At 61.0% G+C, this 202,928-nt stretch overlaps 20 protein-coding genes across 25 annotated transcripts; 12 read left to right on the top strand and 8 right to left on the bottom strand.

Moving 5' to 3' along the window:
* Window positions 1–227: 227 nt before the first annotated feature.
* On the bottom strand, window positions 228–39,851 carry PPIP5K1 (diphosphoinositol pentakisphosphate kinase 1; the record flags this gene model as incomplete). Its single annotated transcript, XM_080351229.1, has 30 exons — window positions 228–916; window positions 2,156–2,269; window positions 2,700–2,837; window positions 9,160–9,339; window positions 11,758–11,820; window positions 15,557–15,679; window positions 20,701–20,791; window positions 21,883–22,047; window positions 22,270–22,386; window positions 23,649–23,756; window positions 24,354–24,468; window positions 24,941–25,068; window positions 25,998–26,221; window positions 26,852–26,993; window positions 27,848–28,030; window positions 28,708–28,829; window positions 30,667–30,795; window positions 31,192–31,277; window positions 32,259–32,368; window positions 32,881–32,956; window positions 33,386–33,472; window positions 34,668–34,769; window positions 35,206–35,327; window positions 35,492–35,653; window positions 35,910–36,011; window positions 36,987–37,141; window positions 37,348–37,433; window positions 37,777–37,867; window positions 37,955–38,150; window positions 39,705–39,851. The coding sequence occupies 30 exons, from the start codon at window positions 39,849–39,851 to the stop codon at window positions 228–230; spliced, it is 4,353 nt and encodes a 1,450-aa protein (XP_080207355.1).
* Window positions 39,852–45,718: 5,867 nt separating this feature from the next.
* Window positions 45,719–55,088, top strand: CKMT1A (creatine kinase, mitochondrial 1A; the record flags this gene model as incomplete). Its single annotated transcript, XM_080351436.1, has 9 exons — window positions 45,719–45,867; window positions 51,349–51,547; window positions 51,936–52,031; window positions 52,141–52,362; window positions 52,850–52,935; window positions 53,954–54,077; window positions 54,196–54,330; window positions 54,652–54,777; window positions 54,972–55,088. 9 exons carry the CDS (start codon window positions 45,719–45,721, stop codon window positions 55,086–55,088), a joined length of 1,254 nt encoding a protein of 417 aa, XP_080207562.1.
* A 2,620-nt stretch (window positions 55,089–57,708) lies between these two features.
* Window positions 57,709–65,585, top strand: PDIA3 (protein disulfide isomerase family A member 3). The gene is made up of 13 exons (XM_080351419.1): window positions 57,709–57,947; window positions 58,021–58,099; window positions 58,935–59,052; window positions 59,476–59,583; window positions 60,478–60,607; window positions 61,082–61,198; window positions 61,314–61,439; window positions 61,965–62,147; window positions 62,656–62,764; window positions 63,499–63,627; window positions 64,408–64,487; window positions 64,992–65,049; window positions 65,288–65,585. Exons 1-13 carry the CDS (start codon window positions 57,793–57,795, stop codon window positions 65,405–65,407), a joined length of 1,512 nt encoding a protein of 503 aa, XP_080207545.1. The 5' UTR covers window positions 57,709–57,792; the 3' UTR covers window positions 65,408–65,585.
* Window positions 65,586–69,632: 4,047 nt separating this feature from the next.
* On the top strand, window positions 69,633–70,363 carry SERF2 (small EDRK-rich factor 2). The gene is made up of 3 exons (XM_080351181.1): window positions 69,633–69,755; window positions 69,938–70,046; window positions 70,146–70,363. Exons 1-3 carry the CDS (start codon window positions 69,749–69,751, stop codon window positions 70,207–70,209), a joined length of 180 nt encoding a protein of 59 aa, XP_080207307.1. The 5' UTR covers window positions 69,633–69,748; the 3' UTR covers window positions 70,210–70,363.
* Window positions 70,364–80,595: 10,232 nt separating this feature from the next.
* On the top strand, window positions 80,596–81,475 carry HYPK (huntingtin interacting protein K). The gene is made up of 4 exons (XM_080351126.1): window positions 80,596–80,839; window positions 80,917–80,972; window positions 81,121–81,172; window positions 81,309–81,475. The coding sequence occupies exons 1-4, from the start codon at window positions 80,654–80,656 to the stop codon at window positions 81,402–81,404; spliced, it is 390 nt and encodes a 129-aa protein (XP_080207252.1). The 5' UTR covers window positions 80,596–80,653; the 3' UTR covers window positions 81,405–81,475.
* Window positions 81,476–81,999: 524 nt separating this feature from the next.
* On the bottom strand, window positions 82,000–86,290 carry MFAP1 (microfibril associated protein 1). Its single transcript, XM_080351296.1, has 9 exons — window positions 86,108–86,290; window positions 85,815–86,034; window positions 85,065–85,194; window positions 84,593–84,780; window positions 84,021–84,129; window positions 83,792–83,952; window positions 83,459–83,618; window positions 82,778–82,867; window positions 82,000–82,667 (listed from the first exon to the last, which is right to left on the bottom strand). The coding sequence occupies exons 1-9, from the start codon at window positions 86,184–86,186 to the stop codon at window positions 82,485–82,487; spliced, it is 1,320 nt and encodes a 439-aa protein (XP_080207422.1). The 5' UTR covers window positions 86,187–86,290; the 3' UTR covers window positions 82,000–82,484.
* On the top strand, window positions 86,274–105,054 carry FURIN (furin, paired basic amino acid cleaving enzyme). Of its 4 annotated transcripts, none has more exons than XM_080351292.1 (16): window positions 86,274–86,348; window positions 93,657–94,007; window positions 96,863–96,961; window positions 97,592–97,687; window positions 98,203–98,346; window positions 98,550–98,626; window positions 98,928–99,016; window positions 99,218–99,390; window positions 100,294–100,506; window positions 100,735–100,835; window positions 100,952–101,055; window positions 101,240–101,357; window positions 102,316–102,495; window positions 102,587–102,711; window positions 103,192–103,308; window positions 103,380–105,054. In XM_080351292.1, exons 2-16 carry the CDS (start codon window positions 93,828–93,830, stop codon window positions 103,946–103,948), a joined length of 2,385 nt encoding a protein of 794 aa, XP_080207418.1. In that variant the 5' UTR covers window positions 86,274–86,348; window positions 93,657–93,827; the 3' UTR covers window positions 103,949–105,054. The 4 variants fall into 4 exon arrangements, with proteins under 4 accessions (XP_080207418.1, XP_080207419.1, XP_080207420.1 ...); XM_080351293.1 differs by lacking the exon at window positions 86,274–86,348 and adding an exon at window positions 90,579–90,623; XM_080351294.1 differs by lacking the exon at window positions 86,274–86,348 and adding an exon at window positions 91,396–91,640 and having other exon boundaries at window positions 98,218–98,346.
* Window positions 105,055–107,360: 2,306 nt separating this feature from the next.
* On the top strand, window positions 107,361–114,126 carry FES (FES proto-oncogene, tyrosine kinase). The gene is made up of 20 exons (XM_080351435.1): window positions 107,361–107,392; window positions 107,918–108,010; window positions 108,722–108,971; window positions 109,068–109,241; window positions 109,313–109,409; window positions 109,767–109,950; window positions 110,344–110,481; window positions 110,572–110,691; window positions 110,773–110,895; window positions 110,963–111,149; window positions 111,274–111,351; window positions 111,581–111,790; window positions 112,081–112,203; window positions 112,372–112,425; window positions 112,589–112,707; window positions 112,906–113,000; window positions 113,096–113,219; window positions 113,352–113,509; window positions 113,694–113,816; window positions 113,961–114,126. The coding sequence occupies exons 3-20, from the start codon at window positions 108,747–108,749 to the stop codon at window positions 114,101–114,103; spliced, it is 2,475 nt and encodes an 824-aa protein (XP_080207561.1). The 5' UTR covers window positions 107,361–107,392; window positions 107,918–108,010; window positions 108,722–108,746; the 3' UTR covers window positions 114,104–114,126.
* Window positions 114,127–114,687: 561 nt separating this feature from the next.
* MAN2A2 (mannosidase alpha class 2A member 2) lies at window positions 114,688–123,520 on the top strand. Its single transcript, XM_080351418.1, has 22 exons — window positions 114,688–115,342; window positions 115,527–115,781; window positions 115,933–116,077; window positions 116,184–116,355; window positions 117,094–117,221; window positions 117,327–117,500; window positions 117,732–117,918; window positions 118,002–118,179; window positions 118,340–118,542; window positions 118,903–119,085; window positions 119,248–119,362; window positions 119,564–119,631; window positions 119,768–119,933; window positions 120,182–120,415; window positions 120,501–120,623; window positions 120,706–120,820; window positions 120,892–121,025; window positions 121,116–121,257; window positions 121,533–121,666; window positions 122,403–122,597; window positions 122,702–122,812; window positions 123,236–123,520. Exons 1-22 carry the CDS (start codon window positions 115,211–115,213, stop codon window positions 123,386–123,388), a joined length of 3,447 nt encoding a protein of 1,148 aa, XP_080207544.1. The 5' UTR covers window positions 114,688–115,210; the 3' UTR covers window positions 123,389–123,520.
* Window positions 123,521–125,350: 1,830 nt separating this feature from the next.
* LOC308044495 (uncharacterized protein) lies at window positions 125,351–126,134 on the top strand (the record flags this gene model as incomplete). Its single annotated transcript, XM_080351228.1, has 2 exons — window positions 125,351–125,718; window positions 125,894–126,134. The coding sequence occupies 2 exons, from the start codon at window positions 125,351–125,353 to the stop codon at window positions 126,132–126,134; spliced, it is 609 nt and encodes a 202-aa protein (XP_080207354.1).
* Window positions 126,135–126,375: 241 nt separating this feature from the next.
* Window positions 126,376–133,081, top strand: UNC45A (unc-45 myosin chaperone A). 2 transcript variants are annotated; one of them, XM_080351361.1, is made up of 20 exons: window positions 126,376–126,405; window positions 126,692–126,850; window positions 127,369–127,405; window positions 127,488–127,663; window positions 127,757–127,849; window positions 128,097–128,264; window positions 128,528–128,696; window positions 128,950–129,120; window positions 129,241–129,412; window positions 129,603–129,903; window positions 130,040–130,134; window positions 130,205–130,346; window positions 130,503–130,643; window positions 130,789–130,916; window positions 131,111–131,177; window positions 131,346–131,459; window positions 131,690–131,805; window positions 131,914–132,031; window positions 132,131–132,286; window positions 132,474–133,081. In XM_080351361.1, the coding sequence occupies exons 1-20, from the start codon at window positions 126,394–126,396 to the stop codon at window positions 132,732–132,734; spliced, it is 2,796 nt and encodes a 931-aa protein (XP_080207487.1). In that variant the 5' UTR covers window positions 126,376–126,393; the 3' UTR covers window positions 132,735–133,081. The 2 variants fall into 2 exon arrangements, with proteins under 2 accessions (XP_080207487.1, XP_080207486.1); XM_080351360.1 differs by having other exon boundaries at window positions 128,480–128,696.
* Window positions 133,082–133,110: 29 nt separating this feature from the next.
* RCCD1 (RCC1 domain containing 1) lies at window positions 133,111–138,198 on the top strand (the record flags this gene model as incomplete). The annotated part of the gene is made up of 7 exons (XM_080350931.1): window positions 133,111–133,267; window positions 133,531–133,888; window positions 136,639–136,760; window positions 136,980–137,084; window positions 137,232–137,384; window positions 137,517–137,546; window positions 137,821–138,198. The coding sequence occupies 7 exons, from the start codon at window positions 133,111–133,113 to the stop codon at window positions 137,961–137,963; spliced, it is 1,068 nt and encodes a 355-aa protein (XP_080207057.1). The 3' UTR covers window positions 137,964–138,198.
* Window positions 138,199–141,265: 3,067 nt separating this feature from the next.
* Window positions 141,266–150,858, bottom strand: VPS33B (VPS33B late endosome and lysosome associated; the record flags this gene model as incomplete). The annotated part of the gene is made up of 23 exons (XM_080351227.1): window positions 141,266–141,345; window positions 141,515–141,697; window positions 141,780–141,855; window positions 141,976–142,077; window positions 142,301–142,374; window positions 145,644–145,776; window positions 145,983–146,029; window positions 146,110–146,164; window positions 146,232–146,296; window positions 146,563–146,637; window positions 146,846–146,936; window positions 147,017–147,103; window positions 147,471–147,544; window positions 147,763–147,840; window positions 147,999–148,095; window positions 148,531–148,635; window positions 149,026–149,120; window positions 149,438–149,483; window positions 149,712–149,779; window positions 150,123–150,172; window positions 150,333–150,394; window positions 150,505–150,585; window positions 150,763–150,858. The coding sequence occupies 23 exons, from the start codon at window positions 150,856–150,858 to the stop codon at window positions 141,266–141,268; spliced, it is 1,920 nt and encodes a 639-aa protein (XP_080207353.1).
* A 161-nt stretch (window positions 150,859–151,019) lies between these two features.
* Window positions 151,020–152,502, bottom strand: HDDC3 (HD domain containing 3; the record flags this gene model as incomplete). Its single annotated transcript, XM_080351461.1, has 4 exons — window positions 151,020–151,150; window positions 151,487–151,727; window positions 151,804–151,859; window positions 152,391–152,502. The coding sequence occupies 4 exons, from the start codon at window positions 152,500–152,502 to the stop codon at window positions 151,020–151,022; spliced, it is 540 nt and encodes a 179-aa protein (XP_080207587.1).
* Window positions 152,503–152,551: 49 nt separating this feature from the next.
* Window positions 152,552–152,914, bottom strand: NGRN (neugrin, neurite outgrowth associated; the record flags this gene model as incomplete). The annotated part of the gene is made up of 2 exons (XM_080351226.1): window positions 152,891–152,914; window positions 152,552–152,819 (listed from the first exon to the last, which is right to left on the bottom strand). The coding sequence occupies exons 1-2, from the start codon at window positions 152,902–152,904 to the stop codon at window positions 152,552–152,554; spliced, it is 282 nt and encodes a 93-aa protein (XP_080207352.1). The 5' UTR covers window positions 152,905–152,914.
* On the bottom strand, window positions 152,809–164,557 carry TTLL13 (tubulin tyrosine ligase like 13; the record flags this gene model as incomplete). Its single annotated transcript, XM_080351225.1, has 15 exons — window positions 152,809–153,001; window positions 153,601–153,795; window positions 154,085–154,243; window positions 155,783–156,047; window positions 156,338–156,518; window positions 156,962–157,150; window positions 157,970–158,154; window positions 158,580–158,805; window positions 158,944–159,029; window positions 160,076–160,219; window positions 160,484–160,640; window positions 161,969–162,099; window positions 162,634–162,752; window positions 163,903–164,004; window positions 164,515–164,557. 15 exons carry the CDS (start codon window positions 164,555–164,557, stop codon window positions 152,916–152,918), a joined length of 2,268 nt encoding a protein of 755 aa, XP_080207351.1. The 3' UTR covers window positions 152,809–152,915.
* A 94-nt stretch (window positions 164,558–164,651) lies between these two features.
* On the bottom strand, window positions 164,652–165,989 carry GDPGP1 (GDP-D-glucose phosphorylase 1; the record flags this gene model as incomplete). The annotated part of the gene is made up of 1 exon (XM_080351224.1): window positions 164,652–165,989. The coding sequence occupies one exon, from the start codon at window positions 165,987–165,989 to the stop codon at window positions 164,652–164,654; it is 1,338 nt and encodes a 445-aa protein (XP_080207350.1).
* CIB1 (calcium and integrin binding 1) lies at window positions 165,931–168,917 on the top strand. Its single transcript, XM_080351554.1, has 7 exons — window positions 165,931–166,038; window positions 166,214–166,248; window positions 166,717–166,819; window positions 167,169–167,322; window positions 167,609–167,727; window positions 167,799–167,887; window positions 168,151–168,917. The coding sequence occupies exons 1-7, from the start codon at window positions 165,988–165,990 to the stop codon at window positions 168,170–168,172; spliced, it is 573 nt and encodes a 190-aa protein (XP_080207680.1). The 5' UTR covers window positions 165,931–165,987; the 3' UTR covers window positions 168,173–168,917.
* A 1,653-nt stretch (window positions 168,918–170,570) lies between these two features.
* On the bottom strand, window positions 170,571–178,224 carry SEMA4B (semaphorin 4B). 2 transcript variants are annotated; one of them, XM_080351531.1, is made up of 14 exons: window positions 178,107–178,224; window positions 175,304–175,464; window positions 174,983–175,045; window positions 174,811–174,909; window positions 174,557–174,668; window positions 174,327–174,443; window positions 174,071–174,228; window positions 173,430–173,611; window positions 173,127–173,277; window positions 172,785–172,995; window positions 172,583–172,698; window positions 172,267–172,430; window positions 172,090–172,184; window positions 170,571–171,930 (listed from the first exon to the last, which is right to left on the bottom strand). In XM_080351531.1, exons 1-14 carry the CDS (start codon window positions 178,207–178,209, stop codon window positions 171,155–171,157), a joined length of 2,508 nt encoding a protein of 835 aa, XP_080207657.1. In that variant the 5' UTR covers window positions 178,210–178,224; the 3' UTR covers window positions 170,571–171,154. The 2 variants fall into 2 exon arrangements, with proteins under 2 accessions (XP_080207657.1, XP_080207656.1); XM_080351530.1 differs by lacking the exon at window positions 174,983–175,045 and having other exon boundaries at window positions 178,107–178,142.
* An 8,777-nt stretch (window positions 178,225–187,001) lies between these two features.
* Window positions 187,002–189,846, top strand: IDH2 (isocitrate dehydrogenase (NADP(+)) 2; the record flags this gene model as incomplete). Its single annotated transcript, XM_080351222.1, has 10 exons — window positions 187,002–187,067; window positions 187,393–187,558; window positions 187,925–188,085; window positions 188,205–188,348; window positions 188,468–188,604; window positions 188,732–188,883; window positions 189,017–189,129; window positions 189,220–189,317; window positions 189,444–189,536; window positions 189,759–189,846. Exons 1-10 carry the CDS (start codon window positions 187,017–187,019, stop codon window positions 189,844–189,846), a joined length of 1,203 nt encoding a protein of 400 aa, XP_080207348.1. The 5' UTR covers window positions 187,002–187,016.
* Window positions 189,847–202,928: the final 13,082 nt, after the last annotated feature.

Raw genomic sequence — 202,928 nt, 5'->3', positions numbered from 1 at the left:
CCATGGAGCCGCTGTGCCAGTATCGGGACTGCAGGTGTTCTTCGTTCAACAAGGCAGATGGGGCACTGCCTCTTGCCGAATGGCAAAGAGCAGAGCAGACCTCGTCACACCCCAGAGTCCTTTGGCCTTGGTCGTGGCTCGCGTGCGGACAGCCAGCTGCACGAGGTGTGTGCGGGGAGCCGGCTGCCACCGGGCCAGGAGCGCTCGCAGCAGGCGGCAGTGAGCTGCTAGTTCTGCTGATCCCCCCCACGCAGCTGCTGCTGCTCCACGCGTTCCTCCGGAGGCAGCGGCTGCCCCTGGCCCGGGTGAGCAGACAGAAGCAGGTCTGACGCAGCACTGTCCCCCGGCAGCTCCCTGCCCGTGTGCTCTGCGTCCAACTCCTCTTCCAGCAGCTCCTCTCCACAGGGCGCCGAGATCTCCTCAGGCAGCCCTGACAGATCCAGGCCAGTTACTCCCTCTCTGTGATCCTCACCTGGCTTCACTCTCTCCCCAGCCAGCCCTGGATCAGACCCTGCACCGCACTTTGGGCTCCTGGTGTCACTTGGCTCTAGCATTTCCCCATCTGATTCTTCTTCATCCAGCTCCAACACACTCTTCTCCAGGTTGGAGTCCTGCTCCGTCAGCTCCTTCTCACATAGCTCCAGGACGCTGCCTGGCTCTGGGCCGCTGCTCCAGGCCAGGGTCTCAGGGGCACTCGGCTCTGCCACCGACAACCTTGACAGCCGCAGCTCCACGTCGAGCCCTCTGCCTGCAGGCTGCTGGTCCCCGTGCTCGGGGCACTGGCTGCTCAGCTGCTCCTCACTTTTGGGGGGACTGATGGAAAGTTTCTCAGCAAAGTTGAAGCGAGCGCAGTTGTCCACAGAGGTTGGGGAGGATGGCCCTGCACTGGAGACGGTGCTGGAGGGTCCACTGCTGTCTGCAAAGAGGAAGAAAAGTCTTAAACGTTTAGCTAGTGTTACCCCAGCCCAAAGCCTGGGCAGATCCAAGCTGTCTCAGTCCCACAGTTCTACAACCAACAGGTGAGGGTCGTCTACAAGTCATGCGATCTGGCAGGGGCTTGAAGCTGCTCTTGGTTGTGTTTCCGCAGCTCAGCTGATGAACACCCAAGACAAACACTACACTTATATCTTCTCATACAGTGCTAAGCTGGCATATAGGCGAGAGGGGATTCTATTGTCATTGTAGAGCAAATTGTAAAATGTGATGTTGCACTTTGAGCTGAAAAGCAGCTTCTTTCATTCCTTCATTGTTATGGAATGTTCTCAGCTTCAACTTTGCTCCTTGCGGTTCCTGACACACAATCCCTGAATGCTGAGCTAGAGTCACCACTGCAAGAAGAAATATTGCATCTCCACTAACGCTTATTCTTGTCTTGTATTGTACAATGAGCAAAACTAGAGAACAGATCTAGATCATATCTAATCCAATAAAGGGGGAAGATGAAACAGTGGTTGTCAGTCAGCCCAGCTCCCTGACCACGCTGCCTGCACTGACACACGCTGCTCCTGGCACGGGGTGCGCAGCCAGAACAGCAGCACTGCTCTTGCTCTTTCCACAGCACCTTGGCTGGCGTTAAGGCAAGTGTTGTGCAATTGTTTGCTAATCCTCTCCCCTTGGGGCATGAGGCAGCTCTGCAAAGGGGACCCACAGTCACCAGCTCTGCAATGACTGAGACAAATGAGGCCCAGGAGCTGCACAGAAGTATGTAAGCGAAGAACTAAATCATCACCTGTCCTATATGGAGTGCTGGGTGAGGCATGTGCATGGCTGGTTAGGAAAGGAAGGCATTTCCACATGCCAGCACGGAGCTGGCCATGTGTCATTGAGAATCACAAAACCTGAGATGAAAACAGAGTGCACTCAGGCCTTTCGTGTCCTCATGCACAAAGCAGAGGATGTCTGGAGAAACAGCGTCCACCCAACAGTGTATGTCCCCAGGATATACAGTACTTCAGAGACCCATTTTGCATCTTGCTTTGGAAGCTTTTTCACAGGGCATATGGCTGCTTTCCCTTCTACCTATTTCCCTGTTCTGTTTCTGTTCCTTCATGGACAGAGCATAGAAACCCTGAGCACCAAAACTTGGCTTCCATCATTTGGCACCATTCCCTCCCTCACCATCACATCCACCCCATCAAGAAGGGAGCACACTCACACCAAGGGGGCTTATCCGAACGCTGGCGCAAAGGCAAAGAGGATGATGACAGGATTCGCTGGGACATAAAGGGGTCTCCTGGTATCTGGCTGCCAATCATTGAATCAAACAAAGCTTCAAGAAAAATAAAAAACAAGCACAGATCAGTAATGTTCAGACAGACACGAAGGAATTGCTCATAACCCAGCAGCTGTGAGCAGGCGCTCCGGGAAGAGTGCAAGAACAGTGCAAATTCAGAGCCAGGCCTGTCCGTCAGCGCCTGGGAATCTGAGGCTACAGCTTCCCAGGCTGGAGTTTGTATCCACGTCACTGAACGCATCAGCTACAGGCAGATCGGACCAATTACTTGTCTCTCAAGTAAGTGACCTAGAATGGCTCAGAGCTGGATCCCACAGCTCATTCCTGGGCTACAACACCCTGGAATAGGTTTCAGAGACTGCACGTACTGCCAGTCCTGCCAGGCTGATCTATGCCCTCAGCCCAAAAGGTCTCCTGGCCTCCCCGCTGCCCTGGCTGACCAGGGACGAGCCCACCTCACCAGTACCTGCGCTGGACTGGGCATGTGACTCACTGCAGCTCCTGCACACGGCTGTCAGGAACTCGTTGACCTGGCGCAAAGAGAGGGAGTTGTGCAGAGTCTCCAGGGGATAGATGGTAGGAACCATGGAACATCCTTCAAAACCTGGAAAGAAACCCAATCAGAAAATGAATAGAGCAAACAGCAGCCTAAATCCATGCAAGACCACTCCTGGCTGAAGGAGCTAGGCAGTCTGGGAATCAAATGACAGGCACACTCAGGCCTAAGGTCACCTCTTCTAGGCCAAGAAAATTACCACTAGGCAACCACATGCAATAACAGACCTGAAAGCAAGCACCCAGGCACACGCAGAGGAGGGGAGGAGGAGGAATCATACCGAGCAGCAGCCATGTTTGCTGCAAAGCCTGGGACCGTTTGCTAAAATATATGGTTATGATGGAGACCTCAGCACAGTGCCCCACACTTCAGAGAAGCAAAACAGAATTTGAGTGAAGTCAACAGAATTTCCACGAAAGAATCGCCCCAGGAGCGCCAGCCCAGCCTGGACACAGCCCATGCCGCCCCTCAGCCTGATGGGCTGGGGAATATTCTGAATTATTTGTCCTCTTGACAAGACTTCACTGTCAGCAAACCCAGAATTAGTAGAAATAGGTATCTCAACATTTAGCAGACACTTGCTCAGAGCTAAGCTGCATCACAACCATTCACAATAAATTCTTTGCTACTCAAGCCAGCAGAGTATTATGGCAAAGTATCTTCCTCTTCATCCAAGCTTGGCAACACTTGGCGGCACCAAGCCAGCCTGAAACTGTCAGAGGAGCAAGGAAGAAACAAATGAGTCTCTGGGCACATGGGAATGAGGCCTCCTGCTCTGCACCTCTTGAGTTCAAAGGCCTCTCAACTGCTTAAGCTCAGGCTTCCCATTCTGTGACTCCCTAGCTCCCTCCAAGGGGCTTAGAAAGACTCTGGGAAGGAACTGGTGCCTGACAGCACCTGGATTAGCTGCTAAGCGTAGTCATGGTTCCAGTCACCTCCGGGACTGTCTCTGCTTTGACCTGCTCACCTAACGCAGCTCTGCAAGGAGCATGAACCAGCAGAGGGTATTTGGAGTGAACATGCAGTATGAGGAGGCTGCAGACCAGAACACCACCAGTGCACAGTGCTGCAGAGACACTGCCAGAACAGCTACTGACAGAAAAACCTCTGGAGAGGTTACCTGTGCCACAAGCAGCCTGCAGACATGGATTCAAGACGTGAAGGATAACAAATCCTAGGCTAGGACAAAGGAATGTAAGACACTGGAACAATACTCTGCTGTCCCTTGCTGAGAAGTCCTCAGACTGGAAGTGCTGAATAAGGAAAAGTATCTGTTCATTACTTTCTCATAGGCATTCTGGGATTCAGAGCTAAAGGAAAAGGGTGAGGGCAAGACTTAATGAACAGTCACATGGAGATGGTTGTGGAGCAGCACAGTGTGAGGCTCATGTAATTCCATAACAGAATCTGGTTTAAAGAGTGGCCAAGGTTGGCTCAGCTATTGGGGTCTCCAAAGAAAAAGGGAAGAAGTTTGAATGTAACATAGGCAAAGCAACGCAGTTACAAGATGCTCTGGAAGCATTGATGGGGATCTTAGGACTTGGGCACTCCTCTAATAAAAAGAAGAAATGAAAGGCCCAGCATTAAAGGAAACACAGAACACTGACAATGCTACTGACATGAAATGACACCCCTATATCCCCAAGTGCCAAAAGCCTGCCTGCACAGCTCTGCCCAGCACCGTGTCACTTAACTGGTCTCAAGCAAGTACAGAAAAAGGCAAAAGTTTCCCTCCTCAAGGTGAAGCACAACTGTTTCCAGGGAATCCCTCTCCCTTGTGCACGGCAGCCCACTGCCCTGCACCGCCCCCTGACCGGCGTGGCTGCTGCGGGGAGGCCAGCGCCCCAGCTTCGCGCCCACACCGACTGTGCCAGCGCGGCAGAGCCAAAGCAGAGGCTGCTGCCCCAGCCTGTCATCCCCAAGTGTATGGCAGCAGCTGCTTCTGTAACGCTGCTGCACCGCACGCACTGAGCAGAGACCTGACATCGTAGGGAAAGAACCACAAAAATCAAGCATGAGTGCAAACCACAGGCATGTTTCCAGCCTCACAGGCACCCAGTGTCGACTGCTCAGCTACTGATGCTTCCCCAAACTCCTCCTGGGGCTGCAGCACAGGAGTCTGTGATGCGGACAATGGCACAAGAAATTAGACGGAATTCCATTAATTTTTGTATCAAAGTCAAACAGCAGCCCAGGGAGGAACAAGTTTCATTTGTCCTTTCATTCAGGTTTGACAACAGTGGCTGCACCAGGGGTGCAGAGGACAACCTGCCTCCTCTGCACGGATGGGCATGTGGGGGGCGCTGCAGGGCACAGGAGCTAAAAATGGACCCCCGTGTCAACTACCATCTCCTCCAGGCAAGGAGTCCAGCGTAGTTATGCCTCCAAAACTTTTGTTCAGTAAAACAGGAAGAAACCATCTGTTAGAATAAAGAAAACAAGATTTAGTTATGGGAAAAAAACTTAAGATAAACAAGGCAGAGGAATGTGCTGAATGTGCATTATTTTGGATGTGCAAGGAGACTGCAGTGATGTGAGGGAGCAGCTACGGGGGCATCTCCACTCTAAATCAATAATGCAGCAGCACCCTGGCGTGGAGCAGAGAGAACGGAGCTGCCTGAAGAGCTGTTCTGCAGGGGACGGCACCGGCGGTACCGCCCGGCTGAGGATTAAAGTCCTGTCTGACCTGGCTGGGCACGCTGGTGCCAAAGCTGAAGGGCCACCCATACATCTGAGTTAATTACGACCCAGTCCGAGCCCTTCTCTCCGAGCTCCACGTTCCTGGCAGGTGCACACTTTGCTGCACAGTCTGCTTGGTGGAACCACAGCTTATGAAGAAGACTTCCAGGCATTCACGGAGGGAGTGACTCCACCCTTGGAGCAAGACTGTTTCAGAACACTTCCTGAGAGCACTGAGAAGGTGATTTGGGTATAAGGACTTTTTTGCAGACATCATCTAGCACAGTATACCACATAAAGCAAATGCAGACCTGCACCTGCCTCACACCTTCATCTGAACCAGAGAATCCCAGGCTGCTGAGAGGAGCAGCACACAGACACAGTTCTTGGGAACAGCTGCCTCTCTGCAGATGACCTCAAAGAAAGACAGAAGTGCCAAATTTACCCAGACTACACAATGATGAATTCTGAAACACCCAACACTCACTTTATGATCACGTGGCTTGAATGCCAAGCAAATACATGACATATCTGAGTGAGCCCTGCACACAGTGCTACCCCAGCGCTCCTTCACTGCAGATGTAACGGGTACCTGCATACTTTTAGCTATTTCTCCTTCAGTTACTCTAAGGTCTGAAAGAAAATTTAGCCAAAGGTGTTAGCAGTAGAACCAAAATAAGTAGAGTTTTCTCCTGGGAAAAGGGAAGAACAAGGGAGAAAACAAGACCTTGAATTCATCTACATCTTCTTGATTACTGCAGGAGATGTCCCAGTCTAAACCCTCAAGAGACAATCAATACAATTTCATTAAGAGGAAACATCTAATTTGCATCAAGGTAACACAAAGTTTCCTAAACTCTATGTATGTCCCAGAGAGACAAGAAAGCTGACTGTGTAATCCTAGTTGGGAAAAGTGAGTTTATACAGAACACATACAGCCCCTGGAACGACATAGGTGCTGGTGTGATTATTGCTCAGAGCTGGTCAGTCAGACATGCCGGGAGCCAGCAGAGCTCCTGGCTGGTGGCACGACAAGGAGTAGCCTTCAAGTGGTGCCAATGGCACATTCCTCAGCTTTACGGAGACTGAGCTGAGGCCCCAACTACAGCAAGTGTCTCTATTAGCAGAGCTGGCTCATTAAAAGAGAGAATGGACTTGCTGCTGCAGCAGGCTGGCAAGTAGAAAGCAGCCAAGCTGCTGCCAGCCAAAGACAGAGGCCAAGAAGATTCAGGTGAGAAGTCTCTCTGGCCCAAAGCAAGCCTTTTTGTGTATTATATTTTTGCTTGAGTGTTCTAAACGTGACTCCACACAATTTGATGAGCAGAAGTTGCAGAGTTACAACTCAGCTCTCTAGCTGTGACCTCTACCTTTGGATGTGTTTACATATGCACACAACACATATGCGAACTCGGATTTTTGCTCACCACCCTTTTCAAGTTTAAGCCCATGCCGTGAGCCCGCAGGTCTGTCCCCTCAGCTCCCCCCCCCACCCATGGATGAAGGGACACGATACAGCACGCGGTGACTCCCCAGCCCGTGACCTGCGGCTCAGAACTGCCCTGAGCCTGACAGGTCTCCCCATATTCCACAGCCTCCTCTTGAGCTCAGTTGAGCTCCTGACAGCCCCACGTACTGTGGCGAGGAGTTTCCCTCTGCACAGAACGACGACGTCTTGTTTGAAGCTGCTGTGCTCAAACCTCCCGGTTCCTGTGCTGGAACAGACACAGAACTGCGGGTCCTCACCCCCCCTCTCCCACCACCATCACAAACATCCTCCCAGACTGCAAATTTCTACCTTTCCTCATTGTCCCAAGTGGTGAGGGTCACATCGGAGTCCACCGTTTTATGAATGTGGGGCTGTTTCCCCTTGTCATTTAAATTTATTTACACTGAGCATCACCTGCTGTTTTACTGCCCACTCATCGTCATCAGGTCATTTGCTGTTTCTTCACAGCTTCAGCACCACTGCAATTTGTTTACCCACAAGAACTTCACATTCTCCTTTCTTGCAGGTACGAACACACAGATAAATGCACGTTCCCAGACAGATTGCTTCAGGGCTCCACCACTGATCTTTCCAACTACAGATGTTTACTTTTAACTCCCCGATTCTATCTTTTAATTTGTGTTTTGTATGGACAGAAGTGTGGGTGAAAGCCAAGAAGGAGAGGGTAGGGGTATGTAGTTTTCACAAGGGGGGAAGCAGGGCTGTCAGCTACAGAGACTGCAGAAACATCTGCTACAAGAAGAAACCCAGCAGGAATTCCAAACATGCTAATTAATTGTGGGCTTGACGATAGGCTGAGAAAACAGCAAGAAAGAACTCACTGCTTGCAGAGATCAGATTTCCAGCCAGGAAGGCTGCGGTGCTGAGGTACGTAACCCAAATGCCCGGCTGCATCAGGGCAGGCTGTACAGCCCAGCACCACGCTGCAATATTTGGTGTATCGCTGCCCAAAGCACCGAAGTTCATCTCCTCTCCCTACCAGAGCTCAGGGGAGGTGTGAGATCTGCAGCAGGGGAAGCTCAGCCTTGGCTCTGGAGCAGTCTGCTGCATTCCAGCACCTCTCCCTCCAAGCAATTTCGCTCTGCTTTCGTATTTGTTGCTAGGAGACCAAGGATTGTCCTAATTATATATGAGAAGTAACTGCCACCTCCAAATTGCCTACTTGACAGAAAGGGCCATATCAAGAAAAAACAGACTGTGTAAGAAAAATCCTCTTTTCTGGGCTCTGAAAATGCTTGATCCTGTTGCTTCACTACATGAAAAGCTAAACTGTCTCTGCCCCTTCCAGCCATGGGTCTGGATGAGAAAGAAGGTCCATGCATCACAGCACACAGCTCAGCAAGCCGCATGCACCGAGCAGGTCCTGTGGTGCCAGGCACCCATGAACAGCCAGCCAGGCTAGCGGCCTCCTCACAGAGCAATACCCACTTATTTTAGAAGCACCAAGACCTCAGTTCATCAGATCATCTGTGCCAGAGGCTGACAAGTACCAGAGAAACTGTAGCAAGCTTTGAGTGGTTACATCTAGATTCAATGCTGAGATCACCTACCCCTCCCCAGCAGACAGGACACCTGCGGAGGTGCCAGAGGCAGAACAGACGCCATGCAATGCAGCCACACAGCAGCTCGGCTCTGCCCTGCCCTACCCACTCTCTCTAGAAACAACACAGTCCCACGAGCACTCACTTCCCCAATATTTCTACAGCATGTTCACCCTGCGTCTGACCAGCTGTGGCACCTCCTGAATTTCCTTTCTTCCCACACTCTCACTGTTCACTTTGGTTCTCTGTTGATAAGGGGACACCTTGCAGCACCCACTGAGACACTTGCAGGGGTGTCATTCAGCAGGGCATCGCAGCAGGGGCTCGGCATCCACCCTGAGGGAAGCTCAAGAGCTCGCCCTGGCTAGAGGAAGGAGGCAACGAAAAACTGCCCAAGATGGAAGAGCGTGGTTACAGCCACACGGAGAGCACCAGCTCCACGTGGAAAGGCACTGCCTGAGGCTGCAAAACTGCCAGATGCAACAGCCCACATAGCTTGCTGCAGCAGCCCGCAGATTCAAGGGATGCGGTGAGGGAAACGCTTTCCTTTTTAGAAGCAAAGCATACTTTGCATTCTCAAGCAGACAGTGGCCCCTGCTCAGCTATAGGAGCAGGGGACCAAGGCAGCTGCGGCGTGCAGTACCGTAAAGACACTCCAAGTCATCCTGCCCTGAGATCAGCCAGCTCCTGAAGAGACGCAGGTGGTAGGAGCACTGCTGGAGGTGATGGGCTAGAGCAGCATCCAGGGCGATGTTCCGGCTGGTGGCACAGTCAGAGGAAAAGCGCCGCAGCAACTGGGCAACGTGGTGGTGCTCAAACGCATCTGGAGAAAAGGGGCCATAGAGAGTGAGAGGGGCGGATGCAGCTGGGGAGAGAAACGGAGCAGATGTGGGGATGGAGCTTCCAGTACCAGGGCCACGGGGTGGGGAAGACCCGACCACAGCAGGAAGCCCAATGGCTCCCTCAGCGAGGTCGGGAATTCCCCTGCTCTACAGAGCCCAGCACAGCCAAGCAGCTGCCCTGGCGCAGCCTCTGAAACGCAGCTGGGCACAGGGGCAGCCCCGAGCTTTCACCTGGGTGAAACTCTGACAAGAGAAGACATTTTAGGCTGTGTTCCAAGTCCAATACAGTTCAGGTTTGCCTAGATAAGAAGGTCAGGCTCACACTCACCCTCCCCCAGACAAGACAAGAAATCCAGACTGCAAACAGCGCTCGAGTCCTGCACCCCAGCGCGGCCAGTGCCTCGGCACACGGAAGAGAGAAACGAGCCAGCATCAAGTGACCAGAGGCTGTGAAAGGGACACTGGGATAGAGGGGCTTGCCTGAGAGCGTGGCAGGGCAGAGGGGCATGGAGGTGCACGCCTCCCCATTCTGTGCAATCTTCTGCGATATCCTTGCATGGCAGACAAGACACGAGCATGCAGCCACATCTTCTCCACGTACACAGCCTCTGGACTCACGCCAGGCTCCCCACACTCGTGAGACCAGGGCATAAAGTGTCTGCCCTGACGCTGTGGTTGGCCGCTGCTCTGGTTCACCCATCGCATTTCACCACAGAGGCAGCTCTTCAGGAACAAAATTCAGATTCAGAGCTCTGAATAGCATTTGCATCCTCAGATGAGCGGTCCGTGTAGCTAAACAACCTTCCTGCTAAAACCAGTGCCAAGCCTAGACCAAATATGTCTGACTTCAAGCTCACACCTACTGGACCTCTGCCTTTGTTTTCTTGATTAAGGAGCGCTTTGCCGTTATAAATATTCATTGGGTTCTTGGGAAAAACCCAATGCCCAGTTTCATTTCACTGTATTTGAGGTGGGGGCAGCTGCTTTACAGTGTGGTTTAGGAAAGACTGGTGCTTGGTACAAGTTTTGCTGGCAAGATAGAAGGACACATCCTGCTGACATACACCACGTGAGCTCAGATGGTATCCAGACACACAAACAAATCAAGCAGTTGGCCACTCTGGGAAAAACAAAACTGAGCAAACACAGGAAATAAGTTCCCTCCAGATATCTGAAACAATAAAGCCACATTTAGCTGTCCTTTATGCTTGCATCTTTCCCAAAACTTTGGTCTTCATAACAGTCTTCTGAACTTCTCTCATCTTCCAGATCATGCAGAGTAGAATTTCTTCATATTTACTAAGCAACAAGATTACAGAAGCAGCCTTGATCACATAAGACAGAAATACTTAACCTGATTTTTTTTCAGTGATCTGCTTTGGTTCTAACCTGTCTCAACATCAGGAGCCACGAGGTAGGAGTGGTACTGGAACACAAACCTTTTCAAAAGTTTCTGTGCAAGACTTGGATAAAAACACTAGTTCAAGGCATCTGCTACCACAGAGCAAATGCTCTTTAAGCTCAGAAGACTCACAGTTTGGGTGTTAGGATAGCAGCAACATGAAGCAGAGACAGCAAGTCAACAGAAGCACTGTCAGATGCCCTTCCTCACCAAGCCTCTTCACAGCTGTGCCACAAGAGGGGTGAAACAGGTGATACTGCCCTGGCTGGCGTGGCGCCTGTCCCCTCCTGCCTCTGGGAGGTGGGAGGTCCAGCCAGCACAGCCACCAGCAGCAGATGAAAGCTCTGCAGAGACACCATCCTGTCTGCAGGAACGGTGAGCATGCTCCTGCCACCACCACACCGGAAGAAAGCGAGGGACCACCCTCAAGTCTGCAGATCAGAAGCCATGAGGTTACCCGTCCTGCTAAGATACCTGTGCTGAGGAACATCATGCACAGAGGAACGCGGTGAGTGCCACCACAGACTGTGCTCTGCCAGGTGACCCTTCCCTTGGTTCTGCAAATCTACATCGTAGAAACTGAGGACTAAGCTGCTGATGCTCTTACAGAACATGGAGTGGATATCTGCGCCCCTCAAATCCAATGGTATTCTCCCCCAACCCCACCCCCCACAAAGGACCATGAAGAAGGCCTCAGCATCAGAAGAGAATTAAAGGCTGCTTTGGGAGTCCATTCACAGAGCCACTGCTCTTGCTTTTCCACCTGGGACACACACGCCTTGGGGGAAAAGCAGAGGAGCCACTGAGCAGTAACAGAGGGTGAATGAACAAGTTAGTCACAACAAGACAATGGGGGAAGGTGAAGCATGTTTGGACACCAGATACACAGACACAAAAAAACCACAAGGAGGCTGAGAGGAGAATACGTGCAGAGAGAACTGAACGTGAGCATGGGTTAGAAGTGTGAGGGAACGTCAAATCAAGGAAGCAAACGTACCATTAGTCGGATGCTTTGCAAACGACACAGAAAATCGTTTTACGGCTGGCATAGACAAGAGCTCTGAGGAAATAAAAACAGATCATCTCAGTTAACAGCCTGCTTCTGAGGATCCCCCGACCTTCATACACTTGCAGCTGCTCTTCCATGTTCACCTTCTTCACCCCGCAACACAGGCTCCCACGGCACGGCCATCACACCCCGGTTTGACCGGACCTCTCAGCTCCCGCTGCCCCGGCGCTGCGGGGACCTGGGCCACGTTCATGGTCACAGAGGGCACCTCACACCTCCCACCAGCCCCGGCCGCCCTGAGCGCAGCCCCAGCTCGGCCCACACAGGATGCAGCCGGCCATGCTCGCAGCCGCACGGGGCCCAGCAGCAGCACAGACAGCGCCCAGACCCACCGCCGCCCGGGACAGCCACAGCTCTGTGCTGGGGAACACAGCCCTGGCACAGGGAAGCACAGCTCGGAACATCCTCCTAATGCAAGCTAAGGAGAGACATTTATGCCTTTAAAGATAAATCAGCTACCTAACTAGGGAACAACCAGGAAGACCCATGCAGATACGCCTCCACAGTTCACTTGCTCAAAGTGTTTCAGTGCAGAAGAGGTTTGGGGATACACCTGCAAAATGTTCCTCAGGCCTCTCCTGGCCAAGTCCCAGGCCACACCCCCCCTTAGAAATCACACATCAGAGAGACAGTGCAAGGACAGATTCTGTGCATCTAACAGGGTGCAAAGAGATGAGCTGTCAAAGACATGGATTAGTCTCCATATACACCAAAAGAAAAAAAAAAAGGCTGAAAATTTCAGTTTATTCCCACTCTGGAAATTCCTCAGCTGTCACGTGAAAGAATGGCCTAGATCAGAACACCTGCAGGATCTGCTGTGAGACCGCAGCCAATCATACCTTTTGCTGCGATTTAGGAACTCTCAGGAAATATCAGAAATGCTTTTATGTTTCTTTCCTATTTCATGTGTCTGCTCTGCCTGGTCAACAGGGTTTGTACACCCATCCTTTTGCACTGAGGTCAGGAGAAATGTGTCCATCTATGCTCCACACCCCATTGCGCTTCTTTAGCTGCATCCACTGACTTGGCTAAATAACTTATTTAAACCAGCTCCCAAACTTGCTGCCATTTCCTTTGCCAGCTTAACAGCCCTATTTTTTTTCTTCTTTAAACTAAACAAATAGAGCATGACAATCTCCCCTACGCGTGTAACCCCTTACAAGTGTCCGAGTCCTGGAGCTGCAGCCAGCTGGTGACGTCTCCGCCGCAGCCCACGTCCCCCATTTACAGCATGTCAGTTTAATGGTGCTGACCACAGCTCACTGCGCCCCTGGCTTCACACCAGCCACCTGCAAACCACGGCCACCAGAGGCCCTTCACTCGCCTGTGCTGGGACACGACTCTCCACTGACTGTTCCTCAGTCCTCTCCCAGCCCCAAGCAAAAAAACCTCAGAAATAAGGGCCATTTTAACTTCACTCGAGCAAGTCTTTAATGAAGTGCTATAAGCCATGCATCACACCTTGAAGCATCACAGCCATGAAAAAATATCAGAGAGTTCATGCAAAGAGGTGCTCCAGGGTCTGAAGGTTTCTAAGCATCATTAGCCTGATGACTGCACAAAAGCCTTTGACACGAATGTCCTCCCAGAGTCTGCCATGATGTTTTGTTTAAATGGCATTGTTCAGCACTTCATTTGTGCTCATTTAAGCAGGAACATGCAGATCAGGGGCTTATTGCACATTCCAAACTACCTTCCCCAGAAGCTAAATGCCCTTCTGCCTCCTACTTGTTCTCCCAAGCCCTCACCTCTTCCTCACAATTGCTCTTACTGCAGCAAGGCGCTGGGAGCACAGGGTGCCACAGCACACAAAGAAACACAAAAAGAGTAGTGTAATATAAAGAGGAATAATTCTGCGCTGTGTTAGTCACACACTAGTGAAATAAATCTGCCTTTTAAGTACTAGAGGGGACAACAGCACCTCAGCACGCAGAGCCCTCGTCACTGGTTTGTGCTGACGCAACATGACTCTGCCCTGCACCGGGGCATGAGCAGCCCATCCTCAGCTGCTGCTGCAGAGCCAGGGAAAGCAGCACAGCACCGGGACCAGGACCAGGCAGCATCTGCTCTGCTCCCGGCTGACACAGAGCGAGTGGCCCGTGGTGCTTTTCCCTGAGAGTCACTGCTGCCTGGGGTTCGTGCTGCTTGCAGAGCTGCGGACCAGAAGCAGCCAGGGCCCTTGCTGGCCTCTTCAGCAGCTCCCCTGGTATTCACACCGTCTTGTGTCGAACAACAGGAGCTTATTCTGGGACCTATGAGTAACCAGCAGCTGTTGCCCTGAGCAGATCGGACTGGTACAAGGTCTGAAATCCCCCCGCGGGGCCTCGCTGTCCCTGTCGCTCACAGCCTGCTGCATGCCAGGGAGCTCCCTGAAGAGGGGACAAGCAACAGTTTTCTCTTGCCCTGTGAAAAGCAGCATGGAAAGCCAGTGTACACAATGGTCTCAACACAACGGCATTCATGAGGTTCCAATAGGTCTGAGAACTGGATACTGTATTTCCACCCTGATTTGTTAGGCTGTTTGCCTCAAAACTGGACAAACATTCAAACCTCCTGTCTTCCCCAAAGGCCCCAAATTACTGCCTTAATCATCTCCTCACCTTGTAACCCACCAGTGCTATTGTTGGTTATGATCCTGATAAGAAAGGCTCTCAGATTCCGTAAAGTATTGACTAAGACAGCACTTGTTAGCATTAACATGAAAAGGAAGAAGAGAGGACAGACAACTTGCATCCATTCAGGTGCTGGGAAGCTGAGCTGTGGGTTTCCAGGTGGGTTTCCCAGGGCACAGCGCACTGCACAGATCCCATCCATGGAGAGGTTTGTTCAATGCTGCTCGGCTCCGCGTTCCAGCAACGGTACGTAAATCAGCACTTACAGAGCCTGAGCGCCTTTCTTAGCAGGGTCACAGCAGACACCTGCACTCATGCGCTGCCCCTCCAGCTGCTCCACGCTCCCCAGGTCTGCAGCGCTCCCGCTCCCTCGGCAGCAGCAGCACACTCTGCTGCTCGACGCATAACACACTTGCACCCAATGCAGACCGACCCCGGCCGGCAACGCCCTTCCCCACGTGCACGGGCAACGTTTGCGCTAATGGCCCAAATACGTTCTACCAGATCGACTTGCCGAACTTTAGGGCAGTTTATGCAGAACTGCACAATAACTAGACTTTCAGGTCCTTTTGCAGTATTTCACCCAAGTATCCCACTTACCTCAAGCATTTCAGTCATATCACACTTGCTTTCTGAAAGCTACCATGGACTCAGAACTCTGTGTGCCCAGCCTTACTCTAGTATCCATGTTATCCACCCCCTAGCGTGTCATTCTGCCTTTAGGATGGGATCACTGCCTCCACAAAAGCTCCATTTAGCATCAGCAAGATCACCAAGGTAAGCAAGATGATGTGAAGTGCTGGATTTCCATAACAGGACAAACCTACTTAATATCTAGACCAACAAATCCTTCTCCACAACGGGAAGCAGTATTAAAATGTCACACCAGATCACACTCCAGACATCAGCATAAAACTCCTTGCACAGTGTCAGCTCCTGTCTTGGCCTAGCAAGGATCACAATTTTTTGGTATATGATAAAATGCATTACTGTAGAGGCAGAGAATATACACGTTCAACAGTCATTCTTCTCAGTAGTCTAAGCCTTTGCCTCAGTAGCATCATGAGACACCAAAGTCCACAAATTAACCACCTGCTGCACGGGAACACACATACCGTCTTTGTATGTCAGGCTGCTGGCAAACTTTTTGCCATGGCTGCGTGCGTAGTCCTGGAGGTTGGGGGCACTGGAGGAGCCTCCCAGCACAGTGGTGCTAAACAGCCCGGTGCACTGTGACCCTGGAAAGGCATGGAAGGTGTTAGTATTATATCTCCACCGCATGCAACTACAGAAAAGTAGGGTTAGTCAAAGAATGAGGAATGAATGGCCACTTCGCAGGCAAACTCAGGAAAAAACAAATGATGCTGGGGAGCATAGGAAGGTGGTAAATTCTAAATTCAGTGGTGCCAAATGCACAACAGGCAGCCCAAAACTCAGCACCAGGAAAGTTCCTAACTTCATCCAGGGGTTTATTTCCATTTGCCTTTCTTGCCCTGACCCAGAAGAAACACCTTGACACCCTCCTACATACTCATCTACATACTCATGTCAGAAAAGCCAGGATGCCAAGTCACTGATGTTCATGTCCCAGGGCTTCATTTCTCTGCTCTTCTGCCCTTTCTCTTTGGAAATCTCCTTTTTTTGAGGGCACTGAGAAGAAGACAAGACTGCCTGATCTGTTGGTCAGCAAATGTGGATTAATCACTGCCAAGTGGTAAGGAAAGCAATGAGACCAGAGAGCCTTCTGTCACGAGCTGCTGCCCGGGTGACATTTCCCATCCACTCAGTCATGTCCTGCTACTCCAGAGTAGGTCCGATTGCTCCATGAACTATCTGTGCAAAGCACCAGATGCACACACAGCGTGGAACTTGGACACCCTGTGGTGAAGAACACGGCGTGCAAGGCAGTCTTGTGCACGGGAGGGCAGCCCAGCACCGCGGGCCTTGGCAGCCGCTCCTGTTTGCTTCTCCAAGGCACGGAGTTCTGTGGAGCGATTGGACTTCACATGATATTTAGGGAATATCGGGCATTTGACATAGGATTCTTTTGACTGGAGAAAGCAATTGTGACAGAGCTAAAACCTATTATGGGTGAGACAAAGCCACCGATTAGCTATAAATTCTCTGCTAAAATGTCTTGGTGCTGCATTCCATACTGAGAATACCAACTGCTAAAAACAGCATTACTCCCACATATAAAAGGCTCCTAGAAACAACCAGGTTGATCTTGTTGCGCCTTGTCTGCCAAGGCAAAAAACCTGACATGCTGCCTGTTAGTACTGAACTGGAACAGTGCAACTGTTACTACTGTGAAAAAGGTGCTACTGAGATTGCAGGAAGGTCTTCATTCTAAAATACAGCATCGCAGCATGATTTAGGTTAGAAGGAACCTCTGGAGGCTTCTTTCCCCATGCCCCAGCAGGGCCAAGTGGGATCAGTTTGCTAGAGTTTGTCCAAACAAATTTTGAATACCTCCAAGAAAGGAGATTCCACCACCGCTCTGGGTCTCCATTGCAATATCTGGCACATTCACGCTGAAAAACGTGTTCCTCTGAGCATACTGGAATTTCCCTTGCTGCAACTTGTGTCTGTTGGTTCTCACCCTATTGCCTTGGAGGGCAGCCTGCCTGTCTTCTCTGTAACCTCCCATTTGGGTGGCCAGACAGCATTCAGGGCTCCACGCCCCACGGCTGCTGATCCGAACAAGCTCTCCCAGCAGGTTGTGACTCCAGCCCCAGCCTCCTCTGCGGCCTTGATGGCCTCATGCCTGCTGTGTCTGCATCAGGGAGCCCAGCAAGCCAGCAGTTCTTCAGATGCGTCTCAAAGGGGTGAACAGAGGAGAAGAAACGAATCCCTTGGCCTGGTGTCTGTCCTGCTAATCCAGCCCAGCACAGGCTTCTGTGGTGCTCAGACACAGCTGCCTCACGTGCACTCCCTGTTCCTCAGGACCCTGTTTTTTCTCTGCAAAGCACCCTTTTAGCCAGAGCTGCTTTGGAGAAAACACACAGATCCTGACTGTTGAGTTCATCACATATAAGCTCAGTCTACACTGAAATATCTGCTCCTGGGAAGAGCGTAAGAGTTCTCACATCACTGTGACTCTGCTGGTCACTTCCCGCAGGACAGGCCAGCACACATGTGTCCTTGGACAGACAGACAGACAGAGAGCTGGTGCCTAAAAGGCGACTGATACGCAAGCCTTAGAAAATTTCCTCCTAATGCCTAAATTGAAGCTCAGCACTAACTCAGCATGAACTGCAATCTGCCAGAATGCAAACAAAATTTTGTCAAGCAGCAGCCAGGATGAGGCTCATAATCATCCTTCCATGGCTTAAAAACAAACAAACAGACAGACAGCAACAACAAAACCCCAGCACACTCATTTACTGGTAGATAAAAATGGAACAGAAGATTTGTATGACTTGGCATGGCAACCTCATGCCACTGATTATGAAGCGAAGGATGCTCCTGTGTTTCTGCCACCTACAGCAGTCAGAGGCATTTTGTCAGCACCCTTAACCAGAAGAGAATTTAAAAGACAACCCAATGGACAACAGCAATTGTCTACAATGAACTCTAGGAGACCATTGGAGCCGAAGTTAACACACACACACATCGTAAAGAACATAATGGTACACTAGTCATTTGGATTTAAGACGTAGCAACATTTGCTAGAAATTACTGTATGTGCTAGATTTTTCTTGTGTATTTAATTTTCAGATGTACATTCAGTGTTTCAGATGTTCAAAACATAGACATCCTTTATTTCCCTGCAGAAACATGGGTCTCTGCATAAAGCTTCATGCCCATCTGCAATACAGCATCTCTGTTGCTCAAACGGCAAGGAGTGATTTTACCCCATTTTGAAGTGTTCATGCAAGTAAAGAAAGGCACTGAAACTTCCCTAGCTTCTCAAGCTAGAAGCATGCACAGTATTGCAGACAGTTCACAATAACGCATGTGCTCCTGCCCAGAAAATCATGGCATACTGCAAAGCACCAGTTTGCACTGACAGAGCAAGCTGCCCCTGCTCCAAACACACACAGGCACTTTTTAAATCACAGTAAAGACACAATTCCAGCAGGTCTGGCAGCAGAGTTGTGACGGGAGCTCTGTACTGCTTCCTGCTCCTGCACACAGGTCAGGCCTGCACAGACATTGTCCCCAAGATGGGGACAGCCACCCAGAGACCAGGGCAGCAGGGACAGGGACACCCACCCAGGGACCAGGGCAGCAGGGACAGGTTTGATCTCAGGAAAGCTCAGAAACAGCCGGTAGTGTCTGAATGAACCCCCCATAGCACAGCTACTGAGACGAGTATTAAGGCCAAAGTTCAAGCTTCTGTGAGTTCTATATTATTCCTCCCAGAGAGCCCATTTCAGATCCTAAAGTGGGAAGAAATTAGGCTTCTATAAAACAAGCAGGAAAGGAATCAGGAAGATTCCTTGGAGAGCTACAGGTAAAGAGGCATCATTCTTCTTAACAGTCCTCAGGTTAAGAGAAACTCACAGAAACACAGACACCCTGACAGGCTCGTGCTGCAGCACAGGCTGCTTCACTTAGCCCTGCTGTGCCTGCAGCTGCAGGATTGCAGAGAGAACAACAGCTGGGCTGGTATCCAGCTGCAGGTTTGCTGCACAGACTGGCTCTGCCAATCCCTGCCCAAGGCTTTGTCTCTGCAGAGCTTCACTGCTGGGAAAGTGACCACCAAACGCTTCCCAGCAAGGCAAGTCAGGCAAGAACCTCAAATTAAACCTGCTGGGATCACATTTCAAATTCTGTTGTCAAGTAAAAGCACAAGAGTCCAGCAGAGTAGTAGTCTTCTCTATTGCCAGAACAGACATTCCTCAGAAACCCAGAAAAGGCCAGAGTAAATAGGCTGTAATATCTGCTTTCCAGAGCACATGCCTTCTGGTACTCAGGCATCCAAACAGTAAAGATAGCTTGCACGTAGCACTCGATGTGCTCAGTAATTCTCTGAGCAGCTGCACTTCCCTGACTGTGCCATCTCAGGAATTCTCAGAGCGATTCACATGGGTTCACAGAATAAGCGCAGGTTTCTGCAGGCCTAAGCAAGGCGGTCTCTCATAGCTTAGTCCTGCAGGTGGCCTGTGAACAGCAGAAATAAGTACATGCACCACATGAAACAGCACAGTCAAAATCCACAATGGCCAAGGCTATTGTGCCTTTATGAAAATAATATGCATCAGCCATTTCTTATTATTAATAGATTCTTCCAGCTGGCTGGGAGCATAGCTGGCAGACTGCAGGGATACTTCCTAACCACTCTGAAGAAAATTCCCTTTCCTTGGTAAGGATTAGCTTCCAAAGAAGCAGCTCATTCAAAAGTGACAGATAAATGATCAGGCCTTTCAGAAGTCTCTTGGCTGCGGGATGTCCACATAACAGAGCAAAGAACTGATGAGTGAGAACTGCTGCAAGTCTATGGCCAAGCCATAATGCAAAAATTGTTCTAAACAAAAATACAGTGGGCATATCTTGAACATTTCCACCTTGGTGCTTATTAGTAATCTGTAAGATCTAGGTTTCACAGCCATCTTTGAACCTCATGACAGCAAAGACACCTTTTCAGTTTCTAATAGATCTTGCTTTAGCAAAAATATTTCAGGAAGAATTTCAGCTGTCAAATTGTTTAGGTTAGGATGACAGGGACTGGTGCTCTCAAGGACAGGTAGAGAACACCAAGTCCCCAAAATATTTTCTTCCACTACCATGCAAAGAATAGCCCAGCAGGGATTCCAGCTCAATTAGAGATCTGGCAGACACCAGTGCAGATGACAGGTCTGTTCCATACAAGAGACCTTTAAGAAGCAAAGGCAGAAATATAATAGTCTTACATGAAGAGCAGCTTTGCATGTAAACTTCTGTTTTGTGGAACAGAAAGTGTGCTAGTTCTCACTAAAATCGTCTCTTCCTACTCAGTTCAGAAACAGTATAACAAATTACAGCGACATGGAACCAGAAGGCCAACCTGCAAGTACGCAGCTTGCTCTGTTGCTCCCACGCTATAAAGGATGAAAAGTGCATCTTCGGTTGCTAGAAGCTGAAGGAGAAGATCACATCCAAAAGGAAATACAGTAAGATAGTCTCTACAGTGGTCTACACAGTAACACTAAAAGATGACATAATACACATGGACACATACAAGGAACTTGAGCCAGATGTACATGTGGACAGACAGAACCCACAGAAACACAGCAGGACAGGCGAGCAGGCTGGTGCCAGGTCGGTACAGTACCTAAGCCACTCTGCTTCATCTCAGAAGACTGCCTGGAATAAGTGCTGAAGAGGCGATAACCTCCTGATTTGGAAGAAGATTCAGAGAGCACCTGCAAAGACAGACAGTATGATCAGTGCCATGGTCTAAGTTACCCCTCGTCTCAGAAGCCTTTAGAGAATACATCAACTGCAGATAAAGAAAAGTATGTCTCTTCCTTAAAAATCACAGTTTTCTAGAAGCATGAAGGTGCTCATACGCTGAGACTGGGACAGTGCACCCTCTATTTTAATTTCCAGTTTGTGTTGGGCTGTGGAACAGTGGAGATTTCAAAAGTATGAAAGGACTTGTGTACTGAGCTCCAAGACTCTTGTTGGAATCACTGGGACATTAACTTCCTTCTCTAGCAGCAGGAAAGTCCATCCCCTTTAACTCAATACATGCCTGTTACAAAGAGCCTCTGAGCGCTGCATGCAATGATTACATCATGAGAGACACCGAGATGGAAGCCAGCTAACAAACACCTCAAGCCCTAACTCTGCTGTCACTGGTTCAGAAAGCAAATAGCAAAAATGCCTGTTAAAAGTCTCAAAAGAAGGGACAATTTCTACAGCACTTGGAAGATGTCAGCTACCTGCTGGCTGTGGCACCAGCTGTGTGACACATAATGGCCCCGAAGGAGCGAAGTAAGGATGTTAAAACTGATCTTTGTTACTTTAGCAGAGCAATGATTGGGACAGTTCTAAACTGTGTGACAGTTCAAACACTCTGGAATAAACCCACCAGTTACCAGGGACCTCCAGCCTGCAGGAGATGGGAGACGAGAACAGGAAGCATGGAGCTGAACTGCAAGAGGCGACAGCTGGAGTCTAAAGGGGTGGCAAAGATGTCACCACTGCTAGGAGAACAAGCTGCATGCAGTCTCAGAGCTGGTAACACTGATGCCTCTACAGAGCATGTAATCCAAATAATTCTTGTATTTCGCAGGCATTTCCTCCCTTGTTCTTCCTCATCAATTCCTCTGACCTGTGTTCCCCTGTCCTTCCTCAACAAGGTCTGCCTTCCAAAAAATCCCTCTTTAACTTCTTCAGAGCCTTTCCCAGAATCAACTCCAGCTCTAGCATGTTAAAAGCAACGCCAGGAAATCAAAACCACACAAAAGACCTCCACCAGAACAACCAAGGGTGCCCAACACGTTGTTACCTCCATGGACCCTGTCTTGCGGTTCCTGATCAGCGGTGACCTTCGCTGAATGCTGACGGGCTCGGAAGGCTGTGGAGACCTTTGTTGTGCACGATCTGGCTCATCGGTGCCCTTCTCTTTGGACAGGTTCTCCAGGCTGCCCTGGTCGGCTTTCTTGCCCTCGTTCTGCAGGAAGGAGACAGGGACACCTCCAGGCACGTGGCCATTGCAAGGGCTGCCCAGCACCAGCTGCAGCCATGGTCTGGTCTCAGGCTCCGCGGGGCTCAGGAGGTGCCCACATCCCCAGAGACCCAGTAAACCCCGAGTGCTCGGCAGGGACACAACTAGCCCGCGGTATGAGGAGGGTCAGAGGAGGGTTTGCTGGAGCTGAGGGGACAGCGCGCTCACCTCTGCCGAGGCGGGACGGAACCCAAACCCAGTGGGCACATTCCCATCCTCCTCGCAGCCCTTCACGCCGGGGCTAAAGTGCAGCTCCACGTGGAAACGCTCTTCCGAAGATGGGTCCTGTGAACGTGAGGCACAGGGAACAAGGAAACAAAGGAAACTCAGTCCCCGTCAGCAGAGCCGCGGTCGGACTGGCTGCCCCGCGCATTCCGAGCGTGTCCGCTGGGAAGGGAAGCAGAAGCGACAAGAAACCACCAACGTGATGGCGCTCGGTTTGTCTCACCCAAAGGGACGGCCCTTGTTAGCACAAAGCCGAGGCATTCAATTTGTAATTTTGTGACAGCGCCCACCAGAAGATCAAAACCGAATCGGGCTATACGTGTATATATGTATTATAGTATAATATATATATTTTATATATATATATATATACACACACACAAACCTAAACCATAGCCCCTTCTGATCCCCTTCTGTTGCAAAACTAGCACACACTGGGGCAGGGACAGACTGGTTCCTTTCTGGACCCTTAGCCGAGTTCCAAGATTTAAGTAATTGTCTCTAATATTAATTTATATATATTTTTAAGGGAAGCCAGAGTTTTTTCAGTATCTGACACTAATGATACAAAACCAAAAGTTTCCCCATCTCTACTTACTAACAGATTTAGATCACTCCTAAAATCTCTATTCAGAGTTTTGGGGATTTTCACAAACGGCACTAAGAAATGTTTCACTTGTCCCATTAAATCCCCCCATCAGCTCTGTGAATCCAGGACTCCAAGGATCGCGTGTGGCAGAGAGGGGCTGCTCCCTCTGCACCACCGCACCTGGGGCTCAGCACCTGCAGGTCGGTGCCAAACCTGCTCACAGACATCACCACCAGCTTCCGTGTTCTGGCTGTTTTACAAATTATTCTCTTTACTTCCTGAAGATATTAGTATATACTTCCCTAACTATACCAGTGTATTTTTAAAATAAAAATTTTTAGGAATGTGGAATTTCTGGATGTTTTCTAGAAATATTTGGAAAAAACTGCCAAATATAATTTGGTTTTATTTATTTTTTCCTACTGTTAATTTGTAATTAATATTAAGAAACAGCAAATTATTTTGCTTTAGGAAACACTTTAAAATAGATAGTATCGATTACTTCAGTTGGGTATTACTGCTCAGGGTGGCGTTCTGCTCACACGTAGTGAGCACTGACTGGGTCACAGACTCCCACCTAAAAATAAAACCTAGCAATTGTGTTACCGATCCATCCATCTTTATTCACAAGCAGAGAGAGCTCAGACTACGAACTTCCCAGCTGAACTCATCTCCCGGGAACTGTGCCTTGCATCATGGCAGGAAGGGTTTATCCTACAGCTACATCCCTCACCTTGTTGTTGTCCTCGTAGAGCATGATAACAATCTGGGTCATGTAGTTCAGCTCTGAGATAGCACTCAAATAGTCCATGGCTCGCTTCCACTGCTGGTCTTTGTTCTCCTGATACACACACACAAACAATCGCATGGAATAAGCAACAGCAGACAAGTGGCAGTGACATGGGCTGTGGGAGTTTGTCTCCACAAGATAACAACATAATCAGGACAATACCACTTTGCTTCACTTGCATGGAGAGAGATGACACTGCAGTGAGGGCGGGTGCACAGCGAGGAGCAGCTGTGGGGGACATAGCAGCTCCCACACACCCCACGTGCGGACCCGCACATCGCGCTGTGAGCTCTGGGTCATGCTGACCCCAGAAACACGCAACCCACAGCTGGTTCCCAAATGCCATCGCCTCACACTGCTGTCCTCCTACACGGGTGAGCGGTCTGCTCATCTGAGAGCAGCAGGACAGCTATGGAGAAAACACATCTCTGCACAAGCAAGGCAGGCAAGGTCAGGCTGAGGAAGAACAAGTCTGCATGGCAGAGCGGCAGGCAGCTGCAGCATGCAAACGTGCAGCGGCGCAGTCAGCCACAGACCACGGGTGCACATCATTACTGGGAGAGGGAACCTGCAAACACACCCTGTCCCCCTGGGCAAGGGCACTGAAAGAGCAGGAGGCTCACAGCGCGAGCACTGCGGGACACTTACATCCAGGAGCCCCCCGTAGCGGAAGATGCTGAGCAGAGAGTGCACGTGGCTCTCACTGGTGAAGTAGAGTCGTGTCCGAACGTGGCGACCTGGCGACAGAACTCCTCTGGAGTACCTGAAACAAAACCAGCCCGCTGTTACTCACACCTGCCAACAACTGCTGCCTCTCACACCACAGCACTTCTGCAGGTTTAGCAGAACAGGATAATCCCCCATCAGGAGCTGTCAAAGTGCAGCAGGAACAGAACAGTGAGAGCACTGGGCACAGCAGCAGGATTTGTGGTATCCTAAGGCAGACATGGTGCGGCAGGGATGGTTCATCACATCAGCACTTGCCCCTCACAGAGATGGGGATGAAGGCACCATCATACAGCTACAAGGGGTTTAAGCTTCTATGGCACTGTGCTCCTGCCCCGCGGTCTCAACGTGCCACTCCATTTTCCTTCTGCATCCAGCAGCACCAAACGCCTCCCTCGTGCTGCGCCCTTCAGTGCTGTCCAGTGCCCCTTCACCTCAGTGAGCTCTGGCATGGTCCCCACACACCACTGCAGAGCTGCCCTCCCCACCAGCAGCAGCAAAAGCCTTACAAGGGATGTAGTTTGTTGACCGACTCATCTTCATGGGTTCTCTGTAGGTCCAACTGGATCTTTTTAATGAGAGGAAGACAAAAGCCAATAGCAATCTCCAGTTTCTCCTCCTTATTAATTCCATATTCCTGCAGGAACAAAACAACAGATACCCCTGAGCCCTGTTTTTTTGCCACATCCTCACATGAAAGGAGGCTGGATGTCAGTCCTGTCTGCAAGCGCTGCTACAGTTAAGCAAGGACAGAACGGGAAATGTCACTCAGCACCTTTTTTTTTCCCCCCCACAAAATAGTGTCAGTATTCTTCCAAGAGCTGACAGGCATAAGTACCACCAGAGAACCTCCTCTCATGACACAGAAACTCAAATCCTGACCTGGCATGAGCATTAATGCAACAACTGCTCTTTGTAAAGATAAAGCTTGAAGTGCTATGCTGGAAACAGCCAAACTCCATCTCATCAGGAACACTGTGAAGAAGTTTAGAAGACCACTGCTGCTCTACATGGGCACAACTGCATTTGGATCTTGGTGGCAGCAGCCTGTCCCATCTAAATGAAGCTCTTCTGCCAGAAGTGGCACAAAGCGATGGTGAACACAGAGACCTGTTGCACATGGCCCTCCTTTCCCTTCCCCTCTCATGTTCATGGGTATAAACTTTGTGAGAACTGAGCCAACTTTGCAAACTGAGGAAGTTCTAGTTTGACAAGAATAAAAACCTTCACTTTAACACAGAAATCTCTCTTACCCTGTACAATCTGTATGCTGCTACAGCACACACGCAGCTCAGAGCTGTGCTATACAGCACCACAACAAACACATAAAGCTGCTGCGGCAGCTGCTCATCAGCCTGATGCTGTCAGAATCCCCATCCGGGAAGACGGCCCTGTCACATCTTAAGTCATAAATGGTTTTGGTCTTATATAAACACTAAGAGACAGATCAGATATATCTGTGGAATGCTGCCTTTAGAGTTAATGTGCAAGAGAACCTAGCCAAAATAGACCAAGGGTCAGAACCTGACAGCATGGGCATGGCCAGGCAGGCAGGGCAGCCCATACCTGGGGTATGATCACATCTGCCAGGGCTTTGGAGAGTTTGAAGAGTTCAGCTGTGCCTTCCAGCTTCAGCGCACAGTTGTGCTGCACATCGTACTTGATGCAGTCATAGATATCGGGGATCTTGCTGATGTCGTAACGCCCATTCTTCATGCGGAAATCTCGTTCCAGCTTGCTCCAGCGTTGCAGCATCAGTTCTAAAGTTTCACTGTGGTACAGCTGCAGGTCTGAACAGCAGAGAACACCAAACCACAGTCACGTCCTGACCAACTCTGCCTTGATATTAGTGACAGCTACGACCGACTTCTCCCAGCACAGAAGGGCCCTAGTTATTATGTCACCCACCAGAATCCTTGGCTGGAAAAGCCACTGGACCTGTTGGTGGAGTTTTAAGCTGCTGCAAGAAGCTACTTCTGAAATACTTAAGAAAAGTGAAACTGCTTGCCTGTTGGCTTATGTTTGCCACAAATTGTGTGAAACATCCCACAGATGCCTTTTTAAAACCTCTGCTCTGGTATTAGGAAAGTTCTTAGAGATGAGCAAATTGTGACTGAAAAACTCACTGTTCATAGCCTTGAGCTTCCCTCCAGAAAATGCTTGAAAAAATCAGGTGTACCTCCCAGGCCATACTGCTGCTGTTCACATTCAACGAAAGGCGCACAGATCATTTCCTTTGCATTACAGATCTCTTTAACAGTAGTTGAAAGTGGAATAGGAGCCTTCTACATCAATAGCACATACAGACTTTCACTTTAGAATTTCTTTGTTACAAACATAAACTGTAGTGGTGTTTGTGAACTCTGAAGATGTAACAATAGATTAATCTGCCCCAGACCCTTCCCAGTTCTGATGCTCACCTGCAGATTTTGGGTCTTCCAGACGTTTTTTGATCTGGGAAGTGAGATTCTCAATAAGGGCGAACACCTGGTTACAGACCTCTACAGGGTTCTGAATGAACATCATGGAGTTGAGCAGAGACGTGCTGCCTGTGGGTGCTAGCTGAGAGAAGAACCAGCACAGATCAGTCAGGATCTCGACAACTGGGAACACAGAATGTCTGCCTTTTCCAGCTGTACTGCTTTTGATTAGGTACAAGAGTTGTGCTCCCTGCTGACCCTAACAAGCTGGCCCGTTCCTGGGGTAGTTAAGGATGTTTTAAAAGCCTCCTCAGGACCAGCCTCAGAGGGAGCAAACAGCTGCTGCTATCAGATCTGACCTCCCTTGCCTACAGTGTCCGCTCACTTTGCTCCTATGCTTGAGTAGAAGGGCTTCAGAGAAGTGTTAAGTAGTTCTTTGAGGTGATAAATACGTTCCTTAATGGTAATGGATTTCAGTTCGGTAATCAGATCTCAGAGTTTGAGAAAATAGTGGGTTTGGCACTTGCTGGAGAAGCAGTTTAGTGCTTTTATTGGTTGCTGTGCTGGATATAGCACATGCTGTCTGCTCTGCAGTTATTAGACACTGATAGAGTTTGTATCCCAAAAGATCTGTTGACACCTGCACAGAGCAGATTTAGAATCTGGCTTGATGCCCTGTCCACAGCAACTGGGATTGTTGTGGGCAGAATAAGTAAACCATGAGAACTCTTCTGTCAGCACACCCATGAGTGTAAAATGCACTGGGACTTCTAAAAGGAGAGGAAGGTACCCTGGTGATTCTTGAAAGGGACACTGAGGACTTCCACTTGGAGAAGGGCATGGGCTGTTAACCTGCCCTTTCCCTTCCTAAGTGCTGTAGATATCCTGCAATTTTGACAAGATTTGGTCTCAGACTAACCAAACTACTGTTCACATACAAGCAGGCTTCAGGACAAACTGCTGGCACTATGTAGTAAAGCCACACAGGTGCTTTACCTTTTCATAATCCTCCTCGCAGAACTCAGCATCCTTCTGCATGATTTCATGCAGCCGTGCCTTCACTCGGTGCTGACAGCTGCTCAGGGAATCACTGTCACTGTCCAGGAGACCATTCATATTTGCACTTTTCACCATCTGCACCAGGATGGGGGTCAGCTCTCCTTCCAGAGCCAGCAGACCCTAAAGCAACACAGGACAAGATTTCAGCTATGTGCAACCCAAGCAACAAACACTTCTGGTAGTGTCATGGCCTGTGCCATGGCTGAGTGAAATCTCAGCTGTTCTTGAGGAGCAGTTTTACAGCAAGAGCATCTGCAGTCACCAGTGACTCTGGCACAGTTCTAGAGCTATAGAGCAGAAATCCAGCCCTGCCTGCTGCAGCCAACTCAGTTTGCTGGAAAACATTGATACAGCAGAGCCTCTGAAGAACAGCCAAGGTCATAACAGGATTCACTTTGGCTCAAGCTTTAGCTGCAGACGAATGTGTCTTCTCCCCAGCTCCCACCCCACACTGCACCGAAGACTCTTTATCCACCTTTTAAGTCCAGCAGCTGAGGAATAACCCCTCTGGCTGGGCAGTCATCCAAAAACCACTAGTTTTGTAGGCAATTAATACTCAGCAACAGGTTTGATGTGTTCTAACATCAAACACCAGCAATACTCCATAAATAACACCCATGTGCAGCTCCGTTGCGTTTCCAGTACCGCCTCATGCACTTGCTGTGAGCATCAGACACCATCCCCCAGCAGAGAGAGGGAAGATCTCAGGACAGCTCCCTCCTCATCACCAGAGGTTTTCCTTTAGAACTGGCATATTTTAAGACTAACGCAGCAGAACTAACAGATGCACAAAAGACCTTTGCAAAAGCTGCTGCAGTCATCTGAACTCGTCCCTCATCTGAGGCGTAGATCTTGAGATCATGGCGGTATGTGCTGTGCAGCCGGAGCAAGCCACATCCAGGGAAACCAGCATAATCACCTGGAACACAGAACAAGCACAGAATTAATATCTAACACCTGCAAAGGTACTAGCTGCATACACTGCTTTAGACAACAAACTTTTTTGTAGTAACAAACTTATGTAGAGAATTAATCACTTTCACAGCCAGCATTTGGGCTGCTCCAAAACAGACATTCTAGCCACACATGAAGACTTGAAATCCGATTCAGGTTTTGCGTAATTTGGGAAAGTTCCTTTTGAAGAAAAAGTGAGGATTCACCAGACAAGTCTGACACTGCCCAAATTCTGCAGCAACCCTCTCTGAGCAGTCCACAATCACCCTGACAGCCTGAACATCCCTGTGCAGAACACAGACGTACAAAAAAAAACATTGCCTCCTTCTACTTGTTCTGTGCACGAGAGCAGGTGCTGCTGCCCCCAGCGCTGCAGGCAGAGCTGCTCAGCAGGGGGACACTGGCTCCTAAGCACATCCTACAGTTGTCTGTGGCACAAAACGCTGGTTTATTTATGGCGGCTGAGTCAACCACAGCAGTCAGATCAGTAACGGGAGAAACCAACTCGTGCAGCTCTTGAGTGTGACCCTCCACAGACAGCGCAGGAGTGACTCATGTGCGGCTGCCTGGAATCCCATGATGATTGTGCACAGTACCCAGTCACATTGCATGTGGAGATGGGAAAACTGCTCCCAGTTCTGAGCTCACAACTCAGAGAAATCCCCTGCTAGACAGACACCAGCCAGAAGTCAGCTGTAGATCTGGACAAAGCTGCCACCCAGGAACTTGGCATCTCACCATGAGATCAGATGTCCCCTCTCCTTGAAGGGCCATGAGAAGCAGGAGTCTCAAAGCCACAACCAGGGCTGCAGTCACTGAGTATGTGCTCAGGCCGAGCTCCGCTCCAGCTCCCGGGCACGGTGCGCAGAGCAGCCGGTGCCCCGGGACACAGCCCCGCACTGGCACCGCGTCCTGAGCCCACTCTGCTGACACCTCTCTGCTCATTACGCTGCAATCTACACCTTGATCCCATCCTCCCGCACCAAGGGGAACCATTCTGTATTCCAGAAGGAAATCTCCTCCAATTCAATTTAAAGTAGCTCAATTAATTTGAAATTTAATTAAATTGAACTAATTAAACACACAAGTCATCAAAGATACGCAGTATCCAATACCAGTCTCATCAGATCAATACAGTAGCAGTGTATTACTTCTGACTCTTTATTTGGGTGGAAAAGGCAATCTCAGACTTATTTTTTTTCCCCTTTGGGCTCTTGTTGTTCTGTATGTGCACTAAATGCTTTTCACAGTCAGAGAATTAAGGTGGAAATATGGAGAAGTTACCTTCCTGTTCTCCTGTCTCGAGGCAGAATTGTTTGTGTTCCAAGACAGATTTCCTCTGTTCCCTACAACTGACCTAAATTCCTTGTTAATCACACATCAGTTTAGAATCATATTTGCTGCATCAGAATCTATCTTATTAGAATGGCTTCTCTTTTTTGAATACTGGCACATTAGTCGAAAGAATGCTATTGTGCTCCAGGCTGTACTAAAGTTTAACTACCACAGCAGACCTCTCTGTCCAGCTTGGAGATGTTTGGCTGCAAAACCCACTTGAATTATTTGTCATTACCAGGTCAGCTCAAAAGAACAAAAGCAGTGATGACCCGAGTCACACAGGCGGCACAGAGCCCCATGTCTGAGCACCCCGAGCGCCGGCAATTCGGCACCAGGTCTGGGCAGCCCGACACAGCTTTGGGACAGGTCTGGGACATAGGGACATGGACACAGCTCACCTTGGCTACTGGGGACACAGGGACACAGCTCACCTTGGGTGCCGGGGATATGGGGACACAGCTCACCTTGGCCACCAGGGTACATGCAGCGAAAGGCTCGGCCCAGCTCCTCTGCCTGGACCCTTCCTGTGGGCGTCAGCTCTCCACCCCACTTGAGCACCAGCAGAAGGGACGGGGAAGGCTCCCGGCGAGCATCTAGGAGACAAACAGGTGCTCAGTACCTCAGACCTCAGAGCTGAGCTGGCAGGGGCAGATCAGGGGAGGAGGAAGAGGTGGTCACCAGCAACTTGCAGAGCACTCTTGACACAAGCCTGACCCAAAGTCCCCAGGAAGCAAACCAGCAGGTACAAAATTAAGTCACTACTTTTTGAAGGTACAGGCTGAGTTCATTGAACTGGAAGCATAAGCCCTGTGGCACCACCTGGGGTGCACTGGTGCACGACATCATGCATCACTCTGACCCTTCACATGACGTGAGCAAAGACAAGACAAGGGGCACTAATTCTGCTTGCACCTCCAGAGCCTGGACAGGCAGGACGGCTCTTGAACACCAGGCTTGGAGACCATGACAGCAACACCAGGTTTCTTTACCTTCATCTTCACTTGCAGTTTTTGGATGTCCATGAGGCAGATAGGTCAGTTGAACCTTACGGTTAATGCCAGAAAAATGTCCATACCTGTCACAAGGAGAGGGGGAAAAACATTTAAACAAATCAACTCCACCACCCTTTGCGTCAAGGTCCCCAGGCAGCACACAGCAAAAATACAGCACAGGCAAGAGACTTCCTACAGCAACACCAATTGCAAAGGAACACAAACGTTTTTGTCACCTACCTGTGACCTGGCACACACCCTCAAAAAAAGCCAAACTTCCCCAAATGAAATTCAAAGATCCATTTACTTCCCTCTTCTTCAGCTGACAGCACTGTCTGCTCTCATACCCCGCCGGGGCTTTAATCAGCCTTACTTAATTCCTATCTACATCTTTAACAAGTGAATTAATGAGATCATAGGAAAAAAACCCCAAACCACATGCCAGCCACTCTGAGGATAAGGATATCTCTAATGAGCAGGGGAAGAGATCACAGCAAAAATTCATCTTCTGTGCTCCACAGACATGGCATGAGCACAAACACTGTCTGTGTATGTGTCACAGCCACAGAGAGCTGCAGTTCTGAGAGAAATCCTTCCTTTGTTTCTAAGATGTCAACATCACCATGTTTTTTATTTTGGCTGCACAAAACTTAAGAGGACATAAACATCTTTTCATGTTTTCCAAGCTCCCTTTTGTTAAACTTTTGGCACCAGGACAACCTTATTTAAAACAAGATTCATTCCAAATGTATCAAAATGCTTCATATCAGTATGGTCTCTACAGGACTCTGGTTCCTGACCTGCAGCAAAGGAAGCTCAATTTTGTGTCAAGTTGTTTAGGCAAAACCCAGCCACTCTTGGAACAAGAATCAGCAGTGGTTTGGGTGCCAAGGAGACAATGTGAAGAGCATGGCAGCTTTGGTGTAGAGCTGCTGACAGCAGACAGAGGAGACCGACATGTGGGCACCAGCTGGTCAGGACACCAGTGGCACAGCTTTGTTCTATGTTACATGCTGACCCACCGCCGAGACAAACCCACACTGCCCTAAAATATGAGCCCTTACATCTCCAAGACGCTCTTCAGCTGCTCCAGTTTGGATTTCCTCTCCTCAATCTCGCAGTCGCTGTGGGTTCCCAGCTCCACCACAAGCTGCCGCGCAATGTCCAGCACCTCCTGTTGGGGAGCACAGGCCTCACACACCCGCAGACCGCTCAGACCCAGCACTGCGCTGCTGTGAGGCCTCCAGACGGCTTCACTCAGCACCAGCTCTGCTTGGACACTCGCCAGAAACACATCATTTCATGAGATGCAGCTCAGGCAAGACAAACTGTCCCTCCACAGTTTGCTCCAACCCCACTCAGCGCTGCAGCCCTGTCTGGAAGCGACCACGTGCCTCTGACCGTGCCATCCCCAGCCCGGACCCATCTGTCCCCAGAGCCAACCCCAGCAGGCGGGCAGGGCAGCAGGTCACCCCAGCCCACAGCCCAGCATCACCCAGCAACTGTTTCCATTCCGCTCCCGTACTGTCACCCAGCCGAGCACGTACAGGCTGGGCAATGAGAAGGGAGCATTTGCACAACAGACTGTTTCCCTTTTGAGGGTTTACACCCTCCCAAACCATTGTGTCATGTGAGATCCGTATTACCTGCGTATCACACACAGCAACACCAGAGGACACCCCTCACCTGTAGCTGCTCTGGTTTTTTCAGCTTCAACTTCCCTGTCTTGTAGCCATCGTATTTCTCAAACAGTTCAAAGAACCTGAACAGGCAACAAAGAACGCCAATCCATTTTTGGCAGTTTCAGTGCTGAAAGGACTCTCACCCCCACATACATGTTCACACCCTGTTTTTCAGGGAGAACTAGCCAGCCCACTGGCTCCTTCCTGCCCTTCAGAAATTTTGAAAAACCCCAAGTATTTCCAGCCACAGGTGTGAGAATGAAGCAGCCACTAGGTTCTCATTCAGTGGGCACTTCCCTTTGCAGCCCCTAGCAGACCTTCCCTCTTTCTTCCAGCCTTCACATGGAAGGCATCAGGATCCTTACAGGGAAAGGTGGTTCCCTCGACTGGGCACAAAGCATTTCCTTGAACAGAGCATGGCCTCCCATGCATGCAGCCCTTCTGCTCCTCCTCCTGATTCAGAGAACGGGCCCTCCTCACCCGCAGCAGCTTCTCGCCTCGCCTCTTACCGGGGATGCTTCACTTCCATCTTCATCTTCTGCTTTGGGGTGCGATCTCCGTGCCGGATGACTGCAATAACACAACGAAGCTCCATCCTGCGGAAATACAAGGTACACCTGACAAATGTGCCCCTATGATCCAGAATTGCCACCAGAAAGTAGTTTCCCATTGATCTTTCAGTTCCACTCTCTGAGAGCTGCTTCCCTCATCAGTGGCAGAACTTCTCCCAGACTAAAGCAGGCACAAGTGCCCAGGCTGTAAAAGCAGCCACAGTACTGCAGACACTACCAGGTCTTCTGGTTTCCTATCAGGGAAAAGTACCCCAATACCATAACATGACAGGCAGAACGACATCTGCAGCAGAAAAGACCAGGATGGATGTTACAGAATCTACAGAAACAGCATTTTGAGTTGTGCCAAGCTTGTTTTCATGCCCAACTGGTGTAACACTCATAGGACCACTTAGAAAGACCTAGGAGAAAACAACTTTGTTCAGAAGAACGGTTATACAGCTGGGGTTCTGTCCAGGCAGCCCAGAGCAGCTGTATGCAGGAGGATCCCCCAGCAATCAGGCACTGGCAGGAACCAGCACTCAGGCTGGCTCATTGCAGAAGGGCTTTTACAGATGCTACAACATCCAGCTGTTTCTTACAGGATCCCAGGGGAACCCGGATGGATTCCATCCATCTCACTGTCACAATGTGTCACTGAAGCCAGCAGACCCATGAGCTGTGCAGTGTTTGTGATTGCCAGCTTTTCCAAATGCTCACACAGGAAAAGAAGAATGAACATACTCCCAATCTACCTTTCCTGTAGCACAGCATACAAGTGTGGCGACCTTTGGTCTTTTAGCCTTACATGGTGGCCAACAGCATCAGATGAGGGTCTGCCAAGTGTCCAGGTAATGTGAATACTTAGCTAACTGTTCTACACCATTTCACTGGCAGCTCAACGTGCACTTTCTCTGAGTAGCAGCCTCCTGAACAGTGAGACAGCTACAGCGATGCCCTCATCTGTTTCCTGTGCTGATCAATTTGAACCATGTGAGCAGTTTCTATAATTCCTTCAATGACTGCTTGTCTACATTCATCAAACCTACAACTAATTTACCAACTATCACCCTTTCATGTGCATGGCTAAGCCTTTCCACAGGCATTTCAGGGTTGCAACCAGCACAGCAGCTGGAGAACACCATGCTGCTGGGCAATGTCTGTCCCTTGAACAGGGTTTGCACTTTGTCCCTTATGAAGCCATCATCGGCATTCGTTTGAGAAGACGGCAGGTACTCACATGGTGCCTGAAGTTGTGGGGACAATGGGAATGTCTTCTGCCTCCGTTGGGATGGACCAGGGAATATGAAACTGAGGAGCCAATTCCCGCATGATTATATTTCTGGAAGAAAAGAAATTCCATTGCCTTGGTTCTCCACCTCCTCAGTGGTCCAGCTGGAAGTACTGAAGAGGAGCCACAGAATTTCTCCTCATCTTCCCCACAGAGATATCTCTCTCACCCTGAGCTAGTCAGGGCACCCCAAAGGGACACCAGTGTCCCTCTCATCACCAATACCGCAGCTGGGTTTAGCATGCAATGAGAAGTCCTGTAAGATACATGCAGCAGTAAACAAAGACAGCTAATGCCAGTGCAGACAGGAGCCCCAAGGGCTAAATATCATTAACCCATTCCTCCCAGAGCCGAGCTTTCACCTGCTGAACAAATGTCCCCATGTGAACCACCTGCAGCCTTCTCCAACATACCGAACAGGACTCCACATTCGTTTTACTTTGCTACAAGTTACCTTACTGTCTGACAAAACTCGAATTTCACACACCCGAGGATTTTGGCACAGTCATCGTAATACTTCATAGAGTTCTTCACAAAACTGAAGCCATTCACATCACAAACAAAAGAGTGGCCGTTTGCTCGCAGGAGGTCGAACCCACACACTGTTTGCTGCATGAGGAAGCAGAGGACACAGGACTCAGAGCCGCTGCGAGCAGCAGTGCACCGCCACACCAGAGTCACACCGGGGGGACGCAGCTCCAGCTTTAACACTGACCCATGTTCCAATCAGACATTCAAGGAATGTCCTGCTTGCATAAAGAGAAAATACAGACCTTAAAGGCTACACAGACTTTCCGGGCAACTAGTTTCTCCATGGCGGTCAGCATGACAGGGTAACGGATTTCTTTCCCTTCACTGTCCCGTTCAACCTTCCCATCCAAAGCAGGGGATTTGCGAGCCTCTGCGTGGGCATAGTCTGGCCCAACAGTGTACACCTGGGAGGAGAAACAGGTACACCTGACACAACCACTCAGACTAACTGCAGCTTCCAGAAGGTATTTCTACTGCAGACACAGAGAGAAGAACATCAATGGTCTCGCGCATTCCTCCTGTGATGACGTGCAGAACACCCGCCCCCGCTCTGGGATCCAGCTGCACAGCCAGCGCCTCACAGCTTAAAACAACCTTCCAGAATCTCAGCGGGACTAAGCAGGACCGCCCAATGTGCAGCTCTCCCAGGCTTCTCCTTACCTTCACATCAGTGCCATCCGTAGGCATGAACTCCTCATAGATGTACGAGCCCGTCTTCCTCACACTGCTCTCCGGGGAGTACACGCTACTCCGGCTGCCAATCTGCAAGCACAGAACGAACACCTCAGGGACGAGCACGGGGATCCTTTTCCGAGATGGACAAACAAAATGCACAAGTTTCATCCCATCTGTAGAGAATTAATGGAATGCATCTCAGAACCCCCAGCTATTACAGCACACTTATTCATGGAGGACAGAAGAGACTTCAAAATGCAAAGAGTAGGTGTGTTCTTTCCAGGCTTTAAAGACGAGAAAAGTCACTAGAAACCATTAGGTTGACTCCAAACATGACAAGGATACAGAATAAAAAGCAGTGGATAAAGACCTATAAAGTAAGAAGCCTAGTTAATAAGCAAATGAAAATAAACGATGATCATCAGACCAATTTAACTTCTTTCTGGGACAGCTGACTGATTTTACGGACAGAGGATGATGTTGTTTTCATTTTTAGTAAGGCTTCAGATACAACCCAAGTGGCATGGCTGTATGCTAGCTAAGGAAACAATCGTTTTGAGATTATTAATGGCAGATGCATAACTGAGCGGAAAAAAAAGATATATCACAGCTATTAACTGTTTGCTGGAAAAGTGGGGGAAGTAAGGGCAGATTCCCTGTGGAATGTAGGAATAAATACTGTATTTATGACATTTGCAAGCTACATTAAGCGGAGAAAGGCCAACAATGATGTTAGAGGACAAGAACGTAAGTTTTTAAAAAAATCATCTTGATAAACTGATGAAGTGGTCTGGAAAAAACAGCAAGCACTTCAATAAGGGACACGGTTCTCTATGACTGCTTGACAGGACACAGGTCATAGGGAAGGCAAAGTCAGCACTACCACTAAAATATGACCTTCTGCAATTCCCTTGGAGACGGGATTGAACTAAAAGTTTTAAGAAGGTCTATATTTCCCCAACACAAAACCTTCCTTTTTCTTTCACCTGTCCCAACACTCACTCCTGAAGCCACATGGGTCTGGTGTTGGTTCTAACACCAACGTGGAGTCCACCTCCTCACCTTCCGAAAGAGCCGCTGGCTGCCCCCGCCTGCCGACGTCGGGTAGTAAATATACACATTATGGTCTTCAGCACTGACCGGCTTCTCTACAAATGGCTTTGGGAAAATAGCTCCGTTTACCTCCACGTGGTCCTCTCCTTCCACCAAGTTGCACTCTGAAGACAAAGCACAGCAGCAGCATGTTAAGAGAGGGTGGGACAGCCCTAGGGCAGAGCTGGAGCCCTTCAGCTTATTCTGCAAAAAAACCCACCAGACTTGTGAATCAGGCCTCTTCAAGATGATTATGAGTACCTGTTCCTGGCAGAGTATTTTACATAGGACAGTAGGCGAGAATGGCTTTCAGCAGAGCCTGCACACTGACCTTCTGGTCTGTCAGGGTCTCGATTGAGCACAGCGTAGCGGGGCAAGTCTATCCCCTCTTCTTGGAGGATCCGATATACTTCACGCCTGCAGAGGACAGAAACACTGGGAATTGACAGCAGAGTCTAGAAGGTCCTCAGTACATGCCAAGGGAAAGGCTTCACTCCCGCTGATGAAGAACAAGGTCAAATGAAAACAGAAGAGCCTCAAGACAGCCATTTGCACCAGAAAACAAAACATGCCAAGTCACAACAGATTTACCCCCAAACCTATTCCCCTCCATATTTTGGAGAAACAACCCCTAAAAGCCACTGGTCCCCTTCCTCACCATCTCGCTCATTTGCTTGTGGCCAGGAAGAAGTTTGCACAGCATGCTGAGGAATCTGAGAAAGGAAGGGGGAAGGTGCTTCACTGGGTCACAGACACCTACCTGTCCTGGATATAATACTGCATATCAAGGTCATTAATCAGAAAGGGCTTGCACAGCTTGGCATAAGCAACCGCTTTATCCAGGGGAAATCCTGAAATACAGGGGCAAGCGGGGGAAGAATGAGTGGCAGCTCCTTGTCCAGATCTCAGGTGGGCTAAGGCCCACACAGATGTTTTACCTTTGGAGTGGAACGATATGAGGCAGTCACAAGCAGGCCAGTTCTCCACTGGTTCATTCAGAATAACATCTTCCCCCATAATCACCACTGTGATGTACTCAAACTTGCACAGACGCTCCAGAATCTGTGTCATGGGCTTTGACTTGGACTTTTTGGTCATGGCACAGATTCCAACCACAATCTGCCGTTCAGGTGGCTGAGAGAAGAGAGAGATCAGTTTAGTGCAGAGTCAACTACTTTACTGAATTTAAAGTATAACAGTGTAGAAATGCAGCAATGCAGAACAAACACAGGATTTTCTTCCAACCTTACGCACTCACAGCTCTTGCTAACTCAAACCCACACATGGTTCCAGCTTCCACCAGAGTCCACTGAAGGTCACCACTAAGGAGCAGCCCAAAACAACCGCTTCTTTGCTAGGTAGCATGTACCTCTTCCTACTACTGGGCACTAATGCAAAGGTCAGAAATAAATATCTAGCACCTGAACAAGCAGCAGGGACTGAGATCCCACATCATGTTCTCTGGCCCGTAACTCACCCAGAGAGTTGGTGAACTTAGGCAAGCTCAGAGAAGAGCCACAAATGCTTTATAGCAAAAATGTCCAGGAGCTCAGTCTGTTTGTCTTATCTGAGAGAAAATGAAGGGGAGATTACAATCACAAGTAGCTATGAGTAGAAGAGAAACAGTACCAAGTGCTCTTCCACATATCTGACAGAGGTATCACAAGATCCAGTGGAATGGAGTTGAGTAAGTCAAGACACAAGGTTTGCATTCAAAAAGCATTGATAACCACAGCAGAAGAACATGCTAAGGCCTGTGGTGCACTTTCAGTCACCATCTAGAAACCCCAGACTGGACGTCTTCCCAATAGACTAATTCTGGCCTGAGCAAGACTAAACATAGTGAGACCATCTGAAGCACCACATGCAGGACTGTGGGTTACCAGGACAAACAGCTGTGCCTTCAACTGTAAGCTGAGACTTTAGAACTTACTGCACTGGCTTGCAAAGCCAAGATTCCACAGCACAAACAACATCTGAGAAGTGAAAGGGTTTCCAAATCCTTCCCCACACCTGATAAATCGCTCCTCGCTGAGCAGCAAGGTCACCACACTGGGTGGGTTTGACGGGAGCTTGTGCAGGCTCTGAGGTCAACAACCCCCGTGTGATGGAGAGCCAGGGTACAGAGGCAACGGAAACAACCACTGCGCTGGCACCAGGTGCATACAGTCCCGGCAACCGGCACAGCCAGCAATATCCCTGCAGCAGAGTCCCATGTGCAGAACAGCAGATGTAACATTTCATATAACACTGAACAGGGGCCAAAAGCAGTCAGGAGGTGGAGATCATTCTCCTTTCTGCGTCCTGTTCCTGGAGGTTACAGAAAACAGTAAGTCCTTCCTTTCTGCAGACACACCTTTGCCCTTTTCACAATTCCTAGAGTTTTCCTCAAACAAAAAATGGTTTACAGGAGTGTCAGGGTTAAGTTGCTAGGTCAAAGAAATCCACTATTGTACCTGAAAAAGACCTGTGAGTTAAAAAGCCAGGATTTACCGCAGCATGAGGCAGCAAGTACGGCAGCATGGCAATGCAATACATCCTGTCAGAAATGGCACTGCCGCTTTGCCACACAGCCTGCTGCCACTTCCCTTGGTGTCCCACAGCCCGTGGCAGCGACCACGCACGCCCTGGCTGAGACCCAGGAATTCTGCATAGATGCTCCAACCCAGCACACCGGAACCTCCTTACCGACTCCTCCTCTTCGTCATCTTCAAAGAAATCGGTTTCGTCTGTCTTCATGTTTGATCCCAGAAAGTCTGTCTCATCATCCCTGGAACCGACAACAAACCTGGGAGTGGAGTTCTCTCCCTCACTGGAGGTCGTCAGGGACGACATTGCAGCTCCGGTGGCCGACCATCCCGCTCTGGAATCACAGTGTGCAAAAGGGACAGAGAAGGTCAGGCGCAGAGTGAGCCTGGGCCAGCTGCGCTGTGGGAAGCAGTGACGGTGGGGAGGGCAGGGACTGATCAGCTACGAGCAAGCCCAGGGACCAGCTGCCCAGCACCAAAGGAGGGAGCAGGGACAGACTCTGGGGCTGGGAGGGGATCTGCATTCAGGACCACTTTAGATGGCAGCTCCATTGGGCCATTAACCCCTCCGCACTGACTGGGAAAGGGACAGTGTCACTGCCAGTGCTGGCAACGTATAAACCTTACAGTGATGCATGCTCCAAGACGCTGTCTAAATCACGAGAGGGAACTGTGGACGCTCTTGCAGGCTTGTGCACCCAAAGGCATTGACTGGGACACCAGAAGGTAGGCTGAGACTTAAGGCAGTGATGGTGACTTTCCAACTGCCAATTTTCATCCTTTCAGCTCAAGAAGACCTAAAGTAACAGAGAGAGCAGTTTGAGAGGTGCATGAATTTGTAGGGAGGAAGGAAAAGGAAGTGACAACTCTGGCACAGAAGGGGACACAGAGGAAGCGTCAGCAGCAAGTCAGGGCTTCTGGGTTTGCAAACTGGCTCTGATTCACTCCGTGAGCATAGGAGCCCATTATCGGGATACAAGCTGTGCTTTATAACACCAGGAAAGGAGCACCGCCACGTGCAATAGCAGCGCTGTCTGCTGCACAGTGACGGAGTTTGAATTTGCAGTACGGTGACCTGCACACTCCAAGGACACAGCTGTTCACCTCTGACCAAAGCTGCACAGACATTCATGTCACGCGGTTGCCCTTTACCGTGTTTTCCCCAACTATAAAGTGGTGAAAAGCATTCCTCCCATGTAAGTGTGTGCAACCTTGACAAGAGGATGTTGTGAACACCTTGTGTTATTAAGCACTTCTTAAAAATGGATAAGACACTCTCTGGTGCTGTTCCTCCTGCTCTCACATGATTTCCAGCATTGCTCAGACTGGGTTTCCCCTTGCAGGAGCACGCTTTCCCTTGGGACCAGCATGCTGCAGAAGCCTGTGCTGCAACAAATGGTCCTCTGGTACCTCTTCTCCACAGAGCAGAGGACACACACCCAAATGCCATTGATCTGCTGTCAGCACAGTTTCATGGCGAGAACCCCTAGCAGGAACAATGCAGGGAGGCTGCCTGAATCCATTTGAGCAGGGTGGGAATGGGCAAAAGAAACAAACACACAGAGCAATCCAGCTGCCTGCAAGATCCCCTTGGACTCCAGGCAGAGGGGCTGTGAGCATGGCTGGAGAGGACAGGAGATATAACAGGTCAGTGCTCAGAGCAGCTACAGCAGACGCGCGCACTGGACAAGGTCCCTCAGCTGCACTCCCAGGCGCTGGTTCCACAGCAAACCCTTCGGTTATCACGCTGGATCTACCGGAGGAGCCGGCAGCAACCCGACAGAAACCAGCAAGCTGACACAGCAAGCCTGACTCCACACTGACCGCAGCGACGGTGCCCCAGCCCAGTGCACACCCCGCACACCCACGTGTCCATCACCCAGAGCTAACGCTGAACTCACCGCCAGTGCTCAACCCCGCCGGCAGACCAGGCTACGCAGGCATTGACTGTGTGCTCCACACAGCCCTACTTCCACCCAAAGACGGGAGCAGGATTCCTGACGTACTCAGGAACCATTTTCATTCCTGTGCTCTGCTGCCTCAGCACAGTAGCACAGGACAAGACTTCAGCAAGTACACATGCAGCTCAATAGCAGATGATTTAATGAAGTAAACCATGCAAGAAGAGGAGGAGAGCTGTTTTCTCCAATCCCTGTCTCTCCCCTCCCTCCTGGAAAAAACAGACCAAGCAGCAGGAAAACCTTTGCCCTAAGAACTAAGAAAGCACCGAGTTCTCTGTGTTCCTGCTCCTACTCCAGAAAAAAAGACCCTGCCTGGCTCTGTAGCTGTTTCTAGAGGCCACAACACGCCATACTCCAAACAGGTGAAAACCCAGAGCCCCCTGAAGCTGACAGCGTCTTTTGCATCAGGCATCTCCTTGGTGTTAGCAGGGGAAGCCTCGTGATCGCGTGTTGTTTCTGGTGTGGAGAAAGGAAGGGGGTATAACTAAGTTTGTCTTTAAAGTAGATCCTATATTTGACTAGATTTATACCAAGAAAGACTACAGACTCTTGATTAAACAGAACTTTTAGCTACAGGCATAACTAAGGCATCTAAAATTCAGATAGATCATTGCTCCTAAAGGGCAACAGGCAAGCAGAGCTCTGTTCTGCTGTCAGAGGCTAATAAAAACAAGGTTTTCCCACCACGCCTGAACTGGCTCTAGTGCTGGGCTATCAAAGAGTTTATGTACCAGAAACAGTACCAGCAAGGTTCCTGTACAGCACCCAGCCCACACAGCACCCTCCGGCACTTCTGCTCTTCAAACCTGGAGCTACAAGAGGCGCCAACAGTACATGATGTTCTGCATCATCCTCACTGCTTCCCAAGCCAACTGTTCCCAGAGCTCACACCTGCAGAACAGTCCTCACCTGCTGAGTGCTACAAGTCTCACCTTTCACTAACCACAGCAAGAAAATGAAGTGTTGAGTTAATGCTGCTGGCTGTATTGTCCAAGAGAGACAAAAGCATTAACACAGCTCTGGCACACACAGAGAACAGGTCAAGATGGTTCTGGCTTCGAGTACAACTGTTCAGGCTTGCTGGTCCTATCGCAGGTCCAGGCAGACACACACGCCAGCTGCTACAGCCAAAGGCATTCCTGCTCCTTCTTACAGCTGTGAGCTGCCACACCATCATACCAAAGGTTACCGCGATCACCTAAGGGCAACCAGAACCTGCTGACACACAACCTGGAACTGGGATGCAGACCTTGCCTCTAAGTGTCCTGCGACTAATTCAGCTCCCCAGACTGCCCTGTATTAGTGATAACAAATGAGATAACGAGTTGTTTTCCGGTTTCCCAGCACATCATGCTGGTGCTGCTCAGATAAGAATGTTCACCAAGTAAAAAGACATATTCTTTGTGCACTACTTCTGAGGTACCAAAAATTTAAGAAGGTACGATCAGGTCTTGTGTCAACTTTGCACTCAGTGCAGCACTAACCACTAAAAGAGAGGCCTTGGGTGTTGTTTTTTTGTTTCATTTTGTTTTTTAAACATGATTTGAAAGTGTGGTCCCTGCGGTGGAGGGCTGAAGGACAGGGGCTGCAGGAACCAAACGAGGCAGCAGCACAGGCAGAGGAGGCAGCTCTGGGCGTGAGGCAGGTCTGAGCGCCCAGGAGCGTCGGGCAGGGAGCACAAGGCACGGGGCGCAGGGCACAGAGAGCAGGGCACAGGTCACAGGCTACCGGGCACACGGTACACAGATGCTGAGGGGACGAGTCACCTGAGTCTGTGCACCTGGTGGAAGCCGGGCCAAGGATATGTAGGACTGCAATCTTTAAGAATACACATGGTATTTTAAAACACTAATGCTGGCAATGTCTTGCTGAACTACCTGAAACTGCTATGGGCACTAAAAACAAATTAAAAAACCCCAACCCTGAAAGTTTAGGCCTTGATCAATGAGGTAACTTTACCCAAAGAGTCATCCCCCCTGTCATAAGGGCTCTTTGTGTTAAGGTTAATTATGTACTTACATACAAAAGGTGAAAGCTGTACTCTTATCATAAACACTTAATTGCTTCTAAAGAAAAAGAACACCTACTGCAGAGTTAATAATTAAAAGCCACTGGACTCGGTGCGTCAAGGAAAGCTCTCCACGGTCTGTTTAGAGGTTTGTGTTCACAACCAGGAAGCTGAAGTCAAGCTCATAAACATACAGTTCTGCCTGTCTGAGCAGCACTTGTGGTAACTCCAAATCTGCCAATATCTTTAAACCCAAAGTACAGCAACGGTGGGAACATTTCATGTTTCCTGACCAGGAGTTCCTGCCAAGAAATATCATTCAGAAATTCAGTAACAACCTCCTGGCTTATCACAGCTACATCTGAGCAAATGTTATGTTGCTTACATAGCAACTATAGCAGTAAAATGCATTCCTGTATTAGAAGATTGTTTTTAATGAGATTTGTTAATGGGATTTACAAGATCGTTAAGTGTGAAACTTCAGAGCATCAGAATTTCTCCAAGAGTGTAACTACTAATAAAGGTTAATTAACGAACGCCCTGCTGCTTCTCCACCCGTCCTACACGGCCGGGAGCCCCGCAGGCACAGACCCGCGACAGCGGGACACGGGGACCCCGGGACACGGGCTCTTCCCGCGGGGCAGCTCCCGGGGCCCGGCCGGGCAGAGCAGCGCAGGCAGCCGAGCCCCGGCGAGCCGGGCTGCACCGACACGGCCCGGCCAGCCCGCTCTCCGCCAGGTCCCGCCGAGGCCGGGGCTCCGGGCCCGCTCCGCCGGGACAGGGCCGGGATAAGGCCCCGCCCGCCGCCCCCACGGGCAGACCCCGCCGCAGCGCCCAGCCCGGCCCGGCCCGCCGTGCCCCCCCGAGTGGCAGCCGCCGCGCTCGGGGCCGAGGGGTCGGCCGTGCCGGGAGCACGGGCGCCCTGGGCCGGAGAGACGCGGGCGGGCTGGGCCGACCCGCACCAGGGGCCGCCGCTGCCGCCTACCCGGCGCTCCCCGACAGTCGCCGACGAGCCGGGGTGCTCAGCCCCCGGGTTGCTTCCCTCGCCCGGCCCGGGGCCGCCCGCCCCCCATCCAGCCCCGCGCACCGGGGCGCCCCGGCATCCCCCGGCGGCAGCAGGGGGCGCCACGCCGGGCGCCGCCATTTCCCTCCGCTCACCTGCGGCCTCCGAGCGCATCCTGCGCTGGCGGCGCTGCCGCCGGCCAATCACGACCTGCTGACGGCCGCAGCCAGCCAATCCACGGAGAGAGGGCGGGGCGGCCGGGACACGAGCGGGCGCGTGGCGGCCCACGGCGGCCCCTAGCGGCGGCGCGGGGCGCTGCGCGGCCGGGCGTGCCGTGCACACGTGGGGCGCTGGCTCAGCACCGGGCACAGGCAGCGCCGGCGGGTCCCACGTTACCACAGCAACCGCGCCGCGCGGGCCGCCCCGCCGGGACCCGGGCAGGAGGCGCGACGGTGCCGGGCGGCCACTCCCGGTGCGCCGGAGAAGCTGGGCAGCGCGCCTCGGGCAGCGCCCGCCACCGCTTCTGTCCCGCGAGGTCTGCGGCGGCGGAACGCGGTGTGCTCCCTGTCCCCTCCGGTGCGGCCCCGCCGGTGCCGCGGACACGGGGTGCGCTGCCCGACAGCCCTGTGCCGGCATGAGGGGGCAGCGGAGGGAGCGCCCGGTGCCGCGCAGAGACGGGACGGCCGGTGACCGCCGCCCGCGCCAGGCCGGGCCGCGGAGAACCGGCCGCCATCTCCGCGACCTATCCCGGGCCGCATCGCACGCTCGGCTCCCCGTTGTCTAGGAGCCGCGTCCGCCGCTCCCGAGGCCCGCACTCTGTCGCTGCCGGCTATAGGTGCCGGACTTCGGCCCGGCCGCACCCTCGGCCCCGGGCTGCGCCGGGCGGTGCCGTGCCCGTCCGCACCGGTCGTGGGGCAGGGTCCCTGGGTGGGGCCGGGGGTCCAGGGCCCGGTGCGGGGCCAGGCCCGGGCGCCACCGCCCCTCGGCGCTGTCCGGCGCGCGGTGCTGAAGGCGGCGGCGGCCCCGGTGCGTGGGGCGGGACGGGGCGGGGCGGCCGAGCAGGTGGCGGTGCCGCTGCGGCCCCTCGTGTCCCGCCAGCTCCCCGCCCCCCGCGCACCCTGCCGCCGTTCCCATTCCCGTCCCGTTCCCATTCCCATCACGTCCGCCTTCCGGCGCCGCCGCGCTCCCGCCGCCGCTCCGCGATGGCCAGCACCTTCACCCGCGCCTTCCCCGGCCGCCGCTCCGCCGGCCTCTTGGCCATGGTGGGCGCCGGTTCCCTCGCTGCCGGCTTCCTGCTCGCCCGGGACACGGTCAGCGCGGGCGAGCGGCAACGGCGGCTTTACCCGCCCAGGTACCGGGCGCGGGCGGCGGAGGCGCACGTGCGGGGGGCGGCGGGCGGGGGCCGGTCCTCGCGGCACCGGGGAAGGCGCGGGGCTGCCCCCGGCTCCGGCCGGGGCGGGGGTCCCGGGGCTGCTCATGAGTCTGGCGGGGCGGACGGCGCTCGTCCGCGGGCGGAGGCGACCAGGATGCCCGATAGGTGAGCCCGTGCCGACCCCGGGGCCCCGGGCGGCGGTGGGGACCGGCGGCGCGGCCACGGGGGCTTGGATGTGAAGGACGGAGACGCCGGGCCCCGCCGTCCCCACGCCCAAGGGCACCGGCGCCGCCGTGGCGGGGCCTCCGCGCCCTGCCCGGCCTCCCCGCCCGCCTTGGCCGCTGGGCTCGCCGGGGCTGGGCTGGGTCCTCCCGCCCGACCGGGCTGCTCCGGGGCCGCGCGGGCTGCGAGACCCCCAGGGCGCATCGCCGTGGCCGGGGCTGGGCGTCAGCGACGCTCCGGTCTGGGAGCCCCGAAGCTGCTGGCGGCTCTGGGCAGTCGCCGGCCACCCGGACGAGCCGCTGCACCGGTGGCCGCGGGGTAGGCGGGAGCTGGAGGGGGAAAAGTGCTTGTCAGCAGAGCGGGGGTCTGCGGGGACTCTTTGGGGCTGGCGAGGAGGATGGGGCTGGGAGCTGGCAGGTACACGGGCCACTGCGGTGGGACAGCACTGCAGGGAAAGCCAGCGCGGGTATGGAGGTACCCCGGGCTCGGCCCTATTGTCAGAGGCTTGGTGGGAACAGGACGGAGCACAAGCATCTGCTTTCTGCTGGAGAAACACCCGAGAGCTCCGTCCTCAAGGGCCAGAGTTTCTGCAGCAGCCCCCGGGGGGCTGGCAGCAGCTCCTGGCCCTGCCCCATCTGGCCGTACCAGCCTTCCACACACTAGCTGTCCGGACAGAGACTTCTGTATTTGAAATAAAAGGTTTCCTGGCAGGTCCTCACTCTTCCATCTTGGGCAGTTTTTTACAGGACAACTGGAGGGGCCTGCAGGTGCTGAGCAGGCAGCCCCCAGCTTGCAGGCAAATCTTGGAAGAAGATGAGTGCTGAGATGTGCAGTCAGGACTCCTGGGAGGTGGGCACGGGGCCGAGCCGGGCCAGGCGGGTGCATGTACGGCTGTGGCCTGGCTTAGGAGTGCTTTTGGGGTAACACTGGCTCTGCTAGAGCCGCTGGCCCCATTTACACAACCCGTGCCTGATCCCTTAAGCCAGATAAGTGCCAGAGCTGCAGAGCAGTGCTAAGGTTCAAGCTCCAACACAAAAGTTCTCGTGTCACTCCCCCTTCAAAGTGCTCTTTGCCAAGGGCTGCACCGGGAAGCCTGGCTTGGCCCCGAGAGCACCAGGTGCTTCACTGCTGTGGGGAGAGGCAACACCACTGCTTCTCACCGCTGCTTCTCACCACCACTTCTTCCCGCTGCTCACCGCAGCAATGAGGATGCGGAGGCCTCGAGGCTACAAGAGGTGGGAGCAGGTCCTGCCTGGTGCCTGCGCTGCCTGGCCCTGAGGAGCCTGCAGGGCCAAGGCACAGAATGGGGGCTGGAGGCAGGAGCCGCCTGTGCCTCATAGGGACCGGCCAGGAAAGGGACAGGGCTGGGCGGGGACAGGAACATGGCGGCCACTGGCCGGTCCTTGTGCCTGGTGCTGGCACGGGCTGCTGGGTCTGGCACAGCTTGGAGGCAGGTCTGGAAAGCAAGCAACGGGTTTTCCTCTCCATCCTGGTGCCAGCGGAGACTGTGCACAGCAAAGGAGCGGAATGGGGAAGGGGGCAGCACATTGCTACTCCAAACACACGGCTGCTGTGATCACTGCACCAAACGGCATGCAGAGAGCGGTGCGACGCTGCATTGCAGGCTGAGCGCCTGCAGAAAGCTGTCTGCCAGTGCTGGGGCTCAGACCTGCTGTGTTGGGACACAGAGACTAGGGGATGCAAATGGGGTGAATTCAAAGAATGATGAAGGCTGGATGTTATTGTTTATTCACCTCCAAAGAGGGCTGTATTTTCAAGCTTTCTGACTGACTGCAGGGCCACAGACATCAGGTCCTCACTGAGTGAGGATGGTGAGGGAGAAGCAGTGGGAGCTGTAAGAGCTGCTGGTCGGTGTGGGAAAGGCCAGCACGCTGTGCCCTGCTGCTGCACGGGCACCGGGGCCTGGGGAGAACTGGCCTCTCCCCACTAAACCGGGACACACAAGCGTCCCCTTGTGCACACAAAACAAAGGCTGTGTCCTTGTTGTGGCTGCAGGCAGGGGCCAAGCTGACTGTGCTGCTGTGGCTGGGGAGAAGCATCAGGTCAGAACGTTGATGCTGAAAACAAGGACAGGGCTGGAGGCACAGGCAGGCACTATCCATGGGAAGGAGGGGGCCAAGGTGAGTCTGGAGGAGAGGATTAAATGAGGGTAAGGGTTGTGGCTGAGAAGCTCTAAAGTGAGCTTCCTAGGATGGTCTGTTTGGCTGGGAACAGTTTTGTGAGGGTGCTGACACTTGAAAAGAGCCTGGACAGAGCCCTGGGACTAAGCTAAAGCATCCTGGTCTGCGCGGGCAAGTCAACCCACCTGGGTATTTTGCTCCTCCAGTCTTTAAGTTAAATAACAAGAGATGTCAGCAGCAGACTTGAGGGATCTGAGCAGCGCTGTGCGCGGTGCCGCAGCGTAAACGGCCTCACTGGGGGCAGGGACTCCCCCTGAGGAGCCGGGGGCAGGGACATGCCCACTGCCCGTGGGGTCCTGCACCGGGAACAGCACCACATTTGGATAGTCACTCTGGGGCTCCCGGCAAAGTGTCTCTGCACAAAGCCCGAGCCCTCTCCTCCCTGCGTAAACAAGCCGCTTGCTCTGCTGCCTGCAGCAACTGCCAGCACCCACGCCTGCCGCCGCCACCGCGCTGGGACCAGCCGCTCGCCCCATGCGTCCCCACGCGTCCCCACACCTCTTGAGGGGCCACGTGCAGTAGGAGCTGCCATCATTGTGGGCACCTGCAGAGCCAGTGACACCGGGAAGGACACAGGAGGCTGCTGAATTAGTAGTGAAGAGCTGCAGGGAGATGCAGGGAGCTGCTGCTCCAGGAGACGCTGCCCAGGCAGTAGATGGACTGATAATAGCTGCTTGCACCTGGCAGGTCTCAGGGTGAAGCAGCTCCTTGCGCAAGGGCAGGAGGTGGTTGCTGCACCCTGAGAGCGCAGCAGGACAGCATGGGCAGGATGGCAGTGCCGAGTCCCGCTCCTGGCAGATGTCCACCTTCTGCTGGAGACACTTGCAGACTTTGTGGCCAGGAGCCAGAGGGAGCCCACCCTGTTGCTTGGCCACATGGCACTGGGAACAAAGGATAGTGCTAAAACAGTCAGAATTCAAAAACCAGCTTTGAGGACAAAAACCAAGGGGCCAAGGCAGCCCCACTAAGGCCAAGTGCAGTGTCACCTCAATGCCTGTGATAGAGGACACCTGGACACCCAGGGGGTGTGGGATGAATGCGATCCCTGCTGCTCCAGCCCCCCTGTGACACAGCAGGGACAGGCCATGTCCCCACAGCTCTGGCTCTGCAGGCACCGCTGTGAGCACAGCATCGAGTGCTCAGCACCTTCACTCTGTGCTGCCCTCAGGTCCTGGCACTGTCCAGCCTGACTCGGGTGCTTTGGACAGGCTGAGGGACTCCCCAGAGCTGCTGAGTGTGATTCAGGCTGTCCTGGAGAGGGCGAGTTCAGACCAGGGGCTACATCAACCCTGCAGCAGGCACAGACCCTGCAGGCAGGGGCCGGGGTTTCTCAGGGTTTTGGACTCTTGAACACCTCAGTGAAGGTACAGACTAGCAGGCAGCATGATTAAACCTACAATATCTTCTGCTTCCTGAAGTAAGCTAGCTTCCCTCAGCAGCCTTTACTGGCTCTCTGGAGGCGTTCCCTGGCACCGGTGGGCAGCAGAGCAGGCTGTGGTCCTGGTGTGCCAGGCAGCACGAGCTGTCCTGGAGACCAGGGAGGAACTTTTCCAAATGCCCCATTCTCATCAGCAAATGCTTTTTACTGGAGTGTCCGTCCCTGGGGAGATGGGTCCATAGCCAGCTGATGGCAGGGACAGGAGCAGTGGGGGAAGCTGGGGCAATCTGCATCCCATGTACAAGGACTCAGGCTCTGAATTGGAGCATCTCAACACAGTGCAGATGAGTGTGGGCTGGGGGAGCAGCCCTCCTCCTGCATGACCTGGAATGAGTGCCCTCCAGGAGCAAACGCCTCCTTGCACTGGCCCAGGCTGGAGCTGCCAGTGCTGCCCTGTGCTGAGCAGACAATGTGAGCCCTGCCTCCCTTTCTGCAAGGTGCAGGAAGCCAGAAGCAGTAGCCAAGCCGTAGGCGAAGGGCCAACGCACATTCCTTGGCCTGCAGACGCAGAGGAGGTGGCGGCAGCGACAGCAGCTCTGCATTGCAGCACGGGGCTGGTGCTGGCAGCCAGACCTGGCCCTGCGCAGATGCTGGGCCAGGAGCAGGACGTGGGTACTGGTACAGTGCCAGGATGCGCTGCTGGGGACAGTGTCCGGCTGTGGCTGCCACCGACCTGGACTGCACAAGCTCCAGCTCCTCATCTCCCACATGGACACAGGTGTCCCCAGGGCTGTGGGACCCCTTGGGACACCAGCCAGGTCTCCTGGGCTAACAAGAGCCAGTCCTGTCCCGCTCAGGCAAGCTGAGGCACCAGCTCCCAGCAGAGGGTTTGGCCAAGGAGAGTGCTGTCAGGTCCTGCCCTGCCAATCCCCCTGCAAGCGCAGAACAAGCACAAAGCCCATCTAAAGTGGGAATGAGGTCAGCAGACGGCCTCCCGCTAAGCTGATTAGAGGAAAGCATCCCCCTAATACAATAAACTGTACCAGAGCAGTGCGGTTCCCACCAGCTGCAGATCGGGGTCAACCGATCTCCTGCCCCCGGCATCTGGGGGCTGGGGCACCCGGTGGGGGCCTGGGGGCAGTCACTGTATGTGGTGTGTCCCCACTCCCACTGGCTGCACAGGCTGAAGGGACAGCGGCAGCAGCCACTCCAGTTTGGGCTGGCCTGGGGCAGCCCCCGGGAGAGTGGGAGTGAGTTCCCCCAGCCTGGCTGCCCTGGCAGCGCAGAGCACAGGCTGCATGTGCCTCCGTGTGGGGTGACGTGGCCACCACCGCTCACCCAGCAAGTGCTCCCAGTCCCGGGCCCTGGTACGTGGCTGATAAGGAGCCGCACCCTAATGACTGGTTCAGATTTGCTCATGGAATCCTGTCCTTGTGGCAATGTCAGCCCTCGGCCCCGGGCCGCTCCCTGCCCTCGCTGTGCCATGCTGGTAACTGCATCCCGCTTCCACTGCCCTTTGCTGGAGTGGACGAGCAAAGCAGCTTGACCTCCATCCCCAGAGCTCCCCTGCCTACACCTGCCTGAGCGTCTCTGTGTGGTAAGGGCATGAGTGCTGGGGTCCCCGGGCCCCAAGGGACCCATCAGTCTCTCCTCCTGCAGCGCTGAGTATCCTGACCTGCGGAAGCACAATAACTGCATGGCCAGCAGCCTGACACCAGCCATCTATGCCCGGCTCTGTGAGAAAGCAACCCCGAACGGCTGGACCTTGGACCAGTGCATCCAGACAGGTGTTGACAACCCCGGCCACCCCTTCATCAAGACTGTGGGCATGGTGGCTGGCGATGAAGAAAGCTATGAGGTGAGTGTGGCCTCAGCCCTGTCTTGCTCTGGTCTCTCCAGGCACCTGCAGCAGCCAGAGCTGCCCCAGTCCCTGCAGCATGTCCCACAGCCTTAGAGGTCACTGCCACCTCCTCTATCCAGCCCTTGGCCAGCCCCAACACGTCCCTGGGAGCAGCTGTTTCCAGAGCCCTGCAACCTGCTCCTCCTGGCCCTGGAGCCCTGCTCACCTGTGCAGCGCTGGCCGTAGGGATTGCCATTGCACTGCAGGACACACCATGGCCCCGCTCACCCGCTGGACCCCCCTGCTGCCACGTGCCCTGGTGCCGGCAGCAGGACCGCGCTGAGCTCCTGGCGGGGCTGCGCGGTGCTGGCTCTGTGGTGCTGCACACTGTGCTGCTCACTTCCAGGTGTTTGCTGACCTCTTTGACCCCGTGATTCAGGACCGGCACAACGGGTACAACCCCCGCACCATGAAGCACACCACAGACCTGGATTCCACCAAGGTGTGCGGGCTGGGCAGCGGTGCCACACATGGTGTCTTTCCCTGGGCCTCGGGGACAGGGCCCTACCAGTGCCACCCTCTAAGTGCCCCATGGCTTGTGTCTGTTGCAGATAAAGTTTGGCCACTTTGATGAGCGCTATGTGCTCTCGTCCCGTGTCCGGACCGGGCGCAGCATCCGTGGGCTGAGCCTGCCGCCAGCCTGCACCCGCGCTGAGCGGCGGGAGGTGGAGAAGGTGACTGTGGAGGCACTGAATGGCCTCACTGGGGACCTGGCGGGCCGGTACTACCGCCTCAGCGAGATGACGGAGAGGGAGCAGCAGCAACTCATTGACGTGAGTCGGTGCAGCCCACGGAGCCAGACCCCCTCCCCAGCAGTCCCTCTCCAGGCGGCGGGGTGCTCCTGTCCCAGCCCCACTGTCCCGTGGGAGCAGGACCCCTCCCCAGCAAGGCCACTCCGCCATGAACAGGGTGCTTGTGATGCTGCCCAGCCCTCCTGAGCCAGGTGAGGATGGAGCTCGCTGAACGCAGCTATCAGCTCCCTCTGGCTCTTGCTCCACGTCCCTGCCCAAGGGAGACAGGCTGTGGCACACAACCGGTGCCCCATCAGCCCTTGCTGTGGGGTGGGCAGTGCACCAGCAGCCCTCTGCCTCCTCCCAGGGGAGCAGGGACTCCTACCCACAGGTGGGGAAAGCTGGCGAGCTTACCCTGCCTGGAACAGCCGTGGTGCGTCCCCTGTCCAGTAGCCTGGCACCAGTGAGACAGGTGTCCTGGCACCGGCCACGCAGCCCCAGTGAGCCCATGTGCTCTGCCTCCCTCCAGGACCACTTCCTCTTCGACAAGCCGGTGTCCCCGCTCCTGACAGCAGCAGGAATGGCCCGGGACTGGCCTGACGCCCGAGGGATCTGGTGAGGATCTGCCCCGGCATCGGGCAGTCAGCAGGGCGGGAAGGTGGGGGACACTGCTCCGTCTAGCTGCTCCAGCACCGCCACTGCGGTCTCTGTGCCGGCCACAGTGCAGACCTCAGTGCGAGCAGCACCAGTGCCAGCTCTGTGGTCATGCAGAGCTGGGCTCTTCCTGCTCCTGCCTGACCTGGGAGACCCTTGTGCGCTGCATGCAGCTGCCAGACACTCCATACACAAGCCACAGCAGCCTCCTAAGAAGTGGGACTTCAGAGCCAGCCCCTGCTGCCAACCCTTCCTGCTGTCACCATCCTGCAGCACCTTGAACTCCAGGCTGCCAAAGCCATGTAACTGCCTTCTGGTCTCCAGGCCATACCCAGCGCTCCTCCTGCTTTCTGCACACCCTACATACCCCCAACTAATCCTGCTACAATTGCGACTTACTGCTCCCTCCCAGCATCTCAGCACAGCCATGCAGCATCCCACACAGCATCCCACACACCCGCAGAGTGACAGCCGGCACACGCAGTTGCCCACGCCGCCCTTGCTGGCACAGTGCTGTTAGAGCAGCCTCATGGAAAACACCTCCCAGCACACCCACTCTCCAGCTCCAGCCACCCCTAACCCAGCGTTCTAACACGCACCCCACGCCCCAGCCTCCTCCTGCTCCCTGCGCAGTGCAGGAGCTGAGCTCCTGTCCCCAGGCCGGGCAGGGCTGCCACCACACTGGCACTGGCACATGCTGCTCCTCCCTAGCAGCGTTTCCCTGCACCCACAGCACCGGAGCCAGCACCGGTCACCCGCAGTGGCACATGTGGATGAGCGCTGGCCTGTCTCCAGGAGCATCTCCTGGCTCTCTGCCTCACTGCTGGGCTGTGCTCTGGCAACGCAGCCCCAGCTATGGGAGAGCAGTGGGGCCATGGGGCAGCGCTGGCACCATGGGCACAGGGCTGGCACGGGTGGCTGGGTGGGCACAAGGGGCTCTGCTGGCCACCAGCGCAGCTGCACACAGACCTGTCCCTAGGCACAACAACGAAAAGACCTTCCTGATCTGGATCAACGAGGAGGACCACACGCGCATCATCTCCATGGAGAAGGGAGGCAACATGAAGCGCGTCTTCGAGCGGTTCTGTCGGGGCCTGAAGGAGGTGAGCAGCCCCGGGGCCAGGCAGAGGGGCACACAGGGCACCAGGGCCTGCGCGGGACAGGCTGTCTTGCTGGGGCTGGGCACACCAGGGCTGAGCGTCTCTTGTGCCTCTGAGCCAGGTGGAGCGGCTGATCCAGGAGCGAGGCTGGGAGTTCATGTGGAATGAGCGGCTGGGCTACATCCTGACCTGCCCCTCCAACCTGGGCACTGGCCTGCGAGCGGGTGTCCACATCAAGCTGCCGCTGCTCAGCAAGGTATCACCATGGCTGGTTCTGTGAGAGCTGGGGAACCCCAGCTGCTGGGCGCTCAGCCCTGCGGGGGTGCGGGACTGCATGGGACCTGCTCTGGGCCTCCCTTGGGTTCCCCCAGGATGCGTATGGTCCAGGCTGCATCTGAAGGGGCTGGGAATCCAGATGTCACCCTGGCTCTGCTCAGGACAGGGCTCCCTGTGGAATTTTGAGCCCCCTGACAGGGTCCAGTGAACAGCAGGAGGCTGCCCAGGGACAGTCAGCCGCAGAGCCCCGACTGCCTTGCTGGTGGCCCCTCTGAGCACTGACACCTTCTCTGGGCACCAGGACAGCCGCTTCCCTAAGATCCTGGAGAACCTCCGGCTACAGAAGCGTGGGACAGGTGGTGTGGACACTGCGGCTACTGGCAGCGTCTTTGACATTTCCAACCTGGACCGGCTGGGGAAGTCAGAGGTGGGTGCTGGGCAGAGCTGCTTTTGGGGAGGGAGGTTCTGGAGGACGTGTGTCTGGTGGGTCTGTGGCACCAGAACAGCTCCAGGGCCATGTGCTAAGGCAGCACATGGGGACTGGGGGTGGCAGTGCCAGCCCCTCGTGCAGTGGGGACAGCCAGGTGCCCCCGAGTCAGGACGTATGTGCTCCTGGTGCAGGTGGAGCTGGTGCAGCTGGTGATAGATGGTGTGAACTACCTGATTGACTGTGAGCGGCGGCTGGAGAAGGGTCAGGACATCCGCATCCCCACCCCACTGCCGCAGTTCCGGCACTGAGCTGGACCAAGACAGCACCAGCCCTGCGGGACCCAGCTCCCCCTGTAGCTTTATTAATCTCTGTGCCCAGCATGTCGCTGCGCTCTGTTACCTGCAACACACCAGGCCAGACCCCATAAACATTTGCTGTTGTAGCCATGGCTCGGTCTCCTCCTTACCCCAGCACCCGCCAATCTCACCCCTGCCCTGTGCCTCTGCTGAGACGCACCCACCTGGCGCTGGGTTTGCTGTGCCTGCCCTGAGCTGCCCCTCACGGGGTTTCCCTGAGCCACTGCTGCTCCGAGGAAGAGACCTGGGGGGCCACTGGGGCTGCCCTGGTCTGGGGGGGCACAAGGGACTGCATGTGGGTAGGGAGCAGAGGCTGGGGGGCAGGAGCTGCTGGGATGGTCAAGGTCAGGCAGGGATTGATGCTGGGGCCACATGTCACCACAGGCAGGGAGCAGAGCTCATCACTTGTGCCCATCACAGGTTTATTGCTGGGGGGCTGCAGGGCTGGCCAGAGTGGAGCGCAGCCCCGGGTGTGCCAGAGGGGAAACACCCCAGCTGAAGAGGAGATGGCATGGAGACATCAGGCACCATGGACACAGAGACAGCTCAGGGGACTTGTGGCACTGGAGGGACAGAAGCCAGCCCTGGGAGGGGACAGCATGGGGGACACCGGACAGCAGGGACATGAGATGTGCGGGCAGGGCACGGGAGAGCATTAGGCCCATGAGGAGCACAAGCAGGGGCAGGAGCCATGCAGTGTTTGGGGGAACTAGCACCCTCACCCAGGGTGTCAGGGAGGTGGCAGACGCATCCCAGCTCACTCTGCTCTTGGTCCCTCTGGCTCTGCAGCAGCTGCTCCACCATGTCTCTCTGGAGCAAGTGCTGGGGAAGCACCAGGACGTGGACACAGAGGGGCCAGGACAGACCCCACAGCAGACAGACCCAGGGGAGCAGCAGGGGTGGCAGAGCCATGGGGATGGGACACTGGCCAGGACAGCACAGCCACAAGGGTGGGGCACGGTGGAGATGTCACAGCCACAAGGATGTGATACTGGTGGGGACAGCCCAGCCCCGGGAATGGGACAGCGAGGGGGATGGCACAGCCACGGGGATGGGGCACCGGGAGGGTCGTCTCCTGCAGCCCGTCCCCGCTCCCTCCCCGGTCCCCGCTCCCGCCCCCACCGAGGGCAGCGCGGCTGCGGTCTCGGAGCGGGCGGCAGCGCCCCCTGCCGGTCCCGGCCCGAGGGACGCTATGGGAGGGTTCGGATTCCATTCTGTCCCGTTCGCTCCCAGCAGAGAGATGGTAGAGCTGCTGCTGGCTGGATGCAGGAGTTTAGCGTAACTGAAGGGCCCTGAATGGCTGGATTATTGCCCAAAGCCCTGCTTTTCGGGAGGAAATCGTGCCTGGGGTGAGGGTTTCATCTCCGCACTGCCGGAAGCGGTCTGCCGACCACTTGCTTGTGTGAGACCAAGCTCTCGCACAGCCTCAGACAGGCAGCTGGTCACCGAGGAGATCCCGAACGCTGTGTCGGGGCATCGCCTGTCTCGGCCCCGGCGGTGATCCCTCTGGCAGAAGGTCCAAACCCTAATGGAGCGAATGGCCTGAGAGAGGGGAAGCACCTTCCCCGGGAAGCTCTGTGTGTCTGTGCCGGCATCTCCTGCTCTGCACCAGGGAGGAATGGCAGCCGGGTGCCGTGGGCCTGTGCCGGTGGAGCTTGGCGGAGGATCCACGGCTGGGGATCTCTGCACACAGAGGCTCCTGGCCCAGCGGCTGGGCCGGGGTGACCTCACGGTTGGGAGCAGAGGGAGCTGGGGGAGCCCCGCTCCTCCCACCCCACCCGCGCCGGCACGGAGGGACCGGGCGGGTGGCGCTGCCGTGGGCGCGGTGCCGGTAATGCTGGCGCTGCCCGATCCCCCGGCACCCCCGGGCCGGGCCCCAGCTTTGGGATCAGCGGGGCTGGGCAGGGGCTCAGCTGCGCCCGGGGGCCTGACCTGCGGCAGGATCCACCCGTGCGGCCGCTTCCCGTGAACGGGCCAACGGCGGACGCATCTGGGGGCACACGGGTGGGGGTTCAGGGGTAGGTGCACACGGGTGGGGGTTCAGGGGTAGGTGCACACGGGGGGCTGCACACCAATGAGCGTGTGAGCGGAGCTGCCGCACGTCCCGCAGCCCTCGCCGCTGGCGCCGGGCGCTGCTGTGCCGCCCCCCCGCCGGTGCGGTGTCCCCGGCGGGACGCCCCCGCCCCGCGGGCCTGTGTCCGTTACAGACTGCCGGGGTTGTGACCAACACGGCGATTAAATGAATGAAATCCCCTGGAGGCGACACTCCAAGAGCGCAGCTCCAGGGGGCACCGGGCCCGGGCGGCGGGAGGGAGCCCAGGGCTGTGTCAGGGACCGCAGACGAGGCGGAGCCGGGCTGCCCCGGGAGCGGCCGGAGCCCGGCGCAGGGCCCGGCACGACCCGGCTCCGCCCGCTCCCGCCCCTGCGGCCCCAGCAGCTCCCGGACCCGGCGGCGAGGGAGCGAGAGGCGGGGCCGCCGCAGCCGGGCCCGCCCACCCCTGCCGGCAGCCTATTGGTCGGGGCTGGCGTGACGCGCGACACGACGCCCAACGGAGAGCTGCCACACGGCAGATCCGGCTGGGGAGGTGGGACTTCCGGCCTGCGGTCCCCGGTGCTTGTTCTCAGCCGCCGCCGCCGAGAGGAGCGCCGCGCCGCCATGTCCGCGCCCCGGGCCCGGCCGGCCGCGCTGCTGCTGCCGCTGCTCGCCCTCGCCGCACGCGCCTCCGACGTGGTGGAGCTCAGCGATGCCGACTTCGAGAGCGGCCTGGCCGAGCGCCCGGGGCTGGTGCTCGTGGAGTTTTTCGCGCCCTGGTGAGGGGCCGCCGGGGCGGGGGGCGGCGGGGCGGGCGGGGGCTCCCGGCCGGACTAACCCCTCTCCTCCCAGGTGCGGGCACTGCAAGCGGCTGGCGCCGGAGTACGAGTCGGCGGCGACCAGGCTGAAGGGGATCGTGCCGCTGGTGAAGGTGAGGGGCGGCCTCGGGGCCTCGGCTGCTGCAGGGGGTGGCAGGGCCCGCCGGGAACCTCGGTCTTCCCGGGCTCCTCAGAGCTGCGGGGGCTTCGCTGCCGGCGTTGAGGCTCCAGCGAACAGTCTGGAGGCCGAACTGTGCCGGGGCAGCTGCCACTCGCTGAGCACGGGCGTGTCCCGGTGAGCGCGGGTGTGTACGCGTGGATGGGCTTGCCCGCACCGGGAGGAAGAAGCCGCCTTTGAGCTGTATGACCCGCTCTGAGAACCAGCATAGTACCGTGCTTCACATGTTGTCCCTTGACTCATAAGCAAAGGATTGGTGTCCACGAGCTTTCTTTCCTGCCAGAAAACTTGTGTAGTTGTCTCAAATCAGAGCCGTCTTGTCCCTCTGCAGAAGTGGTGTGGAATTTCGACACCACGGACTCCCTGTCAGCCGAGGGCAGCCAGTTTCCTTTAGGTGCTGTAGGAGCTTCAGGATTGTTGTGATGCTGAGAACACATTACTCCTGTTAAGTCTTGTCATTGATTATGAGAATTTGCCCTTTCTAGTATTTTTTGTGCGTAGTTTGGCCAAACTCACAACTTCTTAGTCTTCCCAGTATTTCTTCAAATATTTTTCCGGGCCTGTCATCACACCCATGCTACTTCCTTCCCCAGCGTAGATGCTCTGTGGATCCTCACACTTGATGTGATAGGAATCCAGCCAGGGTTAAAGACATGAGAGCTTTCAGACCCTTAGACTTTACGTTTATATGTGACAATGTGGGCAGTGGCAAAGCTGCTGTGTTTGGTGCATACGAGCAGCGAGCTCACAGAGCAGTGATGTTTCTCTAGGTTGACTGCACGGCAAACTCAAACACCTGCAACAAGTATGGAGTCAGTGGATATCCCACCTTAAAGATTTTTCGTGATGGAGAAGAGGCGGGAACCTACGATGGGCCCAGGACAGCAGGTGAGGGCTCATCTGGCTTGCCCAGCAGTGCTGGAAGGCAGGTCCACGGTAACAGGTTGTGTCAGGGTTCCATGTGGTGAGGGGTACAAAGAAGGTTCCCACCTACGCACGCCCCGGCCTTGCCCTTTCCAGATCTCCTTGTGCTGGCAGAACCCTGGATGTTTAGTGTCCCCTAAAGCTCTTTTTTAAAGGTGAAGGTTTCCACATAATCTTTAACTCCTGGTGCCCTTGATGGACAGTGTCTGGAAAATGCTAGAAAGTTCCTTTGTAAGTTGGTGATAACTCTCCTTCAATTCGTGTCATATTTATTGTATGGGAGAGATGCAGAGGTTCTGTAGACACAAGTTTTGCTTTGAGGAGCTTGAACAATGCCTCGTAAAACTTCCTGTGTGATTCCTTTAATCATTTAACTTCTCTTTTAAGACGGGATTGTCAGTCATCTCAAGAAACAGGCGGGACCTGCTTCAGTGGCTCTCAATTCTGTGGCTGATTTTGAGAAATTCATCAGTGATAAAGATGCTTCTGTAGTGGGTGAGTAGATGCGGTGCAGCACTGAAATGAGCAGACACTCAGCTCTGGGAGATCTCTTGGGTAACGTCCTCTGAAAGGATAAGGTGCAGTGTCACAAGCTGTAGTAAGAGAAATCCCAGCTGGATCTGAGCAAAAGAGTTTTTCACCGTGAGAATGATAAAGCACCAGAACATGTGCCCAGAGGGGTTTTGAAAAGGTTTCAAAACTCAGACAAAGCTTTGAGCAACCTGATCTGACTTTGGGGCCGGTCCCACTTGGAGCTGGAGGTTGGATTGGGTCACCTCTTGGGGTGCCTTCCAGCTTTTTTTCTCTTCTTTTTTTTCCCTGTGATTCTTTGTCTGTCAGACCTCCTGGCACCATAGTGTATTTTTTTTAAAGCTCGTTCTTTTGGCTAGCTGACGACAGGTAACTTTGGGTTGCTGAAGTTGGGTACTGTCTTGTGACACTGATAGGCTGTCAGCATTGTATCATCTTTGATCATCATGGTTGACAAGTGGCAACAGCAGCTTTGCTTTGTGTATGTCAGGTGCTACCTTGCGAGTGTCACTGGATGAGCATTGACCAGCATTCCCAAACTTATTTAAGTACCCCTGGCAGTTGTTACCATGAGTAGTGTCACGTGGTTACAAAGAGACATCTCAGTGCTCAGAGGACAACTGTCCTTTGGCTGAGTGATGGGGCTGTGTAGACTCTGGAATCACTGTCTGCTGGTGGGAGGGAGTATAGAAAGGTTCCGATAAAAATGGGAGAGAAGCTGTCAGATGAAGGCCTGAACATGTATTGGAGGATTTAATTCAGAAGAGACCTCCCAGTGCACTGTAGAGATGAGTGGCAAGGGCTGCACAGCGGCTGCTCTGACGTGGTTCAGGGTCACCGTCTGCCTTTCTGCTGCAGGCTTCTTTGGAGATGCATCTGGTGATGCCTACTCAGAATTCATGAAAGCTGCCAACAACCTGAGAGACAACTACCGCTTTGCACACACCAGTGAGGAGCAGTTGGTGCAGAAGTATGAGGAAGATGGAGAGTAAGTTGTTTAATGCAAGGATTTCTTGTTATTGAGACAATGGGAAGAAATTAATGGATTCCAGTTGTTAGCTGGGTTCACTTTCTGAACACAGCTTAGGGTCATGTTCCTTCCCCAGCTGGTGGTGGCATCTTTTTCTTTGTCTCTTGCATTGAGATGGGAAGGTACGGATGGCTGCGGGCTCAGGGGTTAGTGTCTGCATCTGGGTGGGACGTGTCTCGACAGGGCTGTTTTGCTTCCCCGTGGCTTGTCATGGTGGTTTTTTTTGTTTCTCATGGGGGCCTGTCTGAGTAGTGGAGAAGAGTCTGACAGGTAGATCTAGTGCTGTAGTGCTGCCCAGAAACTCGACAGTGTTGTTGGCATTCTGAACAGTGACAGGACAGCCCCTGCCGACGGGGTCTGGACCTTGTCTGGCTGCCGTCATTGGGAACACAGAGTACTTCACACTGATTCATGATACCTGCTTCCTCTCAGGGGTGTAGTCCTATTCCGTCCTCCACGCCTGACAAACAAGTTTGAGGAGAGCTCCATCAAGTACACAGAAGACAAAATCACCAGTGGAAAGATAAAAAAATTTATCCAGGAGAACATGTGAGTTCCTTGGGTTTTACTGATTCCTGGCATTTAACACTCTTGGGTGGGAAACCAGAACATGATGGGTTCTGGGCAGCGACTCTGAAGCTACTGACATCTGTCTCTTTGGCAGCTTTGGCATCTGTCCACACATGACCGAGGACAACAAAGACCTGATCCAGGGGAAGGACTTGCTGGTGGCTTACTATGATGTGGACTACGAGAAGAACGCAAAGGGCTCTAACTATTGGCGCAACAGGTACAGAGCAGTGGGGGCAAATCTGCTGCTCTCGCTTGTCGCTGCCATTCCATTGCTCAGTTTACAAAGCTGCTCCCATTGTTCTTGTGAATTCTTCCCTCCCAGAAAGCTTCCAGCTGTGTTTCTGATGGGAGCTGTTGGGGCAGCTGCTGCCTGCAGAGCCAAAATCATGCAGTATCTGTATCCTGTGAAACCCCCCCTTGCTTTCACATCCCTTAAACACAAACTTCCTGACTGGGGTCGTGTGGGATTCTGTGTTTCCCAGTGCCTGAGACCTGGTGCTAGCGCTGATGGGCAGAGGCTGAAAGCGCACGTCGTGTGCGTGGACTTCAGTCAAAACAGACAGAAACAAGCCCACTCTGCTGCTCAGCACCAGTTCTGCAGGACCTGCCTGTGCAGAGCTCATCTCACTGAATTCCTTGTTCCATGTGCACCTCAACTGGAAGGGTGTTGTCATGTGGAAAGTGATGTTCCAAGGGATCATGCTTTGCATTTTGTGGTTTGTTTTGTTTTTTTTCCCCTCAGAGTTATGATGGTTGCAAAGAAGTTCTTGGATGCTGGCCACAAACTTTCTTTTGCTGTTGCAAGTCGGAAAACCTTTGGCCATGAGCTCTCAGAGTTTGGTCTAGACAACAGCGTGGGTGAGGCTCCGGTTGTTGCCATCAGAACTGCTAAAGGAGATAAATACGTCATGCAGGAAGAATTCTCGTAAGTTTTTGAACTTAGCACTGTTGCCTTTCGCTTGATGGACCTGGGCCTGGTGGTCTGTGACCAGATCGTATTTCTTTAGCTTGGGGGAAGCAGGAAAGCTGGATGTTCCAAGTGGAAGAAATGATTTCTGAGTGAAAATGGCTCCTGCTTGTGTATTTTCCTGCCCTCTAGAGAGCTTGCAGCCCCTCCTGTTACATAATAGTAGAGATATTTTAAGTGTCTGGTTAGGAACTAAGATGCATTAAAGGGCAGAGGAAATAGTTATACCTAAATTCTTGAGAAAAGAAAGTTAAGGGTGTTGGAAGGCCTAAATCAGAATGGGGTGTGCATCTTGTCAAAGCTCTTTGGACTTGTTCTGGGGTCTTCTGAGCCATCCCCAGACTGGTGCCCCTGGAGATGCAGGTGGCATCTGTTCTGTGGGTGGCAGGAGCTTAAATCAGCCTTGAAAGCTTTTCTCTCATCCTGCGTGTGTGATGGTGGCTGTAACACGTCACTTCACTTTCAGCCGTGATGGAAAGGCTCTGGAGAGATTCCTGCAAGATTACTTCGATGGAAACTTGAAAAAGTATCTGAAGTCGGAGCCTGTCCCTGAAAGCAATGATGGCCCTGTGAAGGTGAGTGCTGTGTCCAGGATGGCAGCGGCTCCAAGCCGTGCTGTGAGCACTGCTGGGTGGCATCTCAAGAAGCCTCTGCTGTGCTGCATGGAAGGGGAATTCCCTCCCTTGTATTGCAGTTGTCTGAGCCAAGGGAGAAATACAGCTTACGGGTTTGATTCCATTTTGTTCTCTCAGTGCAGTAACTGCTGCTCGAGCCCACTGGTGATGCACAGATCGTTAGGTGTACAGCTGTGCAGAGCCCTGCTGCTGTCTCAGGTTTCAGTCAGTCCTGACTGCTGCTGAGGAGTTACGTGTTCATCTCCTCTCTGGGGATGGTGTAACTCCCACCTCTCGTTCGTCCCAGGAAATTCTGCCTGTAATGAAAGCACTCCATGGCCTGGCTTCATGTCGGGGACCTTGTAAAGGAGTGGAAGTCGCTGCTTGTTTCTGTGTGGGTGGGTTCAGCCTCAGCCTTGCTGAACTGATTCCTCAGCCTGGAACTTGCTGAGATTAAAAGCTAATTATTTTGTCCTCCTGTGAGGATACCAGATGCACAACTCACTTGAAGGTAGTGCTGGTGCTTATGGCACGTTTTTACCTGCAAGCTGGAGGTGTTGTAGCTTGGTGAAGAGTTGTGTGTTTGGTTGTTTGCTGCTCGCTGTGCAGGTGACTCTGTCAGGAGGGCTGAGCGTTGTCAGTGTGTGTGGGGCACGACTGAGAAACAACTAATTTGTCCAATCAAACATTATCAGGTGGTGGTTGCTGAGAACTTTGATGAAATTGTTAATGCAGAAGACAAAGATGTCCTGATAGAGTTTTATGCACCCTGGTGTGGCCATTGCAAGAATCTGGAGCCCAAATACAAAGAACTGGGGGAGAAGGTAGGTATGGGACTCTTGCAAACTGCAATTCTGCAGCACTAAACAATCCTGCAGGTTCTGTCTATCCAGCCTTACTGATTAACAGGGCATAACTGTGCCTTCCTGAGAACGATGAGTTTCGGCCTCCCCTGTGAGTGCAGAAGCAGGATCTGCAGCATGGCAGCAACCACACTGGTGGTTTAGGCTGCTCCCTTTGCTGTGGCACAGAAATATACCCCGAGTTCACAGTATCACAGTATGTTTGGGATTGGAAGGGACCTCAAAAGATCATCTAGTCCAATCCCCCTGCTGGAGCAGGAACACCTAGGTTAGTGCTGGCAAAGTTCCCCTTTGGGTCTTGTCCCTCTACATGATTCCAGCCTCCCATCTGGTGGAGGATAACACTGCCCTGCATGCTTCCACAAGTGGAGTAAATAAATCTGTTCCGCAGATCTGGGCAGCATGTGCTCTCTGGTGCCAGGCACTCCTCCTGCAGCACTGCGTGTCCCCGCTGTCCCCTCCTGGGCAGAGGGGAGCAGATGCTCAGGGCAGCATTCTCCAGGGGTTGTACCAGAGCAGTCTGGGTGCCGCTGAGACTCATGTGCTGTGTACAGCCCACTGAGGGGCTGTTCCCTGGGTCCCTGCTGGGGCAGAACAAAACTGCTCAGAAGGAATTGGTTCACCTTTTAGCTTAGTGTGTGCGCTGTCCTCTGACTCACTCTTGTAGGTGCTGTTGATCAGAGGGTTCCTGGTGTTCTCTGCTACAGGGGGTGGTTACTAATAAGCTCTTTCTACCAACAGCTCAGTAAAGACCCCAATATCGTCATTGCCAAAATGGATGCTACTGCCAACGATGTGCCTTCTCCATATGAAGTCCGAGGGTAGGTCTGGCTGTTGTTAAACTTCTGTGTCAGCAGATGAGTTCAGGCTTCTGTCTCTGACAGCAACCACAACAGAGGAGCTGAAGGACTTTCCTGGGGAGGATGGGTGGGCGTGGTCAGCATGGGATTGCTGGGCGTTTGCTAAGGGTGTAGAAATTCAGAGTGAAAACGTTAATCTCCCTTGCTTCTCTGGGGTTCTGGTGTCCTGGCTGTGCCTGGAGCCCATCTTGCTGCTTTTGAATCCACTGTGATTCTGGTTTTGGCGGTGGAGAAACAATGCTGGGCTTGCTCTTGTGAACACAGCTCAACAAGGAGGCTTGGATATAGTTGAGCTTGGCCAGCTCTGGACAAGCCAGGTGTCTAGAGGCCACACTGCTGGCGTGGGAGCTGCTAGAGCTGTGAGGGTGTTAACCAGGGGAGCGTGGGTCCCAGTGGTGGGGGCTCGCCTGCTGCTCCGAGAAAACCGAGCGCTTCAGGAGCTCAGATGTCTCGTCTCTTCCCCAGCTTCCCCACCATCTACTTTGCTCCAGCTGGCAAGAAGCAGAGTCCAAAGAAATATGAGGTGAGTCCTTTGCTGCTTGTGCTGCTTTGTGAAGTGAAGTAGCGTCCAGGCATGGGAGCAGTGCTGAGTTTTCTGGAGTGGCAGGTGACCCTCGGTCTCTGGTACCTGCTGGGAGTGTTGTGCTGCTGACCCACACCCAGAGCTCTGCTCGTAGGCATTTGGGCTCCTGCCTGAGCCCTCTGGTGAGGGGCAGCGCAGGGGGTACCAGCGCAGCTTGATGGTCTTGTGCTCTCTGCAGGGTGGCAGGGAAGTCAGTGACTTCATCAGCTACTTGAAGCGGGAGGCGACCAACACCCCTGTGCTGCAGGAGGAAGATAAAACCAAGAAGTCCAAGAAGAAGGTGAAGGAGGATTTGTAAAGCACCCACTTGCCATCATGTCAGGATGAGCTCTGTGTGAATGGGGGAAGCACTGGGCAGACTGGGGCCAGTTTGGGTTGTGCCAGTGACCATGTGGGCTGAGGGGACCCAGCTGCTGTATCTAGTTCTGTTTAATTTCCTGCCGTCTCTTAGCTGCACTGTTGTGGGGCTCCCCAGACTGGTTTGTTTTGTGGTTTGGGAGGGGGTGGGGGGTAGGGTTATTTTCTAATTTTTTTTGTACATTTGGAGAGGTGAAACAATAAAATTTACCCCCTTAAAACCAAGTGTCCCTTTCTGGTGTAGACTGTCAAACCTAGTGCCAGGATCCTGCTCTTTGTAGGTGGCAACTTCCAACTATGAGTCGAGTTTCCTTCAGCAAGCTTTAAAGTCTGTTCTAGATTTTAAGCTCAGCCTTTAGCCTATTCTTCATCCTCAACTAATGAGAGTCCTTCCATAGTAGCAGCAACTCTCCCAATGTGCAGTGCTTCAGGTACTACATTTATGCAGATGTGGCTCTTGATGCTGTTGTGAATGTTTTTGCAGTGTGGGTGCTGCTTCAATGAGTTTAGAGGTTTTTAGTACTTAATGTGACTGATCTAGACCAGTGCAGGTGTACAGAGCAGTCTCATGTTGGACTGGCTCAGCACCATACCAGTAGCAGCAATAAATTAAGATTTTAAGCTGGTGCAAAAGTAGTCATGTGTCAGGGAGGAGCTCTGTGAACTGCACCCTCCACCCCAGCACAGGCAGGAGTTTCTCACAGCCAGCGGGGCTGGTCTGTGGCTGGTTGTGGTTGGGACAGTAAAGAGCGGTTACTTGCAAGGTAATTACGTAGTAGAAAGCAGATTGGTAGCTGTGGCTTTTGCTTCAGGAGGGAGAGAAATAGGATCCTGTGCTGCAGGTGAAGGTACAGACTGTGACTGGCTCTCAGGTCTTCCTGCATCTGCTGATGGGGAAGGGCAGGAGCAAGATGGTCCTGGGGCTGGGCCTGCAGCCCTTCTGCTGCTGTAGGGGGTGAGGCAGGCGGCTCATCTCAGCCCAGCTGATGCTGTGAGGCTGCGACAAATTGCACTAAGCAGCAGGGAGCCCATGACAGTGAGTTCCAGCTCTGTCACCACAAGTAATCTGGGATGTCTGCGAAGAAGCAGCTGGGACCTGGCTTCTGGCAAGGAGAAAATCATGAGGGTGAAAGCTCTTTGCACCTCTCCTCCCACTTGGCCAAGACCTGTCTTGCCCCTGGGCTTGCTGGAAGGGCCCTTCCCCAAAGTCAGACTGATGGGCACAGAACCCCTGAACCCCCGGGGTGATCCCAGGGCCTCTACCTGCGGCGTGACCAGCCCAGCCTTACATTCTCAAAGCTGCCCTGCAGCTTGTCCCGGTGCAGCAGGAGTGGGAGATTGGTGAAGAGCTGTAGGGGTGTCCTGAGGCCTCCTGACACCTCCAGGCACTGTTGGCTGGATGGGCCATCGGGGCCACAGCCTCCCCGAGCCTCTTTGGGCAGATCCACCCGCGACACTGCCTGCAGGGGCCTGGCCCTTCCCTCCCATCTTCCCCAGTCCCCAGATCTGCTCACGCCCGGCCCTACCCTCCAGTCTCCCCCACTGTGGCGGCCTTGGTTCCCCTTGTCCCCACCGCTCCCCCCCACTCATCCCTTGGAAGGTGATCAGGGGCACCGATGAGTCCCGCCGGCGCCCGGTTCCCCCGCCCAGCCCACCTGCTGCCGAGAGCCGGACGTGCGGGACGCTGAGCCGGGTCCCGGCCTGTAGCCCCGGTACCGCAGCCTCCCGCGCAGCTCCGCCCGTGGCAGGGTCCGGAGTGCGGGACCGTGGAGGGCGGGGGTGGACAGTGCCGGTCCGGTCCCGGGGACAACGATGGGGCGGGGCGGCGGGAGCTCGGCGGCGGGGCTCGGGCTGAGCCGGCTATTTTTGCCACGGGCCTGGGCTAATCCCCTGAGCCGCTTCCCGGCGTTAAGTAACGGCGCGGCGGGATGCGCTCGCCGGCGGCCCCGGCTTGTCGCGGTGCGGCGGGGCCGGCGGCGACGCGCCCGGTGAGGGCTGGGGGCCGCGGGTACCCGCCGCCGATCCCCCAGGGGACCCGGACTCAGGCCGGCTGGTAGTGGCGGGCGGCGAGGCCGGTCGGGGGCGACCATGCCGGGAACTTCGCCCGGCGGGTCCCCGGAGAGGGAGGCGGGGACCGGAGGGCGGCCGCAGGGGCCCGGCCGGGGCAGGCGGGTACGGTTCCTCCTGCCCCACACCGCCATCGCGCTGCCGTCGGTGCGCGAGGAGGAGCAGCTCTTCTACCAGCGGCTGGAGGCGCTGGCGGCCCCGGGACCCGGCGGTTTCGCGCCGCTCTTCGCGGCCGACGGCTGGAGCGACCTGACGGGTGAGCGCTCGCAGGCGGCCCCGGGGAGAGCCGCGCCGGGGGCCCGGGCCCCGCGGGTCCCGGGGCGGCTCTCAGGGCCGCCGCCGCCCGCAGAGGACCGGCTGCTGCGGAAGCGCGTGGTGCGGGATGGGCAGGACGGACCGCGGCCGCGGCCGGGCCAGGAGGTGTCGGTGAAGGTGCTGGGAGTCCTGGAGGACGGCGGGCTGGTGGAGCGGGACCCGCGGCTCACCTTTGTGCCAGGCCACGGCGACGTCGTGCAGGTCAGCGCCGGCCAGGGCGCGGTGCGGGCCGAGCGCCGGCCGGTTGTGCGCCCGGCCAGCCCCGCCGTGCCCGTGTCCACAGGCGCTGGAGCTGGGTGTGCCCACCATGCAGCCCGGGGAGGTCGCCTTCTTCCTCGCTGCCTTTCCCTACGGCTACGGCCACCCGGGCAGGTAGGGCAGGCGGGCAGGGGCCGGAGCAGGCAGGGGCAGGGGCCGGGGCAGGCGGGCAGGGGCAGCCGGCGCTGTGCCCGCAGGGAGCCAGACGTGCCGCCCGAGGCGCCGCTGCTGTTCGAGGTGACGCTGCTGGAGGTGCGGGACGACCCCGACCCGCATCAGCTGCCGCCCGCCGCCCGCCTGCGCCTGGGCGCGCAGCGGAGGGAACGGGGAAACTTTCACTTCGCGCGGGGAGACTTCGCGGCGGCGCTGCGCTCCTACCGTCTGGCCCTGCGCGCCCTCGACGGCCCCGTCGCCGGTGAGAACGGGCAGAGAGGAGGGAGGAGCTGCGGGTCGCCGGGCCGGGGCGCTGAGGCAGCGTTCGTCCCGCAGCCCCGCCCGGGCCGCAGGAGGAAGAGGAGCTGCAGGAGCAGCGTGTCAAGTGCCTCAACAACTGCGCGGCCGCCGAGCTGAAGCTGCAGCGGGCGGACGAGGCGCTGGCGGCCTGCGAGGCGGCGCTGCGCATCTGCCCGGACAACGGCCGAGCGCTGCTCCGGCGGGGGCAGGTGGGTTCCGCACCGCCATGCGCCGCCCCCGGCCCGGCCGCCCGCTACCGTGCGCTCCTCTTCCCGCAGCTGCTGGCACAGCAGGGCCGGGACGCGGAGGCCGCGCTGGACCTGAGGAGAGCCCTGGAGCTGGACCCGGCCAGCAAGGTCCGGCTCGCGGGGGCGCGGGAGCGGGCGGGAACCCCGCAGGAGCCCCGCTCGGGAGGCAGCGGGACCGTCGGGGGTCCCGCCGCAGCCGCCTCGCCCCCCGCAGGTGATCCACGCCGAGCTCTCGCGGCTGGTGAAGCGCCGGAGCCCCTCGTCCAGCGCCAGCCCCCAGGAGCCCCGCCACGGCCCGATGCCGCCGCCGAGCCCCGGGTGCGTAGGCGCGGGGGCGGACGGGACCACCGGGGACGAGCCGGCGGGAGAAGGTGCCCGGCCCGGGGGCGCCACCCTTGGCACGGGTGGTGCTCACGGCGGCCCCGCACCGCAGAGCCCCGGCGCCGCCCGCAACGGAAGGAACGGCCTGAGCAGCCTTGGAACCCCCGATGGAGCTGCCGCGCTGGGGACAGAGCAGAGACTGCGGGGCCGCCGGTGGCCCGGTCCGAGGACTGCAGCAGCCCCAGCCGTCGGACCGAGGGGACGGGCAGGCGCCCGCGCTGCCCCCGCCTGTCCTGTGCGGCTCCGCGGCCACGCCCCTCGGCGCGGCATGAAGGGGCGTGGCTCCACATTGCAACGCCCCCGTGTGGGCGTGGCTCCGCAGCTCTGGCGCCTGCGCTGCAGCTTCCGGTTTTTTCGCCCCCGCCGGCAGAATGGCAGCAGTAGCCCGCGGCCAATCAGGCGGGGTCTCGCAGGGGCGACCAGCCAATAGGGGGGCGGCAGAGGCGGGCTCGATGCAGCGATTGGCCGTGCAGTGCCCTTAAAGCCTGTAGCGGGGCGGGGCCTGCGGGGGGGCAGTGCGGGACGTGGCGGCGGAGCGGAGGGCGGGAGGGAGCGGCGCCATGACCCGTGAGTGCGGGCCGGGCCGGGGCAGAGGCGCCGCGACCCTCCCTGCGGGGGGAGAGGGGCTGGCCTGGGGTGCGGGGGGGGGGGGGGCGCGGCGCGACTCGTGAGCGCGGGGCCGGGGTGCGGGATGGGCCTCGGGCTAGGCCCCCGGGCCGGGCCCTTCTGAGGCGGCCGCGCTGTCGCAGGCGGGAACCAGCGCGAACTGGCTCGGCAGAAGAACCTGAAGAAGCAGAGCGACTCGGGCAAGGGCAAGCGGCGGGACGATGGGCTCTCGGCCGCCGCCCGCAAGCAGAGGTGAGCGCCGGGCCGACCCTGCCGCCCCGATCCCCGGCCTGGTGGCGGTGCCGATGCCGGTGCCGGTACCGCTGCCAGCCCGGACGCGCTCTCCCGCAGGGACTCGGAGATCATGCAGCAGAAGCAGAAGAAGGCTAATGAGAAGAAGGAGGGCGCCAAGTAGCCCGCGGCTGGGCCGCCGCCGCCCCGAGACCGGGCCGCCCGCCGGCAGGATGCCCAGCGCAGCCCCGGGGCCGGACCGCCCCGCCGGGGACCCGGCAGCGCCCTGCGCCGGCCTCGGGTCCGTCTCTTATTAAAGTAGCTTGTGGTGCGCTGCAGGCCCGGTCTCCTCCCTCCGTGCGCCGGGCGGGGGGGCCGGGGATGCCAGGAAGTGGGGGGCAACACCGGCACCGTGTCCCTGCCTGGGAGGGAGTGAGCGTGGCCGGTGAGGAGGAGGGATGGAGCAAGCTCGGTGTTTGAGGTGTGGAGCAGCCGCATCTTCACGGTGAGGAACAAAGGTGGGGCCTGGCCTGTGAGGTCTCCGTGAGCATCACCCGAGGCCAGGGCAGCCAGTGGGAGCCTTGCAAGGGTGGGGGGCTGGGATGGCTAGGAGCACAGGGTGATGGCACCAGGGGAGGGCTGTGCTGAGAAGGAAGGGCTGCAGTGGGGGGAGGAACACGGGTCTGGGGATGGGGAGGTGGCGGCTGGGCCTGCTGAGGGGTGAGCTTCCCGCTGCACAGCTGCTCTGCGGGCACAGCGGAGCGGTGTCTGTCCGTGAGGAGCGGGTGCACTAGGCCCAGCAGCACTGCGGAGCTGGCCGCGCGGGGATGCTGAGGTCCAGTCCTGCGCCAAGGCCTCTGCTCTGGCCCACCGTCCTCTTCACTTCCCTGCAGACCGAGAGCAGCGGTGTCATCAGTTCTGCCACTGCCGGCACTGCGCAGCCCGGAGCTGGCACGGTGGGTGGCAGGGCTCCTCACCGTGCCAGGTGCAGCACGGCCTCCACCACGTTGGTGCCGTCCTTGGCGCTGGTCTCACAGAACAGGGAGTTGTGGACCTAGGGGAGCAGCGGATGTCAGGGGTCCCTGCCACCCCGGGAGGCCCTGTCCCAACCCGCTCACCATGGCCAGATGCTGCCCTTGGGCTGCGCACACCCTTGCGGCTTCCGGCAGCCCGGCCTGCAGGTCCAGCTTGTTCCCCACCAGCATGAGCGGCAGTGTCTGCTCCATGGCCTGCGGGAGGGAGGGAAGGGCGGCTCCAGGCTGCATGGGGCTGGCAGCTTCCAGGGCAGCTGCTGCTGTCGTCTCTGGGAGATGCAGACTCTGCCACATGCACTGGTTGCCTCCTGTCCCGCCTGTGCCATGCTCGGGGACAGAGTGTGGCTCCAGACCCAACACAATCACCAGCAAAAGGGAAAAGGCTGGGGGAGCAATCCCACTGGCCCCGGGGCTGGCCTGCACCTTGCTTAGCAAGCAGCCCCACTCGCTCCTCTCTCACCTGCCTGGGGCACAGCCTGCCCTCCCTGAGGGACCCCTGAGACTCCCACTCGTCTCCCTGGGTCTGTCAGCCCCTTCCCTACCTTGATGTCCTCAATCCACTGGCGGGCGCTGAGGAAGCTACTGGGGGAGCTGATGTCGTACAGGAGCAGCACGCCCTGGGCCTTACGGAAGTAGGACTGGGCGATGCTGCGGTACCTGGGGCCGCATGTCACTGCAGTGTGGTGACAGCCAGCCCGTGTGCCTGGTGGGGCAGCAGGAGCCCCATCCGCTGCACTCACCGCTCCTGTCCGGCTGTGTCCCAGATCTGCAGCGTGGTTTGCTCCCCGTCCACCAGCAGCTGCTTTATCTGGAAGTCAACCCCTGCCAGGAGGGACAGTCAGGGGCTGCTCCTGTGCCTCCAGCCCGGGTACCGGGGGTGCTGGGGGGTACCGAGGGTGCTGGAGATGTCTCCTCTGAACTCATTGGTGCAGAGGCGCAGCAGGAAGCTTGACTTGCCCGTGCCCCTGTCCCTCACCAGCACCAGCTGGTACAAGGGGCAGGGGGATGCAAGTTCCTCTCTCTGGCAGCCCTGGTGACACAAGGAGGGTGGCAGGGGTGTGGGTGTGTCCCAGCTCCCCTAGCTTGGCCCCATCCCCGGATGGGGAGTTGCCAGTTACCTCCGGTGCAAAGGCAGAAAGCTTCCTCTTGCTGCAGTGCAGCCCCTTGCCTGCTGTGGGGCTGGGGTCCTGCAAGGTGACAGATGCCACAGTGAGGGGCCAAGCAGACCTGTGTCCCCCTCACCACCTGGGGCACCAGACCAAGGGCAGATCCCTTACCCTGGGTCTTGAAGGGGGGCTGGGGGAATGCCCGTCCTTGGAGCTGCAGCTGCCTACGTTGTTGAGCAAGGAGGCCGTGTCCGTGCTGGAGACTGAGCTCTGCCGCTGCCTGGGGCTGCTGGGTGCCAGGGCTGTGTCTGCCCAGGAGGCTGCAGCGGGAGTAGGCACTGTGTGGAGCTGTTTCCCGGCTATGTGCTCAAGGAGCGGGTTTTGCAGCCAGCACTTCCCCTACTCCCCATCACTCACCTGCTGTGGGTGCCCTGTGAGCAGCAAGGGGGCTGTGCGACCAGGCGGGGGGCAATGGCTGCAGGGGATAAGGTGTTTAGCACCCTAGGGGGTGGGGAGTACCCAAGGGGGTGTCTGAAGCCCCAGTTTCAGTGGCTCATGTGGGTCCCAGGGTGCTGGCAGGGTGAGGGCTGGGCCAGGTGCCCTGTGCCCCGTGGGGATGGGCAGCACCCAGCACCCTGTGCTCCCCGCTGCTGGCCCAGTGCCAGCCCCACGGTGCTGCGGCTGCAGGGCTCACCGCGCGTGGGGCCGCATGTGAGCTGAGCAGCAGGGCTGAGCGCAGGCTGCTGTTGCTCTTGCAGAGTCTCCTGTTCACTGTCCTGGTGGGAGGGAGTAGCCTGAGGGGGACAGCAGGGGTGACCCCAGAGGAGCTGTGCATGCAGCAGTGGCACCCCCAAGCAGGAGCACGTCCCCAGCTGCCCCCACGGCTGTTCCCCGCTGCTGCCCAGCCAGGTTCGGACGTACTGCAGCATCCTGATGTAGCTTGTAAATGCCAGGTTCTCCTCCACCATTTCCCACAGGGCCAGCTGCTCCCTGAGGGAGCACGGCACCTCACAGCAGCGCCCCGCCGCACCTGCCCTGCTGGCAAAGGGGCTGCACAGGGCCCCCCAGCCCCAACCCACCGGCACCCACGCCTAGGGAGGCAGAGGCGACTGTGGAGGAGCTGGGACAGCTGGCGAGCTCCAAGGACACCCACCGTCACAGCGTTTGCCAACAACAAGCATGGAGGGACATGCCAGCAGCTCTGGGCAGCTCCCCAGCTGCCTGTGCTCATGGCTGGGCTGAGCAGGGCAGCCTTTCCCTGATGGCACCCGGCTGTCCCGCGGCTCAGGGCAAGCAGGAGCGCGTGGGCCCAGCATAGCCCGCACCTGGCACAGCCCCCAGCACAGCCCCTGCCCACAGCTCGCTGGGCACCCCGGCAGCGCTGCCCGCTTAGCTGCCAGAGCCGCACATGCAGCTGGCGCTGGGCCGTGTGCGAGCAGGGTGTCCTGCAGAGCTGGGGACAGCCCCGCCGCCCTCTCCCCCAAAATGCCGCCACCTGTGTTGCTGGGCCCGCTCAGAGAAGTCCCCCCGCAGCCACTGCACCTCCACCTGCAGCCGAGAGACACCGTGCTCGACCTGGCACAGGGTGTGACGCAGCTGATTGTTGTCCTGGGCAGGGTGGATGGGGCCCTGCTGCGACACTGCCCGGGGCACTGGAACCCTCGGGTGCCCGGGGCTGCAGGGACCACCCCCCAGCCCCTCTCGGCCCTACCTGGGCAATGTCCCCAAGCTGGCGCTGCAGCTGCCCCACGTCTGTCCCCAAGCCCTGCGTGGATCCCTCCATCTCCTGGGAAGAGAGTCGGCAGGGGCAGCCCCACACTAGGCACTGGGCAGGCTGGTGGGCACTGGTCCTGGCCGCGGGGGCCGATCCCGGCCACAGGGGTCAGTCCTGTCCGGCACCAGCTGCCGCTGCTGCTGTGTGGGGCCTGTGAGGCGCAACCAGTGCCGCAGCCCCGTGCTGCCGGCCCCATTGTGTTTGCTCTGCGGGTGGGGCGGGGGCCAGGCTGGCACACGGTCCCATGGCCACCAGTACCACACCCTCCTGGGCAGCCAGGCTGGGCCCCTGGTACCCAGCTCAGCCCAGTACCACACCAGCTCCCTGGCTCCCAGCTCCCCCCACCTCCCCTCCGGCTAAGCCCACCGAGGCACTGGGTGCTGTCAGGTGCTCAGGGCTCTGCACATCTGTCCACCTGTCTGTCCATCCTCCTTGGGGCTTTTCTCAGCAGCAGAGGGTGGAGGGAGGAACAGGCATGCTGTGACCATGGTCTCCAGGGAGAAGGGCACCTACTGTGTTGGGACACGATGGGACAGGAGCAGCTGGAGCCAGGGCTGGCATGGTGCCACAGGACCCCGCAGCCTGATGTAGTCCCCAGTGTCCTGGGGCAGATCCCCTGATGGCTCATGGGCACCTTTTGGGCCAGTACACCCAGCACCATGTTGTGCTGGAGGCCCATGTCCTGGAGGCGCTGGCTGCCCCGGGCCGCAGCTGGGAGTGTGCTGGGTACACCAGCCACAGGCCGAACCCCTCCTGCAGCCCCAGACCCACATTCCCTGCTCTGCCGCCCCCCTGTTCGCCCCCCCTCTCCAGCAGAGCTGCCCCGAAGGCACCTCCAGCCCCATGGTTTCTGGCTGCGTGGGGGCAGATAGCACAGGCTCAGTCAGAGTTTTATGTAAAAATGTATTCAAGGAGCTATTTACAAGGAGCCCACTGCTGACGGGTGAGCTGGGACACGGGCAGCCAGGGCCCGTCACCGGGGCTGGCAGCTGGTGCCTGGCCAGAGCCAGGGGGATGCGGCAGCAGCCGGGGCTGAGCACCTGCCACCTGCGCTCACTCTGGCCAGGCCTTTGGTGGCCATGGCTCAGCGCAAGACTCGCCTCCCCGGTCCCCCTCAGGCTCTCAGATGCTGCCATCTCCCAGGACAGGGGGCACAGGAGCCCAGTGGGGCACAGCGGGGCCGGGCACAGAGCACAGCAGGGACCAGCCCTGGCTGCTGCCCCGTGTGGGGCCAGGAAGAGTCCATCCTGCAGGCACTACATGCAGGCACTGACGCGCTGCGGGATGCGCCGCCGCCGCAGGACGCGCAGGGCCGGGCCGCTGCGCCGGGGCTGGGGGGAGCCACGCACGCAGAACGGGCTCAGCAGCAGCCACAGGTAGAGCAGGACGCAGGCCCAGCACGAGGACACCTTTACCCAGAAGGTCGACCAGCTGCCATGTGTGAAGGTGGTCTCCAGCACCACGTTCTCGTAGCTGGCAGGAGAGGGCAGGCGTCGGGCACCGAAGGGACGCTGGCACGGGGTGTCCCAGTGCCAGCTGGAGCCACTAGGTCATCCCGTGTCCCAGCAGCCACATGTCCCTGAGCACATCCCACCAGCCAGGGAGCCCCCTGGCCCTGCAGACCCCAGACTGCACCGCATGACTGCTGCTGTGGGGGCCGTGGTGGCCACCACGCGGGTTTGCGGGTGCAGAGCCGGGTGTGTCCCCAGCAGACACCAGCTCAGTGACGCCAGCATGGCCCAGAGCAGGGCTCGGTGAGGAGCGCAATGCTGCAGCCCGAGCCCACGTGGGGAGCAAGCGGAGCTGGTGGGGTGATGAAGCTGGGGCAGGGGCGATGGCACTGGGCGGTGACAACAAGTCTCAGCCAGGCAGCTGCACGAGCAGGAGAAAGGGGAGCCAGAGTGCAGAGGGCAGCGGTGCAGGGTCCCACCTGAACCAGTTGGTGAGGGTCATCATGACGTAGAGCGAGGCAAGAAAGAAGACGAAGTGGAAGGCTGAGTAGCTGTAGACCACGCGGTCTCGCTCGTCCTGGACGAGGCACTGTCCCTCTGGGGTATCATCCACTGGCTCACACGTCTGCTCGGTGCCTGCGAGAGCACAGGGCATGGCCGCTCCTGCACATCACTTGCCAGCACCCCCGGGCTGGAACTCGGGCACCCGAGGGTGCATGTCCCTGCACCCACCTCTCAGCTCCTCCTCCATCTTGTCAGGGCAGCAGAAGCAGCAGGAGGGTTCCTGCTGGGAGAAGCGATGGCTGGGGCAGGGAACCCAGCCCCACAACAGCGCTGCAGGGCTCACCCTGCCAGCCTGCCCGGCATGGGCGGATGTGCCTAGGGAAGCCCCCCTGCCTGGCTGGACAATCCTGCCCTTGCCCAGGGCTGGGACAAGGCTCAGGAGGGCTCAAGGTTGTGGGCCTGGGGTGCCTGTGGCAGGAGAACATGGGGCACAGCTCGGGGAGGGGACAGCAGCTGAACTCACTCACTTTAAACTCAAAGCTGTAGACTTTGACCATCCAGAGGGGCCCAAAAACCTCGGCGAGGTAGGAGGCTTCATTGCTGCACCCAGGAGAGAGGCAGAAAGTGTCACCCAGGCACCCCCAGCCCCATGCCAGGCCCCTGATCCCCATGGACCCAACACAGCTGCAGAGACCTGCCATGCCGGGCGTCACTGTGCTGCCCTGCGTGTCCACAGCTGCCCAGACTGCGCTGGCCCTGCCACCCTTCGGGACATCCCTGGCACCGCTTGCCGTGCCACAGGCTGGGGACAGGGACCCCCCCAACAGGACAGTGCTGCGGGTGCCCTGCCCACCCCGTGGCACACGCACCATGCGAAGAGCACGCAGGCATACATGATGGTGGCCCCCAGGACGGCAACGGTAGTGTCCTCTGTCTGCATCTCGTCCTGCCGCACGCCAGGGAAGCAGACGGTGAGGTTCTGCCCCTTGTAGAGCACTGCAGGAAGGTGGAGGTGAGACGGGTGCATGCCTCGTCTGGGGTCTGCCAGCAGCAGGAGAGCACCCACCTCTCTCCGGGGGACGGCTGGACAGTGCAGAAAAGGTGAGGTACATCACGTAGCAGCTGATGATTGAGGACTGCAGCAGTCCCGACCGGGGCTGCCCTGCAAGCATGGGGTCAAAGGCATCACCAGACCCCCGGGAGCACCACGAGCGGCCCCAGGCAGCCCCCTCCCACCGCACCCTGGCCCAGCGCCCTGTGCTGGGGCACAGCAGGGACCTGTGGGAGCCCTGGGGGCCCAGGTCCTTCCTGGGGGCCCAAGTGCTGCCCTGAGCAGGGAGCCTGCAGCTGCCACTCACAGCCACAGTGCCCAGCTGGCCCAAAGTGGCAGCCCGTGCCGTGCGGTACTCACTGAGCCGCACACAGGGCGTGATGGAGATGAAGGACATGATGCCGCAGAGGCTGCCGTGGAGGGTGAGCAGCACCTTGTTGAGGTGGCAGGCAGCCGGGTGGGTGTAGAACTTGTAGAGGAAGGTGAAGGCAGCGGAGGCAAGGGCGTAGAAGGCGGCGGTGGCCAGCAGCACCGCCACGTACCAGCGCTTGTCCCGCGCAGCACCCGTCAGCCTGCGGGAGCGCGGGTGAGAGGCGGCAGCACCAGGCGCCCGCCCAGTACCCCGGCACTCACCAGTTCTTGTTCCAAGTGTGCGCAAAGGCCGTGATCAGCACCAGCTGGATGAGGATGAAGGCAAAGCCCCCACAGATGCCCGTGTAGTGCCAGGCTGGGGGAAGAGGGTGGTGTGGGGCTGGTTCAGGGGCACGTGGGGGCCGTGAGCCGGCTCTGGGGAGGCCCACTCGGGCGGGAGGGGGGACGCACCTTGGATGAAGCCATCCTCGGGGATGAAGAAGCTTGCGGCACAGAGCCCCACCAGCACCAGCAGCTTCAGGAGCCAGAACCTGTGGGGCAGCGAGCGCTTGGGCAACAGTGGCCCTGGCAGCCCCCCGCCCCCCGGCAGCCCCCAGCCCTGCCTCAGCCCGTACCCGTTGTGCAGCTGTGCGCGGCAGTCAGTGCTGGAGCGCACGTTGAGCAGCAGGGCAGCCTGTGCCAGGTGGAAGCAGGCAGTGGCGAAGCAGACGCGGTACACAGCCGAAGAGCCCACCAGCCGCTCGCAGTCTGTGCCCCCGGGCAGGTGTTCGCACAGCACCGCCGAGAAGGGCACCTGCAGGCACAGTGAGCACCAGGATGGGGCTGATGGTGTGCCCAGAACCCCTCAGCACTCACAGCATCCGTCACCCTGGCCTCCCGACACCCCTGGCATCCCAAATACTTTCTCCATCCCCAGCACCCCTGGGACCTCCAGCACACTGGGCAAGTCTGCAGCTTCATTTCCTCTGGCACCCCTTTCCTCTTGGCACCTTCAGCACCCTTGGCACTTCTAGCAGGCCTGTTACGCCCCGTATCCCCAGAATCCCAGGACTCCTGACTCCTCTGGCAACCCCAGCACCCCCAGTGCTCCTGGAACCCCTAATTGCCCCTGGGATTCCTGGCACCCCGGCATCCCCCAGCACTCCCAGTGCCCCTGACACCCCAGCACTCCCAGAACCCGGGCTGTCCCAGCTCCCACCATCACCTTCTCCCTGATGACCTGGGCCACGGTGCGGGACAGCATGAGGCAGCACACGGCAGAAGCCAGGACGTGCAGGAGCGTGTAGAGGATCCGAGTGCCCGTGGACACGCGGAGCCCATGGCACGAGCTGCAGCCACAACCGCAGCACAGCTGGGGGAGCATGGTCAGCAGGGACCCCCGGGCCAGAGCTGCCCCCAACCTGGCCTGTTACCCCAGCCCAGCCCCACCAGGTCCCTTAGTCCCACCTGGCAGAGCAGCGAGTGCAGGAGGCGGCCGTGCGCCCGTGTGCCCGCCATGGCCCGGCTCAGCTCGGCCCCTGCTGCCCTGATGGGATTAGGGGATTGTCGGCTTGGCCCGCCCCACCATCTGCTCGCCACCACTGCCTGGCAGCCACCATGGGGTGTGCCAGGTCCACCGGTGACCCCTGGCCATGGGGAACCCTAAATGGACCACTGGTCCAGGATGAGGCCATGGCAGCTGCTTGGGCATGGGCTGCACTGGGGGACACGTGGGGTCCGTGGATGTCACCACCTGCCTGGTGGTGGCTGGTCCCAGAGCCGTGCCATGGTGCTGTGTGGTGGCTGGGGGGACGTGGGAGTCCCAAAGGTATGTGGGGATGTAAAGGCACCCATGGGCACAGAGACACCCACAGGTGGCCCTGGAGTCAGGGACTGTGCAGGCAGGATGGACTGAGGCACATCCATCAGGGCAGCGGGACGTCCCCAGAGCAGTCGGGAGCTGGGGACAAGCCAGAGGGGTGTGGGGGTCTCTGCTGCCCATGCACCTGGGTCTGGTTGGGCTGGCATCACGCTGCTACAGCACAGCTGCTGCGGGTCTGCCACTGGAACAGCCGTGATGAGGTGCTGGGGTTGGGGCTGTGGCTGCACAGAGCTCCCCTGCACTCCCCTCCTTCCCAACGCCCCAGCGAGGAAGCCGGGCTGGGCAGCGGCTTGGAGCCAGCACAGCGTGTCCTCGGCAGTGACCAGAGACAGAGGAAGGGTTTGGCTCCCAGCTGGCTGTTGCGCGGAGCCTGGTGGGGCCTCGGCTGCTGGGGGAGGTGATGAGTGGCACTGGGGTTTGGTTTATTTTTGCTCTTTCCTTCACAGGTTAAAGTGTCTTTATTTCAATTCGCAAGGTTTTTTTGCTATTGCTATTCTCTCCCCACTCTGCCACGGGGGGAGCGAGTGGCTGCGTGGGTGCTGGGCTGGTGTTTGGGGTGAGCCTAGCGCAGCCCCCGGGGGGGCCTCTGCGGGACATCTCAGGCTGGCTTGTCCCACGCACGTCCCAGCATGAGGCCAGGGGCAAAGGGCCCTGGAGGGTGTCACAAAGGTGGGCGCAGCACGCGGGCACAGGACATGCAGAAGCTGGCACAGGACCCACAGACATGGGTCCAAGTCCAGACAGGAGCCGCTCTCGGGCGGTTTTGTTTGAGTCCCTGGCAGGGTCCCCAGGCCGGACACAGCCCCAGCGCACCAAGGGGCCGGCGGGGGCCCCGGGGCCAACCCGGAGAGCTGGAACTGGCACCGGCCGCCGGCAGCGTGTGCCCGCGGTCCCGTTGGATGCTCCGCGGGTCAGGCCGGGCCGGAGCGCGGCCCCGCGGCACCTCCCCCGGGTCCGCAGCGTCCGGGACAACGATTCGGCCGCCGCTGGTCCCGTCCCGGCCTTGTACGGTGTGACTGTGGCGGAGCCAAATCAGGCTCCATAACCCTCTCACCGGGCTCAGCGCCCGCTCGGCCGCCGGGAGCGCCGCGTCCCCCTCCTCGGCAGCGCCCGAGAGCCGCTGGTACCGAGAATCCCCCGAGCCCACGGAGCCGGGGCCTGAGCCCGCGGGAGACCCACGGGAACCGCTCGGCCTGACGGGCTCCGCAGCGCCCGCCGGCGGCGGGACCGGGCCGGTGCGGGGACAGCGGCGGCGCGCTGGAGGGAAGCGGGACCGCGACCCGGGGCTGGGGGGGCGGGGCCGGAGCGAGGGGCGGGGCGGGGCGACGGGGGCGGGGCCGGAGCGAGGGGCGGGGCCGGAGCGAGGGGCGGGGCCGGAGCGAGGGGCGGGGCCGGGCCCGGCTTCTTCCTCGTCGGCGCGGCCCGTTGCAGGTTCCGGCGGCAGCACGTGACCGGAAGCGGGGCCGGACGGCGGGATGGCGGCGGAGGGCGACGTGGAGCTAGAGCTGGAGACGGAGCCCAACGGCTCCGGCGGCGGCAGCGATGGGGCGGGCGGACGCGCGGCCGAGAAGCCGCGGAAGCACGACAGCGGCGCGGCGGACCTGGAGCGCGTCACCGACTACGCGGAGGAGAAGGAGATCCAGAGCTCCAACCTGGAGACGGTGCGGGGGCGGCGGCGGCCGGGGCGGGGGGACCGCGCCGGGCCCCGAGCACCGCGGTGATCGTGCCCGTCCCGCAGGCCATGTCGGTGATCGGAGACCGGAGGTCCCGGGAGCAGAAGGCGAAGCAGGAGAGGTAACCACACCGGGCACCGGCCCCGACATCCCGGCCCTTCCCTGGGAGCCGGGACGGACGCTCGGCCTCTTCCCAGCGGAGGCCGCTCCCACCGCAACGTGCGGCGGGGCGGCCCTGTCGGTCACCGGCGCTTTGTCTGTTTCTGCAGGGAGAAGGAATTGGCCAAAGTGACGATCAAGAAGGAGGACCTGGAGCTGATCGTGAGTGGGGGGACGGTGGGTGCAGCCGGGCCGGTGGCTGAGCTGTGCCCGGGGGGGCCGGTGCCTGCCCAGGGCTGGGGGTGCACAGCGGGGTGGCCACGCTGTCCCCCCCACGCTTCTCTGGCACTCCCCACAGATGACGGAGATGGAGATCTCGCGGGCGGCCGCTGAGCGCAGCCTGCGCGAGCACATGGGCAATGTAGTGGAGGCGCTGATCACCCTCACCAACTGAGGAGCACCGGGACCAGCCCCTCGCCAGGTGTGGGGGCAGCTGCAGGGGCACCAATAAAGGCACTGGTGGAGTGGCCGTCAGCCTGGTCTGTGCGGTGCTGGGGGTCCTGCCGGGTGCCGCAGCTCCTGTCACTGCCTTGTCCCTGCTCACGTGCTGGTGGGCGCACACAAGGTCTGGCAGGGATCTCAGCCAGTCCCCCTGTGACCAGGGCCTGAGGAGTGACCTGCGTGAGGTGGCCGCAGGGCAGGCAGGGTGACAGGCAGGGACCAGCCTGGAGGTGCAGCTGCCTGCACCCCCACTACCTGCTCTGGTGAGCTGTCGGGCCCTGGAAACATGTGGAGTTTTGTTAACGGGGCTTGTGGGACGGCGCTGCCTCCCAGAAGCAGCAGCAGCAACCTGCTGTTTCCTGTCCTGGGGGAGCACAGCTCTGGTGCGGGGAACTGCAGCCCTTGGCTAGAGGGCAAGGGAGCACTGACAAGCCAAGCGCAGTGACAGCTGCCCTGGGCCGGCACCTCCTGGGCTGCGGCAGCCTGTGCTGGCTCACAGGAGGGTGCGGAGCAGGACAGCATGTTCCACAGATGCCAGGGCCAGAATGTGTAAGAAAACAACCACTTTTAATCAAACCAACCCCCCCACAGGTAGAAAATCCCAGGCCTGCAGAACCAGGGTGAGCAGATGGGGTCGCTGCTGTTCTGCACCAAAAAAGGGCCCAAACTGACCCTAGGGAAAGTACACGTGAACAGGAGATGCTGTGGAGCAGACAGGCACAAAAGTCTGTTAGTTCCTCCTGGGTCCGGTGTGCTGGAGCCGGGGGTGTTGCTGCTCCTGCCCAGGCTCCCTGACACTGCCGGTGGTGGGACAGTGGGGTGGCCACAGCCTGGCCGGCACGGTCAGGCCGTTGTCCTCTGCGGCACCTGGGCAGCGAGCGCCAGCTCTGCGCAGCGCAGGGAGCAGGACACGGCGTCAACAGGGCAGGTGTGGCACGGGGACAGAGAGGGCCTGTAACCACAGTCCTGCACAGCATGGCATCCTTCTGTCCTGGTGCTGGCAGGGAAGTGCCCTCCCCCTCCGTCTGCTGCCTTAGGTGGTTTTTCGCTTCTTGGCGGAGGGTCTTTCGAAGACGTCGCGCACGCCTGCTGCTTTCTGCTTGAAGAACTTGGTGTTCTGGGCACTCTCCTGGCCCCAGGCCGAGTCGAAGGATGTGGTGTCCTGGTCCACTAGGTGTGTGTACTTGGTCCGACCTGAGCGCCCAAAGTTCTTCACCTGGGGAGCAGAAGAGCTTGTGAGCAGCCACTCGGGGAGGGCACAGGGACCTGCTGTTCCCCCACCCCTCGGTGCAGCATGCAGGCTGGCGCCCTCGCCAGCACACCCACCTGCATGACTTTGGGCAGGATCGTCTTGTTGAAGTGGTCTTCAAGTGTTGGGGCACTGAAGTCCCTCTTGTACACCTCCTCGTCCTCATCCTGCCAGAGGAGAAGCCTGCTCAGCCAGTGCCAGTGGTGGGTGGCAGTGGGGCAGAGGCACCAGCAAGCCCATGTTGCTGCTCTGCTGGGGCTGCTGCGGTGCCTGAAGTCCTGTTAACATACTGCCGAAGGTGGAGATGCATGCATTGTCCCCCAGGGCTGCCCTGGCAGCCATGCTCATGTCCCCTTGGGCCACTTTTCCAGAGCTGTGGCCCCCATGGAGCCAGCTCAGCACTGGCAGGTCCATGAGCGCACAGGGACAGCTCTGCTGCCTCGGCTGGGAACCCTCAACCTCACATGCGCTGTTGCAGCAGCGTGGGCTGGCTCCAGCCGAACTGCGCCTGTCCTGCTTGGGCTCATGGCCTGGCAGTGCCACCACGCTGTCACCGCTTGCTGTCTGCACAAGAGCTGCCCCTGTTCAGGTCACCCCTCACTTCAGCCCTGCGCTCCCTCAGGGGCCAGCTCTTGTCCCAGCACACCCCTGTCCCAGGGCGCTGGGGAGCGGGGGGTGCCCCTGGCCTCAGGACACCATGGGGGTCTCAAGCAGGGAGGAACCATCCCCACATCTCGTGCAGCCCACAGCAGACTCACCATGAAGAAGGCGCCACGGTGGTAGTACTTCTGCAGGAACTTGTACTTGCCCTTCACTGCCTTGTTGGTGATGACCTTGCCATTGGCGCGCAGCTCGGCGCGGCGCTCCTCCTCTGTGAGGTTCCGCATGCGCTCGATCTCTGCCTTCTCCTTCTCCATGCTGGGGGGAGAGAAACCCCGTGAGGTCTTGGCTCCCCCAGCACCCTGTGAGCTGCCACTGTCCCATCTGTCGCTGACCATGGGGAGTAAGGGCAGGGCGGCTCGGAGCACTTGGCCCATCTCAGACCGAGCTGCGCAGGGGCTCGGCCTCGCATTTAAGCAGGTAACACTTACGCTTCTCGTTCTTCACGGTCCCGTTTGATGCGCTTCAGTTCACGTACTTTCCAGGCCTCATACTCCTCCTCGTCGTTTTCATCATCTGTATCGAGCGCATCCAGTGCTGCCAGCGAGCGCTTGTTCTCCTCAAACTCCTTCTTTGCCTCCTCTTCAACAATCTGCAGCAAGGACTAGGCTCAGCTGCTGGGGTGACTGTCCCCACACACCCCCAGCCTCGGCTCCGCACCTTCAGTGTGTACTTGCGCCGCTCCTCTGCCATCCGCTTGGCCTCCTGCTCCAGCTCCTTCTGCTTCAGTGCCTCTGCTTCCCGCTCCTGCACCGTGATCCGGTCCTTCCTGCGGCAGGACACAGCCTCAGCCCTCCCCGGGCGCCACCATGGCCTGGCTGCTGGTAGAGCCTTCCTGCCCCGTGGCCACTGCCAGCCCTCGCCTCCCCGGCGACCGGCCCAGTCCCAGGGCCCTCCCTGCCCAGTGTCCCCCCAGCAGGGCTGCAGTGGGTGATCAAGCCCCGGCTGTGGGGCACAGCTCACCAGCACCCTCCCTGTGCCACTGCCTGGCACTTGCCTGAGGACTCCGGCAAACCATGCTGTGACCTGTGGTGACCCCAGAGCTGGGGAGGGGCTGTGGATGCTGGGATCACCCCACACTGCCCCACTGCGCACGCCAGCCTGCGACCTGTGACCCGCCAGCCTACCAGCTGCCGCTGCGCTGCCCCGCAGCAGAGGAGGCCCGGCAGAGATGCCCTCAGAGAGCTCAGCCCTCAGCTCCCATGTCCGACCTGCACGGCCGCGTCACGCACTTGCGGATGAAGACAGGTTTGAGACGCGGCTCCATTTCATCCTCGCTGTCCGTGTACTCCTCGTACTCAGACTCAGACTCTGACTCTTCTCCAGATCGACCCTCGTCCTCCAGCTCCATCACTTCCATCTCCTCCGTCTTCCTCTCCTGCGCTCGCTGGCGCATCATCCCACGCCGACGCTCGATCTCCTGAGGGAGCCAAATGAGAGGAGTCAGACAAGCAGCCGCACCACCGCGTCTCTCCGCCTTCCTGTCCAAACCGCGCTGTGTCAGGAGTGTTGGCTGTGAGACAATACATCTGTCCCTTCAGGTGCAGGGTGGCCTCTCCAGGTATCCCGTCCCACACAGAGGACGGTGACCCACCAGTTAAGTCCCAGCAGCTGTGACACTTGTCCAGCTCCACCAGACACACGGTTCAGGCCTGTCCCATTCAGGGGCTTTCCTCGGCCCGTTACTTGGCTCTGCAAGCACACCTCATCATCGATCTCCTCCTCCTCCTCTTCGCTTGTGTCCTCCCGCTCCAGACGCCAGGCCTCCCCCTCCACCTCGGAGTCACTTTCTCCAACCACTTCAGGCTCCACGATTTTACGATGTCTCGCCAGCCTGCAACACACCCCAGTGAAACGACAGCACTTTGAACACAAAAGGGCTGCGAGAAGTTGCCTTGTGAACAGTTCCTAACAAGGCTGTGCGCAGGCAGACCCCATGTTCCCCGCCAGGAGGCTGCAGAGCCTGGGAAGCAGCGGCTTCTCCCTGGCCATGCCCCGAGCAGGCAAGAGCTCTCGGGGCAAACCTCCCTGTTTCTGGAACCAAAAGCAGCAGCAGCAGCTCCACAGGAGGGTGCCAATAGCACTCAGTTACTCCCTGCCCAGAGCACACGGCAGGTGCCACCAGCTCTTCCTGCCACCCTGAGCCACAGCAGAGCATTCAGAGCCTGTTTTCACATTCCCCGACTGCAGCTGGACAAGGGGCTGTGCCCTGGAAAACAGCCACTGCGGGTTGGACGGGCAGCTCAGGGCAGAGCCAACGCCTGAGGCGCAGCACAGCACAGCATGTCTGTGAGCGCAGTCAGAGACCCCCCCACGCTGCCTGGACAGTGTGCCCGGGCTCTGCCCGGTGTTCTGTGGTTCCTCCTGCCCGGGCGGCAGAGTGGGGCCTGGCCACCCCAGCCCTTGCCAGGGCAAACCCGCGGGGATGCGGCTCCTCACTGCGCCAGCACCCACCGCTCCTCCACGTCCTCAGCGATGCGGTTCTGCAGGCGCCGCAGCCGGGGGTCGTTGGCGAGTTCCTCCTCCTGCTCCTCGGGCTCCACCTCCTGCTCCTTCGCCTTCTTGATGAACTGGAACTCCTCGTCCTCCTCCTCCGAGGACTCCATGGGCGCGTAGTCGGGCCGCTTCCCCGACACGTACCGCTTCACCTTCACCTTCTCCATGGAGAGCTCACCTGCGGGCGGCCAGGCCGTCACCCGCGGCCCCGCGCTTCCCCGCCGAGCCGGCCCCGCCGCCCGCACACTCACCCTTCTCGTTGCGGACGGGCACGGCGCCCGCCGTGGACTGGATCGGCGGCTGCTTCATGAGGGCGCTGGGCACCGACATGGTGGCGGCGGGGCCGGGCCGGACGGGCCTGGGGAGCAGCGGCCGCTGACAACGGCTCCGCCGAGCCGCTCACCCGGAACAGCAACTGCGGCTCCACTTCCGCCGGAAGCGGAAGCTGCCACGGGCGTGCGGCGAAGGACCGGAGGTGACGCCAGATGTGGGGTAACTTCCCGGACCCGCTGCGGAGGCGGGGACAGGGACAGGGACAGGGACAGGCCGCGCCGGGGGCCGCGCCGACCGCTCCGGGCAGGGCCGGGCCTGTCCTATCCCCGCCCCCAGCTCCGCGGGCGGGCAGGGGCAGCCGGGCGTCCCCGGTGTCCGGGCGCTCCCCCCGGCCGGGGCAGGGTTCCTCTCCCTGCGGTACTTCCCGCACTCCGAGGCGCCGGCACTGCGCGGCAATGCCAGGCGGGTCCCACGGGCGGGGCAGCACCGGGCACGGCCCCGCTGCCCGGCCCGGCCCCGTGTGGGGTGCCACTCGCCTGGGCCTCCGGCCGCGTCCCGCCGGTGCCGCATCGGCCGGGGCTCTGGCATCGGAGCCCCGGCCTCGCCTGTTGCCTCCTGGCTCCGGGCGCGTTACCGGCGCTCGCCGTGCGGGAGCTGCAGTTCCCCGCCGCTCTCGGGGCTGAGCTGGGGCTGCTGGCGGCTGCTGCCCGCGCCGGGAGGGGCTGAGCCCCGTCACCCGCTCCGTGCCGGCACCGGCCCCGCCGAGCCCCAGCGCGGCCGCCCGGCCGCCGGCACTGAGGACAAGGGTCCCCCGCAGCCGTGGGGCGGCCGGTGCCGGGGGCCGGGCTGCTCGTGGGGCAGCAGGAGCCTCTGCCGGCGCAAGGCGGGGGAGCCCCTGAGCTTCCCGGTGGCACTGGCGAGGTGGCGTCTCTGCCGGGAAGGGCTGGGGCTGGGGCTGGTTTGCGGCAGGTGAGCGGGGTTTTCCATCGGGCCCTGGCTGCCCGCACCAGCACACGTCAGCCTCGAGGTTTTGCAAAGGGAAGCAAGGGCAGAGCTGGGAGCGGTTGGTTCCACGAGCTGCCCCCGCACTGGCAAAGCTGCAGATCAGATTTCGCTTGAAGTTGGGCAAAACTCTGTCACAAGCGGCCGCAGCGACCTCTGCCATCCTGTGCCACCTTCTTGAAAGAGAGGAAGAGGTTTCAGCTGTGGGGAAGTCCGCCAGCACAGCGGGATTTGAACAGCAGAGGGCCCAGGGCCAGCCCGGGCTGTGACCCCGCGCTGCTGGAACCATGGCCGTGCAGGATGGGCCTGGTGCTGGTGCTGGGGGTCTCCCTGCTGGACCTCCCACTGTCCTGGACACCTTGTTCCTGTGCTGAGGCCTTGCAGAGCTGGGGGCTCTCCTAGGGACCCCCTCAGCCCCTGCCACTGCAGCTGGGACACCCCGGAGTGCGGTGGGGCTGCCCTGGTGACCTGTGTCTGTGGTTTGCCTTCGTGGCCAAGGCATCAGAGCTTTGTAATTCTGCAGCAATGCGCGGTCCTCTGCAGCCTCGCCCAGGGGTGAGCCAGAGCTTGTTTGGGTGTTTCTGTCTGCTACATGCAGACGACATTTTTTGCTCCTGCTCTGCATTGGGTCATCTGGTGACATGTTAATTGTGAGGGTTGTCACAGAGTGTTCCTGCCTAACAAGTCCTGTGCTGCCCTGGCGAGGAGTGAGCTGGGACACGACTCAGGAACAATCGGACATGCCAGCTGAAGGGCGGCTGGGAGCTGCACACAAAGCACATCATGTCCTGCGCAGGTGAAGCAAAGCTAAACTCCTTGGCAAACAGGGAAATGTTGTTACAGCCCAGCTCAGTTCTGCGGCTGCGGGTGTCACAGGCCTCACGAGAAGCAGCCCTGAGCCTGCAACATGTCCCTTCTGCCTATGTCCCACGAGAGGCACAGCCCAGCCAGAGAAACCGTCATGTCTGAGCAGTGGCAGCTGTGGGAGATTCAGCCCTGCAGTGCCTGTCGTGGCGTGGGGTGCATGGGGGTGTTGTGGCTCTGCTCCTGCCCATACCGGGACGCTGGAGACATGGCAGACCCCTCTCCCCAGTGCAGCGACTCTGTGGGGTGGACAGCTGAGCCCCCGTTCCCGGGAGCCAGCCCAGGGCATGGCCAGTGCCTGGCATGGCCTGGCTGCTCCTTGGTGCCCTGACACTGTGCTAGTGAGAACCTGTGCCTGCCAGCTTGGGGCTCCATTCCTGTGTCTGTGTCGTATGCACCACTGGGGAGAGATCCATGGGTCTGTATGCACCCCCTTCCCAGCCCACCAGAGCCCTGAGAGAACAGCTCTTGCTGAGGGCCAGGGTGGGCTCTCTGCCTGGTGTTCCCTGCACACGTGTACTTGTGTTCTGTGTGTATCACTTGTGTGGAGCCCCCCGAGTGCTGCAGGCACCTTATGGTGCTGGGGCCAGGCAAAGATGTCTCTGCATGTGCAGAGCTGCTGTGGTAGGGGGACAGGTGATGGTGGAACACAATGCACGGGCAGTGCTGTGGGTTGATACCTTGGCAGTGCTACAGCTGCTGATGACAAAGTCAACAGCAGATAAAGTTACAGAATCACCCTGAGCCATTGCTGGTTGTGTCTGCAGCTGTACCGCAGAGCAAGGTCAGGCTGCTCGCGCTGGGCGTCGTGTCCCCCGCGTGTGACCACAGTGAGATGTTGTGTCTGGGAGCGGGGCTGGGAACGGAGCAGCTCTGGCTGGTGGGACCCTGTGCAGCATCCGGGGCACGGGGGCCTTCCTAGGAACCTGCCAGCAGAATCCAGCAGTGAGGGGAGCAGAGGAGAGGGGCCAGGGACACTCCAGGTGAAGGGGACTGTGGCCTGAGCTTCAGGATAGGGGGTGGGAGCGGGGATATGTGTGTGCAGCACAGCTGCAGGGCTGCAGGCTCAGCCCTGTGCCAGCCTGGGTTGGGGGCAGAGCGGGTGCTGTGCTGCAGGGAAACATTTTATTATTGATTTGGTCCCTCTGGCTGTCGCTGTTGCCTGTTTTGTTTTCTTCGGTGTTTTGCCCTTCCTGCGCTGGCTCCCTGCTCTGCCGGGGCTGCGGTCGTGCTGTGTCCCCACGCTCCCAAGGTGCCTGCGGGCAGGGGTGCAGCGCCACCACTGTTCTGCCTCCTGGAACTCTTGGGCAGATGGGCAGTTGCGTCACTGTTGGAGCTTGTGCAATCTCTGCAACCCGAAAGCCAAAAATTGACCTGATTTTTCCATGCAAGTCGGTTTCTATTGATTGTCGTGTAGTGCCAGGCCATGCGGCATAGCGTGCTTGGTGCGGAGGAGCGCGGGTGTCTGTGCCATGGTGTGGGCTGTGGGCATGCAGTGGCCATGGCCAGGCAGGACAGACCTCACTGAGAGCTGCTGGGTGGCGCTCAGCGTGCTGCTGGTGTGCAGGACAGCACTGCACAGAGCAGCCGCTCCGGGCCAGCTCCTGGCGTGTGCAGATACCTGCAAGCGGTGGCTCAAATGGTTAAATGCCCAAGAGGAGGGTTTGTGATCCTGGTGGATGTGGCTGCAGTTCCTGCTTCACCCCTTCGCTGTCCCCTAAGTGGCCAAGGAGAGCGATGCTGAGCAGCCCCGTGAAGTGGGGGGACAGCAGCCGCTCGGATCCAGCCTGGTGGTCCTGCTCTCTGCTCCCTCCCAGCCCCGGGGTTCCCTGAAAGCAGATCCTGTTCTCTATAGCTTTGTCCTGCAGCCAGGTGCCCCCATCACAGGCGTTGTCTTTGGCAGGCACGGGTCAGTGTGCGGGTCCAACGCAAGCATTTTATGTAAGAGGTTCTTCCTGTCCGCACGCCCTGTGGCACCCAGATAAGCCACCATGACAAGGGCCCTTTGTCAGCTCCTCTCCCCAGCATGACATGTCACAGGCGCCAGGTGCAGCAACTTGTCACCTGCCCAGGCACGGCTGCCAGCGCCTACATGAGGCATCTGAAGAGCAGGCAGGGGCAGCCAGCCAGCCCGCCCACCGCCCTCCCCAGGCCAGGGTCTGGCTCGGGACCTGCCCCTGGCACACGTGCCCTCCATATATCTCGGCGGGGCTCCCTGGGCTGGGCTGTGCACCCAGGGGCTGCCAGGGACAGCTCCTGACCAGGCCACGGCGGTTGGGGTAAGTGCCATGTGTCCATGGGGAGTCAGGGCCCCCTCAGGCCCACACAGGGTCCTGGGGTATGGCAGCCCCCGTGGTGGTTCAGAGGCCGGACACCCGGGTAGGCCTGGCCTGGGAACGCTGCAGCCGGGTGCCTGCCCTGCAGAAGTAACCCAGTTTAACAGAAAAACCTGCCATGTGCCAGATTTTCTGGGCTGTTCTCAGCATCTCAGTTACCAAGGTGACTGTTTCCTGTGCGATTGCTAGTGCTTCATGATCTCCATCATGATATCCGAGTGACTTCCTTTTCTCTGTAAGGAGCTGTAGGACCCGGGGCTGCCCAGACCCTGCTGAGGTGCGGAGGATTCAGGTCAGTTTGGGTTCTGCTGCTTTTGCTTTTTGCACTTGCCCTGGCTTTGGCGTTGCTCTTGACATGATCCTGTGCATGTGAGAGACCAAAGCATATTGTTTGTTACGAATGACCAAAGCTGTGATGAACCGCAATTCACTTCTCACCTTCTCTCCTCGGTGGAAGTCTCTGTCCTGAAATCTGAAACTGGGTGGATTTTCCTTGTGTTGCTTCTCTCCAGACAGTTTGTCCGGTTGCTGTGCGCTGGCCCAGGCGGCAGCCCCCACAGTACGGATGTCACGGGAGGCCAGCGCTGCTGCCCGCTGGGCCAAGGAGCCCCGCTCTGGCAGCGCTGGGGCTGGACCAGTCGCTGCGGTTGTGTCCCGCCAGCCCCACCGCAGATCCACCAGCTGCCCGGTGTGCGGGGATGCGAGACAAGGTGTCCTGGGGTGCCCCTCTCTGTGGGCGCCCCTGCACCCCCGTCGGTGCTGGCGCCCAAGGGGGTCCAGGCTCTCCCGGGCAGATCCAGCTGCCCCACTCTGGCCGCACGGGCAGCCCCGGCGGGTACCGGGAAGAGGCTGTGCCGAGCCCCGGCCATGGCCGGTGCCAGCCGCGGGTGGGTCTCCCCAGGCCAGCCCGGGGGGGAGCGGCCCCGGTTCTCGCGGGGTGCGGGGGTGCCCGGGGAAGCCGGGCGCGGGGCGCTGGCGGCGCCGGTTCGGCGGCGGCGGGCGGGGCGGGCGGCGGTGACGGCATCCGGCGGCGCCCGGCGGAGCGGCGGCCGTGCCGCGCCGGGCCGGGCCGGGCTGCGGAGCCGGGACGGGCCGCGCGGGGCCGGTGTGTCGGTGCGGGCCGGTGGCGGGCGGGGCGGCGCTGACAGCTGCTCGGCGTAAACAAGCGGCCCCGCCGGGCCGCCCCGGCCTCCCCTGCCTGGGCCGGGCCCGGCTCCGGGGCGGGCGCTCCGGGCGCCCCGCGGCGTGACGCGGCGCCGCCGCCAGACGGGCCCGGCCGCCGGCGGGACGGGAGCGGGCAGGCCGCGCGGTAAGGGCCAGGGGACGCGGCCGGGAGGGCTCGACCCGCCGGCGCCGGCGGTTTGACAGCTGGGGTGGCCCAGCCGGAACGGACCCCGGGCGGGGGCGGCCGGTGGCGCCGCGGCCGTCGGGCAGCCCCGGGCTCGGGGCGGGCGGGCCCGGGAGCAAAGCCCGTGTGCGGCGGCCCCGGGGCGGCGGGAGCGGGCCGGGCTGGCGGCGGGGCCGGCCGGAGCCGGGGGCAGGAGGGGGCCGGGCCCGGTCCCGCCGCCCCGCGGAGCCGGCCCGGCCCGGCCTCCCTCGCAGCCCCGGGGCTCGGCCGCGAGTGCGGGGCCACCGACGGGGCCGGGGGGTCGGGCTGCCGCCGTGTACCCGGTGCCACGGGCAGTGTGCTGCTCAGAGGAGCCGGGAGCGCTAGTCGGCGGGGCTGTACCCGCTCACACCCGCTGTGTGGGCTGGCCTGCCCAGCCCGGGCTGTTCCGCTGCCCCTGTTCTCCCTCCTGCCCCAGGGACGGGCCGAGGTTTTGGGCAGGACCGGGGCGCAGCAGAGCCCTAGTGTCTGGGCAGAGGGAGCCAGGGGCCGGCTGTGCTGGCGCCGCTGGTGTTAGGTGCCCGAGTTGGGGAGGGGGCACTGCAGCCGTGTCCCCACGTGGAGCGGTCGTTGCCGGGGAGCGTGGTGGCTGCTGGCTCTGGGGCCGGCAAGGCGGGGGAGGCTGCTCGGCACTGGCACCTGCGGCAGGGCCGAGGTGCTGGCACAGAGGCTGGCTGTGGCGGAGTCCCCTTGTGCTGTGCATGCTGCTGTCCCTCTTCACGTGGCAGCTTTTCCCCTTCCCTGGGTGCTCCAGGAGCTTTTCCTACTGGAAACTGTGGGCCCTGGCCCAATCTGGGACGCTCTGATCCAGCCTCTGGCGTGTGCGTGTGGCTCTGGGTCCCTTGACAGGGTGGCCAAGCCTGCAGCCGGCTGAGGTCTGGTCGCCAGGGGAGCTGCAGCTGCCTGAATCGCGGCACTGTCCATGCTGCAGCCTGCGGTGGGGTCTCTGGCAGCTGCCAGGAGCTGCTCTCCTCACTGGCAGCGCCACAGGCTCCCTGCTCGCTGTGGCCGCTGCTTGCAGAAGGGGATGGGGCTCTGCTGAGCACTGCCAGTTCTCCCCTTCCCCACTATCTCTGAAACATGACTGAATATTTCAGGGACCCTTTGCATCTCTGTGCTTGGAGCTCATACCGGTGCTGTCCTGTCCTGGACTTGTTTGTGCTGGGTGGGTTCTCCCTGCTCTACTCCCCACCCATCTTCCCAGCTTCTCGTGTCTGCCCTCCGGCAGGGTGCATCCCTGCATGCCAGTCCCTGGGTGCATGCTGGAGGTGACGGCATGGCCCTTTTCCTGGTCCCTGTGCTGGTTCTCTGTCTGTTGTGAAGATGAGTCACACCGGTGTCACCATGTTGTGCTCCAGAGGAAGGGCAGAGCAGAGCTGCTGACAGTGACTGGCAGCACGGTGCTCGGCACTGCCACCAGGCACCACCTGCTCGCTGGCTGTGGAGGTGCTGGGGCTCTGCTCTCCCTGGTCTTCCTACTTCCAGCCTCCCACTTAGCTGGGGTCCTTTGTGCAGCATCTGGGGACATCTCTGGTGTGCCCTTGGGACTGGAGGGGCTGGCATCCTGTCCTGGCTGCTCCCAGCCTTGTGCCCCACTGGTCCCCTCCCGATTGGAGAAGGGGCTCCTGTCCACTGTGGAGCTTCCCTGGCCATGCCTCCTGCCTCCTTTGGTGCCCTTCTCCCTCCCACTGTCTCCCTGTTTGTAAGCACGGAGCATAAGTATGCATTGGGCAATAGGGAAGGTAAACAGCAGCTCCGTGCTGGGCCACCCCGCGTAGCCGCTCCTCGGGGTCCAAGGTCTTGCGTGGCTGTTTGTGAGCTGTGGTGGGAAGTGGTGCCATGTGCCAGGGTCCCTGCCCAGTGCTGGAGCTGTGGAGCCTGAGCACTCTGGGTTTGAAGAGACGCGCCCCTGGGCCTGACTCTTGGGTCTCTCTGCAGATCGTGCTGCTGTTCCGGACGGCCTGTCCCGGCTGCCGCAGGCTGGTCCCCATGCTCTCTGGGGCTGAGCGGAGAGGCCGGCGCACCCTGGGGTGCTGACGCAAGGCGGCCACTGGACCCGCCACTCCCAGGACCCTCCTGCTCCCCAGCCAGAGGAACCCCGATACTCTGATGGATCTGAGGCCCTGCTCGCTGCTCCTGCTCTGGACTCTGGTGGTTGCCCTCACTCTCCTGGCCCAGGAGGTGCTGGCCCAGCGTATCTACACCAACACCTGGGCCGTGCTCGTCCCCGCGGGGCCCCAGGAGGCTGACAGGCTGGCCAGGAAGCATGGATTCCTCAACCTGGGCCCGGTAAGTCCCACGCTTCCTTCTCCCTGTGGAAATTGTGTCCTCTGCTGGCTCTGCCATTGTCTGGGCTGGCACAGGGCTCAGGGGCTGCTTTTTCTGGCAGCAGGGCTGCTGCATTTGTGCCTGTTTGCTGCAGCCTCCCAGCATCCGCTGCTTGATCCAAGGGCAGTCATCGGTCCTTAGCTGGATGCTGCCAGGCCCTCCCCCACGGGCCGGCTGGTCTGGTGGCACGGCATGGCACGCTCTGCGGGCTGAAGGGGAAGAGGTCCATCCCAGTGTGAGGAAATTGGGGGTGCTCTGTAGTGGCAGAGCAGGGGAGGGCTCCCTGTTGCTGCCAGTGCTCCTGCAGTGAGCTGCCTGGCGTGGCATGGCCTCTGCACCGCTGGGCGGCGGCAGCACCCTGGGGTGTCCCCAGAGCAGCTGGTCTGACAGCAACCACGTGTCCTCAGCCCAGAGCTGCCATCACAGCAGGCATATCCCAGGTCCCCACTGTTCTCGGCTCTCTGCCCTCAGCCCGTGCAGGGACGATGCAGCACACGTGGCTGTGCTGGGCCGGCACCTCTGGCACCTCCTGGCAGCGGGCTGGGGAGGATGGAGTGATGGCAGAGGAACCAGGGCCACTTGTATTCCCTGCGGTCCTGGCTATTCCTGGCCTCGTCCCCAGTGCACGGAGCTCTGTGGCACTCTCCTCCTGGCAGCCTCGGCGGCCTGGCTCCCCAGGCTCTCCCACGGGCACGGGGAGCTGGATGGGCCCTGCTCCAGCAAGGGGAGGCTGGTGCTGGCAGAGCCGAGCCCATGCTGTGCTGTGCTGGGGGTCTGCTGCCCTGAGAGCGCGGTGCTCCCGGGGTGAGCTGGCTCTGCGGGAAGGAAGCGCAGGGCAAAATCCCAGAGGAAATTGCACAACTGGTGCTGTGGTGTCAGGACCTTGGCCGAGCAGCTGCTGCGGGGGGGTGGGAAGGTGACTGTCCCTGCAGCCGCAGGGTGTCTGGTCCTGCTGCCCGAGAGCAGCCCTGCACTGAGGTGCCATCAGCCTTTCCCGTCACACTGCGATGCCGGGTCCCAGGGCCGAGGGACACCGGGCTCTGGGCCGTGTCCTCCCAGCCCAGGGCTGCCTGTCGGGCCACACAAGGCCCGTGCCTTGGCAAGGAGCCCGGCCCTGTTTGGGGTCTGTTCCCAGGAGCCATGATGGTTCTGTGCCAGCTCTGCCTGGCAGCACCCACCTTCTCACTGTGCCATCCATCCTGTGCCAGGGGCTGGCACCTCTCCCTGGCTCTGCCAGCCCACTGAGCTGTCGGCGGGGCAGCACCTGCAGGCAGAGACCCACAGGTAGCGTGGGACAAGGCTAGGCTGGGCACATTTTCTCCCATCTGGAGCCCGTCGTGGTGTCTGTGCCATGGGATGGGGCTGGGCTGGCCGCCTGTTCCTGCAGAGCTGGGCTTTCCCTCCGGGAGCTGCTGGGCCGTTTTTCGGGGGCTGAGCCACTGGGACAGGATGCAGCAGCCAGACTGGAGTGGGGACTGGTTGCTTCTGGCAGTGCCCCAGTGAGGGGCCCCCAGGGCCCTTATCTGAGCGGATCCTGGTCACACTGGGCTCTGGACACTGTCTGCCAGCCGGGCTGTCCTGCTGTGCTCCCTGCGGGGCTGGGGGTTAGGCAGACCCTGGGCCAGTGGTGCCTCCCGCAGAGAGGTTCCATGGTCCACGTCTGGTGTCAGTGGCCTTGAGGGGGACCCAAAGGACAGTGTTGGGTGCGTGTGGGTCAGAGGGCTGGCTGGGGTGGCCATGAGCCATGGCAGGAGGTTGGCGCAGGAGGGCTGAGCTGGCACTGCTCCCTGTGGGGGACACACGGGGCAGGGGGCAGATCTGCCCTCACTGAGGACAGGTATGTGGGGATGAGGGTGGGAGTGTGTGGGCCAGCTGGCTACTGCTGCACCACAGTGACTCTGCAGACCTGAACCCATGGATGACCAGGCCAAGCCGCCATCGCCTGTGGGAACAATCGGGCTCTGTCCTCAGCCCAGGAGATGTGGGGATGCTGGGGAGGACAGCGAGCCTGCAGCTCCCTTCCCCTCTGCCAGCCCAGAGCAGAGCCTTTTGCCTCAGCACCTCCCAGGTGCTCTGAGCTGCTGGTGGATGTGGTATGTGGGGAACAGACCTGTGTCTGTCCCAGTGATGCTGGCAGTGCTGAGGGTGCTGCGCAGCGGGTGCACCTTTCCCTGCTCCACACGCTGGCTCCTGGCTGGCTGGGCTGGTGGCACATCTGCAGAGCTCTGATAAGCCTGAGGGAGCTCGTTAACTGCAATCAAACTGTTTTGCGGCAGCCTTGGGCAGCGGAGGGCGAGATGTCCTCTCCCCATGTCCCCGCAGCGTTGTGGCCGCGGCTCAGTCTCTGCGGCTCCCAGCGGGGCAGGGCGGGTGCTTGGCTGCTGGGCTGGGAGCTCCTGGGCCCTGGCCAGCTTTGGGGACCTGCAGGAGGGCATAAGGAAATTAGAGTGCTGGAGAGGCTTTGGGGTTTAAAAATAACTGTCTGGGCAACTGCGTGGCCTCCTGGCCAGCCAGGCTTTGCTGAGCTCCATCCTGCCCCGGCCGGGCTGTCTCCATGTGTGGGAGCTGCACTGGGGCTCAGCTCATTGGCTGGGGCTGCTCCTGTTGAGGTCATGTCACTATGTCCCCAAGGTCTCCACAACTGCCTCAGCCCCTTGCTGGAGATCCTGTTCTGTGCACCCAGACGCTGGCCCCAGCAACCACTCTGGGGTGGCCTAGCCTGCCTGTGGCAGCCCCAGCTCGGGTTTGCAGGTGGGGGGATGGGGAACTGGGGAGATGGGGCTCTCCTGTCGATCCTGCTCCTTGCTCTGTTGCAGATCTTTGGTGACTATTACCACTTCCGGCACAGTGGCGTGGTGAAGCGTTCCCTCTCGCCCCACCAGCCCTGGCACAGCCGTTTGGCCAGGGAGCCGCAGGTATGTGGAGGGGGGCCCAGTGGGGTCTAGCTGTGCCCCTGGCAACCGCACATGGCCCGTGAGCCAGTGCTGAGCTGCCTGGAACCAGCCCCTTGCACCAGGGCCCATGGCAGAGCCAGGTGGGAGCCCAGCACGGAGCCAGGAAGGGCAGGGTTAGGCAGAACCAGTGTCACCATCCTGTGAGCTGTGACCCCAGGGTGTGGGGCAGCCTCTGCTCTGCTCTGTCCTCGCACATTGGCAGGCTGTTCAGGGCAGTGCTGGGTCCCAGCGTGGCGGTGTGGCTGCCCTGCCATGATCTCTGGCTCCAGCCTAGGACTTGGTGCACTGGCAGGGTGCATGGCGTGTTGTGGTGCTGGCAGAGCCGGCTGCTTGGCAGAGCTCTGTGCCCTGACCTGCCTGCTCTGCTGGAGCGTAGCCTGTCACAGGACACATGGCACTGCCACGCGGCTCGGCTGGCAGGGGAGGCCAGGAGGAGCAGTCTGATGCTGCAGGGGCTCTGGCAGGGTCAGAGGCTGTGATGTGTCTGGGGGCAGCCCCTCCAGGCAGCCAGCTGGCCGGGGCCTGGGGGCTGCTGGCATGGCATGAGTGGCCGAGGCGGGTGCGGGAGCCCCATGGCCTTTCTGCCCCCAGGTGCAGTGGCTGGAGCAGCAGGTGGCAAAGCGCAGGACCAAGCGAGACGTGTTCATGGAGCCCACGGACCCCAAGTTCCCGCAGCAGTGGTACCTGGTGAGTGCTGGGTGCGAGGGGAGCAGGCAGCTGCAGGGCAGCGGATGCAGGTTCTGGGGATGATGGACGGCTGTCAGGCAGCTCTGCCAGCCAGACTGACGGCAGGGAGGTGGAAGACCTGGGGAGCTGCCTGGTGCTGTGTTGGGGACAGCGGGGGAGGGAAGGAGGCTGAGCTGGTGGAGCTGCAGCTCCCTGCCGGGGAGGAGGGTGCTGGGGCTGGGCTGGGGGTACAGCCCTTGACCTGGTCCAGGAGTGGGGTCTGTGCTGTGCTTGTCTGCACTGCGGGACTGGGGCTGAGGTCTACAGAGGGAGCTGCATTTGCAGGGCCCCAGCACTGTCTCCTTTGGAGCAGTGCTCCTCGGCCGCCATGCCAGCCCTCTGTACCCGTGATCCCTGGGGTTTCCTCATCCCCACCACAGCAGAGCAGGGTGGGGCTGCCTGTCACCTGCCCTCACAGCCGGGGGTCTGGCCCCCCCACAGCAGTGCCAGCAGCTGGGCGCAGCACCTATTGCCAGGGCTTCTCTTGGCAGTACAACACAAACCAGCGGGACCTGAACGTGCGACAGGCCTGGGCGCAGGGGTACACGGGCAAGGGCATTGTGGTGTCCATCCTGGATGACGGCATCGAGAAGAACCACCCTGACCTGGAGGGCAACTACGTGAGTGCGGGGCGATGCCACAGGGCGATGCCGCGGGTGGTGTGCCGGGGAACTGTCTATGCTGGTGCCTGCCGTGGTGGGACATGGAGGAGAGCAATGGAGGCAGGACCAGAGCACCCAGCCCAGGGGCACAGAGCACAGGCATGGCAGTGGGGCTTGGTGGCCAAAATAGATGGTCTTCAACTGCCAGATCTGTGTTCCAGGATCCAGGGGCGAGCTTTGATGTCAACGACCAGGACCCCGACCCACAGCCACGCTACACACAGATGAATGACAACAGGTGAGGCAGAGGCAGGGGTGGCAGAGACCAGTGACGCAGGGACACAGCACCGGCTCTAGGGAAGGCGAGAGGGGACAAGGTGGCAGCTCACTTCTCCCCCATGGAGAAAGCCTCTTACCCTGTTTCTGGTGCCAGCAGCATCCTTTGGGGCTGCCTCTGGAGCAGGAGGGTGGGCAGGGGAGCCCCAGGAGCCTTTGGGGAGGGCAGGAGGCAGCCTGGGCACTGCTCTCTCTGGCTGCCAGTGTCCAGCCCCGTGCTCCCTGTGCCCCATCTGAGTGTGCTTGGTGCTGTTCCTCTGCAGACACGGCACGCGCTGTGCCGGGGAAGTTGCTGCCGTGGCAAACAACGGGATCTGCGGTGTCGGCGTGGCGTACAATGCCAGGATCGGAGGTGGGTGTGCCCTGCCCTGCACTGAAAGCAGAGCCTGCACTGGCTCCGTGGTGCCACGGCAGAGAGGCAGACTGTGCTGCGGTGTCAGCCTGCTGGCCAGTCACACGCAGCCTGTGGCAGCCCGTGGCACAGGGCAGTGCTGGCCGGGGCTCTCGCTGCCCTGCCCCGTCCCCTGTCCTGACCTCTGCTCTCCGGCCCCAGGTGTGCGCATGTTGGACGGGGAAGTGACAGATGCTGTGGAGGCCCATTCCCTGGGCCTCAACCCCAACCACATCCACATCTACAGTGCCAGCTGGGGCCCCGAGGATGACGGCAAGACAGTGGATGGCCCAGCGCGGCTGGCGGAGGAGGCTTTTTTCCGCGGGGTCAGCCAGGTGAGCAGGGCAGTGTGCTGGGAGTGCTGGCCAAGCTCCTACCCTTCCCCTGGGTGTCCCTTGCTCTACCTGCCCAGTCACTGTCCCGGCCCTCGGGATGAGCCATCTGTTCCAGCCCATCTCCAGGATCAGGCTCTGTTGGTTTTTCCTGTTGTTCCTGTGCTATAGCTGAGTCAGGGCTCCTCCTGGGCAGGGCATGTCTCACCTTTCTGTCCTCCCTGCTCGGGGAGCAGCCGCTCAGTCCTGCATGGGACGGTCCCTCCCTGCGGTCTGGAGGCCTTTGCTGGCCCCTGCCTCACTTCGGGCCCAGCCACTCACCCTCCGCCCGTCCTTCCGCAGACCCTTGGTGTGGCCATGGTGCAGCCTGCGGGGTTCAGACACGTGGAAAGACGCGTGTTGTGCAGGGCATGCAGGCAGACCCGGCCTGGGTGCCATGACAGCGCTGTCACACGCTGTGAGCACGGCTGTGGCTTTTGCTGCCGAGCAGCCGGCTGGGGCTTCTGTGCCGAGCTCCAGCAGCGGGGCCAGGCAGCTGCAAATCCTATCTGGGCAGAGTCAGCCTGGGTGATTTCTGAACAGCAAAAGACATGGGGTTTTTGGAAGCCCACCTTTGGCACAGCTCCCGCCGGGCAGTGCCAGACCTGCTGGGGGAGCCCCTGCAGAGATGGCATCTCCTGGGCATGGCAGTGCTGAGGGCTGGTGGTGCCGGGCGCCCAGGCCAGCGTCTGACCGGTGACATCCTGCTGTCCCCCACTGTCCCGGCTGCATCTGCTCAGACTTTCCTGCTCAGGCTGGAAGAGCCCTGGGGCCGGCACCGTCCCCTTGTCCACCGTCCCCTGTGGTACCCAGCCCACAGCAGTGCGATGCCGCCGGCGCTGCCCCTCACCCTGCCTCTGTTGCTAGGGCCGAGGGGGGCTGGGCTCCATCTTCGTCTGGGCGTCCGGGAACGGGGGCCGCGAGCACGACAGCTGCAACTGTGACGGTTACACCAACAGCATCTACACACTGTCCATCAGCAGCACCACGCAGTACGGCAACGTGCCCTGGTACAGCGAGGCCTGCTCATCCACCCTCGCCACCACCTACAGCAGCGGCAACCAGAATGAGAAGCAGATTGTGAGTCGGGGCTGGGAGGTCTGCGAGCCAGGGCGTCGGGGCGGCCCTCCAAAGCCAAGTGGGCCACGGTGCTGGGAGCAGGACTGGCCCTGCTTGGCCACGGTGCCGCCGCTGGCTGCTTCTGGGGCTCCTGAGTTTGGGGCTTTGGGAGAGAAACTCGTGCATGGAGGCTCTGCCTTGCCTGCCCTGGCCCCCGAGTGGCTCCTACCCCCACACTCCTCCTTGCAGGTAACGACTGACCTCCGGCAGAAATGCACTGAATCGCACACAGGGACGTCGGCCTCGGCGCCCCTGGCTGCGGGCATCATCGCCCTCGCCCTGGAAGCCAAGTAAGGGTGGGCACAGCATTAGGCTGTGCTGGGGAAGGCTGCGCCAGCCCCACAGGGCACCAGAGACCCACCAGGGCTGGGAGGTGCCGGTGCCTGAGCCCCATGTCTCCCCGCAGCAAGAACCTGACCTGGCGGGACATGCAGCACCTGGTGGTGCATACGTCAAAGCCGGCTCACCTCAATGCCAACGACTGGGTTACCAACGGCGTCGGCCGCAAAGGTACTGGGGTGTCAGGGATGGAACAGGGGCTCCCGTTCCCAGGGTGCTGGGGTAGGGCACCCCGGCAGCCCAGGGGGCTGGAGGAGGCAGGAGGCCCCGTGAGCCACATGGTGCGCCAAGGCACGTGTGTCCCCTGGGGTCCCAGGAGTGATGCTGACCCTGCCTCTGTCTTCTCTGTCTGCAGTCAGCCACTCGTACGGCTACGGCCTGCTGGACGCTGGGGCCATGGTCAACCTGGCCAAGAACTGGACCACAGTGGGACCTCAGAGGAAATGCGTCATCGATGTCCTCACGGAGCCCAAGTAAGGGCTGGTGAGCCCAGGGGGGCATCACCGCACATCTGCCCTGTACACGGTCCCGCGCTGAAGCCTGAGCACCTCTGAGTCTAGGGCTGGGAGTGGGGAGGATCCATGGGGCTGAGCCGCTCCTGACACCCCAGGCCATCCACCAGGGAGAGCTTGGGGAGAGCCGGGAAAGGTGCCTTCAGCCAGCACCAACATCAGCTGCTGTGCCTGCCCACTGCTGCTGGGGCTGGGCTGGGATGCTGCGGTTTGGGAGCCGCCAGTGCAACTCATCTCCAGACAGAGGGGCTTTTCAGGGCTGGACAGAAGCTCCTTTTACTCTGCTTGGCCGTGGCTGCCACAGTGCAGCATGTGCCGAGTCTTGTGTGCGGACAGACGCTCCCCAGGGCTCTTTGGGGGATGTCCCTGAGCATGGAGGGAGCCAGGGCTGGGCCCTGCCTGAGCCACCGCGACCAGCCCTTCCCCTCCCTGTGACCCGTGTCCTGCACTGGCACCAGGGCTGGCCCGGAGTGGGGAGAGCTGCACATGAGCAGTGGGATGGGGACAACCATGTCTGTCCTGTCCCTGGCTGCGCCGTTCAGGGTGGAGCTGGCCCTGCAGTGGGGGAAGAAAGGGCCCATTCAGGGCTGGCACAGACTGTGAGCGGGGAGGCAGCACTGGGCAGGGCATGTGGGCAGAGCAACCTCCCCACACCCGGGAACCAGGGCAGGGCCATCTGCTGCGTGTGCTGCCTGCACCTTGTCCACTGCCTGTACTCCCCGTCTGCTGCCCGCACCCTGTCTGGGATGGAGAGGGGCCCCAAAGCCGCTGCCGAGTTGCCTCTGGCTCCAGCCACCCTGGGGCACAGCACCCGGTTCCCAGGGCAGCTGCGAAGCCCCAGAGTGAAGAGTGGGGACCAGGGCGCCTTGTTATGTGTCCCCAGGCTGGGACTGGGCTCACTGTTGCCTGTCCTGGGCAGGGACATCGGGAAGCGCCTGGAGGTGCGGCGGAAGGTGGACGCCTGCCTGGGGAAAGCCAACTACATCAGCCGGCTGGAGCATGCGCAGGCCAGGCTGACACTGTCCTACAACCGGCGCGGGGACCTGGCCATCCACCTGGTCAGCCCCATGGGCACCCGCTCCACCCTCCTGGCTGCCAGGTACATGTTGGGCCGGGGGGACCCGAGGCCTGGGCTGGCACATGTGGGTCTGCAGGGCACCAGCACTCACCTTTTGTCCCCTCTTGCCCAGGCCCCACGACTTCTCAGCCGATGGCTTCAACGACTGGGCCTTTATGACTACACACTCATGGGACGAGGACCCGTCCGGGGAATGGGTGCTGGAGATCGAGAACACCAGTGACGCCAACAACTACGGTAGGGCTGGACCGGCCTCACCTCCCCGCTGCCTCCCTCAGCCCAGCACAGGAGCAAGAACAGCGTGGGCACCTGGTGTCCCCCAGTGCCCGTGGCCTGAGGGGAATGCTGGCAGCTCGGGTGCTTTGCAGTGACCAAGGAGGGAGGCTGGAGCTGGGCATGTGGGAGGGGATACAGCTGCTCAAGGGCAGCAGGGCTCTGGGGCAGCAGGTGACCCCATGCTAGCCAGCTTGGCCCCCCCCGGCTCTGTGGGCAGCCCTGCGCAGGGACAGGATCCCATATCAGGCATCTTCCAGGCAGTGGGCACAGCCCCACTGTCCCTGACAGCTCATGGTGAGGACCAGTGCAAGCCCCCTCCCTGCACCTGTCTCCAGCATGGGTGGCTTTGCAGGTGTTGGTGCTCCTCACCCCATGCGGGTGTTCCTCACCCCGTGTTGGTGCTTCTCACCCCATGTTGTTTCTCACCCTGTATTGTGGCAGGCACGCTGACCAAATTCACGCTCGTGCTGTACGGGACCGCGACTGAGTCCCCCAGCCTCTCCAACCAGCTGGAGAGCAGCGGCTGCAAGACCCTGACCCCCAGCCAGACCTGTGTGGGTGAGTGTGGGGGTGGAAGGGGGATGGGGGTGTGGGCACCCCCTGGCCACGCTGACCCTGTGTTTCTGCAGTCTGCGAGGAGGGCTACTACCTGCACCAGAAGAGCTGCCTGAAGCGCTGCCCTCCCGGCTTTGCACCCGGTGTCCAGAGCACGCACTACAGCCTGGAGAACAGCGTGGAGCCCATCGCCCCCCAGCTCTGCCTGCCCTGCCACCCCTCCTGCGCCACCTGTGCGGGGCCTGGCCCCAACCAGTGCCTGACCTGCCCCGCACACTCGCACTTCAGCAGCTTGGACCTCTCCTGCTCCCACCAGACACAGAGCAGCCGCGCGTCCCCTGCCCTGGCAGACAGTGAGGGGCTGGCCGAGACCGCCTCTGCAGCCAACCTGCCCGTCCTCATTGCCAGCCTCAGCTGTGTCCTCATTGTCATCATATTCGTCACTGTCTTCCTGGTGCTGCAGGCACGCTCAGGCTTCAGCCTGCGGGGCGTGAAGGTCTACGCCCTGGACAGCGGGATCATCTCCTACAAGGGGCTTCCCTCTGACATCTGGCAGGAGGAGGGCCCCTCGGAGTCGGACGGTGAGGAGAACGAGGTGCACAGCGAGAGGACTGCCTTCATCAGAGACCAAAGTGCCCTTTGATGAGCCCTCCCGCCCCTCCCTCCTCCCTGCCCAGCACCGCGGGGCCGGGGCAGGCGAGGCTGAGGGGCCCCAGACTCTGTCCCTGTCCCGTCCTCTCCCACAGCGCAGCAGCCCAGGGCTCCCCATCCGCCGGCACTGTCCCCCAGCCCCGGCCTGGGCTGCCGGGCACGGCTCTGCCAGCACCGTCCCCCGCTCGGCACCGTCCCACTCTTGCACCATCTCTCTTGGCCCTGCGCTGGCAGCTGTGTCCCCTACCCCAGGCAGGTGGCTCTTGCTGGGCGTCCCATGAGCTGGGGCTCCCTGGGTTGTCACTGCCCTGAGCCCCCCTGCAGCACAGCGTCCCCCTGCCGCCCTCGGCACCCCTGGGCCTCTGCCTGCGCCCAGCTCCCCGCTGCCCCGAGGGCCTGTCCACCCCACCTGTGCCCTTCAACAGCAATAATGGCCGGGCCTCAGCGCTGCTGCCTGCCCGCTGCCCACACATCGCACTGCAACTGTGGCTGCCTGTGGCGCACACAGGAGGCCCTGCTCCAGTGCGTGGGGCAGAGCAGCCCCTTCCCTGTGCCCAGGGCTCAGCCCCCGCAGGCAGGGACCCCTTCACACAGACCCCGCTCCGTGGGGCTGCCCCCATGCTGCTGGCCAGGGCGGTTGGGCAGTGCCGGTGCCTGTGCTGCCCTGGCTCTGCCTGCACCCTGCCTGTGCTGGGCAGAGCCCGGCGTCCCTGCAGCCCCCACGCCCCTGCCCCCCGATGTGCCTTGCCCCCACTTGGTGACAATCTGTTCTGCTCCCCGCTGGAGCCCCCTCCCGGCACCGCCTGCCCTTGCTGCCCCTTCCCCGCGGGCTGGGGGCCAGTGCCGCGAGCCCCTTCGCCGTCCGCCGCTGCACACCGGGGCTGTGGCATGGGCTCCCGCCAGCCCCGGCCCCTGCGGACGGAGCTGCCGGCCAGGGGCCACAGGACTATTTTTCTATAATAACTTTTTGGTGCACAGTAATTTTTTCTTGTAATTTAATCAGCCGGGAGCTGCCTCCTGAGCCTGTTTTTAATTTAATGGATGTGGATATAACGCTAGAGAGACTGAGTTATTAAATGTTCAGAACTATGCAAACCAGCTCTGCTGCGTGCGCTCTGTGTGCCGGGATGGCAGCCTGGCCGCGGGGCAGGAGCATCAGGGTCGGGGTCTGTCACCCCCTGCTGCTGCCCTGGGCCTGGGGGTCCTCTCATCCCTTCACAGCCGCAGGAGCGGGCCCGGGGCCCTGCCTGCAGCCCTGCCTGCAGCCCTGCCTGCAGCTGAGGCAGGAGCAGCTTGCTGGGGTGTGTGACAGCTGTGCAGGCGGGAGCCCACCGTGGTGTGGCTGCAGGATAATGCAGGGCCGGGTCCCCACCCAGCCCGCAGTCAGGACAGAGAGGCCCCCCAGGAGGTAAAGAGCCCCCCAGAGCCAGATGCTGCCCGGCCCAGGCTGTGGGCAGGAACTGGTGCTCAGCAGGGGCTGCTCTCTGGGGACACAGTGGGGACTTGGCACCAAGACAGGGACCAGCCCCCTCACCTGAGCAATGGGAACCAGTTGCTTATCTGGAACCTGCAGAGATGGGAGCTAATTTTGGAACCAGCTGTGGTGAGTGCAGTGGGGTACCTGAGGGGAACTTACACCCTTTTCCTAGAGCATGTGGGCTGAGCCCCTGCACCACAGCCTGGGATCAGCTGAGCTCCCACCCTGCACCCCCATGTCCAGCACCCCTGTGTCCAGCATGCCCACGTCCAGCATGCCCACAGCTGGAGCATGGACCCCCTCAGGGAGCCCTGAGGCTGGACCTGGGACCCACTCCAGCCGCACTGAGCCCCTGCAGGGTCCCAGCTCCCTGGGAGGGTCTGTGGGGCTGCGCTTGCTCGCAGGGCAGCTGCTCTGCAGAGCCCTCGGCCTTGTTGCACCTGTGTCTGCAGCAGCTTGGTGTGGTTGGGAGTGCGTTGCAGTGCCGGTGGCTGCAGGCACTGCTCCGACAGCTCTTCCTTTTCTCGCCAGGCTGGGGACAGGTCCCTGTCAGCCCTGCACACAGGGCTGCATGTCCAAGCTTGTGGGTGGGGGGCAGGCGACCACTGCCGTGGGGGCTGCAGGGACAGGTCCTGCCTGGGGGCGGGCAGAAGCCGCGGTCCTGCCAGGCTCTGCGGGTGGCAGTGGAGGATGTGAAACTGGGTGAGCTGTGGTGTGGCCCCGGGAGACCTTCCTGCTGCCACAGCGGTCAGGGCTCCCAGGGAAGGAGCTGCTGCACTCACCAGAGCCTCGCAGCTCAGTCCTGACCAGCACCACAGGGGGCTGGACCCCAGTCCCAGACTCATGTGTCCTCTGCAGAGGTGCCCGGTATCCCAGTGCAGCCCGCTGCTGGTGGGAAGGGCTCCTGCACTGCCTGGGAGGTACCAGGGGATGCTGGAGCAATGCAGCAGTGGGGAGCAGCAGCCCCTCAGCCCGGTTTGCAAAGCAGTTCCTGAGCCTGTGATAGTGCTGTGAGGTCTCTGGAGTGTGTGGATGTTGCTGGTGGGCTCAGGCAGAAAATAAAGCTATTCCTGGGCTGGGGCAGGGCAGGGAGGCTGGAAGCAGGTTGGTGTCTGCTGTAGGTTGGGGCAGCTGCAACGCTGGTGCTTGTAGAGCTGCTCTTGTCCTCACACGTGCTGTGAAAATTGCTGTTTGCAGGGAGCGCCAGCAGCACTGGTTGCTTCATCCGCTCAATGGGGCACAGCAAAAGCAGAACTCCCCGGCAGGCAGGACCCCCTGGGATGGGCAGGGCACCCTGGGGACCATGGCCAGTGACAGGGGGGACCAGCTGGTGGGGGACTGGGGACCCTGGCAGCATGTGGCAGCTCTTGAATGGCTCTGGTGGGCAGACAGTAAATGGGGCATTAACTGGGCTCCTCTTGCCTAGGGGGCTGCAGTGACTCTGGGTGGGGATTCGTGTTGCTCAGTACAGAAACCTCCTGCCCTCGCTGGGCAGCTGCTCGGGGCCTGTGCCCGTGGCACTGTGGCAGCCACTGGCTGTGCTGTGCCACGCCACGCCGTGTCGTGCTGTGCCACTGTGCTGCTCCTTGGTGTGACCACTTGGGCACGGCTCAGCCGTGGGAAGGTCAGTCAACGAAACTCCTGTCTGACACATTTTTTCTCCCAACTTCCTCCAAAAGTGGAACCAGCTCGGCTGTGTCCTGCAGATGACTGTGACGTCCACCTGGGGCCGGGACCTCCCTGACGGGCACAGGAACTGGGGCTCTGCACAAACCGCCCTGAAGACACCGAGCAGAGCTGAGCTGGGCTGTGACACACACGTGTGACAGTGCTGGTCGGGGCGGTGGTGGCTGCCCCTGCAGTGTGGCTGCCTGGCCTGAGCGGTCCCACTGCAGCACCAGGGAGGCACATTGAGAGGGGACGCACCTGGGGCTGCGCAGGGAGCGGGGTCCCGGCCAGGTGAGCACAGGCTGGCGCCGAGGGCTGGGTCATGGCTTTGGGGGTGCCCGTGTGGTGGATGCTCCATCCTGTGGCTTTTCAGGATCACAAAGGCCAGGCTCACAGTGGTCCCCCTCAGCAGGGCTCCATAGGGACCTGAGGATGCCTCTGGCCCCCCCAAGTCCCTGCAGCCTCTCAGGGCAGCTGGGGCACAGAGAGGGGCTGGGGAACAGGCAGGACCAGGCACGGCTGAAGAGGCTTTTCTGGGGGAAACCCTGTGAGGCTGGGGCTGAGCTCAGGCTCCACGGGGCTGGGGAACCATGGCTGGGACGAGAAGAAGGCCTGGGCTCCCACAGACACCAGTCCTGCTGGGGCCAGGCCTTGGCACAAGGCAGCTGGAGGGGCGGCAGGGCTGGAGCTGCCCAGCTACAGCAGAGCCATGTGCTGGTATCAGCCACGGGCGCGGGGACTGGCAGGGAGGGGAGGAAGCGCAGGAAATCTCGCAATGGCTGTATGGTCAGCACTGGGTTTCCTGTTCCTCCCCAGGAGCTGGAGCTGCACCCGGTCCAGACTGCGCCGGCCCCGGCCCCGGGAGGACGCCAGAACCAGCCCAACGGCAGTGACTTGCGGCACACACAGGTCAGAGGGGCCGTGCCCCAGGGGACAGGGACCCCTTTGTGGGGCGGGGGGGACTCAGCCCTGGCCCTCTGCAGGGTCACAGGATGTGTCAGGGCACATCCTGCCCAGCACAGAGATGTGTCCCAGCACCCTCCTGCTCCTGCTGCTCCCTTGCTGCAGGGCAGGGCACCCCAGGACTGCAACTGGGACCAGTCGGGCTCCCAATGGTCCTGGGTACTGGGACACATCCAGGCTTGGCACCTTACCGCAGGGCTCAGCACCCTGTCCTCCTCCTGCTGACTCCCCACCCGTGTCCTGGCCGTCAAGAGCTCCTCTGTCCCAGTGTGTCCCTGTCACGGGAACAGGGGTGATGGTGCTGATGGGCAGGATGGGGTGGGTGCCCCGGCTGGGAGATTTGTGGCTGTGCTGCCCCCAGGAGCAGTCCCGCACACATGGCAGAGGAGACGCTGCTGGTTCTGACCCACATTTCCTTTTTCCTGGCACCGGCTCCAGAGGCCCCAGCTGCCGTGGGGCTTGGGGTGCACTCAGCCCTCCCATCTGCTTTGAAAGCACTTTGTGAGGCCAATCGCATGGGGCAGGGAGGGCTCTGACCCCACTGCCGCCCAGCCCAGCTTCCATGTCCCAGGGAGCCCATGGACAGGAGGGGGTGACGCACAGGTGAGCGCAGTGCAGGGTGGCAGCCATGGCTGAGGCTCCCCCACCGCTCCGCAGCCTCCTCCCGCTGGGACGCGGGGCCATGGGCTTCGGGCCAGAGCTGTGGTGCCCGCAGGGGCACAGCGCGCTGCTGCGGCTGCAGGACAGTGAGCTGCGCCTCCTGGAGACCATGAAGAAGTGGATGTCGCAGCGCGCCAAGAGCGACCGCGAGTACGCAGGGATGCTGCACAACATGTTCTCCCAGCTGGAGAAGCAGGAGGGCTCTGGGCAGCTCCGCACCAGCGACCAGGGCGGTCAGATCTGGGAGGTAGGGATGCCCTGGTGTGGGAGCACGCCCCACAGAGCCAGCGTGGAGTCAGAGGCTGGCAGTCCCCACACCGCCTGTGACACCGTGTCCCTGCAGTCCTGGTGGGTGCTGGCGAGCCGGACTGAGACGCTGAGCCAGATCTTGCGGCGGCACGCAGAGGAGCTGGTGGCGGGGCCACTGGCCAAGCTGAGCCTGCTCATTCGCGACAAGCAGCAGCTCCGCAAGGCCTACAGCGAGCGGTGGCAGCAGCTCAGCCAGGAGTACACCCGGGTACGTGGGTCCCGGCGGGGGCGGCGGGGGCCTGGCCTGGCCCCGCTCCCCTGACAGCGCCTCCTCCGCAGACCACGCAGCAGGAGATGGAGAAGCTGAAGGCGCAGTACCGCAGCCTGGCACGTGACAGCGCCCAGGCCAAGCGCAAGTACCAGGAGGCCAGCAAAGGTACCTGGCCCGTCCCCATCCCACTGTGTCCCCTCCAGGCTCTGCTGGCGGGTCAGGGATGGCTGCAGCACCCTCCGCCCTGTGCGACCCACGGCGCAGCCTGGACTGGCTGGGAGCTCTGGGGTGGTGCAGGGAGAGGCCAGCCTGGCCCCAGGGGACTGGGCAAGCCTCCCAGGGGTCACAGGGAGAGGTGTGTGGGGAGGTGTGTGACTGCCCAGGGCCCCTGCCTGCCCTGGGACCCCTTCCCAGCCCCATTACCCCTCAGCCCCAGCCCCGCTGGATACCAGGGGAACGTGCTGAAGCACCAGGACCAGCAGTGTGGCAGCAGGGGTTGTTTTCTATGGCCTCTCCCCCCAGACAAGGAGCGAGACAAGGCAAAGGAGAAGTATGTGCGCAGCCTCTGGAAGCTCTATGCCCTGCACAACCAGTACGTGCTGGCCGTGCGGGCGGCCGCGCTCCACCACCAGCACCACTACCAGCGGGCGCTGCCCAGCCTCCACCAGTCCCTTTACAGCCTGCAGCAGGAGATGGTCCTTGTCCTGTAAGAGCCCTGCCTGCCCCGCATCCCACTGCCTGCTGCTGCTGCCTGCCCCTTGTCCTGCTGCCTGTCCTGTGTCCCGCTGCCCATCCCTGGGCACCCTGTGGTCCCTGGGAGCTGGCGCCGCTCCCTCCTCCTGCCAGAGCCCTACTGACGATGTGCACCCTTCCTGCCTCGTCACCTGCCCGCGCACCCCCTGCCCCTCGCGCTGGGGCTGTCACAGTGATGCTCCGCAGCACCGTGCGAGATGTGGGGACTGAATGCACAAGCCAGTGGGACACAGGGACGGGCCAGCCTGGGCGGCACGGCTGGGGCAGGGGCGGTGGTGCTGTGTTGTGGGGCCCTTGGCTGGGGGGCATGGGAGCCCAGCAGTCCCCAGCAGCCACATTCCCGCAGGAAGGAGATCCTCAAGGAGTACTACAGCATCAGCAGCCTGGTGCAGGAGGATGTGCTGGCCGTGCACCAGGAAATCACCACTGCCATCCAGGCCATTGACCCGGCCACGGAGTACAGTGGCTTCATCCAGAGCCACAGGTACGGCCGCAGGCAGCGCAGCCCCTCTGCAGTCATGGCCCTGCCAGCCGCGGGGCAGACAGGAGGCTGAGCCACGCTGGCTGCCTGCAGGTACGGCTCTGAGGTGCCGCCAGCCGTGTCCTTCGACAAGAGCTTGCTGGAGGAGACGGAGAGCCTGGCCCCAGGGGAGCTGCAGCTCAACGAGCTGACTGTCGAAAGCGTCCAGCACTGGTGAGCGGGGCTAGGCCGTATGCTGGGGCTGCCATGGCTGCAGCGCAGCTCAGTGCCATCCGGCACCTGCATCATTTGCAGCCTGACGTCGGTTGAGGAGGAGCTGGTGGCTGCCACAGAGGCTGTGGGCAGCAAGGAGCAGCGGGTGCGGGAGCTGCAGGCGGAGATCCGGGACGAGGAGCAGGGACGCAGCCCCGGGGAGCGGTGAGGTTTGGTGGGCAGGGGCCGAGGGGCTGGGGTGGCTGGGCCTGACGTCCTGTCCTGTCCCCAGGGTGCACTTGCTGAGCAAGTGGCAGGGGCTGCAGGACGCACAGCAGCAGCTCGAGGGCTGCCTGTGCACCCAGGCCAAGCTGCAGGCTCAGCGGGAGCTGCTGACAGAGAAGCTGGTGGTGCTGGACAGCGGGGAGCCCCTGCCCGCCCTGCCGCTGCAGGAGGACCGGCACTCCGTCTGCTCTGCCGTGAGTCCTCCCTCCCGCACTGGGACCTGCAGGGATTGGGTGTGATAGGCTGGGGAAACCGCAGGGATGGGGTGTGCTGGGCTGGGGTCTCCCCCTGCAGGGCACAGCTCTCACACCTCTCCAGGAGCAGGAGCGGAGTGGGGCCTCTGCTCTGGAGACCCTCAAGAATCACATCTCGGGCATCTTCAGCCCCAAGTACTCGGTGAGTCCCTGGGCACCTCTGGCCACTCTGCCCTCCTACTGGGTGCCTTGCTGAGCCTCCCTGCCCCCCAGCACCCCCTACCCTCTCCTCCCCACCTTATAGCCCCCTCCCCTCAGTGCTCCAGCCCTTCCAGCCTCTGCTGCTCCTGCCCTGGGTGCAGCTTCCAGCCACCGCTGCTGCCCCAGCACGGCCCAGGGACATCGCTGGGCTCACCCCTGTCTCCACTCAGCTGCCGCCCCCGGTGCCCCTGATCCCGGAGGTGCAGAAGCCGCTGTGCCAGCAGGTCTGGTACCACGGGGCCATCCCGCGTGTGGAGGTGCAGGAGCTGCTGAGCTGCAGTGGGGACTTCCTGGTGCGGGAGAGCCAGGGCAAGCAGGAGTACGTGCTCAGCGTGCTGTGGGACGGGCAGCCCCGGCACTTCATCATCCAGGCTGCCGACGTGAGTGACTGCAGCCGGGGTCCCTGCCTGGGCACGGCCCCTGGCTCTGCAGCCACAGGGCGACTGGTGCGAGCGCACAGGACGTGTGCATACAATATGGGTTCTGTGTGCCCGTTCTTGTATGGGCCGAGCATGGAGCGTGGTGTGAGCTCTGCTTTGTGTATGCGAGTGCTCGCTTGTGCATGCTTGCCATGCCCAGTGTGCAGGCATGTCCTGTGCCATGTGTGTGCACACTCGTGCACCCCAGACCATGTGTGGGGCAGGAAACCCCTCACCTCCCCTCCCCACAGAACATGTACCGGCTGGAGGGGGACGGCTTCCCCACCATCCCGCTACTGATCGAGCACCTCCTGCAGAGCCAGCAGCCCATCACGCGCAAGAGCGGGATCGTCCTGGCCAGGGCTGTGCCCAAGGTGACATGGGCAGCGGGGAGGCAGACAAGTCCCCTGCACATGGGGCAGCCCTGGGGGGCCTGGACACTGGAGACCCCCCTCCAGGGCTACCTGAGGGGAAGCTGCAGGGGCAGGGGGTGCGGGCCTGCGGTGGGCTGGGGGATGGCTCACGACCTTTGGTGTCTGCAGGACAAATGGGTGCTCAACCACGAGGATGTGCTGCTGGGGGAGCGCATTGGCCGGGTGAGTCGGGGTGCTCCGGTCCCTGCCTGTGGGGGTCTGTGGGAGGACAGGGCTGTCCCAGGGGTCTGCAGGAGACAGGGCTGTCCCAGGGGGTCACAGGAGGATGGGATGCCCCTGGCCACACCATGGCAAGCTGTGCTGGTGCAGCCGCGTCTCTCGGCAGGGTAACTTTGGGGAGGTGTTCAGCGGCCGCCTGCGTGCTGACAACACCCCCGTGGCTGTGAAATCCTGCCGGGAAACCCTCCCACCTGAACTCAAGGCCAAGTTTCTGCAAGAAGCCAGGTTTGTGCAGTCATCACACTGATCCCAGTCTGTCTGTCTGTCTGTCCTCAGGACTTGGGGCTGTTCTAACCCCCTGGTACTGCAGCATCCTTGTGCTGAGGGTCTTGTCCCTGGGTCAGCGAGGCACAGCGTCCTGGGGACAGCACAGAGGTGGCATGTGGCCCTGAGCACCCACGGTGCCCTTCCTTGTCCCCACAGGATTCTCAAGCAGTACAACCACCCCAACATCGTCCGGCTCATTGGCGTCTGCACCCAGAAGCAGCCCATTTACATCGTTATGGAGCTGGTGCAGGGTGAGTGGCCCCGTCCCGTGGCAGACGGTGGGTGTGTGCAGCTCACTGCGGTGTACCAGGGCAGCCGCCCGCCAGCTCCGCCATCCTGGGTGCAGGGGGGGACTTCCTGAGCTTCCTGCGCAGTGAGGGGCCCCATCTGCGCGTGAAGGAGCTGATCAAGATGACAGAGAACGCTGCCGCTGGCATGGAGTACCTGGAGAGCAAGCACTGCATCCACAGGTGGGCTCTGGCAATGCGGGCATGTGCCGAGCAGGGCAGGTGAACCCCAGAGCCCTTGCTGCGCCCATCGCGTGCCAGGTGAGGGGCCTGTGGATGGCCGCATGTGCAGCTGATGGCTCTGGGCCATCCCAGGGACCTGGCCGCTCGCAACTGCCTGGTGACGGAGAAGAATGCCCTCAAGATCAGTGACTTCGGGATGTCACGGGAGGAGGAGGATGGCATCTATGCCTCCACGGGTGGGATGAAGCAGATCCCCGTCAAGTGGACCGCGCCCGAAGCACTCAATTACGGTAAGGGATGGAGCCGGACGTGGCCAGGCAGCCCCATGGCACAGCTGGGAGCCAGGAGTCCAGGGCTCACCGTGCTGTGCCCAGCGCCTGGTCCTGGGAAGGGAGTCGGAGGGGCACCCCAGCCAGGGCAGTGGTGCCACAGGTGTCCCCAGCTGCAAGCAGCCGTCCCACCCCATGTTCCCAGGCCGATACAGCTCAGAGAGTGACGTCTGGAGCTTCGGGATCCTGCTGTGGGAAGCCTTCAGCCTGGGTGCTGTCCCTTATGCCAACCTCAGCAACCAGCAGACACGAGAGGCCGTGGAGCAGGGTGAGCACGCAGCCGAGGTCCGGCTCTCGAGGGCCCCGCACTGCAGCTCCGCTGTGGGGCCGTGCCTGTGGGATGGGCAGGACAGGGCTGTGGGGATGAGGGGCTGGTGGTGCTGGCTGCCATGTCACCATCCCTGCTTTCCAGGCGTGCGGCTGGACCGCCCGGAGCAGTGCCCCGAGGAGGTGTACCAGCTGATGCAGCGCTGCTGGGAGTACGACCCCCGCAAGCGGCCCAGCTTCAGCACCCTCCACCAGGACCTCATTGCCATCCGCAAGCGGCACCGGTGAGGGAACCGCCGAGCCCAAGACGTCCCGCCAGCCCCGCTCAGGACCGCACCGTGTGCCGCGGGCCCGTGCCCCGGGCAGTGCCTGCGGGGAAGCGGGTGCTGGGGACGGTCGGACGCGGCTGAGCCCCCCAGCCCGGGGCAGGGGCTCCCGCACGCGCTGGGACATGGCGCCCGCAGCCCTGCCGCCGTGATCCTGTGTAATAAACCACCGAGCCCCACAGCAGCTGCGTCTGGGGGTGCAGGGGGTGCAGACTCCGGGGGCCGGCGGGACCATGTGCCTGCGCTGCTCTGGGACGGGGGCGCCGGAACGGCACTGGCACCGCGACCCAGCCCGGGGCTGCGGGGGGATGCCGAGACCTGTCCCCGGGGCTACTGGGGGTCGGCCGGGTGTGTGCCCAGGGCCATGGAGGGCTGACCGGGTCTGTCCCCCGCGTTGTGCGGGGTGGCGGGGCTGCCCCCGAGCGCTCCGGCCGGGTCGGTCCCGCCGCAGCGGTCGCCACGCTGCGCTGCCCGGCGGAGCCGCCTCCCGCCGGGGCCGGGGCCGGGCGGGCGGGGCGGCGGGCGGGGCCTGGCCCATCGCGGCCGTGGCAGCCGGCGCCTGGGCAGGGCGATGTGAGGAGCCGGGAAGGGCCGCGGAGCCGCCCAGGGTAAGAGCGGAGCCGCCGCGCCCCCAGAGCCGACCCGCGGTGGGCGGCCCCGGCCCGGCCCGGCCCGGCCCGCTCCCCTCCCCGCGCCGGGCCGGGCTGCGGCGCAGAGGCCCCGGGCTCCCGGCTCGGCGGGGCCGCCGCGGCCTCCTCCGGCCCCGGCTGCTGCCGACCCGTCCCCTCCAGCCCCGGGCCGGTGCAGCTCCAACCTGGGCTATAAATACCCGGTGCCGGATTAAGCGAAGTAGGACACGGGGGGGCGAGGAGGAGGTTGGCGGCGGGCAGGAGGCGAGCAAGGGCCGGGCAGGGCAGGGGCGCGCCGGGCTGCGCTCAGCCCCGGGCAGGCGGCACCGGCCCGGCCCGTGTCCCTGCGCCCGTCCGGCCCGCACTCCGCCCCGGCCGTGCCCCCCGGGGCACCGGCACCGCTCTGCCCGGGCGCGGGGCCGTCCCTGCGGCGCTGCGGGATGAAGCTGAAGAAGCAGGTGACAGTGTGTGGAGCTGCCATCTTCTGCGTGGCTGTTTTCTCCCTCTACCTGATGCTGGACCGGGTGCAGCACGACCCCACACGCCACCAGAGCGGGGGCAACTTCCCCAGGGTGAGCGGCGGGGCTGTGGGGACGGGCAAGTGGGACAGGGACAGGGACAGGACTGCTCGGGGGCAGCGGCACAGCCTGGTTACTGGGGCCAGGGCTTGTTTGCTGCTGCTGTCGGTGCCCGTGGGGCCCAGACCTGCCTGGCAAAGGGCAGCAGTGGCTCTGATCGTGGCGTCTGCATCAGCAGAGCCAGATCTCAGTGCTGCAGAACCGCATTGAGCAGCTGGAGCAGCTGCTGGAGGAGAACCACGAGATCATCAGCCACATCAAGGACTCGGTGCTGGAGCTGACAGCCCACACAGAGGGGCAGCCGGCGCTGCCCCACCACACACCAAATGGCTCCTGGGTGCTGCCCCCTGAGAGTCGCCCGAGCTTCCTCTCCGTGTCCCCGCAGGACTGCCAGTTTGCCCTGGGGGGCAAGGGACAGAGCCCAGACCTGCAGGTGAGGGGCCACAGTCTTGGTGCAGCAGGTCGGGGCACATCTCTGCTGGCACGAGGGGCTCCATACCAGGGTGTCCATGGGGTCTTGGCCCTGTGCTGTTGGGGGTCTCTCCATCCGGGGTCTGCCCTGAGCCCTGTCTCCCACCTGGCAGATGATGGCTGTGTATTCCCTGCTGCCCTTTGACAACCAGGACGGCGGTGTGTGGAAGCAGGGCTTTGATATCACCTATGAGCCCAACGAGTGGGACATGGAGCCGCTGCAGGTGTTTGTGGTGCCGCATTCGCACAACGACCCCGGTGAGTAGCAGGCAGGGAAGGGGCGGGCGAGCCCAGCCCCTGCTGCCCCGCACATCTGCGGGGAAGGGCTGGGCCATGCACACTGACCCCCAACATGTGCTGGCAGGCTGGATCAAGACTTTTGACAAGTACTACTATGACCAGACGCAGCACATCCTCAACAGCATGGTGCTGAAGATGCAGGAGGACCCGCGCCGGCGCTTCATCTGGTCTGAGATCTCCTTCTTCTCCAAGTGGTGGGACAACATCAGTGCCCAGAAGCGGGCTGCAGTGCGGAGGTAGGGCTGCCCCCCGCCTCCACTGCCCTGCGAGCACCAGGAGTCGGAGGGAGGAGCCCTGGGGAGACGAAGACTGCCCAGGCTGCAGTGCAGCACCGGGGGCTCTGCGCAGCTTACCATGGGGTGCCTGGCACTGCCAGCAACCTCTCGGTGCCGCGAGACATCAGACACACGGCAGTGTGCAGGGACACGGGGTGTGTGACACACTCCACAGCAGGGTCTGAGGAGCTGGGAGAGGCAGGTCTCACCCACGCTTCTCTCTGTGCTCCTGGGGCTGGGAAACTCCCTCCCATCACTATAACCCTGAGCACGCAAACTCGGCTGCAGGGCCCAAGTGGTGCCAACACCTTGCAAGGCCCAGGGCACCCTCAGGGGCTGGGAGACCTGGAGAGCAGCACTGTGTGGTGGGAGATGTCCCTGTTGTCACCCCCCTTCCCTGGGAGGGCTGGGGTGGAGGACAGAGGGATCATGGGCTGCAGGGCACAGTGGACGTTCGTGGCCTGCGTGGGGATGGGCTCTGGCTGGGGCCTCGGCCAGTCCGGTGCTGTGGAGTGACATCTGTCCATTGTCTGTCTGTCCGTGTGGGGACAGTGCGGGTGGTGGGACATGGCAGCTGGTGGTTGCGGAGGCTGCGGTGGGACCAGGTGGCCCCAAGACTGGGGAGGCTCTGCCATGGACATGCAGCTGGTCACAGGGCTTTGCCCGGAGCTGGTGGTGTCTTGTGTGTCCCCCTTGCAGGCTGGTTGGCAATGGGCAGCTGGAGATGGTGACGGGTGGCTGGGTGATGCCCGATGAGGCCAATTCCCACTACTTTGCCATGATTGACCAGCTGATTGAGGGGCATCAGTGGCTGGAGAAGAACATTGGTGAGAGCTGGGAGTGCTGGGCAGTGGGGGTGGTGCTGGCACGGGTCTGCTCAATGTGCCCGTGGGCACCCCCACCCCATGGAGCTGACGGGTCTGTGTCCCCAGGCGTGACACCCCGATCCGGCTGGGCCGTTGACCCCTTTGGGTACAGCTCCACCATGCCCTACCTTCTGAAGCGCTCCAACCTGACGGGGATGCTCATCCAGCGTGTGCACTATGCCATCAAGAAGCACTTTGCTGCCACTCAGAACCTGGAGTTCATGTGGAGACAGACATGGGGTGAGGGGCTGCCAGGGCAGCAAGGGCAGAAGGGCCCTTGCAGGGTGGGTGGAAGTGGGGAACAGCTACTGACCACTTTCCTGTGTGGCTAGTGAGCCTGGCTGGGAGGTGGTGGCGCTGCCCTGTGGCAGTTTTGTCCTGTAGGACAGCCCCAGGGTGCCTGTGGGACCCCTGCTTGGGGACAGGCAAGGTGGAGATATTGTTGATGCTCATCTGTCCTTGGTCCCACAGACCCGGATGCCAGCACCGACATCTTCTGCCACATGATGCCCTTCTACAGCTACGATGTGCCCCACACCTGTGGGCCAGACCCCAAGATCTGCTGCCAGTTTGACTTCAAGCGCCTGCCAGGTGGCCGGATCAACTGCCCATGGAAGGTGCCTCCCCGAGCCATCACCGATGCCAACGTGGCGGAGCGGTGAGTGCTGCGGGGACAGGGACGGCGGCTCCGAGCCCCAGGGCCCTGCCCAGGCACCAACTCACGCCCTGGCCCTGACACAGAGCCCAGCTGCTGCTGGACCAGTACCGCAAGAAGTCCAAGCTGTACCGCAGCAAGGTGCTGCTGGTGCCTCTGGGAGACGATTTCCGCTATGACAAGCCGCAGGAGTGGGACGCCCAGTTCCTCAACTACCAGCGCATCTTCGACTTCCTCAACTCCCAGCCCAACCTCCACGTCCAGGTACATGCAGGGGGGTCTAGGGCAGCACAGGAGGCTGGAGAGAGCAGGGCCCCACAGATGGGGGTTGTGGGGAGCCCAGTTTGGGGGTGGGCAGTGTGGGAGGGGCAACGTGAGCTGTGGCAGCTCCCCATGTGCTCAGGGCTCTGCGCGTGTCCTGCAGGCGCAGTTTGGGACGCTCTCCGACTACTTTGATGCTTTATACAAGAAGGTGGGCATTGTGCCGGGGATGAGACCACCCGGGTTCCCAGTGCTGACGGGGGATTTCTTCTCCTATGCGGACCGGGAGGATCACTACTGGACGGGATACTTCACCTCCCGGCCCTTCTACAAGAGCCTGGACCGGGTGCTGGAGGCCCATCTCCGGTGAGGGGGTGCGGGCTGGCCCCACACAGGGGGTGTGTGCTGGGGGCAGAGTTGGCCGGGTAGCACCTGGCGCTCTGGCCTGTGCCCGTTCTGTGCCCAGTCTGTGCCCGGTCTGTGCCCAGTCTGTGCCTGGCCTGTGCCCGGTCTGTGCCTGGTCTGTGCCCAGTCAGTCTGTGCCCGGTCACCAGGTCGCTGGGGGTCCCAGCCACGGCCCAGGCAGCGCCGGCCCCTTGCCCAGCCCCAGGGCAGCGGGTGCCACCACCTGGCCGCCCCAAGGCTGTGTCCTGTGCACTGTGGGCACACAGGTCGGGCTGCTGCTCCTCCGGGTGCCAGGGCCCGTGGTGACCTGTTGTTGTGCAGGGGGGCAGAGATCCTGTTCAGCCTGGCGCTTGCCCACGCCCGCCGCACCGGCACTTATGGCCGGTACCCAGTCTCTGATTACGCCCTGCTGAGCAATGCCCGCCGCAACCTGGGCCTCTTCCAGCACCACGATGCCATCACTGGCACCGCCAAGGAGGCTGTGGCGGTTGACTATGGATCCCGGTGCGTGCAGGGGCCAGGGTGCGGCTCTGGAGGGTTGGTGGGCACAGGGCTGGGACTGTGGTTGTGTGTTGGGTCCTGTGGTGCCCCTATCCCAGGGGCTGTTGGGGGGACACTGGGACAGGATGGCACAGTCACAGGTGGCTCACTGTGCCTGTGCCCCAGGCTGCTCCACTCTCTGACCAACCTCAAGCGTGTCATCATCAATGCTGCGCATTACCTCGTGCTGGGGGACAAGAACACCTACCACCACGACCCTGCAGCACCTTTTCTTGGCATGGTGAGCAGCACTTGCCCCGTGGCTCCATGTGCCCTGGCACACCAGGCCATGCTGGGGCAGCTGTCCCTGTGTCCCCAGGGAGAACTGCCTTGCCTGCCTGTGCAGTGCTGGGCAGTGGCATGGGGAAGGGGTCCCAGCCTGTGCCAGTGTTCCTGGGTCCCATGGCGGGTACCCCCTGGCTCTGACTGCTCCTCTCTCCAGGATGACATGCGCGCCAGCCAGGACTCCCTCCCAGAGAAAACTGTGGTCAAACTGGGCGCCTTGCCCAGGTAGGGGCTGCCAGCCTGGCTCTCGGGGCTGTGGGGCCGTGGGGGGCAGCAAGGGGGTGCACGGGCCCCATGGGCGGTGTGGAGCATGTGGGACACTGTGGGGCTGGGGTGGCTATCCCTGTGTGACCCCCAGCAGGTTCCTGGTGGTGTTCAACCCGCTGGACCAGGAGCGCCTGAGTGTGGTGCCGGTGCTGGTGGACTCCCTGCACACACATGTGCTCTCCGAGGAGGGGCAGCCCCTGCCCTGCCAGCTCAGCGCGCACTGGGGCTCTGCCACCGACGTGGTGCCCGATGTCTACCAGGTACAGGGTGCCCTGGTGCCCACTCTCCCTGCATTTCAGCCCGCACAGCCCCCTCACCTGCTGCTCCCACGGCTGGGACACCCCCTCAGCCCTCACCTCTGGCAACAAGTGTCCCACATCCCAACGCAAGCCCCCACTGCTCGGGAACCCCCCACAGCACCCTTCAGCAGTGGCCGCGGCAGCGCCGTGCTGGGTCTTTGCCAGCAGGACCCAGGTGAGGGCTGGCTCAGGCCTCGGCGCTGCCGCAGGTGTCGGTCCTGGCCCGGCTGCCCGCACTGGGGCTGCGTGTGCTGCAGCTGCACGAGTCCTTCGGCCGCCCCACGCTGGCGTCCTCCGTGCGCCTCTACCTGCACGGCCGGGACCTGCCCGTGCACCAGCAGGAGGCCGTACCCCTGCACGTCTTCCCGGCTGCCGCCAATGACTTCTGCCTGGAGAACCAGCACCTGCGTGCCTGCTTCTCGGGGCGCTCGGGCCTGCTGCAGGCGAGTGCGGGGCTCTGGTGGCGAGGGTGAGGAGAGAGGGGACACGGCACTGTGTGCTCATGCTGTGCTGGCCTGTGCCCTGCAGAGCATCCGCCGAGCTGGGGAGGAGCAGGAGCAGCGGGTGAGCAGCGAGTTCCTTGTCTATGGCACCAGGACGTCAAAGGACAAAAGCGGAGCTTATCTGTTTCTGCCTGACGGCGAGGCTAAGGTACGGGAGCCTGCTGGCAGCCATGCCCGTGGCCCCGCAACAGGCCTGCCAGCAGCAGCTCAGCACAGCCCTCCTCTCCCAGCCCTACGTCCCCAAGGACCCCCCGGTGGTGCGGGTGACAGAGGGACCCCTCTTCTCAGAGGTTGCCAGCTATTACCAGCATGTGCAGATCATGGTGCGGCTTTACAACGTGCCAGGTGAGACACGCGTGGCTGTGCCGAGGCAGTTGCTGGCCTGGGGGGAGCAGCCCCTCACTGCCTGCCTGCAGGGGTGGAGGGCCTGTCCCTGGAGGTGACCTGCCTGGTGGACATCCGAGACCACATCAACAAGGAGCTGGCCCTGCGCTTCAGCACAGACATTGAGAGCGACGACACCTTCTTCACAGACCTCAATGGTTTCCAGGTATCTGTGGGCCTGGGGAGGGACAGCAGCGGGGGACAGTGCTCCGGCACCGTGGAGCCACCTTCGGTGCTGAGCCCTGTCCCTTGGCAGATCCAGCCCCGCAGGTACCAGCGGAAGCTGCCACTGCAAGCCAACTTCTACCCCATGCCCACCATGGCCTACATCCAGGACCCACGGAGCCGCCTGACGCTGCACACAGCCCAGGCGCTGGGGGTGTCCAGCCTCGCCAGCGGTGAGCCGGGGGCTGGGGGCCGGGGCTGTGCCCTGGGGAGCCGCGGGGCTGGTGCAGGGCCGGGACTGCCCTCGGCCAGGGATGCTGGGGAGGAAGGTGCCACGGGGTGGGTGCAGGGGGGTGCTGCAGGTGGGCAAATGGTGTCCTGGTCCCTCTGTCCCTGGGGGTTCCCCAGCTGTCCCCAGTCCTGTGGGAGCATGTCCACATTTGGCAGCTGAGGGTGTGGGGTGACTGGCTCCTGCTGACGCTGGGGTGGTGGGACCGGCTCTCCACAGGCCAGCTGGAGGTGATCCTGGACCGTCGCCTCATGCAGGATGACAACCGGGGCCTGGGCCAGGGGCTGAAGGACAACAAACGGACTTGCAACCGCTTCCGCCTGCTCTTGGAACGCCGCTCCACCGCCAACAAGGTGTGTGAGCTGCAAGGCTGCAGGACCAGGCTTGGGCATGGTGCTGCTCACTGGACAGCTCAGCCCAGCCACGGGACATAGCAGGAAGCCACATGTGTATTGGGGTGCAGGCTCTCCTCTCTGCAGCCCCCGGCCCTGCCATCATGCTGGCATGGCACAGGGACGGCTCTGCCTGGGGCAGGTCTTTGGGGAGGGTGCGACCGTGGACCAGGGTCTGTCCCACAGCCGGGGTGTGGGGCCATCCCCCTTGTAATTGTGGTGTTCTTGTGCCATCCCCTTGCTGCTCTCTGTGCGTGCGACATGTCACCTGTTCAGAGCTCCGGCTTCTTTTCCAAACTGGCCTCCATGTTTAAAGCCTTGGGCTTCCTCGGCGCCAGGACTGGCAGCCCAGAGGTAATGGCCGGCCTGGCCCCACCACCTCTCCCTGTCTCGTGCACTAGCCGCTAGCCACTAGCCACTAGCCACTAGACTAGCCAGGCCCTGTAGCAGAGCCATAGTCTGACCATGAGTAGCCAGGCCCATGCAGGCTGCCTGGCTGCAGACGCCTGCCCTGTTTGGGCACCAGGTAGGAGGTCACACCAGGGGTCAGCTCTGGGTGCCTGGTGCTGCTGGATGCCTGTTCTGTGGGTGCTGCTGGGGAGGCTGCGATGAGCGGGAGGTGCCGTGGCCCCTGTCCCGGCTCTGCCCTGTCCTGCTGCTCCCTGGGCCCGTGCTGACCCTTCCTGCTCTTGGGCAGGTGCAGGATGGGCGCCCTGTCAGCTTCCCCTCGCTGCTGAGCCACCTCACCTCCATGCACCTGAACGCTGAGGCTCTGGTCCTGCCCATGGCCCAGGAGAAGCCGTCCCCACCAGCTCTGCGCTCGTTCCTGCCCCTTTCCACCACCCTCCCCTGCGACTTCCACATCCTGAACCTGCGGACGCTGCAGGCAGAGGTGAGCTGTGCCCGGGAGCAGGGCGAGCATGGCCTGGGGCAGGAGGACTCGGGTCTCACACCCACTGTCCTCAGTGTCACAGCTCACTCCCTGTCTCCTGGCAGGATGACTCGCTGCCCTCAGCCGAGGCAGCCCTGATCCTGCACCGCAAAGGCTTTGACTGCAGCCTGGAGGCCAAGAACCTGGGCTTCAACTGCACCACCAGCCAGGGCAGGGTAAGAGCCGCTGCTGCCTTCCCCACTGCCAGGTCAGAGCCAAGCTGGGCTCTGGCACGGCCAGTGACAGAGCTGCCCCACGTGCTCATGCCAGGCCAGAATGGGGGCCCCTGGGTCTCCAAGCTCCAGCGTCCCAGAAATGGTGACTGGTCAAGAGTCTCACGGTGCAGCGCGCAGCCCCGCTCTGCCCCTTGCCTGGGCAAAGCTGGAGGATGTTGGTTTCTCACAAAGCGGGTCTGGACTCTTCCACGAGCCCCAGACACCCAGGGAGGGAGGGCAGGGCCTGTGCTGGGTCTGTGGGGTGCCCTGGGTGCCGTGAGGTCTGCGAACGGGCTGTGGGCACAGCGCTTGGGGGGCAGCGCTGTGCTGCCAGGCCCCATGTCCCACCTGGGCCACCCGCCCTTCTCCCTCCTCTGTCTCCAGCTGGCCCTAGGCAGCCTGTTCCAGGGGCTGGAGCTGGGGTCCTTGCAGCCCACCTCGCTGACGCTGATGTACCCGCTGGGTGCAGCCCCCAACAGCACCAGCATCCACCTGGACCCCATGGAAATCGCCACTTACCGCATCCGCCTGGTGTAGTGTCTCCCGGAGCGAGAGAGGAGCAGACAGGCCAGGCAGCATGGGAGCGGCGCTGAGCCCCGCGGCACCGGCACAGCCTGGGAGCGGCTGGGCCAGCGCACCCGCAGCAGGCGAGCAGGCACTGGGCAGGAGGTGCCGGACTTTGCAAAGGCTGCTGCCTTCTAATTTATTAGTCCTGTGTTCTCAGATTTCAGAAGCTGCTGTGTCAGGGCTGCCTGTGGCAGGGGCTGGGCATGGCTCCAGGCAGCGGGCGGGCAAGGCTGCCCTGCCTTGTTCCCATGGCTGCCCCTGGCGGTGCACAGGCTGGGCTCCCCCCGGCCCGTGGGGCAGCACAGGGGCTGCCAGGAGCCTGGTGGGGTTGGGGCAGCTGCCTGAGGAGCTGCTGTGCACTGGAGACGGAGCTCGCCTGGAGCTTGTAGGAAACACGAGGCTGTTTTCCAAGGGACCTGGTCTGTGTCTGATTTGACGTTTTCACACTGGTTGCGTGGGGCAGTGGGAACGATGCTCTGGTGCCCAAAGTGCCCGGCCAGCAGGTCTGTGGTGTCCGACGGGCTCCGGGAAGCTGTCACCAGGAGCATCCTCTTAGTTGCTGTGAGGACCGCAGGGGTTGCCACACTCCCTGGGACCCCTGGGGCTAATTACTGTGGAGGGGAGAGGGCCGAAGGGAGGGCTGGTAAAGCTGAGCTCAGTCTCAGTCCCTGCGCAGCCCTGGGCTCAGCTGTGGCCCCAAGCGCAGGCAGAGATGGGCAGAGCGTGTGGGGCTGTCACGGAGCAGCCCCAGGGACAGCTGAGCCTGGGCAGGGCTGGGCTGCGACCCCGCTGGGGGTTGTGCCGGGGCATGGGGACCTCAGCCGTGTGCTGGCACCGCGTGGCACCGGCAGCCCTGCTGGAGCCTGGCTAATGATGGGGCTGGTGGGGGCCCAGGCTGCTGGTGTGGGGGCCACTGCCCACAGGGTTTGGCTGCCAGGGGCTGTGGCACAGCCTGTGCACTGCCCTGGGAGCTCACCCCACACCCCAGCCTGTGGCCCACGACACTGGGATCCCCTGATGGGCAGAGATGCCCAACCAGGACCCACAGCACCAGTACCCGCTGCAGGGTGGGGAAGCGCCTCCGGTCCTACACTTGGCCCTGAGCAGCTCATTAGCGATTCTCCCTCCTCCCAGCCCTGTCCCTGTGGAGCAGGCAGGAGTGCAGGAGGCTCTAATGGCTCCGAGTGGCTCTTGATGGGCCCGATGGAGGCGGGAGCAGGAGGGGCTGTGGTTTCTGCCTCTGCTGAGCCAGAGCTGCCTCTGCCCAGGATCAGCCGGGAAGATGCTCGGTTGGCTCCTGCTCCGGCTGCTCCTCACCACAGCTCTGTGCCCCGGCCTCCTTGGGACAGGTACGGCCCCTGCCGCTCCTCCCGCTCCCTGTGCCCGTCCTCCCATCCCTGCTGGGACCGCGTCTCCGTGGGTTGCTCCCCAGTGGCCTGATGGAGGTTGGGGGGCCGTGCTGGGGACGTGCCCAGGCGTGGTGGTGCTGGGGCTGGTCCTGCTGCAGTATGTCTGTGGCATGACAAGTGTGTACCTGTGGGCTGGTGGCCAATGGGAAGGGGGTTCAATACAGGGAGACTGGGGCTGACCTGCTGGCCTGGGAGCTTTCCCCTCCCCTCTGCTGCCATCTCGCTCTTCGTCCGTGTTTGCCCTTGCTGGAGCGATGGCGAGCACTGGAGGTCACGGCAGCCGCAGGGCCAGGAACTGACAGTGCTGGGGGGGCTGCGCTCAGCATCTGGTGCTCCCACCCCTGACCCAAGCCCACCCTGAGGACTGGGCTGCGGGGCTCCTGTGCTCAGGGGGTACAGTCCCATGGGCCTGGGGTGCACCCAGCCCGGGCCAGCACTGCTGGTGCTGGGGGAGGCTCTGCTCTGCAGCATCCCTGCCCAGGCCACCTCGCTGGAGTTGGCAGCACCCCCAGCACTGCGCAGAATGCCCCAGCACGGCGCTGCCGCCCCAGCACTGCACTGGCTGCCGACTTACCCAGCTGCGGGGGCGAAGCCCAACACGGGCCCTGTTCTGGGGCTGGCAGCCGCCACACCAGAGCCGTGCCCCAGCACTTGCCCAGCTCAGCGTCTTGCTGCAGCCCCTGTGCAGAACCTGCACCTCTGCGAGGGCTACGTGGGCCCTGACGGCCGTGATCACCCCGGCTTCTACTGCCCGCGGCTGAGTGACCCGCCTGGCCACCGATACTGCTGCCGGCCCGGCCCGCGCGCCCTCAAGTCCTGCTGCTCCCAGCTGGCCCTGGAGGCCCTCACCGGGGTGAACGTCTCCAGCCTGGCCAGCCCGGGGCTCCTCCGGTGAGCAGGGGTCAGCCCGGCAGTGCTGCTGGGGAGGGGGCAGCGGGGGCTCCGGGCTCTGGCACAGCCCCAGGGCCGGTGCGGTGTCACCCCAGGGCCCAAAGCTGTCCCCGGGCGGGCCCTCCTTGCGGGGTATCGCTGTGCCAGTGGAGTCCATGGCTGCCCCGCCCCGCAGGAACCCGCTGGCCCTGCCCTTCGTGGGGCTCTACGGGCTCCTCGTCCTCCTCCTCATGGCCGTCGACCTCCTGCACTTCTACCGGACCCGGCGCTGCGGCCTTGGCCACATCCTGCCCCGCGCCTGCCGCTCGTCCCGCACCACCCCGGGGGGCCGCCTGTCCCGCTCCCGCCCGCGCCGCAGCTCCCGTCGCCCCGGGGGGCTCCGGCTGCCCCCCGCCCCCCCCGGCCGGGAGTGCTGAGGGGGTGGGGGGTCGGGGCCCCTGCCCGGGGTGCAGCGGGGCGGGGGGGATGCGGGGGAGGACACGGGAGGGGACACGCGAGGACACACACACGAGGTCGCACGTGGCCGGTACCGGCACCGCCGGGCCGCGGGGCGGCGCTGGAGGCTCCGCCCGCTCCGGCTCTTCCGGCACCGCCCCCGTCACGTGACACGGGCGGTGGCGTCAGGGTTCCCCGGGCGATCTGCGGTGACGTCACGGGCGTGTCCAGAGGGGCGCGATGGAGGCGGCGGTGAGCGCGCGCCAGGCGGGCCGGGGCGGCGGGGAGAGCGGAGCGGGGGGGAACGGAACGAGGGGCAGCGGAGCGGATCGGGGGGGAGCGGATCGGGGGGGAGCGGAGCGGGGAGCGCGGAACGGGGAGCGGCTGCCGGGGCCGGACCCTGAACCACGGGGGGCCGGAGGCGGTGGGTCCCGTCCCAGGGGCGTGTCCCGAGCCCGTCCCCGGGGCAGCTGCCCCTGGGCGTCAGGGCCGTGTCCGCCCCCCCTGGTCTGCGTGTCCCAGCCGGTGTCCGTCACAGGTGACAGCGGAGCAGCTGCGGGCTCGGGGCAACGCGCTGTTCCAGGCGGGGGACCACGCCGCGGCCATCGCTGCCTACACGGAGGCGCTGGGGCTGTGCGACAGCGGGCCGGAGCGGGCCGTGCTGCACCGGAACCGGGCGGCCTGCCACCTGCGGCTGGTGAGCGCGGGGACAGCGCGGCGTCACCGGGAACCGGCCCGGCCGGGTGCGCTGCCGGGACCTGCCCAGCCCGGCCGCCTCCGCCTGCTCCGCGCCTGCGCTGGGCGGCCCCGCCGGTCCTCGGGCAGGAGCTGCCGGGCGTTCTCCCCACTCCCCTTTCCCCTGCCCTGCCCGCCGTGCCGTCCCCTGTCCCCGCGGCTGTGCTGACCCTGTCCGGGCTGTGTGTGCTCTGGGGCTGTTCCCAGGCCAGTCACAGCGTCCCTGGGTTCCCACCCTGGAGCTGTCTCTGAGGTGGGGGGCACACAGGAGCTGCAGGGGCTCGGGTGGGTCAGGAGCACTCGAGAAGCATCAGAGGGCCCAGGGCTCCTCGGGGAAGGACGGGATGTCCCCTGCACTGGCTCGCTGTCCTCGGTGACGCCGTTCCCCCCTCACACCCCATGTCCATCCCTGCGGGTGTGCTGAGCGAGGTCTGTGCGGGCAGCATGTCAGGTGCTTCCCTTCGTTGCCTCTCTTTGCAGGAGGACTACGCCAAGGCAGAGGCTGATGCATCTAAAGGTCAGTGGTGGCTGGCGGGGGACCGGGCTCTGTGCTGCCCATCCGGGCAGACTGGAGCAGCCGGGGCTTTGCTCACCCGCAGCCATTGAAGCCGACGGCCGGGACGTGAAGGCGCTGTTCCGCCGCAGCCAGGCGCTGCAGAAGCTGGGCCGCCTGGACCAGGCTGTCAGTGACCTGCAGCGCTGTGTGAGCCTGGAGCCCAAGAACAAGGCCTTCCAGGAGGCTCTGCATGCCCTGGGCAGCAGCATGCACGAGAAGGTGAGCAGGGAATGGCGCAGGGGCTGCTGTGACCCCCTGTGCTGGGCTGAGTGGGGTGGTGAGGGTTGAGCTGCTCGTTCTGCTCTGTCCCAGATGAAGACCATGTCCTGCACAGACTCAAAGGTGGAGCAGATGTTCCAGATCTTGCTGGATCCTGAAGAAAAGGATGAGGACAAGAAGCAAAAGGTTTGAGCTCTGGGGAGCGGAGGGTGTTGCAGCTTGGCTGGAAGGCAGGGAGGGCAGAACAGTGTTCCAAGGTCAGGGCTGCTGGCTGAACAGGGCTGCCCAGGGTGTCCTGCCAGCAGAACGTGCTCTCCAAAGGTTGGGGGCAGAGGTGGGTGCCTGCGGCTGCACTAGCTGCCCAGCCGGCACCTGCTGGGACATTCTCTGCACACAGTGGGCAGGTGACTCAGATGTCACTCTTCTTTCCCAGGCTGTGCAGAACCTGATTGTCCTGGCACGAGAGGAGCCTGGAGCAGAGAAAATCTTCCAGAGCGATGGTGTGCGGCTGCTGACACAGCTGCTCGACACGGCCAAAGCCGACCTGATGCTGGCGGCCCTGCGCACCCTGGTGGGACTGTGCTCCGGGCACCGCTCCCGGGTAGGTCCTGCAATAGCGCAGCTCTCCCAGCTGGCCCAGGGCGAATCAGTGTTGGGGACACTGAAGCATGTTGGGCAGGGGAGCATTGCTGGCCTCTGCCTGTGGCCGCTGCAGCCCTACTGAGGAGAGCAGCTCTGAGCTGTCACCTGCCAGGCCTGAGCTTGTGAGAGCCTGGTTTCGACAGGGAACTGTCCTGATAAGGTTCTGGGAAGCAGCATGGCTTCCCTGGAGTCTCCAGCAGACAGCTGTACTTGTACCCGCAGACCATGGCTGTCCTGGCGGAGCTGGGAGCCCCTCGTCTCTCAGCAGTGCTCGGAGTGGAGCACGAGCAGGTTTCCCTGTCTGCCTGCAACCTTCTGCACGTGATGTTCGACTCCCTGAAGGAGGGACTGCAGAAGGAATTCCGTGGCAAGGAGGATGCGGTGGTGCTGGGTGAGTGCCCGCTGCCCTGGCTGCTGTGGGGTGGAGAGGGTGCCCTGGGAAGGCCCCGAGCTGCAGCCAGTTCCTCTCCCCCTGACCCTGGTCACTGCTCCTGCTGCAGAGCTGGGGCTCAGCCCAGGGTTCACACAAAGTTGAGCTGGAAAGCAGGAGCCCCTGGTCATGGCAGCATCTCCTGCCAGCCCTACCACGGTGGAGGTGAGGCCCATGGCAGCCACTGACTGCTGGGCACTATCTCTTCTGCAAGATTCCTCCAAGGATCTGAAACTGCTGATCAAGCACCTTCTGGAGCTGCTGGTGCTGGAAGGGGCCTCTGCGCACGGCCGTGACAACGCCATCAACCTGCTCATCAAGGTGGTGCCTAGGAAGTCACCAAAGGAGACCAACAACAGCCTGAGCCTCTGGGTGATCGACCAGGGTGAGTGGAGCAGACAGCAGTGTCTGCCAGGGCACCGCACCCTCTGCCCTGGGCTGCCACGTGCCTCAGCGCCGCCCGGGCCCCTCCTGCGCTCCTCACCGCATCTCTGCATCTTGCCAGGCCTGAAGAAGATCCTGGAGGTGGGCAGTTCGGTATGCGGCACCCCGGGCAGCCTGCCTGTGACGGAGAACAGCCGGATGAGCGCCTCGGTCCTGCTGAGCAAGCTTTACGATGACCTGAAATGCGATGCTGAGAGGGAGAACTTCCACCGCTTGTGCGAGGACTACGTGAGGTGAGCCCAGCATTTCTGGGGCAGAGGAGGGTGAGTCTCATATAGAAAGCAGCAGCCCCCCCGTCCCCAGGCCTTTTTGCTCTTAGTGGTGGTAGCAGATGGCAGCCCTGCTGTGCCAGGGGCAGGGGGCAGGGCTGCATGTGGCTGCAGGCGAAGGATGGGATTGGCCTGATCCTGTCTCCCCCCACAGGAGCTGGTTCGAGGGGCAGGAGCTGGCTGGCAAGCTGCGGGCCATCCAGACCGCGTCGTGCCTGCTGCAGGGCCCCGTGGAGGCCGGGAACCGTGTGCTGGAGCTGGAGGGGATCATGGACAGTGTGCTGTCCCTCTGCGCCTCCGTCCGCGAGGCTCACCAGCTGGTGGCGGTGGAGGCGCTGATCCATGCTGCCGACAAGGCCAAGCGCGCATCCTTCATCACCGCCAATGGCGTCAGCCTGCTCAAGGAGATCTACAAGCACAGTGAGAGGGACAGCATCCGCATCCGGGCGCTGGTGGTGAGCGCAGTGAGACGGGAGGAACAGCTGCAGCGATCCCGCGGGTCTGCAGCCGTGTCCCCTCCCTGCCGGGGGCTCAGAAACACATCGGGGTGACTGTGGCTGTTCCTGCCCCAACGCTCTGCTCTGGCTGCAGGGACTCTGCAAGCTGGGATCCGCTGGAGGCACCGACTTCAGCATGAAGCAGTTTGCCGAGGGCTCCACCATGAAGTTGGCCAAGCAGTGCCGCAAGTGAGCGCTGCTGGGGCAGGGGGTGCCAGGCCAGGTGTCCCCAGCCTCGGCTGACGAGTCTCTCTCCCAGGTGGCTCTGCAATGAGACGATTGACACAGGGACACGGCGCTGGGCGGTGGAGGGCCTGGCCTACCTCACCTTCGATGCAGACGTCAAGGAGGAGTTTGTGGAGGATAAGGCGGCAATGGAGGCCATGTTCCACCTGGCCAAGGTGCATACTGGGTGAGGGCCCTGGGTGGGAGTGCCCTGGCATAGTGGAGATGTGCTGGGGACTGTGTGGCTCTCATGGTGTGGGGGTGTGTGCAGGGCCACATGGTACTGGGGGCGCTTGAGCCGCGGGTGTGACAGGCGCCTGCTGTTGCCACAGTCGGAGGACAGGAGTGTGCTCTATGCTGTCGCCTCCACGCTGGTGAACTGCACCAACAGCTACGACCACGAGGAGCCGGATCCCCAGATGCTGGAGCTGGCCAAGTACGCCAAGCAGCACATCCCGGAGCAGCACCCCAAGGTGAGCAGCACCCCAAGGTGAGCAGGGCATGGCCCCGGGGTCCTGAGTGGGGTGTCCTTGGGGCCCTTGGGTGAGGTCACGGACCTCCTGGGATGGCAGCAGGCGGCAGGGTGGGTGCCAGGCAGTGACCCCACATCTGGGACAGGACAAGCCGGACTTTGTGAGACGCCGGGTGCGGAAGCTGCTGACGGCTGGTGTGGTGTCGGCTCTGGCCTGCATGGTGAAGAGCGAGAACCCGGCGCTCACCAGCTCCTGCCGGGAGCTGATCTCCAGGTACAGTGTGCAGTGGGTGGCGGAGGAGGCTGCTGGTGTCCTGCTGGCAAATTCGCATGCCTGTGCTGAATGCCAGCTCCTGGGAGCAGAATGGAGGTGTCCGGGAGTCTGGCACAGCCTGGGCCCTCTGCAGGGGTCTGTTGGGAGCCCCTGCAGCGGGTACCCGACTGCAGCTGCTCTGCTTTTGTCCCCAGGGTGTTCCTGGCGCTGGTGGAGGAGGCGGAGGACCGGGGTGGTGTGGTTGCACAGGGAGGAGGCAAGGTGAGGGAACGGTCCCCACTGTGCTGCTGGCCTGCACCATGCCGGGGGCTCTGGGGAGGTCTGGTGCTCTAGGGTGGCCGCAGTTTGGCTGGGGACCCCCATGCCTCCCTCGTACACGAGACATGAGGACGCTGGGGCTGCTGTGAGCTGGCTGCTGTGTCTCCGCAGGCGCTCATCCCACTGTCCCTGGAGGGCACCGAGGTGGGGCAGACCAAGGCGGCTCAGGCCCTGGCAAAGATCACTATCACCTCCAACCCAGAGATGGCGTTCCCCGGAGAGCGGGTGAGGGTCGCACTGTGGGCAGGGGTCTGGGTCTGCTGTGCGGGGGCCCTGTGGGTGGTCAGGGCTGTGCAGGGCCTCGCGTGGGAGCAGCAGTGGGGACGAGGCCACAGCCCGGACTCACCACCCTGTGTGTGCACGGGCTGCTGCAGCCAAGCATGTGTCTGTGCTGCGGGGGTGTCGGGCCGCAGGTCCCACCTCAGGGTCCCAGCCCTGCCCTGCTGTCCCCACAGATCTACGAGGTGGTCCGGCCCCTGGTCAGCCTTCTGCACCTGCAGCGCACGGGCCTGGAGAACTTCGAAGGGCTCATGGCGTTAACTAACCTAGCCGGCATCAGCGAGAGGCTGCGGTAGGTGGGGGGTCAGGGCAGAGCTGGAAGGGGCAGAGGACCCTGTCCCTGTTGGGCCTGGGGACATGCTGCCCTGGGCAGGCAGCATTCACATGTGTCTCCCTGCAGGCAGAAGATCCTGAAGGAGAAGGCAGTGCCCATGATCGAGGGCTACATGTTTGAGGAGCATGAGCTGATCCGGCTGGCTGCCACCGAGTGCATGTGCAACATGGCCATGAGCAAGGAGGTGAGGGCTGGGTTGAGGGGCTGAGGGTCTGCGCTGCGGTCCTGGTCCCTTGGACCCCACTGCCCCACGCTCCCCTGCACCCCCCTTGCTCCTCCACAGGTGCAGGAGCTGTTCCTGGCCGAGGGCAGTGACCGGCTGAAGCTGATGGTGCTGTACAGCGGGGAGGAGGACGAGAAGCTGCGGCGGGCAGCCTCGGGGACCCTGGCCATGCTGACCGCCCTGCATCCCCCCATCTGCAAGCGGATCCCCCAGGTGGTGAGTGCCCAGCAGTGGGGTGGGGGCAGCCAGGAGCCTTCCCCTGTCCTATATTCCCTCCCACTGGTGTCCTGGAGCCGTGTCCTGGTGCTGGCACTAGGGCAGGGGCTGTGGGGAGGGGTGGGGCACGGTGGGCCGGCCCCCTGTGGTGGGGGGCAGTGCTGAGCACAGCCCCCCTCCCCCACAGACGGTGCACTGGCTGGAGATCCTGCAGGCGCTGCTGCTGAGCCCCAGCGCCGAGCTACAGCACCGTGGGGCTGTGGTGGTGATGAACATGGTGACAGCCGAGCGGGAGCTGGCAGAGCAGCTCATGGCCAGCGAGATGCTGGAGATCCTGTCGGTGCTGGCCAAGGACAAGGACAAGCCGCAGGTGGCCCGGGCAGCACAGGAGAGCCTGGCGCAGGCCGTGGCATACGGGCTGATCAAACCCGGCCCCGGGCAGGGTTGAGGCCCCGGCCGGATTGTGCACACGCTGCTGGGGCTGCGCTCACTCGCTGCTCAGGGGCGGTCCTGCTGCCCCCGGGGGCTGTCCCGGGGCTGGGACCACGGCTGCTGCGCTCGGCGGCACCTGCCGGTGCCGGGGACGAGGGGGAGGACGGGGCTCACCGCTGCTCTGCACCGTCTGCCTTAACTGGGGGGCCGGCCCGGGGCCTGCGCGGCTGCGCCCGGTCCGGCGGCGGGTCCGCCCGGTGACACCGCACTAAAGCTGCTCTTGGACCACGGCCCGGCCTCTGTCCGTCATTCCGCCTGTCCGTCCTTCCTTCGGTCCGTCTGCCATTCGGTCCGTCCGCCGGGCCCCGCCCCCAGCCCAGCCCCGCCCCGCCATGGCGGTCCCGCGCCGCTCGTGGCTCGTGTTCGGCTTCAGCCCCGAGGAGGCGGCGGGGGAACCGGAGCTGGGGCCGGGCCCGCGGCGGCTGGAGTCGGGCCCCGAGGGCATCCGCCGCGTGTGGCCCGCCTGGAGCTATGTGGTCGTGGAGACCGGTGAGCAGAGCCCCGGGTAGCCGGTGCCCCGCGTTCCTTCTGCTTCCGAGGTGCCGGTGCCCGGTTCCCCGTTCCCCCCCGCGCTTCCGCGGGACGGCGGCCCCCATTCCCCTGCCCCGCGGCGCCGGTCCCTTCGGTCTGTCGTGCTCGCCCCGGGCTCCCGGGATGGAGACCCGCGCCCTCCGCGTGCCGGTTCCCGCGGGGCGTCCCCGCTCCCCCCTGCCGCTGCCGGTTCCCCCCTCACTCCCGGTCCGCTACGGCAGGCGCAGGGCTGGAGCTGCGGAGCGCGGGGCTGCGGCGGGCGCTGCCGGGCTGGGCCGAGGCGCTGCCCTCGGAGACGCACCTGGTGCTGCGGGGCCCTGCGGGGGCCCGGGCGTGGCCGCGGGCGGCGGCGCTGCGGGGCGAGCTCGGGGTCGCGCCCGCCTGGAGCCGGGATCCGCCGCCGGGGAGCCCGGAGCCCCGGGACCCGCTGCCGCTGCTGCCCGGCGGCTTCGTCACCCCGCGGCCGCCGTTCTTCAGCGCGCTGCCCGCGGGGCTGCGGGCCCGGCGGCTGGTCCTGGGCTGCGAGCACGTCCTGGTGCTGGGCGCTGCCGGGGAGATCTTCACCTGGGGCGGCGGCAGGTGAGCCCGGGGAGCGGGGAGGGCTGCGGGGGGTGCAGAAGTGTGGAAGGGGTGCGGGGAGATGATGAGGTGTGTATGGAGGGAATGTGGGGGGCATAAGGGGCACAGAGGAGCTGCAGTGCGTAGGTGTGGGGAGAATGGGGAGGTGATGCAGGGATGAATGCTGAAAGTGTGAGGGGTGCAGGGAGAGTGATGGGGGGTGCAAAAGGGGCAGTGGGAGGTTGTGGAGATGCAGGAGGGACTGCAGGGGGTGCAGGTGAGAGGATGTTGGGGTGGGGGCCCACCTCAGGGTCTGAGTCCCCGCAAGGCAGGTAAAATAATGTAATGAAGTGATTACACGATCAGTAAACTAATTGACTAGTAAAGACACCACTTATTACTTCATGATCCTGTTGTTCTTCATGGTGTTGCATATAATTACTGAGCTACAATTAATAACTTTTAAGTAATCTTAATCACATACAACTGCTGTTGACTTACAGCCCTTTCTCCTTCCCCTCTGCTCTCCTGCACTGCCTGGGGTTAGGGTACATGTCTGTCCCTCCTTCCCTGTCCGTGGTACGAGGGATGGGGGCGGAGGGGGGCACAGGTGCTCGGGGAAGGGTTTAGGGTGCAGCTGGGACAGAGGTACTGGGGTGCAAGCTCCTCTCCCCCTACCCTCCCATGTCACTTGCCGTTAGTCTGTCCCCCTTGGCTCGGCTCCTGCCTCACATCTTCAAGTGCAGTGAAGGGGCTGGTGCTGTCCTCAGTGCTGTTCCCTACAGGTCCCAATTTTGCTAACTGTACCCAAATTTGGCATTTCTCACACTATCACTAAGCAATCTCAACCTTGTACATCACTGCTGATGTCGCTGCCCCCCTGTTACTCAGAGTCCCCACAGTGCTGGCGCAGCTGCCGTTTGCTGGAGCTGGGTCCCCCTGAGCGCTGGCATGGGCAGCCCAGCCTGCGGCTTCTCCCGGGCACTGGCCCCACGGTGCTCCCTGCCCCGCTGTGCCCCCCGGCCTGCACTCCCTGCCCCGCTGTGCCCCCCGGCCTGCACTCCCCGTCCCGCTGTGCCCCCCTCACTTGCCCCTTGGGCAGGTCTTTCTCCTCCAGGGGTGCCAGGGCCGTGGCTCCTCTGGCTCGTGGCTCGATCAGCATGGCCTCTGAGGACACCGGCCTTCCTGTGTGACCCTGTGGTCCCTCCAGGCTTTCTCTGCTGCAGTTCACAGGATGCCTGGGCAGGTGCCCCCCACATTACCCGGGACTGCATGGGCAGGATGATGAGGACGGATTGTCCTCACAGCCATCGACACAACCGCAGCGTGCGGCATCACCTGTAGTGCAGCCATAGGTTTGGGGACTCTTGTAAAGCCACCGCACCAGTGGTGCACAAACACCAGTTCACTTGCCATCCCCACTTAAAAGGTTTTTATTCTCTGATGCACTCGCTAGGCGACGTGCGGTTGGGCACTGTCGTGGAGCAGGATCAGGCCCTTTCTACTGGCCGATGCCGCAGGCGTTGTGGTTTTTGGTGCATCCCATTGATTTGCTGAACGCACGTCTCAGATGTGACGGTCTCACTGGGGCTCAGAAAGCTGCAGTGGATCAGAGCGGCAGCAGAGCAGCAAACAGCGACCGTGACCTTTTTCTGGTGCAAGTTTGGCTTTGGGAAGCGCTTTGGATGTTCTTCTGGTCCAACCACAGAGCTGGTCATCGCCGGTTGTCATATAAAATCCACTGCTTGTCACACATCACAATCAGATCTAGAAATGGTTTGTTGTTGTTGCGTAGAGTAAGAGAAGATGACATTTCAGAATTACAATTTTTTGGCTTTTCGGTCAGCTCACGAGGCACTCACTGAGCTTTTTTGCCTTCCCAATGTACTTCAAATGCCGAACGACTGTCAAATGGTCCACATCAAGTTCTTCGGCAACTTCTCCTGTAGTTGTAAGAGGATCAGTTCGATGGTCATTCTTGGTTGGTCGTTGTCACCATGATCCCCATCATCAAGGTTCTTGTCTCCTTTGCTGTGCGTCCGTGAGCGGTTCCTGCACCAAATGCGCTGCTGATGTTGCGAGTTGTCTCTACTGCTCTACAACTCATTTTGAATAAGAAAATAACTCGATTTTGCTTTTTTGTCTAACATCATTTCCATAGTCTAAAATATCAAATAAACAGCAAGTAATAAGTCAGTAGCAAAAAAACCCATAAAGCAAGAAAAGCATGTTCAAATGATGCACACAGGACCACATTTATTTAAGAATGTATTCCAAATCAAATGGCACATTCCAACAATGCAAGAACTGCAATTACTTTTGCACCAAGCTAATATTTTACCTTGACAGCCCCTTCCAACTCTTTCTGCTTTTACAGCAACTCTGACAGTTAATTCCAGTGTGCGTGGTGTTCCACATGCTCCCTGCCACCCCCAGTCCGTAACTGGGCTCTCAGGAGTCCGGTCTGTGTTGAGTGGCTGCTGCTGCTGAATTACAAATGTGTGCTGGGCACGCGGCCACCGAGCCCCTGCTGGCCCCCCACCCCTGGCACTGGGGTGCAGGTTCACCCTTCTCCCCACCCCCATCGCTGTGTCCCCTTGCAGCTCCTGGCTTTGGGACACAGCCCTGGTAGGGGGTCCTGGGTCAGCAGCAGTGCAGGCAGGAGGGGCTCCTTCAGGACTGGGGGCTCACAGCAGGGGGGGGCTGTGGGTCTTGGAGGGCAGCGGGTGCAGGAGGTGTCTGTCTGTCTGTCTGTCTGTGTGTCCCCGCAGGCATGGGCAGCTCGGCCATGGGACACTGGAGTCGGAGCCGCAGCCACGGCTGCTGGAGGCGCTGGCCGGCGTGGCCATGCGGGCGGTGGCGGCTGGCGGGTGGCATTCGGCCAGCGTTAGCGGTGAGGGGCCGTGTGGGGCATTTGGGATGGCCATTGGCAGCGCACGGCCCGGGCAGGACCAGGACCCGCTGCTGCGTTTGTCCCACATCCCCAGGGAGCCCGGTGCATGGGGCTGTGCCCTATGCGGTGGGTGCTGGTGCACCCGGCTGCTGCCACCTGTGGGGGTTCAGGGCTGAGCTCCATTCTAGGGCTACCCCTGATGTGTCCCCCACCCCACAGAGGCTGGAGACCTCTATGTGTGGGGCTGGAACGAGTCGGGGCAGCTGGCACTGCCCTCCAAGGCGCTGGCAGAGGAGCGGGCACAGGACGAGGCTGCGGGTACAGGTGAGGGTGCTGCTGCCAGGCTGGGGCCGCAGATGGTGCCCGGTCTCCGCACGGCTGCTGTCAGCGCCATCAGCTTGGTGTGGGGCTGGGGAGGTCATGCCTGGGGCCCTGGTCACTGCCAGGAGCTGAGGGTCAGCTTGTCCCCAGGGGACACTGAGGTGACAGCCCGCCAGGAGCAGCCGGCAGCCGAGGACACCGCGTTCATCTCCATCCAGGCGTTCCCGGCACTGCTGGACCTGCCACAGGAGCTGGAGGTCAGCGCGGTCAGCTGCGGGTCCCGGCACACGGCTGCGCTCACACGTGAGTCCCGGGGACCCGCAGCTCTGGCTCTCGGTGCTGTGCAGGGTCAGCAGGGGCCAATGGGGCGGGGGGCAGTGGGGACAGTCCCTGCCGGTGGCACAGCCGCTGCTGACGTGCTGTTTGCCGTTGCAGGGGACGGGCAGCTCTACACCTGGGGCTGGGGTAAGTGCTGCTGTGGCTCTGGGACGGTACAACACCACCAGGACCAGCTCTTGTTTTCTGCTTTCTTACCCTTGGCTGCTGTTACCTGCACAGTGATTTAATTTCCCACTTGGAGGGTTTATAGCAGAACACTTCCACGGTTCCTGGCTGGAGCCGTTTGCATGGGGGTACACCTGCATTTCCTTCCCCCACCCTGCCCCGAACCCGGGGGCCCATCACCCTGCACAGGCCAGGGCCCCAGGGCTACATCATGGCACAACCGTGGTGTCTGCAGGGAAATACGGGCAGCTGGGACACGAGGACAAAGCCAGCTCTGACCAGCCGCGCCGTGTGGAGGCCCTGGTGGCTGCAGGGCTGCGCGTGGAGGAGGTGACATGTGGCCCCTGGGCCACCTACGTCTGCGTGCTGGAGCCCTGAGCTCCTCGCAGCCCCCCCGGCTGCCTGTACCAAGGGGACATGGACCAACCCCCACCGGCTGCCACTGGGGACACGGACCAGCCCTGCTCCTGCCCATCTGCCAGAACCCGGTCAGGGGCCGCAGGCCCAGGGCCTGGCCTGGTGGGGCTCAGCCCACGCTGGATGGAGCTCAGAGGCTGGGGCTGGTGCCTGACCCGGCCTGTGCTGCAGCTATACAAGTGCTGAAAACACGAAAAGAGGGACTAAAGAAATGTATTAAATCTACTTTTCTGTAACAGCTGCTGTGGTGCTTTGTGTTGTGTACAAAGCATGTTCCAAGCCAGGTCTGGTTTAAATCCCTCCCTGATCCTCCTCTTCCCCTCAAGCCCCACAGCCACACCAACAGCAGTAACTACACATACATCTTTTATTCCCATCAACAGTATATACAGAGTTACAGAGCAAGGGTACAAAAACCTGGAGAATAAATAACAGCAAATGGGGGTCTGTAGAGATAACAAGGTGCAAATTAGTTATGATCAGGGACAGACACAGACAAGAGCTTTGTTAACAAAAGTGCAAACAGCCAAAGGAAAGGGACCTGTGCAATATCCTCTGTACACCACTGTTCCAAATTGACAGCAACGCTGTGCCCAGCCTGGAGGACCTGGATCGCTACAAGTGGCACTTGGCCTCGCTGACGGCCAAGAAGGTGAGCGAGCGGCCGAGGGTCTCACCGGGGGTGGCACACGAGGTGCTCACTGGTTCCTAATGCTGCTCGTCACCTCCAAGAGAAAAGGCACTAAGAGTTTGTTGCAGCGAAGCAGCAAATCCTCCTCCTGATGGAGGAGCTGGGCCATGATCCAGAGAGCAGATTTGAGCTGGACATGGTCTATGAGTCTGAGGAACCTTTCTGCCTGTTGGCAGACAACATCGCTGCCCTGCAGACCCTGCTGCAGCAGGTACGTGGGCACATGGAGCCAGCGCTGCGGGGCTGTTGCTGCGTCCTGGCAGGTATTTGTATCGTGATATAAAGAGCAGCTGCTCAGTTCGCAGCCAGTTCCATTGAGGAGCTTCTGAGAGGAGATCTGGGGAGCCGAGGTGGTGGCTTTGCTGGGTGCTTCAGCCCCTACTGCGATGGTGGGTGCTGGTTCTTTCTGATTCTTGTGCCCCTGCGGGAGCTGCTGGTGGAGGGGCTGCCTGAGCTGCTGTGATGTGGGGGTTCACACTACTCTCTGCGGAGGACTACATGGAGACCCTGCTTGAGCTGCATGACGCTGAGGTGCAGATGATGAAGAACTACTACGAAACACAAAGATCTGTTTGAGGCCATGCTGAAGTGGGAGGAGAACTGGAGGCTGTTCCTGGAGCTGGAGGTACCATCCGGGCAGGAACCGCTCTGCTGGGCTTGGTGCTGGGTCACAAGGCACCGCACACCCTGCTCCCGCAGTGTGGTCGGAAGGACCCGGGCAGGGATGGACGCTACGTCTGGAGTGCCGGTGGGGTTTGGGACTGGTGCACTGCAGGGACAGGATCCTGCAGGCTCTGTGTCCTGTGGGTGTGTTGGGCTGTGGGCTGGGCTCGTGTGTTTGGTTCCTCCTGACCCCTCCTGTACCAGAGAAAAGCAACTGACCCCAGTTGCTTTACCAGCTGCAGGGGAAACCTGCTGAAAGAGGAGAAGCAGCAAGTGAAGCTGCAGAAGACCCTTTCCTGCATCTAGTGCAGTGCCTCAAGGGTCAGTACTGGGGCCTATATTATTCAATATATTCATCAATGATTTGGACGAGGGAATTGAGTGTACTATCAGCAAGTTTGCTGATGACACCAAGCTGGGAGGAGTGGCTGACATGCCAGAGGCTGTGCTGCCATCCAGAGACCTGGACAGGCTGGAGGGTTGGGTGGGGAGAAATTTAATGAAATATAACAAGGGCAAGTGTAGAGTCTTGTATCTGGGTAGGAACAACCCCAGGTTTCAGTATAAGTTGGGGAATGACCTATTAGAGAGCAGTGTAGGGGAAAGGGACCTGGGGGTCCTGGTGGACAACAGGATGAGCATGAGCCAGCACTGGGCCCTTGTGGCCAGGAAGGCCAATGGTACCTGGGGTGGGTTAGAAGGGGGTGGTCAGTAGGTCAGAGAGGTTCTCCTTTCCCTCTACTCTGCCCTGGGGAGACCACACCTGGAATATTGTGTCCAGTTGTGGCCCCTCAGTTCCAGCAGGACAGGGAACTGCTGGAGAGAGTCCAGCGCAGGGCAACAAAGATGCTGAAGGGAGTGGAGCATCTCCCGCATGAGGAAAGGCTGAGGGAGCTGGGGCTCTTTAGCTTGGAGGAGACTGAGGGCTGACCTCACTAATGTTTATAAATATGTAAAGGGCGAGTGTCACGAGGATGAAGCCAGGCTCTTCTTGGTGACAACCAGTGGTAGGACAAGATGGAGGCAGATGCTGTACGGGAGCACCCCACGGACCCCTGCCAAGCGCCGGGTGCTCAGCCCCTACACACCTCGCAAAACAAGGAAGGTAAAACACCAGCTGGACCCCTCCACCGTCCCGGGTCCCCATCCCGCACCTTCTCATAGCACCTCGCTGCGCTCTAGGCGCAGCTCCTCGGGGATGCCGATCTCCTCCCAGACGTCCCGCAGCGCGGCCATCGCGCGGTTCTAGCACGGCACGGCCCCGGCCGCCAGCGCCTCGCTGCGGGAACCGGCCGCCAGCGCCGCCGCACGGCCCGAGGCCCCGGCCTGCACCGTCCCGCAGCCATGACCCGGCTCTGCGCCACCGCTCGCTCCCACGACTTAAAATCGGCCCCCCGGACGCGCTCATTGGCTGCCACGAGCAATAGCATCACCGCGGGCCCCGCCCACAACCGCCGCTCTCCTCCAACAGCCCCGCCCCAGGCCGGCCGCAAGCCAATGGCAGCGAAAAGCCTTCGGCGCTCCTAACCAATCACAAGCGAGACCGGCACCCGTGTCTTAACGGCGCAGCACCGCGAGTCAACTGGTATTGATTGAGTCAACAGTATTTGACAGTAACCACGTGACCTCGCGCGGGAGCCCCACTCACCCCGGGCGGCGGCTGAGCGGCACTGCGCACGCGCCGCGGTGACCCCGCCCCGGGGCTGTCCCGTGCCCGCGCCCCGTACCGGGACAGCCCCGCCCGCTCCCAGCCGCCCTCGGCCCGGGGGAGACCCCCCTAAAGGCGCTGCCCCGCGGGACTCGCCCGCCCCCGGCCCGCAGCGCCGAGACGGAGCCAGAGCTGGAGCCGTGCCAGGAGCGAGGGGTTTATTGGCACCGGGCACAGCCCACCCTGCCCGACCCCGGGGCATCAGGCCTTGGCCTCGATCATGGCCTCCAGCATGCGGGCGCTGTTGGTGATGGCCGTGGTCAGGAAGATGAACTTGAACCCTGCGGGACAGAGAGGCCCCACGGGTGCCCGTGAGCCGTGGGGCTGAGTGTGGAGCAGGGCTCAGGACAGAGCCTGGGACTGAGCAGTGCAACAGGGCCACGGGGCACAGCCCGCGCTCCCAGCCGGGCCCAGCAGGGCAGGGATGGTCCCCAGGCCGGGTCTCGCCACCCCCAGCATGGCTGCTGCTCGGTTTTGGCCGTGACCTCGGCCCGCAGCCCTTGCCGCAGCTCCTACCTCTCTCCTTCCCCAGAAACCGCAGAGCCGCAATTTCGGAGAACGTGCAGCCCCCCAGGAAGACGGCGAGGATCACACGCTGGGCGTCCCCAGCGGGGTTGTCTTCTCCAGCACTGTCTGGACAGGCCACAGTGCTATGGGACCTCCAGCCACAGGTTCCTCCCCGCTCCCAGGCCCCCCCACCCAGCACCAGCACTACCTGAGACAGAGAACTCGTTGCCGTTGAGCAGCCGCACAACCTCCTCCAGGCCCTGCCAGCCCCGGCGCTCCAGCACCTTTGGGACGGGGCGCAGATTGGGCTCAATGGAGGGAGGCACCGACCCGCACCCCAGCACCCCACCCTGGGACCCCCACAGGAGCCGGGGCTGGGGACACGCGCTGTTCCCCGGCCTCACCTGCTCAATGATCTTGCAGCTCAGAGGGATGTAGGCGCCGCTGAACACGTACGCCATGTCCCGCGGCATCTTCAGGTCGTACTCCCCGTCCACCCGTGGGATCTGCAGAGATGTGCAACACCCACGTACAGGACCAGCACGCTCCCCCCGCGGGGTCTGGGCGGCCTGCAGCAGCCCCTGCCCAGGGAGAAGCCCCCGCGCTGCGCGGAGCAGCAGCAGCTCCGGCCCCATGCACTGAGTGTCTGGGGGGGCAGAGCCTGCAGACCTGGGCATGGACTGAGCAGAGCAGGGACGGGGACAGAGCAGCAGCCCTGCAGGGACATACCAACCCCAGCTTCTTGCTTATGGCTCGAAAGTTGCTCTTCTTGGCCAAAGAATTAAACGCATCTGTGATCTTTCCTGGAAAAAAAAGGGAGGAGAAGCAGCTCAGAGGCTCTGGGTCAGCAACAGCCAGAGGCTGGGCAGGAGGACACGCTGAGCTCCTGGCTCTTTGCCTGTTACATGGTACGGTAAGTTCACAGACTGTTAAATAACGAGAATCCATGGACTCGCAATGTATATTTTGTGATAATACGGAAGACCATGAGTAATTGAGCTCTTTGCTGCATGAATGTGGTGGTGAGATTTTGTGTGTAACAGTTGTTACTTTTCTTTCTAGTATGCTAGCTTTATTCCAGCATCCAGACTTGCACAACTCTGTGATGGGCTGTGTCACATCTCAGCGTACTAAATTTGGCTCTTTTGTATGCACACTGGATAAAGAATCCCGTTTTGGGATAACAGTTGCAGCACCCCAGATGAGACGCTAATCAAAGCCTTGCCCAGTCCAGCTTACTAAAGAACAGCATTTGCCAGAAAGCCTCATACCTCTCTTAGGTCAAGATTTGTGAAGTAAATTGTAAGCTCAAATAACATTTTCTGAGAATTCTGTTTAGCTGCATGTCCCATAAGAAGGTGCTTGGAAGGTGCAGATCTGTTTGCTGTGAGAAATCTCCAAGGAAATTTTAGATGCTGTATTTCCACTGGTATTGGGAAGTATTGGTAAAGCCATCACTACACTGATAGAACTGAAAGAGGATGTTAAATCTGGTAAGGAAAAACAATATCTGATAAACATGACAGTCAAAATGGGGTTAGAGACTTTGATGAACAAGGTTATGACAACCTTACAGGCTGACTGCATTTGATTACACTTGCAGATTTGTCTATTTATAGTTACAACACAAAAACAACCTGTGGCTATTGTGGGACAGTATGATTAGAATGCAAACAAACTGGTATGATGAGAATGCAAACAGACTGATATACTTGGAATGGATATTTTTTTCCCAATTCTTTCCATAAAACTATCACTCGGCTTCTAGAATTGATTGTTACTCTGATCAAAAAATGCAGAGAACAGATTTGGGTCTTAATAGGCCATGACCCATCTGTCATATATGTACCATTTGTGAAATCTGATTTTTATTTTCTTATTCGCAGTCTATGTCCTTGGAAATTCCACTAGCTGATTTTCTTAAGAGCACAGCTTTTGGCATGCCTAAATGTAAATTGCTGCAGAATCTGCATGTCTGACATCAGGACACAGATCGTACTTGTATTTGGTCCGATCCCACAAACTCGCACATTTTTGTTGATGGTTCAGGGAAATCTCATGAAACTTTAGTGGTCTGGCATGAAGACAACAACTGGCATCATTCTGTTAGAATTATTGATGCCTCAACCCAATTAGTAGAACTTGGTGCAGCTTTACATTCCTTAGAGCTTTTTAAGGAGGAACGTCTAAATATGAATTGTGATTCTGAGTACGCAGTCAAGGTCCTACAGCGCATCCCCTCCACCTGTCTTAAAGAAATCTCACAAGAGCAGCTCTTTGGAATGTCTGTATCATTGCAAACTGCATTACAGCTTAGCAGACACCCACTGTTTGTTATTCATATGCACTCCATACCACTTTACCAGGTTCTATAACAGAAGGAAATGCAGTTGCGGACTCTTACACTGCAGCTACCGTCCACTTCCAGTCTGACAGGGCTTCACACGCTTTTTTCCGTCAAAATGCTGCTGCTTTAAAAAATACATTTTATCTGACACTCAAACAAGCGAAAGACATAGTTTGCTCTTGCCTGGAATGTCAAGGCCTTATTACAAATTTATGCTCCCTTGGAGTTAACCCTTGCGGGCTCACAGCTAAGGCCATTTAGCAGACAGATGTTCCACATCTCATCTTTCAGTCATTTGAAATATGTACATGTTTCTATAGATACTTTTTCAGGTATGCTTTGTGCATCTGCTCATACTAGTGAAAACAGCAAGGATGTTCAGTGCCACTGGACCCGCTGTTTTGCTATGCTGGGTGTGCCACAACAGATCAAAACTGACAACGGTCCTGGCTACACTGCTAGATCCACGCAGTGTTTTTTACAGCAGTGGGGTGTTTCGCATGTCACAGGTATTCCATATTCTCCCACTGGACAGGCTATTATTGAACGAGCGCATTCCACACTGAAATGAAGGTTGTTAAAACAAAAAAGGGGGACTTAATTCTTGTCCACCTAAAACTGACTTTTGATTGCCTTTGTGACACAGATAAAGGAGGAGTCAAACGTCTTTCTGTAAAGACCGTTTCTGCTGAGACTGGAGAGCAGTCCTCTAAGGGGAAGAATAAAACTCAACAACTCTTCACACCTCTGCAATAAATATTTGTGAAGCAGCCTTGTTGTGGATAAGAGATGGACAGAACACTTCAGCTACCAGAATAAAACGGCATTGTGATTCGGAATATACTCAAAAGAATTTATGTGTAATGCTGTTGAAATGGAATGATAGTGTTCATTAGTGAACCCAAATGAAACATCTCCAGAGAGCATTCTCGGCTAATGTGCAAGGCCTGGCTCATGATTTAGCCAGTGCCCTGCAAAAACAATTGCGTGATTTGCAAGAATTAACGCTGCAAGACATAATGGATGACATTTTCTAATAGCATAAAGTGGTTAGACCCAAACCCATGTTTTTCAGGCCTCAATCTATATATATGGGGTTTTGTGGGAATTGGAGATGCTTGTATAGTATTTTTTCTTGTAGTTCTCCGAATCACCTGAAGACTGATACAGAATGTAAAGAAGAATGAAGCCAGGGTCCTTGCTGCGCTCACTGTGAACCAGATGTTCAAAAACAAAAAAGGGGGAGCTGTGGGAACGGCAGGATGTGCAGTTCCAGCTAAAGGGCCTTGGGACAGGTTACACAGAAGTATGTTTTTTATGAGTGTAAGGGGTGCTAGCCCAGGCCAGTGAGAATATCTCGGGTTGGAAAACCACACCCATATGTATGATGTGAGAATGTTGGGCCTGGGCATGTGAACGAGTCGGGGTGAACGCTGCCCACAAGATATGCATGGGAATGTGACTAAAAACAGTCACAACATGAGTGTGGTGTGTTTAGAATAACAATTATTGTAAAAAACAGTCTGTCTAACCTCTTAGTCCAAGCCCATATCTGTAAACCTATACATTGAGAATTGTTAATAAAGGCCAGCTCCGCCTGGCTCTGCTCTCGCTGCTAACAAGTACTCTGTGCCTGTGCATCTCTGTCTGCATCTGTACGAATTGTTCTCATTGCTGCAAGCAGCTGTGAGCAGCAGCTCCTGGGGGCCCTGCCCAGGTGCTCACCCGCAGCCCGGTCCGTCACCAGTTTGCTGACTCGGCTCTCCACAGCCGTCAGGGTCTCCCCAGCCACCTGCTCCGTCAGCAGCCCCATGCGCTTCAGGTTGTGGAAGGTCAGCAGGTGCTCGGGCCCATAGCTCTGCAAAGGGGCAGCCGGGTCAGCACGGAGCCCCCGCTGTGACCAGGGGGAGGCGGCAGGTGCCCCCGCCATGGGGACAGGGCTCAGAGCCGCCCCAGTCAGGGACAGGGACAGGCAGAGCGTGGGGGTGTCCCCAGTGTCCCTGGGGAGCAGCAGGCGGGAGACAGCCCCCTGTGCTGGCTCTGCTGCGAGCCCCAGACACGCACCTGCAGGTACTGGGTTTTCAGGGAGCGATAGTCTTTGGGGACCAGACCTGCGGGGAGCAGCGAGGTGAGCTCTGCACCACGGCTGGGGGCCCCAGCGTGCCCCTCCCCCCCCGCCCCGAGCCCTCACCGTTCTCCGTGATGGACAGGAGGCACATCAGGCGCAGGCTCTCGATGGGGGACACCTGTGGGGGGGCGGACAGTGACCCCTGTCTCCCCCGGCTCAGCCCATCCCCCTCGTGCGGGTCTCACCTGCCGGTTGATGTGCTCCTCGATGAAGCTGGTGCTCTCACGGATGTCGAAGCCATCGAGCAGAGCTGGGGGGGGCAGCCTCAGTGCACCCCAGGCTCACACCAGCTGCCCCAGCTGAAGCCTGGGCAAAGCCATCCCCACGTCCCAGGGAACAGGCCAGTGCTGAGCCCCCCAGCCACACATCAGCCCTCTGAGGGGCAGCTTGACCCCGTTCAGCATCTCAAGAGCCCCCGGTAGAGACCGTCTGGGCAGAGCGTGGTCGCACAGGGACACCCAGTGTGAGGAGCGAGGATGGAGACGGGGGTGGCACAACCACGGGACCAGCACTCACAGTGTTCAGCCTTAATCATCTCCTGGAAGTCCTGCTTGGTTTTCTTCTTCATGATGGACTCACAGGCACCAATATCTGCAGAGCCAAGAGACAGCTGCTTGGGAGAAGTAATGGGTTCCACACGCAGCTTGTGCCCCAGCCCCCACGGACACTTGTGTGAATCTTTGCTGCCTCAACCCTGCTGGAGTCACCTGCCCCTCCTGGGGACAAGCAGGACCTCCCACCCCCCCACTCTCCCTGCAGCCCCCCGGCAGCCGCTCCCCACACCGCCCAGCGGCCCTACGCAGGCTCAGCAGCCGATGCTCCTGCTTCAGCCCCTTCAGCTCCTGGGACACAAAGTTCTTCATCTGTTTGATGTCCATGCCGCGGCGCCGCTGCGAAGACAGAGCACACGGGAGGTAACACAGCTGCACAGGGACGGCACCGTGGGGACCCACACACCAGTGACACTCACGTCGTACTGTGCCTGCAGGTTCCGTGACTTCTGGCTCAGGAAGCCAAACACGCTGGAGAAGTGCTCGTTACGGATCTGGCTGAAGACCTGCAGAGCCCACAGCAGCCGGTGCTGAGCACCCCCCACGGCAGCGCCAGCCCCGGCACCGCAGCACTCGCAGCTGACGCTCTCCAGGAGCCTCAACAGGAGCGAGATGAGGCGGTGTCCCCCTGAGAGGGTCAGTGCCCCAAACATTGATGGGCTGGCATGACACGCCCCGCACGCACGGGCTGCAGCTGCAGGAGCTGAGCTCCCCTGCAGTCCATGTGTCTCTGTCTCTAAACCCCAGCCTGTCCCGACCTGTGCCCCAAGGCCCAGCAGTGCCTGGCCTCCCACCCAGGCTCAGGGAGGGAACTGTCCTGGTCAGCCACCTCCCGGTGCCACTGGGGCACAGGGGACCCATGGGGGGACTCACTTTGTCCTGGGCATTGAGCAACACCTTAACGCTTTTGTCAGAGGAGGTAACGTCTGGCCCAAAATCCACGCTCCCTGCAGAGGGACAAGGAGCTGCTTTGCCCGAGAAACAGTGACACCCCGTGTCAGCCCTGCCACAGAGGCAGCAGCGATGGCAATGCCACCCGGTCAGAGCCAGCGTGTCCCCGTGTGCAGCCTCAGCACCCGCGGCAGGACTGTCCCCGCGGGAACGGCCCCGGCGGCAGCTCATGGGCCCTGGCTCTGACCGTGCTGGCACACACCCAGCAACCTACCGCACTTGATGCGGAAAGTGTCATCCACCAGCCCCTCGTACACCACCTGGGAGCACAGCGCCGTCACATAGTCCATGTCTGCAAAGGAGCGGTCCCAGGCTGCCCTTCTGCTCCCTGCACACCCTGCCCTGGAGCCCCACTGTGCCCTGTACCCCTGAGGTCCCTCTCTGGCTGCGCTGCCGGCCCAACCTGCTCCCCCTGGGCCGGCGGACCCAGCCCGCTGCCCCCTCACCCACCTCTGTCCATGAGGAAGACGTTGCCGATCTCAGGTGTCCTGCCCTGGCCGTCGCCCTCACTCTCCTCCTCCAGGTCTCGCCACAGCTCGTAGCTCATCTGTGCAGGGCAGAGCGTGCCAGTGGAGTGGCCACAGCCTCCCCCAGCACTGGCCCCTCCTGCGCCACCAGCCAGGGGCCACCATGTCCCACGGCCACGGCGTCCCACAGGGACAACTGGATGCAGAAGGCCTGAGGCTCACTGGCCTACACTGGGCACCAACGCTGTCCCCCTGGTCACAGGGTGCTCCACAACACCCCAACCAGCAGCAGACGGTGCCGCGGCTCCCCCCGCCCAACCTCAGCACACGTGGCACCGGCGGGAGGATGGCAGAGCCCCCATAAGCTGCCGAGTCCCGCGAGCTGCCGGGGAAGGGGCAGCAGCGCGGTGCCATCCCCACAATGATGCAGACACCACACAGCTGGTAGGGTTCAGCTCCCCCCAGCCACACCCCAGGGAGTGGGGCAGCTCCCCAGCCCAGCAGCGCAGCCGTACCTTGGCACACCTGCCAATGCCATAGGCTCTGCCGAAGGGTCCATACAGGGAGTTCAGCAGCTGCAGGGCTCGAGCGATGGTGTTGATCCAGCGGTGATCTCCCTCCTGCAGGGACCGCAAGAGGTCGGGGAGTGAGTCTGGGCTGTCTGGGAAAGGACTGCTATGGCGGGGATGGGCTGGAGATGGAGCTGGGGATGGAGCTGGGGATGGGCCCGGCACTTCCAGGGGTAACACACACAGGAATGTGCTGGGACACCCTGAAGCTGCTCTGGGGGGAACAGAGGAGGGGCCAGCATAGGAGGAGGAACCACAGGCCCTCTGAACTGCTGCTCCTGGCAAAAGCCACCCCAGGACAGCAGACAAGGGCCTGAGAGGACCATGCAGGATGTCACCCAACAGCTCCCTGACAGAGCTCTTCTGTCCCGAGCCTGACAGATGGGACAGGGACAGGCTGCCACCTGCAGGGCAGTGTCACAGCAACACCGTCCTACTAACCAAGAAGTAGTCGCGGAAGAACTCAGGCAGCTCCATGCTGATGATGTCTTCGTCCAGGGGCAGCAGGTAGAAGGACCATTCGTCACAGGTCACATCTGAGTGTGGGACAGGGAAAGGTGACAGTGACCCAGCCCACGGCAAAAACATCCCCAAGAAATGCAACAGCCCCACAAACGGGGTGTGGGGAGCAGAGCGACAGGGTCTGTTCATGGGGGTTCTGGGCAGGACCCTCTGTACTCCCCACAGACGGGGGAGGGTGCCAGGGTGCACACAGCCCTGCCTGCAGCTGCGCTCACCCAGACCCGCTATTCCTGTCCACACAGGGATCCCCGTACAGGGATCCAACTGGGATTCTGCGACACCCGAGCTACATGAGGAAGCCCCATGAGGCAGCAGCCACGATCCCACTCACCACCAAAGACTCCCTCTTCCTCCAGCACCATCTCACATGCATAAAACTGGAAGAGAAGGAGAGACCCTCAGGGCCCAGCTGTGCTCCAAGTGCAGAAACATCTGGCGATGGAGGTGACCAGCTCATCCCCAGGCATCGTAACATTTGGTTTTAATTAAACATTTCTCAGTCAGATACAAAGAACTGTTGGTGTCTGTAGGAGGGGTGGAAGGCACAAAGGCCAGGCAGAAACAGAGCAATGGGGTAAGTAGCAGCAGAGCACAGTGAGACCCACCTTTTGGGGGCTGAAGATGATCTTGTACTTCCTGCTCCTCCCCGACATCTTGTCCGCATTGACAATATCTGCAGACAAAACCCCGTCAGACTCTGCAAAGGCCACCTCCCCCTGAACCAGCACAAGCCCTCTTGCTCCATTGGGTGCAGGGTCCCACATCTCATAGGACCCCCAATACTTCAGGCAGAAAGCAAAACCACAGGTGTGTGGCCTGTCTGCCAAGACTGTGGCTGCACCAAAAGCCCTTCTCCAGCCCACTTGACCGGGCACCCAGAGCACCAACCCCAGCCCCATAGCACAGGATGCTCCCCACGCCCATGCCCCCCAGGCAGCTGCAGCCGGATCCCCAGCGTGGGGCTGAGGCGTCGCCCACTGAGTCGAGTGTCACCCCCGTCTTGGCACCACGCTCACCCGCGATGTGCCGCATTGTCCTGAGCCGCGGCCGGACGAGGAAGCAGAACCTGTGGGCACAGAGGGAGTGAGAGCCCCCTTGTGCTGGCCCTGCCTTCCCAGCCCGGGCCCACAGCAGTGCTGCCCGGGGACCAGCCAACCCCGCGGGGACAAACCCGGAGCCGGGAGAGGCACCTGTCCCCGGCCCGGGGCCGTGCCAGGGGGACTCACTGGTCACTGGAGCTGGGGGCCGGCCGGGTGTCCACCTTGTACAGCTTGTCCACCTCGTGCTGCTGCGGGGAGAGGCCGGGGCATCAGCGGCCAGCGCGGGGAGAGGCCGGGGCATCAGCGGCCAGCGCGGGCAGCCCCGGCAGCGCTGTCCACCGCTGCAGCCCCGCGGTACCTTGAGGATGGAGACGCTGGCGATGCGGTCCAGGGGGCTCATGAGGTCGGGCTCGATGAACAGGTCCTTCTTCCCGGGAAGCTGCGGGCGGACGGGGCTTGCGGCGGCGACTCACGGGACGGTCCCGGGCCGATCGCCCTCCCTGACCGACACCCCCCTCACCCGCCCGGGGCCGCCCCGCTCCGGCCCCTCCCCAGCCCCCGCGCCCCGCACGGGACCCCTGCAGGGCCCGGCCTCGCCCCGCCGCCCAGCCCGGACCTGCTCCAGCAGGTAGATGAGCTGGTCCCGCGCCAGCCGCTTCAGGATGCCGAAGTCGGGCGGCTCGGGCGCATCGCGGCGGCCGGCAAAAGCCATGGCGGGGCGGCGGGGACCCGGAACGCCCGGACGCGGCCGCGGCCCCGCCGGAAGCTCGCGGCGGAAGTGCCCGGCGCCATGGCAACAGGAGACGCGAGACGCTCCGCTCTGCGCACGTTTATTGGCCGCCGCGCCCCGCCCGCACTCCCCGGAAGCGCCGGTCACAGGGCCAGGCCGCGCTCCTCGAACAGCCGCCGCAGCGCCGCCTCCAGCGGGGAGCTCGTCCCGCGCAGACCGGCCACCACCCGCGCCGCCCACCGGAAGTACTCCTGCACGCGCTCCGCCGACCACCCTGCGGGAACACGCGCGGCGCGTGCGTCACGTCCGGCAGCGGGGGCGCCGGAGGCTCCGCCGGCCCGGGAGCGACCCGGAGCCCCGGGCACCCACCGAGCGCCGGGACCGAGGTCCCGCTGCTCCGGCACAGGCGGCCTCTCCCCTCCGGCCCCCGACACACTGACACCCACCCCCCGAGCCGGTCCAGGCTCGGAGCAGCTCTGCCCGGGACCGACGGGTCCCTCAGCGTCCTCCCGGGAGCGGGGCCGGGACAGCCCCCACCGTGCCGGCGTCACCCGGGAGCGGGCAGGGCCCCCAGCGCGGTGCCGGTGCCGGGCCCCAGTGCGGGCTGTACCTTCGGGGGTGCAGCGGTTCAGGTCCCGCAGATTGTAGAGCTTGTCCGCCAGCTTGACCAGCTTGGCGCGGGGGCTGCTGCCCGCCGCCCGCTCCACCTGCAGCCGCTTGCGCTCTGCCTTGGGCAGCGTCTTGTCGTCTGTCACCTCCTCCACCACCCGCCGCACCTCCGCCCCGAACAGCTCCTCGATCTCGGAGAAGCTGGTGTCGGTGTCCTCCACCGTGTCGTGCAGGAGGGCGGCCTGGGACGAGGAGGGGACGTTGGGGGCCCCGGGGACAGGCCCGGGGGAGAGCGGGGCGGGGGGGGTAGGTTGTTACCTGCAGCACGACAATGTCTGTGACACCAGCCTCATGGGCCAGGATCCTGGCTATGCCTGCGAGGCAGAGCAGAGCAGTGGGACAGGGCGGGGGCGGGGAGCGGCCAGCTCCGAGGGCAGGGAGGGGTCCTCGGGGTCTGTCCTGGACGGACAGTGCCTGGCGCAGGGGGGACCCCGCGGACAGGTCCTGTGGGGTGAAAGCCTTGGGCTGAGGCAGGCAGGAGGGTCCCGGGGGCTGGTGCACGCGGGGTGCGCATTGTCCCCAGGCCAGGCAGGTGGCTGGGACAGGGGATGCTGGGCCAGGCAGGGTGGCAGCTCCCGTGGGCACCGTCCCGGCCAGGGAAACATCGTGGGTGCAGCCCCAGAGCGTGGGGGAGCTGTGTCCCGGGGTTCTGCCCCGAGTCGGGCGGCAGGGACAGGGGAGGGGGCCTGGTTTTCTCCAGAGGCAGAGGGTTCCGGGACAGGCGGTGCTCCGGAGAAGGGGATGGGGGGAGGCGTCCCGTGGGTCCCCGAGGAGCGGGACGCGGCTGCCGGGGCCGTCCTAGGGCGGGCGGCATTGCGCGGATGTGGGTGCTGGGGGCTCCGCACCGATGGGGTGGTTGATGAAGGGGGTGCCCTCGGGGTCCTTCCGCCGCTGTCCCTTGTGCTTCCTGGCCGCGAAATCCACCGCCTCCAGCAGCGCCGCCGCCTCGGAGCCCATGGCCGGCGCGGCGGAAGCAACGCGGGGGAGGCGGGTCCCCTCCAGCCGTTTATTGCGCGTCGGGCCCCGGCCCGCCCCGGCTCCGCGGCAGCCGGTACAGCAGCGACCCGTCGGGAGCGCGCACCTCGTGGCTGGCGGCCGGAACCGGTCCCGGTGCCGTTGCGGCGCTCAGCGCCCGCTCGTCCTGCCGCAGGCGGCGGCGCGGCGGGGGGCAGCCCCGGCTCCGCAGCACCCGCCGCACCACGTCCGGGCTGACACCGAATCCCTGGGCCAGGCGCTCCACTGGCCACTCCTCGGGCAGCTCCTGCCGCAGGAACCTGCGGGAACAGCACGGTCACCAAGGCACGGCCCCCGGGGCACGGCCAGGCCCGCCCGGCCCCGTCCTCACCGCATCTGTTCCATCGCCTGCCAGCTCAGGGTGCGCTCGGGGGCGCCGCGTTCCCCGCCCAGCTCCCGCCGCAGCCGCTGCAGCCGCGCTGCCGCCCGCCGCCGCCGCGCCCTGCGGGGAGAGACGTGAGAGCCCGCCCGGTCCCGCTCCAGGCCCGGTTCCCGGCCCAGCCGCCCCGAACCTCTCGGCCTCCTCCAGCGCCGGGTCCGGCGGCTCCGGGTCCCCGGGCCACGCCGCCGCCGCTGCCCGCCGTGAGGCCCCGCTAAGGAGCGCGGCCGCCCGCAGCCCCCGCCGCAGCAGCGCCGCCATGGCCCGGAGTAGCGGCCGTGAGCCGGGCGGGGCCGGCGGCGGAGCGGCCCCGGCGGGGGAGGCGCGGGGATGCCCCGGCGGGAGAGGCGCGGGGATGCCCGGCGCGGCCGCCCCGGTGTCCCGGTCCCGGGCAGGCGGTCGTGAACAAGGGGCCGGGAGCACTCGCGGGGTCAGGGAGCAGGGCAGCCGTTGGGGGTTCGAGTGCAGGTGGGGGCGCAGGAGGGGGTGCAGGCGCCGGCCTCTGGCCTGGCAGAGCTGCCTGGGGTGGGCAGTGGGACCCATGTTGGTGCCCAGGCTCCAGTCAGGGGGTTCAGCAACCGGCCCGGTCCAGCAGCTGTGGTTCTTTGGCAAACACCCTTGGGGAGGAAGGCTGAGCGTTGGCATCCCCTCTGTCACATTACCTGGGCTTTTTGCACTGCAGGTGTGCAAGGCACTGGCGTGGTGTGAGGCACAGATGTGCAGCATGCAGGCGGTAGAGGTGATGGGGAGCTCCGGGACTGTGGCAGGGCTGAAGATGCCATTGCCTATGACCTTGTCCATGCTGGCTGGGGACACCGGGTGACAGCTGCCTGCACAGGACAGCCTGCCAGCTTCATCTGGAAGAGCACAGGCAGATGTGGGGGCCGGGCAGACACCAGAGCACTGTCAGCCCTCCCGCTCCTCACACCCTGGCCAGCCCAGGAACATCCGCAGCTCCTCTCTGCCTGCCCGCAGCTCCAGCTCACCGAGGAGCCTCCACAACAGGGACGTTCAGAGCCAAAGGTAATTCATACTCACAGCCTTCAGCCTTGGTTCCAGTGCCAGGCAGATGCTGGCCTCTTGCCTGCAGCTCTGCGGGTCCGCTGCAGGGCTGGGGAACCGCTGCCGCTGGACCACGCAGCCGACCCGTGCTCTGCGCCCGCTGCCGCACCACGCGGTGCTCGTGGTACGGGATGCGCTGGCCTCGAACAGAGAGGGTGCTGGCGGCAGGACCTGAGCTGGCTGGCGGCTGCACCTTGGCTTGGGGGTTGTGCATGAACCGCTGTGCCGAAGGGTGGACCGGACCTCCCAGGAGTGAGAAGGGGATGAGCGTTGCTAAGCGCTGGGTGTCCTGGCCCCCGAGGGCACCCCAGGGAAACTGTGGATGGAAGGAAAGAAGCAGCCATGACTTAGCTCCAGATGCCTTGGCACAAGGCACCTAGTCATCTAGTCATCTACAGGTGCTTGCGGAAGTGTCACCCTGCGGGTGCCAGGCACACCAGTCACTGTCCCGGCTGGGATTGTCGGGGTGACAGCAGCTGCCTGCTGGAGCCGCCTGTCCCCTGCCTGTGATGTTGGGCTGGGGTAGAGCCAGGGCTGTGGGAAGAAATGCCAGAGCGGGCTGGGAAGACTCCAGCGATGAAGGATCTGACCCACCCCCAGATTATCCTTCACTACAGAAAAAATTCTCCAGATTTTAGGCAGAGCTTGGGTTTGAGGTTCCGCTCTGCTTTGTCTGGTAAAGGCAGCTACCATCAGTTCTTACAGATCAAATCCCTTCTTAGGCTTCTTTAGTTAAATTAAATTGATAGTTTCCAATTTCTTGTAGGGTACTAGAAGACTCGTAGGTCCTGAATAATCCCTGCAACTCTGGTGCCTTGAGCCCATCAGCACCCTCCTGATGTGTCTACCCTTCCCAGCAGGAGCAGGAGGCTTTCTGGAAGCAGACGGTGCTGCTGGATGGCAATGGCCCTTTTGCAAGGTTTTTAATTAATGGCAGGTCCAGAAACAGCCCTTTCCTCACACAGCAGGTGACCATCAATGCCCCAGAACCCCCACGGGCCTCCCCCCTTGTGCTTTTAGACCAGTAGCCTGTTTTGGGACTCAGTGTGGCAGCCAAGGCTCAGTTTGGAGAACCAGGCAGATCTCCCTTAACTGCAGATCCAAACCCTGGTTCCCCATCGGAGTACTCAGCAAAGCCCAACCTGCAGCTGCTCCTCGGGACGGGCTGGAGCGCAGCACCGAGGGTTCGCAGCGTGATGGGCTCTCGCAGAGTGAGGGTGGCTGAAGAGGGAGCCCCAGGCCGAGGGCTGAGCCTGCAGGTTTTAGGCACATGCACCAGCTCCTCACCTTTCCCATGTGGGGAACAGTGCCATGCAGAAAGCAAGATGCTCAGGGAGAGGCATTGTTTGCAGTACAGAATTCACCTAAAGACTTCTTTTTGCTTGTTTTTAGACATCCCCACTCTTCCCTTTAGGGCCTCTTTGCTGTGTGTGCTCTGTTACCATGCTCCTGTCATGTTAGTGCTCCTGGCTCCTGGCCTCTCCAGGAATTACTTTTATTCAGCTAGGAATCACAGGACTGCCCTGGAGCACAGCTCACACAGAGCTGTGTGCTGGGGACAACAGTGTCCCCACAGCAACAGCACAGTGGCCTGCTCTCCTGTGGCAGGGAGTGGGTCCCCGGAGGAAGGTGACAGGAGCTCCATGCAGGTGACCGGCGCAGCTCCAGCACATCCCTTTGGAAAGGGACAAAGACATGTCACCCACTGCCCCAGGCGCTGCATCGGATCTCATTGAACTGAGCCACACCAGAGATGCTCAATGCCTGTGGTTCATTCCTCACACTCCTTCTGCGAGTGGCCGACTCCTGCGCTGGCCTCGCAGGACGTGTCTGGGGAATCTTCAGTTACCTGGCTCTTGGGGACAGCGGTGCAGGATCTCTGCATGTCAGCTGGTCTGTCTGTTGCTGGGAGCAGCTGGGTGAGCTGCTCTATGATGCCCAGGCCTCGGATAAGGTTCTCACGCTGCAGAAGAGCATTTACTCTTTTCTTCTCCTCATATTCCACAATATCCTGGGGTTGCATGGAGTCATATTGCAAGCGCTGTGCCTTAGGAAAGAAGCACTGGAGTTACAGCAAAGCTGAAGCACTAGTGATGCACAAAAGTGACAATGCCCCAGGCTGCTCTGAGCACTAAGAAGAGTTACAGACTTTGGGCTGGAGCGGGATGAAGATGCCAGTAGGAGCCACAACAGGGAAGGGACAACACTGGTGCCTGCAGGTACCTGCCAGCATGAGCTTGTCAGCTCTGCAGCCTCTCAGTTCTGGTCCCTGGGAGACACCCACGGCCCAGCACTGGTCCCAGAGCCCATAGCCAGGCAGTGACCAGAGCAAGGTACCTTTCTGTCCCACATCCTAGTCCTGGAGCTGAGGTGTGTTGTGGGAGCTGTGTTTTTATTATGGTTCTGGGATTTCTCCCCAGCTGTCTCTCCTTGCAGGTCTTCTTTCCTCTCAGTTTTCTTCTTCTTGGTAACAGCTTCCAACTTTTCTTTTTTCAGGCGAATTTCCTCCAGTTGCTGCCTGCCATGGAACAACAGTCTTGGTCACTGGTTTAATAAGAGGTATAACAGCATAAATGAAGCCTACAATCTGAGCATATTTTACTTAGCCAGATGTTCTGTAGTGAATAAACCATAATAGAAGTGTGCTGAGAAATGGGCCAGGAGTGCTTTTAAAAGAGACTCTCACTTCTGTAAGAACTGCCCTTGAATTAGGCTGTGCCAACCCGAAGGGTGAGGACACTGCGACATGGTGCCCCAGAGTCCCCAGGTCACTGGGGTATCGCATTTGCCTCTCAAGGGTACGTGTGGAAGTGGCTTTGCCAGGGTGACATGGCACACGAAGCCGCCTTCCCTTCCAGGTCTTGCCCGCTCACGTTACATCTCCTAAGCACAGAGCCATCCCTGAGAGGGATCAGAAGCAAGTGCCGCCCTGTGAGGGGGGTTTCTGTGGGTGCAGTGTACCTGGCACACTCCTCTCGTGCTTTGGATGACACGGTTTCCTGGAAGAGGGAGCTGCTCTGCTTGAAAAAGGGCTCATACTTGTCTGTTCTGTGGGTGGGGTAGATGCGCCGGTACCCACCCAGGTGCAAGTTCTCGTACTGCTCTGCCTGCGACAGCCAGGCAGCCTGTGTGCTCTGCAGCTCCTCGCGCCTGCGCACAGAGAAGGCACAGGGAACAGTGACAGGGGCTCTGGGAGCTGTCCTGGCTGGGGCACATGGGCCCAGCAGCACTTTCCCCCGTCCTTCCCAGTTTGGGAGCCTGTTTCACGTGGGTGTGCTGCAGGGAACCAACACAGCCCACACTTCACCTTCTGCCTGCAGAGTGCTGGCTTCCAGATCCTTCCCCTGCTGCCAAGGCTCACTCCCTGCCCCATAGCCCTTCCACCCACTGACTCTGTCACTAGAGAAGTTGTTACGATGTGCCTGTTCCAGGAACATCAGCCCCCTGCATGCTGGGGGGGTTTTCCTCCTGTGGAAGTGGGAGCTGGAGGCAGCTCCTGTCTTGCCCTTGTAGCACGAGAAGCCTAGGCAGCGGGCTTGGGAGGCCACGTGGATTAATTACTCACGACAGGACATGCAGGCAGAGAAGGGGTGAACCCCAGCCCTGGGAGAGGAACCCTGCTCCGGAGAAGGGCCCTGTGTCCCCGGGTACCCCTGGCTGCAGATGCAGGGCTGTGACCTGTCCTGCGAGCATCCCCATGACCCCAGGGAGGTGGCACAGCCCTTCACAGTGCAGGATGAGACAAGCGGGCACAGCGCCATGGGGATGACTCTGTACAGGACCCAGAGCAGCGTGAATCTCAGATATCCCAGAGACCAGCCCTGCTCTTCCTCGCAGGACACAGATGTCCTGGGGAATCTCAGAGGCTGTACAGTGTCACAGCCCTGGGACCAGCCTCGGTGTTATCCTGCTGCACTGTGCCCCAGATTTTCTCACTGGGACCTGCAGCACTGCAGGGAAGGGCAATACCTGGACACACGGACAGTCTGAGGGGCTTGGAGGAGCCGTTCCTTTACCCGCTGCTTGTCTTCCTCAAGCACCTTCCTTTTGTTACAGCCGTGCACGTTTATCAGGTTAATGGTATCACAGAGCAGAGCGTCCTTCACCTCCCGGTCCAGGCGAGAGTCTGTGGTGAAGCTGGGGGAGTGGTTCACCTGCCAAAACAAGCAGCTCGTCTCACGGGGCAGCTCCCAGGACAGGCAGTCAGCAGCCAGCCTGCTGCACGCTGTCCCTGGATGTGCCTCCCTGTGACAGCAACAGGCACAGGAGCTGCGGGCAGCAGCGGTGCTGCCCTGCGGTGCTGCCCGTCCACACTGCAGCTGTCGTAAGGTCAGGGTGCAGGTACAGTCAAGGAGTCCCACGGGTCAGGAAAGTCCCTGCTGCTAGCGAGGGAACAGCTCTGAGACCCCGCTCAGCCCACAGCAGGCTGGTTGGCTGCTTGTCTTCACAGCCTGCTTAACTGTGTGAACGAGGTGGCCCTTTTCAGTCAAAAGAGTTCTGCTCATCCCACCGCCCCTCGTTCTGCAGCCTCCCCAGTCTCTGCTGCTCCTGGCGCAGCCTGAGGCGGCTCCGTCCTCACCTCCAGCAGCCACGGCTTCAGCCTCCTGTCCAGAAGAATGTCAAACCCCAGGATCTCAAAGCAGGCGCAGCCAGCGGTGTGGTTCGGAAAGCAGCTTTGGTAATTGTGCTTCAGCACAGGGTGAGCTGAAATCAGAGTCTTTATGATAATATCTTCAATATCTTCCCAGAGTTTGGTTGTGTTGTAGCAGTTATCTGCCATCCAGGCATTCAGGGTGGATAGTTTCCTGTGGAAAGGACGGGACATGGTAAGAGCTGACATGATACCATGTTGGCCCCAAGACAGCTGGAAGTAAAGCAACATCCCCAGTGCAGCTTTCCTGCGGGATGTGCACGGGCACTGTGGTACCTGGAGAAGACAATACCTCTTACTGCCCACTGTGTCATCCTGGATGAAGTTTTCGTTACGTTTGTTGATAGCATAGTTGGTCAAATGCATGCAGATATCACCCTGTGAGAGGAACCACAGGAGACCAACATTTCCTCTCAGCTACAGAGTGTAAATAAAACCAGCCCCGTCAGCGCCGATCTGGCCACCCACTTCCCCACTCCTTTCTCCCCTGGGCGGTGACTTGGAAAGGAGTCGATTCTGCTGGTGATTCCCTCTCCAGACAGAGTTTGAGGCAACACTCTGCCCCCTCTGTTCCCATCTCTGGGAGAGCACAGGAGCCACCCCACAAACGCCATTACAGCCAAGGCCGTGCCGGTGAACAAGGGACCCCTGAGGACAGAACCTGCAGCACAGCCCTGTAGATTCTTCCTCTGTTCACTCAGTGCAGAAGCCCCCTCCAAGACACGCACGTCTTGGAGTCAGGAAGGGCATATGCATATATACACATATACATGTATGCACATATACACATATAGCTGGGACACCAGGAACCCAGGGTGCCACGGGGCATCTGTGATGACAGCAGAGCAACCAACGGCACAGTCCCTGTGCCGCTGGGATATGCGGGTCACAGACCAGCCTGGGGACACACAGCCACACTCTGCACTGCCCTGTCTCTCCTCAGCTGTCCCAGTACCACCAGGAAACCCCCAGGTCCCTCTTTTCTGCCCAAAGTGCAGGCAGACAAGGAACGGTATGGACTTGGGAATGCTCATAGAGGCAAGAAGCGGGGTCTCTGTCCTTGCAGGTTTTCAACACCTGACCAAGAAACCAGATCTGAATTTATTGTTGACACAGTTTTGAGCAGAAGGTTGTGCTCAAGACCTTCCAAGGTTCCTTCCAAGCAGAACAACTCCAGGATTCTGTCATAATGCCAGTAAATAGCCCAGATGTGGGGCCTGGGAGTAGATCTAATTCAGACACCCCTGAAATACCCCGTGAGGAGGCAGAGGAGGTACAGAGGGAGGGGAGAACAGGAAAGAATAAAGCTGGGTCCCATGAAACCCACCAGTCTGTCTTTCCAAGGTCTGGAACACCCCCAGGACACGTTAGGGACTGACACCTACAGATACCATGTGAGCTTTTTGGAAACTTCCCCATTTTACCAGGTTTCTGCTGCTGGGAACGATGTACCTCATGGTGGCAAACCGGGCCAGACCCTCCTTGTAGACAAAAATCCTCAGTGGGTCACAAGATGTGACCAGCACATAGATGCGCATGTCAAATTTAAAGCCATCAATAAGGAAAGGCTGTAGAGAAAAAAGGCAGGAGCAAGCATGAGATACAGAGACACTGCCAGGCACGCTGCAATTCCCTGAGGGTGGCTGCTCTGTCTGCACTGCCTGTGCTGTGCCTGGGCAGATCGGCAGGGAGGACACGTGTGAGCTTTCACTGTGTCCCCGCAGCCACTCCGGTGTCCTGGGCAGAGCCGGGCAGGCGCAGGGCAAAGGATGCAGGGAGGACGGGGATGCTGGAGGAGCTGGGACGCTGCATGTCCAGACTGTCCCCAGTACCTTCGAGATGTATTGCTGGCAGATCATACGCTCCCCGTGCTTGATGTCCTCTGCGTTCCGGGTGATGAAGATCCCTCGCCCCTGGCAGCCGCTGTCTGGTTTGCAGATGAATGTTCTGGTTCTCCTCACGCGTCTATAGGCCTGGAAATCCCCATAGCTGCGCGAGGAAGGGGTGACAGTTACAAGCTGCAAAAAGACAGCCTTGAACTGTCTTAGAGCAGTTAGGGACTGAAACCATGGTGCAGTGGGCCAGCACAGACCAAGCCCCTGCAGCAGAGGAACAGCATGGCCAGTGACACACTGGTCCTCTCCTAGTTCCACCTTCCACCTGCAGACATCTCTGCCTCTACTGGGAGGTTCACAGGGACCAGTCACCTCTGTGGATACAGGATCAGTGAGGTTTTGGCTCTGATGCCACAGCAGAGAGTGGGAGAAAACAAACAAGTCCCGGCTGTAGAGGAGGAGGAGGTGACAAGTCGTGAGGTCCCTTTGGTGCCAGCTCATCACCCCAGGGCAGGAGCCAGGGCAGAGCATTCCGCACAGGACGCAGGGGCTGGCAGCTGAGCACGGCTATTGTGTTACAGCTGATCTTCAGCAGCTCCTGGGGAGCACCGGGCTCTGATGACTCAAGCCCATGTGCCAATTAGGTATTTTGCTCTGGGTGGAGAAGCCCCGTCTCTCTAGTGGGCACCACTTTAGGGAAAGAGAGAGACAAACAGGACAAATCCCCAAAACAGTGTCAGGAGCAACATGAGTCAGGAAACGCAGCCTGGGAAGAAACATGAGAGAACTAGGTCCATCTATACCAGAAACAGGACGACTGAGGACACATGGCAACAGCCTTCTGGACACAACACACTGTCAGTACGATGGAGCAAACCGCTGCTCCTCAGGGCCAGGGCAGACGGGAAAGTACGGAAGAGCTGGTATTTCAGCAAAGGTGCTTTTAGGTCAGTTATGAGGAAAATCATTCTAACCATGAGGACATTTCAGTACAGAACAGGTGATGGGAGCCCCATGTTGAGGTTTTCAGGAAGAGTAAAATCTGTCTGTGAAAGGGTTCTTGTCTGTCTGCAACCCCCAACCTCCCAGTGCTCTTTGGTCCCTTTCAGCTGCATCTCCACCATTGCTCGCCTGCGTTTGAGTGGAGGAGCCAGGCGGCTGCCCCAAAGCTCGAGGAATTCGGGGGTGGTTCACATCTACCCACCCTTTCCCTGGGTTCAGCTTTGTGGCAGGAGCCTGCCTGCGGCGCAGCACAGCACGAGGGATGCCGTGACATAGGATAACTCACTCCAACGGGAATTACAGAGGTGTGAAACTAGAAATGTGTTGCAACATCCCGTTCAGCCCCAGGGACGGTTCGGAAGGTCCAGGCTGAGACATGACGTCTCCGAGAGGCCCCTCCATCCCAGCCCTGTCACATGGAGGCTTCCATGTCCCAATTCTATACCCCTGCTCTCAGCTGCGTTAATGTGGATCACTCACTCGGCTGGCAGGCACCAAGTGCGGGGAAATATGCGGTACTCCTTGGGGAAGAGCCTGAGCATGCGGTTGAGGTTGCGAGCCAGCAAGTCCTTGCGGCAGATCTCTAGCATGCCCGGAAAATGGTTGATTTTCTGAAAGAGGTGCAGATGAAAAACAATCAGCACAGAACAGCAGGGATCCTCCTTGAGGCCTGAGGAAAACTGCCTGCGGGGAAAGCAGCACGCAGAATGGGAAGCTGGGCCTGTGGTCACCTTGAATGTCTGCTGAGCGACAAGATTACACTGCAGCTGCTTTATCTGAACTTCACGAGCGTGATTTATGTGCTCATTCCATCACAGTCCTGAAGCTCTCCCTCCCCAGAATATCGCAGCTTCAGGAAGGGAGCCATTTGTCATCAAGAACCATTTATTACACGCTACGTTAAAGGGGTTGGCAGCTCTCCAGTTCATGCTACCAACTGTCGGAGTGTTGTTGATGGCACTGTACCAGCGACACAACAGGAGGAAAGGTCTGTGAACCTGTACCCTCTGGAATTGATGCACAGCGGGGGCCACAGGTGCCACTTTGAACACTTCTGTTCCATCCTGCAACGCGTTGTTCCACTTCCAGCCCCCGTCCCTCCCTTCTGAGCTCTCTCCTGGGCAACCTTCACACAGGGGCTTTACCTGGAACCGCTTCATTTCCATGACGCGCTCCAGAGACACCGAGTAGTCTGTCCAGTACACTGTCCACTCCTCGTTATCTCCCACTTCTTTCAGCCCGCAGGACTGTGCTGCCCGCCGCACTGTACCAAGGCAAGGAGACAAGGGGTCAGGCAGAGAATCTAAGCAGCAGGGACCATTAAATCCCCAAAGTAACCAGGGACAGAGCATGGAACAAAGCTCCCCAGGCTGCAGTTCTGCTCTCAGAGATGTAAGGTGTTGCTGGGCCCTTGCGGAGGGGTCACAAACATGAGCTGTACCTGTCTAAACTCACTCCAGCCTTGGGCTGCTGGTGTACTGGGAGCTACCAGCCCCCTCAGCCCACACGCCCTAGGGTCCCAGAGTACCCCACACTCCAGCAGGCTTGGACACACAGGGCAGATACAGGCCTTCTGAAGGTGCTAGTTTAATCTTTGAAATCTAAAGATGTTTGGTGGCAAAACACACAAGCTCTGGAGCAGAAGGTAGCTGCTGGGATGGTTCCTGTTACTGCCAGTTCTGAATTTGGCCTCTCTCAGGGCTGGGGAGGTCAGCACACGCCAGGAACTCCAGTGAAATGGTTCTTGTTCCTGTGGTGCCCAGCACTGCCACCACCGTTCCCCATCCACCTCCCGTCAGCAAACCGCCTGAGCATGGTCCCAGTGAGACCCACAGTGCCTGTCCCTGGGGTACAGACTGTGTTCCTCACACAGCTGGCCAGGCTGTGACCTCCAACAACACAAATGTGGTTGCACTGCTGGAATAGTTGTTACCAAACTGGCTAATGACATCCATGGAATGCTCTGAGTCTGCTGATTTAAGATACAGCCTGCGGCAGCAAAGAGGAGCAAGCCAGGAGGGGGGATCAGCTCCCTGGAGAGGTTCTAGGTACCAACCCTGCCTGTTCCAGCACCAGCTTAGAGCAGCTGAGAGCTGTCAGATCATTTCCCCAAGCACAGGCACCAGCCTGGCACTGGAAATGCCCCTGACCAGACCCTTCTCACCTGCTTCAGCACTTGTGGCAGACGCAGATAAGGCGGGGGGGGGCGCTGGTGCTGCCGCGGCACATTTTGTGTCTCATTAAACTGGAGGCACCTCAGGCAAAAGTGTGGCGAACTCCACACTGTTCACAGGGGCCCAAGTCACTTCCAACCAACAAACTCACAAACCGCAGGTGCCGCGCAGTGAATTTGGGTACCAGCACCAGCTGGTCAATGCGCTGGCCCATAGGGACCCGCGGCTCCTGAGACTCACCGCTCTCGTACTTGCAGGCAGTCAGGTTGATGGAGGGAACACTGCAATGGAAAGAGGCGACAGAAGAGCTGCTCAGCGTGGAACCGTGGCCCGTGCCGGGTGCTGGGGAAGGGACAACTGTGTCCCCGCGCACACTGCACGGAGCTCAAGGCAGAGCCGCTGGGCTCAGCCGGGAGACACGGCCAAGCGGGCCCTGGCCACGGGTCCTCCCGTGGGGTCGGCAACACTGGGACGACTCAGGGCAAAGAGCGTTTATTTTCTGATCCAGAACGTCCCTGTGATGCCCCCGGGGCTGAGGGCACCGGCCAAGCATCGCCCGGGGCCGCACCCGCACGGCTCGGGGGTGTGAGCAGGGAGGTGTCTGTGGGGGCTCCGGCGGCGCCGCCCCCCGCTACCGGCAGAGAGACCCCCCGGAACACGGGCACAACGGCCACCCCCGCACTCGCCTGCGCTTCCTCCGCCTCTTCCGCGGCTCGGGGGGGTCGCTGGGAGTAACAGGCTGGCCCGAGGGCTCCGCGGCAGCCCCCTCCCTGCCCGGGGGGGCTCCCGGGGCCGCCCCCCCCCCGCCGCCGCCCGCCTCCATCGCGGCCGCTCCCCGTGCCGCTCCGTTGCCATGGCGACCGGCCGCCCCGAACACGCGAGGGGGCGGGGCCATGGCCGCTCCGTCCTCACACCGGCCATAGAGATACCGGCGGTGCCAACCGGAGCGGCCCCGCCGGTCGCGGTGCGGGTAGCGGCCGCGGCCCCGCTCAGCCCGCCAGCAGCCGCGCCAGCTCCTCGCCGAGGCGCAGCAGCTGCGTGTCCGGCAGGAGGTGCTCGCGGATGGCGCGCACAGCGCCGGTCTCGGTGAGGTCCCAGAAGGCCGGCTCCGCCGCCACCGGCAGGTACCCCGCCAGCTCGCACAGCGCCACGTTGAAGGCGGCGCCGTTCTTGGCACCGAAGCTGGGCTTGCGCGCCCACAGCAGCACCCGCAGCCCCCCGCCGGCCCCCGCCGCCCCCTCCGGCGGGTTGCCCCGCGTGGCCAGCACGTTGTAGGCCAGCCCGGTGTCCGTCAGGTGTTCCGCCGCCCGGCACACGTCCTGGGCCAGCAGCCCCAGCTCGGCGGGGCCGGCGGCGTAGAAGAGGAAGGCGGGCGCGGGGCCGGCCCACAGCAGACCGAGCCGCGGACAGAGCGGCTGGGCCGGCGCCGCCTCCACCGGCAGCGGGCGCGGCAGGTAGAGCCCGTGAAGGTGCAGGTGGTTAACCGAGGCGCAGCCGCCCAGCCCGTTGAAGCCCACGCAGAAGCCAGGGTGGGCGCTGAGCAGCGCGGCCTCCAGCCCCCCATGCAGCGCCGGGGCCGTGAGCGCCTGCGGCAGCCGCCGCGCCGGGGCCGGCAGCAGCAGGACGTGGCCGCGCTCCAGCGGGCTGGCGTTGATCGCCACCAGCAGCGGCTCAGGGGCCGCGGGGCGGGGCGCGTCCCCCGCCCTGCGCAGCCGGAGCAGCAGCTCGCCGGGGCGCAGGCGGGTGAAGTTGAAGGCTGCGGGGTCGAAGGGCTGCCGGAGGCTGCAGACGGGCTGCGGCGGGCGGCGCTCGGTGCCGCGCTGCACGTTGAGCTGCGCCACCAGCCGCATGGGGCCGGGCAGAACGCGGGTGGGGAGCGGCCCCAGCCGGTACCGGAACAGGCCTCGCTCCATCCGGTCGTCCCAGCCCTCTAGCAGCGCCCGGTCAAAGCGGGAGGGCGCGGAGCCTGGCTCGGCCCCCCAGCCGGCTCCCTGCAGGACGAAGTCCTCCTCCCCGTACACGAACTCCTCGGGACTCGGCTCGTCCGGCTCCTCGCTCGCCATGCCGGATGCCGGCCGGCTCCTGTCGGGGCGGATCGCTCGCTCAGCGCCCGGCGGGGCGGGGCTCAGCCGCGGGGACGGAACGAGACGGAACGGGACGGCCCGGAGGCCCCGCCCCGCTCCCCGGCCGTGCCGGCCCCCGGTGCCCGCCGTGCGCGCGCGGCCGCGTGGCTCAGGTGGGCGGGGCGTTCGCGGTGGGGGCGGGGACGGGCGTGGCCACGGCAGCGGCAGAGTGACGTGCGAGGCGGAAGCGGCGCGAGCCGCCATGGGGGGCTCGGCCAGCCTGCTGCCGCGCGAAGCGCTGCGCGAGTACCAGGTGCGGGGACACCGAGACCGGCACCGGGACCGGGATCGGCACCGGGACCGGCACCGGGGGTCACGGCGTTACCCTGGGGCAAGGGTGCCCGGAGGCCAAGGGTCCGGGAGCTGGGGTGCTGCGCCCCCGTGCCCGCCCGGCGCTGACCCGCGCTCTCCCCGCGCTCTCCCCGCAGGAGCTGACGTTCCTGAGCAAGCAGGAGATCCTGCTGTGAGTACGGGAGGGGGGGCTGCCCGGGCCCCCCCGGGATCCCCCCGCTCCCTCTCGGTCCCCACTGGGGTTCACCTCTGCCGGGGGGAGCCGGCCCGGCTGCGGGAGGGAGCCGCTCGGTGTCGATCCCCGGCTAGGCTGTCACCGGCCGCCGGAGCTTCAGCGGGCACAGGGCTGCGGGTGCCGCCGGTGGCGCGGGCTGCGGGCCGGGCCGGTGCTGGCTGCGGGGCCGGCCGGGAGGCAGCTCCTTCCCCCTGCAGTCCCGGCCCTCGGGCGGCCAGCCCGGCCGGTTCCTCTCCCTGCCGCGGCCGCCGGTGTCCCGGGAGCAGCGGCACAGGCGCTGCCAGTGCGGGACCCCGGTCTGGTTCTGCGCAGCTGGCAGGAGCTGTGGGGAACGGGCTGTCTGCTCTGCGCAGCCCTGGGCTGCCTCTCACGCCACAGAGCATCTCTTGTTCTTGCCTCTTCAAGTGCCTACAAGAGGTTCAGTGCGCTGCTGCCAAAGGAGGAGAGGGTGAACGTCTGCTCCGCACGCATTCCCAAGAGCCAGATCCTGACGCTGCCTGAGCTGCGGGTACGGTGCCGGGCACGCAGGACTCGCTACTGCTCCCTTTGTCTGGGTGTGTTTGGGCAGGGCCCTGTTTACTTGCCCCTGTGCTCTGCCCTCGATGCGACATTCACTTACCGCACAGCAGCTGTGCCAACAAACAGCTTCCGCGTCCTCGCTGTGCCATGGAGAATCCCAGAGATCCCTACTGTGCAGGGAGGCACAGGGCAGGGACAGTCCCACTGTGTGTGACTCACCGGGGGCACTGGGGCAGCTGTTTGAGGGCGCAGGGTTGGCACCAGCCTGCAGCCAGTGCCTGCTGCCTCGGAACAGCCCGGCCCTGCCAGCCCTGCCCTGAGCTGCTCTGTGTCGGCAGGCAAATCCCTTCCAGCACCGCATCTGCCATGTGTTCTCCACCTCAGAGGATGGGGATGACAGCATGTCCTTTGAAGACTTCCTTGATATGCTGAGCGTCTTCAGCGACTCTGCTACCTCGGACATCAAATCTCACTATGCCTTCCGTATATTTGGTAAGCCTGGGGGCAGATGCCATGTCCTGGGGTCCCCACACCTTGGGGCAGGGACAGATCCTTGTTTGTGAGGGCTGCCAGTGTCCTCAGGGTGCCCACAGGGACAGTGGCTTTAGGAATTTTCTGTGGGAACTGCAGGTTTGGCATCACAGCACGCAGCGAGGGGTGCAGTGTGGAGCCTGCTGTGTCCTCAGGCCACCCAGACCCTTGTCAAGTGTGAATGCATGCTCGTGACTCCCTGGGGTCGCTGTGGACCTGCTGAAACGTAACTTTCCTCTTCCAAAAGACTTTGATGACGATGGGACTCTGGACAGAAAAGACCTGGAGAAACTGGTGAACTGTCTGACTGGGCAAGGCGAGGAGTCCCGGCTGAGCAACATGGAGATGGAGCAGCTCATCCAAAATGTGAGCAGCCTTGGACTGGGCACGGGCTGCTGCTCAGTCCCAGCCAGGGCTCACCTGTCCCTCCCTGCCAGATCCTGGAGGAGTCCGACATCGACAAGGATGGCACCATCAACCTCTCTGAGTTCCAGCACGTCATCTCCCGCTCCCCGGACTTCGCCAGGTACCGTGGTCTGTGGCAGCATAGTCTGTCCCAGGGCCTCGCAGGGGGGTCACCTGCCCTGGTCACTACATTGGGGTAGAGCTCATGGTGCCTGTAACATGAGGTGACCTGTGTGAGGTCTCCCATAACAGCAGAGGGAACTGCAGCCCCTGCCTGCTCTGCAGAGCCTCACCCGCACAGGGTGACCGTCTCTGTAGTGCTGGGTGCTCGCAAAATGTGTGCAACCCAGCGAGGAGGTGCAGAACCTGCAGTGTCTCTTGCAGCTCCTTCAAGATTATCCTGTGAGAGCCCTGAGGCTCTGCGGCACAACCACTCCTCTGGCTGCCACAGCTCTTCGTGCTCCCAGAACATTTCCTCTTCTCACAAGCAGAGCGGCAGCGGCCGCGCTCCTCACCGTCCGCAGTGCCTTGGGCAGGACACACTCCTGCTGCCCCGAGAGCAGGGCCCCAGGAAGCTGCTGTGCCTGCAGCCACTCTGCTCTGCCAGGAGCGGATTTTATCTCCCTATGCAAACCAGGGGCAGCTCTGTGGGCCGGGGGGGAGGCACATGGAGCTGCTCCTGGCCCCTCTCTGCCCGCAGTACCAATTCGTGCCTTCCGTGAGCAGGCAGGGAGCTGCTGCCCAGCCAAGGCCCTGCCTGGCTCCCACAGCTTTCTGAGGACCTCCCTGCTGCAACGTGGATTCTTTGAGCAATAACCCAAATGTGGATCCATTTCTCTGAGCAATAACCAAACATGGATCCGTTTCTCTAAGCAATAACCCAAACATGGATCCTTTCTCTGAGCAATAACCCAAATGCGGATCCTTTCTCTGTGCAATAACCCCATGGCACTGCAGCTGTGCCATCCCAGCAGGAGCACTGTCCCCCCAGCACACAGGACACCATCCTGCCCTGGCCGGTGCGGCGCAGCGTCACTCAGGCTTTGCTCTCCTTCTCCTCTCTGTCCCCTCACTGGCTGGGGCTCAGCAGCAGCTCTGTCCCAGCCCCTTCCTCCCCCTGCTCCTGCAAGGACACAAATAAAGGGCTCTGGTTTCACCCTCACTCTGTGCTGCCTTTGTCTGGCTGTGGGGATGCAGAGGGGGCTCCGGCAGTGCGGCAGGACCAGTACCATGAGGGTGCTAGGGACACGGCCCCCTGCCAGGCCCCTCTGCCTCCATGCCAGCAGCTCCGGGGACAGGTCCCACATCCTGCATGGTGACAGCCCCTTCCGTGAGCCACCTCCCTCCGCTCAAACCAAGCACTGTTCCCAGCGGGCGCCACACAAAGAGCTCGGCCCTGGAGCAAGAGGCACAAAGGGAAATCCAGGGCAGGCGAGCAGCCACCTCCACTGCGGGCAGCGCCAGAGACCTTTGTGTCTGTTCAGCCAGCAGGCCTGGCCCTGGCCCACTGCCAGCTGTGGGCAGCAGCCCTGCCTGCATCGGCCCTGCCTGCCCCTGGCCCTGCCTGCATCGGCCCTGCCTGCCCCTGGCCCTGCCTGCATCGGCCCTGCCTGCCCCTGGCCCTGCCTGCATCAGCCCTGCCTGCCTCCGGCCCTGCCTGCATCAGCCCTGCCTGCCCCGGCCCTGCCTGCCCCCGGCCACGCTCCCCACCATGCCAGCAGCCTCCTCGCTGGAGCCACTGCGCAGGGCAATGTTGGGGCTGTGGTATCACCTGCTGGTGCCCAGGGTTTGTCTAGCCTCACGGCAGCACCCACGCTGGGTGGAGCGGCTGGCGGCTGTGCCAGGTGCTGGTGCGGCCATTTCTCATGTACCTGCTCCTGCTCCCGGCAGTGCTGGCCCTTCCAGCTCGGTGCCCCGCGGTGCTGATGCTATCTGTGCCACAGCCCCTGTGGCCCCGGGGCCGTGTCTGCTGGCACAGCACCAGCCAACGCCTGCGGTGGCTTTTTTGATGTCCCAGAACAGGCTGGGCAGGCTGGCTGGTGTGCTGGTCCAGCCAGGAGCAAGGCAGCACTGGTCCCTGGGGGAGCCTGTCCTGACACGCAGCCCAGCGTGGAGCTCACTGCTCCACATCCTGCGCTGCCGGCGCTTCCCAGGGACGAGGGCTCCCAAACGGCGCCGCACGCACATCCTGGTCCCAGCTGTCATGAAAACGTGGCTGGGGTCTGCCTGCAGGTGTGCAGGATGGGGAGAGGGACCTGCTCTCCTGGGGCTGCCAGCAGGGTCCTACGTGCAGCACAGCACCCCAGTCCTGGGCTGCCCAGCTCCCAGCCCCAGGCACCTCCCGGTCACCTCCGCCTTCCACCACTTCTCATGGTGCTGGGACAGTATCGCCCATCGCTCTGCAGCTTCCCCCGCTGTGGGGGCCACTCTGCTCTGTCTCCACCTTTACAGGGGTCACAGGACCCGCTGGCCCTCGTAGCAGCATGGCAAGGGCACAGCCACCTCCCAAAGGGCCCCGCGCTCAGCCACACGCAGGGACTTCACAGTCTGCAGGAGATCCGACCAACACACAATGCCACAAACAACTGGGCAGGTTTTTCTCCTGAGCGCCGCGAGTGCCAGACATGTTTCCTCTCCATGGGGCCACCCAGACACGGTCAGCACGCAGCCCCGCGCAGCAACACGCATGTCCAAAGGAGACACCTGACTTTATATAAAAACCACAGACGTTTCTGCACACGCACACGGGGACACAGAGATGAGTCGCTGCTCAGCCCAACATGGGGTGAGCGTCACCTCCCCTCTCTTCCCCGGGACACGATTCACATTTTCAACGTATTAAAAACGAACCAAGCACAGACACAGCACATGCCGCAGGTCACTGCACCAGCACTGCCCAGCCGCACGTGTGGCTCCGGGTCCCGCAGCAGGACGTCACAGTGGGTCGGGGCAAAGGGGGGCTGCGGCCGCCCCCTCTTGCCCTCTGCATAGAGGCAACTGGGGCCTCATGGCACCAGCAGAGCTGAGGCCGCACCAGCAGCCTGAGCCGGGCGCTGTGTCCATCCCTGTGGTGGGGATGCCAGGCTGGGGAAAAGTCCCACACGTCCCTGGAAGGCACGTGGGTCCCCGCGTACCCCTCGCACCAGCACCGACCCGGGAAGCGGGGCTGGAGCAGCCCCAGCGATGCCAAAGGAGCTCCCAGGGAAGCCAAACCCTGATGGGGCACACGGGGCCGGTGCCGCAGGCCAGGTGGGTGCCGCAGCGGGCGCAGGCTCTGGGCATGCATACACAGACAATACGGACCCCGGACGCGGCGCTGCGGTCCGGCGAGGCTCAGCAGAGCAGAGGCAATTGTGGGTGAGGGCTCGGCTCTCAGTTCTTGTCCCTGTCACACCACCGAGTCCTGGATCTCAGAGCCTAGGCGAACCCGGGGTCTTTGGCAGGCGGGGGACACCTCCACGAAGCTGTCCCGGACATGGAGGGGCCTCTTCTCCGATTCGGAGAAGGCACGTGGGGGGCCCGGGGGCTCATGCACAGGGGTGCTGACGATGTAGTTGTCCTGTAGCGCCTGGTAGCCCTTGTGCTCGGGCGCAGCACTGGGCAAGTTGCTGCCATTCAGGGGCAGGCTCTCCACCGGCTTGCGGGGTGGCTTCTGGTGCCGGCCAGGGTCACTGGGCTCCAACAAGGTCTTCATGCTGTCGTGGTGCCGGTGCAGCAGGAAGAGGGCCAGCACAAGAACGGCGGTGGCGAAGAGCACACACATCACCAGGAACTCGGTCCAGTAGGTCTTGCCATCCAGCTGCGCTGCGGCGCTGCCCACTGCTGAGGTGCTCCGGGACGTGCTGACAGTCTCCAGGCTGTCCCGGCCGGTGTCCCCCCTCCTGCCGGGCTCCGGTGGCCCGCGGGCTGGCTCCTGCACGCCCACGCAGTAGCTGGCCATCAGCTTGCGGAAGCCTTCCTCCAGCGACCAGCACTCGTAGGTGCCTGCCCGCTCAGGGCTGCCCACCAGGATGAGGGCTCCGTCGGGCAGCACCAGGTAGGAGCCATTGACGGGGGCCCCGTCGTGCAGCCAGCGCCGTGACGCCAAGTTGGAGAGCAGCCGGCACGGCAGCGGCCGCACCGCGTTTGGTGGCAGCTGCACCCGCTGGCATGGGGCACCCGAGGCTGTGGAAAGAATTGACAGGGACGTCAGCAAGGCTGTGGGGATCCCAGCCGGGGGCAGGAGGGATGGGGGTGCTGAGTGGGAGCCTGGGATGTGTGGGAGCCCCCAGGACACGCCGGGCCGGCAGTGGCTGCAGCCCCATGGCAGCCACCACAGCTCACCTGGGGGCAGGAGGACGCGGGGCCGGGGCTGGGAGGTGTTGGCCGGCTGGCACAGCCGCTCCGTGTCAGCGTCCTCGATGTCCTGTGCCCAGAGCCTGCGGACAGAGAGGAGTCGGGCAGCAAGGTGCTGTGGGGTGCTGCAGGGTGTAGGGGATGGAGAAGGGGTGCAGCACTCACTGGGGGTGCGCAGGGGAGTGAAGGCTGGCCCTGCGGCAGGCACCCCGGCTCCAGGCACAGAAGGGGTCCCGCGCCAGCACACACTCTCCACAGCTGCGGTACAGGCTGCAGTTGGCAAAGGGCACCTGAGCCACGGCCCTGTAGGTGGCTGCATAGACTAGGCCCTGCGGGAGGGGAGACGGCGGGGTCAGCGGTGGCCCCAGAGCTGTGCAGCGGGGTTGGCTCCTGTGCAGCCCAGCCCTCCCTGGCCCCCACGCAGGCTGAGCCCACAGCATCCCCCCCGTCCAGCCCTGCTGTTCCCGTGCCCAGCTCCTGCCTGGTTCTGGTCCAGCAACAGCTGCAGCACAGGCTGCCCAGCAGGGAAGAGGCGGATCTCCTCGATGATGTGCACCCGATGGTCCACCCGCACGGCCTTGTGCAACCGTCCATCATCTGCAAACACCAGGGCTGTGCTGAGCAGGGCCTGGGACACGCAAGGCACCAGCGCCTGCCCCGCGGCAGCCGGCGCCCGCACTCACCAGTGCCCAGGAACAGCACATCATAGGTGCCGTGGAGGCCCTGTGCGCGGTGGACGCCAATCTGCTGGTAGCGCAGGCGGCTCTGCAGCAGCAGCGGCTGGCTGCGCACAGGGCTGTCCATCAGGAAGTGGTCCTTGATGAAGTTCAGCACCCGGTCCGGCATCTGGAGGGACGAGTTGATCTTCAGGTGCCGCGTGTGGCTGGTGATGCACTGGGGAGAGAGGAGGAGGCTTGGCCAGGGCTCGGGGCAGCAGGTAGCCAAGTGGTCGTGCCGCAGTGGCTGCCAGGACACAAGGGGCTGCCCCGTGTCCTGCACCAGGCAGGCACCGAGGAGGCACATACCGTGCCTGGCCGGGGCTCTGGCACAGGGCCGGTGTCCGTGTACCACTGCTGCGTCTCGCGGTTCACCTCCTTGTAGAGCCCACCAAAGGCGCGTTGCACGCTGTGCATGGGGAAGGCGCAGACAGCCGAGCTGCCCAGCCCACCCTTGTTCCTGGCAGGGGAAAGGCAAAGCCCACAGCAGGATCAGGACCCTGGCTCCACCAAGCCTCCTGCGCCACCTCGGGAACCTGAGCATGGCCGGAGCTGAACTGCAGCTCCCGACCACCCCGCAGGCAGCGCTCCTGGGTCCCCCCGGCTGCTCACCACTGCGAGGTGAAGACCCCGTAGAAAAGTGTCTCCCTCCAGCGCAGCTCCCCCGGAGTGAGCACAAAGATGTCCTGCAGCACGTTGAAGGGGAAGCCATCCTCGGGGTGCGAGCAGAGCAGCTGTGCCTTCAGGAAGGTTGTCCAGCGCCGCTGCAGCACGCGCTCCCCACCCTGGTCCCCCTGCATGGCACAGCGGGTCAGGGTGCGATACCGTGGCTGCCCGGTGGCGGGGAGCCCCACGGGGCTGGGCGAGCAGAGCTGGGCTGTCTGTCCATCCGTACAGCAGTGCCCAGGCCCCAGGGAGCAGCCCCGGTGTTGGGGAGGCACAAGGAAAACAGCGCCTGAGGTGCCCAGGGGAAGGGAAACACAGGCTGAGAGGAGGATGGGGCTCGTGTCCCCTCTGGCAAGGGGTAGAGGAGATGGGGAAGGGCCACTGTCACCAATGGGGCCAGCAGGAGCAGCAGCCTTGAGCCACAGCCCTGGGCTGGGCACTACAGAGCTGTAACTGCCCCTTCCTGAGGTGTCCAGCAAACAGCAGGCAAAGGTGCTTAGGGTGGTCCCACGTCCCCCCTGCCCCAGCAGTAAGTGACATCCTGGCCACAGCCCCCCAGCACACCCCCGCCTCTGCCCTGCACCCACCTTGCAGACGCGCGCGATGCGGGAAACAATGGTGTTCTCAAAGTAGTCGAACTCCTTGCCGGTCTCACTGAAGAAGAAGTAGACCTTGTCGTCGTCACCCTCGGGGTTGCCAGCGGGCAGGCTCTCCTGCAGGTAGGCTGAGCCTACGAAGACTGGGTCTGGGGGGACAGGCACCTCAGCATTGCCCTGCCACCAGGACTGGCCCCCATCCTGCAGGACGGACACCCCGATCCACCATGCCAGCCCCAGCTCTCACCCTGCAGCCAGTTGAGGGAATTCTCTGTCTTGAGGGCGATGCGGCTCTCCTGGCTGCGGTAGATGGTGGGCTCATTGCCCTGGAAGTTGCTGACAGTCCCGGCGTAGAGCTCGCCATCTGCCAAAGAGACGCTCCCGCTGGGACCCGGCACACGCCGTGCGGCACAGCCCTGCTCCCCATGGACTCCGTGCTGGTCTGGCCCTAGTGTGGCCCGGGGCAGCATGCCTTACCGACCATGACGGCCGTGGAGCGGTACTCAGGGTCAAAGGGGCAGCGTCCCTTCCCGTCCTCCAGCAGCACCTTCCCCGACGTGTCTCGCTCCAGGCTGAAGTGCTGCACATTCTGCAACAAAACCGGACTGTGAGCTGGCAGCACTGCCAGCACCTGCCCCTGTGTCCAGGACCCCGTCACGGGGCCTGGATGGCAGAGAGGAGCCCGTACTCCCCGTGGCACCGCAGCCCCTAGCCCTGCTCCCCATGCTCACGATGTAGGCGCAGGCCGGGCTGAAGGCGCAGGTCCCGCAGGTGTAGAGGTGGGTGCTGTTCAGTTGCAGCAGCATCTTGATGTAGTTGTGACAGTCCCTCTGCAGGGCGAGAGGACCTGGCTCAGCCCCCTGCATGCCCCCACCACAGCCCCCCAGCACCTGCGGGGCTCACCTGGGGGTCCTTGCCTTTGAATACGCACTGCCTCTTTTTCTCCTCATCTGCGCCCCATGGCAGCTGCAGGGAGGGGACAGTCACAGGAAGTCCTGTGTCACAACCGACCGCGACAGAGCCCATCTCCTGCCCCCAGCATCAATATCCTCCCCACCCCAATAGGGCTGCGAGGCAGACAGTGGCTGGGCCAGAGCATCGCTCTGCCTGGGACACCAGTGCTGGCTTGGTGTCCCCTTTTCTTCCGCAGGGACAACCCAGCTCCAGCCCAGCCCAGGGGCTCTGTTGTCCCATGCAGGACTCAGCCCCTGTCTGTGGGCTCACCCTGCGAGCCGGTGCCCCAGGATGGAAGTGGCTAGTATTGACGGCGATGAGCATCTCACGTGCCCCCAGGTAGAGGGTGCCGCTGTCCGGGCTCAGCAGCAGGGTTGTGTAGTTGGACACGCCAGGCACCTCGAACCGCTGCACAACTCGCTCGGCTGAGTCTGGGGAGGGAGAGTGATGGGTGTCAGCCCCGCACAGCCTGTGCGGGTCAGCACTAACGCCCACGGCCCCGCGTCACAGGTTGCTCCTAGCCCCTCTGTCGGGCACCAGTGCCCTCGGATCCCACCTTGGCCATGCCACTGCACGGAGCTGCCAGGACTGGATGCGGCTCTGCCCACGGAGCCAGACACACGTGGCACCACACTTCAGGGAGCCATGCACTGCCACTACAGCACCGAGGGCAGCACTGCTGCTGCCAGCACCAGCGGCCACCTTGTCCGGCCCCAGGTTGGCCCCAGGACACCACAGCCGTTCTGCCTGGCACCGGGCACTGCAGCCAGGTCTGCACTTGCCCAGCCACACACAGCCCTGGGCTCAGCCCAGCCCCGCAGGGACCCCAAGCCCACCAGCCCCTGGCAGGGAGACGGGTGCTGGGACCAGCTGCCCACCCCGGTGCACGGGTGGCTCTGGTGGCTGCCTGTGCCAGACACTGGGGCAGAGGCTGCTAGAGCCGGCTGAGTCACAGGCACCCGCGCTGCCTGTCCCTGTCCCGCGTGGGTGGCTGGGCCCAGGAAGCCCTTCCTCTGCTTTCCCTGCTCTGCTCTCCTGCAGCTGCTGTGAATCAGCCGCCCAGCTGTGTCAGCGGGACACGTCGAGCTGACTCACACTGCCAACTCCCTCACCCCTGACCCCCCCATGCCCCAGGGACGTCCCGACCTTCCCTGACCCCCTGCCTGTGCCCAGATCCCTGCCGGAACAGCCCGGGGCTCCTGACAACCCCAGCTCGGTGCAAGCTACAGTGAGGACCTGAGGTGCTGTGATGCCAGCATTACTGTGGGGACAGACCCTGCTCCTTCCCTTGTCTCTCCATGAGCCCTGGCTGCTGCAGAATGGGGCAGTATCTCCCCATCCCCTGGATCTCCCCTGGCCCAGCACCCGCTCCAGTTCTTCTGCCGACCCCAGGGCATTGTCCCATGGAGGGTCCTGTGCCCCAGCACCAGGGTGATGCCCCCACAGTGGGCACAGCCCCAGCACAGGGGCAGCGGGAGCCCCTGCACCCCACAGAGCTGGCCCAGCCCAGGGAGCTGCAGGAGCCTGTGCTGGCTGCCAAGGGACCTGTTAGGACAAGACCTGCTTCTTCCAGACAAACCTGCTGGAGGCACATCCAGCACTTCCAGGGGAGCAGCTCACCAGCTCCTCCCTCCCAACAACCGCAAGCCCCACACGGCCACACTTGCCAGCTCCATGGGAGCCATGGCCAGGCACACGCTGCTGCTGGCACAGCAGCTGACCTGTGCCCCAGCTCCCTGGGACAGCCCTGAGGTCCAGGTCGGGATCCTCGGGTACAGCCCGTGAGCTGCAGCCCCTGCAGTCAAAGCAGCCTCTGCAGTGGGCAGAGCTCGGGCTGAACCGGTCTGTGCAAGCAGGGCCGGGCAGTGTGGCTCGGCACAGCGTGGCACAGCATGGCATGACGCTGAGCTGGGCTGTCCTGCTCCCGGAGCTCCCATCCAGCTTGGCAGGTCACAGATCTGCTGGTGCCACCACAGCCGCGGCCAGCGGTCATGGGAGCACATGATGGGGCCACGTCCACGCCAACGAACTGCAATCACATGGAGCCAGGGAGAGCTCCCAGCTGCCCGCGTCTCGTTGCCAGAGCCAGCCCGACCCAAACCACTGCACCCTCCCAGGCTGCCCAGCACGGGACGGCTCCGCTGGCCAGCAGCAGCTGGATTTAGCCACCTTCTCCCAGCAGTGAAGCCAGCCCAGACACACATGGGCAGCCCCCATCATGCTACAGCTCCAGTAACTGCTGGTGCCAAGCCCAAGCTGCCTGCGGAGTGCGCCCTGCTGCTCACCCATCCCACAGAGCTGCTGGGGGTCTGTGCAGGGCAAGAGGGGTCTGTGGGCCAGGCCCCCCACTTGCCTCCCCTGGCCGAGCAGCAAACCCTGCCAGAGCTGCACTGTTGATGGGGGCTGCGATGGGTCCCAGAGCAGCCTGGAGCCAGGCAGAGCACAGCAAGCGGCTGTGCAGAGCCCACGGACACAGCTGAGAGTGGAGGGGGCTGGCAGGCCCCGGCAGTCCCAGAAAGGATGAAGCCACAGGCTAAACCCTGTGGCCAGCTCAGCCCATCCCATGCTCGCACAGGACGCGGCTGCCACTGCTGCCCAGTGTGCAGGGACATGAGCACCCCTGGTGCCCCAGATCCACTCACACCTTCGGTGCAGGTCCCAACACAGAGAATCGTGCCGCCCCCTGGCTCCCCGACTGCCGTGTGTGCAGCCCTGCAGCCCCAGCACGCTGCCTGTCCAGGCAGCACAGCCCCAGCCCCGGCTGCTGCTTCCACCACCCGGGGGCCACGCTGCCCTGCGTCCCCCTGCCCGCCCCGGGGAGCGCGGCCACCCCAGCTCCTCGGCGGGACACGAGCCCCAGCTTGCCGGGCCGATCAGGAGGGTGTTGTGCAGCCTCAGCACCGCCGGCTGTCACAAGGCGTTTCCACGCGGGGCCACCCTGTCCCGCGGCGTGAGGAGCCCGGGGGGGTTGGGCGGGATGCTCCCCCGCCCCGGGGAAAGGACCCGCCGGACCCCGCGGGCAGACCCTCCCGGTAGGCCGGCGGACACTCACCGTGGGCAGACGGACACTCACCGTAGGACAGGCTGACCCGCGGGACCGGCTCCTGCGCCGCCGAGAGCAGCAAAGCCGCCAGCACCGAGTGCGCCAGGACGGGCAGCGCCGGCCGCGCCGCCATCCCGGGCCGGGCCGGCCGGGCCTCCGCCGCCTCCCGCGAAGCCGCCCGGGCTCTGCAGACCTGCGGAGAGAGGGACTCAGCGGTGGCTCGGCTCGGCTCGGCCCCGGCACCGCCCCCGCCCGCCCCGGCCCCGGGGCTGCCCGCCCGCCCGCTCGGGCACCGGGGCGGGACCGGGCGGAGCGGAGCGGGGGGGTAACGCACCCCGCCCAGGCCAGCTGTACCGAGCCGGGCTGTACCGAGCCGTGCCGGTGCCCCGGGCGGGGCGGGCAGTTCGGAAAAGGAGGCGGACGGTTCCCCGCAGGGGCCGCTCCGACCCGACCCGCTCCCGGGGCATCGCGGCCTCGTGGGGAAGCCGGTGCTGTGAGAATCCCCCCGTCGCCCGCCCTCGTACCCGGCTGTGCCCGCCCGCGCAGTCCCAGCGAGCAGCAGCCAGTCACGGTCCCGGAGGGGCTGGTGCTTTGTCTCATACACTAACAGCAGCCGCGGGTCTCCACAGCACCCACACTTCTCTCCCCGCAGTGGGGGTCCAGCCGGGCAGGAGTCCCGAGGATGTCTGTCCCGGGAAATGCTGGCCTGGGGATGTCTGTCCTGGGACAGTTTGGCCTCAAGGCTGCAGCCACAGCCCATGGCTGTGCAGGGAGTGCTGCTGCTCCCACAGCCCCTTAGCTCAAGCTTTGCTCTATCCCCACTCTCCATGTGCAACAGACTGTGCTCCCTGCGGGGGGCTGTGACCCTGCCCTGGCACAGCCAGCGCTCCCTGTACCACCCAGGGAATGACGGGCTCCCACGGGGCGCAGCACAGCCAGGCAGTGGGATGCCTGTGCCAGCCCACCCCATGGGGCAAAGCTTCCTGGTACGGGTGTCCACACAGGGCAGCACCCAGGTACATGGGACATGTCCCTGCCACCCCCAATGCCCTGTCCCTGGGGGCTCCTGGATGAGGATGGTCCCAGCATGGGCTGGGTGGCACGGGCACACCAAGGAGCAGGCAGGATGCTCTGCCTGGGCCCATGGTAGGCTCTGAACAGTGTGCGGGGAGAGCTCTTAACCCCCTGCAGAAGCACATGCAAACCCCAGAGAACTGCCTGCTCGTCCAGCGATTGCCATGGCAACCCGTTATTAATGACAGCTGCTTATTTTGCCATGGAAACTGAGAGAAAGGGTCTCTCCTTGCAGCAGGCAGCTCTCCCGGGGCTGGGGCTGCCCTGCAGCTGCCCTCCTGATGTGCCCTCCTGCTTGGCCAGCTCTGGCCACAGAATCCAGGCCATTGCCACCCCACCGGTGAGGCTCCCCGCAAGACCCTGCCCAGGGAAAACACTTCCCACGCTCCTGGGACAGCTGTGCCCATGCCCCAGGACAGCTGTGCCCGCATTCTTGGGATGACTTTGCCCACAGTCTACCTGTTCGGCAGTGCTGGACGGTGCCTGGGCTGTACCTGCTGTCCAGGAGCTGGGGCTGCCGGTGGGGGCCCTGCCTTCCTCCTCAGCTCAGTTCCCTTCCTGCTCCCGCTGTGCTTGCCGGAGGCTGACGTCCCTTCCTGGGCCGGGGACAGTGCTGCTGGCTCTGCTCCACCTGCCTTATCAGCACCTTTGCCCGGGAAGTGCCCCAGACGGGAAAGGGCTCTGCATCACAGAACCAGGCACGTCACCATGCATGGGGTGGGAGCAGATACACACCTCTGCAGCCATGGCTCCACGGCCCCATGGCACCCCAGGGGTCCCTGGGGGAGTTCTGGCAACCTGGCCATCACCCGTGTGCTGTGCCAGCACCCCAGTGTGATGGCATGCAGCGACAGGAACCCCCCGCAGGGATGCCAGCTGCTCTGCAGTTGGGCAGGGTGGTGGGAGAGGGGGGCGGCCCTGGCCCAGGCTGGGCAGCGACCAGGCAGCGGAGCGAGGCCAGAGCCTGCGCCTTTAAGCACAGCCTGCGCGGCGCTCCCCAGCACTGCTGGCAGCCTGGCCTGTTTACGACAAACTCCCATTTATCTCCTCTGCCTGCCCACGCAGGCTGCCAGCACGGGGCAACGCCAGGGGCACCCTGCAGCACCCGTCCTGCTGGTGCACGGGCGCAGGCGCCGGGCTGGCGTGTGCGTCTCCTGCGCAACTCTGCAGGTACCTGCACACACGAGGGCAGCAGCCCTGCCATGTCCCGGCCCACCTGCGCCTGCAACAGCGGTCTGCAATGGGGAAACTGCTCAGGGTGCTGGGCTCAGGCAGCACCAAAACCCATGGCCTGGGGTCACCAGGCAGGCAGAGCGGTGGTTTCTGCACCAAATTCCCACACCAGCACCCTCCACCCTGTTGTGGGTGCCTGGGAAGGGAGCTACAGAGCTGAGTCCTGCTGCCTGCAAGGAGCAGCGCTGGGGCTGCATGTGCCCTGCTGCTGCGGCTGCTGCCTGTACGCTCACACCTGCTTTCCGCAGCCTGCCCAGCGCAGACAGCAGCGCAGGCAGCAGCGCAGGCACATCCCCTGCTCACAGGCCTGCACCCGGCTCGCACGCCGCCTACGCGCCCCAGCTCTTCCTTCCGACCCACATCTCCCGGGGCTCACACGCGCCCCCGGCTCGGCTCTCTCATGGAGCTGCCAGACAACACCAGGCGGACCCCCCACCCACAGCCTCCTCTGGCCGCGCACACGCGCAGAGCGGCCCCGTGCTTGCACGCACACCTGCAGCTGCACAGGCCCTGCTGATTCACGCACAGATGCTCCCAGACCAGCTGCTCCGCACGGCCGCTCGGAGAACACCACGCGTCCTGCTATGGCCGGGCTGGCTCTGCCGGCACAGCTGTGGGCGGCATGGCAGGGAGGAGTGCGGTGCAGGCACACTGGCTCTGCTCTGCTTCGCTGCACCCGGCAGCTGGTGGCCCCGAGGGAGAGGCCTCACTCAGAACGAGGGAAGGGGCCGGGGCAGCCTCCAGCCCGCGGTGCAGGAGGGCAAAGCCCGGTGCTGGCCCTGGTGCAGGGCCTGGGGGCATGGCCAGCCAGGCAGGGCACCACAGGGTGCCCACAGGGCCCAGGGGCCCCGGGCAGCCTCCCCGTCCCATGGGCACAGCCCTGCCACCCTGCAGCCCTGCTCTCTGCCCCTCCGCAGGCACATGAAGCCTGGCTGCTCTGTACCTCTGGAGGGTGCTGGAGTCTGTGCGAGGGCAGCATACACCAGCCCCGCGCTGCCCCACAGCATCCTCTTCATCCTGGGCAGGGCACCCTATGGGGGCCCTGCACCCAGCCTACCCAGCACCACACAAAACGCACCCATCCCATTGCTGCCATTGCCCCTCTGCCCCACGCTCCTGCACGATGATGGGCTCAGCTCTGGGGACTATGGGACTACGGCCCACTTACAGGCCACCTTCACCCCATAAGTGCCAGCACCTGTGAGCACCCGCACACTGCCTGCCCGGGACACTGCAGGACACACAGGGTGTGCTCTGGGTCTCCACCGCTTGTGGGGCACTACTGGCATAGGCCAAAGCAGGGACAGCAAGCACCCTTGGAGGGCTGGGACGTGTTGGGTTCTAAGCGCAGGCACTTCTGCACCCTAGGGTCCTGGCTCAGGGATGTGCGGCCCCCTCTCCACCATCCCTGGCCCCACAGAGCTCCAGCCAGTGCTGGTATCCTTGGCCCCACTCACCAGTGCCAGAACCCCAAAGCAGCCACGGCACCAGGGAAGCAGACACTGGATCACTGGGGAGACCCTACAGCCCATGTGGCTCCAATTTTGCTGTGTCCCCAAGACTAAGGGCTGTTTGGCACCCAACGGCACTGCCAAGAGCAGTGGCCGCATGCTGGGGACATACAGCGTGTGTGCAGCCTGCAAGTGCCTATGGCACGTCCACACGTGGGACACGCCATGCACACGTGTGCCCGATACCTGAGTGTGCACACACACCTCCTACGAGCAACCTGTAACACGTCCAGAACGCTGTGCGTGCACTTCCGCACCCTCAGCCGTAACGCACACCCGACATATGTAAACACACCAGGGAGGCTGACGGGCAAAACACACCCCGCCCGAACGGCAAACACACACCTGGAACCACCCCGCGGGGAACAGCCGCGGCGGGTGGGCTACCAGCACATACGCACCCACACACCCGCAGTGCGCGGCACCCTGCACACACACACGCGCACATGCACACTCTCACACACACGCAGTCCCAGCCCCCTCCACCACCCTCACCACACACACGCCTCAGGGAGCCCCGTGCACAGCCCCTGGGCGCACGCACACACACACACACACACACACACACACACACACACACACACACACACACACACACCCCTGCACATGCACACCCCGCACAGCCCCGCACACCCGCACAAGACCCTTCGCAGGAATCGTGCACACACACACAGACACGCCCCTCGCACGCAGCCGCCCGTGCACAGCCCGTGCACAGCCCTTGCACACCCCCCGTGCCCAGTGCTCCCCCCGGCCCGGCGCGCCCGCCCGCTGCTCACCGGCTCGGCGGCGGGTGCGGCGGGACCCGCCGGCAGCGGAGGCGGCTCCGGGGTTCCCGCCCGCGGCGGGGCGGCTCCGGGCGGCTCCGGCTGCTCCGCCCGCCGCTCGCAACAAAGGGCCGCCCCGCCCGGCCGGCCCCGCCGCCGCCCGGCCCCCGCTCCGCCACCGGCACTGCTCCGGGTGTCCGGCCCGCCGGGGGCGGTTGCTCCTGGCTCAGGGGTTCAGTCCTAGTATTGGGGTGCGGGAGCTAGAGGGGCCCTGGCTCAGCGGCAGGGGAGGGGGAGTCCCGGCGTGGGGCTGCCCGGGGTTGTGCTGGCCCTGGGCTGGTGCTGGCCCCTCTACGAGCTGGTGCTCGTGTCTGCAAGCAAGGCTGGCCGCACGCTGCCCTGCCACTCTCAGAGCAGCGCTATGGGGCTGGCAGGGAGCGTGGTCTGGCGGGGCAGCAGCGTGTGCCCTGCCGGGGGCCCTTCTCAGGTGAAAGCCCACGAGGAATGGGGTGCAGCAGGACAGCAGCCCCCGGAGCAGAGGTGTCTGCCCTGCGTGGCAGCTGCGGGGACACCCAGTGCACGTGCACATGGCTCCAGGCATCACCATGAGGTCCCTGTGGTGACACCCAGCTCCAGGCGTTTTGGGGTAACTCATGGCTCCCAGCATCTTGCGGTGACACACAGCTCCATGTGGTTTGGGGTAGCCCACGGGTCCACGTGTCCCCACGGTGACACGCTTGGAGCTGGAGACTGCTGGCCAGGTGCCAGCGGTGCACAGAGCTGCCGAGTCTGCAGAGAGCCTGGGGCAGATGTGCTGCTCTCCTGGGGCAAGAAAAGAGCCGGGAAGCAGCCGCCAGTGACCCTGGCAGGGGCGGTCCTGTGCTCCGGCCAGGGTGGGCAGGTTGGGAGGCAGCCGTGCCTCGGGCACAGAGGGGTGAGCGGGGCTGTGCCATGGGGGTGCAGCAGAGCTGTGCCGTGGGGGTGTGCTGGGGCTGAGCTGAGCAGCACACACAGCTGTGCTCCAGCCTGAGGGTCCAGCAGGCAGAGCCCCCCCAGCCCCAGAGCAGAGCTGCCAGTGTCGTGGGCACCGAGCTGCTGGCTGATGCTGGGCTGAGCAGGGATCCCGGGCAGGGGTTCCAGGGCCAGCCAGCCATGGCCCTGCACCCCCACCTCCCAGAGCATCCTCCCAGCCAGCCTGTGCAGTTTCCATTCTTTCACCTGTCCCTGGGCACCTGGCTGCTCCACCTCACGTCGCACCATGTCCCCAGAGCAGCTGGGCCACCTTGCCTCGTGCATCACAGGCAGCTCTTGGCCGTGCTGCCAGCATGTGCACTGGCTCTGCCACCAGCAACTGCCTGCTCTGTGCGCCCCTGGGCCCGCGGGTTGTGAGGGGGTGCAGTGTGGGGCTGCTGATAGGGGCTGTGCCTCTGCCCCACAGTCTGGCTCATCCCCGGCCCACGCCCCTGCCCGGCAGCCCTGGAGGAGGCACACCGCTGCTGATGGGGGGTACAGCTCCCAACCCCCAGCCTGCAGGCCTGCAGCTCAGAGCAGTGTGCATGTTTGGGGTAGCACCACTTGCATGGGAACCCCTGTGCATTGCTCTAGCAGGCACACAGCTCCCTCCAGCCTCCCTGGTGACACCCTCCCATGGGCAGACACAGGGCTGCCTGCAGGCAGTGGTGTACGTGTGGACAGACCCCCCTCCCAGTCCTGGCACATTCTCTGGCTGGCCTCTCCATGCCCCCGACCTACTGGAGCCCACCCAGGACACGTCGTTCCCTGGAGCCCCGGCCCTCTGCAGCCAGTACTGGGGGACCCTCCTGGGGACCCTCCCAGGGACCATCCCAGGGCCAGCCGCGCTCACGGGAGGCTGGTTTGGCAGCAACCCGGGGCGTGCGGGCTGGGCTCTGGCCAGGGACGGACTCCTTTGTTTGCAGGCAGCCTTTCCCTGGGACAGTGCCACATGGCTGCTCTCCGCAGCTCCATGGGGGGATGGCTGCCGTGCTGGCGTGACCTCGTCTCTGCAAGTGCTGCGGTCACTGGGTGGCTCTGACTGCGGGACCAAGGCGAGGGCAGTGGGGGTGCAGTGCTACAGCCAGGCACAGCTGGGCAGCCCCCCTGGCCCTGTGCTGGAGGGCACCACCGCCCACTGCCCCACCTCAGTGCAGCCCCAAGTGCCGGTCGTGAAGCTGCTGGTGGGACATGGAGCCATGGGGAGGGCAGTGGGAGTGGGGGCACCTGAGACCCCGGCACTGCCCCAAGCAGTGGGTGCCGCCCCCCCCAGGCTGCTGCTCTGGTTAATGTTACAGCCAGGCAGACGTCAGCGCCTGGCCCTGCCTCCCCCCAGCCCCTCCAGCAGGACTGTTTTTCCTCCAGGAGCGGAATCTGCCAGTCCTCTGTGGCTAAAAAAAGCTATTGGCTTGGCCCGTGCAGAGGGACAGCAAACCTTGCAGGCCAAGCAGCCTCCTGGCTGCCCCAGCACCTCTTGGCTCCCGTGCACGTTCTTGGGGTGCCCCCCAAGGGCATCGTCCCCTCCTCCCCGTGCTGGGGTCAGGTGAGGTGAAGCTCCCCAAGGCAATGGCGGCAGCTGCCGTTCCCGCAGCCCCGTCCCGCTGGGCCCTGAGTCATGTGCTGGCGCCACCCAGGGTCCGGCACTTCTATGTAGGGAAAACCTGAGCCGGCTCCAAGCCCTGGGCTCAGTGTGCAGCGTGTCTCCCATCCAGATGTGCCCAGCGGGGTCATGTCTCTTTGCTAGGAACGGGGACCACCACAAACCCTCTGGCTCCTCACACCCCACACTGGGCAGAGCAGGGGGGGCTGAATACACAGTGGGCATGGGGCGACCTGACGCCTTGCACACCTGCCCTTGTCACCGCGTCCCAAGGACCCCAGTGAAAGCTGATCCCGGGCTCACCGGTCACCTTGTGCTTTGGCACCAGTTGCACCGAGCAAGTGGCATCTCCCCCATCACCCACCCGGGGGGGACACCCTCCTGCCTCGTGGGACACCCCAGGGGGGCACCCCCCAGTGGGTGTTTTAGATGGGATGCGCTGGGGGCGGGGGGGGGGAGGGGGGGTGCTGCAACGGCCCGCCCTGCCCCGTGAGACCCCGCGCGGACCCTTCCAAGGCCCCACGGCGGGGCCCGGGCACGGACCGCCCCGGGGCGGAGCGAACCGCGTCCCCGCGCCGCCGCCACCGCCCCCGTCGCGTCCGCCCCGTCGCGCCCCGCCATGGCTGCCCGCTGCCTCCGCGCCGCCCCGGCGCTGAGCCGCCTGGCCCGCTGCCCTCTGCCCGCCGCCGCCGTGGGGCAGCGGCGGCACTGTGAGTGGGGTGACCTTGGGGGGGGGGGGGCGTGGGGGGAGCCGTCGTGTCCTTGAGGACGGAGAGGGCGGCTGCTTCTGTCCCGAGCGCGGGTTGCACCGGTCCCGGCCCACGGGGGGGTTTGCATGTCGGGTCGAGTCGGTTTGTGTTTTGGAGGGTGGCGGGTTTGCAACTGAATCCGCACCCCCGCTTACAGTCGGTCTCAGGAAGGTTTGCACGGACCCACGCGGGATTTTGCAGCCGGTTTCGGTCCGGGAGGGGTTTGGTCCCAGTTCCACGCGGGGTTTTGCAGCCCCACTTGCAGCCAGGCTTGGCTCCCTGAGTTTTTTCCTGCGTTTTGCACCCCTGCTTGTACCCACTTTGACCCTGGAGCGGTTTGTTCCTGGCCCAGGGCTCACGTGAGGTTTTGCAGCCCAGGTCCCGCCCCAAGAGGGGTTTGCACCCGTTCCTGGTCCCACGTGGAATTTTGCAGCCTGGCCAGCAGCCAGGCTTGACCCCCAGATGGATTTCCTCTTGGTTCTGGTCCCAGTTCCACTTTGGGTTTTGTATCCCGACCTGCAGCCAGGCTTGGCACCCAGCTAGGTTGTACTTCTGGTCCAGGTCCCACACATGGACTTGCATCTGGATCCAGTCCTGGGAGGGGTTTCCTCCCGGTCCTTGTCCCGTGCAGGGTTCTGCACTCCAGCTGGTACCTGGGTCTGGCCCTGGAGTGGTTTGTGTCCGTTCCTGGTCCTGGACTCACAGGGGGCTTTGCAGCCCAGTTTGCACCCGGGTCCTGCTTTGAGTGGGGTGTGTGACCATTCCCAGTCCTGCTCCCATGTGAGGTTTTGCACCCTGACCTGCACCTAGCCCTGAGCAGGGCTGGTTCCCCAACCTGCTGATGGGACCCCGTGGTCCCTGTGAGACGTCTGGTCCCATGCCGGGGTGCAGAGCTGTGGGGCTGGTGCCGGCGGTGCCCGTATGTGCTCCTGACACCCGCCCGCCACTCCCCAGATGCCGACAAGCGGATCAAGGTGACCAATCCGGTGGTGGAGATGGACGGAGATGAGATGACGCGGATCATCTGGGCCTTCATCAAGGAGAAGGTAATGGCGTCCTATCTGGGGAACGGGTGGGTGCTGGATGGGTGAACAGGCAGCTGTTGTACAGGGGACAGGCTGTCCCTTTGTCTGTACCCCCCCCACCCCCGTCTGTCCATCCTTCTCAGTCTGTCTGCAGGAAGCAGGTGGTGAGATCAGCACAGCTTCCGCTGAGTCCTGGAAGTGAGGAGGTCCCACAAAGGGGGACCGTCCCAGGCAGGGGGGGTACAGTCCCAGGCAGGGGGCTGGGGCTGGCCATGCTGCAGCGCATGGTGCTGGGCCCTTGCCACCCCACAGTGTGCCCCACCTGATGCTCTCCTGGGCCCCTCAGCTCATCCTGCCCAACGTGGACGTCCAGCTGAAGTATTTTGACCTGGGTCTGCCGCACCGGGACAAGACAGACGACCAGGTCACCATTGACTCAGCACTGGCCACCCAGAAGTACAGCGTGGCTGTCAAGTGTGCCACCATCACGCCGGACGAAGCCAGGGTGGAAGGTGGGTGGGGGCAGGGGGTCGGTGCCGACAGCCCCAGGGAAGCTGAGCCCCCCATGTTCCCCAGTCCCTTGGGGTCAGCCAGCGGCTCCCTCCCCCAGCTCAGGGTTCTGGTGGGTTGGGGGCTGAGCTGCAGCCTGGGCTGAGGGACTGGGTGCTTGAGGGGACCCTGAGGGCGCAGGGCTGGGGACAGGCTGGCCTCTGCCGAGTGCTGGTCACGAGTCCACACCGGCTGTCCCTCTTGTTGGCTGACCTGACAGCAGACGCTGGCAGCGGCCCACGGCACAGAGGAGGGGGGGCAGCAGGGGCCGGGCGCTGGGCTGCACCTGCTGGGGGGGTGCCTGGGGGCTTCACCTCCTCATGCTGCAGAGTTCAAGCTGAAGAAGATGTGGAAGAGCCCCAACGGCACCATCCGAAACATCCTGGGGGGCACAGTGTTCCGGGAACCCATCATCTGCAAGAACATCCCGCGCCTGGTGCCCGGCTGGACCAAGCCCATCACCATTGGCAGGCATGCCCACGGCGACCAGGTGAGCCCCACAGCAACCAGATGAGCCCCATGGCAACCAAGTGAGCCTGTGGGCAGCTGCCTGCAGGGGGGCGGCTGGCAGCTCCTGCCCTGCCCCATGTTCTGCCCTGCTCTGTGCAGTACAAAGCCACTGACTTCGTGGTGGGCAAGTCCGGGACGTTCAAGATGGTCTTCACGCCGAAGGACGGCAGTGGGACCAAGGAGTGGGAGGTCTTCAACTTTCCCGGTGGCGGCGTGGGCATGGGCATGTACAACACGGACGAGGTAACAGGGTGGGCGGGGGGCACAGGAGGGTCCCCGTGGGGTGGCACAGCCTTGCCATCTGTGTGGGCCCGGCCAGGCGCAGGGTTCAGTGTCCCAGGGGTCCATACATTCCCTTGCAGTCCATCTCAGGCTTCGCACACAGCTGCTTCCAGTATGCCATCCAGAAGAAGTGGCCTCTCTACATGAGCACCAAGAACACCATCCTCAAGGCCTACGATGGGCGCTTCAAAGACCTTTTCCAGGAGATCTTTGATAAGTACGAATGTGGGGGAGCTGCCTGGGGGGCTGGCTGCCCCTCCTGGAATATTTCCCGGGAGTTGCAGTGGGACCCAGCCTGGGGGGGGCATGGGCGGGCACAGCTGACGCCTCTCCTGGGCTCCCAGGCACTACAAGACTGAGTTCGACAAGCTGAAGATCTGGTACGAGCACCGGCTCATCGATGACATGGTTGCCCAGGTGCTGAAGTCCTCTGGCGGCTTTGTCTGGGCCTGCAAGAACTATGACGGGGACGTCCAGTCAGACATCCTGGCCCAAGGTGGGGCGGTGGCGTGGGGTGCTGTGAGGCGGTGTGGGAGGCTGTGGGGCAGTGTGGGGTGCTGTGGGATGCTACGGGGTGGGCTGTGTGTAGTCGCTTTCCCAGGGCCACCCTGACCCCTGTCTTGCCGCAGGGTTTGGCTCCCTGGGGCTGATGACCTCAGTGCTGGTGTGTCCGGACGGGAAGACCATTGAGGCCGAGGCGGCCCACGGCACCGTCACCCGCCACTACCGGGAGCACCAAAAGGTGGGTGTGCTCTGTTTGTGGTGGTTGCCCGTGTCACGCTGCCCGTGTCATGCTGCCCGTGCCAGCCCGCTGAGCGATCTCTCTGCACAGGGACGACCCACCAGCACAAACCCCATCGCTAGCATCTTCGCCTGGACGCGCGGCCTGGAGCACCGGGGCAAGCTGGACAGTAATCCCGACCTGATCAAGTGAGTGGGGGTGGTGGGGGCACCCCGGGGCAGGGGGTGCAGCCAGCCGTGGTGGAGCTCTGCGGCACAGGAAGGCTGGTGAGGTGCTGGCTTTGCTGGAGCCGTGTGTGGTACCACTGTCTCCAGGTTTGCTCAGACGCTGGAGAAGGTCTGTGTTGAAACGGTGGAGAGCGGGACGATGACGAAGGACCTCGCCGGCTGCATCCATGGCCTTGCCAAGTACGTGTGGCTGCGGGGCAGAGCGCGTAGGGCAGCCACGGCGGCAGACTGCCCGCGAGACAGTCCCCAGGGACCCGGGGCAGCTATTCCCAGCTCACGGGGTTAGGCGGTGTCTGCAGCTGGGCGGGGGCCACATCCTGCACTGGGGCCGTGTCCTGCACTGGGGGGCAGGCAGGGACCTGCTGGCCACGGGACCCCTCCAGCCTCTCTGTACCCCTGCAGTGTGAAGCTGAATGAGCACTTTGTGAACACCACCGACTTCCTGGATGCCATCAAGAACAACCTGGACAAGGCCCTGGGCAAGCACTAGAGGGACGCAGGGCATGCCCAGCCCTGGTGTCACTTGGATGGACAGGGACCCAGTGCCGCCTCCAGCTCACCAGCACCACTCAGGAACAGTGGAATAGTTTTTATAAGCAGTTTTCTTACAAGTGTTTTTAAAGCCTTTCTATTGGGGGTTTGTTTTGGGGGGGCCCTAGTCCCACACTGACTTGTGTACCCCCCACCCTCACAGTGCCAGCAGCCATTAAACCTCCCCAGCCCATGGCGTGTAGTGGTGGTGCCACGGCTTTCATGGCACGGGCATGGGGTGGGCCAGCCACAGGAGGCAGCCAGCAGCTAAAGAATATGCATTTGTTAGAATTATTGCTAAACAACTTTTCAAACGGTGGAGATAAACTAACAAAAACACAGTAGGGCTTTGCACAAGGGGTGGCCAAACGCTCCGTGTACGCGAGTGGGGGACTGGGGAGCGGGGGCTGAACGGCTGCCGGCCCTTGCTCTGCCACAGCCCCAGCACCGACCAGGACCCCCCACCTTGTGAGCTGGGACCCCCCACCTTGCCCCGCGGGGCAGAGCCCAGTGCTGCAGCCACCCGGGGCTGCCTCATGGCAGCAAACATCCCCTGGCTCAGCGCCACCCAGCACAGGGGGACACGTGTCACAGCTTTTTGGTAATGGACTGAGGTAGCATGGGGGGGCTATGCTGGCAGGGTGCTGGGAGTGCTGCAGGAGGGGTCCAGGCTGCTGAATGCTCCATCCTGCCCTTTGGCTGGGGGGCACCCTGCCCTGCTGGGGGCTGGGAGCCAGGAGGGGGGAAGCACTGTCACCCCTGGAGCCAGCCTGGGCCTTTGAAGATGGGGTGGATGGTGCTGGGTCGTGGGCAGTGTGGGGGTACACACGCCTGCACTTGCTTGGAGGCCTGTGGTGTGCACGGAGTGGTGTGTCCCCAACCCTGTGCCAGCACCACGGCTCGTCCCCGCCTCCCAGCCCCGCTGCAGCTGCCCAGGCGGTGCTGGCGCCTGCCAGAGTCCTGCCTGGCACGGGGCCTGCGCTGGGTGACGCTGCGGGTGCTGCCCTGCCCCACGCAGGGATAGTGGCCCAGGCCCAGCCACTGCTGCCCCAGCTCCTTTCTCTCCCTCCACAGCACATGGAAACAGGTGGCAAAATCCCCCCCAGGGGCTGCACTGCCCCAGGAACGGCCTCTTCCCAAGCCCCAGAATGGGGGGGCCACAGTGTGGAGAGCAGCTGTGGGTCCCCCCCAGCAGTGAGACCCTGCTCTGGTCCTCAGCCCCCCCCGCACCATCGCAGGCCCCACCACCCCTGTGCACAGACCACACACATTACACAGGTTGAAAAAGCACATTGGTTGAAGGAAACTGAACTCGGTGAAAAGATAAATCCAACCACGCGGCACATCTGAAAAAAATAAATTACTTTCAAAATACCATCATTTGCTCAAGTTGAACATGGTTTGCCTTCTTTTAAATATACTGCTCGCTACAGCTGCTCCATACGCGGAGCTGCTGCTTCCTCTGAGCTTTGCCATTAGTTTGTAAGAAAATATTCTGTTCTGTATGTGCCCCGTACAGGTTGCCATGGCTCTGCCTGAGCCAGCCCATGGCCAGTGCCAGGGCAAGTGGGATGCTCTCGCCTGCCTGGGAGATGAGGCAGAGCACAAAATGAAACCCCCCTCTGCAGGCACAGGGGCTCCTGCCCCACAGGGCACTTGGGGGGAGCAGGGGGCCAGCTGGCTGCAGCCATGGGAGAGGACCCAGGAGGTAGAATAATCAGTAATGCTCATTATCTTCTGGGATGCACCTTCCCCTGCCTGCAGTTTCAAGGAGGCTGGACGCAGAGCCTGCCCTTGCCCTGGCAGAGGTTTTCAGACATCCCTGTTTGCTCCTCCACCGATCCAGCCCGAGCTCCTGCCCCAGGTGGGGGTGCAGGTCTGGCAGGTGCCGCAGCTCTCACCATGCAAAGCCCCCATAGGCCCCGCAGCCGCCCCCAGCCCCGGCTACAACATGTTGTAGTAGGCCATCTCCTTCATGGCCTGCTCAGCCAGGGCGTGCTCATCTGGAGGGTTGCCCACCCCTCCATAGCCGTAAGAGTTCTCCTCCTCAAAGTCGTCCATCTCCTGCTGCCCATCCAGCTCGGCGTGCTCGGTCCCGGCCAGGTCCATCATGGGATCTAGGGTTCAGACAGGGACACCCTGTGTTGGACCTGCCTCCCTCCATGCTGAAGGTCCACAGCCAACAGCACCCTTGTCCCCTCTGGGGACAGTCAGTCAGCAGCATTTACCCCCTCCCACCCTGCAAAACCCTTTAACTGAAACTACAGCCACCAAATCACCAGAGGGGACCACCCTGTCCAGAGATGCCAAAGCCTTCATGGTTCCCCGAGGAGCTATTTATTTTAACTTATTTTTTTAACAGGACCTGAGCTTGCCGAGAGGCGCTGGCTGGAGCTGCGGCGGCACAGCCTGGTGCCCAGAGCCATCAGCCCAGAGCTAGGTGCTCCCAGGAGCAGCCGCAGCCAGGAGATCACAGAACCTGGTCTGCAATAGGGACCGGTGCAGGGACACCACAGCACCCACCCTGCAATACGGACCAGTGCAGGGACACCACAGCACCCACCCTGCGATAGGGACCGGTGCAGGGACACCACAGCACCCGCTCTGCGATAGGGACTGGTGCAGGGACACCACAGCACCCACCCTGCGATAGGGACTGGTGCAGGGACACCACAGCACCCACCCTGCGATAGGGACTGGCCACACTCACACCCACCTTGGCTGTCCAGGCTGATGTCCATCACCCCGTGCTTGACCTTCATGTGCCGGCTCAGGTTGCCCTTCAGGTTGAACTTGCTGGAGCAGTAGGGACACTTGAAGGGCTTGCTCCCCGCGTGCAGGTGCATGTGCCCCAGCAGGTTGTACATGCGGTTGAAGGATTTCCCGCAGACCTGTGGGCAGCAGTCCCGGGTCAGCAGGGGCTCTCCTGCTGCTGTCCCCACCCCAGCAAGGGGCTCTGCAGCAGCCACTTGCCTGCAACTGCGTATCCCAGAGCAGAGCTTGTCCTGGGAACCCCACTGCTCCCACCCATTCCCAGGAGTACTGGGGTTGCTCCTCCCCTTCTCCCTTAGTGGAGGCACTAATTGTCTCCCTCCGTTAGCCGTGCCCATGTCCTGCCCGCAGTGCAGCTCTGAGCAGCCGCATCAGGACGAGCTGTTTGCCCAAGTGAACAGAGGGAGGCATCACAAAACTGCTTTTCTGTGCCTGAGGACTCAGCCCAGCCTGGCCGGGTTTCTCTGGGAGCACAGCACATCAGAGCCCATGCTAACCCCCCCAGATCTGCACCCTGCTCAGATCTGCATCCCTGCCATAGACCCCTGACGATACCTTGCATTTGAATGGCTTCACCGGTGAGTGCACAATCATGTGGGTCTTGAGCGTCTGCTTCTGCACAAAGGTCTTGAAGCAGATGTGGCACTGGTAGGGCCGGACGCTGGTGTGGATCAGCATGTGCCGCTTCATGTTGGCCTGCAGCGTGAACTCCCGCCCGCACACCTCGCACTTGAACTCCTTCACACCCTGCGAGGGGAGGGGACAGAGGATGGTGGAACCAGCGCCCAGTGCTGCCGGGGCAGCTCAGGGCCCTTGCACAGTCCCCATGGGAGCCAGGGCACATGGATGTGCTGGGCATGGGGTGGAGCTGGGACCTGCGCTCCCCAAGGGGCACAGGGTGGGCTCCTCATGCTACGCAGAACATTTGGGCCTATCAGCAGGCTGGACTGCAGGAAACAGGGGAAGATTGGCCCTCATCAGCTCATGTGCACCTTCCACAGAGCACCTCCTGCTCCCCTCTCCTGCCCCTTCTGCAAGTGCAGACCCTGGAGCCACCCCCAAACTGCCCCAGGGGCAACTCCTGCTGCCTGGTCCCACAGCGGGCAGGATCCTGCTTCACCCCAGATCCCACCATCTCACCTGCACTGGAAATGCACCTGTAGCACTTTGAAAACCCAGTATGCGGCCAGCGCTGCTGGAGCAAGAGCAGCTCCGCAAAGCGGCACCCACGGCAAGGTCTGGCTGGGGACCATGACTGCCACGTGGCAGCTGACCTGGCACAGGGACACCGGGGCTGTGCTTGAGCCCGGCAGCATGCGGGGGGTGGCTGCAGGGAGAGCGGCTGGACGGGCATTGGGAGCCTGCCTGTGAGACCCAGCTCTGCTCTCTGGCTCAGGCCAATCACTGCCCCCAGAAGAACCCCTGGAAAAGGGTGAACCCCTCATCACTGCCCGCTGGAGGGGCCACAGCAGCACGTGGCCAGGTCCCCCAAGTCACCCCGTGCAGCACCTGCAGCAGCTCTGAACCCCGCTCCCCAGGGACGGGAGGTCCAAGTAAGGAGTCCGGGCAGTCCCAAGGCTCCTGCCTGTAACAATTTCCTTTAACCGTTAATTAATGACCCCTAATGAATGACAGCCGCCGCGGGGCCTCTGCCCACCTGCACCACTCGTGTCCCGGGGCTGGACAGGGCTTTGGGGTACTGGGACAACCCATTTCCCAACACCCGTGTCCAGAGCTGGCACATCTCCGGGCACAGCCCCTGCCCCTACCTTGTGTGTGAGTGAGTGCTGCTTGAGGTGGTGGATCTGGCTGAATTCCATCCCGCACTCGGTGCAGACGAAGGGCCGCACATTCTGGTGCTTCAACATGTGGTTCTGCAGCTGGCTGCGGTAGTGGAAGGACTTGCTGCACTCCAGGCACTGGTAGAGTGTGGGGCCCTGGTGCGTAGCGAGGTGCCGCTTCAGCTGGGTGAGCGTGGAGAAGTCCAGCCCGCACTCCACGCAGACGTGGCAGCGCCCGCTCTCGTGCTTCACCTCGTGTGCCTTCAGCTCGCTGGGGTAGGCGAAGCCACGGCCACAGAAGCGGCAGCTGTAGGGCTTGATGTCGGTGTGCAGCAGCATGTGCCGCTTCAGGTGGCTGGTCTGGGTGAAGGCCTTGCTGCAGACCTCGCACTTGTGGGGCCGCGTGCCCTGGTGGGTCAGCAGGTGGGTCTGCAGGTGGCTGGGCTGCTTGAAGAGCTTGTTGCAGTGCGGGCAGGAGTGGGGTTTGATGCCGTTGTGGCCCAGGATGTGGGTCACCAGGTTGTACTTGGAGGTGTAGGACTTCTCGCACATGCGGCACTGCCAGCGCTTCTGCCGGTCCCCAGCCTCCACCAGGTATGAGTCGTCGATCTGCACATTGATGTCCAGCCGGTCCAGCTGCGCCTTCTTGTTGCTGGTGGCCCCCGCTGCCTCCAGCTCCCCCGGCTCCTGCCAGCTGAAGCCCTGCTCACTCTTCACCGGCTCGGGGGATGCCGGCGTGGGGGCCTCTGCCTCGTCGGGGGACGAGGCGCCCACCTCAAAGGGGCACTCGGTCCGCAGGGCCCCCACAGTGCCGCCCTCTGCCACAGCCGGGTTGGTGTCCCCGGGGTGGCTCTCAGGGCCTTCCGGGCACGGGTGCCGGCGCAGGTGCCGCAGGCGCCGGGGCCTCCTGCCAAAGGCACTGAGGTCAATCATCTTCATGGCGCTGCTCTGCACCGCCTGCTCCTGGCTGGGCTCCTGGCTGGGGGGTGGGCAGCCATGCTGCTGCTCGCCCTCCTCATCCCCAGGGCTGGACACATCATGCAGCGCCTCACCCTCCGCCTTCTCGCACTTGACCTTGGGCACCAGCCTCACAGGAGGCCGCTTCCTCCTCCGGGCGTGCTTCTCCAGGGAGGACTCTGCCTCCAAGGCGTCCTCCTCCTGCCCATCCCCTGGCGCCTGCCCCTCGCCCTCGGGCTCCCCGGGCTCCACGGTGTCCGGCAGCTCCTCGCCCAGGCCCGGCAAGAAGCTGGCAGGGCTGACAGTGGCCCCGAGCAGCTCATTCTCAGACACCAATCCCAGAACTGCAGCCTGCGCCAGGGACAGCACCACCACTGCGTCCGTCTGGGTCCCGCACTCGGTGAAGCGATCCATCTCTGCCTACACTGTCATGGCTGCGGAGGCAAAGACACGGTCGTTAGCTCTCCTGGTGCCCCTGCTGCCACGCAGCCGCCAGGGACGCCACTCGGCGAGGGGCTCATTCCAGCCGTCACCCCTTTGCTGACCCTGGCAGAGGCTGGGTCTGCAGCGGCACCCGGTGTGGGGCACCCTGGGGACAGCAGCTCTGCTCCTGAGCCTGGGACAAACCAGGAGCTCCCTGTGCTCTGGGGGTCTCTGCGACCTACCAGCCTGGAGAGCCAAGCATGGGGCATGTTCCCACCAAAATGATGTGACCGGCATGGGAAGAGCTGCAGAGAGGAATGAAGCCCTTCTGAAGAGCCAGTGTTCCTCACCAGGCACACAGAGCCTGTGCCCGCCCCACCAGCCCCTTCTGAGCGCTTGGGGCAGTCAGCCAGCGATCCCAGGAAATGCTGCCATGAACGTGCTGGGAACCTGGGATGGAGCACAGAGGAGAGCGGGGCAGGCACCGCTGCACCTTGGGGCTGCTGCTCTGCCATCCTTCCCCAGACTCCTCCAGTTGGCTCCCGCATGTTCCCTGGTGACGGGGGCTGGGAAACAGGGAGGGGACAAAGCAAAACAGAGTGAAATGTCAAGTGGGAGGGATGTGAAGGTACAAGCAACTCTGCTCGTGGAGGAGCATGCTGGCAGGCCAGGGAAAGATGCACCAGCTGCCAAAACACTCCTCTTGGATGGAAGGTAGTTTATGCATTTTGTTTAGTGAGGATTAAAACAACACTTTGAGAACATTCTTGCACTCGGCTCTCTTGTACCCCGGGGCCTGACAGCCCAGTACCCACCCCAGAGAGGATGTAACAGGGTCCCAAGGGATGCAGAGCCTGGAGCAGTAGTACCTGACTGCCCCGGGACCCATCCATGGGGCAACACTGGGCCCCCAGCAGCTGTGGGGCAGCCGGTGAGGACGGGCAGGGAGGCGATGGGAGAGCAGATGAGAGTGAGGGAGGAGGCTGCTGCTGCCTCCTGCAGTGAAGAACGTTCTCCTAAATATCATTATTTTCCAGCTACAAAGAGAAATCCTATGGGGGAGGTAAAACAGGAATAAACTCCAAAACAGATTATGTCGCAGTCCCAGGAGCACCTGCACACTGTGAGAGGCAATCCTGGGCTAAATAATCACTCTCTGAGCAGAGAAACCCCCCAAAAAAGTTATCATCCCCACAGTTCTCGCTGCAGCACCTGCATGGCCTCCACGCCACATCTCACCAGCCCACCCAGTGACAGCTGCAGGGACAAGGAACACATCGGCCTTTCCACTCACACTCCACAGGCAGCTGCTGCTCCTGCAGCTCCTCTGCAAGCCCGTTGAGCGTGGCCTGTGTCCTCTCATGCCAGCTCTGCACCCACCCAGACACCGTGGCACGGTACACATGTCCCTTTGGGGAAGCGGAAGTGATGGGGAAGGGGAGAAGAGCCAGCATGAAATCAGGAAGAGCCAGAGGTGAGAGACACCAGCTGTGTGAGGTCTGCTGCCCGGGGGGCGGCACCCAGGGGACTGGGTCCCTCCTCAGCATCCCTCCCGTGTGGGCAGCACAGGCAGCTCAGCCCCCGCCGTGCTGGATCTGCTCGGGCATCCCTGCCTTGGGGCAGCTCTGTCAGCCCTTCCCCGTGCTGGATCTGCTCGGGCATCCCTGCCTTGGGGCAGCTCTGCCAGCCCTTCCCCGTGCTGGATCTGCTCGGGCATCCCTGCCTTGGGGCAGCTCTGCCAGCCCTTCCCCGCGGCGGCCAGGGAGCCGGGCTGTGCAGAGCAGACACCGGGGTCTGGGGGGGTTGCCCGCCAGAAACGGAGGGGAGACCAGACAAAGGGGGCATCTTCGACCCCTCTCACCTCCAGCCCCCTGCGGAACCGGAGAGAGGAGATGGCGAGGAGGAGAATGGGGGGAGGAGGAGGGGGAGTGAGGAGGCAGCGAAACAAAGAGAGGAGCGGGGGGAGGGCGGCGGCGGGAGGAGGAGGAGAGTGGGAGGAAGGATGGGGAGGAAGACGGAGCAGCCGGGGAGGCGGCTGCCGGCGGGCACAGCCGGGCCCCGGGACCCCTCTGCTGGGAGGCTCCCGGGGGCCCATCGCCCACCGCCCCGGCCGCCGCGGGGCGAGGGCGGGTTCTCAGCATCATCCTCCTCCTCCTGTTCTTACCGGGGTCTCGGCTGGAGCGAGACAGGGCAAAAGCCTTTCCATTGAGTTTTGAATTGTTTTCCTTCGCGGTTCGGAGCAGTTTCTGTTTCCACATACAATGGGTGTCCCTTGCAGCCCAGTTAAGATCTCGCTGTTCCCAAGGATTTCTCCACAGGCACTTACACAGGACGATAACCACCCACGTCCTCCTCCTGCAACCGGTGTTGTCACCCTGGCTGGGGACAGGAAGGCACCACTGGGTCCTGCTCCCCATGGCAGGTGCCAGTAAACACCGTGCAAGGGCGACACTCAACCCGGACAGCCCCACATTCACCTGGCATGGGGAGCCGGGCAGCTGCCTTGGGACAGAAGAGGGGACACGAGATGGGACCCAAGTGATTTCCCTGTCTCCAGCACTGGGGAGGGGTGGGGATGGGGGTGTCAGCCAGACCCCCTGCACAGCTCTGGGTCTCTGTCCTCCGTTATGAGCACAAGACAAGTAAACTGGAGGCTTTTAGAAGAAAGTATAATAAAGTGTAATTCCTAGACCAGAGCACTCAGGGAACAGGGATGAGCTCAGCTCCTTTGGGCCTCGGTACAAAAATAAACCCCTTGTGTTACACCAATCACTCCTCACACTTTCTCTATGGAACACGCGAGCTCTGGTACGTGAGCCATAGAGCTTTGTGACCGAGGAGTGAGGCCGCGAGGGCCGGCGGAGCTGCCGCAGCTGCACAAACACCGCGGGGAGAGCAGTGGGGACGGGACACATGCTTTTGTTTCACTTCTCGCTCTCACTTCCATATTCAGCCTTCTCGGCTCTTGCAGAGCGGGTTGGAAACACTGTTTCCCAACACATGGGCAAGGAAGGCTGGGTCACGTATTTCAGCTCCCCCAGGAAACACCCTGACAGCCCCGGGGTGAAGAGCCCTCCCCTGGGCTTAAATCCGAACGTTCAACTCAGGTTTAGGTGCTCTCCAGCTCCTCTGCCAACGGAAACAGTCGCCTGCCCACATATGGAGTTACACAAATGCACTTGTTTACGTCCCCTCCGAAAGCCTCGCGCTCCCAGTCTCCCCCACCCACATCTTCCCCGTCCCCCCGCGCCTGTCATCCTTCTCCAATGCTCATGGGACGGACGCACCCAGGGCTGGTGGCAGCAGCTCCTGTCCCTGCTCCTCTGGGGGTTGTGAAATTTGGTTTTCTTTCAGTATTTCTCCTCCCACTCCTTCGAGGTTTTTGTCTCCGTGCAATCTCTCCTCTCCTCCCGCCTTTCTCAACACACTGGGAAGGGTCTGGCTCTGCCCTGGCACATCTCTGCGGTCCCTGCCCCCAACCCACAACCCATCAGCCGCCCCCTCAGAGCCTCCATCAGTGTCTCGCTCACCTCCCAGTCTTGAGGCACTTAAATATATAGATATATATTTAACATAGCTTTCACTTGTGTAATTTTACTTGTATTTACCTCCCTTGCTCATCTTTGACCACTCAAACACCTCTCACCTGAGGACTCTTACACCAGAGAGGTCTCCTGCGCAGCATTTTGCACAACAGCCTCTCCATCCCCCACAATAGGTTTCTTGCTGAATTCCAGTTTTCCAGCCACTGCCCCAGACTAAGAGCTGCCCATCTCTGGACACTTCTCCCTTCTTTTTGCTGTTTTAAGTCCCTCGGTTTCACCTGGCCTTGCACTGTCCCACCAGCCCCTCATGCAGCCAAACCACAGCAGACACCAATGCAACCGCTCTGGAAACAGGACTCTTCCTAAACCTAAACTGAACAGCCTGAAAAATCACGTCTGGGTCATGAAAACCTCACTTGTGCACACATACGAGGTTTGCTGGCAATGTCCTAGATCTGGTGTGGGGACACAGAGAAAATGACCACGTGCCGCCGTTGAAGGTCTCTACAAGGGGCTGTAGCCCCCAACCACCTCACCAAGCACCTCTACTCTCCGCTGGGGGTTCAACTCTTCAAAAACCCTGTTTGCTTTCGCGCTCCATTTCCTGACCTTGAAGGTCACCAACACCAAATCTCACCCAGCCCTTCCTGTGGGACGGGGAGCCAAGGGCACCCAAAACTCAAAGAGTTTGTGCGATTTACCTTGTACAGCCATCCCAAGGAGCTGTGACCTCCCTCTGCAGGAACAGAAACCCCCAACTCACTGCAGCTGCTGCCCCATGTTCTCTCTGCCCATCAGGGTAAGTGCCGGCACATGCGCGGATGCCAGGACCCCCGGTACCAGCAGCTGCTCATCTCCTGTCACCCACCTGTGGTATGACGGGCCCTGTGACCGACCCACAGCATCCGGGGGGCCTTCGGAACTTTTATGCGCTGAGAGAAAAGCAGTGTCACAGCGGAGGCAGCAGCGGGACAGAGAGCTCCTCGAGAGGCTCCTGGCAGCCGCCAGTCCCTGTGCCGGCCATCTGAGGGAGGCACCCCGCAGAGCCGGGAGCTGCACCCCCACACCCGAACTCCAGCAGCGACAGGGGCCACAGGGCTGGGCGGCTGTGGGACCCTTTTGTGGGACCCCATTGCAGAGGCCCTTTGTGGGACCCCCATTGTGAGACCCTTTGCAGCCCCTCTGCGGAGCCCCCCTGCTGATCAACAAACCTCTAATATTTGTGAGAATACCTTTGATTTTATTTTTCTTCCTTTCCTAGAAGAAGCTTTCATTTAAATTTAATAAAGGAAAAATCAGTCTTTCATCCTTTTTTTTTTTTTCTTGTGGTTTTCACATAAAGCTGCTCAAAGCACCCACAAAAATTCTAAACAGAAAAATATTTTTTCCCTGAGAATCACAACAACCAAAATGATTCATAAACCCAATCCAGAGCATTTGTCCTGCACCAGGCCTGGCGAGCCAAAGTTCTGAGAAACGGGGAAGAGGATGCATGGTGCTGGGCTGCTGCTACCAAATAAACTCGGCATTTTTAAAGAAATCAAAACAATTTCAGAGTTCATTCAATCAGTCTCCATATTAGATACTATCTGTGCTTCTAAAGGAAAACTTTTGTTAAATGACTTCTCTAGAAAAAAGCTGCTTACTGTAAGTTAATTAGAAAGCAGAACTGCTCCCTCCAGCCTGGGATACACTTTCTGACACAGACAGACGTACGTGGGGTTGTGTGTATCACCTGAAGTGGTTCTGGGGGAGGGATTATTGTCTTTTGGAGCTTTGATTTAAAAAAGAAAAAAGGACACAAGCTACTATTTGCAGCATGAAAATGTTTTCCAGTAAGATTAGGTGAAAAAACAAGTAGGGGAAAATGGTGACATCAGGTGCGTGTGACACACAATGTCTGACCCGCTTTGTCAGCTTGGGTCAAACCCCTCCCAGCTGCCCTGTTCATATTTCTGTTAGTGATTCTTACCCAAATCATTGTGTTTATCGGTGAGAATTAAACACTGACCTCTGAAGCCGCCAGGTTATTGGCAAACTCTGACTGGAGGGAAAAAGGAATGTTTTTTAAATCACTGGAGATTACCATTATCTGCAGAATAAATGTGTTCAGAGCACAAAGCCGCCTCGTTCCCCCCATTGCCAGCCCAGGGATATGGGAGCAGCCGGTGCAGCTGGGACCTTCCTGGAACCAGCCAGAGCCAAAGCTGAGCACAAACTGGCTTTCAAACAATGTTTGGTGCTGGGCTGTTTGCTGGGACCGGGGCAGCCAAACCGCAGCAGCTCCGGCCCCGTCACCTGCGGGCTCCGCCCGGCAGCCCCGGCCCTGTGACCGCAATGGAGGACACCAAGATTTGTCCTGACCTGGCACATGATTTCCGTGGGAAACCTTCGCTCCACGGGACAGGGATCGGGACAGCTCTGCTGAGTAGGGAGGTGGCAGCACTGGGAAGCCACAGCCCTGCCCCAGGGATTCTCCAGTCCCCAAGCACCGGCCAGGGCGGCAAGGAATGTTCCAGTGATGGAACCTGGGGTGAGAGGGGTCGGCCTGGGAGCAGCCACCGATGCTGCAGTCAGTCACCACGGAGCGACAGAGCAGTGACCCCCAACGGTGTCTGGCTCCCCAGCAGACAGGCACCCACCCTGACCCAGGACGTCCCGCCCCGGCCTCCCTGTCTGTGGGGAACGTGCCGCCCTCCTCCACCAAGCGCAGCTCTATGGTCCCTCCATCACTCCCCACCCCCAGCATCCTCTGCTCCTCATCGCTCCTCCATCCCTCCGTCGCTCCCTCATTCTTCCCGTTTCCCTGGCAACGCCCATCTAGCACTGGAGATCTGTCCCCTCTCTCCCTCTTATCTTTCTCCTTTCTCTTTCATCTATCTCCTCATCTCCTTCTCTATTCCAAACCTCTGTCCTTTGCTTCCTCTCTTTCTCTCTCCCTTTTCATCTCCTCCAATGTCTTCTCTATCTCAGGGTCACAATTATTTGAATCTCGCTTTAAAAAAATAATCTACTTAATTAACCACTATGCCACCAGCTCCGCTCCTGCTCCCGCAGCCCACCTGTGCGAGAGGGACCCCTGCCCGTGCCCAAGCGCTACCGTGCCCCTCTGCCAAGAGTGGTACAGCTACCGGCTTTGGCCAGGCCCTGCCAGCCTTCCCCAAAAGTCCCCAAACAAAAGGGAAACAGAATTCTGCCCTCACTCGAGCAGACATTCAGGATGGGACAGCCAGAGCACCCTCCTGAGCTCACCTGCCGCATTCTGCCATTGCGGTGCTATGCCAGGGGTCCTTGCTTTGCTGGAATTTACGTGCATTTGCCGTTTACCCAGACCCACGGTTTTGGCAGGATCGGAGCAGCCCTGGGCACACACCCGTGCTCTCGGCCTCGCACTCCACAGCGGGACAGGCTGCCAGGCACAGCCCCCCCGGCCGGCCCTGAGCCCCGTCTGCCACCCCTCTCACACCGGGAGAGCTGGTGGCTCCAGCCAGCGCCTGCTCCTGTGTCTTGCACCAGCCCTCAACTTCTGCCTTATGTCAAAGCAACCAGGGGAGACTAAAATT

Source organism: Nesoenas mayeri (assembly GCF_963082525.1).
Source record: "Nesoenas mayeri genome assembly, chromosome: 11".
In the NCBI taxonomy this organism is placed as follows: Eukaryota; Metazoa; Chordata; class Aves; order Columbiformes; family Columbidae; genus Nesoenas; species Nesoenas mayeri.
The sequence above is the reverse complement of the archived record's forward strand: the minus strand, read 5'-3'. Positions and strand labels throughout refer to the sequence as shown.

Bases quoted from the DNA above. Each gene is read 5' to 3' on its own strand.
- PDIA3 (XM_080351419.1), top strand. From the start codon at position 57,793: ATGTCCGCGCCCCGGGCCCGGCCGGCCGCGCTGCTGCTGCCGCTGCTC. The intron at 57,948-58,020 runs GTGAGGGGCCGC...CTCTCCTCCCAG, and splicing joins GTGGAGTTTTTCGCGCCCTG to GTGCGGGCACTGCAAGCGGC. The intron at 64,488-64,991 runs GTAGGTCTGGCT...TCTCTTCCCCAG, and splicing joins TCTCCATATGAAGTCCGAGG to CTTCCCCACCATCTACTTTG.
- SERF2 (XM_080351181.1), top strand. The intron at 70,047-70,145 runs GTGAGCGCCGGG...GCTCTCCCGCAG, and splicing joins GCCGCCGCCCGCAAGCAGAG to GGACTCGGAGATCATGCAGC.
- HYPK (XM_080351126.1), top strand. From the start codon at position 80,654: ATGGCGGCGGAGGGCGACGTGGAGCTAGAGCTGGAGACGGAGCCCAAC. The intron at 80,840-80,916 runs GTGCGGGGGCGG...CCCGTCCCGCAG, and splicing joins AGAGCTCCAACCTGGAGACG to GCCATGTCGGTGATCGGAGA. The intron at 81,173-81,308 runs GTGAGTGGGGGG...CACTCCCCACAG, and splicing joins AGGAGGACCTGGAGCTGATC to ATGACGGAGATGGAGATCTC.
- MFAP1 (XM_080351296.1), bottom strand. From the start codon at position 86,186: ATGTCGGTGCCCAGCGCCCTCATGAAGCAGCCGCCGATCCAGTCCACG. The intron at 86,035-86,107 runs GTGAGTGTGCGG...GGCCGCCCGCAG, and splicing joins GCCCGTCCGCAACGAGAAGG to GTGAGCTCTCCATGGAGAAG. The intron at 84,130-84,592 runs GTGCGTGACGCG...GTCCTGCCGCAG, and splicing joins AAACCTGTCTTCATCCGCAA to GAAGGACCGGATCACGGTGC.
- FURIN (XM_080351292.1), top strand. From the start codon at position 93,828: ATGGATCTGAGGCCCTGCTCGCTGCTCCTGCTCTGGACTCTGGTGGTT. The intron at 96,962-97,591 runs GTATGTGGAGGG...TTCTGCCCCCAG, and splicing joins GTTTGGCCAGGGAGCCGCAG to GTGCAGTGGCTGGAGCAGCA. The intron at 97,688-98,202 runs GTGAGTGCTGGG...ACCTATTGCCAG, and splicing joins TCCCGCAGCAGTGGTACCTG to GGCTTCTCTTGGCAGTACAA.
- FES (XM_080351435.1), top strand. From the start codon at position 108,747: ATGGGCTTCGGGCCAGAGCTGTGGTGCCCGCAGGGGCACAGCGCGCTG. The intron at 110,482-110,571 runs GTACGGCCGCAG...GGCTGCCTGCAG, and splicing joins GGCTTCATCCAGAGCCACAG to GTACGGCTCTGAGGTGCCGC. The intron at 112,204-112,371 runs GTGACATGGGCA...TGGTGTCTGCAG, and splicing joins TGGCCAGGGCTGTGCCCAAG to GACAAATGGGTGCTCAACCA.
- MAN2A2 (XM_080351418.1), top strand. From the start codon at position 115,211: ATGAAGCTGAAGAAGCAGGTGACAGTGTGTGGAGCTGCCATCTTCTGC. The intron at 117,222-117,326 runs GTGAGAGCTGGG...CTGTGTCCCCAG, and splicing joins GTGGCTGGAGAAGAACATTG to GCGTGACACCCCGATCCGGC. The intron at 121,258-121,532 runs GTGAGCCGGGGG...GGCTCTCCACAG, and splicing joins GGTGTCCAGCCTCGCCAGCG to GCCAGCTGGAGGTGATCCTG.
- UNC45A (XM_080351360.1), top strand. The intron at 127,406-127,487 runs GTCAGTGGTGGC...GCTCACCCGCAG, and splicing joins AGAGGCTGATGCATCTAAAG to CCATTGAAGCCGACGGCCGG. The intron at 129,413-129,602 runs GTGAGCCCAGCA...CTCCCCCCACAG, and splicing joins TTGTGCGAGGACTACGTGAG to GAGCTGGTTCGAGGGGCAGG.
- CIB1 (XM_080351554.1), top strand. From the start codon at position 165,988: ATGGGGGGCTCGGCCAGCCTGCTGCCGCGCGAAGCGCTGCGCGAGTAC. The intron at 166,249-166,716 runs GTGAGTACGGGA...TGCCTCTTCAAG, and splicing joins AGCAAGCAGGAGATCCTGCT to TGCCTACAAGAGGTTCAGTG. The intron at 167,728-167,798 runs GTGAGCAGCCTT...CCTCCCTGCCAG, and splicing joins TGGAGCAGCTCATCCAAAAT to ATCCTGGAGGAGTCCGACAT.
- SEMA4B (XM_080351531.1), bottom strand. From the start codon at position 178,209: ATGGCGGCGCGGCCGGCGCTGCCCGTCCTGGCGCACTCGGTGCTGGCG. The intron at 174,229-174,326 runs GTGAGAGCTGGG...CTGTCCCCCCAG, and splicing joins TTCCCTCAACTGGCTGCAGG to ACCCAGTCTTCGTAGGCTCA. The intron at 172,431-172,582 runs GCAGGAGCTGGG...CCCCTCCCGCAG, and splicing joins TGTTGCTGGACCAGAACCAG to GGCCTAGTCTATGCAGCCAC.